The sequence below is a fragment of the Oryzias latipes genome, chromosome 22 (genome assembly GCF_053564925.1).
Source record: "Oryzias latipes strain Hd-rR chromosome 22, Olatipes_Hd-rR_3.1".
Taxonomy (NCBI): Eukaryota; Metazoa; Chordata; class Actinopteri; order Beloniformes; family Adrianichthyidae; genus Oryzias; species Oryzias latipes.
In genome coordinates this window covers 7,071,036-7,301,382 of record NC_136258.1, presented here as the reverse complement: position 1 = coordinate 7,301,382, position 230,347 = coordinate 7,071,036, and the positions used below count along the sequence as shown (strand labels likewise).

The window sequence follows — 230,347 nt, the reverse complement described above, 5'->3', positions numbered from 1 at the left end:
GTTTTTCCCACGAGTTCACAACGGTTTCTTTGTTCACAAAAACAGTCTGAATGCCGATGTGATCCAGAATCCATGTGTCAGTATTCCCATCGTTTGTACGACGGAGTATTAGGGCCACCAAAAAAAAAAAAAATTAGAGCCACCAAAAAAAAAAAAAGTAAAATTACGAGATTTTATCTCGTAAATTTAGGAGATAAAAACTCGTAAATTTACGACTTTTTATCTCATAAATTTACGACTTAAAATCTCATAAATTTACGAGAAAAAAGTCGTAGATTAAGGAAAAAACACCGAAGTTGTCCGTTTATCGGAACCTAGCTTGAAGATGAAGTACGTGGAGCCTTTTGTGAAGCTTCATTTCCGGATTATTATAGGTGTAAAACAAAGAGATTCTGAACCTTTTGGCGACTCAAAATCAGATTATTTTCCGTGTAGCAGTCTTTCCGGGGTTCAGTGTCAGTAAAGCGGAGTTTAATATGTAAAATAAGGAGCTCAGAGACACGTTTGGGTGTAGAGGATCGCTGCAGCCTTTATTCTCCTTTTCATTCACATTTTCTGAAGTTCATTTGTCTCATTACGTCATGAACCTGTCATCCCAACACCAATGCGGAAGTAAACAGTGTTACATACTGTTTAATGTCTCTTTCCCTGCACAAACTCCACTGTAGACAATGTCTGTTTTACCCTTGTCCAGGGGACCTTTTAATAAACTCCTTGCTTCGACATTACAAGTACACAGCCTTCACTTCCGGTGTTACACTCTCAACTCCCCGGTCGGAACCCAAAACTAAACAAGCAATTCCTATTGCTACATCCCTTTTCTTTTAAAAAATTAAATAACTCAGATTCTAACAGTATCCAACTTAAATATTCACATTTTTCAGGTTCTTCAAAATAAAGTTATTTTCTACCAAAATAAAATTATTTTCTCCCAAATAAAATTACATTCTTTTTTAATAACCATACATTCTGTTCTAATGGCTTTCTTCATTCCAAATAATATAACATTCTTTCTCCTTCTCTTTTTTTTTTTTTTTCTAAGAAAGTCTCTATAAACAAATAATAACATATTAACTGCAAACATAGTCTTTCAGGTATCCTGGCTGGTGAACAACACGTCCTGACTTGGTGGTGGTATTTTGTAGGTCTCCTTGTCTTGGGCCTGAGTTTAGCCTAACAGGTTTTGGTGTTGATGGTATTTTTAAGTCGACCTCCACAGCTCTTCTCAGATGTCGACGGTTCCTCCGCAGGACTCGGCCATTGTCCATCTCCACCTCATAGGATCGGTCTCCAAGTGTTTTGCACACTCTCGCCTTGTCCCATAAGCCATGTGGTTCGAAAGGTTGAACTCTGACTGAGTCTCCTGGGTTCAAATTGTCCATGTCTCTTGCTGTGCGGTTGTAATATTTAGATTGTCTCTCCCTGTTCTTCGTCAGTCCTTGGTTGTTCTTTGTTACTTTTGGTTGTAAAAGACTGTCACTCATTGGAATAAGTGTTCTTGTTCTCCTGCTTAAAAGTCTCTGTGCTGGACTTGTGTCCAAGCCTTGTGTTGGAGTGTTTCTGTGATCTAATAAGGCCAAATATGGATCCTGTCCAGCCAGTTTGGCTTTTCTCATGAGTCTTTTTGCTGTTTTGACTGCAGACTCTGCCTTGCCATTGCTCTGAGGGTAACCAGGTGATGATGTCTTATGTTTAAAGTCCCATTTCTGGCTAAAGCTGGCAAACTCTGTTGAGCTGTACTGTGGCCCATTGTCAGAAAAAACAACTTCTGGTATTCCCTGACGTGCGAAATGAGCTTTCAGTTTCCTAATCACAGTACTTGACTTAGTATCTGGTAGGTGATCAATCTCCCAGAAATTGGAATAGTAATCCACTGTAATTAGGTACTCTCTACCGTCAAAGTTGAACAAGTCTGTCCCAACTTTGGTCCATGGTCTGTCGGTCAGCTCATGTGGTCTTAGTGTCTCTTTTTGTTGTTTAGCGTCCACTTTTCTGCATATATCACATTTTGCGATATATTTTTTGATGTGGTCATTCATACCGTGCCAATAAATGCAGTCTCTGGCTCTTCTGAGGCATCCCTCTGTGCCGATATGTGTTGAGTGGATCCGCTGGGTTATTTCCGCCTGCAGCGCGTCTGGAATCACCACTCTTTCTCCTTTGAAGACCAGTCCATCCTGTGTACTCAGCTCGTCCTGCATAGATTGGAATTGGGTTATTTCTGTCGGCACCTCCTTTTTACAAGCTGGCCATCCCTTTTGTATTGTTTCTATCAGAATTTGTAGTTTATGGTCATTTTTTGTTCCTGTTCGTATTTTTTCCATGCTCTCCGTTGAGACAGGTACATACTCTACCATGTTGACACATTCTGTCTCCAACTCTGTCTGACTTTTGTTGTTGCTTTCTTGTAGGTAGGCTCTGCTCAAGGTATCGGCTAGCAGCATGTCTCGGCCTGGAACATAGGTTATGTTTATCTCATATTTCTGTAGTCTCAATAACATCCTTTGCAGTCTCTTAGGCGCTTGCATCAGTGGTTTTTTGAAAATGTTTTCGAGCGGCTTATGATCTGACTGCACTCTAACAAGACGACCGTATGTGTATTGGTGGAATTTTTCCATGCCAAATACAATGGCTAAGCACTCCTTTTCAATTTGTGCATAACCTCTTTCTGTGAGCGTTAATGCACGACTTGCAAATGCCACTGGCTTACCTTTTTGAGTCAGAGCAGCACCTAACCCCGTCTCACTGGCATCACACTGCAGTGTCAACTCCTCTTCTGGGCTGTAATATTTTAAAACTGGGACTTGTGTTATTTTTTCTTTCAGTCTTTTAAATGCATCTTCTTGCACATCTGACCATTCCCACAGGCTGTCTTTGTGAGTAAGTTGTCTCAGAGGTTCACAGTCATCTGATAAATGTTTGTAAAATTTTGCCAAATAGTTGATCATTCCTACCAGTCTCTGCACACCTTTAACATCCGTCGGTGCTGGCATCTCTTTGATTGCTCTCACCTTTTCCGGGTCAGCTCTCAGACCATCGGCTGTGAGCAGATGTCCAATGTATGGAACTTCTCTTCTCCTTAGTTTGAGTTTCTCCGCATTCAGTTTTATGTTTTTCTCTCTGCATCTTTCTAGAAAAAGTCTCAGGTTTCTGTCATGATCTTTCTCCGCTTCCTCAGTTGTATCACCTTTTCCTGTGATCAGAATATCATCAGCGATGACGTATGTGCCAGGTAGGTTCTCCAATGCCTGCATCAGTCTGCGCTGAAAAACCTCTGGAGCTGGGCTGATCCCCATCGGCATCCTCAGCCAACGAAAACGACCAAATGGTGTTGCGAATGTTGTGAGCTGACTTGACTCCTCCGTGAGCTTTACATGCCAGAATCCATGTTTCACGTCACATACTGTGAAGACCTTAGCTTTTGACACATCTGGTAGTATGTCATCTATTGTCGGTAGTGGAAAATGACTTCGCTTTAACGCTTTGTTAAGCGGTCTTGGGTCAATACAGATTCTGGGTCTGCCATTCGGTTTCTGCACAGTCACCATACCACTGATCCATTCTGTACTGTGTTCCACAGGTGTTATGATCCGTCTGTCTTCAAGACTTTTCAGTTCTTCCTTCAGTGGTTTCATCATTGACACCGGGACTCTGCGTTTCGGCAGTTTAACAGGCTGCACTGTTGGGTCTATTTCCAGCTCATATTCACCTTTTAAGCATCCCTCTCCTGTAAATACATCTTGAAATTCTGTTTTTATCTCCTCCAACAACCAGGTATTTTCTTCTGCAGGTGCTTTTGTCACTGAGCTGTCCAAAGCGTAGATGTTGTCATATTTGACTTGTATTAGCTTCATTGCTTCACTTGCTGATCTTCCAAGTAGAGGTGTTTTGCAGTCCTCTCCTACCACTTGGAACTCTACTTTGTATTTTTTATTGTTTTTTGGATTAACCATTTTGACTTTACATTTTCCTAATGGACACAACTTTGACTTGTTGTACATCACTAGCACCTTATCCGTGTGCTCCATTTTTACGTTCGGGTTCAACAGGTTAATGGGAATGACGTTGCATGTTGCACCACAGTCGATCTGAAACTGTACCAGGCTGTTGTCAATCATCATGCCTGCAAAAAGCTGTTCCTTCTTTTTCCCGACTCCTTCATCAAACTGGTTCACTTCTTCAGCAGTTTGTGTTATGGCTGTGACTGTCAGTATGTCCTCACCTGAGTCTGAATCTTGCTCTGTCACTGTGTGGACCGTTTTTCTTTTTTCTCTCGGAGTGTTTTCCTTCCTGACGGTTTTACTCCTGCATGTTATGGCAAAATGATTTTCTCTGCCACACTTTTTACAGTTTTTTCCATATGCTGGGCATTTTGATTTGATTCTTTCATGTGTTCTTCCACAATATCTGCAGGAAATCCCTCTCTCTTGACTTTTCTTCTCTTTTTGTCTTATTACATGTAACTCTTCTAATGTCTGTCCTGTTATGGTTTTGTTGTATTCTCTTGAAATCTCCATTGCTCTGCATATATCCAGACATTTGTCTAATGTGAGATTCTCTTCTCTGAGCAGCCGTTCTCTCCAACTGGAGCTGCTTGTCCCACAGACAATCCTGTCTCTGATCAATGAGTCTCTTAATTGTCCAAAGTTGCAGGTACTTGCTAGCATTCTCAGGTCTGTAACATATTTATCAATATTTTCTCACAGAGCCTGATTGCGTGCAAAAAATCTGTATCTTTCAACTGTTTCATTAACTTTGGGATTACAGTGTTCATCTATTTTAGCCATCAGACCACTCACTGTTACTCTTGACTCAGCTCCGATGAGCGTTCCACAGAGCTCTCTTCCTCGTTCCCCGATGAGATAGTAAAACAGCTTCACTCTTGCCTTTTCCTCCGTGTCTGGCAGAGCTAGTTCCATGTAGAGTGTAAACTCTTCTTTCCATGTTTTCCATGCTTTCGGAAGGTTTGCTGCGTCCATACTCCATTGTGCAGGTGGTTTTAATCCATCCATCTTTTACACTTTCTGTCGTGCTGCTGTCTTCGGCGTCTGTCCTGCTGCTTCAAGCTGTTAGCACCCACGCGGCTAACTAGCTTAGCCTAGCTTAACGGGACGGTCCGCTCCGCTTCTTCTTCACTCACGCACCGGGTGTGTCGTTCGAAGCACCGCTGCCACCATGTTTAATGTCTCTTTCCCTGCACAAACTCCACTGTAGACAATGTCTGTTTTACCCTTGTCCAGGGGACCTTTTAATAAACTCCTTGCTTCGACATTACAAGTACACAGCCTTCACTTCCGGTGTTACACTCTCAACTCCCCGGTCGGAACCCAAAACTAAACAAGCAATTCCTATTGCTACACATACGCCCCCTTCTGCAGATGAAATGTCCCGTTTCAGCATAAAACAATAAAGAGGAATGAAAATAGTGTTTTATATTAGCTTTGGAACGTTGAAAATGCCAAAAAAAAGTGCTCCTCCTTTTGTGTGACGGAAGCGTCACACAGACGTAGAGTCTTGTCTTTGGTGGAGGAAGAAAGGATTCAAGCAAACAGCTGCAGGGACACCGACGACGGATTCATCGGGCTGCAGAGATCCTGCTAACCAACCATCAATAAATAAAACTTTAATGAATCGGAAATCAAACAAATGACCTTCCAGACATTTGGAACGTTATCAATAAGCATTCAGCTCACCTGTTCAACAAAGTTTAGTCGGTCTGCTCTGCTGCTGCACGGCGTTCACCTGCTGCTCTGCATGCTAACTTCCACTGGAATCTCCTAAAATTACGACTTTTTTTCTCCTAAATTTACGAGTTTTTATCTCCTAAATGTATGAGTTTTTATCTCCTAAATTTACGAGATAAAATCTCGTAATTTTTTTTTTTTTTTTTTGGTGGCTCTAATTTTTTTTTTTTTTTTGGTGGCCCTAATACTCCCAGTGATGAAAGTCTTCCGGGAATTCCCGGAAATCCGGGTTTTTGAGCAAACCGAACGTACTTTCCGGGAAATAAAGACCTGGGGCCTCATTTATAAAACTTTGCGTAGGATTTGCGTCAGAGGTGGCGTACGGATGAAACATAGGACGTGCGTACGCACAGAAATATTCGGATTTATTAAACCGTGCGCACGCACATCCTACGCATCTTTCCCTTTATAAATCACAACCGATTCTAAATGCAGCGCAGCTTTTTGCGGCTACATGACACGCCTATAGTTGCCCATAAATAGTCCGTGAAACGCCCACAAATTAATATTCATGGCTTGCTAAATCATGGCAAACAGAGAGGAAATCAAAAAAACGTAACTTCACTCAATGTGAAGTAGAAGTTATCGTTGGCGAGGTGGAAAAGAGGAGAAGAATGTTGTTTGGAGGGCACAGTGTGGGCATTACTAATGCCAAAAAGGCACGTGAGCGGCAAACGGTGGCAGACGCCGTAAATGCTGTAGCCTCACAACCTCGGACCGTGGCCGAAATAAAAAAGAAATGAAAGAAATGATCGGACATCAAAGTCGAGGCAAAAAAACGTCTAGCGCTGCATCGGCAGAGTGTGTCCGCCGGGTGGGGGGGGGGGGGGGGGACGGGGGGGACGCCGACGCGCCAGGGTCAGGCTGACACAGGAAAGAGAAATAATTCAAATGAATGCAGTCAAGTCACATGTATGCAGGCTACACAATTACAGATTATTAATATAGAACAATTTTATTTTAGTTGCTGGGTGTTCCAGCGGGGCCAGTGGTTACGATGCTGCAGCTGAGCAGCCGTCTGGACCCAGCGTCTCCACGGCACGCGGCTCTCAACCCTCCAGCAGTGGACGTGTCCTCACTGATGCAGTCCTTGAAATGCAGAGGGAAGTCAGTAGTTCAATCAGAGAGGTGGCCAAGGAGTTGGGCGAACTCAAGACTGACTGAAATAAACTGCACGATGAGGGAATTCTTAAATAAATAATATTTTCCACACCTCTTTTTCTTTATAAGCGACGCATCACTTCCAAACGCCGGCGCACAGCAGCAGCAAATGGCTCAAATGCGTGGGGATGGGGTTCAGGGTCGGGGCCAACACAGCAATCAGCGCCAGGGGGTAGAGGCACGTTTTTAAGCTGTGCCACATTGTGTAGCACAGCACATGCCAGCACGATTTGGCACACACTGTCACTTTCACGTGTTTCTTCCATCTGCGGACGGTGTCACCATTTCTCATTTCACCCGTTTTTGTGCGTACGCCTGGGTCAGAGCTTGCGTGGAGGACCGCACATTTTCCCGTCAAGTTTGCTTTTTATAAATCTCAACTATTGCGTAGAGAGTGGCGTACGCCTTCTTTTGTGCGTACGCAACGTTTATAAATGAGGCCCCAGATCTCTAGGGACAAATCGCTTTCCGGATTAGAAAATGGTCTGAAATCAGCTAATTTTAGCTTTATTTTCTATATTTCTCCGCAGATCGCTTCCTCTATGGTCGTGGCCATCTCTCGTCTTCCGGGCCTAATTGACCAATGACGGGACGTTTTAGTTGCTTTCGGATGCGTCGATGGGTCTGATTGGCTCTGTCTGCACCACGTGGTCAGCGTGACTTGCTTCCCTAGAGACCAAAACTGGCGGACCCACGCTAAACTTTCACAAACACATCTGAAGAGTTTGCGATCAAATTTGTGTTAAAATAATGGCAGGCATCGTCATTATTGAGCGTGGTCACGACCTCAGTTGTGAGAAGACGATAAAAAACAAATTGAAGTGGTCTTGGCTGGAAAAAAAAAGATTTTTAAGGTAGTGTAGGTCAAATACTTTTTTGTGTAAAATAATCTCAAAACCACATTTTGAAATAATTTCAATTTTAGTTTTGAGTTTCAGTTTTTATTTTGAATACATTTCTCTAATTTATTTTTATTTCCTAATTACCATGATTTAGTTCAGTATAGTTGACATTAATTATAAGTATTTGATGGTTTGGACCCGCACTCCCTTAAAAAATAATGTTTACAATGTTTAGTTTAGTTTGTATGTTTGTTTTGATATTTCCCAGATTACTTAGTATTGGTGTTAAAGAATTGATGTATTATGTTATAGAATTATAGTTTAAAGCAGATCCCATATTTTGATGTAATTATAGTTTGAGAAAACAGTGCAAGTGGATGTTGTACATCAGTCATTTCTAAAGCAGAAATAATGTATAAATAACTGAGGTATTTTCATAGAATATCATAGTTACTGGTGTTCTTTTTGCCATTTGGGGCTTTGATGTTACTATATTTTAGCAATTGTATGTTTTGCAGCTTTAAGGAAAAGCGTAGATTGTAGGATTGTGTTACTTTGAGCAATTTTCCAAATTCTTTTTTAGGACCAGCAAGTCCTTAATGGAGAGTCAAACTAGGGGTTTGAATGACAAATCACGATGCTCCAATTAGTCTTAGTTTCTTGATAAAGAAGTGAATAACTAGCTGCCAGAATGCACCAGAATGCATCTAAGACCACGTATTTTTCCAAAATTTCGCTCTGTGCCCGCCATATCGCTCAAAGAAAAGTTCAGGGATTTTTTCCTTGCCTGACTTTCATCACTGTACTCCGTCGTACGTTTGAGATTAGCTATGTAAAAAAAAAAAAAAACAATTCAGCGACAAAACTAAACAGGAACATGACAGTGTTCTAGGGCAGTGTTTTTCAACCTTTTTTGAGCCACGGCACACTTAAACCTTGACAAAAATCCCGCGGCACACCAGCATCCAAAAAAAAGAAAAGCAGTAATTCATGATGAAATTCATGGTCTGTATTGATCGACAGCCCCCCCCCCCCCCCCCCCCGCAATCTCACGTGCATTTTGTGATAATTGTGGCCGAAAAAGCAGGAAGTTGCGGCTGTTTTTTCTAAGACATGAAATAAAAGTTAAATTAGAAAATTTAGAAACTGTTTGTTTATTCGTTGAGGTTTCTAGACATTTCACGCGGACAACGCGGGGACACTGGCCCTTTAAGCCAATGCATCATGGGAGATGTAGTGTGAAAACTGCCCAAAAAGGGCAGAAAGACTCGCGTCTGTGAGCTTCATTGTTTTGTTCACGGTCTGACACGGTCTGACACCGGACTCTGTGGAAAGCTACACCGCTAAAGACGAGCTTTAGCTGGTATTTATGTTAGAACTGAGCGACTTTATGAGCAGAATTGAGAACAAGGAAGTGAAGACATTAACCACTTCTGATTGGTCAGACTGATGACATGTGATTAAGCCTTCAACAATGATTGGCGGAGACAGTTAAAGGGGCGGGACTTTTCCGCAAACCGCTATAGCTGCAGGTAAATACCGTCATTCTTATCAAAATGTCTTTAATAGAATCAAATAAACACAAAGAAAAAGTAATTTTAAGATCTTTTATATTCCTAACTACTCAGTGTTTTATCAGGGCCTGTTTGGATGAACAAAGAGCTGATTTCCTGGAGATGGAAAATGTTTTTAGATCAGTGAATGATTAATGAGGGCAATTTCCCACGGCACACTTGACCATCTCTGGTTGAAAAACACTGTTCTAGGGATCAGCTTGAATCAAAAGAACAGTAGTGTTATTCGAGTAAAATGAATTTATATCCAATCCAGCCCCAGTTTTTACCCGACGACCTCAATAGAGCCTCAAGCAGTTGGGAGGCAAAAGGTGGATAGATCTGTACAAATGTAATTCTACGCCTCCCCAGGGTTCATGTTCTCTGTCGTCATCAGTACTAGTGTCAAGATTATGACTACTTTGTTGGTACTTGGTTGTAATGTCAGTACTAACACTACAAGTAATGTCAGTAAGGGGGTTACTAAGTCAGAGTCAAGATTTTTTATCCTAATGCTCCTCAGAATAAGCTAAACCCCAGACGTCTTCTTTTTGTCAGTAATTTCGTCCTTGTTCTTCATGATTTTTAGTAAACGCGGTCAAGTTTTTCTGTCTGACCTGCTGTGACAGCCGAGCTCTCGGCAATCAATGAGTGTTTTTATTTTACAGTTGAGTTCTGGAATCATCAAGCGTTGGTTTTTGTTTTCACTACGCCAACATGGCTGACTTCTGTCATGCTGATGTCACAGAAAAACAGCCAATAAGATGGTGAAAACATTTTGCATCGCAGCTGGACATTATCACATCATTACACTTTCAGTTTGCTGAATGTATATCAACCAAGCTTTGGACATTTACAGAAGTTGTAGTCTTTGTTTGCTGCTTTAAGCGAAAACATCTGCATTTTGGAGTCCTTTTTTTTTTTTTTTAAATTGTAAAAATGGCAAACCAGAGACGTTTATCCAGAAGGACGGACAGCAGGGGGGCCGAAGCCGTTTTCCCAGCTCTTCCACAGAATTGATTGCCTGAATTTATGGCTGGAAAAGGGAGAAAGAGCGACTTCTTCAGAAGAAACAAAGAACTGGACCAAGCAAAATGGCAATTTCAGAAAGAAAAGAAGCAAAAAGATCATTTGAAGAAAATCAAATGAGGAAAGTTCTGAGGAGGCAGAAAAATCAGTTGATGAAGACCTGAAGGCAGAAGAAGCAGAAGCCAAACGTCTGCAGGAAGAAGTGGTTGATGGCTTTCCGGCAAGAAACATCCATATCTAAACTGCTTTTGAAGGAAGAGCTGGAGTAGATGACGGTTCGGTACCAAGACCTCACCTCCAAATGGGACTCTGAGATCCTCGAGGCCAGACTACAAGCTTGGAGCCAAAGCTCGGCAAAGAAGCGCCCGTCCACACACGGGGGCGGAAAAACAACCCTCTGGAGGAGCCTAAAGCGGAGCCGGTAGTCTCTGCCTAGTGGTTGGTCTGCTGGACTTTGCCGCTTTGTGCATCACATCTGCCGCAAAGCAGACACAGCTGGAGGAGGAGAACGGCCCTCATGGATCAGCTGCTGAGAGGTAATCCTGGTCCAGGCCCGGTCCAACAGCAGTTTCACTTGTCGGTGGTCCATGTCCAACGCGTGGAGGAGAACCAAAGCCCCTCACAGGAACCAGACACCATCTGGACTCAGAGACCCTTGAGGTATCTGAGGAGGATGTTAAGCTCCCAGGTGAGCCAGACACTTGCTGGGTCTGAGAAAAGAATAGACCTGAACTGACTGGAGCGCTGACAACTAGCCCTGATGTTATTATGTCTGCCTCAGCTTTCAAAATCATTTTTTGGAAACATGTAGTTTTAGGCTTTTTAGGGTTTTAGCTTGTTTGGAGTATTTTATTAGGTTTGAGGTCTTTTCTTCATTTTCTGTTGTTCTTAAATAAGGTTCAATAGTTTTTCTCTACATTGTTTAAATATGTGAACTCAGGTTTATTTTCTTGTGTGTAAAATTAAAAAAAAATCTATTTGGATGAATGCTGTAAAACGTTCAACCCATTGTTTTCCTGTTTCTCTTCTTTATTATACAATCTTCCTCCATTTTTGCCGCTAAACTTCTTCTACAATTTTCCATTTATTTTAACCAGTCAACTATTCAAATGTTCAGCTCTTTTAGATTTTAACAGCTATGACTTAAACTCCTTCAAATCCTTGAACTTTCCCAGATATTCCAGGATTTTCAGGAATTTTGCCTCCATTGATATACATGGGGAATCCTTGGTGCAGAAGCTCGCCGTTCGATACCCGGCTCTGGTATTTTTCACAAAAATATATATTTTTTGTTTTTGTACTGTTTGCACTTGATTTATGGTCAACTTTGAGCTTTTTTTTCATAATTTATTTGCCAATTATTAGCCTTTAGGTTTCATTTTCAATCAGCAATATAGTATGAACCTTGCATTTTCTTTTGGAAGTCCAGCTCCTTCTAGTTTTATTTAATTTAACAACTTTTTTAATGTTTACTTTAGTAGTTAAGGTTTTTTCAGCTTCATCATCTGGACTAAAACATGCGGTGAAAGGGTGAACCTTTCTCTGGACTGATGCTTTATTGAATCTGTCGTGACGGCCACCATGTACAGTATATGTTGCAGGTTTTTTACCGCTGCAGTCTCGACTGGTGTCGGCTCACCTGTTACTATGACAACATGCCTGCACCACGTACCAAACAGTAAAGTGATTTAAACCAAAAAAGTAACAAGAATAAAGTGCTAAAAATGGATTAAATATTCATTTCTTTTGTGAGGGACCATGGTATGAGCGGGATAATGGCTTTCAAAGCATTCATTATCAGGAATGAATGGACTTCACGAAAGCAACCGTCTACGCCTTTGTGTCATCCGTTAAGTTCTGATAATAGACATTTCGTCTGGCATTATCCCTGACATGCGTTTCATGGTGTCCCGTTTTATAACAACAGCATTGGAAAGTGCACACGTTTGGGCACTTTTTCAGAGAATTGCCTGCAAGCTAGGTTTTCTCAAATGTTCCAGTAGACCAAAAGTCTGTCAGGGACCTCATGTCAGCGGGAAAGTTCTTCTCCAACTCACACTTAACCCTTGTGCTATCTTAGATGACCCCACCCTTACATTGATGTGTTCTCCCTACCATGACAAAGGTGGATAAAGGTGGAAAGATTTCATGTAATCCATGGACACCAGTGAAGATCACAAATCATTGAAGAAAAAAGGTTCAGAGCACTGTCTAGTGGGTCTAGATGACCCAACTCCCAATGTTAAAGTGCCTAGGATAGCACAAGGGTTACGTAATAAGTCCAAGTTTAGGTTCAGATTTACTGAGGGGCTCAGCTGCCTCTGTGTAGCCAAATGTGGCTCAGATGGGAGGAGAAGCTCTGCCAAGTCTCTGAGAAGTCATGTTGATCTTCATTCCACCTTCCATTCATGTTCAGGGGGCTGCGCATGCAACCCTAATCCAAGTTAGATCTTGTTCGTGTAGATGCTTGCTTCTTTGCTCATGAATTTTACTGAATTCATTTTCAATAGGAGGCTTTGTTAGAAATGATGTTTGACATCCTCTGCTAAAGTTTTCGTGCAGAAATGTCTTACAAGCTGCTGCTTGAGATGTGTGACTGTGCGCAGGAATCAAAGGAAAAGTTTAGAGTTACAAATGTGGAGAGAAATACTTTCACCTTTGAACAAATATTTCTTTCAATAAATGTGATGTTGTCGGCATGCTGCAAGCGACACGTCTGGGAGAAGACGTAAACAACATGAAGGTGAGAAGGAGGCGTGTCAAACAGATGTTTTCATTTTTTCAACCCTGCAGACATTAGCACAAAATCCTGCAGACCATGTTCACATGATAACTTTGTGCTCCTTGCCTGACAGTTAGAAATGAGGAAAGTAGACAAGCATTTCAATGAGCCTTTACACATACTTCACAAAACCCTTTAGCTGTTTGGCACAGCCACTACATACAATGTCCACGTAGGAAATTTCGGCCTTTATGATGCATGAAATACGGCATTCATCAGTGTTTTTTGCGTTCGTCGATATGCGCAGATGTCCGTCGAGGGTTTCGGCCGACAGGTCTTTACGTGAATTCGGTTTTGAGCTGTTCAACATTTTTTAGTTTGTTGAGGTTTATAGACAATTACTACGTACGGTAAATCTTATGCAACTGTGTGTGATTTTTAGGAGATGCACGTGTGACTTTCCACGACCGTTCCACGTATGTCTAACAGGCTTTTCACGCAGGAACCTTTTTACATCACGTAAACATTGAACACATTAGGTTCAAATGACGTAATTGACTCATAAATCACTAATGGATTTCATATCTACAGCACAATAATCAATTCATCAATCAATCGCTTCATTTACACAGCACTTTTCATCAACATGCTGTTAAACACAAGGTGCTGAACACATAAGGCATATATAAACATTGCTTAAAACAATAAAAAGTCAGAAGAGGCATCAGATGAAAGCAACAACAGTAAAACAGACATAAAAATAGAAAATAAATGATAAACCATAAAAGCAATAAAATAGTCAAAAAGCCCAATATATAAATAAATAAGTTATTAAGTAAGTTATGTAAAAGCTTAGTTGAAAGATGTGTCTTTGATTTGCACAGAGGCAGAAACCCTCAGATCCTCGGATAACATATTCCACAATTGAGGACCACGATGCTGAAAGGAAGCATCGCCGAGAGTCCGGCTTCACAGGGTGGGAAGAGATACAAGGGCAGAACCTGAGGATGGAAAAGTTCTGGAAGGTTTGTAAGAACTGTGATGAGTAAGGTAAGAAGGTCCCAATGCATTAAGACACCTAGCCCTTGTGCTATCCAAGGCACGTTAACGTTGGGAGTGGGGTCATCTGGACCCCACAAGATAGCACTAGGGTTAAAAAGTAGAAGAAGAGTCTTAAAATCCACCCTGAAGCTGACAGGCAGCCAGTGTAGAGACTTCCAGACAGGAGGGATGTAAGCTGTCTTCTTTGTGTTAATTAAAACACACACGGTTCGTGTTCTAAGTTGGTTTACATGTTCTTTGCGTGGGTTTGTCGTATTTCTTCCGTGGTGTAACGCGTTTTTTTGTGAGAAAATTTCACCTAGAGACCACGACTTTTCACAGTTTTATGTACGTGTGATCAATTTTTATCTGTATAAAATGTGACTCGTGCGACGTTAGTACATTCTATCGTGACGTCTCTTAACCCCTGTGCTATGTTGTGGGGTCCAGATGACCCCCCCCTTACATTGACGTGTTCTCCCCACCATGACAAAGGTGGATAAAGGTGGAAAGATTTCATGTAATCCATGGACACCAGTGAAGATCACAAATCATTGAAGAAAAAAGGTTCAGAGCACTGTCTAGTGGGTCTAGATGACCCAACTCCCAACGTTAAAGTGCCTTGGATAGCACAAGGGTTAAGGAAAGTCCACAGCTCCGTCTGCTTTTCTCCACAAACCTCCACAGGCCCAGACTTCCCCAAAATCTGCACACCCGCGCAGGTCAACCCCCCTGTGGGTCAAACCCTTATAGGTGCAACAAAACAGGTTTTTGTTGTTTTCCTTCCCTCCTCCAGTTCAGGAGGAAGAAACTGTTTTTTGTGTCTCTTCTATGAGAAACACACAACACACCTGATTTAACTGAACACAAACGCAGCCTGAAAGTCGCATTCCTTTTGTTTGCTACTCAGGTACCTCACATGTGTTTTAGTTTGGATAACATTTTTCTTTTTTCACATTTAACTGTTTGGAATTTTCATTTTCTGAGCTATGGAGTTTAGATTCCCGTTTGGTTGTGCATTTGGAGATGAACGGTGTCACGGTCCGGACTCCAGCCCAGGTTTTCCTCCCTTCTCAGTTTCATTCCTCATACCTGCTGCTCATCATAATCAGTCCAGCATAAAAGCAGCCAAGATCCAAGCCTCCTCTGCCAGATGATCTTCTGCTTCAGCTCTCAGAACCAGAACTAGAACCAGAGCTGCTTCAGCTCTTCATCGTTTCTGCTCTGCTCCAGCTCACTGGTACCAGCTTGGTTCCTGTTCTGGGATCCGGCCCTGCTCATCTCTAAGATCTGCCATTTCCTTTCAATAAACTGTTGTTGTAATTGAGCGCCTGAGTCCAACAGCCCACATCGCAAACGGAGAACTTTTTTTGAAAAAAGGTGAAGCAGAACTTTGACAAGTCTGCTGATTTCTTTTCACCGGAGACCCAAAGAAGTCTGAGAAAACAAACGGTCAGGAAAAAAAGCTTCATTGTCAGGTTTTACTCCCAGGTTTCTCTGGTTGGCGTAAACCATCAATATTCCTCGAAACCTTAGACTCAAAGATGAACAAGTTTCCAGGAAGCTGACAGCTCCTTGACTTGGTCAGAGTCGGATTCTGCCCAACAAACGGGCTCAGACCAGAACTTTGTCAGAGCTGTCCCCTGTAGGAGTGATGGTGCCGGGGAACTCAGGATCTGGAAGTTGATCCTCGTGGGATGAGGATCTGTCTGGATCTTCTCAGCAGGTCTCATCTCATCTCCATCGGAGCTAAAAGAGGAGCTTAGAAAAACAGCGTTTTTCCGTGTCGAGCTGTCATTGTTTTGTCAAAACCCAAACGCTTCCTCCTCAAGTGGGATGAAACAAATGTTGAGAGTAATTATTTGTAAATAGGCTTTTCCTCAGGCCTGTTTCCAAATGATCTCTCCTTTTTTTAATCCTGCTCTTGAAGTTCTGATCCCTCCAGCGAAGCGGCAGCAGGAGAAGCCGAGTGTGGCTGAGCGGGCAATTATTCATCAGCAGTCATCCCCCACCAGCCTTTCTGTTTCCTTCCCTTTAATCTCTCCGTCTGACACCTCTTCCTCATCTCCCTCACTCCACGTCTTCTTTTGTTCCTCTCTGTCACTCCTTTCCTTTCCCATCTTTCTCTCCACTTCACAGCTCTCCTTCCTTTCAGTCTTCCTCTCTTGTGGTGCTCCTCTTCTCACCAACTTCCGATTATTTCATTTGTCTTTCACTGATTGAGTTTTCTCATCCCCCTTTTGAGATATAAAGAAAACTTTCATCTTTTTCTCAATCTTCATTCTGCATCAGCTCTTCCTCAGCTTCAACTGTTCTGTCAGCCAACTCATCATCGTCTTTTAGCTGTTAGCAGTTTTATATTTTCCATTTAAAAAAATATTTTTTATTCATTCATAGTCTTTGAGTTTGTTAGTTTAAATTCTATTATCATAGCCAATCACAGTTCATGCTGACTGTGTGGGATGTTTGTCTTTTCCTTGGATTAACATGGTTGCTCTGACTTCACCTCTCCGAGGCCACAGAGTAGAGGCTGAACTCTTGTGTCCAAAACGGGATAACGGATTGTGGAATCCACCGTCAGTGTGTTCTGACGGAAAGTAACTTATTGTCAGTCCGCTTCTCGGTAAAACTTCAAAAGATGCGCTTTTGACTTTTGAGTCTTATTGAATCTTTTTTGTTTTTGTTTCTGGAAAACTGGGTTTGACTAACAGCATTTCTTTACAGTCCGTTTTTAGAAAAAGGTGTCCTGACAGTATTCTTACTTTCATTAAACTTGGGGTTTGGAATCATAACAGTATCCCTTTTGCTAACTTAGATGACCCCACCCGTACATTGACGTGTTCTCCCTACCATGACAAAGGTGGATAAAGGTGGAAAGATTTCATGTAATCCATGGACACCAGTGAAGATCACAAATCATTGAAGAAAAAAGGTTCAGCGCACTGTCTAGTGGGGGTCTAGATGACCCAACTCCCAATGTTAAAGTGCCTAGGATAGCACAAGGGATAAATAAAAAAAAGCTTCTTGAGCCAAAAGGTCAAAGTCATCATCTCAAACTTTATCCTTGTTTTATATTTATTTCAAAAATCTAAAACACTGCTGGACTTTTAAATCTTTTGCTTCCCTTCAGCCAAATAGTTCTGCTGGTTTTGTAAAAGTCTGTCACAATATTTAATAAGATTTATTCCATGGTCCAGGTGAATTCTCCATTCTGATTGGTTGCTGGGTGTGCATTAAAAAGTGATAATGCATACCCTAAAAAAGAAGTTCCGGTCACTTTGCTTAATTCTTCTGTATCACTGCTTTGTTACTGTGACCACTCGCCGCACCACGTATCAGATAGTCCACTTTTTGTGAAAAAAGTGATTCAAACCCTAAAAAATACAGAGAATATAGTACTGGAAACTGATTGAATTTTTATTGCTGTTTTAAGGGACCATGGTATAAGCTGGTTAATGGCGTTTAAAGTGTGTATTATCCGGAATGAATACACTTCGCAGAAGCAACCGTCCGATGCGCCGCACTTCATCGGCTAGTATCCCTTACTTAATTATTAGTTGACGACAAATTTGAACACACTGTTTGGGGAATAAACCCACAAAATGAGCAGAGAGTTTTTTCTTTTTCTTTTTGGAAAATCTTGTAAAAGAATCAAAGTGATAAAAACTGGGTTAGAAATTTGTAAAAACTAGTAAATATATATATATTTATATATATATAAATGCATTTTTGCTGATCATGACTTTCTCATCTATAGAGCTAAGCTATTTTTGTTCCCATATGAATTTGGTTTGAGATTTCAGTGGTGTAACCCTTGTGCTATCCTAGGCACTTTACCATTGGGAGTTGGGTCATCTAGACCCACTAGACAGTGCGCTGAACCTTTTTTCTTCAATGATTTGTGATCTTCACTGGTGTCCATGGATTACATGAAATCTTTCCACCTTTATACACCTTTGTCATGGTAGGGAGAACAACGTCAATGTAAGGGTGGGGTCATCTAAGATAGCACATGGGTTAAAGTGTTTGCCCGTAGTTTCTTTAGATTACTGTTGCATTAATGAAGAACTCTTGGTTCCAGTTGGCTCTTCACATGCACGCTCTGACCCGTCCATCTTTCTTGGGGTCTTCATAAGACCCTGTCTTCTGTCTTGGGTTTTTTATTACCATTTTGTGAACGTCTTTACTTCTCTGTTTCATTTCACTGTCTTTGCCTCATTTCTGCACAAAGACATTTTTTTTTTTTCAGTTTAACATGCGTCTGCATTTTTCTGGCTCATCCACCCTTTTTCTCTTCCAGCATCAGTCGGATGTAATTCTTTCTCCCCGGCATTCATTCATGTCTGGAACAATAACATTTGCATGAAATTTCCTCTGACATATCTTACTACATAAAAGGAATGTGATGATGCAAAATCGTTAAACAGCATTTTTTTTTCAGTGGGGTGGGGGGAGGGGGTGGGGGTGCTTGCTCAAAGGGTTTGTTAGTTTCATTCAGTTCTCTTCATCATCTGAAACAAAATAAAATATAAAAAAGACTTTTTGTTCCAAAGAGGATCAATCATCTCCAACCTGCCCACATGTTGCAGTGGGATTACGCACAAAGCTGAAGGTTTATTGTAAAAGTAAAGTCTCAAAATGAACTAGTCCAGACTCTGTGCAGCAAAATCGCTCCACAGGTTTGCCTGAAAATTGCTGACAAACTCCTCAGAATCCCCCTCTTTCTCTCTGAACTATCAGACACAGCTGATCTGAAATGTTGTTGCGGTCACAAAAACAACGTCCACCACACGATGGGGAGGCATGGAACAATCTTCAAGATTAGCTACCACACAAAATGAAGCAAAAAAAGTTCCCCTCCCTCTTGTTTAAGTAGGAACTTCCCCCTTCCTCACAACCTTGTTTTATTAGGAGTAGTAGGATGACATTGTCCCACTCTGGACCTGCTTAACACTCTATTAGACTGCAGTTTGATACTGCTCCTCTAATTACCAAAACATCTGTTGTGCAGTGGAAGTGACGCTCCCTCTAGACTGCAGCTCATAAAAGTGTAATTAATTTTCTGTTTTCCAGATTGCTATTCTGAGAAACAGCCCATTGTGGAGCTGGAATAATTAATTAAGCGAGCGTTGGGGAGGCTGGATGAGGAAACTTACTGTTAAAATAAAGGAGCAGTTCTTCAAATTCTGCCCACAAGATCTAAACTCAGCTATCGGCTGAGTGGCCGAGTGTCAGGGGGAGATCAAAAGTCCCACGTCTGGGGAACTAAGCAGCGTTCTTCAACCTTCTCCTGCCCAACCTTTGACGGCAGAGATCTGAGACAGACTTGGTTTCCTACATAAGAAATTCAGAGAACATTTGTATTAATAAACAATATTTGCAATAGTAATTATTGTCAAGGGGATGTGTGTCCTACAACATGCACGCAACCTCTTTATTGTCACAAGAACAGGCAGATGCTGGATTCAAGTGCAGCAGGTTTATTAGCTCACCTAAATGTCCACAAAGCGAAATCAGGGTCAGGCAGGCAGGGGTCAACAATAGGCATAAAATCATAAGAGTAGAGACAGGATGGTCAGGATCCAGGCGAGAGTCGGGGCAGGCAAACAGAGTCAGAAACAGGACCAGGAGACAGAAGACCAGGTCCAGCCATTACGCCCGGTAATGCAGGGAGAGCGGCACAAAACAATAATACAACAATACAATACAATGCTTAAGTATACTGTGGTTGATTTGGTGAATGAAAGTCAGGTGTGCAGCACTCAGAAACTGCACGCTGGGGTTGCTGGGAGATGATAGAACTAGATCTAGAACTCTGGAGACAGCTACCGGTGGTGACCAGAGGGGGAGACAGAGCTTTATCTTTTGACAGTCATCATGACCTTTTTATCTCGGTAGAAGAAGAATTTAACACAGAATTATGATACGTGGGATGTGACGTCATCAAACAGTTTTCCATAAGGATAGGTAGCACATAGGGATCTCCTCTCTTCTAGTTTTCATTTTTACAACATAGTTAGCCTAGATTGAATGTCTCACTCTACCCCATGCAACCCTGTTGGGCAAATATTCAGAATAAGACCATTATATTGTGGTTTAACATTGAACAGCTAAACTACTAGTTTCTCCTCCACAGGGAAAGCTTGATTAGTACAGATTTCTTACCTATGAAAAGGTGGGAACAGCGTTGCACCAAGTGTTGCAATCATCAAATACACAATTGATCTGTAAGCTGAACTAATCAACCCAATAATTGATGACTATGTCTGGTTTTGTCCCTAAACTCCTAACAAAGTGATAATCCAGCAGTCGTGGTTTCGGGTGTAAAAGTGCAGATTCAAACAGTGGGGAGCTTTTGCTAAACTTCGCTAAACTGACTGTGGTGTCCTAAAGCCTCTGTTGCTCAGAGGCGCTCTTCATCAGCTAACATTGGACATCTTTTCTGCTCTCCACTCCCTTATGGGGTGGCATGTTTTTAGCTTTTACCAGCGAAGGACCGGACAGCTCCTGGATGTGGGGCAGCTGGAGGTCTGTCCCATATAGCTGCTGACCCGAAACTCAGAGCGGCAGCAATTAGAGCATCCATGCAGCACACAGGTGATGCGCAGACAGATTGAGAGTGTCTGTCAGAACTTTGTGTCTGTCATGAGCTCATGATGGGATGATATTCATGAATCAAGCTAAGGTTGGTCCGTTTGGTCCAAAAACCTTTTTCTATTCATGCAAACATTTCCGTCTTTCAGCACTTCCTTTTGTCTATAGAAGAACAAACATACTCAGGGTTTGTTTACACCAGGGGTCCCATTTATTCAAGTTTTTAATGCACATGTTTGTCTGCAAATAGAAGAAGTTCATCAGTTTGTCCTCCGTAACACTCAAAGCAGCAAAGATTTCGTTAAATCCCATTTTATTTATACCCAAGGTATGAATAGTAGACTCCAGACATCAGAGATATGGCATACACTGTGCAGCATACAGTATACACTGTATCATAACATCTTTACAATTACATGATGCATGTAACAAAAAGGTCAGGATGAAGGCTGGAGTCATGGGTGCCAGCCTCGGAGGAGCCGTCATGAGGTGGAACTTTTGCTCTCTCATCACCACAAATGGGACAAATTCAAATTCAATTCAAAGTTCAACCAAACACAAACACAAAGCAGGTCATCCAAAAGCAGCAGACCAACCGATAGGATCCTTGCAGCCATCCCCTTTTCTATGGGAATCATGTCTTCAATCAAGACCCACTCTGATGAAAATGACCTTTTTGTGTGTTTTTAACATGTTCTTGCACATTTACTCATCATGGAGGACATTTAGAAAGTCAAAATAAACTCAAAATAATTGCATTTCTGAGTATTTCGTTAATCAAATCATTGTGATTCAGGTGCAGAGAAACAAAGCAATTGAAAAAGGCTTGTAGGTGTGACCTACAAGGGCTTACAACAAAGCTCAAGCTCCATTGTGATGCCTCCACCTGTGGACAGATTGATCCATGAGCCTCTTTGTTTTCCTCGTCTGAGTTGAAATCTGGATCTAAACTGAGTGAGAATTGTGTTCAAACATTCTGAAGACTATCACCTTACTTTTAGTTTTAGATGTTGTTATTCTTTCATGTCTGACCTGTTCAAATCAGTCCTATGTATTCACACGTTGCTGCTCACAAAATGCGTTTCCATTGACTATGAAATTGCGCAGATTGGATTTGCGTTAATAAATTTGCCCGATGGAAAAACAACTGTTTCAATAAACTTGCATTTAGTGAAAAAAGGTTTTTCCTCTCGGAGGAGGTGGTTTTTGAGGCGTATCTAAATTGACATTTCGCTAAACTGCAACGAAAACACTATATTTAAAAATTAGATGTGTCAGGTGTCTGGGCCACTTAGAGCAAGCCACGTAAAGCCAAGCCAAGCCAGGTCAATACCTTCTGGATTCATCTCCTCCTCGCCATCATCCTCCCCAGGAAACACTCTCTGGACTAATTGCCCTCGTGCATGTTCCCTGCTCCACCTGATCTTCAATCCAAGAACATTGCCACCCAGTCATTCATTTCTACGCTTCATAAACCTTGGACCAAGTCCCTGACTGCTTTTGGGTCTAGCTAATTCAATACCTCACATGATGAGTCACGTGACCAACAACCGGATGGCGATGTGCATCTTGGTAGGAGCTGGCGGCCTTGGACGCTGCACAGCGGGCGCCACCAGAGGTCCCACAGCGTCACACAGCTCATCAGAAGTTGAGCGTGTAATGTGGAATTGTTGGATCCACAGCTCCTCTGGAAAATCACCATTTCGCAATATGGCTTCATCCGTTGCCCCTCCCTTTCTAAGGAGCGCACCGCTCCACGACCTGAAGAAGACGCCGACGTCTCCTTTGATAGATGATGATGAGCGCTAGTGCCGTGGCAGAAATCTTAATGGATCTACTGTCAATCAAAGTATTGGTCACATGTTTCTGAATGACTTATGGCTTAAGTCAGTTTGTGTTTATTCACATAATTAGGATTTAATGGAAAGTGTAATGGCAAAATTGTGATTTTTCATTGAAGTTTTGTGCATATGTGTGATGAAAACCTAGCTACTGACTCTTAAAGTCACTTCAATAAAGTCACTCAAATGGTTCCTCTTCTCTGATGTGATGCTACATTTGAGACGTTATGAGCAGATTTTAGAGTTGATCAGCTGTTACTGTGAATGAGTGATTTAGATTTAGAGGCCAGTGAATGGAAATTCCTTCAGAGTGGAAAAAAAAAGGTCTGAAGATTAATTTAGAACGTCCAGAAAACACATAAGATGCTGTTTGAAGAAATGAAAACGGTCGATGATGTTGTTAAAGGTACAAGGTGGAACTTTGGTTTCAATAATACAAAAAAAGCTTTGTGATAATGCATCTGACCCAAACTAAAGTGGGACGTGAGAACAGGAAAGACAGAGTGGGATTCTTTTTCTAGCTCATGCTGTGGGTGAACGGTCCCTTTTCCATCCGCTCTTCACATCCGTCTTGGGTCATTGAGAATCATTTCATGAAACTGAAGTAGATGTTATTGATGTCGCTCCAACGTTTGAACAGGACTCTGAAATCTGCCCCAGACTTCCCCAGCAGGACGCTTAACCATGAATCACTATAACCCTTGTACTATCCTAGGCACTTTAACATTGGGAGTTGTGTCATCTAGACCCACTAGACAGTGCTCTGAACCTTTTTTCTTCAATGATTTGTGATCTTCACTGGTGTCCATGGATTACATGAAATCTTTCCACCTTTATCCACCTTTGTCATGGTAGGGAGAACATGTCAATGTAAGGGTGGGGTCATCTAAGATAACACAAGGGATAAGCCGTCAAGTCCAGCTGATGGAGTCCCAGCAGACAGGGGGCGCTCTGTTTCTGCTGTTCATGGCGCTGACTCTCCACTACAGCCGGTCATTCACGTTGAACCCTTGTGTTATCTTAGATGACCCCCACCCTTACTTTGACGTGTTCTCCCTACCATGACAACGGTGGATAAAGGTGGAAAGATTTCATGTAATCCATGGACACCAGTGAAGATCACAAATCATTGAAGAAAAAAGGTTCAGAGCACTGTCTAGTGGGTCTAGATGACCCAACTCCCAACATTAAAGTGCCTAGGATAGCACAAGGGTTACGCCTGTCCGCTAATTTCAGACAGAGTTCACACATATTTACAAAATAGAAACTTGTGTCCATCTCCTGCTGCATCATCACAAACACAATAGTTTTTGTTTTTTTTAAACAGGAGACGGGGAACGACTCAGCAGGCCTCACACTTAAAGCTTAATGAATGCGTGGATGAGGAGTTTCCTCCAAAGCGGCAAACCGATCATTTACAAGAGACATCTTTTCATACCAAACCATTAAAAGCATTGAACAAAGTGGGTTAAAGTACAATAGGTCCTCGTCCCGATCTTTCCAGTCTTGTTAAAATTTGAAATGAATTCTCCCAAAAACCCGGGAATGTGCTTGTGTCGGGACTCCTGTGTTACGTGCTTCCATCTAATATTCATTGAGAAAGCAAAATGTGGCATGAAAATAAAGCTGAATGGACAGAATGCAGCGTCACCATCCCACCCAGTCCACCAAAAATCTCCTGTAACAACTATAACTGGGACAAAAACTCTTGACATTTAATTTTTTTACATCAAGGAATGTTCAAGAACAAAGGAGGTTTGTATATATTTTCATATATTTATATGTTGTTTTTTTTTTGGACATTTCCGGCACAACACCGTCAGCGTCTCTCTGCTGTACACTTTCTGAATCACGTGGACGTTACTGTCAGATGAGCGCCGGCCTTGTTGGTGTCAGAGTTTGTGCCTGGGCAGGCGTGAAGCTGGGTATGTTGGGTGTGTTTCCTGTTTTTTCCCATGGGGCGCCGCTCGTTCAGGGGCGCAGGGTTCACAACACATCTGCTCTGAGTCATGATTCACAAAAAGAGATAATGTGATTTTAGTGACAAAGGACAGGGGGCGGGGCAGCGTGGACCCTTCTCCCCCAACATCATCTGACACAAAGAAATGGATGTTTTCCAGTCAAGCTCCATCTCACTCCTCTGTCCTCCACCCGGATCCGGAGCTCAGTCTGTGAACGCAAGCTCAGTGCGGTCTCTTATGGACGGGACAGCAGGAACAGCAGCCAGCACAGGGGGAGCAGCGGGGAGATGCAGGGGGGCTTCACGCCCCCACCAGAGAGGGAGGGAAGAGTGGAGTCACCTTCGTCGCCCCACAATCTGTCGTTCTCATTGACCTGAAAGAGGCAAGAGTACATGAACGACCGGTGGACGAACACATGTCATGATGTCTCAGTTTGCAGATTCTGCTAAGCAACAAATTCTGAGGATCCCAAAAGAGAAGCAAATATCTGAGAAAAAAGCAGCTTGAAGTAAATGTTTTGGTAGTTTCAAAGTCTTCCCGCAGACATGGACCGGCACACATATTCCTCATTGGAGTTTCTCATGTTCATGCAACCATTTACAAAGAAAAGTCAATGTAAACACGCCTAAATGCGTGTTTCATGCTTTCACATTTAAAGCTAGCTAGGCCACTGTCTCTTACAAAATGCTTGGCCGTTGAATGCGCGTTGAAAGTTAGACCAGACCAATCACGGACCTTTAGGGGCTCCGTAGATTTACCCATTCTTTGCGTGGTTCCTTCGTTCTTCTTCCTTGGTTTCAACATGGTTCATTTCTGATTCATCTGTGACATGTTCACATAAAGACCACAATGTTTCTCACTTTTTTTTTTTACATTTATTCACGTATGACCAATTTTCATCTGTGCAATCGGCACAAAATGTACGTAGTGGCAGCGAGACACGGCCTTAACGTGAGGCTTTTTGTTAAATTCTGAGACACTCAGATCCAGACCCCATGCTAGGACACTAGAGTTTGATGTTTATATCTTTAAAGACAAATTCATTCCATCTTCTGAGACGATAGGGTAGAACTCTGATGTTTGTAATACAGCGTGAAAGAATGAATGTTTTGAGAAGCATAGATTCTTTTTAATAATCAAAGCATTATTCTTAATCTACACAACAGATAGTTCCGGACTTCACCTGTGGTCAGGTGCGCTTTGAAGTGCAGAGCTGTAACTAGCAGTTTAGTGAGATGACATCATCATTGATAGAGATGTGGATTGTGTTTGATTACACAACCTGCGGAAACAAATGTCACGCTACTCTTTCAGGTCAGATCCATTTCTCAGGAACTTCTAGGGGCTGCGTGTTCGAGTTGTGGCAATTTAATAAGACACAGATCAGATTTCCTTTAAACAAAACAGAGCAAGCAAATCTAAATACTCTGAATTTATGATTTATCAAGCCTAGTCTGACATTTGGAGACTTAGGTGTGTTTAAAGTAAAAAAAAAAGCTTTGTATTTTTTGTCCTGGAGATTGAGATCATAGGAGGAGATTTGGTTTCAAGTACCCAGTTGTTCGCACCACTTTAAAATAAATGTGTTTTTCTTTTGTTGGTGTTAAACTTTCGAATTTACAACAAAATGATTTGAAAAGTTTCACACTTAGCCAGTTTAAACATGTGTTTAGGAGAATCAAATTGGAGAGTTATGTTAAAGGTATTTAATGTCACCTTGCTTCTTTGCGTGCTTGTCTTGTAGTATTGACGGTGCCATCCAAACGGGCGTAAAACAAGACATTTGTTTTTTTCTGCCTACCCCCTTCCATTGAAGTTGTTGTGTTGTGATTGTTGCATGAATTTGTGTTTCTGATGTTCCTGATGCTTAATGAAAGGATTTTCATACATAAATGTTCTGGTTCTGGTGCCACATTGAGCTGGCCCGTAGGGAACCGGCTCATTTCTGCCTCTCAGCCTGCTGTGGTTTTAGAAATCCTGATTTCTGTGGCCCACATCTGAAAGGCCGTCTGCTAGAGGATAAAACATTGTCACTGCTTCATCCCATCTCACCTGAGTAGGTATCTGTGCTCGTAGAACATTGTGCTCTGTTTCCATGGAGACGCCTGGAGCGGCAGTTGACAAGTGTGGGCTGTGGCTGTCTGCAGCCGGACTGGGCATTCCTTGCTGATTCTCACTGGTCTTCACGTCTGATCCGTTTCCGAAAGCTAAGATGGCATTTTCTGCACGAAAGAAGCAAAATCAGATTCATTTACTTTTTTTTTTTTACTCTGAACTTTTTGTTGGAAACTTAAAAACACAAAATGTGACTGTTCCAGTTTACTTTTCAATTGTTTGCTTGATGGTAAAATTGCAACCCACAATAATAATAATCATACAAAATAATAAGCCAGTAATACTAAGGCACTGACGACTAATTTCTCGTCAAAAGCCCAAACTCTGCTGGTTTTACACCCAAACACTGAATTTGAAATCAGCCTCACAGCACGCCACGCTGTGAGGGGTTTGAAAAGCAAAAACAAACCTAAATCCCCTTCACCATGTTTCTATGAGTGGTCTGTGAGAGAAACCGTGCTGTGTTACAAACAAAACACAACAAGTGGGACAAAAGTCAAATCAAGTCAAAACTTAGTTTGAAGATGGACATAGTTAAAAAGGATCCACTGCTCAGTTTGACAGAAGAGAGACATTGCTTCGCTTTTAAAATACAGAACATTTTACAACAAATAGACATGGATTTGAGTTTGGATTTGAGGTTTAGAGGTGTTTCAGTGGGAAAAGAGCACAATTTATTTGATACCTTTACAGAACTTTTACAGCTGGTGTCTTGTGTCTCAGAATGACAGTGTGGTACAGAAGCTACACAGCCCAGAACAGGAGGGACTCCTGTTCTGTTCTGTTTTTTGCTAAAAAAAAAGTATTCAAATGTATTTTTTAAACGTTTTTATCTTCAGAATACAGTGGACACATAAATAATCATCTCAAAATGCTCATATCAATAAGATTTTTACCTCATAAAATCGGTGACGTCATATCCGCCACATAAAAAATTGTAGTGAGCGTGGCGTCTGAATTGCTTTACTACATAGTACTGCGGTTTTTCGTTTTTTAGTAGTTAGGGTGGGAAGTTGGAAACACCCTTAGTATGTTCTGCCAGAATACAAAAAAGTATTCAAGAATAGCAAAAACAAATCCTTCACACCAGGGTTTTTTTCCCCAAAACGTTTAAAGCCACCGTGCCCCCTGCAGGACAAGGCCCAAAACCCACAAGTGTCATGAACCACCAAACACGAATTCCCTCCAACTGCTTTGTCCCTGTATAGCCAAGGGATGGCCAACTCTGGTCCTCCAGAGCCTCCACCCTGCCTGTTTTCCAGTTTCCCTGGCACTGCCTGATGCTAATACTTAAATCCGGTTTGTCAATTCAATCAGGATGTGGAATCACTTGGGTCAGCCAATCAGCAGCAAGCTGGTCAGGGAGGACTGGAAGACAGGCAGGGTTGTGGCTCTTGAGGACCAAGGGTTGGCCAGCCCTGTTCTAGCCTGTCTGTTTATTTGTTTGTTTTTATTTTACATAAAATGTTTAAACCGAAGAATTTTAACATTTATCATGACAATAAATCTCTTGAATCTCTAAAATAATGCATCATCATTTATTTCTGCTGCATAACTTTGTCAACACCATTCCAAGCATGTCTAACCTGTGTTTAATCTGAGTGAATAATGCAGAGATATTTTTAGAAATGTAAAATCATGTTTTTTCTCCACCTGTGGAGGATCCGATGTCAGCTTTTATCAGTGAACGCAGGCAGGAAAGAAGCCTCAGCTTCTTCATCTGAACAGGCTCAACTTTTGACCCCATTCGCACTTTTCTCCACTTTGCAAAACCTTAAAAAAGGCCGAGGCTCAGGAAGTTGAAGCTCATTTTAGAAAGTCTCACCTGAACAGCATCACGAGCCAAAAGTAGCTGGAGGAAACTGCAGAAACGCCTTTAAAATTGTTCCATTGTTAGGTGAAGAATGAAACATTTTGAAGAGCCAAAGAAGAAAGAAGTTCAAACGCACTTTAGCACCCATGAGTTCATATGAATAATTGTGGAAATAACTATACTTAATCTTGATATATTGGAATTGAACTTTTGCAGTGTTGTTGGCTTTAGGGTCCAGTTTAAACCTTGAACTTAAACTCTAAACCCTAAATCATCTTTTTTTTTTTTCTTTTCAGTGAGAGGCAGACAGGATGAAGAGCAACAGATTGAGAAAACACCAGCACCACCTCAACAAGAAAAAAAAATAAAGATCAACCTTGTGCTTTTAAAGTGTTAGAAAGAAAAGGATGAACAAAGGAATGGATTTTTGAACCAAACTGAAGGTAACATGTTTTTTTGTTGGTGCTGTGCAGACAGGAAGGAGCATGTGATGCAGCTGCTGGCTGGTTAGAGTGAGCGACCGTTGCTTATTGCTTTGTTTTCTTGGTCGTGTTTTTGGGGGTTATTTCATTCGTGCTGACTCTGTTGTGCTTTGGCGTCGAGTTTTGTTTAGTTCTCTGCTCAGTTTTGTGATGGGTCATGAAGCTTGACCACACAAATGAAGAGAAGTCTGCTGATCTGCAGCAGTAGATGCCTTGGGACATCACTCCCAATGTCAAAGTGCCTAGGATAGGACAAGGGTTAGGGTCAGAAAGAAGTGAATTCCAGAGCGGACAAAAGCTCCGCCCTCCTCGGTGGTGAGGTGAGCATGAGAGGAAGAAGATCGATGACAACAGAAGGGAGAGGAGAGTCAGAGGAACGCAGAGAAATATGCAGGTGTGAGGCTGTAAATGGCTTTGTAGGTCAGCAGAGGGATTTTGAATTTGACATGAAACTGAACCGGGAGCCAAAGGAACAGCTGGAGATTCGGAGTAATGGCATAAATGAGTTTTCTGGTAACAAGACAAGCCGCTGAATTATGGACCAACCAAAGCTCATGGACCCATTTGCTGAAACCCGCAATCATCTTAAGGAGAGGAACTGCAGGGGTATGGGCGGGTAAGGGACAGGCGAAGGAGGTCAATGTTGCTTGGATGGGGGTAAGCAGTAGGTATTGATGTTCACACGCAGCTCTGATAGAACTGTGGAGATATAAATATTTGCTTAACTTCACAAAAAGATCATAACAGTATTTGGTCATCTGACAACTGGAACTGCGGTTACATATACAACTGCTAAAGCTCGATGCATCTGCAGAATCCTCAAGATTAGCTAGCGCCGCCCGATTAAAAAAAAAAAATCTTTGGCTCAGTCATGAATGTAGACGACGGGAGTCAGTCAGGCGTGGATGACGCCTTTACGAAATCGGGTGACAGCTAGACGGCCACAGGGTGGTGGCATCCGGATCGCTGGCTGGACACAGCACTGATTGGACGATGTTTAAAAGTCTCCGGACGGTGGCCGTCCATATTAGGGGCCAGCCGCCCAGTAGCCTGGGGGTATATAAACAGCGGTCCATTCTGCACCACTGGTCATTCGCAAATTAGATTTTAAGCACACATTATAATCTTGTCAATTTACAAATGTACACTTTGTTAGACAACATAACTTCAAAGAAAGAACAATGCTCTGTCTTCTTCGTATTCTTCTCAGCATCAACCGCAATTAATAAATATGCAAGTCTTGGAGTCACTGTGGCGCTATCAACGCCACCATGAGTTTTGTGGAGCATCAATGCCGTCTGCCTATTTGGACCCACGGTGGCCGGGATTGCTAGACTGCCTTCCAGTCATTGCCGGGCCCCCGGCCCACGCCAACATGGATGGATGGTGGCAGTGGGACGACAAGACGGGGGCAGGGGGTGGCAGTTGTAAATTGGCCGATCAACAGACGATTTTGGGGACCTTGGAGACCCAAAATCTTCTCCAAGGTCATGAGTAAATGTGCCGCGCTGCAAGCTTCCTGCCACCCGACTGTCACTGTCGCAGGTTCTGCAGAAAGTTAAATCTTGGTCATTTGCCCGAAACACATCTGTGAGCAGATCAAGGATCAGCTAATAAAATCACATAAAACTGCTTGTTCCTAAAGTTGAGAGAAAGTATCATGGAGCCACCATGTTGTTCTGGAGTTGGAGAACATTGTGATTGAAGGAAAAATGAGCCCCGGCCTGTTTCTTTTTTTTGTATTTAACAGGAAGAGATAGAACAGATGTGTAGGTGTGAATTCAATTTAATGAACAAAAGAGATCCTGTCAACGTTTCAGGAAGAAAATAGGTAACTTTTCATATTCAGCCGTCACACTCTCTTGGTGTCATGTAAATAACAGCCGTTCAACAAACTGTGGAGGTGTTCAAACTGGAAAGTGAGACAACTTTGGAGAGGAAAAGGGAACTTCTGCCCTAAAATGCACTAACTGCTTTCTGTTAATGCAACCAAAAAAGAATGTTCCTTCTGAATGAAGAATGTTCCACCTTTGCAGCTTTTTGCATTGCTCCAGTTAAAACCCTTCAAAAACAACATCTGCCAATGGCCTTTCTACACCTGCAGTTCCAGTAACTCCATCACTTTCTGGAAGATTTAAGACTAACTGAAACTCATTAGTAAAGACGTTGGGGGCACTACTGAGCTAACATTCTAAATTCCTACGCTGGAAAAAATCCATAAACTGAACATTACTGAATTCTGTTTACAAGCTATAGGTGGCTTCATGTTGACATCAGCTTTAAATGAGGAGTAGCAGTAGAAGAAAGGTAAGGAACAATATGAAATAGAATGTATAGAGTAACTTGGACTGCATTCAGCAATCAGACTTTTCCACGGGCCTCTTACAGTAAGAGACCTTCACAGTGTTACATGATTTACATGATGCTTCACCCCCCCCCAGGGAAACGCTAAACCTCAAGGCCTTGGGGTTGCTGCAGCCAGAATGACATGATGATGTGATAAATGAAGATTCTCCCAGCATTCATTTTCATTCAGTGACTGGCCCAGTGTTTGCATGAAAGTCACTTCAATTAAAACCTACCCAAATGAAGTCACGACAAGGAGAATGATCAATTCATCTTCTCAATGATGAATGCTGATGCCCGCTTGTGAGAATTGTATTCTCATTGTATCGGTTCACATTAAAAAGCTTCAGCTTTCAGAGACAGCCGACTTGTGTTTAGTGAGAGCCGTCAGTTGACATACCAACATTGATTTCTCACAGGATCATAACAAATTGATTCCTTCTCTTTAGGTACTTTGCTTTTGCAAACACGTTTCTGCAGCAATCAATTCCGATGTTTCGTTGCCTCCCTCCTCTGATGAAACAGTGAGCATCAAGATGGCGGGAAGATGGAAAATCAGACGGGTGACCCTCCTGCTTGCATCAGCTGCAAAGCCAATCACTATCACCACCAGTCAATCTGTTCCACTGATGAGAGGGTGAAGAAATGCTGCCATGTGTTGCATGCTGGACAGGAAGTGGCAACACGCCGATTTCACTTAAACCTTCTACTGCTGGTGGGTTGTATGAAGCTTTCACTAACAAGACGTTTAACTCTGGTGGTTTAGAAGACAGATGCCGAAAGAGGAATCCAAAAAGTTCGAGTAAACCTTGACCTGCTCATCAACAAGCTGGTGTTGGACTGAAACCTGATCCTCTGCTCTGTCTGCAGATCCTTTTTTTTTTTATTGCGCTCCACTTTATTCTATTTTTCATACTTGTATTTTTATTGGTTCTTGTATATATTTTGATTAGATTTAAAGTATTCACCACTCGAAGGCTGCTACAATTGCTACAATATGATGTACTGCAACAATAAAGGCTTCTGATTCTTCTGATTGTGTTATGATGCTTCTACACAATGAAAAGATATATCGATTACCTGTCTGAAGGGTTCAGGTCTCTCTCTATACAGCTACCACTAGGGTTTTTTTGACAGAGAACGTAGCCTTGAGGATCTGCCATCTAGTCTCTTCCATGTTGAACATCCCCATAACCATCTAAGTGGCTTTAATGCCAGATGTCCAAACCACCTTAACTGTGTCTTCTTCATTTAGAAGAGTAATGGCTCGTTTCTGGACTCTTTCCAGATGGCTGTGCCCCATCTCTCGGAGAAACCATGGCAACCCTGAAAAGGAGGCGTATTTCCATCAACTGTGATCTTGACTGCTGTCTCCCAACTGACAGCTTTTAGATGAGCGTAAAGACATAGGTTGACTGAAAATGAGAGCTCTGTCTTCAGACTTCACTACAACAGACAGGTACGAAGTCTGCATCACAGCTCCGATCTGTTGGTCCTTATCTCACTTGAGAACACAACGGCGAGGAAGAGGAAGGGGCTTGTCTGAATTAGCAGGAGTCATTTCATGTTTTTTCAGATAAGGACCTTGTCTTCGCTCTTGGAGGAGCTAATCCAAGCTGCTTCACTGCAAACGGCTTCAGAAGAATGAAGAATGAACTGTGTCGGTAACGAAGGGAAAGTTCAACTCTCACTGGAAAAGACTTTAGGTTTTTTGGTCAGCAAACAAAACTCCAGACTTCTCAGTTAAGGTAACCTCTGTGATATTCTGTGGAACACCTAAACTTTGCCTCGATAAGGTTAGAGTGCAGATCTAGTCTTTTTTGGCGACATTGTCTCCCATACGCCCTCCTATAACCCCACCTCCTTCTCTTTATTTAAGGGAGATGGCACAGGTGACATTGGCCTCCATCATAACTGCTCCTTCAGTCGGACAACACATTTTATTGCATACATACAGTATGTATCCCTTGTGCTATCCTAGGCACTTTGACATTGGGAGTTGGGTCATATAGACCCCACAAGACAGTGCGCTGAACTTTTTTAAAAAATATTTGTGATCTTCACTGGTGTCCATGGATTACATGAAATCTTTCCACCTTTCTCCACCTTTGTCATGGTAAGGAGAACACGTCAATGGTCATTTTGACCCCATAGCACAAGGGTTACACTGTAAGTATGTAACAATAAATCTGCTGATTCTGACTGCCATAAAACAAGAGAACTGGACGCACAAACTTGCCTCGAAGATTCCTCAAGGATTATTTCAAGCCACTGTTCTCTGCACGTAACCAGACTTTCCCCCAAAACTAGGCTTCAGCTATTGACCAAAGTTTCTTCATCAGTACTTTAGGGTAGACTTTTTAAGGGAGGCAGAGGAATTCAATTCTCCTTTAACCCTTGTGTTATCTTAGATGACCCCACCTTTACATTGACGTGTTCTCCCTACCATGACAAAGGTGGATAAAGGTGGAAAGATTTCATGTAATCCATGGACACCAGTGAAGATCACAAATCATTGAAGAAAAAAGGTTCAGAGCACTGTCTAGTGGGTCCAGATGACCCAACTCCCAATGTTAAAGTGCCTAGGATAGCACAAGGGATAAATAAAACATCCAGCGTCTTGAGAAACCATTGTTTCTTCTCACAGAGAAGAGCTCATATTCAAGCAAAAGCTTTTATAAAAAAATAGTTTGTAATTTTTGTTAAACTATTCATTTTGCCCTTTAAATCTTGCTTGATGATTTGAAGGCATCGGCTCCTGGAACCGGAATGCTGTGGGGTGTGGTGTCAGTGGGACGGCCGCATGCCTAAGCAGCACAAGTTTGCATTTTAAGCTCAGAAGCACGTAGTGATCTCCCAGCAGGCTGGAAGATGAGAGGTGCATCTCCAGCTGTTCATCACCCGTCCTCATGCAGAGAAGAAGCACCAACTGATATCTACAGTCGTGAGCCTTTGTGACAGCATTTTGAATAGTTTTAGATGCAGGAGCTTTAACACCTATTGTCACATCTTTTACAAATTTTTTTCCCCAAGCACTTTTTTCGTCTTCTCACTTCACAGTGTACCCAGAGGCAGAGGAACACATCACGGGCACGCCACTCTCCTGTCCCAGAGCTACATAGCTAATATCCCTCCAATTTAACCGACAGAGAAAATTTTAATAACTGCAAAAATAAATTAGCTTTGCCTCCATCTGTCCTTTTCTTTTACCTGACACACTCAGCTTTCATAAAATGGAGAAGTCCAGAGTTACTATTCTGCATCGTGATTCAGCTCTTATTGCTGTGATGAGGAAATAAAGCAGGGTGACAGCTGTTTTTAAAACCTGAGAGCACTTACCCAGGAGAGGGACATTATTCTCAGCAGTTTTCTCCTCTCCTGTCTGCAAGCAACTGTACTGTTTCCTGCCGCTATTCTCTTTGTTCGCCTCATTAATTTGGAGGCAGGAAACCAAATTACGTTCAATTACAAAGTCATCAAAGGCCATCTGAAGTCCTGCCTCAGCAAGCTGGCCTAGAAACAGTGGGGAGGCCTGAGCAAAACAACACCGAGTTCTTTTACAGAGAGGGAAAAGCCTCCAAAGGCTCCAAGAGAAATGACTTCACGGATAAGTTGTAGTCGCCACGTTTAGGAGAAAAAGCGTCCCCAAGGACAAGACAGTGTTCCGCCTGACGTAAAATAAACGAAAATTCATTTTCCCAGTTGTTGGTTTTAGCAGAGACTCCTCGCCTAGCCATAATATTTCCAGAATTAGATACAAGAAGCCAGTAAAGTTTGAATTGTGGCTGTTTGTTACTGAAACGAAATAACGACTGCTTCACAGACATGCCACTAAAGTGGCCTTCTCTTTTCTTACCACAGTATTGCTGCTGTTGTGGACGTATTACTCCTCCAATGAAGCTGCTATTCAGGGCAACACTAAAAGTAAGATCTGCCTTATTTGTTAACAAAAAAACAAGGATATTTGAATCACGATAGTTTACTAAATGTGTAGACTTACATGTTACAGATTAATTTTAGGCTCTTGCTAGAAACCTAAAATGACTTTGAAAGTTAAAGCAACACAAGTCACTTAAAAAATCTGAATGGTTGGCAACTATCTCAAGGGTTGTATACATTTTTAAATAAAAAATGCAAAAACTAAAATCCAAATAGGACTGTTTGCATTCAATCAGTGTCTCTAAGTTCCTGGAACCTGACAAAGTTAAGAGGGTGGATGACCACAGAAGCTGTTGGTGGCTAGTGAAAATGAAGGAACTTGTCAGAGAGCTCACGAAGTGGCTCGAGAAGTTTAAAGAGTATAATTTTAAAACCATCTACTGTCCTGGGATACATAGTAAAGAGACAGTTTCTCCGGTGCTTGTAAATACCCTTTCCCAGCCAGTGATGGTCAAACTTGGGGCACTGCAGTGTGAGATGCACTCAGACATCAACCATGTGCGATGCACTGTTTGCTTCATGATTTGCACTCATCGCAGTTTTTAATCATACATGCAGTGCTGGTCTTTCATCTAAGCCCCGCCCCAAAGCGTGAGAAAGGGTCCAAAAAGTCAAAAATGAAGATTTCTGACTCGAAATTTGAGAAAAAGGTGAAAGTGAAAATTTGAGTTTTGACACTTAAATAAATGCCCAACATTTGAAACTGGAAAAAAAATCAAGGTTACAAACGACTTGAAGAAATTCTCATTCTCTTTTTCAAAGTCTGCTTTGGATTTTATTTATTTAAAGTTTCAACACCAGTTTTTTAGCTTTCAGTTTGAAGATGTTGTATTTCGGTTTTCAAAACCTTTGGCACCAGAACCTCATTCCAAAACCCTCCATGACAGAAGTATCACTAAAATTAAAGTGTCATGAATTAAAGAACTCTCACAGGAAGTAGGATGCTTGCAAAACCAGCCGTGTCCAGAATCCGTGCCCTCTCTGGCTCATGTTAGTCTTTGTGGGAGAGACAGTCGTACTGCAGGAGTGTAAAAACTGAACAGAGTCTAATGAACTTTGTTCGCCTGACCCTATGTTGTGTGTCAGAGTTTCCTAACTTTCCCAGTTCTGGTTGTGTGTCAGTGTTGTCTTTGTTGTGTTTTTGGAGCTGCTACTCACTCAGGCAAACGTTGTCTTGGAAAAAAGCGAGGAAGTCGCCGCACTGATCCCTGTAGTTCCCACTCGCTGTGCACGAGCACCAGGGCCCCACGTTGGATGTGGAGTTGTCAAGATAGTTGGGTGTTATTGTGCTTCCTGTGGAGAGGGGAGGGAGGGGGGGCACTTGAATTACACAGTCTCACATTAGATTGTGACTTTGACCTCAGGTTGCCTCGCAGAAAGTCAGGTGTGATTTCTTCTTCAGCTGAACTGAGCTGAATATTTAACACTTCCTGCAGTCTGTTATTATTCCTGCTCCCCTGCCTGCTGCTCTGTACCTTTCTGAGGAGCTCTGCATGTAAACACACTCTAAGTCTCTAAAGCAGTTTGGCTTATGGTACTTTTGTGCTGCATTGTTTTTCTGTGGTTTCAAACCTCTGCTTTTTCAACTCGTTATTGTCTCGTTCTGTTTAGCTGGATCCAGTCCTGCTCTGTGGTTTTGGCACTTCATGTTTGCTCACTTTAAGTGGTTATTTCTTCTTCCCCTGTTTGTCAGTTAAACTCATTACCAGCTTTGCAGTTCTGTATTTTCTGGTTTGAATTCATTTGATGAGATTTTGAATACTATGAAGGCATTTGCAATTTCAGAAAAATGCACAGAAACAGTAACTGCCGGAGTTTAATAACACTGAAGCAGAATTATGCTTGATTTAATCTTGTGATTATGACTGTACTCTGGATACACTGTAATTTTCTATCATCCAGCGTTCTGCTAATCAGGTTAAAAATGAAGTCTTGATCTGAATGCAAATGATTCTGAGGAGGTGAGTGTGTGGAATTCAAACATGGGCAGATGAAAGTCCTTTTGTTTTTTGGTCAGTTGAGCCCAAAGTATTTTTGTTGCTACAATTTGCACATGTGGTTGAATGTGTTGGGGATGTGTTGGGGGTGTGTTGGGGGTGTGTTGTATCTGTTATAAACATGAAAGATTTCTAGGGGTGTATTTTCGGAGTGGAAAACCTTGCGTTTGATCTGTATTCAGACTATCGTCAAGCAGTCTTTCCTGCTTCGAACCAAAGCTACTAAACAAAACCACATGACTAAAGTTCTCTTCAGTCATTGGCCAAGAATTAGAAGGGCGGGGCAAAGCAATGTGATGCAAACTTTATATTTCACTGATCAATTGTGATCGTCTGTATCAACGTCAAGTACAATCCTTAGAGCAAGTCAGCAGTTTTTCTGTTTGATAACACGACAATCTTTGGTTAACATTTATTCCTAATCTGTTTACATCACGTGACCACCGGCTACGGTGGCTGTTTTGGTCCAGTTGTTCCGCTCTGAGCAAAGAGCCTATTCAGACTCAGGAATCACTCAGAGGGACCCGAAGCTCAGTCTGATTGGAAACGAACCAAAGATGAGTCAGAGAGCCTTTCCTGGCTCCAGACTCGGGTTCACTTTAAGCAAACCAAATGTGTCCAGTCTGAAAACGCCCTTGATTTGGGTAGAAAAGAAAAATTGAATCCAGTGCTGAGTTTAAGGGGCTTTTGGAGTGCAGATGAATTGCATTTGTCCTATTAGGTGAATGCATGAATATTGTCCTGCATACAGTTTAGATCTGAGCTGGTAATGCTGGAAAGTGAAAAAATAATCCTACTCTGAGTTTAACCTCTACTTCATTTTTACTTCTCAGTCATTGTCAGAGACTGTTGCAGTTTTTTTCCCTTAACACTCCACTTTTTGACCAATCAAACCAAACAACCTCTCTTCACTGTCATCCTGCAAAGGTTCAGTCTGCTTTCGTTGGGCTAAAATGACATGTTTAAACTGAACGTTTTTTTTAATCCTTTGGTACAATAAGTGATTGCTTTCCCCCCCCCCCCAAAGCACAACTTTCCACTCCCACCCGCACTCACTGTTGCATCAGGGACAATTCAGTCGAAACAGCGGTCGATAGATGTAATTGCAGTACTTATGATGCCAGCAACGCGCCTGTGTACGCTGCAGCCACATTAATCAGCAATCTATCGATCTTCCAGGCGCGCCTCTCATCACAATCCTTGAGATTCATTCTTTTGAATTCTGTTCCGTTCACTGGTCTGCAAGCCGCTGTCCATTCTTTGATATCCTTTCGTTCCCAGTCCATCACAGAGGCTAGTTAAGCAAGAAAGATGTCGTACTAACCTATCAGGCCATTGTAGGCCAGAAGACATGCTCCAAAGTTGTCCTGCTTGCAGCCGCTGGCGCTCAGCTCTGACGGCTCGCAATCATGCTGAAACTGCCTCCAGCGGGACCTGTGGGAGCAGAAACAGGACAGGCATCTTCAGCTTCCATTGCTCATCTACATGAATGTACTCCAACATCCTCTCCCTGTTTTTCCTGACTAGTTCATCAGTTCAATCAGTCACCCCCACCCCATCCATCCCTCCTATTCTTTCTATATTCTCAGCCAGTAGTCGTGTGACAAACTTCATCTCAGTTCTTAAAATACCGTGGGCTCTGCGTGCCAGGCCGGGCTGAGAGGAGATAAGACAAGCACGGATGTTTCAAACACATACAAACTTCCCTCTTTACCTTTTTACAAGGCAGCCAGACATCAAGCCTCATAACCATCATCATCATAAAGCACTATTGTGGCCATCACATCGTATCTCTGCTCACCTATCTATTAGCATTTACAACAGGATCCCCTCGAGGCGCCACAACTTTCTGCTGTGCCCCCATTTTTCATGTCATTATAATGATGTGCGTAAAACTCAAAGGCTGTTCTGTGCTGGCGGCTGGTTAATGCCGACTGACTGGTGCGGGATTGCTGTGCCTTGAGATGTTCCATTCATCGTCGCGTAGCACCTGATCAATGCCCATGACAGATGAAGCCGTTTGTCTTCCTGACATTTGAGGAGGAACCAGATTAAATGCTTACGACCATTTGCTTTCAGACAGAGGAGGCTGGAAGGATAAAGATGACAGGTCCATGTTCTTCAGACATCTGTGTGAATCTCAGTGACTTCAAGAAATACTGTTTGTGTTTTGATTGAACTACTTGAAATTCTAAAAAAAAATAAGATAAAACCCAAATTGGTAAAGATTTCTTCTTCCACTTTCGGCTTCTCCCATCAGGGGTCGCCACAGCGAACAAGTCGCATGGTAAATTTGGCAATGTTTTACGCCGGATGCCCTTCCTGACGCAACCTTCTCTAACCGGGCTTGGAACCGGCAGAGGTAGAGAAGGGAACAGGGAGCAGCCTGGAGTCGAACCCGGGTTTCACGGACGGAAGGCGCCGCAAACCAGCACGAAATTGGTAAAGATTTAATGCGTGAATATGTTTGTTTCTGTAAGCGCCCTGCTGATCATCCAATCGACACCTGCTCCACCCGCTGAGTCACTCTGAACGCTCAAAGAGCTTCAACAGGGTCATTCCATGTGATGTAGCTCTTAACTCACCTTTTAGCATCCAGGATTTTCTGAACATTGTGGTAACAAAATGAATCCCAAGTGACAAAGGCGGTTTATAATAATAAGTATTTCATATGTTCTGCTTGTTGCTTGGCTGCTTCCCAAAGCAGATGAATGCAGAATTTAATTGCACCAATTAAATACCTTTAATGAGTTTAACACCTGAATTCATTAAACCGACTAACTGACAAATTGCAGTAAATATAAATAATATGTCACAGTGGACAGATCCATCTCCTAATTCAAGCAATTCATTTTCCAAAAGGGGGAAATCAGTATGGACGGGTACAACGTCAATGAGGTCCATCTGACTGAACAGAACGACCATTTCTGTCTGGGAATCTCAGCCAAAAGCCCCCAGAAAAGCCCTAAAGGGGCAAATACCATGCAAAACTAACTTTCTAAGATTTCTAAGAAGTGTATTATAATGTCATAATTTCCCAATCCAAAAAAGCAACTGAGATCTCACGAGCTGACATGGACAAGTAAGAAACTCCCCCTTCCAGGAACAATTTGCGCTGATAGCTCCGCCCCCAGGCTTAAACACACACCCATTTTCTCTGGAGAGCTAGCCGTGATCGGCTAAATGCTTTCATTTTATATGGACAATATGCACATCCATCTTTGCAAAAGTTGTGATGTTGTTTGTTTTTGTGGGCGAAAAGCAGACAAGCTGCCGAGGCCGACTCTGGGTTGACGTTATCAAATGGGCGGCTCCCACAATTAGAGAAAGGCGGAGTCTCAGAGATCGAGTGGTCTTGGTTCGAATAGGAAAATGAGCAGTGTAAATAACTCATATTTCATTAAAACATTGTTCTTTACTGTGTCAAATATATTATCATATGGATATAGTTTACTCTGAATGGCTTAACAACAGCTTGATATAGGTTACAGAGAAATTTAAAAACAGCCTTGACACCTGTGCCATGTTGAACAAATATGTGAAAATAGGTACAGATCCCAGTGAGCAGTACTGCATGTCAGTTTTTCTCATCTGCTGCATGTCCGCATGAATACCCGCTGGCTCAGAGTAAATAAGCTGTGGTATGAGTCTGATAGCTGCAGTAGTACATCATACATTTGGTTGAAGAAGCAGACGGCCTGACTCTCTTTTGTTAGGATTATGGGCTCCTCCCACTCCTACCGAGGAATAATCGCCTCACCTGTTTCCAGTCTCCTCGTCAAACTTCAGCCTATTTATGGACTCCTCACCTTCCAGCCAATGTCAGTCCGTCTGCTCTCAGCGGTAGAGTATAGACCTATGCTAAACTCTAGACCTCGTCAAAGCCATTTCTATGCCTATGCTCATGCCTATGCCAAGAATCCTAATCCACTGTTAATCTGGTCCTTCAGACATTGCCTCCAGCATCCTCCACACCTCTGGTCTCATCTGCCGTCTAAGCCGGAACTTCCCAACACCACCACTGGGACTGATTAAAAAACTCTTTCTCACCAACCATCTCTGTTCTGTCCTGCTTCTGGGTCCAGCCTCGTGAACTCTAACACTCTTTGGTATTTACCTATTGCTGATGTAACTCTTAAATCTGTGTTTATTTTATCTGCTAACTGAACTCTGGTGTGATGCTCTATTAGTGTTGATTGGATGTAAGACAGCTGTCATGCTGGGCACCAACAAAACATATTTTAGAAACAAAGCTGTTAAAATATGAACAAAACATGGACATTAGTACACTTGTTAAATTAATAAAGGCATGTTGTACTACGCCACATGTTTTTGGGTCCTCTGAGGTTTTATCAACCTCGTTTTGAGACGTCCATGAAGGTTTGTAGTTTAATGCATAAACTAGGTGAAAGAAACCAGAAACACATGTCTAAATTCCCAGCTCAGTGATTTCTTGAGGAGCCACAGTGATGGTGAAAAGTCAGTACCTCTAACTTCGTATTTGATCAAATTCAATTCTAAATTCTCCTGTTGTTCACTAACTTTATACTCCATCTTTAGAGGCAACAAGTTGCAGCAGTTGTTTGATATTAGATCTTATCAATCTCTGAAACTGTTGTGGAGGAATTCACACCTATTTTTTCCATTTATTTATTAAACGGCCTAAATCATGTTATTTTTACAATTTTCAGAATAAACTACATCCATGTATATGATCATGTTCATGATCATCATTTGCACACTAAAAAACGAGTTTTTATTGAAATATCTGTCATTTTTGCAGCTCATTTTTGAATCTGAGGTTGATCTCTGAGGCTCCGCCTTTCTCTCCTTGTGGGTGCCGCCCATATCATGTCAACCCAGATGTCAACTGTTCAGCTGTAATAAGTGTTCGGGGGCCTGACACTAATGAAACACTACGGTAACCTCACTTGGACAAACTACGTTAGCGTCGAGATCTGCTCGGGTTCTACCTTTTTCATTTCATGTTACCTTTTGCAACTTAAAGTTCTTTTCCTTCATAACATGCCCTTAATAATAATCATAACAATAATCAAAGCTCCTTTAGAAGATCATCTCGCTCTATGTTGGACCTTTGTTTGTTTACAATGGGACTCATAATTTCTTCTTCTATGGTAGTATTTTGATTTGTCTCAACCAATCAAATACTCACACATCATTGGACCAACATACAGCCAATCAAATAGTGTGACGTCTTTATAAGTCACCGGCCCCCGAGCACTTATTGCAGGCCAAACAGTTTTGGTACCTACACCGGCCTCAGTAGCGTGTCTGCTTATGCCCATGAAAACAAACAACATCCAAACTTTTGCAAAGATGGATGTTCATATTGTTCATCTAAAAGGAAAGTGTTTAGCTCCACGGAAAAGGGTGTGTGTGTGTGTGTTAGCCCTGGCAGCACAGACTCTTCCTGTAAGAGGCGGATCCTCACTTGTCTATGTCTGCTCGGGAGAATATGCTCGGTTTTGTGGGTTGGGGGGGAGTGGTGCTAAGAAAGCAGGTTTTTAGAGGAATACTTAGAAACGCATGAATGGATCAAAATCCCACTTTTGGGTTGTTCTTTGTGATGAATTAACATTTTTAAACATGTAATATCTCTAAAAATATTTTCATGAAATAGACCTTTTAAGAAACAAATATTGTGATGCCCAGGTTTTTTTTACCGTCTCTTTACATTACAAAATTATATCCCCATCACGTAAATCAATATGAGCCGAGATTTAGCATTTAATGTGAATCTACAATTATTTTACTTATTGATAGCAGCTATTTGGAAGCAGATTAGGAAAATGAAACATGTAGAGTTTTTGTCTCTTCAATTTTTATCGTCTTGTTGAAAGTTTTTGAACCAAACCTCATCTCTCAGATGAACACTGTGGCATAACAATGAATTTTAAACCACTTGAAAGTATCCACATGGTTTGGCAGTAAAACAAGCAGCATTCACCAACCTTCCACCACCGTGCCAAACAGTTGATGTGGTGGTTTTTTGCTGGATTGCGGTGTGGGATTTGCTCTAAACTTGTTGGGGGACATTCTGGTCAAAACTGTGTTCTAGTCTGTTCATGTAACGATGTCTTGCAGCTTCTTCATATGAAGTTTGGGAAACCTCATCACTGGTGCCGCCAGCATTTTAGAGAAAGAAGGCTCTGTCTTACAAGCCGCATTTGTCTTTTCAGGACAATGTTGGGGACCTCATAGTTGAACATGCAACACAAACTTATGTGCAGCTCTTACTTTTTGAAAGTTTTTTTGTTTGTTTCCAACTCTGAGCTGTGGAAGTTTCCCCTCCACCAATGACATTCAAATGTTTTCCATCTATAAATAATTGTTTTCGTTTTGGATGTAAAGTTTTATGGCGGCCTTTGGATAAAAAAGGAACAAAAACTCTTCCTTTAAATTACAGCTTTATAGGCTTCAATTTGACGTTGGCATAAACCTCAACACTCAAGAGCAGCAAACTGCACACCTGCAGACCAGCATTATATCAAGGGCCGGTGAAGCACCCAGATGCAGCTTCCCGTCTATCAAATGAAGGTTTAGGGTTACACTAAAGACAAAAACAGTAATATAGACTCAGCTAGGGTTGATGACTATAATGTTTTGATGATGTTGTTGCAGACATTGTTGTCATGCTGACAGATGTGTGAAAACAGCTCGTCTACCTGCAGATGTAGTCTGACTTGCAGATCCGCAGCTGCATCAGGCAGTTGGGCTTGTCCTTCTCTTCGTAGGAGCAGGATGGCACGATGGTTTGCCTGCGGCGCTCCGCGCATGCCGTGTCAGTGCACGGGCAGAACAGCAGCTCGTGAGTGTAGTTGGGAGGAACGCGGTCAAAGAACTTCCTCAGCGCCTTATTGCACTTTGGTCGGTTACAGGGCCCAGAGTGCGTTGACGGCTGAATGCAGGACGACACGTACTCTGTGCGAAGCTTGTGACACGTCTCATCTATGTTACATGCCTTGGCAGCATCCAGGCAGCGGTTCACTGTTGTTACCTCAGACTCTGAAAGAAAATGGAAAAATGAAATGAGTTAAAAGCTTCTAAAATTAAACAGGTTCTTCTAAAAGCTCAAAGTCAAAAGCTTTTTCCATCTCTGTGGTTTGAGAAAATCAAATCCCAGACAAGCTCTTTAAAGTCCTACAAGTCCTAATTTGAGCTGGAATTAATTTACTGTTTCTCACCCCAATCTCCAGTGTTGTGTTTTACAAATGAAAACGCCACATCCTTTAAGTAAATCAAAATACTAATTATTTGCAATGAGTATCTTTGTGATAAATAGAAAGTGAATGACCCTTAAATGTTGCATGAGCTTGGGCTGGGGATGGTTTTTCAGAAAATGCCTAATGGCTGTATATTTCATTCTGCTGGGTTAATGCAAAGTGGCAGCTGTGAAGAAGTGGATCCTCCATCTCTCCAAAGCCACAACAAGACCTGTAATTACTACACCTTCCCTTTCCTCCATCCATCCATCTAGGCAGCACTTCCTCCCTCCATTCAGGGCCATCCCTCACTCACCTGATTTCCTCTTCCCTCTATATTCTTCACTTGACCACTTCATTCCATCATGCTCCGATCAACTTCACTCCATCTTTCTTTTCTTCCGCTCAGCACTCTGTCATTTGTCCTCCATCCTACTTCAACCCTGTCCATCTCTGCCTTCCCCAGTGCCCATGCCTCTGCTGGCCTCTCTGTAATGAGCTTCCTCTGTGATGGCACTGGAAGTGTCCCTCACAGCAGCTTTCCTTTTTGTCTGCATTGTTTCCCAATCTATGCTTATATTTCCGTGACTTTTCTTTTGTCCCAAGTGACCCCCACCTCCCTAGTCAATGCAGCCATGATGATGCTGTGGCACCATGAGCTGCTCATTAGTTTGGGAAGAGCCTGCAGTTGTGTCTCCTGGTGTATTCGACTTTGACCAGGCTCTCACAGAAAATAGGGATGACCTTGGAGAGCAAGCTAACAGCCTAACACTGTGCAAAGGCTATTGTGTTCCCATTTAAACTGCTTGGACGCCTACAGGGTGGAAAGAGGGGACTTTGACAAATTATACCCTATGGCTACATTAATGGGAAGGACAATATGCACATATATTTTTATAAAAATACTAAAGATTTGGAGCTAATCTCATCTTTGCTGGATCTTCAGGAGGCAGAAAACACTCACAGCCAGCATCACTCTGGCCTTTTGGAGCCTGTCTTTGCATGTCTTCTAGTTGAAACGTCTTCTTCCAGCTCACAGTTCAGGCTGAGCTTTAGTTACTAATCGAAGATAATAAGCCTTTGGGTGCTACTTTTGTTCTATGTGCTAAATGTAGTTGGAACATAGCGGAGGAGCAGGCTGCTGTTGTTTTATGTTACCTGACAAATTGTGCAACAGAAGGAAAAAAATAAACATTGTTGTGAATTTCCTTTAGCAAGAGAAACAAAGCCGCCATCCAAAGGGCAACAAAAGCATCATTGCCACTTTTGTGGACTCTGTTGCTGGAAATTTGTTTAATTACTAAAACATAATGCAGCTAATAATTTTATCAGGAGATGTATTTGAGAACTGGATGGAGTGAGTGTGAGGTCACTCATAGAAAAGGATTTACTTCTAGCCTCATCCTAACCAGGCCAGTCGCTTTTTTGTTGGAGCCACAAGCTGTTAGTAAGCAGTGATTGGTCAGAGTAGGTCAGAGTCATCGTTTCTATGGCAACCACTCTAACTAATCAGGAGCGAGCTTGTTGAAAATCTACACCCCTACCACTGAAAGTGAATCTGTCAAACAAACGCTTCGAACACTCGAGGTGGGGGACAGCGGGCACCACCTATTTTTATTGAGGCATCTGATTGGTCAGTTTATAACTTAATTAACTACAGTAAAAGGGTTATGTAGAAATAGAATTATCAGAACATGTTGAAGGTGTCAGAACAAGACTGGTTATTCTGACCAATAAAAGGACTGAGTAACAGCCGTTTATTTCTTGTGGGATTTTGGCTTCTTGGAACAATCAGATACTTCCTGTTTGGAACATCAGGGGGGAGGGGTCACTCAGTCCAGTTCTCTTGTACAGTCAATGGTTCTCACCAGCATAAAGTGGGTCATGCTGTCAGCAAAAAGTTCCCATGTTTAGGTATTTTTATTATTCGTTTTACATTTAAGTTTCACTGGTTCATGTATGGATTCCAGTGTCAAGTGTTAAAGGTTGCAGACCTCTGGTGTAGCCACTAAAAGGGAAGTAGAGATTTACATACTTGGAGTCCAGTGGACTGGAGTTAGATGTGGTTGGTTCTTGGAGCAAAGAATCCCCCCCGCTGACACATACACACATGCAGCTGTAATAACAGCTTCACCAACGTACAAGACCAGACGTTTTTCACAGCAGATAATGTTTGAGAAATTTTCTTCCACAAGTGAGAGCATATTTCATTCCCCCTGTAGTCTTTTGGGTTATACAAGCATTTGTAGCTCCTCCACCAGCTGTTATTCAAAACAATCCATTGTTCAAATTGCACAATAGAAGGTACATTTGTCTTTACGACCTTCCATATCTCTACCCACCCCTTGAAATTACTCACCCATTAGGGATTAGTTGTTTGACGTTGTTTGATGACTCAGGGCCACAGAGAAAGATGTGAGCTGTTGCATTCAGTAAGAATAAATTTCCTGATCTGATTCCTAGTCATTTAATTTTGATACCGATACAGAGTTCCAATCAGATGCTTCCGATCAGTTACTGTCTAAATGGATCCGGGTTGGTCCCTATTTTTATTTTATCACGGTCTTTTATCTTTTAAAACTTAAACAGGGCACTTCTGTGAAGTGGCTGTAACAATTCAGTTAAAATAGTCCAACTGTTTATTAAAAAACTTGTAAAAGGGTCTACATCATGCTATTTTTAAGCCTCTCAAAGTAAACTATTTTTATATATATGTGATAATACATTACCTTTGGCACAATAAAAAAAACATATTTTTTAATGAAATATGACTCATTTTCTCAGCTCATTTTTCTACCTGGAAGTAAGACGACTCGGCTTCTAAGGCCATGCCTTTCTCTCCTTATGGGTGCCATCCAATTCTCTAGTCTAGATTGGGCCTAATTTTTGATCAAGTGATCGGATTGAGAAATCCTGAGTTAATATTGCTTCACATGACTGCTCAGCTCTGAGCAAAGCTGTGTTTTGTTTTCTACACTTAAAGCATTTGGTAACAATCATCTCGAACCAAAGTGCATTCACTGTGACAATCAATCATTCGCAACTGATGGGAGGATATTCTTGTTGTTTTGCAAAGCAGACTCAAAGAAAATCCAACTAAAAGTATATTTTTCCTCCAACTAAGAAGCATGAAGTGTAAAATCCTTGGGAGGAAAACACAATTTGTGCACTCCAACAAGCCAGTGAGGCATCAAAAAGCTCCTGTCTGAGAGAAGACACACTATCAACAGTCATGACTTTGGGTAGCTGATTAATTGATTCAGGGTCAAGCATATTGTTATACTAATACTGCTTTAAAGTATGACAAGCTGCAGATTCAGCTTGAACTTTTTGAAATGGGTCATTATTCCGTTTGAGGGAAAGATGCTACAAGGGTGGAAAAACATCCATTAATCACACCTCCGTTGTTTTTGCCATTCGCTTGTCAAGATGCGTGGCACGGGTGTAACTTTGACCTCCTGTGCAGTTACTGGAGGGAAATTTATGTGGAGGCAGTACAGTAAAGCTGCTGTAAATCAACAAAGCCTGGAAGCAGAGCTGTGGCGTTCAGAGGCAGCATATGCATGAGGTCAGGAGAGGCTTGTTGAAATGAGACATTGTTTACTCTTCTCCTCGATTTTAGGGGATTTTCTTCCAGTCAGATGATAAATAGTCTGTTGTTTTCTTTGAGCACAGAGCCCACATAGAGTAATGAGTCCAGGAGATGCAGGTCAGGATTTTCTCAGAATCAGAGATAATCTGACATCATGCCCTCACTTCACCACTGATTTTCATGGTCAATGTGGACATTGATTTTTGAGATGTTTTGGATGAATGTGGGTGAACAATAACAATCCAAACCTCTTAACCCAAACAGGGAAGAAAAGTGGCTTTAGCAAAACTGATCAATGCAATTCTGGTGTGAAATTCTGAAAACTAGCGCGGAAAGATGAGATTTTTCATCAATTTTGGTTGGACGTCAGTGCAAGCATATCTGACAGAATGCAGGGGTATTTAACCAGCAGTGGACAAACGATTAGATCTTTATTCAATGGGAAAAAAGCTCAGCCAAATACATCTGTAGGCTACGCTAAGCCTAGCTGAACCAGTCATCTGATACCAAGCAGCGGTAAACCTTTCACTGATGGAGAATTTGGCGTTTCCCAAGAAGAAAGATGTTGTAAATGTTCTGTCTGTCGGCGAGTACAATCACAAGATGCATTGAAATTGGGGGTAATGCATACATCTGCCCAGCTGCAGAAGAATACAACAGAACTGGACTTTTTTCATTATCACTGGATGAGAGCACAGACATGCAGGACACAGCACAGATGCTCATTTTTATTGGTGAAGTTTCGCTCAAACTTTGAGATGCGTGAGGAGCCCTCCACCGTCTCAAAGGGACTATGACGGGACAGGACAGCCTATTTATTGGGTATATTTTTGACATGTATTATCATTTTCCCTGACTTTTTCTGTAAAGATCACAGAGAGGGTTATTAATATTTGTTTATGTGTGGCTTTCTGGAAAACCATAAATGTTTACTCCCAGACCCCCCTTGTGATTGTAACACTCTCTGTTAGCCTACAAACTGACCCTGGCCTCACATCAGAGCAGAAAAAAGTTCCTTCTATGCATTAAACATTCCTTAATGTCTGCTATTCAGCCATGCAGGTGGATAACTGCATCACAACATGCAAAAAGCAGTCAAATATAGTGTAAGATCCCATATACACACAGATTTATGCACATTTTCTGTACAAGAGGGACTGAAGTGTTTTAGACAAACCTACTTGTATTTTATACTTGTTCCTGTTGCTTTTTTATGTTTAAGTTGAAATAGTTCTTAGGTCATTCTGTATTTGTGGCACAGTTTCCTCTCTTGCTCACCCACTCATTTAATTGTAAGTGTTTGCGTCAGAAGTGAACAGAGGGGAGAACAGGAACAACAGAACAAAATCCTTTAAAAGCTCCAAAGAAAAAAAAAGCTTTACAACAAAAAACGTTGGAAAAAGGAAAACTACCACTGAGGCAAAAGGCTTCTCAGGCTGGCAGGAAACACGTCTCTCCTTTTGTGCCTGATGTTCAAAATGATCTAGAAGTTAAAGTCGAAACAAGGGCATTCTGAAAGCTCTTCTATCCCCACTTCAGCCTCTCATGCTGACAAAGCGTGCATAAACAGAAGCATTTTCTTTGTCCTTCATGCATGTAAGTTGGTGTTTACATCTTAGACCTATCTTATTAACATTGGAATCTTACATCTTTCAGTGTGTAGACAACCACTTTCAGACACATTGCAAGATTCTGATTCTGCAACAATACTCTTTTCATGTTTAACTGGCACTTAACTACCAATAAAGCTTAAACGGCATCGTTTAATGATAGAAAAACATGCTTTTGCAGTTGTGCAGATGAAGTTTTCTTAATTTACGTGATTCTAAAGCATGAAATGTGCTGCCTTTTCTAACAAAGATCCTTTGTTTTCAAAACGAGGTGAATGTGCAGCAGTGAAATTCCTATTTTTTTCCTCTCACAGATGGATTGCACTTACACACTTCTTCTACATATAATCAAAGTTATATAGTATATAATAGATGTGCATTAGGCCACAGGATTGTATTTCAGTATCGCTGTCATCTTAGAAGGGAAGCAATTTATGAAAAGTTGAGAAAATGTGTTGTTTCTGTTTGTATTTAGTCATTTTGATGGTTGTTTGTGTCATTTCAAAAGTCAATTTTGTTATCCAATATAAATATCAAGTATGAGCTGGCCACTTAAAATAAAGTGACTCTATCTACTGAAATATTCATATTGAAAAATATTCATGGTCACTTATAGTTGAATGTTTTTGGTGTATTCTGAGTGAACCCTGACACATACAGGACGTTCAGACGGTGTCCCACCTCTCTGCAGGCTGCAGCAGAAACACTTAACGTTAACCAATAGAAAGCTTGACTTTGGTTTGTGTGCCATGTTAAGGCAGCTTCAGTGCTCATAGCAATTCAAAACAATACCCACAGTAATTTAGTTATAATTTAGTTAGACATATTTTATATGAATGTTTTGTCATGTTAAGCCCGTGTCACACTGCCACTACTTCACTTTTTGCACATGGTGGTCTTTTGTGATACGTGCGTGATCTATGTGATTCCCAGGTTTTTCTCGAGTTCGTCATTTGTCGAGGTGCACAGATGGCCGTCAAAGGTTTCGGCCGACGGCTCTTTACGTGAATTAGGTTTTGATTAGGTTTGCGTAGTTTATACGTGTTTTATGTGTAGTTTTTACGAGATGCATATGCAAGTTTGTGGCTTGTCACGACCACTCCATGTATGTTTAACAGAATTTTCATACATATACCACCGATGTATAACTTTCATATGACATATAAGACTCACATATCACATTAAAACGACATAATTGATGCACAAATCACTAATAAATTACATATAAACAGCACAATAGTCACACACGGTTCATGATCTACATGTATTTACTTGGTCTTTGTGTGGATTATTCTTCTGTCGTTTTAACGTGGTTTATTCGTGATACATCTGTGACCATTTCACAAAAAGACCACACCTTTTCTCCCGTTTTCCACGATATTCATGGTTGACCAATTTTTTTTATCTGTGCAGTATATGTGCAAAACGTATGTAGTGGCTGCAGTGACATTGCCTGTAGATATGAATTCTCACTTCAAGGACATTATCTTGAATTTTCATATATTTGCTCTTTGCTCTTTCTGTGAAGATAAAACAAACTGTCTTCATCTGAAAAATAGCAAATGAACTCTCTCTCTCTACAAAAGAAAACAAAAAGTAGCTTGAAGCGGTGGGCCATGCCATGAAATTTCATGGCATGGCCCACCGCTTGAGGGTTGAACAGTGACAACTGGTTACAGACCTGAACGCGCCAGAGCTTGAGTTCAATTTTAACTGCTCCAAAAAGAATGTTTCACCAACAAGACATGTTTGAAAACCTTTTAGGGAGGAAGGAGGAGGTGGTGGATCTCCTCCAACTGTCATAACATAAAACTAAGCTCTGGTCCCCTGAGATCTAATATTATCCCAGCACTTCAGCTTCGCTGATAGTGATTGATTATTGGCTAACAAAATGCATGCCCGGCCTGGGTTAGAAACTAAAAATATATATTGGAAGCTTTCCAAATGTGTGGCTTTTTAGAGAAGAGCAAAAAAGTGAAACAATAATGCTTCACAAATTTACACCTTTATTTTGAGAGGAAGACTTTTACAAGTGCAGCTAAAGGACTGCTAATGACTATCTTTATTTTTTTCTGTACATGGGTCATGTTAGAAACACAGTTTTTTTCCCCCCCAGAATGCAACTACTCTCCTGGAGAGTAAAGCAAATGGCTTCATGTCTTCAAGAAAAAAGTCTATAACTCCTTTTGTGTGCTGCTTCTCTTTTTCTTCCAGGGATTCACAAACACATCAAAGAGCAAAACTGAAAAAATGCAATGACTTTTCAGAAAACCTGCCCTGCCTGTGCTCCTTTTTTCCACTCAGCCTCACTAACCTCTTGCCATGGCATCTTTTTTTTCCTCTATTTTTCAATTTGGTTTTTTTTCAGTCTCTTCTTCACACTATGTCTGGTTCCCCTTCATCCATCCCAGTATTTCTGCTTCCATTGGATAAAAGAAAATCAACAATTAATCTGTGCCTCGGGGGCAAACAGCAGCACATACCCACCCTGCGGCTTGCCCACAGGGCCAGAGGCGAGGCAGGGGTAAAGTGAGGGCTGTCACTCATCAAACACTCCATGTCACCACCCACTCACACATGCATCCCACTGTGTGTCAGGAGGATTAAGATGGATTCTGAGTTGGGAACGGTTTGTTTGTTGTGCTGAGCTGCTGATGGTGAATTTCACATTTCCTGTACTGTAAATGTTGATAATGTGAAGCAGCAGCAGCTGCTCGGCCGGTCACCTGCAGCGATGGAGGCCAGCCGGACGTAGTCAGAGGCCTTGTCCTCTGGCTCATACGGGTAACCCTCCACCAGGCTGAATCCTGCCAACACAAACAAGCAAGGTCAGGCTTACTGCATGGACAAACCCCTCCTCCCTTCAGATTCACTTTACAAATAAAAAAAGTTTCGGATGCTGATTCAACCAGGCTATGAAAACACATTAGGATACAATCTCAGTGGCTGTGGGATCAGACCATTTGGCTTAAACCACCTCTGCAGGCATTGATTAAATCCATAAAAACAGAGTTTTGTTGATCATAAAACCAGAATTCCCATTATTTTCAGCTGATCCTGCTTTAAATTAACAAAAAACAGCTTTGAGTGCGATCAGATCTCAGTTTCTGTGAAACAAATCCTTGGATGAACCTGTAAAGCTACACTGCAAGTAGTGGGAACTGTCTGACTGCATGGAAGAAATGGTTTGCTTTTGACTTTCTTTGTCCTTATAAAAGAAAGAAAAGTTTTGGCCTTTTGGGTTAAAGATTGGCCAATTTAAATATTTTGCTTTAAAATATATTCCGTGTTTAAAAAAAACAAACATCTGTGTTTAAACACACGAATGTTAAAGTAAAGTCTGTGAGGATTTCAACAGCTTTGTGATTCATTGGAAATTACAGTTGCTCCAGGAATGGGAGAGGGCAGTTGACAATTGTGTGTGTGTGTGTGGGGGGGGGGGGGGGGGGGGGGTGGCATTGACCCTTTTTTGTGACAGTGCAGCTTGTAAAAAAAGCTGTAATAAAATGTCTTTGTGTATTAAGAAGTGGTAAAAGGACATAAGCAGTTCTTAGCAGTTCTTAATCATGGTCTTCTTCTTTACTGGGTTGTTTGGAGTAAGAACTCTGGGCTGAATCTCCCTAAATGTGGATGTTGAGGTAAGTGAAGCCTGCGATATTTTTTGACCATGTTTTAGCGCTTACTGTGCGGGTTGTTGACTCCTCAATGACTATTCGGTGGTATTGCCGTCCTTCTTTCTGTCTATCTTTTTTTGAAACCTTACAAAAAATAATTGTAGGCTTTTGTCTTGTTATTTTCTCCTGTTGTTTTTTTTTTCTTTTAACTTATCAGACAAATGGTCGACCCGTGACTCAAAAACCAGACTAAGACATGATCCAAACCGTAGTTATTTTTTATCCACCCTTATTAGCAATTCCTTAAAAACGCCAACCAGATTGACCCAATTGGTTCTTGCACTTTCTCTGGTGTCCCTCCCTATGCTCCTCTGTAATAGGATGAAGCCACTGCCCATGAACTCACCTTGAAGAGGTGGATCAGCTTTCCTACAGGCTCTGCCTTGGTGTCAAGAGCTGAAGTGAGCACCCCCACATCCATAGATCTTTGCTTGAAAAGGGACATTACATTTTCCATCAAATATCAGCCTTGGCCTCTCTGATGGGCTATTTTGTTGCCCTTAGCAATACATGAAAGACTGCATTAGATTTTTTAATTATTCCATCTGTTTTGCATAAACCCTGAACCACAGGGCCGGGGTGTGCATTGCAGCGTACGCCTCCTGGTCCATTTATGGCACATTTTCCAGTTTGTTGTTCTGCAGTTTGATTTTCAAAGAAATACAGCATGCTGTCAGCCCACAGAGGCAGTAAATTTTCTCTTCTGCTGGAAATGAAAGTATCTGCTAAACGCTTTTTTTAATGCAAGTGCAAGGCAGATAAAGGCCTTCAGTGTGGGACACGGTAATGACAGAGGAAGGCATTTGAAATAAGCACTGGAGTGATAAAATACAATGTGTGTGGGTGAAATGAAAGGAATCAGACCTCTACTTTTACCTATTTTGGAAACAATAATCACTCTTTTCATTCCGGCTTGAAATCTGTTGTTGAACAACGTGGAGGTGGAAGTCTAATTCATTTGCAACGGGCAGTCGATAATCCCCAAAATATACCGTACCTGCTCTCGCCCACCCCATAATCATGGTTCTCAAGTGTTAGGGCCATTCTCACCATGCAGCACCGACTGGTGAAGGCTCCAGTAGATGCTCAGGCAGTTCTTTTCCTTCTTCATTCCACGTTTGCACTGGCAGCCATGCAGAGGTGTGGACAGGAGCGCCTTCATGGCATTGTCACACTGGTTCCGCGCTCCAGGCCCAAGTTTCACGCTGCCGTCTCCTGCCACACACTGCCGGAGGGTGCGCAGTCGCGGGCTGCAGGTGTCGTCACTGGAGCAGGTGTCTCCAGCTTGCAGACAGTCGCTCCCGCCTGCAGACAAAGCCAGACGTGGGACTCCTGTAAGGCAAGACAGGAGACCAATTAATAGAGATAGTAGATAGCTTAAAGTACCATGGTTTGTGCCAGATACAGAGATCTCTTTTAGATTGCAGGTCCCCCACTGTGCAAACTATAAGTGAAGCCCAGGTTTTATTTCAGAAACAAATCTTGTTTTTCACTCAGAGCTTGCAATAGTCTGGTAGCACATACATTTTTACTTCTGATGGATTTGGAGATGTTCTGTACCGGAGTCCGTTGTCCACCTGTCTTCAATTATTAAGTACTCTGTATCACTGTGCCTTGAGGTTCCTGAGGTTGTCGCCTCACTCATCATGATGAACTGTATGCCAGAGCTGGGTGGCCCTCTCTGATCATGGAAAGGTATACGCACTGGATGACTTTGGTCTATAAGGCATTACATGGTTTGGCTCCTCCGTACTTCTGTTCTCTTCTTCAAAGAACCGCCAGTCGTTATGCCTTACGCTGTATTGATGTTTTTCATCTGCATATTCCTCATGTCCAAACTAAATTTGGGAAACAAGCCTTCATTTTCTGCCGTCTTTGCCTCAAATACTCTCCAAGTCAAAGGGAAATTGTCCGAAATTGTTTCTTTTGGATTTTTTGTGCACCTTGCACTTAAAAAGTTTGATTGTTTACAATGAGTGCACCTTATGTTGGACGGTTTTGCATCTATTGCACTTTATAACACTTACTTTGCTGCACCTTAACTTTATACTGTAATGATTCCAATCCTATTTGTTTAATTTCATATTGTTATCATGTTTTGTGTGCTGCTGACCTCTTGTCTAGGTCACTCTTGCAAAAGAGATCCTAATCTCAATGGGTTTTAGTAGTGGTGTGGGGAAAAATTTCATTGGGTGATACTTATAAATACTTATAGATTTAAAATACTAAAGTCAATCAGCGCCTGACTTTTGTTGTCCACTTCAACCCCCAACCGCTAGTTGGCAGCAGAGCACGCTGAGCCTCTTTGAGCAGCTCTACACCGCACAAAACAACTACAAGATCTCGCGAGAATCAGCTTGTGTTGAATGCTAAACATTCAGTCAGCCTCACAGTTTTTGTTGTTGTGAGACATGTGCTACGTAGTTTTTGTTTCGGATGTACCGAACTGGAACTCTTTGCCACGTTGCTGCTAGTACCACATAGAACAACAGATTGTGGTGCGTTGTAGCTGGCTCCAGACGAGAACTAGTGACACACATCGTGTCGTCAGACTCTTGCTAGTACACACCCTTAGTTTTTAACTGGTTAAATAAAGGTTACTACTACTACTACTACTACTGCTACTAATAATAATACTACTACAGTGCTACAGTAGCAGTACTACAGGTTTGACCCAAGTTCCATAACTGTTCAAATCTCAGTTTAAATCAATTACTGCTGCCTTTTGACAGCTCCTTCTACTGATCTATTCAACAGTGAGAGAACTGCAGTCAAGCAGCTCTTATTTGTTTGCACGATTTTCTATTTGTAATTACTTAACCCTTGTGCTATCCTAGATGACCCCACCCTTACATTGACGTGTTATCCCTACCATGACAAAGGTGGATAAAGGTGGAATGATTTCATGTAATCCATGGACACCAGTGAAGATCACAAATCATTGAAGAAAAAAGGTTCAGAGCACTGTCTAGTGGGTCTAGATGACCCAACTCCCAATGTTAAAGTGCCTAGGATAGAACAAGGGATAAACAGTTGCTTCCTGGTGCCCAGTGGCAAATATTACAATTTTAAATCTCTATTTATTAATTTGAACATATTTCATATTGTGTGCTTTTCAAAAAGATGCTTTTTCTTGTGACTTACAGCAAAGCAAATAAGCAAACAAAAAAGTTCACTTTATAAAAGACTATTTGGGAAGTTTACTTTTTATTAAGTTGAACTGAATTTTCTATGTGGGTTGCATCGTAACATGCACTGGCTAAGCACAGGTCAAGCATGGCCAATAAAGCTTCTCGCCGCAGCTTTCAAGCATTTTAAGTCTCCATCTGAGCAGCAGTGGGGCCGGCTGGTTTATTTATGAGTTTATACAGCTGTCGCAAGGAATATTTTTGATGCCACTGACTAGATTCAGACTTAATGTAGGGGATGATGCATCTCTGCAATAAACAATGACATGTTTAAAAATTAGCACAAATGTTTCACTTCCAGTCAAAACAAGCTGTCGTGTTTTTGCAGACTGGTCCGGAAATGGGCTGCATTATCTTTGGGGAGCAGCTTTTTCATAGTTGTCTTATTTCATTTGCCCCCGTCTGCACGCCTGGGCCCTGTAAAGGCAATAAATGCTTATTTACTGTGAGTAGTCAGAGAGTTCCAACTCACAATACTGTGAACAAGCAGCAGCTATTTCTGTCCACCTTGAGGTTTTTCACATCACTATTTCACATTAAAAAGTCTTCTGCTGTTATCTCACCTGATAATTGGCTACAACTCAACAGTTTTCTCAGACTCATTAATTTGTTCAAGCACAAAACATAAAAAAGTAAAAATGCTGAATTAAAAAAAAAGAAACAGGTCATGTTTGCTGCTTTTGTAAATATTAAGAGGTCTGTTGCAGCCAGAGGCAGCTAATCACATGTCCTCGATTAAATGATTATGAGTCAGTGCAGTTTCTACTTGTGTTAGCCCGAAGCGATTGCAGATATGTGTGGCCTCGATGAACTTTGAGGTGAAATTGTGCATTTGCTTCTGAAAAATCACTCTGAGAGGGCTTGTAAGGGCCCTTCCAAACTATGAAGAATCAATCATTCTACAGTGGGAAAGATCTTTCACAAGCAGAAAACAGTCATGCAAGATGCCAATACAACCAGCAGCGTTACCTACGGTAAGACTGAGCAATGATCAGGGAAAATGATGAACAAATAAGGAAGAACTGGAATCTTTAGGACTTCATTTCATGTGTTAAAGATTACAGAACTTCTGCTATTGGGTCTTCCAAAAAGAATATTGATCCCAAGTTTATGAGCAGAGGAACCCCAAAGTAAAGAAAGGAAAACTTTGAGTTATATATAATATTTTCTCTGTAGTACATTTATGCCATTTCTTCATCTTCCAGAACTGTTTAGATGAGATCAAACTCATCCAAACAGTTGTGATTACTAAACAGCAGGAGGAACCGGAGGGTTTTGAGAATCTGTGGCACTGCCTTCTCTGCAATGCATGAGTGAGTATATTTTTAACTCTGGAAAAAAACCACCTTTTAAACCATTTTCCACACACTTCTAATCATTTGAGATTTTTTGACGCCTTAGCAAAACTAAAAATACATTTAAAATAAAGTAAGACATTAACAAAAAGTTGTGTTTTGGGTGTTTATTTTTGATGGAGGACATATTGTATATAAAGAAAACTAAGATTAAAACGGCGTGTCTGAGTATTTCTTTATTCAAATTGTAGTGAATCAGCAGCAGATGAAAAAACTCAGTAGGTAATAGATTGTACTTGTGATGTCAAAACTATGCTGGGTGGGCCACAAGCTCCCTGCTCCTCTCCATTCTGAGGCATTCACTGACAGACAAATAGATCCATGAACGTCTTTGTGTGATCACGTTCCGCTCCCCTTTGGCACCGCACGCTGTGAATCTGGTCCTCTCACGCTCACACGGAGCCTGTCGCAACTTTCACGTAAGGAGCCACCCCTCCCAACTCCCGACGCTCTTTAAGACTGTCGGCTTCTTTCCTCCCTCGGAGCCTGCTGTCTGCAGTCCATCCAACCATCCATCCGTCCGTCCATCTACCCATCCATGTGGATCAATACTGGGGAAAATGTCCAAATGAAATGGTCTAACAGAGTCGATTAACTGCTCAGCAGACATACCTTCTGTCTCTGGTTACATCTTGCCTTAACCGTTTAGGCTCAAATTGCCTTCAAATCTGCTTTAATTTATGCAAATAGGGGTAAAAACTGCAGGCTGACACAATGTCATTTGTTTTCTGATGCATATCCGCCTCTGGAGAGTCCTTTTGGATCAAGTCGGCAAAAGAATCTTTCATATCACGATACTTTACCTGTCAGATAAATGCAGATTTGCATCAGAAATGCATATTATTTCACAATGTGGAAGTCATTTTGTTCCACTGAGCTGCAGGTGTGAACTGATATGTGGGTGGCGGTGATCTGTTATTCAAGGCCAAGCAGCGAGCCCCCGTTTATTTAAAAAAAAAAAAAAAAGGAGAACCGGCCCCTATGAGCACTGCCGAAGCAAATCGCATTACAGTGCAAGTAATCCAGTGTGGAGAGAGATTTGATATTTATCTGAGAAATTAATAAGCACTTCAGATTGTAAGAGATAACCGTTTGCCTGAGAACGGAGCTGCGGCGCACCGGCAGTTCAAAGACAGACAGTCGAAACCAATTAGGAGAAATCAGTTGCCTTGTCATTCAAATTCGTTCCATCATATATGCTTTCCTGTTTATCCTGCCGTGGTAAATAATCTGCTTTGAGCTCCCTCTCAGCCTTTTTGTTTCTTCTATCATATCTGCCTTTTCCACTCCTGTTTTTCCTCTGTTGCCTAAAAAACAAAAATTCACCTGGAATAGTTCAAAGTGTAGATGCAATTTTAGCAACCATGTTGGAAAAATGAAGAAGTTTCATGACGCCATGGCGAGCTGTGAGTGACAGGACAGACACATGATGACTCACCAGCAAAAGGAAGCTTTTCTGCCGGAATCAGGAAATCTCTCATTTTTGGAGATGCACAGAGTTTCTGAAATATCTTAACAATGGGACCTCCAGGTTTAATTTTAGTTCTACTAAACCCGACATTATTAAATCGCAACCCAAGATGGTTCTGCTGTCACATAAATCCGACTGAAAAACGAACCAGGACTAACAGCCTCCTGCATACATTTTTGGAGCAGAGAGGTTTTTATTCTGCTAGAAACCCGGCACTAAAACATGAAAATAAGACAAACGATTAAAACTTCAGCCTCAAGATCCATGCGCCGAATTAAATCTTCATCGTGTTTATTATCAATGATAGAACATCCATCTGTGGGTCATAAATCTAAGTTTCACTGAAATACATTTTTGCAAGATTTATTTGTTTATTCAGATGCATCTGTATATGATACACAATTTAGGAAAAAAAATGAAACCATAATCACAAACAGTAACTGCCTATTCTTATCCCTGTTAGTGGCAACATCACCTTATGGGATGTGGAAAGTGACTCTCTCTCAGGGTTATGACCTTTTCCTAACAAAGAGAAGAACCGCACAGGAGATGGGAATTTCTGTTAGACTTCTGCAGAAGGAGAAGCCCATCTGTCCCAGCGCAAACTGTCACAGAGGATTTCTGCCTTCCCAGTGTATCCAGTCTGGTTTTATTGGTGGCCGGGGTTGATAACATGAACGTGGGTCATTCAATCAAGCAGTACAGGAACATCATATCTTGTATAGTCCATAATTTTCATGTCATGTGGAAGCAAGTGATAATTACGTAAACCCTAACACTCTCAGTATTGCTTTTGACTTTATTTCTAATTGAGTCAAGGTAAAAAAAAAAAACAACCTGGTGTCAAAATAAACATTTTTTTTTTTAATTTTGTGAAGTGAAAACAGAACCGGCCACATCATGGCCTTAGAGTAGCCGTATAATCGGTTTTCAGTTCTGTAAAAGTAACACTGAAGGGCCATGAAGAATCGGATTAAGCAGCACCTGTCCAAGTATCTTGGCAACTTCCACTCTGATTGGAAGGTTGCAGGTTCAAGGGCTGCCTTGCCCGAAGTGTCCTTGGGCAGCACTGAACCCTACCTTGCCTCTGGTTGGAAGGTTGGTGCCAAAGTTCGCCACCATTGTGTGAATGTGTGTGTGAATGGGACTGTAATTGTAAAGCTTTGGGCATTCCAGGAAAGAAGAAAAGCACTATATAAGTATATGGCATTTACCATTTTTCCATGTATTTTACCATTTAGCCAGACGAAAGAAAACAAAAACCCATCAAGATTGAGATCCTGTTAGGGAGGATGTGGTCAGAGATCAGCAGAACATCACAAAAAGGTTAAAACATTAAATTATCAAATATTTTCAGCGTAGTAATTTTTCACTCCATAATAAAAATTTTAGTCTTTCCGCTGATAAGAATTCCCCTCTAAAACTCCCTGGGGGTTATTTCATTTCATTCAGGTGAGTTATAATGATCCAATTTACAACTTTTCAGGTAAAATAAAAGAATCACATGTAGAATTCATATCATTAAATTGTTGAATTAGTTTAAAATTCCTGCTAAAGGTAAAAGCCTGTCTGGTGGTGGTATCAATGGGCATCATGGACAACACGGGTGCCCAAGTCCGGGTCTGGAGGGCCAGCCTCCTGCTGGTTTTCCAGAAATCCTGTCACAGGGAGGGGGGCTCGAGAGCAGGTAGGACCCAGACGCAGAAGCGGAGGCACACGGTTCAAGGACAAGGGGTTTAATACAAACAAAAAGCGCTGCAGAGCAGGATTACAAAGAAAACAAAACTTACTTTGGCGTGGCTTGAAACATGGAACAAGAGCGTGGCAAAAAACATGGAACAAGGCATGAAGACAAGATGACAAAAACACCATGACAAAACTAATGGACCAGCACAGGAGGAAGGCAGAGACAAGACTTAAATACAGACAGGGCAGACAAGACACAGGTGAACACGATCAGGGCAGATGGGGACCAAAGGAAGTAAAGCTCAAGAAACAAGACAAGACAGGAAACCTTTCAAAATAAAACAGGAAACAGAACCAAACAAGACAGAACAAGAACTAAAACGAAAAACAAGACACAACAAACTCAAACCATGACAAATCCTGCTTTATCTGCACCTGATTACCTGAATAAGGTGTGCTTAGTCCATGGGTATGCAACCTGCGACTCTGGAGCCCCATGCGGCCCTTTCCTTCCTGTGCTGCGGCTCTCTGTGGTTTTGTAAAATAACTATTATGTTTTAAGATTGTATTGGTGCCTTTAATGCCGTTGGGATGTGCGAGCAGGAGAAGAGGGCAGGGTGAACACGCAAAGGGGGCGTGTCTGCTCATAAAAGTAATTTTCAAAACTAACGGGCTGAGAATTAGGTTTAAAAAAATCAAAATGTAGACATTTTTTAAGTAAAGTTCTATGTGACCATCGACCTGCGTCACCGCCACGACTCCCTCCGTCGTGTAATCCCAACATTGTTCCGACCCGGGTAGGACAAAGATGGAGAATTTAGAGGAAACTGAGGTTCCTGAAGAAAACAGTACGTTCAGCACCAACATTTACGTCGCAACATAAATAGCGGGTAACATTGGAGCTATAAAAGTGGATGCATCAGACCGGAGCGGAGCCGGCAGCTTGTGACCCGACCAGGGTATTTTCTACATCACAAATACGATCTTTTTCAAACAGAATTTTTTTTGCCTGCTCCTGATTCACAACAATTTATATGAAGAAACACTCCGAAACAATTTTGAGCTTCGTTTTTCTTTATACTTGTCCTCCATCATCAGAAAAATACCACAAGAACTTATTAAAAACACCAAAAACACCATTTTCATCTGGTCTTTAAAGATCCAGAGAAGCCAAAGAGTCCTTACAAAACTTCAAAAGTGTGTCTTGACCAATTTGTGTGTAAGTGTATTTGGAAAACTTTGAAAACTCCTGATGTTTTGGGTGACTCCTTAAATAGCCATTTGCGACTTTTAGCAGCCACTTAAGAATTTGTGTTAAGTGTTTGCAAGCTGGCAAACCTTTGACTGGAGCTTTTGAATGTCAACACTTTTACAGAACTCATTAAAGGGTTTTGTTTCCACGTGGAAACCTTTAAGTATTTTTTTTTTTCTCAAGAGGAAAATCTCAGGCTAAAATTCCATCAATGCTGCATTTGAACAGAATAAAAGGGGCAAAAAAAACTTTTTCACATTTTTCTACAAACCAAATAATATTTGTGTGGGTAAATTATTCATTCATCCAGGTGGCGTTGTCTTAAAGTTGAATTCCACCAACTGGACTTAAAAAAAAGTCTTCTTTGAATCGAGAACTCACAGCTATAATTCAGGATACTGTCCAAACTGTTTGACTGGTTTTGCCTTTTGAGTAATTATATTCTTCTTATTTAGATATATGTAATTATCTGTTTGTGCCTTTTTCGTGTTAGGGATGAAGCCTCCCCTCTTCTCATCAGCTGCTATGAGGCTGAGGGACTCGCAGTGAAGGCCAATGTGCGCCCTATTAGAAATAACAGGCTCTTAGATTATTTGTTAAACCTTTGACAGCGCCGTCAGGGGACCACTCCTTTGTTACTCTATATTGTAGTTGCTTATTAGCTAACTGTGCCTCCCTGAATGCTTTTTAGCTGAGATGACTCACTGTGTGTGCTGGGGCCTTTTGGGCTCTGATCTCTCTGTTTTTTTAGCTGCTTTCATTGCAGCTCCTTTCCTGCCAGTGCAGCCAAACAAAAAAAACAAGAGCATCTCAGGCTGCAGGAACACCTCAGTCTCCAGTAGCATCTCAGTGTGCAGCAGTATGTGGTGAGCATAGCTTTATAGCATCAAACATGCAAAGACTGTTCCGGGACAGCTCCTCCCACTGCACCGAGTTGGCTGCTTTGCAACAACAGCAGTTCGGCAAACCTGATGAAATGTATCAGAGAAGCAGCAGAGAGCTCTCTGACACCATACAGAATGCTAATTCCTAGATTTCAGGCCCTCATTTACTAGTTTATCCTAAAGAGAGTCAATAGTTTCCCCGCTGCTCCTCCAGAATAACAGAGAAACTGCTATGTGCACATTATCTGTGGCCTGAGTAAAATGTGCATCATTCTTCCCGACAGCTCCATATGGAAAGTGTGAGAGAGAGTCTGAAAACCTATCAGAGACTTTGGCGTTTTGCAGGATAATGACAAAATAATTCCAAACCAAGCTCCAGTACTGTGAAGGACATGACAGAGGAAGGATATGAATATTGCACCAACGCTGGATTTTGAGATCATTATTTGAGAAGAAATGAAGGACAAGAGCTCAAGACTTTAATCAGTGGCTCAAAAAAAAAGCCTTGATAAAACACTACACCAATGAAAAGACTTTTGATGTGAATATAAATGAGAAGGATTGGCAGCACGAAAATGTACTTGGAAGCAGGAAACATTTCGTCATTTTAGTTTAAATTAACTGCATTGCAGAGGTAGACTTCAGTTGTGTAACAGAATGCATATTTGAAAAGGGGTCTAAGCGTGGAAGGAAACATTTTTCTTAGACTTTCTCTTATTCAGACAGTTCTGAGGCAGCCGTGCAGACTCAATAAACTGATAAAGATGGTTTTATGCTCTGAAAATCCTCCCAAACGCTGAGCAAAGATCCTCAGAATAAGACTCATTCCAACTTTTCTCTTCCAATTTCAGGTGAAACCTTTATGTTTGGAGGCTGTTTAAAGGCCTGTTCACACCGGGACGAATTTCGCCGGCGATTTTCGCCGATGTTTAACGCCTCGTGACTAAACAAAGGGCACCAATGAGAGTGTGCACACCGAGGCGAAAAAAAACGCCACGCGCCAAAGCGTCGGAAAAAAAAAACGCCTCGGGTTCGTTTTTTTTTTTTCGAGCTTCCTTTTTTCGAAATCTATTCGACCAATGAGAATGGCGCTTTTGCACACGTGTCTGGAGCTTCTGAAGTTACAGTAAAACACAACTTGGGGGCGCTCAAACACAAAACTGCCTTGCTGAGCACACATACCAGCGAAGAAGTTAGACGCCAAGTAGCGTCTACACTGCCGCGAAGAAATAATGACGGACATTCTTAAATATCCCCGAACCAAGTACCAGTTGGAGCTACTGATGCTTGAAATATTCATGTTTTCTTTATATGATTCTGACAAGCGCGTAAATACTTGCTCTCTTCTTCTGAGTGAAAAGCGACTTTAAGAATCGTAAAGTTGCGCAGCGCCACCTTGTGTACAGGAGTATTTCTGTTTACATTAAGCGCCATCTAATGTCAGGGAAGGAAATTGCATGTTCGCTCGCCTCATCGGCAGCGAAAATCGCCTGGGTGTGAACACAAAAGACGTGGCGAAAAACGCTGGCGAATAACGCCTGGCGAATATTCGTCCCGATGTGTACGGGCCTTTAGAGGGTAATCGGTTGTAGCTTCGGAAAACTCTTTAACAATAATGGTGTTTTAAATTCATCCCATTTTAGTTCATAATAGCTGGGTTTCTAATTGGTATGAAAATACCCAATGTGTCATCAGTTATGGCCTGTAGTCTCCTCGAGCTAATGCAAAACTTTTCTTGATTTTAATCAGATGTCGTTAATCCTCTGTACTTTTACTCTGTTTTGCCTAAATTGACAGTTTCTCTCTGGCCATGCTTTCCTTTACACAAAAACTTTGAATCATTTTAATTGCATGCACAAATCTGTCAGGTGTCGGGGCCACCCTCGCACACCTGTCTGAGGATTGGGCCATATACACCTGTTCTGCATCTAATCAGACAACCTTTATCTTTTCATCCATGCCCTCCAGCTATTGTCGGTTTGTCTGCTTCTCTAGGGAAGAATATGGCGATCTCTGCTGTAGCCTTGCTCAAGCCAAGCCAACTCTAGTGTAACCCTTGTGCTATCCCAGTCACTTTAACATTGGGAGTTGGGTCATCTAGACCCCACTAGACAGTGCGCTGAACCTTTTTTCTTCAATGATTTGTGATCTTCACTGGTGTCCATGGATTACATGAAATCCTCTTCACCTTTGTAAGATTAGATTAGATTAGCTTTATTATCATTGTCCGTTGTAAAATGAAATTTAAGCATCGCCATTTCAGTGCAAGAATAGCAAGGACTAACAATATATAATATTAAATAATCAATAAATTCAAGTGTACAAATATATCCTATAATAAAGAATGTCTGATATTTGTGTGCAAAATTGTGTACAAAATTGTGTGCAAACATGTCAGATGTGCAAGAAGAGTAATGAGGTAGTGTTATATATATATATATATATATATATATATATATATATATATATATATATATATATATATATATATATACATATACATACACATACACAAACATATATATATATATCTATATAGATATATATAGATATATATATATATATACGGAGCGCCTCAATCAAGTGGCTGGAATAATATACAGGAACATGTGTGCAGAATATGAACTGGAAACCTCAAGGTCAAAATGGGAAACACCTCTGAAGGTGGTAGAGAATGAGAGGACAAAGATCCTGTGGGACTTCCAGATCCAGACTGATAGGATGGTAATGGCGAACCAACTAGACATTGTAGTGGTGGATAAAGAACAGAGGAAAGCCGTTGTGGTGGATGTGGCAGTGCCAAGTGATGAGAACATCAGGAAGAAGGAACATGAGAAACTGGAGAAATACCAGGGACTCAGAGAAGAACTGGAGAAAGCATGGAAAGTGAAGGTGACAGTGGTGCCTGTGGTAATTGGAGCATTTGGGGCAGTAAACGTTTGGGTGGGGAGAGGGCGCCCAACGATCTTCTGAGCCGTCTCTACGACTCTCTGCAGTCTCTCCTTATCCGCGAACCAAACTGTTATGCAGTATGTGAGCAGGCTCTGGATGGATGACTGGTAGAAGCTCAGCATAAGGTTGGTGCTGATGTTGTTCTTCCAGAGGACCCTCAGGAAGTGTAGATGCTGCTGAGCCTTCTTGATGATGGCTGTGGTGTTGTGGTGTGGTGTTATCCACCTTTGTCATGGTAGGGATAACACGTCAATGTAAGGGTGGGGTCATAGGATAGCACAAGGGCTAATCAAACTATGATAAGCCTAGCCACGTCAAGACCTTCTGGATTTTTCTCCACCCCATCAACCTCCCTGAGGAAGAACATTCTGGACCAACTGCCAGTTGCTGCTTCACCAGATCAACCATCCATGAACATTGCCACCCAGTCCTCCATTTCTACGTTTAATAAACTGCCCAACTTCTAACCAAATCCCTGTCTGCTTTGGGGTTCAGCTAGTTCAAAACCTGACTGATATTTACATAAATAAATAGCAGATTATCACAGCATTAGGCAGGTATTGTTGGATTTGTCAGACATAAAAGCTAATGGAGTTGACGCTGACAGAGTTGACAAAACTGACAAAAGTTTTCCTCCTCTGAGAAAAAAATACTGCAGCTGGCAAGTCCACATCCAACCTGAGGTGGGGGGTGTCAGAGTCCCTGTGGTGCGGGTTCTGGTCCTTGCCCCTGAGCGCTGGGCCTCGCCGAATTTCCAACTATGGGCGAGCCTGGAGTCTGTTTACAACACCCCTTGTGGACCCCCTCTTCTCCTGGGTGCCCTCCTCCTGGGCGGGGGTGGCTGGCCCCTGCCTTGCTCCTTCCTGGACCAACCGTGGGCAGGGTGGGTGGCTGCCTGGAGCATGTGGGCGGGTCTCCCTTGGGGGGCTCCTGGCTCGTACCTGGGTTTGGGGCGGGGGGATTCCCAGAACTCCTGGGTGGTGATGAGGTGCTCGTATGGGGCTGTGGGCACTCTTCTAGGGCGGGGCCCTGCGCTGAGCCCTCCCTGCGCGGCGGGGGGGCTGCTCTCGTGGTTGAGCTGGAGCAGCACTCTCTTTCCCCCCATGCCTCCCTGCTCTCTGGCTCTGGGGGCCCCATGAGGGTCCTGCCTGGCCTGGGTGGCGGATGTGATCACCCGGGGGGCGGTTGTCCTCTACCTGCTACCGTGCGGGTGTTGGAGGGTCTGGCTGCCGCAGCTGCTGCGGCCTGGGTCTTGGTGTGGGGATGTCTGGGCACTCTGCCACCTTCTTTTTACAGTCCATCATCCATTTTAGAGGAACATAAACACTCACTTGAGCACAGGTGTTTGCTCACCTTTGCACTAATGTTTTACGTGATTTAATGAAATATTTCACACTAGTTGGTTTGAAGGCATAAGTGTGCGTGTGTGAACACTATCTGTATGGTGTACATGTTGACATGTGGACATTTTTGCAGCCGACAGGTATGTTTATAACATTTGAGTGTGTGGACAGGCCCCGCCCCTTCTAGATTGGAATCTGAACATCTGAACCTGACCCTAATGGTAAACATCCAGCAACTTGTTGCTTTATGCTGCTTCATCGTTTTACCCCCCCCCCCCCCCCCTCCTATGATCACCCTCATATCCCAGCCTCTCTAATATCCCTCTCTCTTCTTCCCTTCTTTTCTTTTCTGTCCGGTCCAACACAAAATATTTTAAAATACGATTAAAATAAATAAAGTTTGGCCTCAATTACAAAAGGGGTTTATTCAGACATACCTCTGGTTTGTCTGAAGATTAATAACCCCTGTTGATAAAGTAAAATATGTCCAACACAAGAGGACTTCAGCTCTCATCTGTTTGCCCAGGTGTTGGACAGGACAAGTAAAAAAAAAATAAAAATAAAAATACTGCTGCTAGCTAGCTAGTTATTTTTTCTGACTATTGCTGTCTGTCTCCATGATCTCCAAAACATTTCTAAAGTATTAAAATGGAGAAAGTGTTGACTTGCTCCAACTGTGACCACAGAAATATTGACATTTTACATCTGAAATATCAAAAGTAGTATAGTATAGTAGTATGGAATTTAGCAGACCATGTGTGGTCCTGCAGAATTTGCCACAGCTAGGAGAATGAAAATAGGTTCCCCAGGGATAAAACTGATCATGTTTTTGCCTCTTTAAAATCCCATTCATTAAAAATCTGAACGAGTTGACCAAAGTAGAGGACACACATTTGATTTAAGAGGAAAATCATTCTTGATTTACATGATATATATATTGTTATATACATTATAATCCCTATTTTTAAATTGATTCAAATGTTTTCACAATTATACTGAGGTTTTTTCTGGATTTTCAATGCTAGTGACTGACCTTTTGCCAAGGACAAGAGAAATAACACGGTGCGTCAAATAGCTGGTTAATTATTTAAGCAAAATTCCTCCAAAAAGTTAATTATCTATGCTGAAACAAAACGCCAGTATTCACATTTCCTTTAGATCTAAATTATTTAACATGTCAACCATTTTATTTGTAATATGACTAAGACTTTTCTATGTGGGACATGTGAAGTACAAAGTCTCTTTTAGCTAGAAAAATGGGAACAAAATGGTGAAACGGCAACAAATGCAGGACTAAATGCACACAGTAAAAACATAAAAATGTTATAAATTAAACAAATAATTCATTGTCACTTTTATTAGAAACGGATTAAAAATGAATTCAGCAGAGCTCTTCCAATTAATGTAAAGCAAAGCTCCTCTTGCCGTGAAAACCCCCTAAATTCAACCCCTTTACTGAAAGAATGGCCTCATCTTTTTCACAAAGCTTCATATTGGATATAGGAGTAAGTGAGCTTTGGTGGTGACTCCACAGAGTCAGCTGAACTGTTTCTTGTTGTTTGCCGACATTTTGCTGAACTCAGCCAACAGGCTGATGGATAATAGTCAATCCGATCATTCTACCTCCTAGTAAGAAAGCAATTAGGAGTGTTTCTCTCGAAGCCTGAGCACCTTTCTCGCCTGAGTGACGCTTGACATTTGGTTGGTGAGAACACTAACATCTTTCCACTTTTGTACACAGATTCTTTTTTGTGGGCTGTTTTTAGGCACTGTCAGGATGTCAGTGAAGGTTCTCATGTTGTCGCAAAGATGAATCATGACGTCTCTCAGGATAAGATTGTAAGGATGTAGATCAGAAATAGATCAGAGAATATTTCTATAAAATATTTCCTTAACTGTTTCATGGAAAGCACTTCGAATTGTCTCCATCCACAAAATCTACAAAACAAACTTCCTTCAGAAATCATCAATCCTGTATCCCCCGCTCTGACAATGATACAAAGGTAACCAGTTTAAGTTTAACTGTATGTGTGAATAAAGCAGTACAGCAACTACTCAAGAGGTGATGATGCTCTTATCCCTGAAATCATGTATGTTTTCTCTGAATAATAACACAAGTCAGTGGAACTAAATTGGTTGGCCGTGGTGCAACGGTAGGGCGGTCGACCCATGATCGTAATATTGCAGGTTCGATTCCCACCTTGCACGCCCATGAGTCATTGTGTCCTTGGGCGGGACACTGAACCCCACCTTGCCTCTGGTGGGAGGTTGGCGCCAGTGTTCAGCAGCGGACCCGCCACCAGTGTGTGAATGTGTGTGTGAATGGGTGAATGGGTCTGTGACTGTGACACGCTCTGGGCCTTGTAGGTAGAAAAGAGCTATGTAAGTATTTGCCATTTACCATTTAAATTAAAAGATGAAGTTTGATACCTCAGTACAAGAGCTCCATTAACCCTTGTGCTATCCTTGGCACTTTAACATTGGGAGTTGGGTCATCTAGACCCACTAGACAGTGATCTGAACCATTTTTTTTCAATGATTTGTGATCTTCACTGGTGTCCATGGATTACATGAAATCTTTCCGCCTTTATCCACCTTTGTCATGGTAGGGAGAACACGTCAATGTAAGGGTGGGGTCATCTAAGATAGCACAAGGGTTAACACTGCTTTATTACAAAGAAGGTTCCATCCACTCTTTTTATTTAGGGCCATTTTTGTTTCTGTATTTTTTTTAAGTAAGCAGCAAAAAGATTTTGGAATAGGAAATTCTGTTTACTCGGAGAAAGTACTTAGGCTTGCAATTCACTGAAAAGGGCAACAAGAGATCAACTGAGTAAGAAAAGTAAGGAGACAGGAGGTCATAGAAGGCTGAAGGCTACGTACGAAAAAGTGTTTAGTAAGTGAGCCAGCTGAAAATACAAAGGAAAAGTTGCACTTTGGTAGCTGTGTGTCGAATCATGAACTCCTCGTCAAGTAACAGAAATGGTTTTGCAGAAAAGTTGTTTATCTCTTTGGCTCTGGAGTCAGAGGCTTTGTTTGTTGCCATGAGGTTGATAAGGGATCAGAATGAAGGCTGCTGCTTCATCAATACTTTGTGAACAACATTTGCATTGCTGTCCATTATCTGTTTGTCAAACTAGCTTTTTCTTTGCACAGTAAGCTTCAGAATTCACCAACCTAACCTGCAGGGTTAAAAAAAAATACATTTACTGTGAAAATGATTCACTTTTCATTTATTTATTTTTTTATTTCAAACCTAGCTATCAGTTGTTGGCTATTTCTGTTCTAATGTAACACAAAAAAAGTGCCTAACGCAAACGTTATTTTTTACAGGGCCTGGATCATGCTTTTCTTAAGCTACTCAGAGTAAACTATATCCATACAAATGATCATATATTACCTTTGGAACACTAAATAAAGCAATTTTTTTTATGAAATAATAGTATTTTTTCCTGTTCGTTTTCCTACCTGGCAGTAAAACGACTCGATCTCTGAGGCTCCGCCTTTCGCTCCTTGTGGGTGCTGCCCATTTCATAGCGTGTCTGCATTTCAAACAAACAACATCCAAACTTTTGCAAAGATGGATGTTGTTTCACATTGTTCATAAAAAATGAAAGCGTGTAGCCGAACACCTCTAGCTCCACAGAGAAAGTGGGGCATTGGTGTTAGCCTAGGGGCGGGGCTGGCAGCACAGAATCTTTCTGGAAGGGGCTGTTCTCACATCACAATGTGAGAACCCGCTTGTTTATGTTGATTGGGAGGGGCTGGTGCTCAGACAGCAGGTTTTTAGAGGAATAGTCAGAAATTAAAGGAATACTAAACACCACTTTGGGGTTATTAACATTATCATATGCTTCGAATCTCAAAAAGTTAATTTTGCTTAACCCTTGTGCTATCTTAGATGACCCCTCCCTTGCATTGACGTGTTATTCCATGACAAAGATGGATAAAGGTGGAAAGATTTCGTGTAATCCATGGACACCAGTGAGGTTCACAAATCATTAAAGAAAACAGGTTCAGAGCACTGTCTAGTGGGTCTAGATGACCCAACTCCCAATGTTAAAGTGCCTAGGATAGCACAAAGGTTAATGTAGAAACTAGCATCTGTCAGTTTTCAATTAAAGATTTTTCCATGCATCCAAAGAATGGAAGTCAGTATTTGCTTCGAATGTAGCTTAATGCTTTGTCAACTGTTGAACACAACAATTACTTTGTAAATAGACTATAGATGAGTTCAGAGAAATATTACTTTTGGTATTTTTAGTGTTAAGCATCATCAGCGTTAGCACAGATAGCAAAGAGTAATAACTAATGTGTACAAATAATGAGGTGTGGAGATTCTGTGTGTTTCATCCGATACTGTTTCCACAGTAACTTTAGTCAAGAGATTTATAAAAATATATTTTCGAAGAAATGTGTAAAATTCTCTCTGTCTTAATAAAGAAAGGTTTCAATGATTTTCTTGTGTATACAAATCTCTCTCTGCTCCTCAGTTCTTTTGTGCAGACATGAAAATGTTTCAGATCAGTTAAGAACTGCGACCCCTAAAAGTAGCCAATCAGAGAGGGCCCTGGTTCAGTGGGCAGGGCATCACCCAAAACAGCTTGTAAGTAGCAAATAGCATTCACCTTTATAGCGCATTTCTACCTTCCTTTAAGCTTGGAAGTGCTTTACAGTCATAGTCCCATCCACACATTCACACACTGATAACAGCTCCACCTCAGACAACCCATAACCACCAGGAGCAACATAGGGTTCAGTGTCTTGCTCAAGGACACTTCAACACTCCAATGGGCAACAGACTGAGGGAAAAACAAGATGAATCTAAAATTATTTTTGAATAAATGTGTTTGTAATTAAAAAAAAAAAACGTGTTCATGTATAAAGAGAATTTAAAAATAATCCACCATGATATGACATATTTTTAAAAATTCAACCAAAAATCTCTTATTTTTGACACAAGTGGCAAAATCTGTTCACCTTTAATCACAAAAAGTGAGAATTAACCGCCCATGAGAAAGCCCTCTGTCCTAAAGCATGGCAGAGTCCAGTAGAGGGCATAGCTGGCAGGACACTGAAGCACGTCCACCGCCATCTGCACCCCGCTGGGTCCTGCCAACAGGCAAGAGAAAGGCGTTGTACAAGTTGACTACAGAACCACTGGCTGTCAACAAGACATCCTATTATCCTTTGCCCTCACCAAATTGCTCATCTTTTCTGAAATTAACCGGTGGCTCAGAACAAAATAAAAACAGAAAAAGTGCTCAAGTCTTCTATTTCGGCTCTGATGTGTGCCTGGAAAAAGAATGACTTAAAAACTCTTGTTGGACCCTCATTCAGAGGAAAAAGTACCTTTTCTTTATGGCAGGGTGGAAAAGAAAATTAGGAGAGCTAAAAAGATGTTGTCTTGATGTTTTTACAGTCCCAGGAAATCCATTGACTTGACGGAAGAACTCTGAGTTGGTCTGGATGTAATTGCTACCAATTTTCTCTGCTAGAAAGCATTTTGGGGAAAACAGGAACATCTGTTTCTTTTATTGTTTGGTTGTTGCCATCTTGACCTTTAAAATACCGACTCTAGTTGGAGAACAGTGGCTTTGATACATGTCTATGCTGCTGATTGTCTTTAACCCTTGTGCTATCTTGGATGACCCCACCCTTACATTGAGGTGTTATTCCTACCATGACAAAGGTGGAGAAAGGTGGAAAGATTTCATGTAATCCATGGATACCAGTGAAGATCACAAATCATTGAAGAAAAAAGGTTCAGAGCACTGTCTAGTGGTTCTAGATGACCCAACTACCAATGTTAAAGTGCCTAGGATAGCACAAGGGTTACAGACCCACTAATTGCTGTTGGAAAAAGCTTGTAGCTGTGCTGTAGAAAAACACTCTGGGTAGTTCTAATATTGGTCGCTAGTGATGGGTAGATGAGTCTTCGTGAAGCGTTGTGGCACATTGCCCAAACTATTGATACTGTGGCGATACTGTGTCAATCAATACTTTATGACACATAAAACTTCAAACACAGATGGGCTGGGAAATTGTGGGCACGCGAGAATCGCTCAACAGCTGGAAACCAGGCGCGCTTCCGGGTCATGAAAATGTTTTTTTTTTCCTACTCTGTTAAAAACTCACAACTGGACTGATTTGGCACCCAAGTGACAGAAATGTAACCCAGAAGATCCGGTATTTTTTCAAAATAAAATATTATTCAAAATAAAAGATAGCTCAGACTCATAATTAAACTAACTAAATGTGAATGAATAGCAGGAACAGACCCTCATCGTGGAAAATGCAAGAAGAAATGCATATGACACAGCTTTCAAGTTAAAAGCAATCGTTAAAAGCATTGTGAAAAAATCCACCATCACCAACGGGTTCGGAAAAGCCGGTCTGCTGCGTGATGGAGAGGACAGGCAAGCTCAGGAGTGAATTTGCCTCAGGATGAGAGTGATACTGACAGCCACATCGAAGGAGAGACAGAGAGACAGTGTGGCGAAGACTATCTATTCCAATCCGACACTGAGGAGGAAGACTTCCATGGTTTAAGTACACAGGAAGTTACTGCTGCTCTCAGTTACTTTTACCAGTATGTTTTTTTAACCAGCCCTGTTAGTGCTGTTACTACCATATTGCTGCTGTGTTACTGCCGCGTCACAGGCACTGTTTGGAATAGAGCTGTAACGGTGTGGGATATTTGATCACCGCGGTGATGAAGCAGCAGGAGTTGTAGTATCGAGGTACACCCCCCCCCCCCCCCCCCACACACACAAAAACACACACAAACAAGATCCCCTGGCGGTCGCGTCGCAAATGAATACCAGTACAATTAATAATTACAACACACTATTCTTTATTAATAACTAACAATAACAACACCTATAAATATCTATCTAATGAACTAACTATATAGGTGTTGTGTGTATGTGGGTCAGTGCGCTGCGTGTGTAAGGGGAAGGAGAGCAGAGCAAGAGTGAGAGAGAGCGCTCCCTCCTGGGCTGCATGTGCTCTCCCCTCCCTCACTGTGCGCTCCCTCCTCTTTCTTACACACACGCATGGTTTCAGCACATACACATCCTCATTCTACAACACATGTTTCAATGTGGGCATGTGCGGCTCATAGACAGGTGTGGTTTATGTATGTACAAAATGGTTTATCCTTTAAAAATGTATTGGCTGCGGCTTATAACCAGGTGCGCTTTATGGTCTGGAAATGAAGGTACATCGAGGCCTTGGAAAACATTCTGCAAGTTACAAACAACTTGATGCTCAGGTAAAAGTTCATGCTCGAGAAAAAGAACAGCAATGGAACAATGTCAGGATTATTTCTGTTTGAAAAGGGTTTCAAAACAGATTTCTGTGTGAAAGGGTTTGGTTCTTGAGGATTCACTGAAAGACTCCGAGAAATCTTAAGATTAAAGGCCTTCACAGAGGGAAGTCAGAACAAAACACTTATTTGCTGTTTTTTCAACATTTTCAAAATTATGTAGACCAGAATTTACTACAAACTGATAAACACAGCAAATAATTTATAGGAACACAGCGAGGCCCCCTCCTCTGATGACCTTTAGACTTCAAAAACCTCTATTACATTCAGTTGTTTTACAGGGGTGAGGTGACCAAACTTTTTCTTTTTAAACTTAGCTTTGTGTTAAAGCTCCTTGGTAACGGACTATACATCTAAAGGTAACTACAAATTGCTTTCAGTTAAAAATGGAAAAGGTTTTACCGATGAGAGGAGAAAGTCAGGGCTGTCAGAGGAAGCACTGCAGCATTTTCACTGCAGTAAAGTGATGAAACTCTACAACCTTCAGTCTTTTCAGATACTGTATCCTCATTTTAGGTAAACACACATAAAGCTTATATAAAGTGCACATTCATAGCTTTTGTTTTTGCATGGTGCAATTTGATGCTAAACTTAACAATCGTAAAGCTTTCATAGGCTTTCATAATGTACCCCACTCGCTCTCTCAGCTCATTTCCGCTCTCTCAGCACTCTCATTGGATGATTCTGGTTTGAGGTCAAGTCCAGGTCTGCTTTGCTTTTTATGAGTTTTCTGTCCCTTATCATTCCATATAATGAGATTTGCTTTACTTTGTGCATGTGCAAAAAATGTTTATTCTTGATATGAGTGCTACCTTTGTTTGGCATCCACGTGGAACACACTGCAGATGCACATGCTCATTGACCTGTTGTTTTTTTATGATATTTTCCTTTGTCAGGTTTTTCTGTCTCTTATAGACGCCTCCTCTGTTCAGTGCTCAAGCTATCGAACTGGAACAACTTAGCAGGCAGGAATATCAGAGCGATATTCTCAAGCATAGTTGAGCAAAACTCTTGTGAATTAGGGTTTCAAGTGGCATCGATGCAGAACCAACAGGTTCTCCGACTCTTAATGACCAATGAAAAGTGCCTCTGGAAACATTCTTACATGCTGTTACATGTGTGATCAAGTCTCAACCTGTGAGTTTTTCAACATTTCTGACAGTCACTTCTTAAAGAACTTTATGCATGAAGTGACATTTTTTGTTAATGCTTTATTTTACAGTACAGTACTTACAGTGTACTTAAGTGGTAGATACATGGTACTTATTGTGTAACTACTGGGTACATTTAAGCTATTTACATGGTACTTTTAATGGAATTTACTGGGCACTTACAGTGTGTTTACATGGTACTTTTAAGTTCTCAACAAAACAGTAAAAAGGAGCATTCCAAAGAACAGATATTTTCATATTATTTATCATTTCTTCCAGATTTTTTTTTGTTGTTTCAGGAATGATTCACACTCCTTTGCATAACTCATGAGTTTGTCACCCACTATGAAAACAGGAAATGGCCCCACATCCTCACCTTTTCCAGCCAAAGTAATTTCTGCAATAGTTGCAGTCAAATCTATTGTATTTCTGTTTATATTACACTGTGGACATGTGTCATGCTTTTTGTCCGTCGAAATTCCTTCAACAGAGTTTGGTAACGGTGCAGGACTTCTTCAGGGTTTGTAACTGCAAGAAAAATCACTCCTGCACACGCACACGCGGTTTCAGAAGCAAATACACATCCTCATTCTACAAGAGAAGTTTCTGTCTCACGAGGAAATACGATAAATTTACTGCGTTCAAATAATTAGTTTCCATTGTATTCATTTCCATTACAAGCTGCGTGCGTTCTTGAATGCGCGACACGGCCCCCCGCCTGAGGATTTTGTGTCGGGGGGAGGGGGGGGGGGTTATTACTGTTCTCCTTCACTCTGTAACACCAAACATGAACGCGCACCGTTTGATTTCCATGAATATCACTATATGTTTTGTTTGGGAACTATTTTGCGTCTGTGTAAACAAAGGCGGAGCCTCCTGCCCCGCGTTCTTCATGGGTGTCAGGCTTCATGGCTACCAGAAAGGTGACAAAGTGTCTGCAGTCTGTTTATTACTGGGCAATATATAATATTCTGAGAAGATGTCTGTACCACAGAGCACACGTGAAGGCTCGCGTGCAGCTCGAGAGCGGTCCACTGCAGAAGAATCAACACGCACCCCCAACACACTTGTGTGCGCTCCTTCCTCCTTCACACGCAGCACTGACACACACAGTCATTCTACAACACCTATATGGTTAGTTCATTAGTTAGATAGGTAGTAGTTAGTTGTTACCGTTATTTGTAAATAAGGAATACTGTGTTGTAATTGTATCCATTTGCGACGCGGCCGCCGAGGGATTTTGTGTTTGCTGGTTCATCACCACGGTGATCAAAACTCCCACACCGTCACAGCTCTACCGGGTGGACCTCCAGCCGTCGTGAAGGGAGCTCTGCTGCAGCATGTCTGCAGGTGTCTCCACTCCACTTTATATGGAGCCGGACTTTTGGTGTTTTTGTTATTGATAGTTTGGATGTCTGCAAACCATTTGTTTATGTTTTATGGATCCCGTAGACAATAAAAGGGCATAACATAACTTCACTTTGTTAGATCAAAATGTAAGAACCTGCTTGTTTGCATGCATTAGGAAGGGCTGGTGCCAACAGAGCATATTTTTAGAGAAATACTCAAAATACAGCTTTGAGGTTGTGTGTTTTATTTTTTATTTTTCTCCGTTTTTTTGTGAGATATGAACATTATAATACACTCAAAAGCCAAAAGTTGATTTTTCATGATATAGGCCATATAATGGCATTCAGTTTATTTTTTCAATGTCATACATTTTGTCACTTGTTTTGTTTGTTTGTTGCGCTGTAAAGTTCCTGGTCTGGCTGGTCTCCTGTACATTTTGGTGCCACTAACTCTCAGAGGCTCTCACTGTTTTTTTTTTATTCATTCATTTCTGTGGCACAAAGTCCAAACAAGATACGACAACTTTGTAAGGGTTTGACAAACTTGGCACTAACTGGAGTCAGAGATTCGAGACACATTATGTCCGTCTGTTATTATGTATGTCTGTCCATTCTTTTTTGTTCAAGAACTGGTTTACAGGAAACCTTCTATCCAAATTTTAATTGGAATCAAAACATTTGTGCAACAAAACTTCAGTCTGATGTTGTTTACCATTGTGTTTTCTTGCATTTTAATGTCACAAACATATCATGAGGTGCAGCCACATATGTGTCAGCCAGCGTTAGCCTTATTACTCAAAAAAGGAAAAAAGATCACACTCTATATATTATCTCTTTGAATGTAACTTGTCATTACTGCAATTTCTTTTACACTTCAAAAAACCCACGTGTCCTTCAAACGTGGAGCACAAACATTATGTTGCCATGGTAACCCATCCAGGGCTTACATCATCATGATTTATTTTCTGAAGGAGAAATATACTCAAACTCTTCAGAATCAGACAGAACAAGAAAATCTTAAGCTTTTTTAAATATTATTTTAAATATTGATCATCTGTGAAACTTGACGAGTACCATAAAAGTTCTATATGTCGATAAGGATTCTCATTCAGTCTGATAACTTTGCCTTGAAGTTGAGTCAGAACGTCTGGAACTATTGTCGTCTCTTTCTAAAATGCTTTGCAACTCATCCAAAGAGCTTTATGAAAAGGCAGCGTGATCACATAAAGAGTACTACTAATGTGAGGCTTTAGAAATCTACAGTATTGTCAGAAACATACATTATTACATAAGGAACTTGCAAAAACAAAAATGAATGAAAACTTTCATGACTAGTTTAGCAAATGAAGGCAATTCGGGAAACACACGGGCACCATCTACCCGACTTTTCTCAGAGAGGGAAAAAAGACAGTTTGAAATGTAAGGATTTGCTTTGGTTCTTTTAACTTATCACACATTTCTTTTATTATATTTGTTTACGCATTTCTATCCCTGTGAATGTGCAATCTTTCGTTTCTTATGAAGCTTTATTGCCGTTTCCTGAAGAAAGTTCTAATTCATTTCCAGGTACACTGGGTTGCTGGATACTTCACTCTATATGCCACTCATCAGTTACGCAAAGCAGCAGCAAACCAAAAACTTCCTCTTTCGGCTTCTCCCATCAGGGGTCGCCACAGCGAACAAGTCGCATGGTAAACTTGGCAATGTTTTTACGCCGGATGCCCTTCCTGACGCAACCTTCTCATGCCGGGCTTGGAACTGGCACAGGGGTTGAGAAGGGAACAGGGAGCAGCCCGGAGTCGAACCCTGGTTTCACGGACGGAAGGCGCCGCGAACCAGCACGAGCTAAACCGGCTCCCAGCAGCAAACCAAAAACTGTTTACTATAAAAAAAAAACTTTTTCTTATTTACTTAATTGTATTAAAGACTCCTTCCATCAGATTTCCAGAAAGACAAACACAAAGAGAAACACTGCACGCACTCACACCAGCACGACACTTTACATCCACTTGATACAGACTGGAGACTGTTCTTCAGAGAAACCTTTATGTGCGCAGGATGAATATGAACCTTCTACATCGTTCTAACTCTGTACCGCTTCCCTTTTGCTTGTGGCGTCTTCGGTAATTTGGACACATTTCACAGTACCTTACCAACTTTGAATGTCAGCTGGTAATCTTCCATATAGAAAGTACATGTCTCTCTAGGTAACAGGTGTGAGTGAGCACTGTAAAAAATAGACTTGATGCAACAATTATTGAAGGTGCAGAAGTTAAGATGAGGTCGTTGAAGTGTGTGTCTGTGTGTTCTGTTTGTGTCTCAAATTGAGTGTATGCCTCCATCTGTATTTGTGTCACACAAATGGAGACATGCTGATTGCACAGCAGGAACGCGGATGCATCATCGGCCTGCCTTTATCTACAAAGAGCTCTAATGTACGCTCAGACCCAGGGGGCTAAAGGTTAATGGACAATTGCAATGGCAAAAACTTTATAGCAGAGGGACCAAAAGAGAAGGCAGTGAGACGGTTTCAAACACGTAAGGCGATGTTGCTGAACCATATTATCAAGTTTGTCCTCCACTCTAGATGCTTTCACCAGCAAACATCCTTCTGCATTAATCACTGATAGCGGATGCGTGCTGATTATTGTTCCAGAAGATAAAAACTGGGCATTGATGTTAGAGTTTGACAGTGTGTGGTCACACACTCCTTGAGAGATGACCCATAATAAGGAAGGAGGTGATCTGGTGTCTCATTATGTGGGACAGCAGATTAAAGGATGTGCTGATGTTTCTTTTCTTATCTCCCTGGAAGACTAACTTAATATGTTTCAAATCAGAGTGAAATGACAATGTGTATTGACAGATTCACTTTAGTCCCTTTCTTCTGTGCTCCATCTACCTTTAGGTCTGTTGCATTTTGAGAGCAGCATCGTTTTGCATGAGCAAATCCTCCCTTCAGATCACAAAGCCTCCTGCAGGTTTTGGTTTGTGCTTTGGATGAGCCTGATGTCTATGCATCTTTAATTGTGGCCATCTCTTGCATCTTCGTCTTTTCTCAAGCTGGCTCTGTTTTTAGCAATAGTGTCATGATAATGCATGCACTGAGTGGAAGGCATCTCATTATTAATGTGGTGTTTGACAGTTTGAGGTTCGACTTTACGTTTCCAGTCATGAATTTGGAGACAATAGTTTTTTTTAATGAGCAGGAGGGACAGGCTGACCTGCAAGCCTGGGCCCAGCCCATAATATGTTCGTGCGCTTTATCACACATAGGAACATTACAGGAATTTTACATGAGCCCTTCTGAGACGGATCAGGGACTGTGAGTGTCCAGCCAGGCTCTCTTTATGGCAGACGCAGAGCAGGCGGTCAGCTTTGGATCCTGCTCAAACAGACGTGCTGAGAGCTTCTGTATGCAGCCGGGCTTTCCCTGTATGACTTGTTTTGACAGTAAAACCAATAAAGCTTTTCAAAGCTTTTCTTTTTTTTTAAAGCTGCAGTCACTTTCAAATCAGCCACTGAAAACAAGACTCTGGTTTGAACTTACTGGAAGCCTTTTTTCCTCTAGTGACTTCTGGCATTAGGTTTTTAGGAGACACATTATTATCATTTTGACACAAAAGTTCAGAAATTAAACACTTTTCAATTTTTCCTTTAACCCTTGTGCTATCTTAGATGACCCCACCCTTACATTGACGTATTCTCCCTACCATGACAAAGGTGGATAAAGGTGGAAAGATTTCATGTAATCCATGGACACCAGTGAAGATCACAAATCATTGAAGAAAAAAGGTTCAGCACACTGTCTAGTGGGTCTAGATGACCCAACTCCCAATGTTAAATTGCCTAGGATAGCACAAGGGTTAAGATGTGACCACACTTGTCTACGGGCCAGACCAACCCAAAAACCCAAAGCACCGGGGAGGGTCAACCCCCTGTACAGGTCCAAGTCACTCAGGCATTACCAAACTACAATTTACAAAGTCCGGTGACGGTACGAAAAAGGACAAGTTAAGTTAATTAGATTTTTTTCCGCTAAACTGCAAACCCTACTTCCTTTTATCAATTGGTGAACCCACCAAAAGTGCAAACCACCACCTGCTGTAAATGGGAGAAACTCAGGCCTACACAGCCTATGGGAATGTGAGTGCTGACCAAGGAGGGGGCAAGCTTGCTGCACATTTGAGCTCTGAAAGTCATTGATACTACTAATTCCCAAATTTGACTTTCTGTTTGTGGAGATAGCCCAGCCTTTCATGGCACCATGTTTCTTGGTTTTATACTTGGGTGCATTTTATGCAAAGAAACCGTGGAGACTCATTATGTTATGCTACTCTTCCCTGCATTGGACTAGATCAAAGCTGGTACGACGTTCTCCATTTTCACCTTTACCTCCTGCTAAAGAGGGTCCATAGTAGAAGCTGGAGACAACTTCTGGATTTCTATTAAACAAAATAACAAAACAAATGAAGACAGCTTATATTAAAGCACTGCAAACCTGTAATTTACAGGTTTGCTTAAATTAACTGTTAAGTAAACATTTGAATTAATCATAGCTTCACATTTCTCTCCTTCAATGAATTTAGCAGCCTGTCAGTGTTGTTTTTTATAGAAAGTAGCAGCTTTAGGGTTTGTGAATGAGCCTAATGGAAGTGTCAGAGTGCTTCTTCTGACTTCTAATTATCTTCTGCCAGAATTTGGCAACATTTTGCTGTAAAGTAGAAGGAATCAGTTTTCTCAACGCACTCTGCATGCAGCGCTTCAGCAAATCACAACCGTCAGAAGCGTCAAATTTCAGCAAACAGTGATGTTTCCTGTGTGAGTGTTTGTGTCACAGTTGCTGAGTAAGCACATGCTCGTGTCTCAACAGTTTAGAGTCTGCCAGGTGGAGCGATGTTTCATTCCCCTCCAGAAGTCCTACAAACCCAGTCAGGTCCTTCAACTGATCCTGCTGAGGCCTGTCATGCTTAAATTAGAATTATAGTGTTTGGGTCTTTAGTGCATCCTTTAAGTTTGCACAGAGGCTAAAGTTGGAATTATTGTGTTTTAAGCATATGTTGATTGTACCGTTTCTGACAAACAGTTAAAATTGGAGCCCCTGTTGGGATCAGAGAAATAGAATATGAAATCTCTGAACCAAAGTGGATTCAATCATCTCAGAAGTGGAAAGCTGCAAAGAATACGTTTTCTTTCTTGTTTAAACAGCAAAGACAGGATTCTGTGCACCACAAATAGACAAAGTCCTGTTTATATTTTCTAATGTGCATACGCTTTAGTTCATGGACACAGATGCCATGCAGAACCAATTCATAAACTGGGAATAAGAAATGCTCATCTGCACGTGGAGTAACTTTTCAATTGCGAGAGCAGATGTGCGTGGTGGTCTACACCAATCCTCCAGGACAGATTCCCCGTGACACTCTGTGCAGCTGCAGAAAACGGATAAAACAAGGATGTCTTTCTACACTTAAGCACTGCAATGAGCCTCACTCACACAAAATATACTGGGCGGCAGTGGCTCAGGCGGTTGAGCAGGTCGTCCAATGATTGAAGGGTCGGCGGTTCGATCCCCGCTCCTCCCAGTCATCTGTCGTTGTGTCCTTGGGCAAGGCTTCACCCTCCCTGGCCCCAGTGTTGCTCCACTGGTGTGTGAATGTGTATGAATGTCCCGGTGATGGTAGGAGGGGCCGTAGGCGCAAACTGGCAGCCACGCCTCTGTCAGTCTGCCCCAGGGCAGCTGGGGCATCACCAAGTATGGATGAATAATGGAAACATTGTAAGCACTTTGAGCATCTGGAAAAGCACATATAAATCTAATCCATTATTATTATCAGTGACTACAGCTTTCAGATTAAACTGTTGAGAAGTGTAAGAAAAAAAAAAAATTCAGTAAAATATCGCGATAATTCATTTGGCGGTACTTCTATCGATTTAAAAGGCTGCCAAGACAATAAAAAATGAACTATTTCTAAGTACACATGTGGTTCAGCTTATTGCTTTTGTTTTCCACTTAAACCCCCGAACAGTAGTTGGCAGCAGTGACGTGCAGTCAGGAGAGACAGGCTGTGCCTCACCTGTCATTATGGGAAGAAAAGAGAAAAAATAAATTCAATTATTATATTTAATCAGTAATTTGTGCTTTGCAGTCATTTTCCATTTAAATGTACCATTTTTGAGTGTTTTCTCTTTTCAAAATCGCTGAATTTCCGCTTTTGCCGTTCAGATACTAAGTTACGTGCGATGAGGCACCAGCCCGTTGAGCCTCACCTTGGATTGCGCAATACCCATGCAGTCAGACGGTACTGCTGTCTCTCTGTATGTCGGTTCAATCACTTGTACTGTATGAGCTGAGTTTACATAATTTAACAGATGTATATGATGTACAGTGTTTGTTTTTATAAATAACTGTATGTGAGGGACGTGTTTCTTGTGCTGAGCGCAAAACGCCGGCGAAAAAGCCGCTGGGTGAGGCCAGCAGTTCTCGTGCCTCATGTTAGGGGGCGCCGGTGAGCCCTGAGATTATGACGCTAAAAAATACTAGAAGAAGTGATAGCAAGCGGCAAGTCATTTTCTTCAGAAGGAGCGGCGTATGGACTTTATTTACAAGTAAAGGTAAGACGATAATAACGTTTGTGCTTTTTTCTATGCTGCAGTTTGTGTATGAAAAAAAACACGTTGAAATGATATTTTAAACAAAACACGTTAACTGTTGTCAATTAAATGGTGAATAAGTTACTCAGTATGGTTCATATGTTTGTAAATCTGACTGATGACGTCAGTGCCTCACCAGCCATTAACGTCACCGCACGTCACTGGTTGGCAGCGCACCACACCGAGCCTCATTCAGCAGCTCTTCACTGCATCAAACAAGATCTCGCGAGAACCGTCTTGTGTTAGAAGTTTACTCATTAGCCTCAGGCTGTGTTGCTTTGGAGCTCAATGAGACATGTACAACTTAGATTTAACTTGGGATGCGTACCCAACCAAAACTCTGTGCCAAGTTGCTGCCAGCACCATATCAAAATGTAGATTTTGGTGCTTGGTGGTGAGTAGGACAGTGCAGATGTGCAGTGTGTCATGCACGGAGCTTCAGTCAAAATGCTGAAGACCAAAGTGCTTTTGTACTTCACAGCAAGAGATTCTAAGTCAGCGACATGTGAAATGCTCTAAAAAAATGGTGTCATGGTGATGAGCGGTGCAAATTGTCAGAGAAAAAAAAGATAAAGCATCTTAGCAACATTCACCTTCACGTTGTCACGCTGTTTCATCACGCTTCAATGTTTCTTTTTTTTATCATTTTTTCAAGCCCCAAATTGGTGAGCACCTGTTCCAGCACCGTTAGATGAACCGGTTTGGCTACATGTTGGAAATAAACAGCTCTTTATTTTCTCTTTTTCGGTATCAAACCTCATTGGTTAAGAAACAATTATTTGTTGTTTTGCTTTGTTTCTTTTATTTCTGAAAATGTATTCTGTATAAACTACATAGGATAGAGTTGCTTAACACTTTCTCTATAACAAGTTACACCATCCCTTTTGCTGGGTAATTTTTACCAGATATAATATACCCAACAAAAAGTACTTGTCATAAAAAATAGATCAAAACATGACAACACGTGATAAATTAGAGTGTTTTTTGTTTATTTGTAACCCTTGTGCTATCCTAGGTACTTAAACATTGGGAGTTGGGTCATCTAGACCAGTGTTTTTCAACCTTTTCTGAGCCACGGCACACTTTAACCTTAAAAAAAATCCCGCGGTACACCAGCATCCAAAAATTAAAAAAAGGAGAAATTTATAGTCTGTATTGATCTGCAGCCCCTCCGCAATCTCACATGCATTTTTGAGATAATTGTTGCAGAAAAAGCTGGAAACTGCAGCTGTTTTTTTTTCTAAAAGATGCAATAAAAGATAAGTTAGAAGATTTAAAAACAGTTTGATGTGTGTTCGTTGGTTTCAAGACGTTTAACAACAGATATCCGTTTGCGCTGTCACTCTCACAACCCAATGCATCATGGGAGATGTAGTGCAAAAAACAGCCAGAGATCGCGTCTCTGAGCTTCATGGTTTTGTTCACTTGTTCCAGTCTGATACCGGATTCTGTGCAAAGCTACACCGCTAAAGACGAGCTTTAGCTGGTATTTTTTTTTAGAACTGAGCGACTTTACGAGCTCAATCGGGACAAGGAAGTGAAGATTTTAACCACTTCTGATTGGTCAGACTAATGACATGTGATTAAGCTCCCCAAGAATGATTGGTGGAGACAGTTAAAGGGACGGGACGTTTCCAAAATACAGCCGAAGGTGCAGCTGAATCGCGGTACTGTATCGTCATTCTTATCAAAATGTCTTTAATAAAATAAAATAAACGCAAAGAAAAAGTATTTTATGATCTTTAATATTCCTAACTCCTCAGTGTTTTATCAGGGCCTGTTTGGATGAACAGAGAGCTGAAATCATGGATATGGAAAATGTTTTTAGATCAGTTAATGAGGGCAATTTCCCACGGCACACTTGACCATCTCCCACGGCACACTGGTTGAAAAACACTGATCTAGACCCACTAGACAGTGCTCTGAACCTTTTTTCTTCAATGATTTGTGATCTTCACTGGTGTCCCGGGATTACATGAAATCTTTCCACCTTTATCCACCTTTGTCATGGTAGGGAGAACACGTCAGTGTAAGGGTGGGGTCATCTAAGATAGCACAAGGGTTAACTGTGGTCTGTGTAACAAAATGAAGAAAGAAAAACATGCGGTATAAACACAGACCTCTCCATGTAGTTGTTTCTCTTTCAGCTTTTCCCATCAGGGGTCGCCACAGCGAACGAGTTGCATGGTAAACTTGGCAATGTTTTATGCCGGATGCCCTTCCTGATGCAACCCTCTCAAAGCAACCGGGCTTGGGACCGGCACAGAAGTAGAAAAGGGAACAGGGAGCAGCCCAGAGTTGAACCCTGGTTTCACGGACAGAAGGTGCCGCAAACCAGCACGAGCTAAACTGGCTCCCAGACCACTCCATGTAGTCATCATGCTAAAAACATTAGCATGTAGCTCCTCCCACATGCAGCTTCAGCAGCAAGCTTATGAACACATTTTGGTCAGGCGGCGAGCACGGAATTCGCCAAGAGAGGCGACCAACGTAAGTTTGCAAGTTTTTTGCATGTTCCCTAAAACATGTTCAAAAATTATGGAAAAATTAGGAATTTGAGAACAAAAAATTCCTAAAAAATAATAATGATACTAGAAAATTGCTCTTTGGTCCAACCATTCCTGGGACATGTAAGGCTATTAGACAAGCGACATATGGAAATTCATGTAAATAGTTTTGTTCGGGTGAAAATCACCCAGCGATTGTGCTCTAGGCTTAATGTGTTGATTATTAAATAGAAAATGTATTTTACAATTTTATTCATACGAAAAGTGTATTAATATTTTAAAAAAAGTTACTTTTCTGAGTTTTACTCTTAAAAAATTGTGAAATATTGTCTCTGTTACTGTCTTGGGATATTTCTGAATATACCGGTAGGTATCCTATCGCCAGACTCCTGCCAATACACACTTCTAATAAAAAGCAGAAATAAATTAATTTTATACTCCACCTAATAACATCAATACTACAGCTTGCAATAATCTCCATAGAGCCTGCACAAAAATCATTAATACAGGAAGGACTGAAAAAAATGGTTTGTCTGGAACAAATGCTCAGTTTTATTAAGAATACCAAAAAAAAAAAAATCTAGAACCAAAGGCATACTTTCTGGATAAGCAAAGATTGGTAATATGTTTTGGCGTCAGCACAACATGGCGTCTCCTGTTGAGCATAATAAAACTTTCATTTTTTAGCTGCAATTGAAAAAACCTGATTAATAAACTAAATTTAGTAGAGTTTGTCAGGAAGTCTGATAGAAAGCTCCCAAAAGACCCAACAAAACTGCTTTGTCCTAATTTATGCATGCCCCCCCCCTCTCCCAGCAGAACATGGCTTGAATAAAGTAAAAAGTTATTATTCTGCTGTTAGGCCGTGCCATCAGCTTATTCAAATGAGTACTGCGTGTAAGCAAAAGGATTACAATTCAGAAATATGCAACTCTCATGATAATGGGGAGACATAAAATCTGCATTTTTACTTAGTGACTAGTAAAAATCTATGTGGACAAGTAAGCAGCTAATTTGAAAAAATCTGCACAATTGCATGTGTTTGCAGGTAATCAACAAAGCAAAATTTAAATGAGGGTTTAGGGCGCACGATGGTTCGGTCACATTAATTCAAAGCATGGAGATGTCGGCGGAGGTTCTCATTCACCCTGGTGACATTGTCTTGAGGCTGAGTCATGGCATCTGGATTTACAATTTTCTCTCTTGCAACATTTCAAAACTCATCCTATAGCTTCATTAGTCTGAGTGGTGTTGATGTCATGATAGTGATCCAGGCCCAACCTGCTAATCAGTCACTCCTATTAGTCATGGCACCTCCTATAAATTCTGCCTTTGACTAGTCTCTGGTGCCAGATTGTTTTTGAGCCACAACCCTTACCTCCAGCTTTGTTCCTGTTTGGATTTATATACTGTTCAGATTTATGACCTGGTTCTTCTTTTGGCCTTGACCTGTGTGAATTTGCCCTGTACTTGGACCTGGTTACTGAGCTTGGATCTGGACATGTCATTTAACTTGGGTTCTCTGTGGATAGCTTGTATCTAACCAACTGTGAATCAGCTGTTTATCAGTCTGTTTCTCAGCAGCAGCTGCTATTCTCTCATATCCGTCCCCTGGATCCCTTTTGTTTTCCTTCCTCTTGGAGCAACTGTCATCCCTCAACTCCATGTGAGATACATTTCAGTCACCCTGCAGCAATTACTATTCCACCTTTTCAAGTCTAATTCCTCTTCTTTTGCTTAGTTTTGAGATCACCCTCTGCCGATTGGAAGACCCTTCCACTGTGCTCCAGACTACTATTTCAATGTTGATATATTTACCTGAGCCATTAAATCTTTATATCTTATAGAGTGTCTTTGGGATTTTAGACAGATGCTACAGCAGCAGGTTAATAATCTTCCAGGTGGGCACTCACATTCCTGCAATTGAATAGGTCATTTGTTGATTGGGTCATCTCCTTTGTTCCCCATAATAAGCCCTTCAATTCAATTCAATGAATGGGTACCCACTTGTAACAAAACAGGCAGACTGCTGGTTCAAATTGCAGCAGGTTTTAGTAGAACAGCTAAAAGTCCACAAATCTAAATCAGGGTCAAGCAGGCATGGGTCAATAACAAGCATGGGATCATCAGAGAAGTAAAAGGAGAAATTAAGACCCAGGCAAGATTTGGGGCAGGTGGCAGGCAAATGGAGTCAGAGACAAAACAGGGTAAGTAAATCAGAAGATCAGATCCAACTATAACGCTCGGTAATGCAGGCAAAGTGGTGCAAACAATACTTTGCACTGAGTGAGGCTCATTGCAGTGCTTAAGTATGCTTGGATTGATTTCATATGAAAGTCAGGTGTGTGGCATCCAGTAAGTGTGCGCTGGGGTTGCTAGGTGATCAAGTGCGTTCAGAACTCTGGAGACGGTTCCCGCCGGTGACCAGAAGGGGGACGGAGCTCTGACTGCTGACACCATGTAGTATATGGAGTATAGCACCACAAAGACTTATGAAGCCGCTTGGAGGAATGGCAAGATGCTTAGAGAGAGGACATCTTAAGTCCAGACCGGTCTCCAACCATGAGTTCTTTGCGACCATCTTGTTTTGCAGCTAACCCTGCTTCAGTAATTACTGATTAGCAGGATTGAGTGTGCCCCGTTTCTAATCGACTGAACACACCTGATCCAGGTGACCCGTAATTATTGAAGCAGGGTAGTAGCTCACAAAAAACAGGGTTGGAGACTACTGCTTGAGGTGCACAGACAGCTGGTCACATGTGCTGATTAAGGCTAATATTGACCTTTCAAGAGGGGTCAAAGCTGCCCCAGAAAGCAGCTGGAGTCTGGAAAGGAGGAAGAGTACAGGAGAAGCGTAGTCGAGGAGCAGACACTGTGCAATTAAACGACCTAGGCAAAAATGTAACACTTTAACAAAAGGAATAGTCTCTTCACAACCCTTTGTGTCCTGCTGGTTCTGTTGTCCTTCATCATCTTTGCATGCCAACAAAAGACAAATAACTAGAAGCAATCAAAAATTTGAAAATGTGTTTTGGAAATCATCATAAAATCCTGGTTCACCTTCCTTAGTCCAGTCTCTGATTTATGTCGTAAAACCGAGCATATTGATGTAACTTTTGGATTTCTTGTACTTTCAAAACTCCCTTTGTAAGCATGGTAGCATTGACAGTTGTGTCAGATCTGATCATGTGCGGCCTGTTACCTTAGTGAAATACACAGTCCTGCCTTTGCACTCCATGAGGAGGTACCAGCAGTTGTCTTGGATACATTTCAGTATGATGGGTCTCACATCTTAGCAGACTTTTACTTCCCTTGTTGGGTTTACACGTGCACGGATGCAAAACTATGAAAGAAAAGAAATAAAGTTGGAAAGAGACATGTAGACAGGAAGAGGCAAATATTTATATATTTTTTACCAGTTAACTGCCAGTTTATGTTCACATGGTCACTCAAAAATCCAACTTCCTAAGTAATTCTTTGCTGATCAGATATTTGGCCTCATTGACATCTGAAAAGTTTGTTTGAGCACCACAGGGCAGCAAACAAACAAAACCTTGTATTAGAAAGACCTGCACATGGATGATGGGCAGTTCGTAAAAGGCTGATGATTCTAAGCTTCTCCAAAACCAGCGTTTTAGCTAAAAAGAGCGCTGAATGCAAGAGGGATGACTGTGGTGCAGGGGAGAGAGGCTGCTCAGGACAGGGATGGGTGGAGAGAGTTTGTGTATGGATGAATGGATGGGTGTGGTAGAGGTCTGGTCTTGGGATGAAGCGGCAAGGGGAAACCAGCCTTGGCTGAGGCCCTGCAGTGGAGGTGCCCACACTGGGCTGTGCAGCTGACCCTGGTGCAGTGTGGTGTGGCTTAGACCAGATCTCAGACCAGTCGCACGCACATACGCACACACGCACTGAAGGAGGAGGGTTTGGGGAAGAGACAGAGGGAGCTAAAATTGTGTGCCTTGTCTAGGCTACCCCACCTTGGTGGGACACAGCCTTGGTAAATAATAATAATAATAATAATAATAATAATAATAAAGAAATTGAATTGAATTAAGAACCTTGTATTGATTTGACTCCAACTCAGAACTGCTTTGACAGGTAATCAAAGACTGATATTTTGAAAAATCATCTATAAGTCCTATCGGCTGCTTCTGTCGGGATCTGGAGATCCAATGCGTAAGACCAGGCTTAGCGGCAGAAACCTAAAATTAGGTATGCACTGAATATTCGCCAACTGATTATATTCAGCTAAAAATTGTAAAAAAAAAGTCTCATTTAGCCTTCAATAACAGCAAATTAAAATAATCCCGAATAGTAACATGTGACCCGATGACACAATGATACAAGTTTAGTTAATCAACGTGCTTCTAATTGTCGGCAGTGTAAAGATATTTCTAAGTGACAGAAAGCGACTAAAGAACTGCATTTTAATGCATTAAATTAATGCATAATTTAATTCCACCTGCGATGCATTTTGCATCGCAGGTGGAATTAAATTATCAGGAGGGGGGTGGGTCTGCTAAAACCTTTAGCCAAACAACCAGAACAGCACTGGCAGCACTCCGCCTGTGGCCGATGCATGGCTTTTTATGTTGGAATGCCTACCGCAGAGGTCAGCATATGCTCGGATTTCTTAAGCCCTTTGGCTTAAGGCCTTACAAAGGCACAGTTGTTCATGTTTTGATTATGTTAACAATTATAAGACTTTTTTCCTGTTATTTAAAAGATAAAGTACTATTTTGACAAATGGTACTGGCCCTGGGTTATGTTGTGTATCTGGATAAATGTTATCTGTTGTTTGTTTTAGCCCAGGTTTCCCTTTTCTGTCCCGGTGCCAGTCCGTGTTCCACTTGGTACCGGGACAAAAAAAGATTCTTTCCATTTAATTTATTTTCTTCTACCGACGAAAGGTTTCTTTTGGAAAACTTCCGTATTCTGTTCACCGCACCAGTCAGTCTTGTCACGTGACTTAAAGCAGCTGCTGGGACCATAAAGTTAGTAAATCAACGCAAAAAGGCTAAACAAACAAACAAAATTACGTATTCGGAAAGTTTCTTTGGGGAGAAAAAAGCCAGTGAGGAAACCAAAGACGAAAAAGATAAAGCTGCTGTTTACAGACAAAACCAGGAATTTTCCCTGACGTGGATTTTCTGAGACAGGAAACCAGAAGCCGCGAATGACTCTTGAATGTTTCACACAAGCAGATAAAAAGTTGCAGACAATTTATGTTCATTACCAGTTTTACGACGGTTGGTTCATTTCATTTTGCTTTATTTATCCATCACACATTAAAAGTTGCTAAAGTTAGCGTCCGGTTGTTAGCATCCACTTTGACGTCAGGGGAAAACTTTCATCTCAAAGCTTAAGTTTACACATTTGACAGAGAATGAGGATTTTATAAAATAAAGTTGCTGATTAGTGTAAACTTGTAATAAAGACATTCATGAATTTTCCATCAGCAAGGGTGAATTAGGCAGGTATCTGTTTGACTGAGGGAAATTAACTTTAATGAAGACACCTGTGATTCATGATAAACCGGAAACTGACTGACAAAGGGACAATCCAAAACAGAACATGAGTGAAAACCACAACAAAACTGACTAAAAAAACACAAAAAAAGTTCACAATGCTCACAGCTTCATTGCATGGATATTTCTACAAAGAGTTGCTACATTTGTTTTCACTATGTAACCCTTGTGCTATCTTAGATGACCCCACCCTTACATTGACGTGTTCTCCCTACCATGACAAAGGTGGATAAAGGTGGAAAGATTTCATGTAATCCATGGACACCAGTGAAGATCACAAATCATTGAAGAAAAAAGGTTCAGAGCACTGTCTAGTGGGTCTAGATGACCCAACTCCCAATGGTAAAGTGCCTAGGATAGTACAATGGTTAAACAAATTAGATTTTCCACTCAGGAATGTATGAACTGAATTTGAGAAATGAAAATATTTCCGTGTATATATGGAATATGAAATATTAGACAAATAATTCTCAGTTTTAAAATTTCTTCTCATCCACATCCGTGGCATTCTTCCTGTTTGCTTCTGAACCATATGCTGTTTTTTTTCCTGCACGTTTAATGCCAGCAGTGAAAATGGCACCGACTGCTTTTCCACTCATTTTTGAGTTCAGTCTGTGTGTGAATGACTATCCTCAGAGGACTTGATCATGGTAGTTAACCTAAGTACTGAAAAAATGGAAGCTGCTTGCTTAGATTGATGTCAGTATAAAAATAATTGTAGTTGTAATTGTTAAAAATAATAATAGATTGAATAAACAGAATTTAAATCAGTTGAATTTGATCAGAGGAAGAGACACTGTTGAGGAAAACGTGTACTGTGTCTGTCTGGCATTTGGAGCTCTGCAACACAAAGTAGTCGTAAAGGTCAAATGAAACCTTTTCTGGTTATGTCAGAGTCTCCATAAACCAGGGAAAAGCAGCAGCAAAAACAGTTCTACTGTTGGAGTCCAATTTTTATTTTTGCCTTCATTTTGTATTAACTTTCAAGAGACGTTTATCTCCATCCTCTGTAAAATATCTGCAGCTCTTTTAAACTTTATTTCCAAACCAAATTTCCTATTGGAACCAATTACATTTTCTACTGATTTTTCTTCAACCCAAACTATCAAAGTGAAAGCTCAAATAAAATCACTAAAACTGATATTTTCTAAATATAAAACTAAATATAAAACTTCATTAGCAGCATCCCTGTAACATTATAGACCAGTGGTTGCTGAATATTATTCATTAATAATATGCTCTGTGGGAACAACTGTCACAATAAATCCATATTACAAGTAAGACTCCTTGTTTTTGTCTATTAAATGCAGATTTCTTTTATTTTAAAGTCGGAGTTTCTTCTTCTGTTTTCTGCCATTACCAAAATAAAACCAATGTGTTTGTTTTCATTAACGTTCCAAGCTTGGGAGTTTCGATTGTGTAGTCGAAGCAGCCGCTTTCAGAAAATAGCGGATGGATTTTGGACACGTGACTGAGCGTCAAGAATGAGTCGGGTGTGGTGGAGAGACTCCAGTAGCTCTTTTTCAAAATAAAACTTCCTTCAGAGCCAGATTGTAAATAAAACAGAACTAAGCTGCCTTTTGTTTTGTTTTGTTTTCTCTGCAGCCCTGTCCCGTCTGTCCCAAGGACTGGTATTGATCCGGGGCTCAGGGTTTGGGGACCACTGATTTAGATTATATATGTTTTAATAATATTGCATATAAAGTTGAGGTGTTGTGCCCGTGTTTGGAGGTCTATAGTTAGTGATACCGCAGATTGTTGGTGACCTCTGACCTCACTCTGGCAGTTCCTGAGTTTCCTTAATTCCCAATCATTTATACTGTGTTATAAAACCACTGAGACTGGACAAGTGGAATATTTGCTTGAGTGGAATTTGCACGACTGAACTTCATGAACAAAGGGATCCTATCACAAGACCACACCAAAATTCACTGAGCTCCTGCGAGCAGCCTGCTCTTTCACAGTTTTTAGAAGCACTCTGGTCTGGGTTTTACACACCTGTGGGCACAAAAGCTATTAAAACATTTTAATTCTACTATTCAGATGGAACAAATGTATAAATCTAGTTACATGGGTTTTATATGTAGTACTAAATAAAGTTTTCTCTCTCTTCAGACTTCATTTTATAGGGTGCTTCTATTAAATGTGTTTTAGTTCATTCTCTTTTCTGTTATATTCTTAAGTGTTTCCTTCCAAATAAATCTCGAAACAGCCGATTAGACTCTCTGTATGTTGGAAGCGAGGCCCTACAAAAATAGGCTCAGTTGGATGCAGACAGAATCCATAGACCACAGCTGGCATTGAAGCGGGTTTGTAAAGAGGGCAGGAAGAAAGCGTCTGTCATCAACCGTCCCACAATGTCCAGAGGGAAAGTACCGCATTTGGAATGCAGAGATAGTCAATATTAGTAATCATTCCTGCGTTTATAATCTTTTTCAATACGGGCTCATGAATCCCAGCTTTGTCACCCACGATTCTCTGCTTGACACAAAGCAATATTGACTGCATGCTATGGACCCCGGCTGGCTCCGAATCTGAGCATGAGTCAGATTCCTGCTGATGCCAAGACAATTAAAACCCCCCTGGGACCCCAAGTACTTTCTGGGCTTTCTTTTTTTTAGGGACCGGCAATTACACTGTTTCAGAAACAAAATAATTTTTAAACAGATGGGATAAAGTACAGAAAAAAAAGAGCTTATGTTGTGAGCTGGAATACTTCCCCAGGGAAATAAAGTTCCAGTCTTATTTTAAAGCATGAACTGCAGCTTGCCCACCATCATATCAAACATCTGAGAATCTCAACTCTGGACCATTTCTACACGTGAGACTTTAAAATAACAAACTTTCTCAGAGTCACCTGAGATTTCAGTCAAAGCCACCAGAGCCAGGAGCTGCATTCCATTGTGTATTGATCTCCGTTGTCCCTGCGAGAAGCGCTCGTGTTAGCTGGAGGCTCATTAATCACGCTGACACTCAGACTGACACATGGGACCGAGGCAGCTGCATCGCAGCACTTACCAGCCTCTGTGAACACCTTTCCTGCTTCTGTCCCCCTTCCTCCATTTTCTACCAAGTCTGCTCCTGCCTGTAAGTGGGCGATGTCAGCTCACGCAGCAAATCCACTCAGTCATTTCCCTCTGCTCATTTAGGTCCTTCAGAAAACACTTCACAGAACAAAAAGAACACTAGCTATTGTTAGCGGCCAGAATTAAATGATGTCTCTGTATCATCTGCAGTTTTCTTAACATCTTTAATTATTGTTTTCACCAAAAAATCCTAAAACAAATCTATAAGGTTTAGATGGGAGGAACTTTTTCATACGATTTTTTACTTCATCTTGGATGTCAGAGATGAGTGCAGAAACATCAGGAAGGAAAGCTCAGACCAGTGAAAAGTTTCCCGAGGAGTTCTTGCTATTTTTTCATTTTTGTTCATTGTTCCATTTAATAGCATACATACAGCAAAACAAAAGAAGAGAAGAATCTCTCTGTTCAGCAGGGAAACAAAGTACTGATCTAGACCATTGCTCTAAATGAAGGAACAGGTGAAAAGTGAATTTTTAAATTGGAATTATTTGTAATTTTCCTATTTCCATCATTGGTCATTAATAGATTACCAAAAAAAAAAGAAAAGAAAAAACTTTAATCCTAAAAAAATTTTCTGGGATGGAAATTTAGGAAAGATATTAAAGAGTTTCATACATAGAATCTCTAAAAACCAATCTTTTTTAAATCAAATTTATCTTTAAATTTCATATTGAGCCATCATATCAATAGATTTAAACAATTTTACCACATAAAAGAAGAGCTTTGTGCTAGTCAGAAACAAAACAATAAATCTTTTTTGACAATTATTGATCAATATTCAGATAAAGTCACTGTTTGTCACAAGAACAGGCAGATGGCTGGATCCAAATGAAGCAGGTTTATTAGCACAGCTAAAAGTCCACAAAGCTAAATTTAGGGTCAGGCAGCAGAGGTCAATAGATAGATAGATAGATAGATGACTTTATTAAATAGCAGTCATTTATTAAATAGCAGGCATGAGAGCATCAGAGCAGAGAGTCAGGACCCAGGCGAGAGGCGGGGCAGGCAAACAGAAAAAGAAGATCAGATCCAGATTAGATCCATTAGATCAGATCCATGGAAGCTTTTTGTCTTTTTATAAAACATTTACTAGAGACATTTTTGAAAATATAATCTCAAATACTATTTTCTTTATAATTTAAATTAAGTGACAGAATGAGTGTTAATAATGAGTGACAGTGTTAAAGAAGAAAAAGAAAAAGCGGTTTGGCGGATTGCTTTTTCTTTTTAATTTTGAGTCAACAAATGCACATTTATTGTGAAAATAAAAAAGCATTTCTGGCATTAACTTTTATTTTTAATTATGCTACAGAAAAAAAAAAATCAATAGATTACAGCAAGGCCAGCAGAGATGTACAAACAATACTTCAGACTGAGTGAGACTCAGTGCGGCACTTTAACATTGGGAGTTGGGTCATCTAGACCCACTAGATAGTGCTCTGAACCTTTTTTCTTCAATGATTTGTGATCTTCACTGGTGTCCATGGATTACATGAAATCTTTCCACCTTTATCCACCTTTGTCATGGTAGGGAGAACTTGTCAATGTAAGGGTGGGGTCATCTAAGATAGCACAAGGGATAATTCTGCTGTGGTTGACTGAGTAAAGGAGAGTCAGGTGTGCAGCATCCAGGAAGTGTGAGCTGGCGTTGCTGGGAGATGTAGTGTGGTTAGTACTCTGGGGACAGTTCCCGCTGGTGACCAGAAGGGGAGACAGAGTTCTGACATCTGACACAGTTATGTGAAAACTGTGGCTATCAAATGGAAATGAGACAAATCAGTCTATATTTCATAAAGCCGAAACCTGACTGAGTTGTAAACTTGCAAGTCCATCAAAGATTTTACGGTGAATCACATTTAGATGTTTTTATTTTATCTGCAGTCACGTTAAATTGATCAATTTTTTAAAGCTTGTTTTTAACTGACTTCAGGGTAAATGTATAAAACATGAATGCAGGTGAACAACAAGGACTGTAAATGAAAATCAAAGTAGCTTTGTTGTAAAAACTGACCTCAATTCTTTGAACATGTAGATTTTTTTAATTCTCTCTTGAATTGGCAAAGCAGCAAACTGGTTCCTGTGCTTCAGGCCGTTTTTTACAGCAGTGAACCATGACACAGAGTGACAAGCACATGTCATCATATGCTAAAGAGAAAGGCACAAAACATTGTATTTGCATTTTGCTATCAGTTCAATTTTCCATGACTCTCTGCACATGCTGTGTTGTAATGTGTGCTGGATTTTAATGAAGCCGCTCACACTTTTGACAATCGGATATCCAGCAACAACATAAAGAAAATCACCTGAAGCTTCAGACATGAATGGAATTAGCTGTGACTGCTTTGACATTGGAGAAACTTGAAAACAACACAACGTCTTGAATATTTAGTCGTGCAGCCTTGGAACACAAGGACTGGTGTGATCTCAGCAGCTGCTGCTGAGGAAGACGTTTCTGCAGGACTGACACCAATCTGCCTTTAATAAAGTCACACAGGTGAGATAATAGGCAAGAGTTACTTTTTTTAAACGCTGAAAATGCTTGTGTCCTTCATAGTCACTTAACGAACTGTTGAAGCCACTTGAGTGCAGAAACACTTCAAAGAAAAAAGATTTAAGGTCCAGATGCCACGGCTCAACTTCAAGACAACAATACCTTAACGAATGTGAACCTTCATCGACTTAAACACACAAAAGCTGCTTTTATGTGTATGTTTTCTTACATTTTCAACAGACTGAAATCAGAGCTGGATTTAAACTGAACAACAATAACATATGACCATGGTTGGATGTTGAAGGAATCTGATGAGTCTATCCCTGCGATGCTGATTGCTTCGCCCAGATGAAGATGGACTCTGCAAGGGTTAAGATACTTGCATGTCTGTGATGTTTGAAGCCATAACTATTTATAAACATCATTGACTGCATGCTTCTACAGCTTACAACAACACTGCATGGATCAAAAGTAATTACAAGAAAGCTTTACGTTATAAAATCTCTTTTGGAACATTTTAGATGTAATTCCAGCTTCTGATGTTGTTTTAGGGAAGCAGATCAAGTTTTTTTCTCTCTTTTGTTTGAGAAGTTCGGAGTAGAGCTGCTGCTCCTCCACATCGAGAGGAGTCTGCTGAGGTGGCTCGGGCACCTGGTCTGGATGCCCCCTGGACGCCCCCTTGAAGAGGTGTTTCAGGCAATTCCCTCTGGGCGGAAGCCCCGGGAAAGACCCAGGACACGCTGGAGAGGCTACGTCTCTCAACTGGCATGGGAACGGGTTCTGGTCCCCTCAGAGGAGCTGGAGGAAGTGGCCGGGGCGACTGCTGCCCCCATGACCCAGTCCCAGAAAAGCGAAAGAAGATGGATGGATGGATGGATGGATGGCTGTCTAAGTTGAACTGTATTTATAAAGCATTGTCCCTTTGAGTTTTTTTCTGCTGCTTGTTAAAGTTAAAGTTCCCTTCCTTACTTTTTAGATAACTTCATTATTCAAATATTAATAAATGAATAACAAGAGAACCTGAATTTCTGAAAAAGGTTTTGGTGAATTCTTCCCATAATCCTGCATGTTTCTATATGATGGAGAAAGGTACGGATGAGTGTTTGCTCAAAGGGGCCTGTAACCCTTGTGCTATCCTAGGCACTTTAACGTTGGGAGTTGGGTCATCTAGACCCACTAGACAGTGCTCTGAACCTTTTTTCTTCAATGATTTGTGATCTTCACTGGTGTCCATGGATTACATAAAATCTTTCCACCTTTATCCACCTTTGTCATAACAGGGAGAACACGTCAATATAAGTCATCTTAGAGTCATCTAAGATAGCACAAGGGTTAAGCAAACGTGTGTTAACCCAGAAGACATCACTGACACACAGGAGCGTCGATGGCTGTCGCCACATAAAGCAGTACGAAATGACGAGTGTGAACCATCCGCCCGAGTGCTCTGAAGGAGTTAGAGAAAACAGCAACAGCTCTTCATCACTGATGTCGCTGATGCTGTAACCCGTTTTTATCAGTTCGGATTTCAACAAAGTTGATCTCAAACAGCTAGTGAAAGCACACTGCCTCCGTATGGAGGTTTCCAGATCCCACAGCTCAGCTAAATTCACCAACTCAAGGGTAAATAAAAAGTTATTAAGTGAAATGGATAGAAGATAACTGCAAAGATCTTTATTTAGACTGAGCCACCAACTGTTGAACCATACCAAGTTAATTAGCGATGGAAAACTCACTGGAGCAGACATGGAGTTTCATGCTGCGCTAATTGTGTTTATCCTGCTGGCATAATTACTTTTAATGTCTCTTTGTTTAAAAAAGAGAAACACAGACGTATATCATTCCCTGCAGAAAAACTTTTCTTAATATAGCGCTGCGGTGGAATAGTTCAGCGTGCGATCTCCTGGGAGGAGAGACTCGGTACAGAACCACCATCATGCTGCCTGTTATTTGCACATATGTGCAGCATGATGGGGTTCTGCAGAGAACCAGACTAAAATATACTGGTTTTTTGCTCCCTTTGCCGTGATTCTGTCTTTGTTCCCCACTCACTTAAAAAAAAGCATCCTGCACAGCCTCACTAAGGGTGGAGTAAGACTGGACACATTTGGTTTGCTAAAAGTTATCCAGAGTACATTTCCCCTGATAATCCGGAACACATTTTTTAGTCTGAAAACACCCAAGTGGACCCTGGTCGGGGACGAGGAACCACTCCGTGACCCATCTTTGTAGGTGGTCTCAGTTTATTTCCAAGCTTCGGTTTGCTCTGAGATTCCTCGGTCTGAATAGGCTCCGTATTCGCAGTGGAACAATTGAACCCAAATGGCCACCGTAGGCGGTCTTTACGATGTAAACAGAGAAGGACGGAAGCAACCATGACGATGAGACACAGCGCCTCATTGAAATGTGGTCGGATGGATGCAGGCTCATGGAAACAACTTTTAACATGATACACATTGCTTCTTACTGTTTTCCCGACACTCCATATGTCAGAAACATTTATCAGCTAAGCTTCTGAGCTGGCGCCTTGCAGCACGTCTCCACCGTACCAAAGTAAAAAGTAAAAACTGTTGGACCTGACGTTGATACAGACATTCAGAAACTGTCAGTGAAATTTAAAATTTGAATCAAAGAACAGGATTGTTCCATGATTCTTTCTCCCGCTGCTTTGCCCCGCCCTTGTAAGTCCTGGCCAATAAGTGAAGAGATCTTTTGACACGTGGTTTTGTATAATGGCAGTGGTTCAAAACAAGAAAGTCTGCTTGATGGCAGTCCGAATACAGACCAAACGCACTGCATCTGGACCAAACTAAGAGGACTTCGTCTGGACCAACAGACTTTTCTTGTCTTAATACACCGGTCTCAGGTAAAAAACTGGATAAAATAAATAAAGAGTGACATATGTAAATAGTCTACTATTGTACATCACAAAATTGCTGGATTTTTTTTAACATTCAAAGAAGGGAACATTCACAGCTTTACAAATGACACATCTTTGTGCTATAAGGACGAAGGCAAAGTCCTTTAACAAGTCGATTAACAACCTTAATCAGCATGGGTTCCAGTGCTACAGTAAAGGCCTGTTCACACCGGGACGAATTTCGCCGGCGATTTTCGCCGACGTTTAACGCCTCGTGACTAAACAAAGGGCACCAACGAGAGTGTGCACACCGACGCGAAAAAACGCCAGGCGTTAAAGCGTCAAAAAAAAAAAACGCCTCGGGTTCGTTTTTTTTTTTCGACGCGTCGCGTCGAAATCTACTCGACCAATGAGAATGGCGCTTTTGCTCACGTGTCTGGAGCTTCTGAAGTTACAGTAAAACACAACTTGGGGGCGCTCAAACACAAAACTGCCTTGCTGAGCACACATACCAGCGAAGAAGATAGACGCCAAGTAGCGTCTACACACAGCCGCGAAGAAATAATGACGGACATTCTAAAATATCCCCGAACCAAGCACCAGTTGGAGCTACTGGTGCTTGAAATATTCATGTTTTCTTTGTATGATTCTGACAAGCGTGTAAATACTTGCTCTCTTCTTCTGAGTGAAAAGCGACTTTCAGAAGCGTAAAGTTGCTCAGCGCCACCTTGTGTACAGGAGTATTTCTGTTTTACATTAAGCGCCATCTAATGTCAGGGAATGAAATTGCATGTTCACTCCACTCATCGTCAGCGAAAATCGCCTGGGTGTGAACACAAAAAACGTGGCGAAAAACGCTGGCGAATAACGCCTGGCGAATATTCGTCCCGGTGTGTACGGGCCTTAAGGCTACTATAAGCTGAAATCCTTTCACACACTTATGTTAACAACAGTCGGGGCTAATGAACAACTATGTAAATGAACTATTGTTTACAAGGACACTCTGCTGCTTTGCCTGAAGGAAAGAGCCTTTGGTATCACCTACAATCGGTGATTAAAAAGCGCCTTTGGGTGAGCCTTTAATTCAGGATCGCTTCCTGCCACAGGAGTGCTGATGTCTCCACCTTTCAGCCGTGTGGCAGTCTCTCTGATCTCCAGCTTGTCAGTTAAGCTCACGGTTGTGGACGAGAGCATCGTTGCTGCCGTTGTGACAGTATCTCCTTTTGGAAGTTCCTGGCTCCATTGAAGCTCCCCTGGAGGCCTCCCTTCCAAATAAACACAGGAGCTTCCAACTGCAGATCTGAAGCTTTAATGAATAATTCATTAAGCCAGTGCGTCACTCCGCCTTCCCATGGATTGCTAATCATTCTGACAGTGAATTATTAGATACTCCTGATCCTTGTGTACAACCTTGTCACATTGTTGGTCTGTAAACAGAATGGAGCTGTTTATGCTAATTTGACATTACCAATAAGCATAACAGAAGCTCCTCTTCAAGGAGCGCCCTGATGTCAACGCGCCTGCAGTGGTTGGGACTGCGGTGCCTTTTGCTGCTCAGTCAGGACAGCCACGTCTGTTCAGTAAACATGTTTATGAACTTGAGATCGGTAATGCTTTCTCTTACAGTACAGTACTTACAGTGTACTTAATTGGTATTTACTTGGTACATACATTGTAACTACTGGGTACTTACAAGGTACTTTTTAATGGGACTTACATGGTACTTTTTTGTGTCTTCTCTGTACCTACACGGTACTTGCTGTGTATTTATGTGGTACTATTTGGTTCAAACTAATGTGGTACACTGGGTATTTATAATATACTTACTGGGTATTTACATGTTGTGCAAAGGTGTCTTTTATGGTACTTAACACATGTGAGAACAAGGTAAGTACAAATAAAGTACCTTGACCTTTAGGTCTGCACTTGTATGTTTCATGGTATTTACCATGAATTTACCACAGAAAGCACCCCTTAAGTACAATGAAACTGGACTGTAAAAGAAAGTCAGCCCTATTTCCACTCTATTACATGGTACTTTCAGTAGTAAATGCTGGGTATGTTTGCGTATTACCTTCCCGCACAGTGTACATACACACTTGGTCTTCTGACCTTACCAAAGGAGACAATGCAAACTTGTTGGTAAAGTACAGAAAGTTGGTAAGTTACATGTGGTAAGTACCACAAAAGACACCGTTGCACAACATGTAAATACCCAGTAAGTATATTATAAATACCCAGTATGTACCACATAAGTATGAACCAAATAGTACCACATAAATACACAGCAAGTACCATGTTAGTACCAAGTAGACACATAAAAGTACCATGTAAGTCCCATAAAAAAGTACCATGTAAATACCCTGAAAGTACCCAGTAGTTACAATATAAGTACCATGTACCAGTACTGTAAGTACTGTACTGTAAAATAAAGCATTACCATGAGATCTCTGAAGAAATCCGATAAAATTTGCCTTTCAGACGCCGCTCGACTGAGAACACTCCTCACTTTTCTGCCACTCCGGCGAGAGCAGGTCATTTTTCTGAGGGTTCTATTTCCCCAGCAGCCCACCCCTCCGTCTGGAAGCCACGCTCCAGTCTTATATCAAGGGATGTCACATTGCGTCAGCGTCTTCGTCAGGCTGGAGGAAAGGCTTGCTGGGCTCTCCTCAGAACTGAGTGCTGCATTTGACCCTGTCGTCGGCAATTACAGCCACCCTGCAACCGTCACACAGCGCAGCTATTGTCATCGTCTTGATTAGGGCCTGATGTGCGCAGTGGAAACCTGCGGCTGCGCTGCAGGGAGGGCAGCACGCAGTCAACACAAAGAGCAAATACAAGCTTGGACCTTGACCCACTGCTTTACAAATCAGTAGCTTTCCTTTCCTTTTAATAGTGAGTCATTTTTTTCTTTGATGTGTGGGAAGTGAAGAGGTGTTATTAAGGGGAAAAGAACATGTGAAGTTAGTTCTTGGAAGAGAGGCCTATGAGATTTTCTTCAGCTTTATCCATCAGTGTAGCTTTTTCTTACTTTCAGAGGAAAGTTTTATGTACGTTTATTTAAAATACTTCAAAAATAATTGAGAGTGCAACTCTGAGTGTTTTCATGCATGTGAATAAATGATTCAGAAAAAGAAAAATGTAACAAACCTGGAACAGAATTCATATTTGGCCAAAAGATTCAGCTAGAGCATTGAATGCTATGGACGTCTGTCTTGTATTCAACAATGCTTGTATAAAAATATTATTGTTTTTTAAAAAATTTTTTTGGGGGGGGGGGGGGGGGGGAGATGGCAAAACTCTTTAAAGTATCATAAATCTACAATGGGCTTCAAATAATAAGACCTTTTATTTGAATAAAGAAAAAAAAGTGTTTTTCTGCACAATAATAAAAAGAAACTGTATTTTCAGCACCTTTTGATTTTTTCTTTCTTTTTTGAACTAAGAAAAAAACAAATGATATGTTGTGCAAGAATACATCGTGTGCGCAGTGGTTACCGCTCTTGCCTCAGAGTAAGAAGGCCCCTGGTTCAAGTACCGACTGGAGGACCCGCACACCAATGGGGGACCTTTCTGTGTGGAGTTTGACTTTTCTCCCCGTTCATGTGTGGGCTTTTTTCCGGGGACTCTGGCGTCCTCCCACCAAAAACATATGTCATAGGTTAATTGGTTGGTCTAAATTGTCCCTGGGTGTGAATGTGCGTTGGGTGTGTGATTTGTGGCAGAATGTCCCCTGCCTTTGCCCATGAGTGGCTGGGTTTAGTAGATGAATGAAAAAAAAAGATGAACACATCAAATGTATCACAGTGGAGCATTGGCACAATTTGCTGATTCATCACTGACATGTCAACTTATTGGTCTTCACATTTCGCCAGCTCACCTCCGCCCCCTTCTCCTCCGAGATCATCGCATTCAAGCAGCCAACCGCCAACAACTTCTGACTACTCAAGCTTCACTATTAAATCTTTCTATCACACTGTCAAGAACCCTCCTTATTGAAATAAATATGTCAAAAAGTACAGGCAACTGTTGATAATTACAAAAAAACAACATTTTAATCTGTGCAACTGTAATATGCAAACACAATACTCATCCTGTTTGGTTCTCGTTTAAAAATGACCAAAGGGTTGGGTTAAGGACACAGCATGTTTGCATGTAGCACATCAACTGGCCATCACAACAAATGACAGAATGCCCAAACATGCAGGACCCAAATGAAGCCTTGGACCAGAAGACAGCGGTGCAGTTTCTTCAACTCAGGGCTTTGAAGCTCACACTGACACACACAGCTAGTGTTACAAATGGGGGACAGTAATAGCTTGGGGGGTGTCAGATGCTTACCATGTAATTGCAGTGTTCACAGCTGAAGTCTGTCAGTTGACCTTGGCAGCATGTCAACTGTTCTCCCCCTCAGTTTCCTACAAGCAGTCCTCTGACCGCCTGTGATCACAGAACTGCTGCTGTCACACAGTTAAGCCTGGACTAAAGACGCAAAGCAAGACGGTATTGAATCCTATGTTTCTGCAGGAAAGATGTGGGAAGCTCTGGAGTAAAGTGCAGAAACTCAAGGTTAAGAGTTGTCTTGTTGTTCAAGGCAGTGAATTCCCAACGAACACAGTCAGTCTGGGAAACAAGCACTCTGAAAATCGTAATCACAATCAGATTGGGACAAGGTGCACCCACATTTAAACGCGTTCCTGCACAGTTCATGGTTTTTTTTCTGTGGCAATTAAAATATATTTGTGAAAATTGGTTATATTTTTAACTACTTTAGTTTGATTATCTATATTATTGTTTGATCAATGAAGCAAAGGTCAAACGCTGAGCTGTTCAACTGATTAACTCAGATTATTCTTTTCATCCTTTACACACTCTCTTTTTCATCTTTTCATCCATTCTTCCCCTTTTATTGTTGTCTATTTCCCGGGTTCTCCTTATCTTTCCCACCATCTGGGATCTTCAGTTGAAGCACCAAAAACTCATCCATGACTCTCCCCATATGTCCTCAGACTCTCAGGCAGCCCGGTCTAATTCACATTCTTCCTTCTCTGTCTTTTCTTCCTGGCCAGCTTTAATTCTTCAGTGTCCAGTCCAAACAACAAGATCAGGCATGGCCTCTCATCTAAAAGCACTCGGTACCCAGCCCAGGTTTTTTTAAACTGTGGATCAATTGGGAGTGAGGTTTTTTGCTCTAGCTGTGATCTTTACAATTAACAATTTTGTTTTAATACACTAAATGAAATAAAATACAATTGCTATACAGAGATGCCGGACCAGGAGCACATGCATAGGAATCCACTTCATAAGAGAAAAAATAAGATGGAATTAAAAATTACTTATCTATCTATCTATCTATCTATCTATCTATCTATCTATCTATCTATCTATCTATCTATCTATCTATCTATCTATCTATCTATCTATCTATCTATCTATCTATCTATCTATCTATCTATCTATCTATCTATCTATCTATCTATCTATCTATCTATCTATCTATCTATCTATCTGAAACTTTTACTTTGTGTTCTAATTTTGGTGCCAATTACACCAACGGGCTGATATCCCACAGAGAAAGGGCAAACCTAAAGAAATGCTGATGTTGGAATGATCGGAAAAATGCCAGTTCTACTTGGTAAGCACACACAGACGTCAGAAAAACATCCAACTCTTTTGTAGTGCACCATCCATGGGGAGGCACCTGACATACATGGAAAACAAAACAGTTTGGAGGGCCAGCTTAAATTGTTTAACAGGCCGCACATTCCCCCCCAGCCGTAGTCTGCCCAGCCCTGTGGTCAAAGGCCCTACTAGAAACCAGGCTTGGTTGTCTGAAAAAAACTTTTTCTAAAGACTCTTTGGAGATGATTTAAAACCAAACCTCCAAGCAAAGGTGAGAGCACAACTGAGCTTCTTCCACAAGGTAAAACAGCACCTCAGAGCTTTGAGGAAAGTTCTCAACTGCAAACATCTGCACCAACAGTGAGCCTCAGAAACAAACATTCATCCCGCTGTGCCTTTGAAACAAAGGTTTTATTCAGGAAACTATTGCGGAAGCCGCTGCTTTTGCAAAGGGGAAGATCGTTAGGCAAACATCCTTCCATTCGAGGCTTTATCCGCACACTTTGACGCGACTCTGACATGTCTGTACACGGCAGAAAAAGCTGAGAAAGAACTGCGAGGCTCCAGTCTGCAAATATTAAGTTAAAAATAAAAACCTTTTGATTGTTTGATTTAGAAAAATTAAGAAAAATGCTTATCCAACATACCGTGTTCATTTGCCCGGCTGTGAAAATTGAAGCAATTTTTTTCAAGATACATCGCCAGTTGATCAAGAAAAAAGACAAATTCTTTAGGTCCTGCTGTAAATTTACATTTATGAGAAAGCGTCAACAAAAAAAGGCACACCTGCAAGAAAAAACAAAACATCTTTATTGTTCATGCTTGTCACTGACACAAAAACTGAACGGCAGATTTGAAGTTTGTTGAGATTTCGCTGCACAGATCTCCTCAGTGGTTCACGGTCGCTGCACTCCAGAGCACATCAGTGCATTTCCACATCCACATAAATGCAGCCTTCTATAATTATACCATAATTAGTGATCCGTCTAAACAAACACACCAATGAGCATATGGAGATGTTCGCCTGAGGACATGGAATTAAGCGGGGGAGCAAAAGATCGATCGACTGTTTGACAACACTGTTTACACAAAACGAAGAGCTGAATTATTAATAAGGAAAAAAGATACAGTTGGGAAAATAAACTTTAGTCATTTCAGGCTGAAAGATTTTTATTGAAAGATGATAATTCCACTGAGGGAGCTTGTCTGACAGGAACTGCTCTCACATTAGTAATTGAAGGAGTGGTTTAAAATGCTGAAGAAAACTAATCTTCTGCTCTATTCTTATTTCAAGAGGTTAGCTTTTTGAGTCAAAAAGCCAAGCCATTAGAGAGGCTTTATTCTTTTAGGTTGTTATTTAGCCTTTCTCCAAAAAACAGACTTGTGCTGTAATTTGAATGCTTTTAGAACTATCTATGAGGCCCAATAAATAGATTCTCACCCCAGCTGCTTTTTATTGAGACTAGAAAAAGCCATTCTTATTTACAAAGGGGTTACTCGAAGCAACAACTTGCCAAATTGACAAATGCCGGTAGGACGACTTTAGCTTCCCATTGAGTATCTCACATACGCACACACAATTAAAAGAAAGGAAAAAGTTCAGCTTCTCTAAAAACTGTCAAAAGTTTCAGACTAAATTTCTCAAGGCTTCGTCCGACAAACACACTAACCGCTCAGCTGCTAAATGTAGCGTTGGTCACATTAAATCAGCCACCGGAAAGAATACATCACCCAAATATGGAAAGTCCTTTGGCCTCAAAGAATGAATTTTAATTAAAGTGTATGTCTAATCTCAAAAAAGGTCATTACTTACACTTATCTAATCACACGGCTTTCAGGCTGTCTCAAAAGGTTAAAACTATAATGCATTTCTGACAAACTCACTTTTACAAATCTGCATTTCAATTAACCGTCTGCAGTTCAGGACCAGAAAAATGCATGTAATTAATAAACCCTGAGAAATTCAACGTTCAGGAGCTGTGCCATTATTAACTGCAGATGAGATCAAATGTCGCAGCTCCACCTTCCTTATCTCGGCCAGCTCAGCTGGGATGTGATTCTTTGTCTGGGATTCCCGGAAGGATCGAAAGATCGTTCAAAATTCGGTTTTTAACCTAATTCAATGGAAGTGCTTAAACCTGAAATGCATCCAGGGAAGGTTTTGTGGGCGGACAACCTTTTTTCATGTGCTGCTTACTTTATATTCATGTGGCTTATATCAGGGAGCAGTGAGAGGAGTTTAGTGTTAGCCAGCGGGTCTTTTCCGGCTCTCTGGCAACACGACAACAGATGTCACTGGAAAGAAAATGATCAATTATTTACGCAGACAGAATTCTTTCCATCTTTTTAGAAGTACTGCTAACTATCAAAGCTGAGGTTTTTCAAATACAGTTTGTTTTTCGAATGCTGAGATGTGAGAAGTTGTGAGTCACCGACGGGTCAGATCTGTTGTCCGATTGTCTAACTTTTCTTCTAAGCTCTTCCTCATTAAGGTGCTTCGTGTTTGTTGTTATAAGAGGTCAATTTAAAATGAAGAAGCATCTGAATCTGCTGACACAACAGTTATAATACATGACTTAACATTTCTCAAAAATAGTCGCAAGAGGTTTGCTCAGATTTATCATATTTGAAAAATATGAGCTCCCATCTGCAGGACACAGTCCTTTAGTTGTGCATTTGACAAATAAAATAGACCCTTTCTGTTCAAGTATCATGGAGCTCTTTGGTGCTATCTGATTTGATTTACAGTAACACATTTCTGGCTGCTTCATCATCCATGCAGAGATGTCATCATTCAGTAGGAGATACAACCCAGAAGCTGGGGGATATAAAATACAATTATGATGGATTTTCAACACCTCCAGTTGGCCCAAGGCCTCTGAAATGTGTAGATCTTTACATTTAACACACAGTTATTCTGTATCACAATGTGTTAAGGCGCTGCACATTGAAAAGTGAAAGAACTACATGAATAAAAAAAAAAGGAATGGCATTGAATGAAGTGCAAAGCAAAAAAAAGGAAAATACGTTGAAAGAACTGTCAGGCAACTCTTTAATTCAATTCAATTCAATTCAATTTTATTTGTATAGCCCAAAATCACAACAACAGTCGTCTTGATGGGCTTCGAAGTAAAACATGAACTCAAAAGGATCATGAATACAAAGAGTACAATAGGAAAATACTAAAACTAACTAACTGACTAAGCTATGCTGGCATCCCTGCCCTTTAGAGTTCATGAGCGCCGCATTGCTCATGGTTAAAAAACAGCTGCAATGAAAATGGTGTTTTTAACATGTTCTTCTAGCATTTTTTGATAATGCAGGGCGCATATAAAGATACATATAAACTTTAAGTTGAGCATTTCTTTATGCAAATCATTGTAAATCAGGAGCAGATGAAAAAAATGAAGTATGGAAAATAGCTTATTTGTGATGTAGAAAGCATGCTAGGTGGGCCACAAGCTCCCTGCTCCGCTGTGCAATGGGGAGGGGAAGGGGGGCGGGGTGAATTTTTGATAAACAGCTGCCGCTCTGCAGGAACTATGTTCTAGAAAATGACGCCGTTTTTTGATTTTGGATGACAGCAGCATAATCATAATTAAAAGACCATTGGGAACGCTTTGGAATTAGATCAAAAGAGGATGGGGGTGGGCCGTCAGGGAGCACAAAGCTGAAAGAAATATCAGGCTGCACAGGTGTGGATGGAGAAACAGAGCGAGCACAACTCTCTTCATAACTCGGCTCCATGCACTGACATTTTTCAATTATGCACATGACGGAACAGGATTAGAGCTTTAATCTGAGCCTAATCCCCAAACAAACAGCTCTAAAGTCTCCATTTCCAGTCACCCAAGCCCCACATTTTTTCAGTCCTGTTAGCTGTCTTCCCCTCTGGTCAGCCATGTTCTTAGATGAAACTGTAAGTGCAAACTGTGAGTTCACTTGATATAAGCACATCAGTTTCTGTAAAAAAAAAAAAAAAAAAAAGCAAGAGCCAAGAATGTATTTTGTCTCTAAACTCCCCCACTTTAGTTGAAGTTCATTCACACTGGCAGATTAGACTCACTGCAGTTTGTTTCCCTGGATTGTCATTTCGATTGTTCTGTCCTCTCCAGTCAAGATAACAGTTTATCGTTTGAGGCAAGAAAACATTTTATCTCTACAGGAACTCACAGCTTGTTTTCAAGTACTGATGAGTGGATGAAACTAATGGATGTTTTTCACACACTCACCATCCCTCTGCTTTAAATGAGGCATATGGACATGAAGACACACAAGTCACATAAAGCTTTAAGTTGCTTTATGGTGAACTAAAGATGTTTATCTTAACCAAAATCCACCAAAAAGACAGTTTCCCCCCAGGAGATTAAGGTAACCTTTACCGACAGGATAAGGGTCCCAGTGTTCAAGGGACGCTGTTGAATGCAACAGAAGATCAGTAACAAAACCACCATGTTGGTGTACTTGGAATTCATTAAAGCTACATTCACACCGCCCTCAGCAACGCACATTCAAATGGCCGCTTCCAAAGAATACTCTATGGAAACAGGCGTCAACACACCTTTCCTGGCTTCCACGTTCAAATCGGTGCTAGGCCGACACTAGCCGCGGTTACATGGGCAGAATATCTTGATTGGATCAATGGTCGGGTTAAAATTCACCCGTGCACATGAGCACAGAAAACCTTTTTCCGATTGGAACAAACGTCCCATGGCTCAAACTTTCGGTCGGAATGAATGATTTGGGCATGCACAGTAGTGTAAAAATCACCCGGATGAGGAAATAGGTCCCGTTGTAAACAAACAGCTGCCACATACATTTATTTTATGCAGCATCTCCGTAATACGAGACGATCTTCCAAACGTGCTTTTATTAATGTTATGAATATTACGTAGCGCCTGTTCGCTCATCGTTATATTTAATCCATGTGGTCAGTGCTTTTTTGTGGAAGAATTAAGATGGAAGGACAGGCTAACACGAGCTAACATCGTGATTAGCCTGATGGACACAAAATCCAGGACCGTGCAAGAAACGCAGCAGTCTGAATTCTCCCACACATAACAAAACAACAAAACGCACACGTAAAAAAGCATCCTCCTCCCCTCAGACACAAAATTATTAATCCGGCTGCTCTGCTCATTCGGGTGCCAGTGGAGCGAGTGAGCGTTGGGGGGCACGAAGCACTCCTGCCCCGCATCTCTCTCGTGTGGGGTGAAAGAGAAGGGAGAGCCAGCGGGGCGAGAGCAGAGCGGCGCTTTTCATGGGGCGTCCGCAGAGCAGCTGGTCGGTCCCGTATGAGCTCCAAAGCTTTCTCTCAGCGAAACACCGTCTATGCATGACGTAAACCAGAGCAGTAGTGACACACGATTGGAATGACCGTTTACATGCTCCACGATCGGATAAACGATCGGTATAACCCACCTATCTCGCTCGGAAAGAAATTCTGATCCGAACGAGTCTGATCGGGGCAGAGTATTCCGAATGGCGTGTTTACATGACGCATTTTCTTTCCGACCAGGCGTTCATTACGATAACTTTTGCCCATGTAAACGCGGCTACTCAGATTGTGCCGTGAGACCTCTGATCACACCTGTACATTGACTCAACATTGAAACTTGACGCCCCTGACGTGAGGATGCTGTTTGGAGTGAGCGCAGCAAAGCAGAGCATTGGCTACAGATGAGTAATCTCTGAGAAAAGCACAAAAAGCTGCTGCACACGTACGAGTATGTACGACCTTGTTCTCAAACAAAAACCCTCCGTCTCTGTGTTCATATCTGTATTAAAGGCCACATTTGAATAACAATGTACCCCTGCGATGCCATCGAACAACCCTTACAAAGGCTTTCACATTTCTACACTGAACACAAGACATGTAACTCGAGGATAAATACAGAACTTTTAAAAATGCACCCCTTGTTTTGCTTGTTCTGGGTCCAATGTGGAAATGGGGGTAGGGTAGAGGTGAGGGGGGGTCAGTCTAAAGTCTTTTTAGTTCTGACTCTGGATTCATGGACCATCAGATGCTGTTTTCAACATGTATGTAGTTGAAACATGTTTACAGCTTTTATGTCGTTGCGGTGTAAGTGCTGATGCGGTCGCTTCATTTGATGAACTCAGTCAGTCGGGTTTTTAAAGTGCCCAGTGGCAACCCTAAACCTGCTGCATTCAGCAGGTTTAGGGTTGCCACTTCTGCAGCTGATACACTTCTGCTAAAACCGCAGCAAAAGTGTCTGTAAAGAAACAAAAAGCATCGTTCCACACTGATAATGATCCCATAACTGATCAATGAATCTCACAAACACTCTCTGAGTGGGAGCCCTTTCCTTTCTTATGATTCTGTCTGAGTGATTTCATCAAATCCAAGGGAGCAGAGATCTGTCTCATTTCCCTCGACATGTACGGCCGATCGATTCCAGTCAAAGACGAAGGCTGCTGCCTCTTCCCCCCTGCCAGCCTGCTCCTTACTTCTCCTGCCATCTCTCTCTGTCACCTCCTGAATGCAGATGGCTTTGTGAGGCAATAGAAGGAAAAATGCAGACACAGATTCCTCTGCTTGTCATGCCTCCACACACATCAGTGTAACAGCCTGCAGCAGGTTCTGGTTTTGGCGGCAGAAGATCCTGTCTTAGGCATCACTTTGTGAAGAATCCCTTCCTCTTTAATCCCTCCGTTTGGTTTCTGCATCAGAAGAACACGAGATCAAAACTTTGCAGACGAGTTTAGTGCACTGCACATTTCTGTTCAGTGCTCTCACGCTGTGTGGTAATATCGTCGCAAGCTGTTGTTTTTTTCTGGGAACTTGGCTGGTTGCCTTGTGGGTGTGCTCAGGTACTCAGACATTTGACGGATCTAATGATGGATGCAGAGTTACAACAACCCCTCTAATGAAAGAAAGTTACATAAGCCTTTAAAAAAACAAAACAAAAAAAAACACCTTTGAATTCCAAATTATAATGGTTGCTGCCACGTTGTTGTTTACGTGAGATATTGTGGAAGCCTTGAACACACATTTTTCACAACTTTGTACATGGCAATTATGGTTTCCTGAAAATGTTGACAAACCTTTTAACTTTTAATAAAGTATCTATCTATCTATCTATCTATCTATCTATCTATCTATCTATCTATCTATCTATCTATCTATCTATCTATCTATCTATCTATCTATCTATCTATCTATCTATCTATCTATCTATCTATCTATCTATCTATCTATCTATCTATCTCCCCCTCTCTCTCTCTCTCTCTCTCTCTCTCTCTCTCTCTCTCTCTATCAGGAACCTTGTTATTGAAAATAAAAATCTGTATTCTTCATAGAAAGTTTTATGGTTGCCAGCATAAACTGTGAGCCTCTGACACATTTGAGGAAAGCTTTGACGGAGGCAAAGATGTGTGCGAAAAGGTCAGATTCTGCAGCACAGAGCTGTGGTGATTGTTAGAAGTCAGCAGCAGCACTGGGACATGACATCCGTCTTCCTTTATTACTCCTAAACCTGTTGTCATTTCCAGACGGAATCATCACGGTCTGCACCGTGTTAAGGTTTACCTAAAAGACAGATCCATCCTGACTTTGCTTTTAAATCTTACAATCATCCAGCAGCTGGCTGGATTTATGAACACCTCTCAACCAAATTACTTTCACCCAGTAGCCACGGAGACCTCTGCATGCCTTTATGCAGGGTAAATACGAGCATGACCTTTGCTGTGCAGTGTTGGACGCATATTTTTATGTGAAAAATAATAACAATCTGAGCTTCACCTCATGCTTTTTTCCTCGTGGATGCACGCTGTCAGTCAGTGATAATTGTTACCATCTGGGAAGAGGGGCTTTCTGAACTCTAACTACCTCTGGGGTGGAAAATGTAATACTCTGGAGCTAAGCTAATAGGTTTTGTGTTGTGCCTGCCCCACATCATTAATAATGACACTTCATAATAATAAAAATATAAATAATAGCACATTATGCCTGTGTTTACAGTAACCAAATGCCTTCTTATGCAGTGGATTTCTGGGCGTTTTTAAGCCACATCTCCAGGTTTTTGCTTTGTGACAGAATGTCTCCAGGAGAAACCTCCAGGAGACACAGAGAAGAGCTGCAGCTGAATCAGATCCATCAGGTTTTGGACGCTAAATGCTGATTGCTCGGGTTTTTTTCATCTTCTGGTTGTTAAAACTACGGTCACATATGCACACACAGCAACCTAACTAAAGGTTGTCTCAGCAAATTCGGCCGGTGGCCGTGCAGAGGCACTTGAAATCATGAGACAACAGTTGCATTTTGCACGCCGCGATGTGGTTTTAAGAAAAACTCGAAATTTTATGGCGATAGGACAATTTCTTGACAACGGTCTTTGGCCGCCCGTGCACATTTGAAGGTCGCGGATGGTGGCAGGCGGGGGACATTAATGCAGCAGCGCGATAACTGACTGATGGGAGGGTCTTCAAGGTCCCCAAACTCGTCTGATGATCAGCCGATTTCAGACTGCCCCCCTGGAGCCACCCCCTTGCCCCCCCGTGTTGCCGTCTCATTGCCATTTTGATTGTTAGAAATTGTATGGTAGCAGCGCAGGCTCTCAACGATGGCTATTGACATGGGCCTGGGGCCCAGCAAAGACCGGACGGCAATCTGACGATCCCGGCCACTGGGGGTCCAAATGGTTTAACGGCATTGATGATGAACAAAACTTAGCATGCCGTGGATAGCATCACAGTGACTCCAAGACCTGTGTCTTGACGAATTGCAGTTGATGCCGAGAAATTAAAGAAGACAAAACACTAAGCTCATTACACAACTCCTAAAGAAGAGTCAAAGAAGAGTCAGATATCCAGGAGAGAGTTGCAGACCACATCACCATGTTGCCTAAAAATTATGACGTGTGTCACATTTTATATACCCCCGGGATACCAGGTGACTGGCGGGTGGTGGCACTTGACAGGGATGGCTGCAGTCCAGAGACATTTACATATCGTCCAATCAGAGCTGCTGCTGGCTGGCGATCCAGACACCACCGCCCTGCAGCCGCCCAGCTGTTGCCCAATTTTGTAATGGCTTCTGACAGTCGCCTGACTTTCCTTGTCTACATTCGTGACCACGCCAACGATTAAAAAAAAAAACAAAAAAAATCGGGCAGCCTTATAAAATCTTGAAGATTCTGCCTCCCTATCGTCGGTGGCATTTGTAGGATTATTGATACACATTGACAAAGATTTAAATGGATGAAAGGGGAGCACACCAACATCCACTGTGTCCAGAGCATGCACTGTGAAGATGAAGAGATCATTCCTGTCATTTCTTTTCTGCAGGAAATGCTTCCATATTAGTTAGCAGTTAATGTCCCCAAGGTCAGAACACTTGATGGATCATAATGTCAGCATAATAATGTCGTAAAAGCCGCTAACCTTCTCCTCTGTGGCAGATACAGTCTGCTCACATCACACGCCTTAATTGACAGGGAGACGGGCAGACAGCTCGCGCAGGCCAAGGCAATCGATTGTGACAAACAAATTAGTGAGGAGTTTGAATGATTAAGTTATGTATTGATTTTGATTTAAACATTAACGGCTCATGTACTCTGTGGGATAAGATAGAGAGACAAAGTTTAATCGATGCTTCCTTGTACATATCAGTGAGGTTTAGCACATGAGGACCAATGGGAGGCCTCAGAGACTTACTGCTTTAGCTCTGCAGCTGCTTGATTATCTGTTAAAACAAAAGTTATCGCTGTGATAAAAGTTGCATCCGTTCAAATCAAGAGCGTGCAATAACGTTTGGTTACATCCTTCCCTTCTCAGGTTAATTCCAACTGAAAACTCATTTCCTTCAACATATAAGGCGTTTTTATCATAAGTGACCTCAAAGGGAAAGTAATCTTTAAGAGTACATATCCCAGAAGCTTTAAATTGCTTTACCTTGTACTGCAAAATGACCATAATATGTCAGCTAGCTGGCGACGGCACCCTGATCAAAACTAATGACTCAATTATTCTGTTCTCAGGTCCTGAAAATTCAACCGTTAAGGCTAAATCTCAACCGGTCCTAAAAGCTACAAATATTAAGCAATGCATGGCCGCCGTGTCACAAAGTGTTTAGCTCTAGACAGACAATTAAGGGTTTTAAGTGAGACTCAGATCGATCTTTTTCTCCCTGTTCACTCGCACGTTTTTGTAAATCTTTTTGTTCTAAGTGAGTCCTTTAGAATACTTGAAAATCCATCCCTGCAATACTTTTGAACCTGAAACTGGTCCTTTTCAAAGTGAGCACATTGGACAGCATCACCGTGAAGCTAGTAGTCAGAGGGAAAAATGAAAGGCTCTAAACAGTGATCTCCAACCTGTTTCAGGCCATGGATCGGTTTCATGTCACGGACCGGCCTGTACGAGGCTGAAGTGAGCGTCTTATACTTTTTTTATTTTCATCTTCCAGTTTCCCTTAATGTTTATTTTCACTTAACCCATAACTGTCAAAGAGGAAGATAAAAAATCAGGCGCCAAGTTCAGCTCAAGCTCTGAATTGAAGACTGAAAACAAACAAAGAAGCCACTAAAACTTTTGTTTCCTCGTAACAGACGGTTGCTGAATATTTTACATTATATTCATGGTCTTTGGGTTCAACTGCTACACTAAATCCACATTTGGAGTAAAGACCCCTGTTTTTTTTCTGGTAATGCAGCTTTCTTTTATTTTGAATTCGAAATCTCTTCTTCTGTTTCCTCACTGACTCCTTTTTACCAAAAGAAACTTTCTAATTACATTTTTTTTTTTACTTTGCTAGCTTGGAGAATTAGGTTTAGGGTTGGGGATGAGTGTTGGGTCAGAAAACTGTTAAAGGGTGGACAACCCTGAAAGCTGACACAAACAATTGCCATTTGCATCTGGTTTTGTTGGCAGCAGGACTGAGGTCTGTCTCTCTTGTGTGAGATCCAGGATACTGAAATGATTCCTTAGGGTGAGAGCAGGTGAAGCATTGAGATTGGCTTCATTCTTCCTTGTGGGAGAAGAGGACATTGAGGAGTTCTTCCTGGTTTCTCTAAAGGGATTCTGTGAGAAGAGACTTGAGGCTGATGGTATTTGTAGTGTAGTGAGAAACTTGAAATGTGAGAGGTTTTTGAGCATGCAGACCAGAGGGGCATGGTCGATGGCCGGAGCGGCAAGCAGCAAGTGTCCTGCTAACTTTCAAGGACAGAGTAAGAATGAGCAAAGCTACAGGTGTGCAGACGTCTGAGACGTGGAGGTCAGGTCGTGAAGAAAAAATGGGAGGATGACCGAATCTGCCTTCGTTTGTGTGTGTGTGTGTGTGTGTGTGCTGCACTGTTGGAAAATAAAATCCCTTTCATTTCTTTGGCGTTTCTAATGATGCGGCATAGCGGGCACTTGGATGAGCTCTCCTGCAGTTTGTACACACAGCGTGTTGAAAGATCTCCCGTAAAATCAGGTCAATGACAGTTAGTAATATGTAAACAAACAGCATTTTGTTTTGACTGAACAAATGGGAGCAACGTGATCTATCTCTGCAGCAGCATCTGGTGTGTGGTTACCCCTTCTTCTAACCCCCTTATGCTTCACCTTGCTTCACCTTTGAGACTACCTTTGGAGGCGAATCACAGACGGGCTGAAAAATACACTGTTGGAGAACAATATGTTTCATGGAGCACAACGAAGTGCAATGGAGACGCCTCAGAGCCAGAAAGGAACGGCAGCCTGAAAAAGCTATAGGGTGCCGTCACAAGTGCCGTTGAACGAAGAATTCTGATACATTTTTTTGGGATTCCTGCTTTGTCACACCAGAGCGTGGACTATTTTTCGTTCTCTTCATCGTAATGCACGGTGCTCTTGTCATTAAGCCCTTTTTGGTTCGTGTTTGCTAGGGATGTCCCAATCTGATCAACTCTTTGGAAATCAGGCCCTATCACATGGGTTCATGACTCGATCAAAAATCAGACGTTGTTGCCCGATCAGAGATCAGACATTTAATTTATCATTATCATTATCATTTATGATCAGTGCTATATATTTCAAGCTTATTATTCCGGATAAAAACTCTAATAGAAGTCTGCATATCATGAACAGATCACCACAATTTATTGAAGCGCTAGTTTGATAGGAGGCACACAAAAACAGTTCAATAAAGCTGAGCAGGGAATGGACTACCGGGACCAATAAAAAACGTTTTAAACTGACAGCACACCAGTGTTTGGTATTTCCTGTTTTTTTTTCTCTCTCTCTCCACTGGTTTTGTTAATTCTTGTCAAAAATATACTCTAAATCTGTCACCATTGAGTTGTCTTAACACAAACAACGACCTACAATGGCATTTAACAGAAAAAAGATCAGGTTTGTACTTCTTTTAAACAAGAACGGCGCTCTCCATGGTGCTGACAGAGAGACAGCAGTGAGACTGCAGCCAAGGGAGAAGGGGGTTTAACCCCTTAAGACCCGATCCATTATTATTTCTATCCTCAGGGCCCCAGTTAAGCAGATTTAACTACTGTAGTAATTAAACCCAAAGTGTGATGTCCATGCATGTGGATGCCAGGTCTTGTGAGGTTAAGATAAAGAAGCCTATATTCTCTAAAAAACAAGCAAAACTAATAAATGGTTATGTTGATGAGAGTTAATCATGAATATTTGTTATGATATTTATGACACAACAATGGTTTTAAAAGAAAATCATGAATAATTTTACATTTTGAATCTGATAAAAAAATGTTCAATAGTTCATAAGAGCACAACACAACAGTCACCAAACTTTCTCCACATCACCAGTCTTTACCAATAATTAACTATTTTTACTGGTTGATATAGTTGCATGACTTGATTGTTCAAGCCACTTCATAGAAGTGCTCTGTTGAGGTGTTAAATGATAAAGGAAAGTGAACGAAACAAAAATCGATCTGTTTGTTGTTTTGGAAATGTGTTACAAAAGTACAGGATGGCGCCTCCGTATCGGCAAATACTCAAAGTCAAAGGACTCTGAATCATGTCGGGGCCAAAAGAACCTGATTGGGGCATCCCTAATGTCTGCTCTATGGTCGTCTGGATGGGATCTGATGTTTCTGCTTCAAACCTCACAGAGATTTGACTTTGGAATGTGGTGCCCTGGATTCTGTTGTTCATGAAGGATGTTGAAGGTCTGACTCCAGCCGGCCTTCCATTTCTGAAATGGGTTCTGCTTAAAAATCCTCTCAGTGCCGCAGTTCTCTCTTCTGCTTGTGGCTCTTCAATCAAACTCACATCCCTTCATGCAGCTTACCATTACTGTGCTTTGAACAGCACTCGGTGAACAGCAAACTTCATCATTACTGACCTTTTGTATCGCCACTTTTTGTTCAGTGATGGTCCCTAGGACACATGTCTGACGCCTCCCATGACTGAATTCATACTGTCCCAGGCCGACAAAGCACTTTAAGGTTTGCTGATGATTAAAAATGATTATCAAAAACACGGCTTTATGCCAGGAATAAAAAAAAAAACTTTAGGATGCAGAAATTTGGGTTACGAGAAAATACCTTCAACACAGAATCCATGCTTTGATTTGCATTTACAGATTTCATGAAAAAATATTACATTTTTCAACAAATATCTGAAACAAACATCTTTTTGATTATTTTTTTGTACGATAATGTTTTGAGGGCATCGTTGCTTTTGTTTAGATCTGCGTCTGGGCTTCATATTTTCGAACCTTACCTCGATATCAGCGAGTTCCTCTTTAGAGCTATTTATAAAAGGGAAAAGATGAATTACATTTCCAAACATACTGCTGTATTAGAACAAACTACTATGATAATTGCTTTGTAATGAAACATTTACACAGCGGATACACACACAACTGCATCCTTAATATATTTAGGAGAAAATGCAAACACAGAAATTCAAAAGCAGAGCTCCACACAGATGTATAAGAACATTCAACTGCAGCTAAACTTCTAACAAGACCTGACTGCTGATGAATCCATACCTGAGTCCTACCGTGCAATTTTTCTTGACAGAAATTTCGATATCAAAGCTGGCCTTTTCCAGATGAGTGAATAGGAGAGAACTCTACAGCTCCAGTGAAGAGCTGCCAACAGGAGGAGAACCACGTCTGCAGAATGATGACAACTCATCAAATATGTGACGGAGCGAAGCCTAATGAGTAGACGAGACTCCCAAGTTTTCTGCATCACATCCTTTCATCAGGGATTGTGTTGGAGCATGTGTGTATGTGTGGGCTTAAACAGGGATGATGGGGCTTGATGAGCATGACTGTGAATTTCAGGATGAACATGACAGAATGTTGGTAGACTCGTGTCACACAATTCACTGTATAAATTTTACTTTTCCTTCAAAAAAAAAGCACAGAACAGGGGGAGAAGAAGCTGCTGGTTGTCTTCCTCACTCAGTTAGAGGAAGTTCAGAGGAGCAGAATTGTCCTTATCATAATTCTGCTTCATGTATCAGAAAAAGGGCACAGTCTACACCTTTTAACGACAGTTATTAAGATGCAAGAATCTCAATTCAATCTTTTTGTAATCCCACTTTAGACTTCCATAGTTTCTGCAAAATGGTTATTGCCAGAACATTATCATATGAAAGAGCTAAAGGCCACAGAGTCTTCAGACATGTTAACATGTGTGGCTGTAGTTACTATTGGATAGGAGGTTCAAAATTCAACGGTTTCAAATGTTTGATTCATCACAGCTTTCGGGGCTGGAGGAAATCCCTCAGCAAATCTCGCTCCATCCTCTCAGTGAAATGTGTTGTTGGGTTTGCAGAAGACTCTCTTCCTCATATTTGCCAAGAACAAACTAAATTAGCTTAATGGAGAATTTTAATTAATAGCAAGGTTACAACAAGTTTTAGATATTTTTTAAACATCACTTCTACTTTTCTTTAATTCCAAGGCTCTGCAACAAACAGATTATACACCTCCTTTCTTTTATCCAAATGTGTTTCTCTGGAAATTAGAGGGAAACTAAACCCGAAAGCTGGTTATGATTTGCTTTAACTCATTGTGTTGCTTAAAGTGGGTTAGGGGTTAGGCTGCCTATAAAGGTGACTGTATAAGAGAACTGGACTGAATGAGTGACGCCCTCCCCCCTAGCAGGACTGAGTGACCCCCCTCCCCCCTGGCGTTTCAACCAGGAAGTATCCGCTGGTTCCAAGAAGCCACAATCCCATAGACTTCTACAGAGAAATAAACAGCTGTCACTCAGTCATTATATTTTTCAGAATAACTTTTCCTGTTCTGGTACTTTTTGTTCTTTTTTATATTCACTGATTTTCTAACCCGTTTTCCCTTTCAGGGTCACGAGGCTGCCGGAGTCTATCCCGGCCACTTGTGGGCGAAGGCAGGGGTCACCCTGGACAGGTCGCCAGTCTGTCGCAGGGTAGAGTGTCCACAATCACACAAACATGCACTCTCAGACCTACGGACAATTTAGGTTGACCAATTAACCTATTTTTTTTAAATGTTCTTGCTAATTTTAGTTTTTTTTTTTCCTTTTTTTTCTGCAGTGTTCAAGCTATAAACTGACACATCAGATGCCTCAATAAAAGTATTTGGTCTCCCTTTGAACATTTGATTGATAGATTTTCCCAAGCCCACTTTCAAGTGGTGTGGGTGTGGACTTCCAACAAGCTCACTCCTGATTGGTGAGAGTGGTTGCCATAAAAACGCGGATTTAGACAGACTCAGATGAATAACTGCTTACTGATGATTTCTGGTTCCAACATGGCAACGGACGTATTTTGGAAAAATGGCTACGGCCTTGACTTTGTTTTGTTGGAACACAAAGTAAACCATTTTCAATGGGTGACGACTCACTCACTGAGTCCAGTTATCATTTACAGTCAATGGAGAGGACTTACCCGGGTGTACATGTGTAAGGAGGCGGAGTTAAAGCTGGTCTTGTGAAAACACTGCCTTTCATGTGACCCCATCACTGTAAGGTTCGGCTTTCTTTGTTGATGTCCAACAAACTGTGCTGTTTTTGGATGAACAGTGCAGACTGAAGAGCTCACACACCAGCAGAGCCTGTTAATGCTTTCATTTCAAAACTATGTTTCATTGGCTTTATTCCACTAAGTGAAAATGAAAAAATAAATCATTTTTCACAAATGTACTCTTATTGATGCTTTCTTCTTTTACTGCCATGCTCTAAGCTAGAGTCCAGTTTGATATTTGCTCTTTCAGATTTTCAGGTTTCTCAGGCTTTTGCTCACTGCTACATTGTAAGCAGAATGCTGTCATCTTAAATAGGATCTCTTTGTTTGGGACATCAATCTCACCTTTGTTCTTCAGTTTCTATAAATAGTTTTGTACATCCTAATAAGTGGTATTTTTGGAGTTGTGACCCAGTTTGGTAAAATGATCTGAATGTTGTGAAACAAGCTGGTGCTTGCTACAAAAAATGTGGAAAAAAACGAATCTGACAGCAGCACACAAACGGTTGTAGGAAATTGATTTTACAACTAAAACAACTGTCAACTCAATTTAACCCTTGTGCTATCTTAGATGACCCCACTCTTCCATTGACGTGTTCTCCCTACCATGACAAAGGTGGATAAAGGTGGAATGATTTCATGTAATCCATGGACACCAGTGAAGATCACAAATCATTGAAGAAAAAAGGTTCAGCGTCTAGTGGGTCTAGATGACCCAACTCCCAATAGTAGAGTGCCTAGGATAGCACAAGGGTTATGTGTGCCTCTTTGAGGAACTGAAGATCAGATCTACTACTCTCATTTGGTGACAGAAAATCGACAGGACCCTAAATATATCATACAAGCACTTCACAAAAATAATGTTGGCCAGATCTGTAAATTCCCTCCAAGGCATTGGCTGCTTTTTTTTTTTTTTAAATAGTAAACTACATTTTAAAAATTGTTGAGCCAGCCAGCACTTTAAAAACCTGAAATGTTTGGGTTTGGTGCCATTATCAGATCAGGTTTCCTAATTAATTATTTTGGGAGGTGGTGTGAGAGAAGCCAAGGAATCACCCACAGACACTTAACTGACCAATGAGACAATAAAACATCAAGCGCCACTCTAAATTGAGATGTTTTATTCCACTTTGGGAAATGTTTGGGGTTTAAATCAAAAGAAAGCACCAGACAAGTGCAGATAAGATTTTTAGTAGCTTTGTGGGTCACTCAGTAAAATAAGGTGAAAATAAAAAGTTTATGGACAACAACTTATTATGTAGCATTCAGGTGTAAAAGAATGATGTTACCAAAACATCATTACTGGATATTAAAAACTGTGACCAAACAATTCAAGCAAATAATCCAAATCTGCTCTGCAGCCCTTCCAGTATTTCTTAACTGAACAGTCATTAGGATCACCTGAAGGGCAGATCTTGCTGTGCTCAAAGAAATAAAAGAAAATACCCCAAATCCTCATCTTAATTAGGGTTTCACATGTCTCAGCACTTTAACTGCTACAGTTAATGACACTTTAAACAGAATTTGACAAACAGCAACAGGTTCCTACAAGCTATTTAAGGAGCCTATAAGATCAAAGTCATTTAAAAAACAGAATCTAAGCAAGCTTCTGTGCAAACACTGGCTACCAGTGCAAAAACGTCTTCCATGCAAAGCAGCGATGGTTCGGGCTTGTTTTGCAGGAGCAGCTCCTGGATGTCCTGCTGTCACGGAGTTGACCAGAAACTCTTCCATGTGCCAGAATATTTATATTTGAAGAGCAATTGAAGGCCACCTGTCTGACAGTGACAACTGGATCTTCACTGAGCTGTGCAACCAAACAATAGTCCAAAACACAGGAGCAAATCTCTAAAGAAACGTGTTGCTGTGACCCACTTAAAGCCTGGACCGCTACCTGATCTAAAGCCAAAGGACTTCACAACACAAGAACAATAAAATGTCTTTCATCAGTCCAGTCAGTCTTTCAGGGAAGTGTTGTTCCTTTTGAGAAAATCCACCACAGTTGACAAGTGTTTGTTCATTTCAGTAGACGGTAGACAGCCGCCTTGGGCCAAATGTTCAAAACTATATGGGTCATCGATTCTGATGTGTGAACCTTTTTTTTTACAGTGCTGACAACTACATCCTCAGAAATCTCCTGTGACCGATTCATGTTTAATGCTATCAGAAGACTTTAAATGACAGTAAACTTGCTTTGTGCTTAGCTGCCCCCGCCCAAAAAAAGAAACAGGGAGGGCTAACACCTGCACCAAAGTAATCCTAAGAGAGGCAATTTCCATCCCTCGTCTTGTTTACTAAGCACCAACAGGAAGAGGTCAGACTTGAGGCCATCAAACTGAGGGACAAGAAAAAGTGGTGAGCTGTCGGCCTGCGGGATATGATGAGGAGTGACGCGGCGTGCCAGCAGCAGCAGGAGTCAGCAGTGATGCTGGCTTTACCCTTGTCAGGCAGTGAAGTGGCCCTGTCAGGGACTGCAGAGTTGGCAATGACACAAGTCTGTCAGCAGTGCAGCGCATGAGATGCAAGTACAATGGCTAACAAATCTTTCTGGACGAGTGAAACTGATGGGGGGAGTTTGGGGCGTTTTAGGTGAGGGGGTAGGGTAAGGGTGCAGGGGTATCTCAGATGTGCAATTATGAGTAAATATGAAATATTCAATATTTCCTGGAATTCAATTTAGCATATTTTAGCCCTTGTGCTATCTTAGATGACCCCACCCTTGCATTGACGTGTTCTTCCTACCATGACAAAGGTGGATAAAGGTGGAAAGATTTCATGTAATCCATGGACACCGGTTAAGATCACAAATCATTAAAGAAAAAAGGTTCAGACCACTGTCTAGTGGGTCTAGATGACCCCAGTCCCAATGGTAAAGTGCCTAGGATAGCACAAGGGTTATTACTGCATTACAGACCAAACTATTTTGAAAAAATATGTTTTATTCATCTTAAATTAGTTGAGGTTATCGTCAGAGTTACTTTAAATGGCCTATTTTACGCTGTTCTTAAACCTTTTAGAGTAAACTACATCCATATATATGATAATCTATAATACCATTGGCACATGCTTTTTTATTAAATTATGAGTTATTTGCACAGTTCATTTTCCAACACGGAATTAAGATAACATGATCTCTACAGCTCCGCCTTTCACCCCTTGTGGGGGCCGCCCATTTCATGACGTCAACGTAGAGCCGGCCTTGGGTGCATGTCTGCGTTTCGTCCACGAAACCAAGGACCATCGGAACTTTTGCAAAGATGGATGTGCATATTGTGCTAATAAAAGGAAAGCGTTTAACCGATCACCACTAGCTCTGCAGAGAAAGAGGGTGTGTGTTAGTTTTGGGGCGGAGCTGGCAGCTCAGACTCTTCCAGGATGGGTTTGTTCCTCATTTTGTGATGTCACAATGTGAGGACCCACTTGTTTTCATGGGTTGGGAGGAGCTGGTGCTCAGAGACCAGGATTTTAGAGGAGTACTCAGAAATTGGCAAATAGATCTAGATACCGCTTTGGGCTTGATGTGTGAGGAATTAACATAATATATTGAAAAACTCAGAAAGTTGATTTTGCATTATAAAATACACATTTTTTACATTTGCTAAGTTGCATTAATTAAAATTGAACTTTTAAAAAAAGTTTCCAAGGAACAATAGATTTCCTTCTTTCATAGAAAAATTACTGAGAATTTTGCCATTGTTATACATTTTTTTTATACAGTTGTATAAATCCTCATTTAAATTTTCTTCCTTTTATCATCTCATCAAATTGTAGTTGAATTAGTTAAAGTGCGTAGGATATCACAAGGGTTACATAGACGTCCGATATCATGACCCAGTCTTCTTGATGGTTGCTGTGGAGAGTAAATGTCAGTGCTCAGCAATAATAATGATGCATTTAATTTAAAAAGCGCCATTCAAGGCAAAACAGGCAGGCGGCTGGTTCCAGTTGCAGCAGGTTTATTAGAAAAGCTAAAAGTCCACAAAGCTAAATCAATGTCAGGCAGAGGTCAATAATGAGCATGAGAGCATCAGAGATGAAAACAAGAGTTGCCAGGATTAAGGCAAGATGTGGGGCAAGCGGGCGGGAGGCAACCAGAGTCAGAGTCAGAGTCAGAGTCAGAGTCAGAGTCAGAGTCAGAGTCAGAGTCAGAGTCAGAGTCAGAGTCAGAGTCAGAGTCAGACAGGATCAGGAGATCAGGAGATCAGGTCTGAATATAACACTCATTAATGCAGGCAGTGTGGCACAAACAACACTTTGCACTGACTGAGTGCTCAGTGCAGTGCTTACGTAGAATGTGAGTGATTGCAAATGAAAGTCAGGTGTGCAGCTTCCAGAAACTGTGTGCTGGGGTTGCTGGGAGATGTAGTGCACTAAGAACTCTAGAGACAGTTCCCGCTGGTGACTAGAGGGGGCGACAGAGCTCTGACTTCTGACAACACTCAAGAATATTGTACAGATAAGACACAATTAAAAATGACAAATTCAAACGATCAGGTAGAGACAGTTCCAAACGTTTGGGTGGGAGCATCACAGCTGAAAGCTCTGCCCCTCCATTGTGCTAAGGTGGGGTAAGGGAACTGTCAGGTGGAGAGATGATGAAGACCTTGGGTAGCAGCACATTACGGCAGAGAGTTAGGAAGAGGTGAGGTTGTGGATGACTTTAACCCTTGTGCTATCCTAGGCACTTTAACATTGGGAGTGGGGTCCTCTAGACCAGTGTTTTTCAACCAGTGTGCCGGGGCACACTAGTGTGCCGTGGGAGATGGTCAAGTGTGCCGTGGGAAATTGCCCTCATTATCTGATCTAAAAACATTTCCATCTCCAGGATTTCAGCTCTGTGTTCATCCAAACAGGCCCTGATAAAACACTGAGGAGTTAGGAATATAAAAGATCATAAAGTCCTTTTTCTTTGCGTTTATTTTATTTTATTAAAGACATTTTGATAAGAATGACGCGATTCAGCTGCACCTTCGGCTGTATTTTGGAAAAGTCCCGTCCCTTTCCTGTCTCCACCAATCATCCCTGGGGGGCTTAATCACATGTCATCGGTCTGACCAATCAGAAGTGCTTAAAGTCTTCACTTCCTTGCCCCGATTTAGCTCGTAAAGTCGCTCAGTTCTAACAAAAATACCAGCTAAAGCTCGTCTTTAGCCGTGTAGCTATCCACAGAATCCGTTATCAGACCGTGGAACAAGTGAACAAAACAATGAAGCTCCGAAAACCGATCTCCGGCCGTCTTATGCACTACATCTCCCATGATGTATTGGGTTGTGAGAGTGACAGCGCACAAGGAGATCTGTTGTTAAACGTCTTGAAACCAACGAACACACATCAAACTGTTTTTAAATCTTCTAACTTAACTTTTATTGCATCTTTTAGAAAAAAAACAGCTGCAGTTTCAAGCTTTTTCTGTAACAATTATCTCAAAAATGCATGTGAGATTGTGGAGGGAGGGGCTGTAGATCAATACAGACTATGAGTTTCTCCTTTTTTTTTATTTTTGGATGCTGGTGTGCCGCGGGATTTTTTTTAAGGTTAAAGTTTGCCGTGGCTCAGAAAAGTTGAAAAACACTGATCTAGACCCACTAGACAGTGCTCTGAACCTTTTTTCTTCAATGATTTGTGATCTTCACTGGTGTCCATGAATTACATGAAATCTTTCCACCTTTATCCACTTTTGTCATGGTAGGGAGAACACGTCAATGTAAGGGTGGGGTCATCTAAGGTAGCACAAGGGTTAAATGTTTTTGTAATTCAAACTGTGATGGATTTATTATTAATGGCATCTGTTGAAGGAAAACCTAATTTTCATTTTTAAAGTGTACAGAATGAGACACAGAGGAATGTTTTCCTAAAGTGGTCTGTAACTAATATTGAAATCAGGGGTCACTGTCTTGGGAAATGGCTTCATGGTTTCTCTGGGTCTACTAAACATTAAGTGCAGTCTTCTTTCACGGCTTCAGCAGGACATAAGTCTGGTTCGTCTTCACCTTTCCCCGTGTGAGAGTGTGGATGTCAGTATGCTTGTTTATAATATTTTAGACATCCATGTGTACGAGAAAAAAACTCCTACTTTCTCTTCCACAAGACATTTTCATTCTGGCCTGTTAACATTGGCAGAGTAAAACTACATCTGCAGATTTCATGTGCACAGTGCGCGTGTGCATCATGTTGGAATCCGCGCCACTGTGCACATCTAGTTGCTTACTCATGCTGTCATTCTGATATAATCCTGACATTCAGTTGGATTTCTCCAGCTTGTAAGAACAGGCATCTTTTTACAGCTTAAGCAGAGTAATACCTCATGTTAAAAGGCGGCTTTAAAGCCACCGTGATTATGAGGAATAAGAAAAACCCACAGGGTATACATCATCATAAACATCGACCAGCTCCATCAGCTGCAGGTGCAGATCGACTTGGGGTGTGTGTGTATGTGCTTGTCTAGTAAACAATGACAAATGGCATAATTTTCCTACACTCCTACTTTTCAATGTCTCAAACTTAGTAGACCGTTTATTTTCCAGCATTTTAAAGCTATCCATTTTCCTGTGAGCTGGGTTTCTAAACGCAAAAAAAACCTCTCATATCACAGCTGCTGGAATCCCAGGTGCCTCTGAGATTAGATAGAACTCGTGTTACTTTTGAATATTTTGCAAAGGACATTTGTGACGAGTATGCCTTTAAAGGACATTTTTCATAAGAAAAGTGTGTTTCATTTTCAGCTAAAGATCAGCTGCACAACATGCTTTTTGTTTAATGACTAACTCCTTCAGTCAGCAATGCTTTTGGTTTGTGTTCTTATTGTATGTGTGGCAGGAAGCAATAATTAGCTACTTTATGAGCCTGAAAGCCCTGCGCTAACACAGAAAAAGAAGAAGAATCTCCAAGATTATGGTGTCATGTCATGAACAGCACACCGTTTTTACCTGTAATTAGAAAGGTTTGTCTTTCATGATTCAGAAAACCTTTCAACAATAACGATGCTGTAATGCATCATCAGATGTATGGAGCCAGAAATATCAAATTTTACTTTTCTCTGCTGGTAATAGTTTTGTCTTTTCTCTGCAAACCTCTTGAAGTAAACCCTGGAAACATTACATTTTTGAGACTCCTTAGGGGAAATAATTAGAATTGTAAAGATGTGATTATGGATTGAAAATTGCTTGGCTTTGCAGGAAAATACTGTGTGTGTCAAATCTTGCTTTCAATGTGTCATATTAAGAGTTTGGAATTGGTTGGGTAAAGTGGTTGTGTCTATTTAAAGGCTGTACAGACAGAGAGTTGAAATGATTTAGAAGGAACAATCTGACCATCTATAACACTAAGTGCAAGCACCAAAGACTCAAGTACCTAAATGAATTTCTCAGACCTGCTACAACAGTATAGGCTGGGGGCTGAGATAGGAAGTACAAAGAATAACAACGTCCACGTGGATTGAGTCTTCAGCCGTGCTCTAATGCGTACACGTTTCTTTCTGTTTTATCATATTTTCCTGAAAAGGTCCAGAAGAATACCAGCCCAGAACATCTTCTAATACAGAAGAAATGAACAACAGGGAGGTGGGCAGAGCAAAAGCACAGCCAACCAGACCGATTCCAAAAGTACTTTGGATACTTCAGTTAAATCACCTATCAAGTGAATGTAATTTGACACTAGCAAAATGCTCTATAACCACATCTACAAACACAGTGATCTGTCTACACCTCCACCATTCATCTGAAGAGGAAAATTCTGCTCATTTTTGACTAAGGCTGGTAAAATCTGGATCGAGTCCGCTTGATTTGGTCCAGATCGAGTCCTGAAACTTGCGTTTGGTCTGTATTCAGACTGCCGTCAACTAGAGATTTCTGTTTTTGATACAAAGCTTGCACACCTAACCACATGACTAAAGATCTCTTCAGTCATTGGCTGGGAATTACAAGGACGGGGCAAAGCAATAGGAGCCACAAATTATGAAAGTCCTGGACTTTGCAGTCCTCGTCGGGATAATTCATTTATTCAAGCACTTAGGTTGTCAGTTTTGAACACCTGTATCAACGTCCAAGGTACGGCACCTTTTACTTTATGGTGGAGGCGTGCAGCAAGGCGATTAATAAGGGGATGACGGCTAAGAAGGTACGCTGATAATTCAATTCAATTCTATTTATATAGCCCAAAAATCACAACAACAGTCGTCTCAATGGGCTTTGTACTGGTACTTGTAAAGTAGACATAAAATCAAAAGGATCATGAATACATAGAATTCAATAGGAAAATTCTAAACTGAACAAGATAAACAGACTTAAGTAAACTTCACTGCCCTTAGACCCTCCTTCGTCTACGGGCAGGGATGCCCAGTGTTTATGCCTCGTCTGGAAAACAGCATGAGAAGCGATGTCCATCACGTAAAGAAGTTATTTTCATGAGCCTGAATTCACCAATTTTTGCTCCGCTCTGCTACTCTGTATGGTCAAGTTGTTCCACTCAGAGGGCGGATTGTATTCAAACTGAGGAAACCCGGAGCAAACTAAAGCTCAGTCCGATTGGAAAAGAACTGCGGCCACCTCAGAAGATGGGTCAGTGAGTGGGTGTATTCAGACTAAAACTGTGTTCCGAATAATCAGGGGAAACAGACCCTGGTTCACTTTAAACAAAACCAAATGTGTCCAGTCTGAATACACCTAAAGAGTTGATTTATTGACTAAGAAAAAAACGGAAAAAAGTGACTGATGATTCTTATATGTACAAAATGACTGAATCTAATGCTGAATGCTGAATCTGAGTGTGAATAAGACATTAGAACTAAGTATTAAAGAGAGGAAAAAATTCATTTTAGTGACATGATGAAGCTATGTGATCTAGTAAGTGAATCAAAGCTGTCTTGCCCACATCTTTGAGTCCTTCCTGAATGTTTCTCTATAGACATTGTGCCAAGTTTTCAAACACTTAAGTTTAATGTTTAAGCCAATCGGTCCCAGCCTGTGATTAATGGACTGCAGCTCCAGCTCTGTATTCAGGTCAGGTTTGGAGCTGCTCCCTGAACATCCCAGAGGGCCACACTGCAGCAGGATATCCTGGCACCTACGGGCCGTAGGCCTGACCTCTCAGACAAATCTGGAGCTCCTGAAGTTTATCAAGGTGTATGTAGAGACATCTTACAGGTGTGTCTAATGTCCCTGTCTGTATTTCCTCCTCACTAACACTCTTGTTCACGCACTTTCTCATAGATGGTGACTCACATGTACTCTAGGTGACTGCCTTCATCACTCAGTAGCTAATATAAGTACCCTCCTCAGCCCTCTCTCAGCAGCATGGTCACAGCCTTATGTGACTCACTTTTAAAAAACGATATCTAAAAAATACTAAAGAAAAATAATTAAATGACAAAGAAACACGTAAAAACTTCAAATCCTCAAGAGACATTATTAACTTTAATGCCAATGTAAAATCTTGTTCTCAATTTAGCTAAAAGTTTGTCATGGTTAGGTCACCTTTTACTCTCTACAACCCATTACAACATAAGGTTAAAATTTAAAGTTTGATCAAATGCTGGCAGTGTGTCCAATGATCAATGTCAGAGGAAACATCTGAAGATCTCATCTACAACAGGCTTCATAGCTCATTTTGGTAGCTGTATTCTAAATCACCGTTAAAGATTCCTGCTAATAAATCTGCTATAAATAACATGGTTCTTGAAGATCTGTTTTATCTTGTCCCACTTACTAAACGAATGTGATTCTTTTGTTTTGATGCCTTGTCTGCAAAGATGTGCTGATGTGTTTGCAAGGTTTTAATCAAATTTTATTAAAGAGATTGGGCTTTTTTATTTTTATTACATCAGTTGTGTGAGAACAATAAGAACAATCCCTTCAACAAAACAGCTTCTAGGGGAAACACTTTAGAAAGGCCCTTCCTTGCAGGATGCTACCAGTATGAGATTCTCTGTACGTGGAGAATGCTGCATCATGTCAAGGGTGGTCTGCACATTCCAGGATCTGCTCATGTTCCCACTTACGTGGTTGTTTCACACCAATGTATCATAATGATCCTAAGATAACACTTCTCGAGCTAATCTGAGCTGCCAGAAAGCCCTTCAGTTCGGATGTGGCTCCTTGTTCAGTATTGAAGGATTTTTAGTGATTGAACGGTGTGAAAACAGCGTGGGTCAGGTGTGTGTTCTTTTCTGGGCTTGTTTTTCTCACACAAACAGCTCATTTGTGGCGGTGCATAATGCGAAAGCTTCCCCGCTCTGCCGGGGCTCTGTAAGTTCTCTAAGTCCACAGATAAGGTCTACATGCATTTGCATTCAGAGAGCTTCCTCTGCCTGCACGTGTCCAAGTGCTCAGGCACAGCGTTCCAACGACAAAGACATGAAGACCGGAGACGTCCTGGTGGCCTTTAAGTGCCGCTGCAGTGTTATCTAATGCTCAACAGAAGGGGGAGATGTTTTCTTTCATCGTTTCAAAGGAAGGAAAAATATTGCGTGCCTGTAAGACCTAATCACATGCTGCTTTCATCTTTCTGTTGATAAAACATTATTTATTTGTCATATTTATTGACATTTGTCAGTAAAGTCTCACCTAAGGTTGGTGCCACTGTTTTGTTGAAAGTCTCACTGATATGACATTTACAGTCTAATATTTGTTCCTGCAGTCCATACTAAAAAAAAGAAGTCCCTTTTAGTTTTCAGTTCTCGTAATTACACTACTGACAGTAAGTCAGGGATATAATAAAATCTCAGTGGATGTTGTGAACAGTCTTTGTTTCACTTCACAGTTTCTCTGGATAAAGGGGCAATTGTATTGGGGTGGTAAACACACTTAATTTTAATTGTGTACTAAATTCTAAAAGAAAAACCTTTTCAATGTGGCATCAGTGTCAACATTCTGTGGGGATAAAAAACTGATTTTTACCAGGAAGTCATTCCAAGTTCATCATTCAAACAGCCATGAACACACCTGGCCATACCGCGTCTTGAGGTTGGACAGTCGCTTACTGCAGGTGAACTTGGCGTGTTTGCTGCTCTTATTGACTTTAAAAGCACATAATAAACTTGGAAGCTGAAGGAAAAGAATCATCTGTGATGCTGTCTGTTCAAAATAGGGATTCAAATGTTTGGGCGAAAAAAAGAAGACTTTTTATGACCATCAGTGAAGCATTTAGTCCCTCTTCACATCTGATTTGATTTGATTTGATTTGATTGATTTATTTCAAGCAATGTAGTCAAAGCAATAAAGAATTTACACATATTTATCAAAGTCATTACAGAAATGATGAAATGCATTGATTAAAAAGACAGAAAACAAAACAAAAATGTCACTCAAATCATATATGCTTAATTAAATACAGCGATAATTAACTGAGGTAAAGGTAGAGTTTGATTTATTGCTTGAAAAGGAGTGGGAAGAAGCAAGCTTATATAATCCCACCCCCACTGAGTTCATTCATTTGATAGTTTAACAGTGTTTTAAATCCGGTTCTGATCAGATAGATTCTCTTCAAGTAACAAAATCCAGTGCCTAGAAATGATTGATGATCTTCAGAAAACATTCATTCATGATTTCAGTAAACAGTAACGGTACCGATATGTAATAATAATTGATCATCATTAGAACACATGATAACATCAAACTAGTAATTATTGCTAAACATTGCAGATCAAGTAAATAAAATCAATAGGATTTTATCCTGGATACATCTGGATGAACTGGCTCCTTTGGTTAAGCAAAGCCGCTGTGCCGAGGCTGCTTGTCCACAATGTGTAGCAGATCTTACAACAAGTGAAAAATAATATTTAGTCTTCTTTTATATTGTCCTTAGATTAAGATATTTATGTGTATCATACATAGGCATTCGCACATTTATTGTGCTATTTCACACATCTTTTTTCGCTAAATTCCTTATTTGAGCTGTAATTGATAAATCTTTAAGTTACCATGTTTCTGACTGAAGTTATGACACCTTAAAATAGTTTTATCACTACGGTAGGGGAAGCAGGTTCATCAACAAGAAATCAAAGGACGGAGGATAGCTTGAGCAAAGGCCACATTATTACAGTTATTATGTATATTGATTTTTAGCAGTTAAATAACTTGTTTGTCTCTTTGTGAAAAATCTTCCTATTATCAATTCCATTATTTTTTTCTTCAGTGGCTCTCAGTGGCCTTAAGAATGCTTTCAGTGCAATTGTTTCTTTGCAACCTGGTTCTTCTTCCATCAAGGCAGTCCTTCTTATGTTGGGAATCCTATCAAACTGACAAGTGTAACCAGGCTCTTCCTTTGGTGGGAGAGGAGAACAGTCAGGTATGGGATGGGACAGTCGCAGCCCCGCAGGCACACAGGCATAAATAGCATTTTATCTGAAGAGATTACTGAAGGCAGCCGCGGCCTCTCTCCTCAGCTGCCTGGGTGCCCTGGCTTTGATCCTAACTCCTTCTGAATGGTAATCACCTGGGAAAAGGTCCCAATTATCTCCCTGAAACTCTAGGAGGTGTGGTGTCCCCGTGGCTCTCCAACAGGCGTGGATCCGACACAGACAAACACATGTAATGGCAGCTGCTCAGACACTGTTGTAGAGTGAGAACACACACACCATACCCTCCAATGTGTCATTCAGTCCTACCTCAAAGCTCACAGAGTATGTAGTATTTTGATGTTAGGCATGGGTGTTATTAAAGGAACTGCTCAAAATACAAATATCACATGGGTTCTGATTCAAATCCCATTCCTGTCAGACAAGTGAATTACAACTTAGTGTGTTTATATGCTCTTTTAAAGTAATCAGATTAGATTGTGTTTTACATGTAACCTAATCTGAAATGCCAATATGAACCAGATAAGTGGATTAGTGAACCAAATTTTTTTTTACAATGAAATGAAGACTATGCTGACAGGAAAGTAGGGTTCCTCAACACATGAGAGCCTTTGACCCCAAAGTGGTTTGGTTGCTGTGATCGCTCCATGACCGGACAAAGATTATTATCTAAGAATTCCGGTTTCTTATTGTCAAACGGCAGAACCTGTGACTAGTTCTGTGCTGCTTACGTCAGTCACAAAGCTTTTCTTTTGCCAATCATCATCTACGGGTGTGTGTTTAACTTCATCTTTCTTCAACTCAGAAGAAAAGTCTTTCTTTTACATTATAATAATAATTGATACTTTATTTATCCCACTATGGATTTCACCCATCCCTTGGGAGAGTGGTGAGCTGCAGCTGAACCGCCATCGGGAGGCAGTAGAGTTAAGAGTCTTGCCCAAGGACCCTCACTGGGTCATGTTAATTGCTCATCACTGACTTGGTAATTGCCCCCAGTACCATTGGTTATTCCCCTCCGTGAACCGAACCCTGGATTCCTGCGTGGCAGCCCTTTACCTTACAAACTGAGCTAACCATTTCTCAGATTTCAGGCTTGTTTGACCTTTTTATTCATACTGTTTGATCTAAACATGCATTGATTGAAACTGAAAACTGGTGGCAGCTCTGACTCTTCTCAACAAATCCCAGCCCCTGATTCAGTAAACAAGCTTAAGGTTACTATTAAAACACGTCTGTGATTTTACTGACCACACCTTAACAATGTTAGTAAAAGTAAGAAAGCAGGAACAGACATCTGATCCGTTCATAGAGCTGAGGATAGAAAACAAGGTGAGCAGAGGTCATGAAAAGTGATGAAACAGACACTATGAGGTCCATCCAGAAAGGCAACAGAGAACAGAGTTAAAACACGGTTCTGTAAAAGAACCACAGAGGAAGCCAAAACTTCTATATCTAATCCAACTTTGTACCAATAAGAGAGGGGTTCACTCTGTGCTCCTGACAATTGAACCTCAGGTTTAGATCTTTTGCGATTTGTTAGTATTTTGTTTCAGTCTTTGCATCTTTTTCTGGTCATTGTTTACAGCTGTTGTTTATTATTACTATTGTGCATTATCCTTCTGTGTCAGACCCTTGTCATTTATCCTGTCATGCTCTTCAACCATAGCTTCCTTTAGCCAAATTGATCCTTCTGTTAGGTCTTATAGTATACCACACTATACTGGGCTATACGATGCTATACTATACTAAGTTCTACATTAACAAAAACTTTGTTTCTGCGTCTCCTTGTTTCCTCAGTTCCTTGAGGAGATGATTTGTCTGTAACACAAACGCTGCACCAGGATATTAATTAGGTAAGGCCACGAACAACATGTTGAGTCATCTGTTAATTTAGCTTCAACATTTAATGGCGAAGAATTGCTTAACCTCTTCAAATCAGGCGTCCACGTGCATGGACACCACCAGTTAGTTATTTTACCAAGATGCTGCCTAACTGGGGCCTTGTGACTACGTGTGGAGAGGTTTGGCTGTAAGATTAGCTCAGGTCTAAGAGGTTAATGATTACAAATCTGCAGAGTTTTGAGCTCAGATAACATTTTTATGAAATATCCTCACCCCAAAGTGGAAACCATCTTGGTTGATTAATATAAATCTTTTTGATGCTTTGATCTTGGGTTTCTCAGCATGTTATTAAAGCTTCCAGTTTGGCTTGTTGAGAGATGATTGTACATCAGGGTTTTCCTTTCCTCGCTCACACTAAAACTGATGCTCATACCTCATATCAGATCATACTGATACCTCTGGAGACAGTCATGCCTTGTGCCTTAATGGCTTAGTCACGACTGCCCTCATGGGCGGATACGGGCTGTCTTCAAAACGGGCAAACCTGTACGAGACATGCAGGTGACTCGGAACAAAAAGAACAAAGTTGGAAGTCGCTTTGTGAGCCATACAGCAATTACGTTGGTATGTAGTTGTTTTCTACAGGCATGCTGTGGGTGACAGGTTTTACCTAACTCAGGCACAACGTACGGATTTTTCCGTTGTAGGTTTCTGGACTGCGCAAGGAGCTCATTAGTGATAAGAGCGCACTCCTTGCGTAGGGCCTAACTGTAAGAAGTGAGGAAAGTGTAGTTTGTGTAGATTTCCTATAGGTGTCCTACGGGCACTTAAGTATAATAATATTTCTAGTAATAATAATAACCTTTATTTATATAGAACATTTCAAAATCAAGATTACAAAGTGATGTAAAATTAACTTGAGACAAAAGACCTGGATTAAAAACAGTATACAGTATGACAAAATAAAACACAGAACACACAAAACAGTGATAGCAGTTAAAATCAATCAAATCACTAAAATCAATAATATCATAAGTTTACATTTAAGACTCAGTAAAATCCTTAAAAACATAAGTTTTTTAAAAGAGATTTAGACACTGGTAGCAAATTCCACAAGCCTGATTTCTTCTGGGAGACTTTTCCAGAGTGTTGAGGCTCTTATAGCAAAGGCCCTGTCTCCCTTGGTATCAATCTGGATTATGGGATTTTTAAAAAGCTTTTTGCCGAAGATCTAAGATTGCGACCAGGTACATAAGGAATGACCAGATCAGCTATATATTTAGTGTGCAGTAACCCTTGTGCTATCCTAGGCACTGTAACATTGGGAGTTGGGTCATCTAGACCCACTAGACAGTGCGCTGAACCTTTTTTCTTCAATGATTTGTGATCTTCACTGGTGTCCATGGATTACATGAAATCTTTCCACCTTTATCCACCTTTTTCATGGTAGGGAGAACACGTCAATGTAAGGGTGGGGTCATCTAAGATAGCACACGGGTTAAAGCAATCATTAAAATCTTAAAATCTATTCTAAAATGGACTGGAAACCGGTGCAAGGACGCTAAAACTGGAGTGATATTTGGTTAGGGTTCTGGCAGCAGCATTTTGGACTAACTGGAGTTTACACACACTCTGCTGTGAAAGGCATGTGTGGAGTGCGTTACAATAGCTTTCTGTAAATGCTTTATTTAAAACTGTCTTTTATGATTGAGTGTGAGTGTATATAAGGGTTGTGTGTTATTGTTGTGCTGCTGCATCTTGGCCAGGACGCTCTTGCAAAAGAGATTTTTAATCTCAATGAGTTTTTATCCTGGTTAAATAAAGGTGAATAAAATAAAATAAAATAAACAATAGTCCAAATGGTAAAAAAATAAAAGCATGTGCACACCCCATGCATGCAGCATTTGCTTGCGGTTAGTAAGGGGCAGGACGTGCACCTTACTAATGACTAGTGTGGTATAAAGACAACTGTACAACATTATCACCTTTACGTCATAAGTGTGTGTAACTTACATTATTGATACAAATCTTTTGTGATACACTTATCACACGCATGACAATGGTACGTTCCATTTTCATGAGGTTCCTTTAGGTTACCGTACGACCCACAAGAGAACTGCAAGACACAGGGAATCGTAGTCGCCCATCTCTATTACCCCCTCGGACCTTGAACAGCCGAAAAACCCCAGGGCATCCATCTAAAGCTTAAGTCCGGTTCAGATTATGTCTTTCAATATTTTGTTTGTCTCGTTATAATTATTCGATTGTTTTTAAAATACTGCATAGCTGCTGCACGTTTTTAATTTCAGACACAGGCTTTTACTCACAGACACACATTCACAATCAAGAGCAGGGTACAAACTGACAAACTCATTAAAGCACAAACATCTCAGTGAAAAAAAAAGGCACGGCGAACAAAGCTGAGCAGGCGTCTGACACTGTGTATCCTCTTACTCTGGAAAATGTGCGGACCATTGAGCCATGCAGCGATTGCCCTGTGGGTTCAAAGGCATAACAGATAAACACCTGCTCAGCTGTTGCTGTGAAACATGTTCTGCCTTCGTTAATCAGGAAACTGCATGTCGTTTTCAAACACAGTCAGATCATCTGATGAAAGAGCATCAGATAAACGCAGTGGCACAACCGAGCGGAGCGTGGGTCAGCTGGTGGCTGAAGCGGCGGGGGGTTAGAGGCATTTAATATTACGCGGGGGGTCTGGAGATGGTGTCAGAGATGGTGAAGTGGAGAGCGGCTGATTGAGATAAAAGACCGTGCTTTGCCTTCAAGGGCTGGCTGATAATGACTGGGTAGCAGATCAGACGGAGCAAAATGGATGGATGGGAGGATAGATGGGTAGATAAACTGGCATGGCTGGGTAAGCAACTGGACAGTAGATGGATGGCGTGCGGCATGGATATTTCTGACTGGTCACGCTTTCCATAGCAGTCAACTTTCGACTGCAGGATTCTAGGAAGAGATGAAAGCACAGCTCTGCCGGGCGAGAAGAAGTGCGATCGGCCGGCTGTGTTTCGCTGTCGTTAAACTGTTTTCATGACCAAACACCACAAACCCCAACACAGCCTCAGGCCTGAGAAACACGAACAAAGTCCTGATTCACCATTGTGTGCTACACTGGGAACAAGCCTCTTCACTGAGTCACTTCTTATAATGGGATTTTCACCCTTAAAAATGTAATCACACCCTTAAAACGAGCCAACTTCCCCCCAGGGTGCCTGCAGCGTGAAAAAAAGCATTGACTCATTCGTCTTTTTAACTTGTTAATTCTCCAGGCTTTCTCCCAGACTATTGTGATAATCCCAAGTAAAGAGAAACACTAAAGAGCTTAGGACATGGACTTGACCCTGCTCCTTACCCCAGCAGAGACAGGCTGCCTGTAAAGCACTGGGAAAACCAGTGCTGAAGTGGAGCGGGACGTGAAGTGAGGCGGATTGAACGCGTCCTGTGTGGGCAGAGGCGCCAATTGGAGCTATCTAGGGTTTATGTATTGTGAGAATATTAATTTAGGAAACAAGTCTGTCAGTAATCAAACTCGTTTATAAATGTAATTCTTCCTCACATAATAATGTCTAAAATGCTTGGGTGTTTGATTATAACCCATAACAATGCATGGTGACATAATTGTAACTGAAAAATATCAGAAATGTGTTGAGTGAGCCTCTTGGTCTGTGGTATTTCCCACATATTTCTTGATATTTTTTAAGAAAAAAATGGTTCTGGGTTCTTATGAGTTTATTTTTGTTTGTCATTAAATAGCTTTTATTTTCTTTAGACGGAAACATGACTAAAGTAGTTTTAAAAGGGTCTTGCTTGAGGGGATGTAAAAAATGTTGACTAGGAAAAAAAAAGCAAGAAACGGTAGAAAAGAGGGAAAACTCAGCTCTGGCATTAAAGAAACCTGAAAGCACCCTAATAGAAAAAAAGTAAGACTTTTTTTTAAATAAACACACACAAAAATAACACAGATACAAAAAACATTGCATTTTAGTAATAATGAGTAAGAGTAATTCTGGCCAAACATAAAAAAAACACAATTCTGTTCTAGATACTTGAATGATCAGAATAAATGCCAAGATTAAAGCTATTTTGGCAAACCAACTAATTTTCTTGATAAGGATTTTTACTGTTTTTTTTAATATGACAAATAGATGGTCTTTTAATAAGAAAACTTCAAATTACCTGTGTCAATTTCTTTAAGCAATATTGCACATTAGCTAGCTAGTCAGATAAGAAAATGATGTACTACTTAGGTTCATGGTCTCAGGCCAGTGCCTCTCTATAAAAACGTTCAGACCTTTTTACTCCAAAGTTAAGACAAGTCGTTGCTTTTCTAACCCTGATTTTTATAATTTGCACACACTGTTTCATTTTAGCGTTTCTGACACGCAGCAGTTCCGATTTCAAACGGAGCAGCAGCAGCCTCTTGTCTGACCAAACCGCTCTGGTGCTTTTTTGTTTTTCATTTTTTAACCACCTGTGGTGTAAAAATGACTCATCTTTTAGTCACAAACCAGGACTACTTTACAGGTAATCTTTTAAAATGATCAAAACAGGCTAAATTAGTTATAATGTCTAATACAATATATATAAAGTTTTCTGTTCGTTAATCGCTTTTTACTGTTTGAGCCTTTGATTAGCTGCTAAATGAAGACAGGAGCAGATTCACATGCATACTTTAGTATTTCTTCATATCTAAGAATACATCACTCTAATATCCCGTAATGAGGCTGGCTTATCCTGTATTGGTAAGCCCAGGTGCACATCCGGTCCTGCATAGTCCTGTTTGTACATTTTTCAACAGCCCTGTAAAGACAACAATGAGAGGAAAAAAAGGCTGGTTTTGAAGAAAAATAAACCCTATTCCCAGACCTTTTTGGATGTTGGAGTGGGACATTTAGACATCTAATACCCAGGAATCCTGTCAATGTACATCATAAAAAAAAGAATGAAGTCAAAATGTCTTGCATGAAGTTGATACACTAAACGAAAAACGATCTCTCTTTTATTCAGAGTCTAATCAGGCGATCTTTGAACTTATGAGGTTTCTCCTTCTGAACTACAGAACGAATCCATTTAATTCCTCCCAATTAACCCCTCCCCACTCAATAAAAAAAAGAAAAAGCCACAACTGATGGGAGCATTGTCTGTGATGAAAAAATGTTCCCTGATTCCAGCTCATTTTTCATTTTCCGACACTGTAGTGGATGAGGTTGTTGAGGTCGCTGTTTTATGATAACGGCATGATGGTCATGTCCAGGTCAAAGCTTCAAAGCTTTAAAAGAATCAAAGCTTTAAAAATGTCCAAAACACACACAGCCAAAAGCATTTACTCACTCATTAGAAGTGGTGCTGTTATTTCATCTTATCTATCATTTTCTCATAGTAGGATTGTGGTTTTCATCACTCCTCTTTCAGTAAAAGTTGATATGAAATGTAAGTGATTCATTCTGAGGATGTATTGTTTACCGGGAACTCGAGGGCAGATTTTCTCGAGTCTTAAGAGAGCTTTGAAAGAATAAATTAAGATATCCATCTGAAAGAGAGTGAGCTAAAGAAGATAATATGATAATCAAAAAAGATTTTTTTGGCCTGTCTGCTTACAGGGTAGAGAGATTAAAGTGATAAGAGTTCATTCAGCCTTTGGTCAGATTCATCTCAGTAGCTGTTTACTGTACAGCGCAAACATGCAGTAAATAAACCTGACGACAGTACTTATCTTAGCAAAAAAGAACATGCATTATGGAAGGAAAAAGACACTTTTTCTTTTTTTTTCTAATCTGTTTTGTGTGTGAACATGTTTATAAGATGCCACAAAAGTACAAACACTATTGATGTGAATTCAGGTGCCATTGATGAGCTGGCTGAAAATGATGATGATGATGATGAGGAACAGATCCTTCCTGCAAAGATTAAAGAAATCAAAGAGAGTAGATGACGATGTGGAAGATCCAGAAGTCCCAGAAGAGGACACAACGAAACCAAATTACATAAAAACCAAAACATTCGTGGAAACGGCTGACTTTCAATCAGGCCACAGTGAAAAAACAAACAAAAAGTTTTTGAGCAGCCCATGAAGAATTTCACTCTGTTGGTGAAATTACAGTATGATTGCTTTGAAAGGAAAAGCTCATCAACGGGAAACCCCACATACAGAGCCCCGAGGGGTGGGGGACGTGCCCGACAAAGTGGCTATCTGTATGACTTTGACATTTGCCAGGGGGGCAGGAATCAGAGGAATCTGATGTTGGTGCTGCTGGAGATGCCCCCTGAGGTGAGAAAGGATGGCCTTGATCGTTTCCCAACATGGGAAGCACAGCAGACAGGAAAGCAAAGCACAGGCCACTTTTCCCACGTCCACTGGACTTCAGCTTTGGCTGAAGAAGGAAAGAGCCAATTCCAGCAGGCAATATTAAAGGTTGCAAAGCAGATAACAGGTGAGCATTTCTATTGATCTGGTGTCTATTTTCTGCTAAAGACTAAGTCCAATAAGAATCTTTTTCAACATGTACTTGTGGCATTTTTCTCATGATGAAGGACATCCAAAATAAGATTAAAATTGCATTTCTGATTATTTCTGTACTCAGTTTTTTGTGATTCAGGAGCAGATGAAAAGAGAAGAGAGCACTTGAATGATAAGGGCAGGCCTCAAACTGGTAAACTGGCAAACTGGCTACAATGGGAAGTGGGGGTAGGGTTACTCCCAACTAACAGACCTGCCCACAACTCAGAGGTGAATTTGTAATTTACTGCTGCTGCTCTGCAGAAACTAAGACTAGACTTTGGCTTAAAACATTATTAAAAAAGCACTGGGAACGCTTTGAAAATACATCAAAAGATGATCGGAGCGACACTTAGAAAAAAACAAAACACATTTTAACCATGTTACTGAACGTTTTAAACGGCAGTCTAATTAAAACTCTTACACAAAAGCGGATTGTTTTTTCCTTTGATTTGTTCACAAGCACAATAAAACACGTTATCCTACTCGTTGTTTTGGTTCAAGCTTTGCAGTGAAAAACAAGGAGGCGGAGCCAAGCAAACAAATCTCTCTTTTCATAGTTTTAAACCGCTTCCATTTATGTTACTGTAGGCATATGAAATATGCCCAGTGAGAAACATTAAGAACTGTTTCTTTAAAGGTGTATTCATTTGTGCAGCGGTACTGGTCCGTGGGTCATTTGGTACCGGGCCGCATAGAAAGAATAAATAACTTACATGACTTCTGTTTTATTTATTTCAGAATCTGAAAGATGTTTTATTTTGAAAAATTGCCCGATTTTCTGTTCCATCTGTCTATGTCACTCTTGACGCAGGCCAAGGCGCTTTTCTCGGTCACGTGATTGGTTACCGCTAAAATAAAACCCAGGAGCTAGCGAAATGGGTAAAAAACAAACGTCTTTGGAAAACGCCCAGCCAGGACACAGAAGAGGAGCCTTCGACTTCCAAAATCAAGAAAGCTACATTTAATAGACAGTACTTCTTCTTTGGACCATGATTGTGGGAAGGGGAGAGGATGATGACACCTGTGCGATGTACAATGGCACGCATGGCAAAAAAAAAGCTCAGGGTTTGTCTTGCTATGACTTTGTTGCTCCTTCATCGCAACGTGGCGACAAAAATCCACCTACATCCTGAAGACCGGTCCGTGAAGACTATTTCTGATGTCATACCGGTCATACCAGTCCGTGGCGTTATTAAGGTTGGGGACCACTGCTTTAGTGGATAAGTGAAAGCAGCTGACACACCACAACACAAAAACTGACATCACTGAACCTGTCCTTCAAAAGAAGACAGTGAGGAATTACATCTTGGTTGTTTTGACAGAAACTTTAATAAAAGAAAATGGAAATGAAACATTAAAAGCGCCAAATCTTTCATTGAACTAATACCACATCATCATCATCATCATCATCATGGCTGAACATAGCGTTCTGCCAGATTGTACAGGTGCCAATAGAAACAACATTGTAAGCTGTTTGGCAGCATTTGAGAAGATTTGGCAGCATCACAACTATCACTTGATTTGAAAGGGGAAACGGATGTCCGTGTGCTGACAGGCTGCTCTCTCATTTTGCCTTTAGCGCTCTGCATGTGTTGCTTTATGATGAGGGTTGTGTCCCTGTGGAGGAGGAGTGATGCTACAGCGTGGCCTTGTTAGCCGTACCTGAGGCTTTGGCGGCTCTGCAGAAATTCTGCTCCTTTCAGATCAGCCCTGCTCTATTGTGACTGGATCCTTGAACTCCTAGTTACACATACAATATTCATTACAACACATCACACATTCAGAGGCTCTCAAATGCTTGTAAAGTGTGTTTTCTTTAGGGACACAAAGCGTTCAAACGCAAAACGCATATACAAACTGACATATACAACCACGCACAAAAGCTGTGATCTCATTATTTCTATTTTCTGCTCTGAGCAGCTGCTTGACGCTGTCTTGTTTTGATTACAGTATTGATCCTGCTGTGTTGAAAGAGTGCAGAGAATCCTTCTGTGATCCCTGGGTTCTCTAACATATAAGAAACAGACACAGGTTTCAAGAGTGCAGAGCCGCGGCTCTGTTGTCTTTGAGTTTGGGCTTACTTGGCGGTCTGGGTCAGGACCCCACCAGAGCCCACCTGTTCTCCATACCACAGGCAGTTAGCCCCGGATTAATCACAATCCTTCAATGAAGCAGTAGAAAATGAAACTGACCTTCATATCAAAACACACAAAAAACAACTTATCGAGGTCAACTTGCTCTAAATGCATCTGCAGTGTTGAATTAAAAGCAGTGACAGGATGATGGATACTCTACACAAGGGGCTAGGCCAGCTTCCCTTCACTTGCTGGAGCCTCCTGCCCTCAGGCAGAGGCAGACTGCCATTACGGTGGTGGCACATTCTGCAGGAAATAGGAAAAAGGGAAAAGAACTCGTAATATGATCAGCTTGACGGGGAAGGTGGGATATTAATGATTTAGGAGAACGGCGGAGCACCTGAGCCTCTCAAACAGCTCCTAATGAGCTCCTTTAATTGGCCTGATGTGGCCGACCAGCACAGCCTCTGCGAGATGAAACCCTGAAGCAGAGAGGAGAGGAGGAGAATGGAATGAGGTGAAGTCTGGCTACACAGAGGCTCCCTCTCACACCACTCCAATCATCCTAAACACTAAATGGATCACTAAATTTCTGTGTTTGAATTGGATTCTGAAGGGGAAAAATCATTACACAGTGATGCCTTATTGTTAAAATTTAAGGAGGGGCTGGAGCTGCTTTCACAGCCCAAAACCTGAAAAGCCATGAGGCTGGACTTGATGTTGACTTTACTGACATTATGTTCAGTAAAGTGAAAATGTTTCTTCTACAAAGTTTTTTCTTTTCTACACATGGAAAGTTCCATGATAACAATGCTTTTCATACTTGACCTCAGGGCTTTTGAGTTTGGTGCTTGAATCATTCTTGTTCTTTTTAATCGTTGGCCCTCTGATCCGACCAAACATACCTTAAGTTTTCTCCCCCGCAGCTATTTCTGATTTTTTTTACCTCATATGAGAACACATTTTTCTGCTGTTAGATCTTCGTGTCTTTAACGGTTCCTGTTACGTTCCTGCTTTTTCACTTTGTAGTTTTTTATGTTTCCTTTCACTTTTCCAGTTTTTTTTTGTTATCTGTGTTAGGTAATTTAAAAATATTTTTGTAAATCTGTTCTCTTATAAATAAAAAACAAAAATATGGAGGTACAGAAGAGCAAGAAAATTGACAAATTAGCCATAATTTTCCCCTGATGAATGCTGCACTAGCTTGTGCACAAAAGGGTTATGTTATGAGAAAAATAACAGGGGTTCATATACAGGTCAAGCAACTGCTGCTGTCACAAGAACAGGCAGGCGACTGCATCAAAATGCAGCAGGTTTATTAGCTCAGTCAAAAGTCCACAAAGCTAAATCAGGGTCAGGCAGGCAGGAGTCGATAACAGGCATGAGATCACCAGAGGAGAGACGGGGTAGTCAGGATCCAGGCAAGAGTCGAGGCAGGCACACAGAGTTAGACCCTTGTGAAACAGGTTAATTCTACCCTACTGATGATGTGTTGTTGCAATTGCGACAGAAGATCAGGTCCAAATATAACGCTCAATAATGCCGGCAGAGCAGCACAAACAATACTTCACACTAAGTGAGCCTCAGTGCAGTGCTTAAGTAAACTGTGGTTGATGAATGAATGAGAGTCAGGTGTGTGGAATCCTGGAAATGTGTGCTGGGGTTGCTGGGAGATGTAGTGTGGTTAGAACTCTGAAAATGGTTCCCGCCGATGACCAGAGGTGGAGACAGAACTCTGACTTATGACAGTTGCATATCAAGGATTTCTGATTTGCTCTTAATTTCTGTAATGCAGTGAAGTTTAGCACTTGGGATCTTCAAAGTTTTCAACCGTTTGTCACCATTTTTAAGACATATCCAGGAACAATCCAACTGGGATAGAAGATTTGTTCTGCCAAAAAAAATTAAACCATTTCTAGATTTTCATGGATAAAGATGGTGCAAACTTCAGAAAGACAACTGGAACAGCCATAGAACATTCTGGATAAATATTGTAGAAACATCTGTGTTCAAATAAACCCTAAGTTTAAAGAAGTGCTGCATATTTGTTAATAAACACTGTTTATTCCTACTTTTGGTCATTTGCATTTTGCCGTTTTGTCAGTTGAAATTGCAAGAGTTTGTAGGTATTTGAAAGTTTGCAGACATCTCAGAACAGTGAGGCTCATTATGGAGCCAAAACTCCAGACACTGACGACAGCACACTTAGGAAAACTTCAGACTATCTCGTTTTGTAGCTCTGCGGTCTCAGCAGATCATTGGTGGGTTTTGTTTACTTCTGTGGCTTACTTTTGTTTTCTTGATAGCAAATATGTCGACGTTGACAACTGTTTTGCCTCAGCTGTCAAGCAACTACACAAAAGCCATGTGACAGGCAGCATGAGAGATTGGAAGTGATGCCCACAGGATTACGGATGAGTATCAATGAAGAAAATAAAGGAGCTTTGCCTGCAGCTCGCTCTGGACAGCCAGTAAACCACTATGAGCTGTCTGGTGTTCATTAGTGCGCCTTTCTCTGAAGTCTCTGGCTGGCAGCTGTACTCGGATAAATGGATGGCGAGTGACAGGTAAGAGACAAGGCCTTCATCACAATCACGAGCACAGTGAGTACGAGTCGCGGCACGTCCCGATCCGCTCAATGAACGCCGCACAGCCCAGATCTGTCCCGGTCGTCTTGTTGCTTCTTAGCTGTGACTGCGAAGTGGATTCAGACGTGATAAATATTCTATCTGCCGCGAGGCCGCTTCTCTTCCCTGATCCCTCGCAGAATGAGCCATGAAAAGAGCAGCCTGTCTGCACGTGTTTCCTCTGAGCATTGTCACCCTCTCTGTCTTCAGTTTGTCAGTCAGTGTCTTCCTGCAGCCTCTCCTCTGCCTGTCCTATGTGTCTGCTGTCCCGCTGCTCTGTGTCCTTCTGCAGGCTTTTTTTAACCAGTTAAAAACGAAACTCAGCTTTCTTTTATTTGACGTTTTGCCATCTACCTGAAACTGCTGTCACATTGTAGAAAGTCCTAACTAATGAGGACATAGACATGTTTTAGGAGTACTTTCAGTCTCTTTTGGGAGTCTTTGCAGTTTCACCACTGCTTTAAATCCCACCATTATATAACCATGAATGTTTGAGGGACACGTTAATATTTATTAGATGCAACTCTGACCTTAAAAGATGTTTACTTGGCGGCTTGTCTTGTTTTCTGATGCAGGAATTTATGTTTTTCTGAGATAAAAAAAAACACCAAAAAATTCATTGAATCCTTTTTGATGAGCGTCAGAGAGCATTTGACAGCTTCTTCCCATTCCCCATCTATTTTATCTGTTTACATGCTTAGTTTGTTTATACAAAGTCCAATATGCCCACGTCTGTGTGGCATACATTTGGAGAAAGGCCCAGGCAGCCAGCAGGGAGATCTGCAGGCAGAATGAAGACAAGGCAGCTCTTGCAGAAAAGAATTAGCTTTACTTTTATCATTAAGGAGTAACAAGACAAAGTGGGATATACAGAAGGGGAGTGACGCCATCTTCCACCACAATGAAGCAGCTGGGTGCATGACCTTCACTGCTTAAATCCTTACATTTATCTGGTGCTTTGTCTCGAGTTGCAGCAGAGCTTAGGCTTTAATGCCAGCTTCCACCAATGCTACCCACACATCCCCAGCAGCCCTTTAGTAAGTACATATTTATCTTTCTATACATTAACAGCTGCCTGGAGATAATTGTACTCTGTTGGCCAAGAACAGTGAAAAGTATCAGACAAACTCCCCAAAGCCTGTTGCAAGATGACTGAAAAGTTTCAGTATAGCTCACCTCAGACATCTTTACTCAGTCACATCATCAATTCTATTAATCAACTTTGGTAAAGTTTAGAACTTTTTGAAATGATGTTTGGTTGTTTCTGCCCAAGCAGGCTGCCTTCCTGTAGCTGCTGTCACGTCTGCCTACATCCCAGGATTGGTGGGCTCACTTGCTCTCGCTGGTGGAGCAGTGGTTGGCGCTCCAGCCGCACAGTGAGAAGGCCCTGGTTCACATCCAGTCTATGTGGAGTTTGCATGTTCTTCCCGTACATGTGTGGGTATACCTTGGCCTTCCTCCATAGTCCGAAAGCATGCCTTATAATTGGTTAATTAAGGGGTGTAAAACTTACGCAGAAAAGATACAACAGAAAATACAAATTAATAAGTAAACAACTGATTAAAATACAGTACCGAAAAGTGTAAAAAGACGTACGACGAAGCATAAGGACGTGATGTCCTCATCAGTTGCTTACCAGACAAGGACGAGTCAACGGTGGTTTATATGGGCTGCTGTTGGTCTACCCTCTGATTTTATTTCTTTTTTTATTAAAAAAGAGGAGGAGGAAGGAAGCTCTTGGAGATGAAGTGAACTCTGGCCCAGTCATGAAGCGTAAAAATTATAATGATGTTTTTTTTTTTAAAAAAAGCCTGTTTCTAGTCCATTCCATTGGCGAGTTATCATTTTTTAAAGAAATAACCAAAAAGTGAAATTTCACCACTAGGGGGAGCAAAGGAAAAGCAAAACAGGTGAAACAGCATATCTCTGCATGTGCCAAAAGCGAAACCCGACAGCTCTGCGTCTGGGTAAGATGCAGTTTGGTTCCCCGCGAGCCTCACCACTGTTATATTGCTATAAGAAGGATCAGTAGAGCCACACTAATGTCCAAAATGTTGTCAAAAAGAAAAAAGTGCTGAGCTTTCCAGGAAAAATGGAAAGAGTTTTATTTGTTCACAGAGCTGAATGCAAAACCTGCGTGCTTGGTATGTAATTAACAGGTCTCAGTGCTCAAAGAATATAACATTCAGCACCACTATGAGACTTGGCCGGAATTACGTCAATTGCATCAACGGTTGTAGATTTGAGGTAGTCAAAAGAATATAAACACAAAAGCTAAAGCTCCGGGGGTAAAGCAAGGAAAGCTATATAGCAAAAAGCCCATAAAAACATTTAATTTTTTTTTCTCCAGATTTGTTTATTTCTTCGATACAGGGACAGCGCATATTAATAAACATTTGTGTCAATATGTTAGCCAAAGGGCTATTATTCATCTGCAGTCCCTAGGTAGATGTTATAATCCCCCTAAAAGATCAAAATACAATGACTTATTTACATAACATTACATACATACTGTATAATAAACCATACATTCAGTAAAATTAGCAGTTAACTTAAAAGTGAATTGGCGATTCGGGTTCACATCTCCACTTAACTCTCTAAGTGTTAAAGTTTTAAAGAGCTGTCAGTTATTCAGGAAATCAACCTATGAGCTGAACAAGAATGATGAAAGTTCATGGATCGGCCCGGGAAGAAACAGCTAGGTGTCTCAACAACCTCTGAGCATTTGACTTGACCTGTTTCACGGCATGAGGGCAACCTCTGCCTCTTCTGGAGTCTTTTCAAAAAGAGCAAAGCATTTTTGCGGTCTGCCATGTGGAAATGCACATGCACTTTCCACAGAGGGTTTGACAGTGTATGGCGGAATTCTCCACAGGACTGTGTGAATCCAGCAGAGGCCAGAAAATGTTCCAACAGCTCAGATGTTTTTCTTCCAATCCAGACATTTGAAGGTTAGCTCAGGTAAAATAATATAATCCTAAGATCTCACATAAAAAACTCAGACTTTATCATTACTAGAAATAAAAGGGAGGCGTTCTTTCAAATCATCCAAAGGATTCAAGATACCTGTAGTGATACAGATGGTAAACAGGGATGTTGAGGAACCAAAGCAAACTGGAACACTGCTCTGCTAACCTCCACAACCCCCCCACCTTCCTCCCAATGCCATGCTCTCACTGCTTTGGTCCCTCTTATTAGGACTGCCTTTAGGCTCAAAACACCGAAAACTTTAAAATGAAATGAAGCGTTAAAAAGATTTTCAGATGACACCATTAAAGGAGAATTTTCTCACTCTCTTGCTTGTGCACTGAATTTTGACAGATTGTGGACCTAACTCATAACTGTGTTTTTAAGTATTTGCAGCCAAAAATTAATTAGGGAACAAAAATCCAAAAGTGGAAATTTTAGAATTGACCAGAGACAAGCTTCTTAAAAATAAAATAAAGTTAAAAAGGATTTACATGCCTCTTTATCTGTCTTTAGGAAAACTGACGGTCATTTTAAAACATTGCGTAGTTACTTTTGTGTTTTTGTCTGCATGCATCTTATTATACTATAATTGCAACATTACTGCTTTGAACTAAATTTCTTAGCAAAAACCACACTCACAGTCACACCTAGGGACAACCACCCCATGTCCCATGTTTTTGAACTGTGGGAGGAAGCCGAAGTGCCCAGAGAAAACATGCACATACAAACTCAGAGGCTCCTTTCGGCGGACCGCCAGCTCGATCCCGAGATCCAACTACGAGCTTTTTAACTGCAGCAACCAGTTTGCACATGCAAAACTTGCTGTAAGGTGAGAGCACTAACCATGGCCACCATGCAGCCCCTATGGGGCATATTTTCTAATATGTGAAAAGTTTCAGCTCTACAACCGAGAGGAGCCATCGGGAACGTGCTAGATTCTTCAGAGGGGACTCCACAGGAGGCTGTAGATCCAAAGGGGTCATCCTAGAGTTAAATGCTAATGCCTCCAGATGCCGGGCGGCTTTCTTCCTCGGTCCGAGAAGCAGCGACAGGGTGAGGATTTTTCCTGCTGAGAGAAGGAGCCGCTTCCTGAACGTCGTCAGATGTTGGACCCGACAGAACATCATAGCGGTTGGAGAGAACCAGGCGATCACGGTCCAAGGGTATTTTCCTGCGGCACACCCCCTCAGACCAAAGCGGTTTGGGTGTGGAGCTCGAGGAAGGCGGCGGCGAGGTTTCAGGGTCCCAGTGAACTGTGTCTTCCACAGCCGCTTTCAGAGAGGCCATGTGCATGGACTGTTGATGCGCCAGGTCCAACAAGGAGTTCAACAGATCATTCTTCGAACTCAACTCATCAGAAGGTTTCTGGATCCTTTTTGAGGTTAGTGATCTGTGTGTCAGCGTTTGTTGATGGGGTCACGGCAGTGGAGGGAGACGCAGCGGCAGCACCCATCCTGAACGCAGAGTTATACGTAGAGTAAGTGAATACCCTTATATTTTTGACTCTAATAAAAACACACCTAAAATAAAGGCACACTCTAGAATTATTTTTCTGCTGGAGCTTGTAAGAATGAATCACATACAGAGGAAAACTAGCTGCAGCAGATGTAATCTTTAAGTCTTGACAGCTTATGATTAATCTAATAAACCTTGAATTAGATCGTGATTAATTTTTTTCTGATGTATTCAACCCCCTGCGCTCACCCAGATCAGCTTTTTCCGCTGTTCCCACGTTCCGATTACAGCTTAGCAGACTCGTTCTTTAAAAAAAAGTCTCCACGAGGTCCTTAAACATTTGTGCTTCACGGCGTAAGATCATTACGTATCGCAGTTCATCGCTGTCGTGTACCATTTTTGTTCAAGAATTCAAATATCAGAGATGAAGAGAGGTTTTTCCCTTCCCAATGGACCTCACGCTCAACTCTGCATGAAGACATCAGCAGCACGCATGGGTGACTCGCTCAATTTCAGCAGCGGAGGAACAATGGCTTAATGCTGTAAGTGCTGCTGGGAGATCTGCTGGTCCTGATTGTCTCTGTTTCAAAACAACAAAAGGGTTTTTTCTAACAAGATTTTTTAAATTAATTATTCAAAGATAAATGTGTGTTGTTTGCATCCTCACATCCTCTGAAAGACATGACAGGCAGGCTGACAACACTGTGACACTGAACTGTTCTGAATCCAGAATAAACCTCACTTTTTTTTTACAAATATGACGAGTTATTTGGGTTTTTAAAAAATTGAAGTACAAAGAATGTTGTAGGACTAACAAAAGCTCAATATTTGGCAGAAATGAAACAGAAACAAAGGACAAAAATAGTGTCAAAGCTGTATTAACTAGATCTACACCAAAAATCAGTCCAGAAGTTGGAATTGGACGATTTTCCATGTGTCTCTATGTCAGCCATGGGTTCTTTGTGAGTGCACCTATACTTGGGCTGGCAGTCTAAATAAAGTTTTTTTTACAGACACATCAATACAGATGTGGTCACTGGCACATGGCAGCATTAAAAAAAGTCTATAATAAAGTTTGATAGTAGATTGCTATGGGTAAAATACTGGACTGATCCTCACCCTTTCACACAGCTAAACACCTCAAGGACAGTTAGAGGGAAAATAAATGTATCAATCTGTGTTAAGTGGATATTTATAGTCTTTAGTCCAGACAGAGATTCAAATGAGCTGCATGAGCATGATGTTAAAAGTTACATTATCTGTCACCTAGTGTGTGAAATTTGTTCTCCCCAAGGGAAGCTGTGAGCTGCAGACAAACCTGCGCTTGGGAACCATTTGGTGGTTTAATCCCCCAGACCAAACCCTTAATGCTGAGTGTGGAGCAGGGAGGCATTGTTAGAGTCTTTGGTATGACTCGGCCTTGGAACTCACGACCTTCCAGTTACAGGGCGCACACTCTACCACAAGGCCACTGAGCTGGTTTTGCTGCATTTGGAGAGGATGAAAAGGTAAAGATCCACTGTTTCCTCCAGTGCCTCCAAAAATGTACAAGAGAACTTTCAAGTAGATAGTAAGAAACCGCAAGCTGATATTGGCATCTACAGGAGTTTCTAGATTAAATAAAAATGACATTCAAAGAATAAAAGACTAGAATTGAAGTTGAGACATGAAATATATTGACATAGACTAGATAAGACTGTGTGGTTTTATTAGAGAACAAGGGAACAATTTCTACTCAAGAAAAGAAAAATTTGTTATTTGGGCATGTTGTCACTTAAAGTTAATAAAAGGAACTTTTTCAAAATGTCAGTATCAGTAAATCATGTCATCTGAAGAAAAAAACAACAGAATCGTGCTGGAAAATGACTGTTTACCATCTGCAGTAAATCTGCTTATGATGCCTGAGATCCTATTCTCCTCGTGTTGTTTTTTCAATATTTATAGGGAAGCTTCTTCTGTCATTCTGCACACAGCATTACACTCACATGTCCTACCCCTTGTGTTCTATCTTAGGTGACCCCACCCTTACATTGACGTGTTCTCCCTACCATGACAAAGGTGGATAAAGGTGGAAAGATTTCATGTAATCCATGGACACCAGTTAAGATGATAAATCATTGAAGAAAAAAGGTTCAGAGCACTGTCTAGTGGGTCTAGATGACCCAACTCCCAATGTTAAAGTGTCTAGGACAGCACAAGGGATTCACAGGGGTCAGTCAGGTGACTTTCTCCAAAAATCCATTGGTTTCAAGCAATGGTGTAGTCTAGCTAATAAGCCGGTATCTGTTGTTTAATCCACAAAAAAGGTCCAGAATTTCCTTGTAACCACTGAGAGGCCACAAAGGTGTGCATCACCATGGTTGTGGGACACTGCCTTTACTTTTCTGTTCATATGGTGGCCTCCTCTGTGTAACAAAGTGGGCATTTTTGGACCATAGGGATGTCTGGGATGTTGACCTGACATTAGCTACCAAACGTTCTGAGGTGGGCTTCAGCTAACAGCTTGAATTGATCCAATGTTGTTCAGTGGAGGATGAATGTGAAGAAAACAATGGGGAAAAAAATCCAAATGACGTTTTTTCAGTGTTTCAGCCAGCCTGCCGCTGCTGGTCCAGTTAGTGCTGCTGGCGACAGTACAGCTGCAATTAAAGCCTTTCAGCAGTAGCGCCTGATGACTGTAAAGAGCCTACAGCTTAAACTGATGGTGGGAAGGGGAATCTGTTGGCATTACTGCTGTTCTACCTGGTAAGTGGAACTTCCCAGTCCCACTGTTAGTAATTGACTTTATTCTAGAAAATGAACTCATTTCCTCTATTGTCATTGCGAAAAAAAACAACGACAAAATTGCTCTTTTTCTTAATAAGGACAAAAGAGAAATACACCAGACCGGTGAAAAAAAAGGATAAATCTGCACTCGTCTGGGCAGATTTTATACTGTGAGTGAAGAAAAAGCCCCCACGTGTACAGATAAACACAGTACAAAAAAGGTAGGCCTGAACGTGAAGATGGATTGGGGGGGGGTAAACAACTTTTAGGCAAGAGTGGCTGAGCAGCCCACGGTCTGCATATTCCAGGCTTCACACAGAAACTACTTTTCAGTCTCTATAGCAGAGAATTCTTGAAAAGCCAAAGGCTCAGCTTGAAAAAATCCGATTAGACACCAGCAGACTTGTTTTATGTCCTTGACTGGTCTGACAGAGTCTCAGAGGCGCTTTTTAGACCGAATTTTGGGCAATTTCATTCCCTTTACTCTGCAAAGTCTCTCCAAGTTGTCAACTATGTTGGGGGAATATTCTGTTGAAGAGCGCAAGATATGCGTCATGCTCTGAGACAGCAGGTGATCAGCACATTCATTTATACCTAAAACTAGCCAGTCCAGCAGTTATACATGTTGTGTCACCATCCATCCATCCATCCATCCATCTTCAGGAGCCACTGAATCCCTTTTGGGGTTGCAGGTTAGCTGCAGCCACCCCAGCTACTGTTGGATGAAGGCAGGGAGCCTCCTGGATGGGTCGACAGTCTGTCGTAGGGCCACACACTCGCATGGAGATACTAATTAATAACCAATTATGACGCATGTGTTTTTGGGTGAAAGAGAGCCAACAACCTTCACATAGAAGGGACCCTGCCAGGATTTGAACCAGGGTGAGAGTGCTAACCACTACGTGTCACTGTGCAGACCCATTTTTTTGTTTTTTGGTTAATACACACTGATCTGAATTATGTGTTGATGCTTACTTTATGCATTAATGAGCATGGTGGTTCTTGTGTGGGGCTGTTTTGGAGCAGCTGCTGCTCTGGGAGGCAGATGTTGCTTCATGCCAGACAGGGTTGCATGAGGCTGATTGGTTAAAATCAGAGTAGAAAAAAATTTAAAAAACAAAAACTAGACTGCACCTCTAATAATTCAGTGGGAAAGGCCCACACTCTGATTTAGGAAGTGTGGATTTCATCAACCCAATCAACAAAGGTCCTACTATTTTTTCTTAAACTTGGCAGAATAGCCTTCCCCTAAAATTATTTTAGGTGAGTCTGGTTTTCTAACTGCGGAGTTAACCCTTGTGCTATCCTAGGCACTTTAACATTGGGAGTTGGGTCATCTAGACCCACTAGACAGTGCTCTGAACCTTTTTTTCTTCAATGATTTGTGATCTTCACTGGTGTCCATGGATTACATGAAATCTTTCCACCTTTATCCACCTTTGTCATGGTAGGGAGAACACGTCAATGCAAGGTTGGGGTCATCTAAGATAGCACAAGGGTTAAATGATGATAAATCTCAACAACAGCTTCAGATTACATGTGTCTTTCATGTAGCCGTGGTGCTTCCATTGTTGGACTTAGCACTTTTTTTTTTCTTTATCTTCACCAAATGTCTGGTCTGGTCCTGCATTTAGCATCAAAGTCTTCATTGTTCACATTGGTTTTCAGTGTAGTGTGGCTACTGCTTCCTCTTTGTTGATGACAAACCATGAGCCTCGGTCAGTTCTGCTTCCCTCTTTCTCTCCCTCGGTTTATTTTCAGACAGGGTGGACACCTGCAAAGTGTCCACCTGTTTTTTTGCTGTTTGATAAAGGTTTTCAATTTACTCTTATCTGCTTCAGTCCTAAATTAAAAAAAACTTTTGATATAGCGACCATTTTGCTTGTGACTTTTGCAAAACTAAAACTCAATGTGCATTATTTAACTATTTTAAAAAATGTGACACATAAAACAATGTGCGCTATTACCACAGATCTGAATGCGTCAATTCAGGAAACGACCAAGAGCCCATTTTTCAAGGGCTGCTCTGATTTTGCTGTGGATCAATGTCTGTTTAATTAGCAGCAGCATAAAAATATGCTCATTTATTCCCAGAGGAGGAGTGAGCTGGTTGTATCAAGGCTTCATTTTTTTTATTATTATTTTAAAAGAGGAGAGAAAAGCAGAAATAGATATCAGTTGCTCCTGCAAAGAAAAAGAATCCCTGAGTGTTCTACAGTATGAAACTAAATGCAGTATTTGGTTGTGATTCAACAATACTTTAACTGCAAGAAAAGCCAAACTTGCTGTGAATCAACGCTTTGCATCAAACCATGTCCAGACTTTGGACCTAAATTTGGTCAGATTAGCTCCAGAACCTCAAGTGGTAGCCCCGTTTTCACAAATGTCGAATAATTTCTTGCTCTTTTGCCAACTTTCTTTAATTTTTACATTTATTGTAACACTTGTTTGACTCATAAAAGTGTCAGAAACAGAAATATAACTGTAGAGCATTGCTACTGGTTGAAATGGCAATATATCCATCATGCCAAATACATGCAATCACATAAATTCTCTCATGCTCCTCCCCCATTTGCCTCTCGCTTTCCTTTTTTATGCCTCCAGTCTCTCTGCCTTGCAATCTAGCTCATGCTCCTCAGCTGGTTCCCCCTGCATTCATTGCCCTTGGTATCTCCACTTTGTAATGGTCTTCCCAGGATGTTCCAGCCTGCGTCCCAGTTTAGTTCAAGTCCATTCTTTAGTCCTCTGCCATGCTCCAGATAAAGCCCTTGATGCCGACCCTTCCTGATTATGTTTCCGTCCAAGCCCAAGTTGCTGATTAAGTTTCCATCCATGACCAAGCTCCATGTTGAGTTCTTGTTTTTCTCCTGGTTTCCTACCATAGATTATAAATCTGGGTTTTCTTTTGGACGCTTCTTTTCTAAACTTCTTCAAGAGCTACAATTCAGGCAGACCTCTTTATACTGTTCCAAGAAGACTTTAACTCCGTCTTTGCCAAATCCAAACTTAATTCTGCCAGCAGACATAGAGTAATCAGTAAACTCTCCTTTCCTGCCACAGTGACAGAGACTCTGATTCATTTCTATACTTACCTCCCATATTTACTCCATGTCTGGATGCATCCTGTCTGCGTTTTATTCAGCATCACCAAATGGATTCATCTCCCTCAGTCTCGTTTGTATTTTACAGTCTCCAGCACTTCTTACCACATAATGTTACAATAAATGATCGGATTCAATCTTGGAGTTCTGACACTTAAAATTCCACCATGTCTGTGTACAAAACCAACACCGTCGACCCTAGTTTTCTCGTAAAAGATGTGAATAAGTCATTCACGTCTGATTACTCTTCAGGGCTTCATACTGCTGTAGATGTTCACTGGTTCAATCCATCACATCAATCAAACTTTATTTATAAAAAGCGCTCCTCGTGATTTGTGCAGCTTGAAGGGCTTTACCATAAAAAGCAAAACATAGACGCAGAAATTAAGGTAAAAATCCAACCCAACCTCCCGGCCCTCCTTTTAACGCATACAACCTATGACCCCACACACAATAAGATACAGTGGTTCCTCATTCTGTCTTGGAAGTCGTGTTCTTAAATAACCCGCAAAGTAATCATCTTTATTTGTCACAATAATTACAGATTTTTTTCAAGTTGTAAAACTCCTCACTACACACATTTCTAGCATTTTCTCAGACAGATATGAACATTTTCACAATTTCCTCTCTTGTTAAAACTCTCAAAGTTCAAACCTTAATAGAAAAATAAGTCCACTATTTTTTAATGAAAATAAAAAATACGATTGCGATCAAAGGACTATGTAAATTTGACCAATTGAATACAGTCTACAGGAGACATGGCACGGAGATGATTGATTGACAAGGCTTACAGCCAATCAGGACGCAGAATACAATGAACCATAAAAAAAGCATACAGATCGCACAGTCCGTAAAACAGTAGTGAACAGCGTTAAAGCAAAGGGATCATACTGTATATCAAACTAACTTTTGTTGTCACGGATTCTTCATTTAGCTTTTGAAGCAACATTGCAAATACTTTTAGAGGGAAAAAAATCACAATATTCCACAGTGGACATCCAAAATATGCCTTTAAATGATTTCCACATTCTAAATGTACGTTTTCCATGTAAGGTTTTCCAGTTGTGTATTTAGTGTCTGGTGAGCAGGCAGCTGAGCCTCATCTGTGTCTCCACTGAAGAGTAAGCAGGGATGGAGAGGAAGACTTCAAAGCGCTCTTCACTGCCACCCGAGTGTTCCACGGATAATAGACTTAAGGGGGTAGATTTATCAAACAGCACACTCAAGGACTCTAATGTGGGATGTGAATATGAGTGTGAGGCAGCCTGAGCGTGTCAGGGACGTGTGCATCTGTGGCTGCAGGTACTGCTTTTCCGATGAAGACAGTAGCAGGCTTTCGCATTTCTGAATGGAACATGCGGATGCATGACCGGCCTATCAAGCTGTCCACCTACAAACACAGAGAGTACTGTTTCTATGCAAAGCTGTCCTGAAGATTCTTGCATATTGACGTCATCAGATCCAGACACCGCCTCCTGAACCGTTCCGCGGTGGTGTCGAGCACGCGCTCCAGCCTTTCTGTCAAGCTCAGAACATTAATATTTGAACTGACTTCCTGATTAAGCATGGCTGACTGGCTGTGCTTGGTGGGATAACGACTCAATACATATCAATATTAGTGCTGGGGCTTTTCCATAAAAACATCACAGCAGACTCATTAATTTTGCACTCTTCATGAAAATATTTAATTAAGCGGCTGGCATTCTGACATATAATTGTCACTTTGTAATACTGAGCTGTGGGAAGTACCATTTTGCCCTGCAAGACTTTTGCCGAGGATAACACAGGAGTTTTTTTCCTTTCTTTTAATGTTGCTTTGTATTTCCTTCAAATCCCAAAGCAAACCACGCATGCAGACAAAATCGTCGTATTCCACTTGCCTTTGGAATCTATGCACAGCGCAGGAATAGGTGCATAATTTAAAGAAAGTGTTTGTTTTTGAAGATACTTGTGTTCCAGGAAAATGTCTTTGCACATGAAACTCTTTGATGATCTTAACACAGGGAAGAGCAACAAACTGGTCTGTTGTGTAAAAGATGAAAAACTCACACTTGCATAATGACAGGTAAAAGGTCTTGGCACTTATACGTGACAAAAGAGAAGATGGTATTACACTTCATTTAGAAAAATAAAGACAAAAAAATCAAATTTTCACTCAGTGAAATAAAAATGTAGGAACAAAAAAGCTGATGACCTAAGGCTTCACATAATGTATTTATTGCTTAACAAAGTCAGCTTTCCTGACAGCATTTATATCAAACTCCTGGCTGGTGTAAGGACAAATTCTAGAAAAGACAGGTGCAACCTTTTTTAGAAAATATTCTAGTATTTAAACACCTTCATCCATGTATCCATCTGTCCGTTTTTGAACCACTCAATCCCTTTCGAGGTCACTGGGTTACAGAAGCTTCTTTCATTTACTGCTGGGGAAAGGCGGGATACAGCCTGGGCAGGTCACCAGTTCGTTGCAGGGTCATTTTAACACCTTCTCCAAAACGATCTGCTAGCCCCGCCCCCAGGCTAACAAACACACCCACTTTCTCCATGGAGCTAGCGGTGATCGGCTAAAGGTTTTCATTCTATATGCACAATATGCACATCCATCTTTGTAAAACTTCAGATTTTTGTTTTTGTGGGAGAAACACAGACACACTGCTGAAGGGGATTTTCGGTTGACGTCATGAAATGGGCGTCACCCACAGGGAGCGAAAGGCGGAGCCTTAGAGATTGAGTCGTCCTACTTCCAAGTAGCAAAGTGAGCTGTGTAAATATCTCATATTTCATGTAAAAAATATTTCTTTTGTGTGCCAAAGGTAATATATGGATATAGTGTACTTAAGAAAAGGCTAAAGAATAGTATAGGATAGGCCCTTAAAAGAAGCAGAGATGAGCTCTAATCATCTTTAACTTATCCAAGCATTTCCAGGGGTTCTGGGCACAAACGCTGAGTTAACAAGTTTCATGGCTCCACAGTTGATTACCTGGATCAGGTATGTCCAGCTAATCAGGAGTTGACCCTGGGGTGGGAAGATTTTACCCCACCTGCAGTCTGCAGTTTAACAAATGATTAAAATGACTGGTTTTACCTGTACTCGGTTGTTTTTAAGCCAGGTTTTTCACCAGTTTCTCTGCCAGAATGTTTTCATCATCACTGCATTGACCCTGCTCTATTTACTTTATGATTTATGCTTTCATCAGTATCCTCAGCAGAATACTTTACGATGCAAGTTTTTGTCCACATTCAACAATTCCTGTCGGTTCCCCTCTCAGTCCCTTCACGTCTGCACTTCCTGCCTTTAGGGTTCTAGACCAGGGGTCGGCAACCTTTACCACTCAAAAGACATTTGTACCAATTTCCCCCAGAAAAAAAACACAGGGAGCCGGAACACCCTGTGGAGAACCCGGTGTTTCCAGTGAATGGCATATTTTCACTCGTTCTTAAAGTTTGTTTTTTGTATCCTCTGTCATTTAACGGGTTCCAATGACAATTATTTCCCAAGAGGCCTCAAAACTAGCAAATATGTCATCATTAACCTGCAGTTAATCCGCTTCTCCGATAGATTTTTGTCAACAACTTTTTTTCTCATCTGGAAAAGCTCCATGTTTATTATGGGATGCTTCGCCACACTTGAGACTGTTGTTGGCTAATTCCTCGTTACATATTATTTATACTGGTAAAGTCATTGAAGGCAAACAAATGTGCCCAGGTGCCGTTAAACCTACTGTTTCCTTCAGGAACTTCCATTTTTTCTAAATTCTCCATCCTTGTCCTTCCTGGGTCAGAACATTGTTGGGATCACACGCCGGCGGAAGTCGTGGCGGTGACGCAGGTCGATGGTCACATAGAACTTTACTTAGAAAATGTCTACATTTAGATTTTTTTGACCTAATTCTCAGCCTGTTAGTTTTTTGTTTTATGTTTTATAATTATTTTTATGAACTTTTCCTGTTTGCTGCTTGCCGACCGTAGTCGTCAGCACAGGGGAGCCGCTCCAGGTATTCCGGTATTTTAACGATACCATGATGTAAATATAAAACAAATTAAATAAACTGTTCACTCTAAACTAAAATACAGTTGCATAGGGCAACATGGTGAAGTATGCGTACTCCAGAGCCGCTTGTTGCCGCCCCATGTTCTAGACCGACATTATGGCTCTCAATTCATGGACCTCGCCGCCTCCCGTCACAGTGTTTCTATTGAAACACTGATTATTGGCCAACACCCGCTTCTCAACTCACAGATTCAGCCAGACCCAAGAAGTTTGTGTAAATTTGCAACTACTTTCGGTCAAGGCCCTACACACTACCTGTCGGCCGCAGCAGCATGCCCGTAGACAAAAATGTGCATGAAATTTTTCACTCTACGGGCTCACTGGGTCGTCTACAGCCTTGATATTTTGTGCGGGGCACGCAGGTGGCTAAAGTTTGCCAATTTTTGGCCTGCAGGCAGCCTGTATCCCGCCATAAGGGAAGCTGTGACTAAGGCATTGAATTGGTCACGCCAGGTTTGCTATTCTAACTAATAAGTTCTGTCCTGGAATTTTTAATTAACCAAACAGTGCCTTTTGATGAGGAAAAAAAAAAAAAAATCACAAAATATCTGAATATTTAGTAACTTTTATTAACAATCAGAATTCTTTTCAGAAATTTGACTCAAACTCTGTTACGATTAACTGAATGTCAATGGTAATTCATGCTGAAATTGATAAAAAAATGAGAGAACTACAGACACAAGCATCACAGACGCTAACAGGGTTATTTTCTGTCTTCAAAAAGGAACCTATAAGTCATCTGATGAATGCAGCAGAAGATAACCTTAAAGGATGTTCTTGGAAAACAGGAGTGGCAACTGGTGTGATCTTCTGCTCCTTCAAGAACTGACAAGTTGTTCTCCCAGAAATGATCAGCCCGCCCTGATTGTTATATCAGCTTTTTGCACGTCTCTTCACAAGACAACACATCTCTTCACAGCTGTTTATTCCCTTGCAGTAACCCAATAACCATGATCGTGAGAATGGGGAACAAATTGCTGGTCTGTGGAAGGTCTTTTAAAACACAACATTCAACCCCTTACCACAATACAGATTTACAGAAAGTGCAGGAAGGACACAGCAGATTCTAATGTTTTTGCTGCTAAACAGTAAAGATTTTCTGATGGAGACATTTGATCTTTAAAGAGGTAAATTTGCAACTTTATAATGAACTCCAATATATATCACTGCCTTATGTTCTGTCCAACTGTCGTAAACTGGGCCTTAAGTAGTGGAGAACCGAAGGCCACAGACAGGCACCTTAAATGTAATGAAGCTGACTAATACTCCAGCAAAAGAAACCAGCAAACACAAAACTCCGTTATCGTTACATCGAAACCTGTGTTCCTTCAGTGCCTAAAGATGGCATTAAAGTAACTCAGCCATCCATACTATGTAACAAACACAATTCTGTAGAGTCTGCACCATCATCTGGTCAATATTTTTCCCACACATAAACCGCTAGTTTCTTTTATTTATTTGTTTTTCACACAACTAAGTCTGGAATGTATCTAAGAAATGCTAAGGTTGCAAGACAGATCATTTGACAGCCCCCAAAAACGAATCAAATGAGGCCAAACAGACATAAAGGTCATTGAAAGAGAAAAAGCGAGGGAGACCGAGAGAAAACAGAGGGGAGTAAAGGTGACAAGAGGAGTGATAGCTCCGGGTTTAATTACAGGTCAGTCTGCTGTCCTCCAGGTCAGACCATGTTTTACAATCTACAAGCTGCCAACCAGCCGCACAGAAAGTCCATAACCTTATCACTGCTGGGAGGGTCAAAGATATAAACTCAAACAACTGTGAATAATATTGTCATTGTGAGGGAACAAAAGGCAGCGGAAAGGAACTGAGAGAGAACTCGGGCAAAAGGTCAAGAGAGAAAAGAACTGGCGACGAGTTAGGAATAAATGGGGAGCAAGTAGACAGGATCACAGATGTGATCTACATTATCAGTGTTAATTTTAACAAGAATGTCTTTAATTTAATACAGTTTATGCAATATACCTTTTTTTTCTCTTTGCGTTTCTGTAACTCTTTGCTGGTCAGGTGGCAACAAAAAGCAAATTAGGTTCATTTCAAATCATAAAACTGATTCTCCAAACACAATACAGAAAATCAATAACTAAACAAACTAAACAAACATAAGCAAATCTACTATCAACTACATTTAGTCTCGCCCATTTTCCCAGTTTGGCATTTGTTGTCTCTTCCAGTCTAGTTCGCTTCAATTGTCAGAAGCAGAATGTTTTCTGAAGCTGAATTCTTCATGGAATAAAGAAAAAAAATATTATAATCAATATATTTTGATAAACATGAAAGAGAATAGAGAACATTGAATGAGTTCAGTTTAAAAACTACTTTACGGCAAAAGTTCTGCTCTTTCCTGTCAACAATCGCACAGACGACGGCCACCGAATCCTTTCATGCATCAGTTGAATTTTCATGGTTTTAAATGGTAAAAAAACAAGCTAAATACCAGACTGTGTAATTGAGATTAAAGGTCCTTTTTTTGAGTGTTTCTATCTTCAAACAGCAGTGACTCAGGACCAGACAGAAAATGTCTTTTGAAAAAGCTTGTAGGTGTTACGCACAAACTACAATCACGAGCTTCCTGCTCCACTCCATTCTGATGCATCCACTTGCAAACAAATAGATCAACAAATATCTTTGTTTTCCTCATCTGACTCAAATCCCTACGGCTGGGTCGCCGTTTTTGTCACACCGCTAATGTTAAGTTGGGGCGATGAGGAGCTATTAGCAAGCGGGAGAGAGTGAAAACAAAGGGATGATGGGAAATCAGCATAGACTTACTCTGCGCCAGCAGTCCTGTCCTGTGAATTTCTGATGAACTATTGCCGCACTGTAGGAACTATGGCCTAGAAAACGAGAAAGGTTTTTGGATTTCCCCTAAAAACGGCTTGATCAAGATTAAAAGACCACTGGAAATGCTTTTACAATGGATCAAAAGATGATTGGAGTGGGACTTTAAACAACATAAATAAACAGGTTTAATCCTAACTTCTCCTCTACTGCTGCTTTTCTGTGTTTTGCATTTGTGATGCTTAATTTTGCTAGGCCTGCAAGAATGTGTGCCTTTTTGGACCAGTATTCTTTTTCTTTAATCAAAACCTCCATTTCCCTGAGACCCCCTGCGTTCCTCCTTAACAAGATGTGTTTTGCAGAGAAGTGCAGTAATTCTAGAGTTTAACACAGCTGCTGTGGACCTTAAAAAGTCTATGTCAAACACACAATCAGAACATGCTGCATCACTTTATCTGTACTTTAACAGCATTTTATCAGTATATATTTTTAATTTTTGGGAAGTAAAACTGGTCTGACAGAGCCTAAATAACTAGCAGCATCGGTGAGCAAAATCTGTGTAAGACAACAACTGCAGTTGTTGGACTACTCCTAATAAGTTAGGGATATAGTGAAAAAGTCAGTGGATGTCATTTACACAGTTTGAGTTTTACTTCACAGATCTTTGGGATAGGGTGACAGACACACCTCATTTGGTGTTTTCTATATAGTGGTCTCTCTGTGTTCCGTGTGTCTGACTTATTGGGGCAAAAAATCAAAAGAAACTTTAAAAGAAAAACCTTTTCAGTGTGGCAAGCTGATTGTAAGTCAGTCCAAGTTCATCATTCTTACAGCCAAAAACACATGACGCTGCTTACTGGCTGTGCAGCACCACCTGGCCATAGCGCCTTCAGGTTGGTGGTAGACGGTCAGATGTTGAACGTGAACTTGGTGTGTCTCAAAGTGTCATCAGGAGACTTGCATCAAAACACAGAACTACTGCAGAGTTTGTGACAGACCCAGGAGTGGAGTTCCGCCAGTGACAGACCTCAACCAGTACCAGAACCTCAGACATGGTTTTGGAAAGACAGACAACCGTTGCAGGTGATTCCACTGACACCAAGACACCGCCATGGACGTTTGCATTGGACACAAGACAATTCAGCAATGGTCTACCGTCCTGGTCACTAATGAGTGTCGGGTCACCGGCACAGAAATTACGGTCGTCAGTGTTACTGAAGAAAGCAAGGGGAATGATGTGATGAGGTCAACATGGTTCCCAGGGTTGGCTTTGGTGGAGGAGGTGCAACAGTCTGGACAGACATCTGTCACTGCCCGTCATTACCTCAGAGATGTCATAGAATCATCAATATCCCCCATTTCCACCAGAACACCCCCAACATTCTGTTCACATGGTGCCAGAATTGTCCCAGCTGGACTTCAGGAAGAGGGAGTGGCTCATTTAGTTTGGCCAGGATTGAGCCCTGGCCTGAACCCCATAGAGCAGATCTAGGACCACAGAGTGGATGACGGTAGCCCATCACCAGGTGACCTGGCAGAACAAAATATAGTACTTCTGGATTTTATTTTTGAATAATTTTTTATTTTCAAACACACATAAAAATAGTCATAACAAACAAACTAACATAAAACAATCAAGTGCTTGAAAAAAGAGTGGGTAGAAGAAAATGTGCATTGCCTCAGAACTAAATAATGAGTCTAGTGAGGAGCAGGAGATGTCGCTGTTAAGCTGTCATTGCAGCAAATGGTGGAAATACCTGCTATTGATGTCAATCTCTATTATTAACCAAATATTTAAGGTAATACATATTAAACTCCTTTACATAACAACGAGAACAATGTGAGTGTTGCAGTTTGAAACTTAATTTCTTAATCTGACTCTAAACTAAGCTGGTGGGCTGATTTTCTCTGACATCGCACCACAGTAATGAGTTTTTTTAATCAATTAATAAGTTAGCACATCTAAAGTTTGTGAGGGATAAACAATCACCTCAGACGCTGCTTTTAGAACATGGATGCGCAGTGCTGTCCCACTGAAGTGACACTGCACAGCTGCATCATTCCACGCACTTCAACCTTTTTCATACAAATAAAACTTTCATGAATTTAACTAAATGTGCAATTTGCATGACAATAAGGAGAAAGAAATGAAGTCATAATGTTGGGTAGAACAGCATTATGAATTATGTTTTTTTTCATTCTGAACTGTTGAGCGATTAAACTTGTTTGACAATTCTACCTGATTTAATTGAATTTTTAAATGTGTTTAAATTGACTGTAAACATTCTATCAAATATTTGAAGCATTGTATACTGTAGAAAATATGTGTATACTCAAATGACAGCTGGGAATCTGAGGAAATAGAACCCAAGGATATCAAGAATGTTACTTGGAGACACTTTGTGTCATAGACAGGGAGGCTAGTCTGATTGGCTAAAAGGGATTTCCCTTGAAGATCCGCTCTGCTTCGGCCTTCAGTCAGACTGAGGTTTCCCCCCTGGTTTTGGTTTCAGCAACTGTCAGTTTGATGCAGCCAAACCATGAAGTATCAAATGTTACAGTTCAACCAAAGACCACAGAAGGCAGGATGCCGAAAGGAGACATTTTTAACTCTTTAACACCAGAGATGTTGCTGGCGGTACTGAAATAACATTTGGTTATTCTTCAGGTGTTTCTGCGATCAACATAAATCGGCTGATTCTGACGTGACGATAAATGGCTTTTCATATGGGCTTTGTACCGTTATGCAACACTTCACATGGCGCAAAGCTGATGATATCCTGCAACACATTGATTCTTCTTCATTTCTATTTCTGCACATAATTGAAGGTGTGCCCATGTGTCATCGTGTGTCACCATGCATGAGTATAATAAGAGGTCTCATGCTTACAAATGTGAGTAAAACACTGTGTACTTTTGGCAGTGTGTCTTCAAGCACGTTGCACGGCGTTCTGCCCATCTCTGTGTTTACCTGTCTGGTTCTGCACACATCAAGGGAACATGTATGTTTGCTCATTGTAATGAGTTTTACACAATCGTTTCGGCGTTCAAATATGAAGCATTGTGATTAACACTATAGGCTCTTTTTTTCTAAAACTTTGCATATACCACAAAAATGATACCAGATGTTTTTTTTTCAAGTAGTTGGATGTAAAAACAAAATTTCCAAGTATCTTGATGTAAAATTCCTAACTGTATGTAATTTATGTCTCGATCATCTGCAGCTCCTTGTCCATGTAATTTGTTTGGGAGGTTTGTTCTTGCATGTCGCTCGACTTCCAAATCTTTATTGCCAAGGCTCTGTTCACACCAGATTTATTAAATTAGCTGGAAGTCATGCTGAATTCCTCTTCAAACTGCAGATTTGCTAGATTTGGTACTGAAAAAAGCTCAACAAATTACTCAATTATAATAAACACATACAAAAACACTCCCCAAGGGATAAATAAAGACATTGTTTTGACTGAAAACATTTTAAAACTATCCTGGGTATTCTTATCTATAAAAAAAGAAGCAGATGGCTTTAAAATGTGAAGCTACAACCCGACAGCTCCTGACAGGACGCCTGACAGAAAAGGCAGTAGTGCTAAAAGAAGATGTTGTGACTGTTTCTCACAGGCTTGTTATAAAGTTATGGCACTTCAAAAATGGTACCTAACGCAGTGTAACACTAATTTTTTGGGCTAAAACTATATTTTTGAACACTCCTTCACATGAGTGTTGCTGAAGAGATTTTTGATTTCTTTGCTCAACAGGATTGATGTTGGAGACAAAGTTTATTCCTCAATCTTCCTTCTCCTCTGGTCGGATCAGGCACTTGCTCCCTTTAGGGTGCTTTCACATACTGCTTTCGTCTAGCCAGCTTGGTTCAAAATGTGCAGAAATGTTATTTGTTTGCTCTGGTCTCTCACTCCACATCATGGAAGTTGTTGAACTACGATGAATATCTTTACGTGTTCTTGTTTGGGGAACTATTTTGTTTTGCGCACAGTTACCTGTCAGTATAAATAAAGGCGGAGCCACCTGCTGCGAGTTCTTCGTGGTGACAAGGTTGATGGCTGCCGGAAAGCTGAAAGTGCCTCCAGTCTCGTTTGTATTAGTGAATACTCCAGAGAAATGTCTGAACCTGAGAGCACAGGTGGGAGCACGCGCGCGACTCGGGAGCTGTCCGCTGCAGGAGATTCAACAGGTTATGGGCCCAGTCGAATGTTAAGCACGGCCATACACGGACGCGGACTCCCGCCGCGGTTCGACGGAGACGAAGCACGCTACCACATATGGGAGGCCAGATTTTTAGCGTACTTGAAAACGCTCGGCCTGAAGGAGGCTATTATCGGGAGCCAGCAAGCGGGGGCTGCAGATCCAGAAGCCGGTAGGAAAAACGAGCTGGCTTATGCAGAACTATGTGGTTGCCTGGATGATAAGACGCTAATGCTAATCCTGTATGAAGCGCCAGACGATGGAAAGAAGAGTCTAGAAATACTGAGACGCCATTTTGAATCAGAAGAAAAACCGCGGATTGTTGGACTTTACACAGAATTAACCAACGTGCTGATGGCTGATCAAGAGGAGCTAGCAGATTATCTAGCACGTGTTGAGAAGATTGTGGCAGCGCTGAACAGAGCTAAAGAGACCCTCAGCGACGCACTGTTAGTGGCCATGGTGTTAAAAGGACTCACAGATGAATATGCACCATTTTCTGTGCATGTCACGCAGACAAGAGAGGTTCTGACCTTCAGTGAGTTCAAGGCTAGGTTGAGGAGCTTTGAATGCTCACTTCGCTACCGCTCAAGGCCACGAGCAGACGAAGTAATGACAGTCAACTACAAAGCAAAGCAGACCAAACCAAGAAATAATGAGAAGAAATACTTCAACGGTGAATGCTTCATTTGCGAAAAAGTTGGACACAAAGCAAAAGACTGCAGAAGCAAAGCTAAGAAACCACAGCGGAACTTCAGGCCTGCTTACACACAAAATAGCAACAAAATGGCCATCCTTACGGACACTAGGCTGAGCACCGCACAGGCCAGAGACGAGCACCCTGCTGAGCGGGAGACCTTCATACTCCGGGCGAGTGAATGGCAACCTCACTGTGCACAACCAGAGGGATTGCTTGTGGACAGTGGTGCATCTGCTCACATCATGACCAGCGAAGAGGCTTTCATCAGATTTGACGAGACGTTTCGGCCCAAGGACCACATCATGCAATTGGCAGATGGAACCCGGATTGCTGGCAGTGTACTGAAAAAGGGGGACGCCCAGATCAAACTTACTGACAGCAATGGCAGAGTGGTGAGTGTCCAGCTCACAAATGCACTTTTGATTCCTGGATATCCACAAAACATTTTGTCTGTGGAAGCTGCATCTTCAAAGGGAGCAAAGTTCAACTTTGAAAAGAACAACAACAAAATGATACTTCCCAACGGTACGACATGTGAAATGAAGGTAAAGGACAGATTGTATTACCTGGATGTGGCAAAAGAGAACTGTGATGATACCTGTAATGCATGTTATGATCTCAAAACTTGGCACGAAGTAATGGGTCATTGTAATTATGATGACATAATCAAACTCGAAACAGTGGTGGATGGAATGAAAATCAAAGGTAAAAAGTGTAAGCCTAATGTGTGTGAAACATGCCTGCAGGGAAAATTCACTGAAAGCAGAAACAGGGAAGCAGATGTAAGAGCTAAAGCACCATTAGAGCTCATCCATACAGACCTGGGTGGGCCTATAGCCCCAGAGTCACTAGAAGGGTACAAATATGCCATCACTTTTACCGATGATTTTTCTGGTGCCATTTATGTGTATTTTCTGAGGAGTAAGAACAAAACAGTTGAAGCCACAAAGCAGTTCCTAGCAGATACAGCAGTTTATGGCAAAGTAAAACGCCTAAGGTCAGACAATGGCACAGAGTTCATCTCTGAAGAGTTCCAGTCACTACTCAGAGACAATGCTATTAAGCATGAAAGATCTGCACCTTACTCCCCCCATCAGAATGGGACTGCGGAGAGGAACTGGCGCACATTGTTCGAAATGGTGCGCTGCATGTTGATAGAATCAGGCCTGCCAAAAGAGTTGTGGCCTTACGCAGCTAGGACAGCTGCAGTTGTAAGAAACAGGTGTTATTGTAAGAGGACAAGGGAAACACCATATTTTCTTTTTACTGGAAAGAGGCCGAATCTGTCAAAAATGAAAAAGTTTGGTTCAGATTGTGTGGTGTATGAACAAAACAAGAAAAAGCTTGACCCAAAAGGCAAAAAGGGAATTTTTGTGGGTTTCGATCGCCATTCACCAGCTTACATGATTTATTTTCCAGAGTCAAACAAAGTTCAGAAACACAGGCTGGTCCAGTTTATAACGAGTGAAAAGACTGAGAGTCAGACACAGACTGACGCAGACCAAGCGGAGGACCAGTACATGGAGTGGGTACCTACACTACCTGAACTGACAGAAACGCAGACACAAAGAGAAGAAACAGACAAGGAAGAGGGCACAAAACCAGACACTAACGAAGACACTGACGCACAGACTCAATTTTCAACTGGTAGAGCTAGAAAAAAGCCTAAGTACTTGGAGGACTATGAGTGTGTGGTACATGACCGTGAGTTGACTATTGACTACTGTTACAGGGCTACAGTTGGACTGCCACAAACCTTTAAAGAGGCTCTGGCATCACCATCAGCAGAGAAATGGAAAAAGGCCATGAGAGATGAGATGGCAACATTTAAAGAGACTGACACCTTCTCACTTGTGCCGTTACCAGAGGGTAGACAAACAGTGGGGGGAAGGTGGGTGTATGCTCTTAAAGAAGATGACACAGGGAAAGAAACTTACAAAGCCAGGTATGTGGCAAAAGGATACAGTCAGGTGGAAGGACTTGACTATTCTGAGACATTTTCCCCGACAGCTGACTTGACTTCATTGCGTGTTTTAATGCAGCTGGCTGCACAGCATGACCTGACACTACACCAAATGGACGTTAAAGCAGCATACCTGCATGCACCTATTGATTGCGAAATATACATGGACCAACCAGAAGGTTTTCAGGTTAAATCAAAAAATGGGGTTAAATTGGTTTGCAAGTTAAACAAATCTATCTACGGACTCAAACAGTCTGGTAGGAATTGGAATCTCATGCTTCATGATTTTCTACTTGAGAACAATTTTGTGCAGAGTCAGACTGATCACTGTATTTACACTAAACTCTCTGAGGAGGAAAAGGTCATCCTGTTAGTGTGGGTTGATGACATAGTTGTGGCTGCAAGCAATGAGGTGTGTTTAAAGGAGGTCAAGGAAAAACTAAAAAGTAAATTTAAAATGAAAGACCTCGGGCAACTTGCTCATTTTCTAGGAGTTGATTTCTCACAGGGAAAGGATTCTGTTCGAATGAATCAAACCAGGTACATTCTCAAAATCTTGGAAAGGTTTGAAATGTCTGATTGCAAATCAAGGGCAACTCCCAGTGAAATCAAATGTGATCTAACTCCAGAAGGGGCCAAAACAGATCAGAGGAAATACAGGGGCATGTTAGGAAGCCTTATCTATATCATGACCTGTACTAGGCCGGACATAAGTTGGATTGTCAGCAGGCTGTCTCAATACATGTCTGATCCCAGGGAAAAACACATGACAGCACTGAAACATGTGTACAGATACTTACAAGGAACCAAGGATTATGGACTGTGTTATAATAAATGTGACACTGAACTTGAACTGATGGGCTACTCTGACGCTGATTGGGCTAACGACCTAGAGGACAGAAGGAGTACTACAGGCTATTGCTTCAGCCTTAGCCAAAACGGAGCCATTGTGTCATGGAAAACAAAGAAACAGCAAACTGTTGCTCTGTCAACGTGTGAAGCTGAATACATGGCATTAGCCGCCGCCATTCAAGAAGCGCTTCACCTCTCACAACTTTTGAAGGATATGGACCCCAACTTTGAACCAACAACCAAACTGTTCGAGGACAACCAAGGGACTATACGCCTAGCAAGGAACCCTGTAAATCGCCAGCGGAGCAAACATGTGGATATAAAATACCATTTCATCAGGTCCAATGTGTTGCAGGGTAAAGTTGTTTTGGAGTATTGCCCGACAGAAAACATGGTTGCAGATGTGTTCACGAAGTCTGCTCCAAGAGCCAAGATAGAAAAGTTTAGTTCTTATATGTTTGGAAATTAATACTGATGTTATGTGAAAGCCTGTGATTTCATCGAGTGGGGGTGTTGAACTACGATGAATATCTTTACGTGTTCTTGTTTGGGGAACTATTTTGTTTTGCGCACAGTTACCTGTCAGTATAAATAAAGGCGGAGCCACCTGCTGCGAGTTCTTCGTGGTGACAAGGTTGATGGCTGCCGGAAAGCTGAAAGTGCCTCCAGTCTCGTTTGTATTAGTGAATACTCCAGAGAAATGTCTGAACCTGAGAGCACAGGTGGGAGCACGCGCGCGACTCGGGAGCTGTCCGCTGCAGGAGATTCAACAGAAGTGAACCAAACAACAGCTGTTCAGTTTGGGGCAGGCATCCAGAAGAAAAGGGAAAAAGATGAAAATCTAGAAAGCCTCAATAAGCAAAATTTCAACTCCTGAGTACATGATTTTTACTAACAAGACACTTTCTACCTTTTTACTTAATGACATTTTGATTCCCTTTATGTTTTTAAACATTTACCCACATTCACTCCATCTGTGGAATGCTACAGGGTTCCCTTTTCAATGAAACAACACCCCGTTTTCAGTTGGACCAGTTCAACTGTTCTTTTTGCAGCTGAGGTCAGGTAAGCTTTCACACTTGCCAAAAAATTGGGACTAATTTAAAGCTGTGTCATTTAGCCGCTACGTACATTTTGCATGGATGAAACTTGGTCATGAAGATTTGAGAAAATGTGAGAAAAGTTGTGGTTTTTACAACGAATAAATCACGCAAAGAACAAAGAAATCGACAAAAACATGAACCTGGCATGATTATTGCATTGTTTATATGCAATTCATTAGTGATTCGTGCATCACTAACACACTTTTAAGGCAATATAAAAGTTATACATCAGTAGTACATGCGGGTAAATTCAGTGAGACATATGTGGAACGGTCGTGGAAAGACACAAATTTGTGTATGCATCTCGTAAAAATCATGCACAATTGCGTACGGTGGATGTAATAATTGCACATAAACTACGTCAAATACGCATAAACTGCGTACGTCTCAACCGACCCAAAAAAATTCACGTAAAGACCCGTCGGCGAACATCTGTGCACACTGACAAATGACAAATGCAAGAAACACATGAATGATGAAAGACCGATACATGTGCAAAATGTAGGTAGTGGCTGTGTGGCACAGTCTTAAGAAAACCGGAGACCGGAGATATGAAAGTGTTCCAGCAGTCATTCTCCTGAGACCAGATGTGAGATGATAACACATCCACACTGTTACGGCTGTGGCCGTATTTGGTTTTGTTTTGTTCTGTTTATTCTGTGTTTTGTGTATTTGATTTGTATCAGAGTGGGACTTCTGTGTTTTTTGTGGATCTTTGTAGTTGTATGTCTATGTCTGATTATTTTGAGGCGTGCTGGAAAGGGTGTGGCCTCCCATTGGACCCAACCTGATGGAGGCAGCCTTAAAGCACCACATGGACCTCCAGTCTGTGAGAAGGGAGCTTTGCTGCAGCCGGTCTCCATTGCAGCTTGGCCCTCTTCTCCATTTTTGTTTAGTAGTTCTCCACCTCTTTTGTTGTGTGTTGTGTTTTAGTATTTTGTGCCCACTCTGTTTAGTCTTTTGGTTTGTAGTTATGTTAAATGAAGCTGTAGGGGTGAACTGCCATCTTCTTTAATACTTGTTTTCTCCTGTTTTTGTTAGTCTGGGGAGGTTAGTGCTTTGTCATTGATTTCCCTTTTCTTTCATTTACAGGTTGGATTAAAGGATTTCAGTAAGGAGGGGGGGGGGGGGGGGGGTTGTTGTTTTGGCCTTGATTCACCCTGAAGCCTTTTTGCTTCACTTTTAGTTCTTGTTGATTGTTGTTTATTAATTTGTAAATGAATTTGTTATATCTTTATGGACACATTCTTTGGTGTTTTTTTTCATTTAAAACTTAGTAGCCAAAACAATTTATTTTATGTCATGCCCACCTAGGTAACCCAGACCAGTGCTTCTCAATTATTTTTTGCTAGGCCCCCCTAACCCCTAACACTCACTCGTGCGGTGACAATATATTAGGTAAGTATCTATAAAAATTTATTAAGTACACCTAAAATTGTATCTTTTAACATTAACAAAATAAAAAAGCAATATAAATCCACTTTCAACAACCAATATATTTAACGTTTTCAGTCTGAAGAAATAGATAAAAACATTGTGCTGATTTTATTTCTAAATGATGTATTGTTTATTTATGATCTCATAAAGTGCAGCTGTTTTCCTGCATTACCTGCTGTCTTTATGTCTGTAGTGCTCTCGTCAGGACATGCGCATCCTTAGACTTAACACCAAGCTTAACTCCTTTCAAAGAATGAGATGAGTCGTCGTAGTAAAGTTTAGCCGTTTTACTGGACTCTTTCAGTGAACAGGGAGTATAAACTAAAATACAAAGTAAATAATAAAAATCAATGTACAGATTCCGACTTACTTGAAATAATTAACAATACTTCAAATTAACATGTAATTAAACAATAAATCACACTTACGACATTTGTGTGTCAATCTTAACTGCAGAGGGCATTGGGTGAAGAGAACCTGTGATCCATGTGCCTTTCCTTCCCTTTTTGGCTTCTACAGGAAGTGACATCACTAACTTGAACGAACCTTATTAGCAATGATAACATGTCTTCTTAAAGAAAAACATACATAAGTCGGGCATAACAATGTCAAATACTGACACCGACTAAACCACAGGCAGACAAAGAATACATTGATGGAAAATAAAGACGTCATCAAAATGTCTACAATAGTTAATAAAGAATGACATTATTAGCATGAGCTGAGTAAGCTAAAAGCACGTGATGATCCTGGTGTTGCGCAATCTAGCGCTCCGTGTCCGCGTTTCACCTGGCAGCCTGAGCACACTACCCCTCCCCTTTCGTTCTCACACACGCAGCAGCGTGTGACAGGAGACGGGGATTCACAGGTTTCAGGCTGTTACTAACTCTGTGATGGAACAGACAATAGGAACTGAATAGTGGAGCAGATTTTTTTTCCAAGCACTGAGCCGCTGTCACCACTGCCCCCACGTTAAATTTGTGCACCGGACAATTGCACGTATTACCCATGACTAAAACCGCCACTATCGCGTGCCCCCCCTGGCATCGCACCGCCCCACTATTTGAGAAGCAATGCCCTAGACACAGAAGGGGGCGTAACACACACATCTGAGCTTGATGTTTTCACAGCACAATTTTTTTTTCCAAAAGACTATTTTGTGATTTTAACATTCAGATGTAACACGTCCTTCTTCAAAGGATGTGTGCAGATGTGAGCAACACCAGCCTCATATGACGTTGAATAACAAGTAAAGACATCCATCAGGAATGGAGGGAAGAAGGTGAACCTTGGAGAAAGCAGGAGGCAGCTGCAGGGAACATAAAGTAAATTTATTTGTAATACAACAAAAAGCCGCTAAAGCCTTTCTACACATAAACCAAACGCACCACGGAAAACAAAGCTCGAAGCGAGGAAGGAAAACATTCCTTCAGTGACAATAATGAGAAAATTGATCTGATGACTGTAAAAACAAAACAGGGGTGCATATCCTCCAAAGTAAAACCAATCAAAACATCAAAAATACAATTATGAAGGAATTATGAACAAAATTAAAACTGATCACTGGAGTCACAGACTAACACAAATGAAATAAATTCAGACGCAAGATCGGGTTATGCACAAACATGTCAGCTATCTCGGAGTCAAATATTAAAACAGAAGAGGATTCAGTCTGGAAAAAAAGAGGATGCAAGAAAGTAGATTACAACCCTTTTACAAAAATGATGGCTGGAAATCACTGATACACTTTCAAAGCACAAGTGTGTCTGGGAGCAATTTTCTCTGAAGCGCTTTGATTAAGGGCACCTTGACAATCTTAAATGGAAGGGAGGAAGAGATCTATCTTTTCCACTGTTGTCTTTGAGGAAAACTATAAAACTTTCAGTCGGAATCATGACAAATTACTTAGAAAATCTTGTGAAATTTTATAAGTTAAAAAACTAATGTTGAAATAGGCAGCAGGGTTCTAAATCCAGGGGACTGTAATGTACAAAGGCGCAGGACTAAATTCAGCCAAAGAGTGGTGTCAAGCAGAAGCAGACAGTTATGGGATCAACTGCCACAGCACATTGGAAACTGTGAAAACTATCCTACCTTTAAACAATGGCCGAAAACAAACCAGTCCTGCAGATATTGATGATATTATTGTTTTTTCTTGGGTTCTTTAGAGTGGTGTTTTATTGTAAATAACATTTGTAAATATCTTTATCACTAATATTGTGCTATTGTATTGTGTTGTAAATGTAATTGTTGAACCTTTTGTCCTGCCTTAGGACACTAAATGAAATTTAGCTCCTGTGCTAACTTTGGCATATTTATGTTGAAGCAGCCGCTGAAACAGTGGACCATGGACTCTTCAAACAACTATTTCCTTAAAAGCCTTATAAATAAATATTTCCTGTGTTGGTGGGACATAATAATGAACTTTCTGTCGTTCTCACTCAATGTTAGAGGTGAACAGGAGTGTGAAAGAGGGGCAGATGCCGTTTCAAGATAGGCCTCGTCAAAGCTGCACAAACCAATGCATGTGTTTTGGTCGAAACGAGGGACGATGAAATGCTGCTGCTAGATATGTGGGGAGGTAAAGATTGATGCCCCCAGGCATTTTTGTCATCTTTAATGATGCTGCCAGACATAATCCACATCTACAAAACCTTTGAAAAGCAAAGAGGGCAGGGGTGCTTGTAGCTATTTACTCAAATATTCTGCTGTCAGAAAAATGTTTAAGGAACGGCAGCCGGAGAACATCAGGAAGATCTGACAGGCCACGCGGGAACAGGAAAGACATCATAGTTGACTAGTCAGCACACTCTGCCTCGGCTCAGCATCTCTTCTGAGACATGCTTTAGTCCCAGGGAACCGAAAAGGAGGAACAAATTACAGGAGCCGAGAAGGTGAGGATGACTACCCTCCCGCTTTCTCAATCGAAGAACTGAGTCTTCACCTTGAAAAGGCAACAGCCTCCTTGATCAATCTTTCATCCAGTCTCCCGGCGGCCGGCCTCTCGCCCCGCACACCACCTCCTCCTCCCCTCTGACTCCAGCGTTCTTTGGCAATACAGACCTGGAGACAAACTTGCTGCACTGAATCACTCACACGCTGTGTTTACAGACCCACCTGCCATTTTGAGATCTGCTCTGCTGTAATTGCACAGCAACAGATACCTGACTGCTGCTGCAGCAATCTCAGGAAAAACTACAGGAGCAAACGCGCTGCTGCAACACCTTCTTTGTGTCTGTACTTACACAAAAACATACTTAATATGTAGCTTATATGAGAAACTTACAACGAAGCCTGTGCAGAACCACAGGCAGGCAGGTCAATGCTGACTGGGGCTTTAAACACCCACTCTGTTTTTGGTGTTTTTTTACATGTTCTTGTGGGAGTTTCCTAATGATGGAGTACTATTATCAAGAAAATAAAGGTTAAAACTACGTTTCTAAGTATTTCTTTATTCAAATTGTTGTGAATTAGGAGGAGATGTCTATTTAAAAAAGGCTGCAGACGTGACGTAGAGCCTACATTGGAAAGCCACCAGCTCCCTGCTCCGCTCCATTCCGATGCATCCACATGTAGACAAATAGATCCATGAACGTCCTTTTTTTCCTCGTCTGAGCTGAAATCTGGATCTAAACTGTACGGCTGGATGGCTCTGATATTGTTCACCATTTTTGTTGCACTGCAAATTTTAGGTTTGGGGTGTGAGGGGCTGCAGGAGAGCGTAAACAGATGGATGATGGGAAGTAGGATGGGGCTTACTTCACGTCAGCAGTCCCGCCCACATCTCAGAATGAACTCTGAAGAAACTATGTTCTAGAAAACAAGACATTATACTTAAATTTAATTAAAAATGGCACAATTATAATCAAAATACCACTGGGAAGGATTTAAAAACAGATCAAAGTGGGACTTAAATGAGATCTTCTGTTGGAATCAAGTTCATCATTCTTGTCTACTTTCCTTCACCTTCCTTTTCTCTTCTTTATCACACCATTCTTCTATACCTCCCTCTCTTTCAGGGAACTCTCCCACTCCATCTTTGCCTTTGTCTGCAGGTTTTTCCAGAACTGTCCCGTGTCAAGAGCAGGGAACAAAACACCTCCTGGTGCTTCAGCGTGTACCAGTACAACCTTCAAGCCTTTCCACAGAGCCCAGCTGCTCGATCCATGTCTGCAGATTTGACTATGGCTGCTTTCAGAGTGGGATGTCAACGAGAAGTCTACTTTCAGTTTGGAGAAAAAAAAAGAACTTCTACAGATAAACCGATGATGTCATAAATACAGAACAGTCCATTTTAATTCACACTTTGTTTATAGACACTGAGAGTGTGTTCACAGAGTTGGTGCTAATGAAACTCACTGGGTAAAGATACAGCTGAGCTGGCTGCAGGTAGCATCTTTGATGAAAGCGTGGAGAGAGAAAATTCATCACACCCGAGTTGGTAAAAAGAAACATTCAGGTGGGGTGAAAACGAATAAAGGAAGGTAAATAGAGAACATAAAACATGCTCTGCTTTTCATGAAATAATACAATTTGGATTCAGATGTAAAGATGACTGAACTGACTACGTATTTGAAGGTTGATTGGTTACAATTTCTCCTCATATCAGGAGCATCTTCATCTCTTCACATTCTGTGTTTTTCCTGTTTTGTTCTGGCAAACATCAAAACTGATTCCACGAGAAATATTTATGACAGTTGCAAACTACAGGACAAAGAAAACCTACCACCTTATTGCTTTTATTAAACAAAAAGCACACACACATGCACACACATGCGGGCACAGACATCAGCAGTCAGGGATCATCATGCATGTTGAGTATGCTGGAAGCCCTGTGAAAGAACAACTTCGAACTGCAAGCAGAGTTCAGGTCTGCACATTCAGTCATAGTCAGACATGTCAGGAATGTGGGTTTGGTGATGAATTTGAAGAGCTCTGCTTTTGCTAAAGGTGTCAGGAATGACTGAAGGGAGACGTGGGGCTTACAGCCACTCATCCGACGGCTGTGGAAAAACTTCAGTTTGCTAATACCTCTCTACCTTTGCGCAGGTTTATGGCCACGATCAGCAGGCTCAGTAACAAGGCTGACATAGGCCTTTAACACGTCTGGAGACGGGCGGGCAGATGAACCAGGCAGCTCGTGCTTTCAAAGAAACCGAAGAGACAGGGGGGTTAGGGATAAATGGGAATGATCCCGTCAGGCGTGGCTGAACATGCTAACCCATCTCCATGGAATAAATGACCCAGTGGGGGAACGGAGTGACTTTACTCCAATCTGAGAGTTTTCAAGCAAAGGGAGAATTTTTAGCAGCCCTGTTACAGGTGGATGGCAACAAAGAGTATGACTTTGTGAATATGTGCTTCTGTGTTTAAACAGTGTGGTTTTTTTCTTGTATCTACATATTGTATCAGACAGTGTTGAGATACGACTTTTTTTTTTGTCGCCAATGCCCCCACCCTCCCCATTCATAACCCATCTACACCCATCCATTGCTGCATCCTCACTCAACTTTGAACTGTATATGTGTATTTGTTGTATGTCTGATCTTGTTCGGGTTGTACTGGAAATAATATCGTGTGTCAGTGTAAAAGCTGTGCAAACGACAATAAATGAATTCTGATTCTGATTAAAAGAAGATAAAAGTTTAACTCGATCCGTCCACAACTCAGATGCAAATTTCTAATGAACTCCTGCTCCTCTGCTGGAACTATGTCCTAGAAAACGACTCAGGCTTTTTGATTCCTGCTGGCCACTAAACATTGTTCAAATAAAAGTCCTGCTTGTTTGAACAATAGGTCTGCTTTAAAATTACACCTTCGCTACTGGATTTTCCTAAAGTATTGAGGGATAAATCAAATTTAAAACATTTAGTTTGATTTTTCTTATGTTTACCAAAGGACTCACACATTTTACGCACTATTTTACCACTATTTTACCACTAAATATTCTTAGCTTTTCATGATGAAAGCATAAATAACCTTTATGTATTTATGCTAAATTTTCAGCATTTTATCTCCAAGTCCCACTTCTGTGCTTTCAGTATAACCTAAGAAATGAGACATTATGACTCAATACAGTTTTGTGAGTCAAACATAACTTTGCCAGAGAACATTTTTTTTAATATTGTTAGATGTACTGACAGAAAAAATAAACATTTTTTTATTATATCCACACTCTAGAGTGGCCTTGAAGATCTTTCACTTCCTGCAGAACCTGACATGGATCATTCTTTTTTATGCAAACATGAACCCTGAATTGTTTTTTTATTTCTTTATATTAACTAGAAAAGAAAGCAGCAACTCTAGTGCCGTGTCACACAGCCACTACGTACATTCGGCACATTTTCCACGTATGAAGCTTTGGTATTTCTTGATCCATGCGTGATAAACCTAGTTCAGAAGTGTTTCTTGCGTTCGTCCTTCGCCGATGTGTTCAGATGTCCGTCGAGGGTTCTGACCGATGGGTCTTTACGTGAATTCAGGTTTTGATCTTTCCCAAATGTATGGTCAGTTGAGAATTACGCAGTTAATGCGTATTTATCGTTGTTTGTACACAATTATTGCATCAATCAATTGTGTGTGATTTTGAGAAACATGTGTGCAAACTTGTGGCTTTCTGCATCTGCTCGACCTTCGGTGTATGACTTTTAGATTGCGTATACAGCGCACATGTCATGTTCTAATCACGTAACTGACGCACAAATCACTAATGAATTGTATTTATACAGAGCAAATGTAAGTAGCGGCTGTGTCACACAGCCTTTAAAAAAGATGACGTGTTGTCATGGCAGCACAACTGCAGCGCCAAGAGGAGTGTGGAAACACAATCCCTTCCATAATAAGTAATAATAACCATTTCAAAGTAACATGAACACAGCTTGCATGCGATGAGCTAAAGTCAAAAACAGCACTGATATGAGAGTGAGGATAATATTTTACTCATGACGTGCAAAATTGGGCCAAGAAAGAAAAGCAAAATAACCAATTTTCATTCACCAAATCTGAGAGGTCAGCAGGGGACAGCCAACGCCAGGGTTGGTATTAGCATATTTCCATTTTCTTCTCTACTCCCTCAAGTGTAAATGAGCTTCTAGGAGGCAGGGAAGGTTGTAAATATCCTCTGCAAAGTCGTGTTGATTGGCTGCCATCTTTTTTTTTTGTTCTACTGTTGCATAATTCACAGTTTAACAGCCAAGTTTACAAAATGATAGAGGAGGATATTGAACCAACATTATTGCTCTGCGTGAATAAGTAATAATAGGAATGGGACTGGAGGAAAGCCCACAGATGCCAAGGATCTCATTCATTTCAGTTGTCACGAGCAGCCTCGCCGCCGCTCCAATAAAACCTTCGTCGCTCCTCATCATCTATCACAGCTCTGGCCCTGGCAGATTCTTGGCTCCCTGGCCAGCCAGCCTCTTGGGCTGAAAATGCATGTCGGGCCAGTGTACTACAACACAGCTCCCAGAGCTCCTGAGAAGTGGTACACTATGTAAGCCCTTAAACAATATTGATGGGAGTTGAAACCTAATGAACCCTTTAAAGGCTGGGGCTCTGCTGAGGAGTGTTCTTCTGTGGCTCAAAGGCCTCCATCCAATTCAGTTGTCATCAGGATCAGATAGCATCTTGCTCTGCGCTGGAAGCACATAACCTTGGATTTGTTCGGGCTGCTGTCCAGACCAGAGGTCAGGGGTTTTGACGGATGAGACAGAGCTCCGACTTCATTTGCCGCCTTGCTGGGATGAAGTCATGACAACTGATCTGCTCAAGCACGTTTTGAGCTCAACCCCACCTTCTTTTGAGGCGGACTCTGATCCTCACCTCTCTCATATTACTGCACTGCTTCAGGAAAAGACCATGGACACTGACTGCAGATGCCATACATTCACATCTCAACAACAATGTCGCTATTAGTAGCAATGATACAAGTACCTGTGCTTTGATGGTGTTTGAAGAGCCAACATAGCTTGGAAATAAAATATTTTTGCTGCTCAAGCACTAGTGGGGAAACCAATACCTGCCTGTTTGAGACAAATTAGGTTGTAAATGAATACATCAGATAAATGAAGTCTGCAGCAGCATGGCGGTGAGATCCCCCTGATCAAAGGGAGGACAGGCGAGGCGCGCTTCGGCAGTGAGGCCTGAAGCCAGAGGAGGCTCAGATGGGAAAGGTGGGCAGGGCATAGGCCGAGTTAAAAGCAGCTAATTAAACCTAAAGATAAGATGGGGCTGCAGGGGCAAAGCCAACATGTCCAATATCTCCACACACTCCTCTCCTCTACTGTGTCCTGAAGTTTCTTTTCCCTCCTGTCTGTTGTTTGATCTCACATTGAGTCACTGGGCAGATGGGTTTTGTATCATATTCTCAATGTTCCAGATGAGTAAGCGCATCAAAAAAAAAAAAAAGACCTCTCAAAATAAAATTGATTCTCTGCAGATGATGGTTGAGGCAGAGCCAATGCATCACAAATCCTTTCTTCAATTTCATCTGAAAAGGAGTCTGAGTGAGGATGGTTATGTCTGTCCCTTAAGGAAGCACTGGTGTATATGGATGCTTTTCCTCTTAGTCCTGTTGCGATCGCATTAAAACAGGTGTAGGTGTCGACTGTCCGCCTCCACAGCAACATTTGCTCTCTTTCTGTTCCCATTTCTTATCTCCGAGCCAGTGTTTCTAAAAGGACTAGTTCCTTGTTTAGAGTCTGTCACACTTCAAGGATCAGTAATAGAAACTCCATGTTCACATTTTCAATAAACGTAAAAATTGAGTAGAAAGCCAGAATAAAGCTACAAAAGAATTATTGGTAATTGTTAAAAAAAAACCACATCATTAATAAAGTCAATTTCTAACTAGAAGGAGCTGCATTTCCAGAAAAAATGCAGGGTTGAAAGGCACATTGCTGAATAAAAATGAAACTTAAAGGGGTAATAATTAAAATAAATAAATACATAAATAAAGAATTGATCAAAGTTGACCATAAATAAAGTGAAGACAGCAAAATAACAGAAAAGATAAGTTTGTGAAAAATCCCAGAGCCGGGTATTTAACCAGCGAGCTTCTGCACCAAGGATTCCTCGTTTATTTCAATAGAGAGAGAAATCCTGGAATATCTGCAAAAGTTCAAGGATTTGAAGGACCAAAAGTCATCGCTGGAAAAAGCTGAAAGAGCTGAACATTGTAATAGTGAATTGGGTCAAATAGAACCAGTGAAGAAGGAGTTAAGTGGCAAAAAATGGAAGAAGGTAGAAGGAAGAAGGAGAAACAGGAGAACAATGGGTTGAAGGCTTTATGGAATTCAACCAAACACGCAAAAGGACCGATAATTAATGAAGTCAATTCCTAAATACTCAAAAAGACCAATCTATATTTCCATTACCAGTCCATTCTTCCAAATAGGAGTTGCAAATAAGCAGACTTTTGTCTTTAAAAGATGGGCTTTAACTGACATTGACTCGCTTGCCGGCGCACGCCCACTATCTAATTACAATTTGTGGAGAGGAAAAGAAAAAAGAGGCTTTCCTGTCATTGACAGGATGCCACGAGGCCTGGGGAAATTAAATTTGCATCGAGAGGGACTTAATTAGACCACTTTGTATCTTTCATTGCCACAGAATCCTATTTACATCCACTCCCATGTTACTAAGCTGCCCAAGTTCAGGTATAATGGCTCTGCTAATCTTCCAGGCGGTCTTAAGAGAAGGAATGCATATGACATGTTGAAGCAGTGAGATCAAACCTCCATCTTTCTTATCTCACTGTAGTTTTGCCCCAGACGTTTATTTAATCCTTCCTCCAACTGCTTGGAGCATAAAGCATCGCCACCCGATGCACCACATGAAGCAGGAAACACACCAAAAGGAATGAAAACAACGGATTCAGTGTCAACTACGACACTCTAAAAATCCCTTCTGACATCAATTTTAAAAACTGTATTCAGATGTGCCAGATCCAAAAGCACCTAGAAGGCAGGATTTATCAGCTTAGCTAACAGGAGATCATCCACTCAGCACAGATAGGAAGGGGTTGCCCTGTCTTTTTCTCAGCTTATATAGAGACTCGCAAAAAGCCAGCGATGGATCGTCTTGTGGAAGACAACGTGATGCCTGCAGGTTATATGTTTATTTACAGCTTTAAAAGACCAGTTTAACTGGATAATACCAACATTCAACTTGTTATCATTCGACTGTTAATCAATCTCAACTTTAGGAAAACAGAAATTTATGGCCAAGGGTGAAGCTTAAGCAACCACAGGGACTTTATTTATATGTATATATTTTAAAACTACTGCGATTACATCCCTTTTAGACATGTACTTGTTTTTAATGTTTAATGTCTGCCTCTCCACACTGACTTTTTAAGCCTTATAAACAGCTCCAACCTAAGAAATCCTGAAATTGACGTTTCCCAGGCTTGCTGCCAAATCTTCCCATGCTTTCCAGGCAGAGGGCGGTTCTCTGGGAATCATTAGGTGCTCTCAGACCAAACACAGCTAAACTTTCAGATTATGGAAGAATGAGATGCACTGACACAATATTTGATCATTTAACTGCATATGAGTTGTTTTAAAATCTTTTATTTCTGTGTTTGTCATAAATCTTTGGAAGTTGTGTTTTATGGTTGGAAAAGCCCATTGTGAATTAAATGTCCAGATGGGACTATGCTGAGGATGAAGGCTGAGCAGCGACAGTGAGGCAAACATAGCAGAAAGAGAAAGTCTTCTCTGTTTTTTCCATCAAAGTATGAAGTTTAAGCTGGTAGATTTAAAAAAAAGAAAAGCTAAATAAAATAGGACGCAGACGGCAATGTTTAACATGAATTAGGCTGTTATTCCCAGACTAAATTCAATCACCATGGCTGAATTAAAAAAAGAAAAGAAAAACTCTACCTAGCCTGCATTGAGGTTTCCATGGTGATAATGACATATTAAGCTACTTATGGGCAAGTTGAACTGAAAAGTATTTTAAAAAAAGCAGATTTATCACTAGCCCACAATAAATACAAGCACGTTTAACTGCCTGGTTAACCCTTGTGCTATCCTAGGCACTTTAACATTGGGAGTTGGGTCATCTAGACCCACTATACAGTGCGCTGAACCTTTTTTCTTCAATGATTTGTGATCTTCACTGGTGTCCATGGATTACATGAAATCTTTCCACCTTTATCCACCTTTGTCATGGTAGGGAGAACACGTCAATGTAAGGGTGGGGTCATCTAAGATAGCACAAGGGTTAACTATATGAATTAACTTAGTTAACTGTTTTAAACCTAAATTAGTGTGTAAAGTTTGCCTTTCTTTTGTGACTTTAGGGCTGTTTTACTGTCTATAAAAATGATTTGATGATTAAAAGGTGTTGTATTCAGCTTTTTACGTGTCTAAGAAGAAATTTGGTGATGGATCATCAAAAATATTTGGGTTAAATGTGTTAAAATTGAGTTTAACCTGAGATAGGGTGTAAATGTGAATTTCCAGAGCTTGGTTTTCTTAGATTTGTTTTCAAGTTTTTTTAGTTGTTTAGTTTTTTTCAGTCAGTTATTTACAAGTTTTTCTGCTGCTCCTCATCAGCACAATATTTTCCAAATCCCCACATCTGATTTTTTTGTCAATCAGCACTTTCCGGTCTTTAGTATTGCCAGTGTCATGCAGTTCCTCACTCTTATGACCTTTTAGGCTGACAAGACAGAAAATGGCAGACTAGCTGTGTTTACATCTACGCAAATTAGATTTACGATAATCAATTTGCCTAATAGAAGCATGATAATTTCGGAAAAAAAATCATATTTATTAAAAACGTTGTTGCGCTTGGAGAAGATGATATGAAGCCTTTTGAAAATGATATAGTTCAAAACTGCGTTAGAAACATCATCACGTCTCTGAAATATAGCTTCTTACTGAAAAATACAAATCCTAAAAAAAACTACAGTAACTTAAAAGCTGTTTTTCCTAACTGACAGTGGTCCACATGCAAACTAACTCTTAAAGGGTGAAACACAATGTACAGGTGATTATTGCTCTATTAATGACTGTTGCGATATCAGACAGACATTTTCCTGCCGTTGGCATACAAACAGCTGACGTAGAACTACTAAGTGGGAACCGTGTCAGAGTTTTTAGCTGCAAACTCTTTCATTAGCTCCGGTAAAGTTATCTGGCACATTTCTGAGACAGACTGGGTGGATCGCCTGTAGCGATTTGGCCCGTTCCGACATAGCCCCAGGCTCCGCAGCCTTTTCCTCCTCATCAGCTACAGCCTGGCCCTAAACTGGAGTCCTGCATCTTGATTTCACACCATTCCCATGTTTCTGTCTCAACAGACTGTGAAGAACACCAACACAGAAACCAATGCCACTGTGATTAGAAAGCAATTAGCTGCCCTGATCACGCAGCCACAGCAGAAGAAGAAGCTGGAGTGTGCCATCCAGTTTGTGCTGCTCCAGACGGCGCAGTCTGCTCCCATTTGCAGAGGTTAAAGCGGAGGAACCAAAAAGTGTTTAGCAGAGATCTACAAGCTTTGGATAACGGCTTCTTCAATTAAAAAATTGTTATATTTACTCACATCAATTAGTCATCGTTTGACATGTTTAAATATATTACTACTCCATTTAATATGTGGGAACAAACTACTTTTGCATTGGTCAGCTCCAAGAGTTTACCACAAAGAGCTCAAATATTTCCAATGACCTATCACCAAAACTCTTCTTGGACATCATGTAACAAGCAAAGTGTGGCACTTTCCATCACAATATCATTTTTATAGAACCCACAACAACACTTGTCTCTCAAAAGAAGACCAAACCTGAACATTTTCACCCTAATTTAGCCTTAAAACAATGTTTGACTATATAACTATTGAACTTTTAAGTAAATTTGTCTATTATGCCTCTTAATTAAAATTTGACAAACTTCTGTAGCGCTGATATCCAGCAAAGATTTTTTTGGCAGATATCATCAAAATAAGAGCATTGCAATATCAGATTTTTTTTATGTCACCTGTTTCCCTTACCAACCTCAGGAACTGAAAACAAAAATCCGAAGTAGTAAAGAAGTCTGCATTCCAGACTAATGATTATGAAACTCAAAACATTTCTAAAGGGATCTTTGTGACTTGTCAGTTTTGTTGACTTATTGATTCATGTGTCTTCCCTTCATATTTTTCATTTCTCTGGACCTTGTTCTGAGTTTTTATTGTTGCTTTGATTGTAAAAGGTATACAATGCAAGCAAAGCCCAAAGACTCTTCAACAGATTGTACATGTTTTGTGTTTTCTGACAAACAATAAAAATGTGCTCACAATAATATTAATAGTAATAATAATACATACAAAGACAAAACAACTAAAAAACTGCATCAGTTAGGAACACCATTCACTGCAGTCTGTCAGAAAGGAAATCTCACAAATTACCTTTAACTTTGACGGCTGGAAATTATTTGACAGGCCTTGAATTTCATGGCAAACACTTCACAGAAATTTAGATGTAAACGGTGAAAAATGGAGTACAGTTTTCTTTCTTACTCAGACGCCTGCTGAGACATGAGATTGATGAAAACAATGGATGCCAAGGTCTCTAGATGGAATTTTTGTTGAGAAATTCCATGTTTTTCTTTTTTATAGTGGAGCATCGAGAGGCTTTAGTGAAATAAATCTCATTTGCAGCTGTCACAGTCAGACTGAAAAGTTTCCATGTTCTCAAACCTCTGACAGATTCACTGGTGGCTTTTAGAGTTCAGAACACTTGACAAAAGACCTTGAAGTTTAAGCGGCTTGTTTGAATGCCACTTCTTGTTCGTCCAATAATTCAGCTGCCTTTCCCGCCACCCACAAAACGTTTTTTCTCTTTTGTTTAATTGCAGCCTTTTAGACAGTTTTAGCAGTCAGCCTGGACCATCTTACTGCCTTTTTCATTACAAAGGTAAACTCCTGGCGGTGGAATACACAGGCAGTAAATGCCATATCCTTTCAGCATGGCAAGGGCAGGGTAATTGTCTCTGTGGCATAATCGTCCCTCAACAAAAGCCAGTGAAAATGACAGGGCTTTAACATAATAAGGAGTGCTGTCATTTTAGCTTCACCCTGTAAAATCCTCGCTCCCAGCACTGGTGACGCAGGTTGCTTCTCTGTGTTGTAGGAATTTTTATCTCCATCTTTGGACTCCAATTTGACTTTTTTTTCCTCGTGGCCAAAGGCCTGTGATTACATCCACCTGTTCTTCAAACACAGAGTTACTTCTACTGACAGATTTTGCAAAGTTCCATGAGAGAAGCAGAACAACAAAGAGAAAACAGCTATAATTGTCTCTCCATCGCCATATAACACACGTCGCAAAAGATGGCGTGAACTGAGATAATAGTTACCTTAGTGCTCCCCTGAAGAAGGCAAAAAAGTCAATTGGTAGGTTTTTTTTTAAGCCCCACTCCCTACCTCTCTGTTATGTATCTGTCACAAAATGTAGAAGCTCAGCTTAATGTCTTCTTGCTGTCCACGCTCGTAGGCAGGTGGAGCTCTTGGCATGATAGAAACTCCACCAAGTTACATTCCCACATAAAAGCAAAACTGCAAGGAAGTTTTTCTGCATACCTGCTAGTAGTTCACCTTCAGACAAACTTTTCAATACAACAGGAAACATGGTATCACATCAGCGCAAATGTTTAAAACCTTGTAAAGTACACGTTAGTTTTCCTTACTACGAAGTTTACATAGTGAAATATTCACTCAAGAAGAATGCAAAGACAGAGAAACCATTAGGTTTTCCCAAAATACATGTTCATTCCTGTCTCCTATTGAGAAAACGTGCATCATGATTTCAGTTATAATGACTTGTCTATAAACACAACTGCTGCAGTGAAATGGAAATGATGTGATAGTTTTTCTGCTATTTGTAAAGCATCGCAAGTTATATTGTCATAGCAATATTGATCTCTAATTTCACAGCTAGTTTTCCACATATTGAACTCACTACTACTACGGTCACATATCCTAAAATGCCACCGGCGGCAACCTATAAGCCAGTTTTCCAGCAAAAGCGCATATGGCCGCGCAGCGGCATTTGAAAACGGGAGGCACCAGTTGCATTCTTACACGCCGCACTGCGGCCGCGGCGGTTTGAAGACCAATTTTACGATGACCGGACAATTTTCTTAAATCGGTTAGTGGCTGCTCGTGGACATTTGGAGATCGCGTAGTTGCAGTTAGTGACAGGCGTTTGGCAGGAAGGCAGCAGGGTGATAATTGACTGATAGGAGGGTCTCCATTGTTCCCAAAGTCGCCTGATGTTTGGCTAATTTCAGGCCGCCACCTCTAGCCACCCCCCTGTCCCCTGTTGTCTAAAAAATAGAATGTGTGCAGCTTTTGATATTCCCTGGCGATCAGTGCCACGTGATATGGACGGCTACCGTCTGGAGACATGTAACCCTTGTGCTATCCTAGGCACTTTAACGTTGGGAGTTGGGTCATCTAGACCCACTAGACAGTGCTCTGAATCTTTTTTTTTCAATGATTTGTGATCTTCTCTGGTGTCCATGGATTACATGAAATCTTTCCACCTTTATCATGGTAGGGAGAACACGACAATGTAAGGGTGGGGTCATCTAAGATAGCACAAAGGTTAAAGTAGGTGCTGGCCGGCGATCCGGCTGCCACCGCGACTGCGACCGCCTGATTTCGTAATGAAGTTATCCCCGCCTGACTGACTGACGGCTGCCATCTACACTGATCTCCACACCAAAATTTTTTTTTTAGTGGCAGCTAATCTTGAAGACTCTGCCGATGACTTCCCATCGCCCTGTTGTAGTTGTGACTGTGGCCTAAGAAATATGAAACCCCCTCAAGGGTAGCTTTGGAGCAAAAGTGTTCATTACAACCGCTTTTTTTCTCTTTCCTTAAACCTTGCTTCTTTTCTTAACAGTTTAGCAAACGTGGGAATCAGATCCAGATGGAGGACATCTTCACCTCAAGGACACAGGGCAACACGACTTCTGCATAAGCAACGATCTCAAAGGTTGGATTGGATTTCGAGGAGACGGCACATTAAATTGGAGGCTGAAATCCAGGATGGCAAAACACGGCTCCAAAGGAAAATGAAGCACTCTGCTGAGGATACGCATCGCTTGGACGTCTGAAGCACATGACACCTCCATCCTCACAGAAAAAACTAATCCCATTTCTACGTGTCACACAGCCTTTTCGCATTCTCATCCCCCTCTTCCCGCAATGTTCGCTCTTGTAATTCTCTGACAGTATTCCCCTGCCTCTCTTTGTCAGAGGAGCTTGAAGGCACACAGCAATGTCTGCTAAAGGGGATATCAGAAAACTGAGTGATGCAACAACAGTCATGAGGACAGTGTGGGAGAGAGGTGAGTATGAATTAAACATCGCCGACCATGTGAAGCACATGCTTGCAGGAGCCCACATCATCTCTCTCGACTCAAGGTTACCAAAAAGAGCAAATTATTCATTCTGATAAAAAGCATAATTAGACTGAATTGCTGCTGACAGCAACAGAAGGAGGTAGCTTTAGATACACTGGAGGCCATTCTGTGTCTGTCAGAGAAAGACAGACTGTGGGTTAATTTGGCCTAGATTGTGTGAGTTTTTAATTAGGATCCTATTTGTGTGGAGTGAAATGTTGGTTCATACTTCCCCTGGGGTTCAGTAGATGTCCTTTTAAAGTGTTCAACGCAGCACAATAATGATTTCTTAGTTTGAAAAAACAAACAAACAAACCCCTCCCCATATTTTTCTTACTGAGACAGCATCAACTGAACTCCCCTGACCATTTCTGAATGTTGACTGCAGTGATGCACCAACAGATAATAACCTCTTTTTATTTGCTGTCTGTGATTTGATGGACCTCATTATGGGGGGCGGTCTCAAAATACCCCCCCTCAGGGATCTCCTTCACCCCTGAGACCCCACTGGGGACGTTACAGCTTTGTTTTGTCGACCCACAAGCGTTACATGAAACCTTTAAGGCCAAAAACAGTAGGTCTCAAAAAATCTCTTGAGTCAAATTCACTTTGAAAATACCGGTACGTTAATTCATCCAATCAATGAAGACATATTTATTTAAGCCATTTTTTGGTTTATTTGGGTAAAAAAAAAAAAGGTTTTCACTTGAGCGTTCCAAAAGGTTTCAACCCATTTGGTTCAGATCATCAGTTACGTGAAAAGATTTTTTCATCATCAAATTATTTAGGTTCAAAAGAGTAAATATAAAAAAAAATAGAAAAACTTTTATTCAAATATGTAAAGAAGGAAAACAGGAGAAAAGTGATTGATGTTAAAGTGCAAATAGAATTGAATTGTGTATATAAAACCTTAGTCACATGCACCAGAGGGTTGACCCGTGAGGGGGTGTGGCTTTTTGGGTTGTAGAGGGAGAGCAGATGTTTCTTACAGTTCCCTCATGCTTCTTGCAGCCACCTTAAGGGATGTCATGGAATGGGACGTACCATTATCATGTGTAGTGAATGTATTGTCAAGTATTATAACACTGCAGCCATAAGTGAGTTGTGGGCACCGTCTACTAACTGACAGTACCAAAATGCTTTATGCATGGGATGTACACGCAGTGACGTGCAGTCAGGTGAGGCAAGTGAGGCACACTCTCACCTGTCTTTGTGATAAAATAGAAAAAAGTAAATTAAGTAAATATTATTTTCCACTGATCCGCGTTGAAGACACATTTTCAGTTGACTTGACACGTTTTCCACAGTTTCTGAGGTTAAAATCACAGAGTTTGAGAGTTGCGCAATCACAGTCGGAGCGGAAACTGCAGGTGAAGCTCCAGGGCGCTTCGCCTCATGTCTGACTGCAGGACTCAGTTTTAACACTGACGTCAGGCCAGAAAATTTAAAAAACTTAAATTGTTACTTATGTAACCCTTGTGCTATCCTAGGCACTTTAATATTGAGAGTTGGGTCATCTAGACCCACTAGACAGTGCTCTGAACCTTTTTTCTTCACTGGTGTCCATGGATTACATGAAATCTTTCCACCTTTATCCACCTTTGTCATGGTAGGGAGAACACGTCAATGTAAGGGTGGGGTCATCTAAGATAGCACAAGGGGTACGTTTGAATTGAAAAGGTTTAACATTCCTATTCAAAATGTTTTTAAAAAAGGAAACATTTTTGTCCTAAAATAACACATTTTAAATGTCATGAACAGATTTCTGCAATACATCTAGCAGAAAAAAAGATTCATTGTTTTCCAGTGAACAGGAAAGAAATATACCATTTTAACTCATCTGCATTTCAACCTCTCAAGGATGGTTTAGCCCCTTTTCTAGATAGAAAACAACATTTTTTGTGGTGTTCTTGAGTGCAACATCAAAGATTCAAAGACTTGCCTCCTGTTTGATGTTTAAGTCATCATATAGATTATCACCAAGTGAATCATCTGAAAAAGCAGTCCAACAGCAAACCAGCATCTGAACACAGCTGCCTCACACTTTACAGATGTTCTAACAGTATTGGTGGATCGTTTTTAGATCAATGTGTCCACATCTGCCAAGGCGCGTGTAAAAGTACACACCTACACCATTTCTAAAACAATCTGCTATGTAAATTTGGACAGAATAATCTAACTGGACCGTTTCACCTTGAGGGAGTGTCCATCAAAGGCAAAACAAGATGAATTCACTTTAACTCCTCCACCAGCGGCTGATTGAAATGATTACAGGAGATTCTTCATAAAATACTGTGGGAAGCAAATGCAATGAGAAAAAAAAAAAATCACAAAGACCTCCCCATGCTAGAATTACTTAATTGGATCATCAGGATAACACAGTTTTGATGAAATAATCATTTGTGGCTTCTACAGAGAGTCACATCAAACAGCATGTTTCATGCTGCATAAAAAAGACGACGGTGCTTCATCATGAAGTCAAAGGGGTTTGTGTCAGTCCGACTAAATTCAACATATAGCTGTTCTTCTACAAGCTTCAATGTGGCTGGTGCACCACACATCGGATGGGCTTTTGTCCTACAGACATTTACTTTGGAACATTAAAACACTGCATTTAAGTCAGAACCCAAAAGCCAAACTTCCGGAAGCAGACACATTCATCTTTGTGAATGTTTGCACACAAAAATACGTAATCTCATAAGTGCACATGCTTTTCTCCCATACGAGTCATTCACTGTGAAAATGTGTTCAGTCATCCCACCTGTCTATTTGCATAACAAAGCCCCATCTTCCCCCACATCTCCATAAAGATGAGAATGAGAGTAAAGAAAAAGCAGACGTATTAAATATTAAACCACAAAGCTGATGGCTGAGGTAGATAATCTGTTGTGTTTGGTGTCTCAGCTTTGGAGTCATGAAGGCAAGAATAAAGTGCTAAACACAGGAGAGCAGCAGAGTGAAGATCCTGCAGAGGTGACAAAAATAAAGGTTGGATTCAAATGAGAAGGCAAAGAAGCATCAGCTGAAAGCATCTGAGCTACAGGAGGCTTATCTGAAACTAATGAAGCGCTGCATGTATAATGGACCCTGCAGCCATTCATGGAGATGATCAGGAGGGAGACAGATGTGCCGCTGAAGGGTGTTGACTGTTTCTGATCTGTTTGAAGGTATCATCATCTGCCAAAAGCGCCCACGACATCTCCAAAGACACATGCTCTGTTTTGGGTCCCATTTGAAACCAGCCAGAAGCTTTCAGAACATCAACACAGCAGCAAATGTAACATCGATAAGGCTGAACTCTAAACACTAAAGTGAGAGAACCACAGCAGTGAACTATCCGTGGAAATACAGGAGAAAAGATCTGAAACAGTTTATTCAACACAACTCCTATGCTGAGCACTAAAAAAAATATCTGATAAAATACAAAATGAAAAAACAATTTAAAAAAAATCAGAATTATCAGCAACACTAGCCACTCAATCAAAACCAACCCATACTCAATAAAAAAAAAAAAAACTCAATTTAAAAGTGGACTTTTTTTTATTGCTTAGTGGTTTTGGTAGTTTATCTAGATCAGTGTTTTTCAACCTTTTTTGAGCCACGGCACACTTTAACCTTGACAAAAATCGTGCGGCACACCAGCATCCAAAAAAAAAAAAAAAAACAGAAATTCATGGTCTGTATTGATCGACAGCCCCCCCCCCCCTGCCCGCAATCTCACGTGTATTTTTGTGATAATTGTGGCCGGAAAAGCATCTCTGAGATTTATTGTATTGTCCACTTGTTTCACGGTCTGACACCGGACTCTGTGGAAAGCTACACCGCTAAAGAAGAGCTTTAGCCGGTATTTTTGTTAGAACTGAGCGACTTTATCAGCAGAATTAAGAACAAGGAAGTGAAGACTTTAAGCACTTCTGATTGGTCAGACTGATGACATGTGATTAAGCCTTCAAGAATGATTGGTGGAGACAGTTAAAGGGACGGGACTTTTCCGCAAACTGTCATAGCTGCAGGTAAATCGCGGTAACGTAATCCTTATCAAAATGTCTTTAATAGAATTAAATAAACACAAAGAAAAAGTAATTTTAAGATCTTTCATATTCCTAACTACTCAGTGTTTTATCAGGGCCTGTTTGGATGAACAAAGAGCTGATTTCCTGGAGATGGAAAATGTTTTTAGATCAGTGAATGATTAATGAGGGCAATTTCTCCACGGCACACTTGACCATCTCCCACGGCACACTAGTGTGCCGCGGCACACTGGTTGAAAAACACTGATCTAGATAAACTATGTTTTTTTTTTATTACATGACATTATAGTTTTTAAGGTGACCCTGAACGTCACAGAGTGATTTCTGAGGAAAAAGGAGAAACTAATGGTGGATTAGAAATCAAGATCCAACAAATGTCTGAGAAATTGGGTCTAGATGGCTCAAACATTGAAATTGAAAAGGCAAATCGACTGGGAAAGTTTCAAGAAGGACGAAGGCCCAGAAAGATTATTGTCAAGCTTCTGAAGTTCAAAGACCGCCAGCCAGTGTATCCTTTCCTCAACCTAAAAGTTAAAGGGAACAAGTATATATATCGACGAAGACTTTTCAAATGTGCTGCAACAGAGGAGAAGGGAATTGCTGCCCGAGCTAAAAGCAGCCAGAGAAAAAGGAGAAAAAGCTGATATAAGGTATGACAAACTTGTTATCTGGCCTGCAAATGGACAGAGGCAATAATCGGATTAAATGATCATAAGAACTGTGTATTGTAATGTACTTTTAAAGTTGTTGTATTAATACAAATAGGTTGTGTTTAGTTGTAAATGGGCCACATAAAGGTATAGTTTTAGCACACTTAAATAAATTTAGCTTGAGAAACAAGATTAATGAAATCGCACAAATATGTTCAACTGGAAATATTCATGTCTTAGCCTTATCTGATAGTACTTTTGAAAACTCAATGTTAAATGTTGATGGGTACAGATAATCCCTTGTGCTATCTTAGATGACCCCACCCTTACATTGACGTGTTCTCCCTACCATGACAAAGGTGGATAAAGGTGGAAAGATTTCATGTAATCCATGGACACCAGTGAAGATCACAAATCATTGAAGAAAAAAGATTCAGCGCACTGTCTAGTGGGTCTAGATGACCCAACTCCCAATGTTAAAGTGCCTAGGATAGCACAAGGGTTAGACAGAAGAGATAAGAATCAAAATGGTGGAGGAGTAGCATTCTATGTAAAGGTGAATATTGTTGTTACCCTAAAATCAGAGTTTATGAGCAGAGACATTGAAGTAATATGTTTACAAATTAATCTTCCATATATAAACCAACACTGGTCGTTGTTGTTACAGACCACCTAGCTCCAATGCAGAATACTCACAAAAAAATAATTGTATCTAAATCTCAAATAAATGTGGGGAGATGTTTCTTCTTGGGGACTGTAATATAGACTGGTTTTCAAAAGAAGGTTTTTTGTTTAAAAAGATAATTACAATGGCTAATACATGTAAATTTTAAACAGGTCATGACACAACCATCTAGAATTGCTATGGATAATTCATCTAAATCAACCTGTATAGTCTTGAAAGTCCTCTTCAATGGTAGCTTGTCTGAAACAAAGTTTATGTCATGTGGTATTCCACAAGGTAGTTGTTTGGGTCCACTTTTATGTTCAGTGTTTGTAAATGATCTGTCCCAGGAGGTGAGAAATGCAGAAGTGGTGTTATATGCAGATGACACAACTGTATTCTGTGCATCTGCTACTGTCCCAGAGCTCAATACAGCCCTACAGAATCAACTTTATTCAGTTACCAGTTGGTTTAAGTTGAATAAATTGGTTCTTAATACATCTAAAACAAAATGCATTGTTTTCGGTACGATAATATTTATTGAATTCACCATGTTACCTGAATTTAAGTATTGACAATAGTTAGGTTGAACAACTGACTAAAACCAAGCTTCTGGGCATCAAATTAGATGATCAGCTCTCTTCGACAGATCAGATTAATCACATAGTATCCAAGATGGGCAGAAGAATTGCCTTGGCTCGGAGGTGTGCGCAATATTGTCCACCTTCAGTCGTGACGACAGTTGTACAGTCTCTGGTCTTGTCACATCTCGAGTATTGCCCAGTCATTTGGTCTAGTGCTACACAGGGGGATCTAAAAAAAATTACAACTTGCCCAAAATCGAGCTGCCAGGGTGGCTCTTGGTTGCTCTTATTGGACCAATGTGAATGAGATGCACACCATTTTAGGTTGGTTGGGGGTAAAAGAGAAAGTACAACTCAGTCTTCTATGCTTAATGCACTACGTCATTTTTAAAAAAATGTCCACAATATTTGGTAAATCAAGTTTTATACAGTGGGTATTGTCATCAATATCAAACTTGTCAGGTCAGCTCTGGTGATTTGATTGTTCCTTTTTCAAGATCTAACTGTATGAGACGAACAGTGCTGGTTAGATCTTCTGTTGCATGGAATCCAGTGTCTGGAAGGACAAGGCTTATAAGTAACAAATATCTTTTCAAAAAGATTTTAAAACTAAGATAATAATAATAATAATAAATTTTATTTCAAGCGCCTTTCAGGTCACCCAAGGTACATAGACTACTTACAATAACTAACAATTTGCATGATTTGCTGTTATGATATGTATTTGTTGTTGATATGTTGCTATGTGTTTTTGATATGCTGGTACAAAAATTGTTTTTAACTTATTTTAACGTGAAGCTTTTAAGGTAAATATGATGAATTAGTCAATGTATTTTTTAAATAATTTTCGTTTTTTTGAAATTGGTCAAATGAATGTATTTTTTGCGTATGGATCCCAGGAAGACTATCGAACACTTTGTGGAAGCTAATGGGGCTCCAAATAAATAAACAAATAAACAGTGTCCTCAGATCGGAAGCGAGGGCGTCCACATGTATGAAAGTTTAAGTCTGGCCAAAGTCACAGACGCCATGGAATTGATGTATACATTTGAGCAAAAGAGTCATAAAAATACACGTCTGAAGTTATAAAACAGAAGCCCAGAGAAAGCTGCAACAGCCAAAAGACATCAACCAAATGAAACAAGGCCGGCAAGCTGGCTGGCTGAAACTCTGCAACAAAACTGGAGGCTGACATGACATCAAAAGATTTGTCTCTGATTTGTTGAAGCTACAGGTGGATCTCAAATCATAACTTTCACTTTTCATATTCCTCACTGCAAAAACATGAAGGCCCCTTGGAAATAAATCAAAAATTCTGGCTCCATAGGGGAAAAAATATGCTGATGGGCTAAGAAAAATGGTCCAACCAGTAACTCTTATTTTGAGAAAAAGATTGTCACTACGACATGTTTTCTCAAAATATGATATTTTGTTTATTATTTTTCTCACAAGACCAAAAAGAAGAATTATTCGTGAAGCAAGAGTCTTTGTGTTTTCTTGAAGATCTTGTCACACAGCCGCTACATGTATTTTGTGCATTTTCCATGTAGGAAACTTCGTTTTTTCGATATACATGCGTGACAGACATAAATCATATGTGTTTATTACGTTCGCACAGATGTCCATCAAGGGTTTTGCCCGACAGGACAGTTTATGCATATTTCACGTAGTCTACACCCAATTGTTACGTAAAATGTATGCAGTTGTGCGTGATTTTAGTGAGACGCATGTGCAAATTTGTGTCTTTCCACGACCGTTCCACACATGTCTAACAGAGCTTTCAGGATGAACCACCCATGTATACCTTTTATATCGCGTATATGGCGCACATATCAGGTTCAAATTGCATAATCAACGTGGAAATGTCAGTCAATTTTGGGCTAGATTTGGCTCTTACATTGATAGACGTGTTCTTTACGTGGTTTATTCCTACTGCTTTCGTGGTTTTTACATGGTTTATTGGTGATCCATCTGTGAAAATTTCACCTAAAGATCAGAACGTTTCTCACTTTTTCCCCATTTACATTCAACCATGACCAATTTGCATCTGTGTAATATGGGCAAAATTTTAAATAGTGGCTGTGTGACATCGCCTTCTGTTTAAGTTTTTGAGGTTTTCTGAACATGAAAAAAATATTAAACAGAGTTTAATGTTTTTTTTTGTTTTTTTGTCTTGAAGTATTTCCAAGATCTGGTGAGGACTAAATATTTTTTAGTTTTAGTTGAGCATCATTAATCCTCAAGAAGGGAGTGCAGTTCTACTCACCTCGTCTAAAGCAGCTCAAACCCTTCCAGTTGGAAAAGACAAAATAGAAAATGGAAAACATGCAGATGAACCTGGTCAGTTAATGACAGTAACGACTGCAAAACATTCTGAGCCTCACAGAAAGAGAATCACTGATGCATCACAACACTGGGTAGAAATAAGTGAAGTCTGAATAGTGCATATTCATGTTCCTCCCCCTCTTTCTAAAGATTAGCCTCATGCATAATGACATGCAAAGACACAGCAAGATATTCTTCCACACATCAACTTAGCACATCATGCCTCATCAGAGAAAGATGTTCATCAAATTGAGCGGATATTTTTGCAGGCCTGACACCCCCAGCAGTGTGTAAAGCTTGGTTAATCCCAGCTGGATGTAGAGCAGCATGTCTGTATTTTCAGGGACTGAAAAGAGAGCTGCACGGAATATCCCAAGGCCTGAACGTCTTCTTTTCTCCAAACTCTGATCCCAACTTTGGTTTAAATTCAGCCTCTGACCTCTGCTCTTATTGAGTCATCATGCAGGTTAAAGTTTCAGAGGCTCTGGCACAGAAACTGCTGTTTTTACACATTTCTTTGACAAGGTGAGAGTATCTTGTGGGAGAAGACAAGGAGTGATTGACTCTCCTCCACACATCCTGCATGGACATATACCCACGGCACTGTGAGGTTGATACTTTCTTTTCTTTTTCTTTACATATGATGTGAAGAGTGAGGTAAGGCAGGAGGTCATATTAGCAATGGTTCCAGGACACTGAATGTGTGGGAAACAGAAACCTTGGGCTGCATGCGGCTACAGCCTGAGGCGGTGCCACGTCTTGTCCAAAGCCTGAGGGTTTTCTGCATTTCCAGCCTGCGTGGCTGCTGTCAGAGCACCTCAGAATGAAATCACAGCTGCAGCAAAGGGGGAAATGGAGTCTGAGATGAAGAGCTGTCATCATTGTGGTCATAAATCTTACAAATTCCTCCTGCCTGTCTCCAGCTTTGCAGAAGTGCCTGAGCTTTTTTTCTTCTTCTCCAGAGCACAGAAAACTGAGTTTGCACCGCAGAATGTGACAAAAGGGAAACATTGAAATGAAAAAATGACGTGCCACACCTGGCACACACAAGTGCGCACAGCATCTGTGTGGAGAGGACGCAGCTTGAGCTGACGCGCCCGCGGAGCTGCTGGTCATGAACTCACGTTGGAGCAACAATGCGCAAAGCATCGCGCCTCAGCGCACACTCCTACCTGCGCCACGCACTCAGGGCACCTGCAGACAGGCGCGTGGTCGCACACACGCCCCCTTAACTCTTTCAAAACGATGACACATGCGTGCACAACAGTTAGGCAGGCGCACTTTTCTGCCCTGGCACGCTGATGCTTGCAGGAGAAAATCACTGGAGACAACCGAGACATTTCACTCGGGTTTGCACATCTTTTGTGGGGTGAAATGACGGACTTAACGTGCAAACATTTTCTGATGAGAAAATCGGCTTCAGACACTAAACAAAAAAGTATCATCCAGTCCACTTTTTCTATGTTCACGCGGATCACAACAGAAAATTCAACTTTGCGCACACGGATTAAAAAAAAGACAGAAAAAATGAAGAAAAAGGCGCGCGCGTCCTTTCCAGGACGCCGCATTCATTCTGTACAAGTTTAACTGTTTTCCAGTGTGGTCAACTCACCCAGGAGAGCCAGCTGCAGAAAGTACAGTCCGAGGAAGTCCATGATGATGCTGCACGACGGTAATTCAAATGGATGCAATCCCGAGCGAGATGACGCGCAGAATAAAAGCCCCTCCGTCGCAACTGTCACCGAAATTAGGACCAAAAGGACGACAGTTATTCCTCCAGTGACGACTGGCCGCTCACGCCAGAATCCACAGCTCTGCGCACAGAAACATGAGCGCAGCAGAACAGCATTTTTTCTTACAGTCAAACTTTTGTCTTCCAGAGAAACCGACGTGCCGCTCCGCACAGACGACAGGAGGGAAGTGTTTGCTCTTCACATGGAAGCGATCATCATCCCAGACTCCGTCTCCGTCCGTCCTGCGCGCGTTTCCTCTCCTCCTCGCCTACACCTGCGCGCCGCGCGGAAGCTGCGGAGGAGGAATCGGGGCTGCGCCGTTGCGCACTCTGACCTGCGTCTCACTCCTCGTGATCAACCGCCCGGGCCGTCTGGTCAGAGGTGCACAACGCCGCTCGTTTAAAAATCCAATTTTGCCCGGAGCTGAAATGGGACAAGTTCAATCGATGGCCTATTTTCTTGCAGCCATAAAAAGGAGATAAAAGAGGACGCATGGTTTCAAAAAGAACTCTTGTCTGAAAATAGGTTATTCTCCTGACAGAAGGAGGGCCACACAGTCCACCTGAACCACAGCAACATTTGGAGACACTGGTTTAGGGGCCCGTGAGAGGCAGGCGCGGGAGGAGCAGTCAGCCCATCGGAGCTCCGCTCAAAATGAAATGGACCATCTTGCAGCCGGTGTGGGCTGATGCATGCACCTGCTGCCAGGGGGGCTCACGCAGTCCAAACACAACCAAAAGAAGAAATCTGGCTCCAGGAAAAAAAAGAAACTTGAACCGATATGATAGTAGAAATCTGACAGAAGCTGGTCTCCATAAATCATGAAGAACATTCCGGCTGTGACTGCTGTTTTTATTTAGCTATTCTGGTCAAAGTCTGAATTATTTCCGAGCTCCAGCTGAGACATTCATTTTGCACCAGTTCTTTTGGGAGCAGTTTGGGCTCCCCAAGCTAATACTCCATGTATTTACAGAATGACTGAGACACTAAATCCATGTTTGGGCAGCAAAAACCAAAGAGAAAAACACCTTAAGGTCCATCTATCCTAAAGATGAAAAGCCACAAAACTTTAGAGGGTAGATGCATCTTTTCCGTTGTTATTTGCTACTGCAGATCATACAGAAAAAGGATGGATTCAAGTCCAGCATCTCCTTTCATTTGTTAAACTCACCTTGCATTTAAAAGTATTATAACAAATTTAATTATGCCCCACTGAGTTTTTTCAGCTATTAAACTGATTAATTTACTCAAACGAATCCTTCATGCTGAATGAATGCTGAGCTGTAAAAATACCTGCACAAAAATTGAGTTATTACTTTCTGAAATCGCTGTAGCAAAAATGAAAGATGCGGATAGAAATGAAATAAACTCAATCCTGAAAGTCAAAAAGACAGTGATGTTTAATTTAATTCACTATACCCCCCGTGTTTGCAGCTCGTTGGTTTGAGTTTAGCAGAAAAAACTAAACAATATTTATCCTGTACAGCATCATCTTAGATCATGTAGTTTTAGTGCCAGACATTATTGCTTTAGACTAAAGATATGTTCTTTTGCTTGTATAATAATTCATGTCTATGGACTCTTCGTACATTTTCTTGTGTTATGGAATCCCCATGTGGTATAACAAAACGGTTAGCACTGACACAATTATGCAACTTTGATCTGATCCCTGAGTGGAAATGTTTTATTTTCCCTGAGCTGGGAAACTAAAAGATGTCAAATACAAAGGAAAACATTTAAAATAGCTCTTTAATTTGATTTTGATGATATTCCAAGCCTTTTAAAGGTTGTTTGTCTTTTAAAATAATCTTTTATTCTTCCCTGGCTTTAAGGTTTTTTACATTAGTGGTTGTAACTGAACAAACATTTGTGGCTCATGTTTTATATTCTGCATTCTCTCCTTTTAAAAAGTTTCATTGAGTTCTGGTTGAATCAAGAGGATTTTGTGATTTTTAAGTGATCACTTTGCACTCACTAAATTCCAATCACACGGCCGCAAAAATGTGTTTTATTTGATTTTTGACACAGTTAATCTCTCAGAAACAAGCAGATGAGTGATCTTGTTATACCTGCACTTGTAGTTGTAGCAACGACAATAAAGGGAATTCATTCACACAGGTTAACATGCCTTGCTCAGCGGCAATCTGATTGCAGCAGCCATTGGGTAACAAAAGAAGCTCAGCGGCGTTTTCACAGCAGTTCATCCAACTCTGACCCAACAATATCTGAATTATACTTTGTGCCTCCAAAAATGGGTTATTGATTTCAACCAGTGCCCTTTAAATCAAGCCCCCCCGACTCCTTCCTGTGGATCGAAACCCTCTAGACGAAACATCGTCCCTGTTCTTGCATCGTTTTGGAGTTTTACTCCATCTTTGTTTCCTCATCTGAAACCACGATGAGCTACAGAAGCAGCAGCCGCTAAACGGTCCATAAAGCTGCACATTCTCACAACAGTTCTAAAAAAAAGTGCTAATGTTCTTATATTTAAATCAAGGCCAGCTCCTGAGTTTTTTTCTTTGTGTTTTTGTGTTTCTGCCCACAGCTTCACAGTTTTGCTGAGATAATTTAGAGTGTAAGGCAGAGAAGAGACAATGGGAGAAAAGCTGAGAGCATTGATGCGGCACCACCTACACATCATCATATCAGTGTGACTCCGCCGTTGTGATGGAGCCACTTTGTAGTCCTGCTCTGGAGCAGCGATGGAGCTGAATCAGATGCTGGGAAGCTCAGCTGCATAAACAAAAAGCGGCACAGCTGTCAGCTGCAATTATGTGACAATCACACATCACTTTATTTTCAGATTTTCTTTTTGTCTTATTTTTATTTTTTCATCTTGTGGCCCTGTGCTACAGTCGTGTTTGCCTTTCTGTCAGGAATCCTGGCAGAACAGCAACATTTGTCAGTCAAATAATTGCAAAGACGACATGGATAAAAGGTTTCTCTGGTGTCAGTCTGAACTTGAGGTTTGGGTACAACTGAGTGTGTGAATATTTCAGTACCTTTCTTGCTTCTTCATCCATCATTGTTGCATATAGTTTGGTGCACAGCTTCATGAAGGACCGTGCCACATAGAGGGTCCACAACCAGATTTAGCCAATCAAGCTATGGGGTGGATCTAGAATATCAGCACCCCCAGACTTCCGTCCTCTGATAGTTTCGTCTTCTTTTACTTTTGATTTTTCCTTTCAGTAGTCGCCACAGCAAATCTTCTTCCTCCATCTAACCCTGTCTTCTGCATCCTCTCCTCTAACACCAGCTACCTTCATGTCTTCCTTCACTGCCTCCAGAAACCTCCTCTTTGGTCTTCTGAAAAATCAGTTAACCTCTCTGGTAGCTCTAGACTCAGCATAGATTCACCGGCTCTCCTCTGGACATGACGGAACCATCTCAGTCTGGACTCTCTGAGTTCATCTCCAAAACTTCTGACATGTGCTGTCCTGATGTACTCACTCAGATCCATCTTGATCACTCCCAAGAGAACCTCAGCATGTCCATCTCTGCTACCTCCAGCTCTGCTTCCTGTCTTTTTCTCAGCACCACTGTCTCTAGGCAAAGCAACATTTTCTCACCACACTTTTCTACACTTTTCCTTTCATTTCAGCTGACGTTCTTCTGTTACACCTGACACTTTTCTCCACCCGTTCCAACCTCACTGCAGGTTTTCCACTTTCTCCCTTTCTCTGGACTGTTGTCCCTAGATCCTTCAAACCCTCCACCTTAATTATGGCCCGCAGCAGCAGTCACTGACTGCAAGGACCATATTGTTTTCGCAGTTGGAACGATGACTTCGCCGCCTTACAGCGAGAATGTGACCCCCGCCGCATGCTCGAAAAGTCACCAAAACGTGCACACACCTGGGATAAATTGCGAATGAATTTTCCACAAAGTCAACGTCACCCCCCCCCCCCCCCCCCGAAGACGATGACATCACGGCCAGCGATCCCGTCAAAAAAATGAATGGGGCGAAAATCCCGTATGGGGCCGAACAAAATGTACTTCAGAATACAGTTGCAAAACCCAAACACACGTGTTGGGGATATCCCAAAGAAGTTTTGAAATCATTACGGGACGGCCACACGACCTAAGGTTTGGCGGCCATTTTGTGAGAAATTTAGCCATTTTGAGATTTTCGCGTTTTTACACAATATTGAAAAATGAACTTTTTTTCAAGCGATTTTCACGAAATTTGACTTGAATGTCCCTAGCGTAAGTCTACAATCACCTCTGGAGTTTCATCGACCTTTGACCTCGGGAAAAGGTGGCCATCTTTTAATTTTTCTATAAAAAACACCCTTACCACCGGATTTAAACGTAAACTTGTCGTTGGAATTTTCAACGATCGTCTCGAAAATTTTTGGGCATCAATGGCAAGCTACTGTGGAATAAATGTTGGAATGAGAAGTTGTAGATTTTGAACGGCGTGCGAGTGGCAAGCTAGCAAAGTGGCGCACTGTTATAACTCCTATGCATTTCAATACAATACAGTGAAAATTGAATGCATGCATTAATGCCTGAAACTGAATACATTGAAAAACACTGGATATGGACATATAAGGAATGTGGGTGTGGTTAGCATAAAACCACTGTTGCTAAGGACAACAAAAAGTTTACTTTTACCGATTTGTCCGAAACTGACGTCAATCTGCTCGTCCTCCCGAGGGGACCAAAACATAAAATGGTTGCTATGGAGATAAAATCAACAGAAAAGCCGCCATTTTGGAAGAAGTGGTTTTTTTTATCAACTTATGACATAAAGCTCTCACCAATGGAGGAATGTGGTTTTCTGAGTCAGTTGATGATGCTGATCGCTATGCTAGCACTTTTAGCCACATTAGCATAGCTAGCATAGTTAGCATAATTAGCATTTTAAGTAATGTGTTTTTCTGAGTCAGTTGATGATGCTGATCACAATGCTAGCACTTTTAGCCACATTAGCATAGGTAGCATAGTTAGCATAATTAGCATTTTAGGTAATGTGTTTTTCTGAGTCAGTTGATGATGCTGATCGCAATGCTAGCACTTTTAGCCACATTAGCATAGCTAGCATAGTTAGCATAATTAGCATTTTAGGTAATGTGTTTTTCTGAGTCAGTTAATGATGCTGATCGCTATGATAGCACTTTTAGCCACAGTAGCATAGCTAGCATAGTTAGCATAATTAGCATTTTAAGTAATGTGTTTTTCTGAGTCAGTTGATGATGCTGATCACAATGCTAGCACTTTTAGCCACATTAGCATAGGTAGCATAGTTAGCATAATTAGCATTTTAGGTAATGTGTTTTTCTGAGTCAGTTGATGATGATGATCGCAATGCTAGCACTTTTAGCCACATTAGCATTGTTAGCATAGTTAGCATAATTATCAAATCCAGCCTTGACTAGCTTTTACTTTGTGGGCGGTGAGGTAGGTGAGGGTGGCGGTGGTGCGTAGAGTTGGGCGTGGCAGGCGGGTTGCGTCTGCGGGCCATACAACGCCGCTTGGGGCTTTAATTATCCCTTCTCCCTGTAACCTCACTCTTCCACTTGGGTCCCTCTCATTCACATGGGCGGCCGTGGTGCAGCGGTAGGGCGGTCGACCCATGATCAGGTTCGATTCCCGCCTTGCACGCCCATGTGTCGAAGTGTCCTTGGGCAAGACACTGAACCCCACCTTGCCTCTGGTTGGAGGTTGGCGCCAGTGTTTGGCAGCGGAGCCGCCGCCAGTGTGTGAATCTGTGTGTGCATGGGTGAATGGGACTGTGACTGTATAGCGGTTTGGGCCTCCGTAAGAAGGTAGAAAGCGCTGTATAAGTATACGCCATTTACCATTCACACAAATGTACTCTGCGGCTAATCTTCATTCCTCTCCTTTTCCAAGGCAAACCTTCCTTCACGTTTCTTGCTTCCTGCCCCTGTGTCGTGCTCTCACTACAAATCACAACATCGTCTGCAAACATGGTAATATCTCCAAGCCCCTAAAATGCTTCCAATACCATGTAATAATCTTGATCTTTTTAAATTGTGTTATAAGTTTTATGCTGAATACTATTCTCCTCTGCATTAATTGGGACTGGTACAAACAGGACACTAGTTTGTGCCCTGCTGAGGTTGCATTCATCTTTTTTTTGTGCTTTTTATGTCTGTCTGTTTATTTGTCCATCTATCTGTCTTGTGTTGTTTTGTCCTTTATTTTATTTTTTGTGTTTTTTAAAGCTTTTGATTTGATTTGATTTTCTGTTGGATTTTTATTTTATTTCTTTAGTCAATAGTTGATTTTTGCAGGTTATCACATTTGGGGGGACAGTCACTGCATTCAGTGCCCCCCTTTACTTGGCCTTTATCCGGCTTTGTGAGGGTCTGATCTGTCTGCAACAATTTTAGAACAGCTTAGAAACATCATGTTTAGAAACCAGGCAAAACTGCAGTCAAACCAGCCATTTGGTTCATATTTTGTACGACCTGTTCTGAGTTTTACCTCTAAGCAGATAAGTCATGTTTGAGCTTGACGTTATAAAAGGGGGAGGCAGTCACAGTTATTGCAAGTTCCACTTTGTAACACATGTGGATTCAGCTTATATTCATGCCTGTAGACTAAATAAAAAAGCTTCATGAACTAACATAAAAAGAGACAACAGCTGTATAGCTTCTACTTTAAAAACCTGCAGGTTCTGTCATGTTTCTATGATCATCTTTAGATTGATCTAAAGATTCACAGCTTTTTTGTTTTTTTTATCTTTCACAACAATAAATTTAAGCAAACAATCTTTGCAGCTGCTTTTAATATTTATAACAGTTTCAGTGTTGAGGATCAGGATTTCTGAATGTGCAGTTCTTTTTTCACAAGCTCTGGTTTTCTTTTCACATCCTGTACTGTTTTAAAATGTTGAAGTTTGGTAGTTTGGTCAACTTTAAGATGCCTTAAATGCTTATTTCAGACATGGGACCTTTTTTTTTTAAGAAGGAGGCTTAACTTGGCCTAAGCCTGCTGTCAATCTCTGATTATGCTGAGGCCGAATTGAGTTTTTGGATACAGAAGGGCTGATCAGGGTAAGAACGACATTCTCTGACGAGGATGAGACAGAGTTGATCACGCACAGGAAAAAGACTTCCACTCAAAGTTAAGGACCACTATGGTGTCAAACGTTAACGAAAACCATTTCTAATGCATGTTTACACTCAATATGAACACATGTATCCAAAATAGTAATAAAAAAACCTATTGCAGCAGCAAAGGGACACAGATATATGTTGCTCAGTTGAACTGATGAGATAAATCTAAACACCGAAAACATGTATACGGTCCAGATGAAAAAAGGTGCCGCTGCAGCAGCTTTAACTAGAAAATACTCTAAAATAACAACTAATGTAACCTTTAATAGTGAAGCTACGTAGATAAAAACAGATGATTGTGACTGAGGCAGTCGGATTTATCAGAAAACATTCGAAGTGACATTTTTCTTTTCGGAGACAACAAAACTTTTAAATAAGAGGAGGATTTACTATTGTAATTTATATAATTTTAAACATAACTGACACTTAATTTTTTATATTTGCTTATACTAGAGCTCTCTGTGCTGATTATTATTTATATTTTTGAATTTATTAAAATGAATAAATTGTTATAACATAATTTTCTTACTTGGCATTAATAACCTGTTCAGTTTTATTCTAAATAATGCATTTCTTATTTTTCCATTAGTAGCTTTTATTTGACAGAGGATAATTGAAGCCCTCCTCTTTTTCCCTGACAGTCATCTTAAACTTATTTATTTATTTGATTTGAAATGGTTTATTTCAAGCAATCAAATAAATTAAAGCTACAAGTAGCATTTAGCGGGCCCGAGCACGTGCCACCGCCTGGCACGAGCGACCGCCCCGTGAGCAACGCCCTGCTCGAGCTATTCTCGGTGTTTTTTCTTGTCCATTCTGGAGCTCCAAGATAATGTTAATATGACAGCAGCCTGTGGGGGGGGGGGGGGGGGGGAGGGGGGGACTGTAATCTGTTTCCTTAAAGGACAAAGACTTATGCATATAGCATGAAAAAAATTCTTAAATCTAAGCCTCGTTTAGACCTGCTCAATTTCTCATCAAGTAGAAGAAGGTTTTTATCAGATTAAGAAACAAGCAATGATGATAATTGCTATCACTGTTCCTAAGAATGAGAACAATAGAACTCATTCAATTTCCACTACAATGTCTAGATGAGTGTCAGCTATGTCTGATAACTTGGCCAATTAGCTGGACCGGGATCTTGCAAAGTGCAGAGGGTTTACGTCCAGTGTGATGAGTCTGTGGACGGCAACAGTACAGCATAGCCTTTGGTTTCCACAAGAGAAGAACTACTGACACATCTGCCCTAACAGACAACTACAAGAGGAGTTGAAATGTATAACACGGTGAAGGAGTTTTTGTGCAGAAAAAGGTACCATTAGAAAAGCCAGTAGCAGTGACTGCAGACAGGTTTCATCACTCACTGTAAAGCTGACCCAGACTTTCCAAAATGTCTGCATTACTGCTGCGTCATTCACCAGTAGGCCTTATGTGCAGAAGTGATTGGCTCTGGACACATAATGACTCCTATTGTGAAAATCATAAAAAAAACCTCAGCTGCAAAGCAAAACAGAACAGGATTTTTAAGGTGCTATTGGTGGAGATATCTGCTGAATATGGTGAATATGAATATGGTGAATCTGAACTTGTATTTTTGACTGACATTACTGGAAAACTAAACCACTTGATCTGCGAGCTGCAAGACATTGGCAAAACTATATTTTTTTATTGACCAGCCTGCCTGAGCCAGTGTTTTTCTTGTGGGGATCTTTTCTGCCAGGGCTTGCCAGCTTGGTCAGTGGATGTTGCTGCAGTTGTCTCCCTTGCTGGGACAGCTGGAGTTAAACATAGCAGCCTCACGGCTGTGAAGTGGGCCCCGTTGCTGTCCCAGTCTGGATGGGCACTGTGGTGATGTTCCAATGTTCAGGCTGGCTCCTGGTACGAAGAGATTCCCAATTACCATTTCCTAACCGCAGAGCCAAGGATGTGTTTACATGTTTAGGTCAAAAATGTGATGAACAGCTTCATGTTGTCTATTGATGTAAGTTTAAACCTAAACATGCCACCCTGTTACTAATCCAGTTGATGCGGTTCTCCACCTGTGTCTAGGTGATAGAAAAGCATTTTTTTATATTTAGAGCTCTAAGCAAACAAACAGTTGTCTATATAAAAGAGCTTTTACAATTGTGCACTTTTAGCAGGTCTCTGAATACATGTGACCAATGTATAATGGATTTTCACAGACTTTGTTTAAAACTGAAGGTGACAGAGACTTTGGAGAAGTGGCTACATTATTCTGGACTTCTTTGTTTCATCCACAGAAGAGTAAAATATGTGATTGATTTTGAAAAGCTGCTTAAAAATGTATCTTTTTAAAATTGCAATTTCTAATTTGGGTTTTACATTTTGTGTTCCATTTTTTGTGATTTTATTAGAAAGATTTGTTATTTATTTGGTGTTTAAAGGTGGTACATATTGTATATACACAATCTTCTTAGAGACATTTGCTATATGTTGTGTTTGTTGTCATTGTAGTTTAATTTTATTGGATGTATTGAAAGGAAATGAAAAGAAGTTGCAGCATTGATTAAAAAAAGCATAAAAGAGACATTTACTGTCTGATGTTACATCTGTAGGAGTGTACTGAGGCTGGGTTTTTTTTTGGAGCACATTCATATGTTTTCTTTGTAAAAAAAAAAAAAAAAGATAAAATATAAAGTTAATTGTATTTTGGATGAATAAAAAAGCAATGATTAGTGCTAAGGATGTATAAAAGACAAACAAAACAAAGGAAATTGCTGTATTTTAGTGTTGAACTAGGCTTTCTAACTGTTCTACTTTCTGTCTGCCACTCCTGGCTAATTTACATGTGAGCACACAGCCGGGGGTTGGGGGGGGGGGGGCTAACACCACTCCTGCAGCAGGGGAGACTGATGAAAAGCTTGAGGATGTAAGATTGAATAAATAAAATCCTAGAGTTGACCAGTTCATTTTATAAATGTAAATATTTTTTATTTTGGTGCTGATAAACTAAACAGAAGTTATGATAAAAATATTTGCTTGAGTCAAAATGTCCAAAAATTTGCTTTTAGCACAATAGGGTGATTAAGGTGGTTAAATGTTTCTCCTACGTATAGTGCTGCTTTTCAAACCAGAAGCTTTGTAGGACGCATCTAATTCTGAAATCTCAGCTTCCTGAGACAAACGGCTGATTTCCTATAAAGCTTGATTATATGACTGCAACGGAATCGACCACTTCCTGTTTGGCAGTGCCTTACGCAGGCACCGTCAGATGTACAGCCATGAAACTTGAGATGATGAGAGAAGAGCCTTCTGAGTATCTCCAGTTTTAATTTCATGCACATCGGAAAAAGCACATAGAAAATACAGGGCAGAATGTGCCCCATGCAATAACTAGGTGGCGCTATAGAGCTCGTCCAAAGTTGTCATATCCATGGGTTCAGAATGGAAGCTTCATCATATCCATTGAAATTCAGTGAGATTGGACAAGGAATGTGCACATGAGAGCAACATTTGTCTGCATGGCGAGACGCCCAACTTTGCCGCTCTGTCAAGACAACACCCCTGCGTTGAAAGATATGTTTTTTATCAGAGTAAACTTCAATGGTTTTTCAAAAGGTGGACGTCATTTTGAGGTGTGTCGGCTCATCCTACTTGGAGCAGTGATGCTCCAAGTAAAACATTTCATTTCCTGTTGCCAACAGGTGGCGCTACACCTGTTTCGGATTTTTCGACTGCAGATGTGTTCAAAGTCAGACTACAATCATGCACAACAAATTTGGATCAGATTAGATTATTTATGGCTGAGTAATGGCCATTTTTCTTTTCATGGCGTGATTTCGAAACGACCTCAAATTTTGACGCGCCGCCACGGTCACAAACAACCGTAAAAACTTAAAAGCTTCGCAATTTAATATTGGACATGTGTTTAGTTTACAAAACCAAAGTTTGGAGTCATTGTTCAAAAATCTCTAGGAGGAGTTCGTTCTAGAACGAGGCCTGCAAATGACCAAAATACAGCAAAAATGACATATTGACATCAATATAGCAGACTTCCTGTGCAACTGACAGCTTGGTACCAAGAGACTTTTTTGTAGGTCTCCATCTGATGAACATGTCCTGTAAAAATCAAGCTTGTATGTTAAAGAACATGGCGGGGCTCTCAAAAACAAACATGGTAGGTGGCGCTATTGAGCCGTTTTTGTTCACCCATGCAAGTGCTGTATATCTAAGTTGGAAATATTTATGAGGCATCTCATTCTGAAATCTCAGCCTCGTGATACAAACGGCTGATTTTTTATGAATTTTTAATTATCTGACTGCAACGCAATCAACCACTTCCTGTTTGGTGGTGGCTTGCGCAGGCACCGTCAGGTGTACACCCATGAAACTTTAGACGATGAGAGAAGACCCTTATGAGTATCTCCTGCTGTAATTTTATGAATGTCGGACAAAGCACAGAGAAAAGATAAGTCAGAATGTGACATAAAATGTATTTGTCAATATCTAGGTGGCGCTATGGAGTTCGTCCAAGATTGTCATATCCATTGGTTCAGAATGGAAGCCTCATCACCATTATTGAATTTCAGTGAGATTGGACAAGGAATGTGCACGTGAGAGCAACTTTTGTCTGCATGGCGAGACGCCCAACTTCGCCGCTCTGTCACGACCACACCCCCGCATTGAAAGTTATGGCTTTTTATCAGAGTAAACTTCAATGGCTTTTCAACAGGTGGACATCATTTTGAGGTGTGTCGGCTCATCCTACTCGGAGCAGTGATGCTCCAAGTAAAACATGTCATTTCCTTTTGCCAGCAGGTGGCGCTACACCTGTTCTGGATTTTTCCACTTCTGATGTGGTCAAAGTCAGACTACAATCATGCACATAAATTTTGGATCAGATTGGATTTTGCATGGCTGAGTAATGGCCATTTTTCTTTTCATGGCGTGTTTTCAAAATGACCTCCATTTTCGACGCGCCGCCACGGTCACAAACATCCGTAAAAACTTAAAAGCTTCACAATTTAACATCGGACATGTGTCTAGTTTACAAAACCAAAGTTTGGAGTCATTACTCCAAAATCTCTAGGAGGAGTTCGTTCTAGAGCGAGGCCTGCAAATGTCCAAAATGAAGCAAAAATGACATATTGACCTCAATATATCAGACTTCCTGTGCGAGTGACAGGTGGGTCCTTTCAGACTTTTTTGTAGGTCTCCATCTGAAGAACATGCCCTGTAAAAATCAAGCTTGTACGTTAAAGCGTATGCGGGGCGTCGGGACAAAAGTCACTGTAGGTGGCGCTATCGAGCCGTTTTTGTGCGCCCATGCCAATCTCCTATAAAATACGAAATTTTTCGCGACTCCTGATGTGTGTGCCAAATTTGGTGAGTTTTGGGGTATGTTAAAGGCCTCAAAAAGGCGACTCTTCCGGTAGAATAATAATAATAATAATTAAAGCTACAAGTAGCATTTAGCGGGCCCGAGCACGTGCGACCGCATGGCACGAGCGACCGCCCCGTGAGCAACGCCCTGCTCGAGCCATTCTCGTCGTTTTTTCTTGTCCATTCTGGAGCTCCAAGCTATTGTTAATACGACAGCAGCCTGGGGGGGGGGGCTGTAATCTGTTGCCTTAAGGGACAAAGACTTTTGCATATAGCATGAAAAAAATTCAAGCAATGATGATAATTGCTATCACTGTCCCTAAGGATGAGAACAATAGAACTCATTCAATTTCCACTACAATGTCTAGATGAGTGTCAGCTATGTCTGATAACTTGGCCAATTAGCTGGACCGGGATCTTGCAAAGTGCAGGTGGTTAACGTCCAGTGTGATGAGTCTGTGGACGGCAACAGTACAGCATAGCTTTTGGTTTCCACAAGAGAAGAACTCCTGACACATCTGCCCTAACAGACAACTACAAGAGGAGTTGAAATGTATAACACGGTGAAGGAGTTTTTGTGCAGAAAAAGGTACAATTAGAAAAGCTGGTAGCAGTGACTGCAGATGGGACTCCTGCTATGATCAATAGACAAACAGGTTTCATCACTCACTGTAAAGCTGACCCAGACTTTCCAAAATGTCTGCATTACTGCTGCGTCATTCACCAGCAGGCCTTATGTGCAGAAGTGATTGGCTCTGGACATATAATGACTCTTATTCTGAAAATCGTAAACAACCTCAGCTGCAAAGCAAAACAGCACAGGATTTTTAAGGTGCTATTGGAGGAGATGTCTGTTGAATATGGTGAATATGAACATTGTGAATCTGAACTTGCATTCTTGACTGACATTACTGGAAAACTAAACCACTTGATCTGCGAGCTGCAAGACAATGGCAAAACTATTTTTTTTTGACCAGCCTGCCTGAGCCAGTGTTTTTCTTGTGGGGATCTTTTCTGCCAGGGCTTGTCAGCTTGGTCAGTGGATGTTGCTGCAGTTGTCTCCCTTGCTGGGACAGCTGGAGTTAAACACAGCAGCTCACGGCTCTGAAGTGGACCCCGTTGCTGTCCCAGTCTGGATGGGCACTGTGGCGATGTTCCAATGGCCAGGCTGGCTCCTGGTATAAAGAGATTCCCAAATACCATTTCCTAACCGCAGAGCCAAGGATGTGTTTACATGTTTAGGTCAAAAATGTGATGGACAGCTTCATGTTGTCTAAACATGCCACCCTGTTATTAATCCAGTTGATATGGTTCTCCATCTGTGTCTAGGTGATAGAAAAGCATTTTTTTTTATATTTACAGCTCTAAGCAAACAAACAGTTGTCTATATAAAAGAGCTTTTACAATTGTGCACTTTTAGCAGGTCTCTGAGTTCATGTGACCAATGTATGGTGGATTTTCACAGACCTTGTTTAAAACTGAAGGTGAGAGAGACTTAGAGAAATGGCTTCATTGTTCTGGAGTTCTTTGTTTCATCCACAGAAGAGTAGAATTGGTGATTGATTTTGAAAAGCTGCTGAAAAAAGTATCTTTTCAAATTGCAATTTCTAACTTGGGTTTTACATTTTGTGTTCCATTTTTTGTGCTTTATTTGGGAAGCATTTGTTATTTGTTTGGTGTTTTTAAGGTTCTGCAAATATACACATCATTTTTTAGAGACATTTGTTATCAGTTGTGTTTGTTGATTTGTAGTTTAATTTCATTGGATGTATAGATGTCGTATGGGGGGGAGGCTCGAGAGCAGGTAGGACCCAGGCGCAGAGACGGGAGGCAAACGGGTTCAGGGCAAGTGGGTTTATTTAACTAACAAAAAGCGCTGCAGAGCAGGATGACAAAACTAAAAACAAAAACTTACTGTGGCATGGCAAGGGACATGGACGCCAGACAAGAAGACGTGATCAACATGAGCAGAAGTTAATGGACCAGCACAGGAGGAAGGCAGAGACAAGACTTATATACAGACAGGGCAGACAAGACACAGGTGAACACGATTAGGGCAGATGGGGACCAAAGGAAGTAAAACTCAAAAACATGACAAGACAGGAAACCTTTCAAAATAAAACAGGAAACAGAACCAAACAAGACAGAACAAGAACTAAAGCGAAAAACAAGACAACAAACTGAAACCATGACAATAGAAAGGAAAAGAAGTTCAAACATTGATTATAAAAAAGGATATAAGAGATAAAAAAAAAAGAAAAAGGAAAAGAAAAAAGATAAAATATTGATTTAATTGCATTTTGAATGAATAAAAAACAATGATTAATAGAATCAGAAATCAGAAAAAGTTTTATTGCCAGGTTCAGTAGAGCGCACTTTACAAAACGAGGAATTTGACTTGGTGTATAGTGCAATTAAGAATAAGTTAAAAATTAAGTTAACAACAACAACACACTATATACAGTAGAGTAAGGTGAATTAAAGTGGGAGCACAGATGGGCTGGGATGGTGGGGCCTGTAAGTGGCACCGACAGTCCTTTGGTGGGCGGGGGGGGGGGGGTCACCTGGGGGAGTTGGGGTACTGTTCAGCAGGCTGACTGCAGTGGGGAAGAAGCTGTTCTTGTGGCGCGAGGTCCTGATGGACCGGAGCCTCTTGCCAGAAGGGAGGGGCCGAAAGAGATTATGTCCTGGATGAGAGGGGTCCGCTACAATCCTGGCTGCCCGCCTCCAGGTCCTGGAGATGTGCAGCTCCTGGAGAGACGGGAGGTGGCAGCCGATCACCTTCTCTGCTGAGTGGATGACGCGTTGCAGCTTGGCCTTGTCTCTGGCCGTGGCCGCAGCGAACCAGACTGTGATGGAGGACGTGAGGGTGGATTCGATGATGGCGGTGTAAAAGTCTACCAGCATCTTTTCAGGGAGGTGAAACTTCTTCAGCTGCCTCAGGAAGTACATCCTCTGCTGGACCTTCTTAGTGATGGAGCTGATGTTCTGCTCCCACTTGAGGTCCTGGCTGATGATGGTTCCCAGGAAGCAGAAGGACTCCACAGAGGTCACCGGGGAGTCACAGAGGATGACAGGGGGGAGGGGGGCTGGGGCCTTCCTGAAGTCCACTGTCATCTCCACTGTCTTCAGAGCATTAAGCTCCAGGTTGTTAGCGCTGCACTATGACACCAGCCTGGCTATTTCACTCCTGTAGGCCGACTCATCTCCGTCAGAGATGAGGCCGATGAGTGTGGTGTCGTCAGCAAACTTCAGGAGTTTGACAGACAGGTGACCAGCTGTGCAGCTGTTTGTGTACAGGGAGAGTAACAGGGGTGAAAGGACACAGCCCTGGGGGGATCCGGTGCTTGTGGTCCGAGTATCTGAGACGAGCTTCCCCAGCCTCACATACTGCTGTCTGTCCGTCAGGAAGTCTGTGATCCACCTGCAGGTGGAGTCAGGCACATTCATCTTGGAGAGTTTTTAATACTAAAGATGTATGAAAGACATACCGAAAAAATATGTCTTTCAGTGTTTAACTGGCTGTCTTTGGATTATGCATGCCTGAGTAATGGCCATTCTTACTCCTCATCTCTCTGTTCACTGCTTGCTAATTTACATAGCAGGGGTCCCAGCAGGAGGGGGCGGGGTTGTAACACGACTCCTTCAGCAGAGCCAGGCTGAGAAAGGCTTTGACATGTAAGATGTTAGATGTTAGAATGCCAGATGTTAGAATGACCAGTTCATTTTATATCTATGAAAATATTCAGGGAGCTATGGGACATGTTCAGCTATAGGTCTGTGAAAATTGGTGTCGATTGTTGAAACATATGTTACCATAAAAAAATGTTTGTTTGGAGTCTAGACAGATTTAACACAGGTTTTTGGATGAAAAAGGATTTTTTATAAATCATCTGTTACACTTTTAAGTCTGAAAAAAATATGGAAGGCAGCAAACACAGATCCCTACCGTTTTTAATGTTTTTGTGCTGATATTTGAAAGATAAGTTATGCAAAAAAATAGGTGTTTGCAGTTTTGCCTAAAAAGACGTTTTCGGACCTTTTTGGATCAAATGTTGTCTAAAAGTTCACCTGTAACTTCAATCATTCTGAATTTTTTTAGGAAACCTAAACCACTTCAACTGTGATCTGCAAGGCAATAGTAAAACTATATTTTTTATGGAACAGCCTGCAGGGTTTCTTGTGGGGATCTTTTCTGCCAGGGCTTGCCGGCTTGGTCGGTGGTTGTTGCTGTTACCAATCCAGTTGATATGGTTCTCCATCTGTGTCTAAGTGATATAATCAGAATCAGAATCGTTTATTGTCATTGTACATGGGGATACAATGAAATTGCAGCAGCCTTGGAGTGAAGGAGTTACATAAAATAAAAATAAAAATAGAATAGAAAAAGAAATACTGTATTTACAACTCTTAACAAAAAATGAACAATATGGACAGAAACTGTTAAATATTAAATATTTGTGAATAAAATAGAAAGGAATTACATGAGTTGCTGTGAGCACAGCTTAATAAATATCAAGTTATTGCACAGTGACCCGGTTAGACAGTCAGGATATTGCACGCATTGTAGTAAAATTAGAGTGAGGTGTGGTTGGTGGACGTATGTGCATTCCGTATGATAATTGCCTATGGAAAAAAGCTGTTTCTTAGTCTGTTTGTCCTGGTTCTGATGGACCTGTACCTCCTTCCAGAGGGCAGCAGTTCAAACAGAGGGAAAGCAGAATGGGTGGAGTTAGTGGTGATGCTAGTCACTCTGCTGATGCAGCGAGACTGGTAAATGTCCTTCAGTGAGGGGAGGGGGCAGCCGATGATCCTCTGCGCTGTCTTTACCACTCTCTGGAGACTCTGCCGTTCTGCTTCAGTGCAGTGGGAAAACCACACTGTGATGCCATAGGACAGAATGCTCTCAATGGTTGAGCGGTAGAACGTTACCAGCAGCTCCTGGCTGACGTCGTTCCTCCTAAGTTTTCTCAGGAAGTGCAGGCGTTGCTGGGCCTTCCTGATGACAGTCATGGTGTTGTTAGACCATGTGAGGTCAGCAGAGATGGTGGTGCCCAGGAGGGTGAAGCTGTGGACCCTCTCCACACAGTTTCCATCGATGTAGAGTGGGGGTGGATCTGTTCTGTTTTTTCTGAAGTCCAGGATGATCTCCTTGGTCTTGGTGGTGTTCAGGATGAGGTTATTAGCCTGACACCACCTTGAGAGTTTCAGGACTTCGTCTCTGTAGGCCGTCTCGTCGTCCCCAGAGATCAGCCCCACCACAGTAGTGTCGTCTGCAAACTTCACCACGGTGTTGCTGGTGTGGGCTGGTCTGCAGTCTGCTGTGTACAGTGTGTACAGCAGAGGACTCAGCACACATCCCTGTGTGGAGCCTGTGCTCAGCGTCCGGGTGGAGGAGAGGTGGGGGTCAAGTTTGACTGTCTGTGGTCTGTTTGTCAGGAAGTCCTTGATCCACGTGCAGGTGAGTGGGTGGAGTCCTAGTTCAGACAGTTTGTTGACCAGAATGTCAGGAATGATTGTGTTAAAGGCTGAGCTATAGTCCACAAAGAGCATCCTGGCGTAGGTGTCTCTGTGTTCCAGGTGGCTCAGCGCAGTGTGGAGGGTGATGGAAATGGCATCATCCGTTGATCTGTTTGCTTTGTAAGCAAACTGGTGGGGGACGAAGATTGGAGGGAGGGAGTCTTTGATGTGTCCCAGGAGCAGCCGCTCCAGACACTTTGTGATGACAGCAGTGAGTGCAACTGGGCGGAAGTCCGTGAGGAAGGCTGTGGATGAGGACTTTTTGGGTATCGGGATGATAGTGGATGACTTCAGGCAAGCAGGGATGAAAGCCTGAGCTAGCGACAGGTTGAAGATTTTTGTGAAGACCTGGGAGAGTTGATCGGCGCAGGCCCGCAGAACCTTTCCGGGAACTCCATCAGGTCCCGCCGCTTTCCTGGGGTTTACCCTGCTGAACATCCGTGCCATCCGTGCCACGTCCATAAAGGCATTGTTTTTATATTTAGAGCTCTAAGCAACCAAACAGTTGTCTATATAAAAGAGCTTTTACAATTGTGCACTTTTAGCAGGCTGAAAAAATTATCTTTTTAAAATTGCCATTTCAAATTTGGGTTTTAAATTTTGTGTTCCATTTTTCTGTGCTTGTATTGGAAGGATTTGTTATTATTTTGTTTAAAAGTGCTACATATTGTATATACACATAATTTATTTAGAGAAATTTGCTATAGGTTGTGTTTTTTGGTTTTGTAGTTTAATTTCATTGGATTTATATTAAGGAAAAGAAGTTGCAGCATTGATTAAAAAAGGATAAAAGAGACATTTACTGTCTAAGTCTTATGTTACATCTGTAGAACTGTACTGAGAGTTGGGTTTTGTTTTGGAGCACATTCATATGTTTTGTTTGTAAAAAAAAAAAGATAAAATATTAAGTTAATTGCATTTTACATGACTAGAAAAGCAATGATTATTCATAAAAATCTATGAAAGACATACAAAACAAATGAAAAAGCAGTCTGCCCTCCCTCTTGTGTCTAAACTATTGTCACCTCACTTCTGGGTTAGTTAGCATATGAACAGGCAGCTGGTGTGTGTGTGTGTGGGGGGGGGGGGAATTTGACTCCAGCAACAGGTCAGATTGAGGAGCAGGCTGCAGCATGAGGAAAAGACTGAAGCATGTAAGAGGAAATGACATCCTACAGTTGACCAGTTCATTTTATATCTGTAAAGAATATTCAAGAAGCATTTAGACATGTTCAGCTATATGCGTGTGAAACTTGGTGTGGATAATTATTGAAGCATAAGTAATTTTAAAACACACTTGTTTGGAGTCCAGACGGAAAAAGCACAGGTTTTGGGATGAATCAGGATTTTTTTTAAATCATCTGTTTCACCTGGACTTCTGAAAAAAATATGGAAGGCAGCAAACACAGATCCCTACATTTAAAAAAATAAATGGTGTTGATATATGATGATTAAGTTATGAAAAAAAATAGGTGTTTGTAGTTTTGCCTAAAAAGACGTTTTCGGACCTTTTTGGATGTAATGCTCTCTAAGATGTCACCTGTAACTTCAATCATTCTGAAAAAAATTAGGAAGCAGTACCACATAAATGCCTATTAAAGTGTAGTCTTTGGTGCTGATAACCTAAACAGAATTTATGCTAAAAATCTTTGTTCAGTCCAAAATTGCATAGGAAAAAAAGAGGTATGAAGTTTCTCATAGACCCTATTGTGTTACATATCAAAGCTGGAGGTTATTAAAGGCATCTAATTCTGAAATCTCAGCTTCCTGAGACAAACGGCTGATTTATAATAAATTTCTATTATTTGGGTGCACATAATCGACCACTTCCTGTTACGCAGGCACCGTCAGGTGTACACCCATGAAACTTCAGATTATGAGAGAGGACCCTTCTGAGTATCTCCAGTTTTAATTTCATGCACATCGGACAAAGCAAAGAGAAAATACAGGGCAGAATGTGCCCAATGCAATAACTAGGTGGCGCTATAGAGCTCGTCCAAGATTGTCATATCCATGGGTTCAGAATAGAAGCTTCATCATATCCATTGAATTTCAGTGAGATTGGACAAGGAATGTGCACGTGAGAGCAACTTTTGTGTGCATGGCGAGATGCCCAACTTTGCCGCTCTGTCACGACCACACCCCCGCATTGAAAGTTATGGTTTTTTGTCAGAGTAAACTTCAATGGCTTTTCAACAGGTGGATGTCATTTTCAGGTGTGTCGGCTCATCCTACTCAGAGCAGTGATGCTCCAAGTAAAACATGTCATTTCATCTTGCCAGCAGGTGGCGCTACACTTTTTCCGGATTCTTTCACTGCAGATGTGTTCAGAGTCAGACTACAATCATGCATATCAATTTTGGATCAGATTGGAATATGCATGGCTGAGTTATGGCCATTTTTCTTTTCATGGCGTGTTTTCGAAACAACGTCAAATTTCTACGCGCCGCCACGGCCACAAACTTCTGTAAAAACTTAAAAGCTTTGCAATTTAACATCGGACATGTGTATAATTTACAAAACCAAAGTTTGGAGTCATTATTCACAAATCTCTAGGAGGAGTTCGTTCTAGAAGGAGGCCTGCAAATGTCCAAAATAGAGCAAAAATGACATATTGACCTCAATATATCAGACTTCCTGTGCGAGTGACAGGTGGGTCCTTTCAGACTTTTTTGTAGGTCTCCATCTGAAGAACATGCCCTGTAAAAATCAAGCTTGTACGTTAAAGCGTATGCGGGGCGTCGGGACAAAAGTCACTGTAGGTGGCGCTGTCGAGCCATTTTTGCGCACCCATGCCAATTTCCCATAAAATACGAAATTTTTCGCGACTCCTGATGTGTGTGCCAAATTTGGTGAGTTTTGGGGTATGTTAAAGGCCTCAAAAATGCGATTCTTCCGGCAGAAGAAAAATAATAATAATAATTAAAGCTACAAGTAGCATTTAGCGGGCCCGAGCACGTGCGACCGCATGGCACGAGCGACCGCATGGCACGAGCGACCGCCCCGTGAGCAACGCCCTGCTCGAGCCATTCTCGTCGTTTTTTCTTGTCCATTCTGGAGCTCCAAGCTATTGTTAATACGACAGCAGCCGGGGGGGGGGGGGGGGGGGGGGCTGTAATCTGTTGCCTTAAGGGACAAAGACTTTTGCATATAGCATGAAAAAAATTCAAGCAATGATGATAATTGCTATCACTGTCCCTAAGGATGAGAACAATAGAACTCATTCAATTTCCACTACAATGTCTAGATGAGTGTCAGCTATGTCTGATAACTTGGCCAATTAGCTGGACCGGGATCTTTCAAAGTGCAGGTGGTTAACGTCCAGTGTGATGAGTCTGTGGACGGCAACAGTACAGCATAGCTTTTGGTTTCCACAAGAGAAGAACTCCTGACACATCTGCCCTAACAGACAACTACAAGAGGAATTGAAATGTATAACACGGTGAAGGAGTTTTTGTGCAGAAAAAGGTACAATTAGAAAAGCTGGTAGCAGTGACTGCAGATGGGACTCCTGCTATGATCAATAGACAAACAGGTTTCATCACTCACTGTAAAGCTGACCCAGACTTTCCAAAATGTCTGCATTACTGCTGCGTCATTCACCAGCAGGCCTTATGTGCAGAAGTGATTGGCTCTGGACATATAATGACTCTTATTCTGAAAATCGTAAACAACCTCAGCTGCAAAGCAAAACAGCACAGGATTTTTAAGGTGCTATTGGAGGAGATGTCTGTTGAATATGGTGAATATGAATATGGTGAATCTGAACTTGCATTCTTGACTGACATTACTGGAAAACTAAACCACTTGATCTGCGAGCTGCAAGACAATGGCAAAACTATTTTTTTTTGACCAGCCTGCCTGAGCCAGTGTTTTTCTTGTGGGGATCTTTTCTGCCAGGGCTTGTCAGCTTGGTCAGTGGATGTTGCTGCAGTTGTCTCCCTTGCTGGGACAGCTGGAGTTAAACACAGCAGCTCACGGCTCTGAAGTGGACCCCGTTGCTGTCCCAGTCTGGATGGGCACTGTGGCGATGTTCCAATGGCCAGGCTGGCTCCTGGTATAAAGAGATTCCCAAATACCATTTCCTAACCGCAGAGCCAAGGATGTGTTTACATGTTTAGGTCAAAAATGTGATGGACAGCTTCATGTTGTCTAAACATGCCACCCTGTTATTAATCCAGTTGATATGGTTCTCCATCTGTGTCTAGGTGATAGAAAAGCATTTTTTTTTATATTTAGAGCTCTAAGCAAACAAACAGTTGTCTATATAAAAGAGCTTTTACAATTGTGCACTTTTAGCAGGTCTCTGAGTTCATGTGACCAATGTATGGTGGATTTTCACAGACCTTGTTTAAAACTGAAGGTGAGAGAGACTTAGAGAAATGGCTTCATTGTTCTGGAGTACTTTGTTTCATCCACAGAAGAGTAGAATTGGTGATTGATTTTGAAAAGCTGCTGAAAAAAGTATCTTTTTCAAATTGCAATTTCTAACTTGGGTTTTACATTTTGTGTTCCATTTTTTGTGCTTTAAGTGGGAAGCATTTGTTATTTGTTTGGTGTTTTTAAGGTTCTGCAAATATACACATCATCTTTTAGAGACATTTGTTATCAGTTGTGTTTGTTGATTTGTAGTTTAATTTCATTGGATGTATAGATGTCGTGTGGGGGGGAGGCTCGAGAGCAGGTAGGACCCAGGCGCAGAGACGGGAGGCAAACGGGTTCAGGGCAAGTGGGTTTATTTAACTAACAAAAAGCGCTGCAGAGCAGGATGACAAAACTAAAAACAAAAACTTACTGTGGCATGGCAAGGGACATGGACGCCAGACAAAAAGACGTGATCAACATGAGCAGAAGTTAATGGACCAGCACAGGAGGAAGGCAGAGACAAGACTTATATACAGACAGGGCAGACAAGACACAGGTGAACACGATTAGGGCAGATGGGGACCAAAGGAAGTAAAACTCAAGAAACATGACAAGACAGGAAACCTTTCAAAATAAAACAGGAAACAGAACCAAACAAGACAGAACAAGAACTAAAGCGGAAAAAAAGACAACAAACTGAAACCATGACAATAGAAAGGAAAAGAAGTTCAAACATTGATTATAAGAAAGGATATAAGAGATAAAAAAAAAGAAAAAGGAAAAGAAAAAAAATAAAATATTGATTTAATTGCATTTTGAATGAATAAAAAACAATGATTAATAGAATCAGAATCAGGAATCAGAAAAAGTTTTATTGCCAGGTTCAGTAGAGCGCACTTTACAAAACGAGGAATTTGACTTGGTGTATAGTGCAATTAAGAATAAGTTAAAAATTAAGTTAACAACAACAACACACTATATACAGTAGAGAAAGGTGAATTAAAGTGGGAGCACAGATGGGCTGGGATGGTGGGGCCTGTAAGTGGCACCGACAGTCCTTTGGTGGGCGGGGGGGGGAGGGGGGTCACCTGGGGGAGTTGGGGTTCTGTTCAGCAGGCTGGCTGCAGTGGGGAAGAAGCTGTTCTTGTGGCGCGAGGTCCTGGTCCTGATGGACCGGAGCCTCTTGCCAGAAGGGAGGGGCCGAAAGAGATTATGTCCTGGATGAGAGGGGTTGGCTACAATCCTGGCTGCCCGCCTCCAGGTCCTGGAGATGTGCAGCTCCTGGAGAGACGGGAGGTGGCAGCCGATCACCTTCTCTGCTGAGTGGATGACGCGTTGCAGCTTGGCCTTGTCTCTGGCCGTGGCCGCAGCGAACCAGACTGTGATGGAGGACGTGAGGGTGGATTCGATGATGGCGGTGTAAAAGTCTACCAGCATCTTTTCAGGGAGGAGAAACTTCTTCAGCTGCCTCAGGAAGTACATCCTCTGCTGGACCTTCTTAGTGATGGAGCTGATGTTCTGCTCCCACTTGAGGTCCTGGCTGATGATGGTTCCCAGGAAGCAGAAGGACTCCACAGAGGTCACCGGGGAGTCACAGAGGATGACAGGGGGGAGGGGGGCTGGGGCCTTCCTCAAGTCCACTGTCATCTCCACTGTCTTCAGAGCATTAAGCTCCAGGTTGTTAGCGCTGCACTATGACACCAGCCTGGCTATTTCACTCCTGTAGGCCGACTCATCTCCGTCAGAGATGAGGCCGATGAGTGTGGTGTCGTCAGCAAACTTCAGGAGTTTGACAGACAGGTGACCAGCTGTGCAGCTGTTTGTGTACAGGGAGAGTAACAGGGGTGAAAGGACACAGCCCTGGGGGGATCCGGTGCTTGTGGTCCGAGTATCTGAGACGAGCTTCCCCAGCCTCACATACTGCTGTCTGTCCGTCAGGAAGTCTGTGATCCACCTGCAGGTGGAGTCAGGCACATTCATCTTGGAGAGTTTTTAATACTAAAGATGTATGAAAGACATACCGAAAAAATATGTCTTTCAGTGTTTAACTGGCTGTCTTTGGATTATGCATGCCTGAGTAATGGCCATTCTTACTCCTCATCTCTCTGTTCACTGCTTGCTAATTTACATAGCAGGGGTCCCAGCAGGAGGGGGCGGGGTTGTAACACGACTCCTTCAGCAGAGCCAGGCTGAGAGAGGCTTTGACATGTAAGATGTTAGATGTTAGAATGCTAGATGTTAGAATGACCAGTTCATTTTATATCTATGAAAATATTCAGGGAGCTATGGGACATGTTCAGCTATAGGTGTGTGAAAATTGGTGTCGATTGTTGAAACATAAGTTACCATAAAAAAATGTTTGTTTGGAGTCTAGACAGATTTAACACAGGTTTTTGGATGAAAAAGGATTTTTTATAAATCATCTGTTACACTTTTAAGTCTGAAAAAAATATGGAAGGCAGCAAACACAGATCCCTACCGTTTTTAATGTTTTTGTGCTGATATTTGAAAGATAAGTTATGCAAAAAAATAGGTGTTTGCAGTTTTGCCTAAAAAGACGTTTTCGGACCTTTTTGGATCAAATGTTGTCTAAAAGTTCACCTGTAACTTCAATCATTCTGAATTTTTTTAGGAAACCTAAACCACTTCAACTGTGATCTGCAAGGCAATAGTAAAACTATATTTTTTATGGAACAGCCTGCAGGGTTTCTTGTGGGGATCTTTTCTGCCAGGGCTTGCCGGCTTGGTCGGTGGTTGTTGCTGTTACCAATCCAGTTGATATGGTTCTCCATCTGTGTCTAAGTGATATAATCAGAATCAGAATCGTTTATTGTCATTGTACATGGGGATACAATGAAATTGCAGCAGCCTTGGAGTGAAGGAGTTACATAAAATAAAAATAAAAATAGAATAGAAAAAGAAATACTGTATTTACAACTCTTAACAAAAAATGAACAATATGGACAGAAACTGTTAAATATTAAATATTTGTGAATAAAATAGAAAGGAATTACATGAGTTGCTGTGAGCACAGCTTAATAAATATCAAGTTATTGCACAGTGACCCGGTTAGACAGTCAGGATATTGCACGCATTGTAGTAAAATTAGAGTGAGGTGTGGTTGGTGGACGTATGTGCATTCCGTATGATAATTGCCTATGGAAAAAAGCTGTTTCTTAGTCTGTTTGTCCTGGTTCTGATGGACCTGTACCTCCTTCCAGAGGGCAGCAGTTCAAACAGAGGGAAAGCAGAATGGGTGGAGTTAGTGGTGATGCTAGTCACTCTGCTGATGCAGCGAGACTGGTAAATGTCCTTCAGTGAGGGGAGGGGGCAGCCGATGATCCTCTGCGCTGTCTTTACCACTCTCTGGAGACTCTGCCGTTCTGCTTCAGTGCAGTGGGAAAACCACACTGTGATGCCATAGGACAGAATGCTCTCAATGGTTGAGCGGTAGAACGTTACCAGCAGCTCCTGGCTGACGTCGTTCCTCCTAAGTTTTCTCAGGAAGTGCAGGCGTTGCTGGGCCTTCCTGATGACAGTCATGGTGTTGTTAGACCATGTGAGGTCAACAGAGATGGTGGTGCCCAGGAGGGTGAAGCTGTGGACCCTCTCCACACAGTTTCCATCGATGTAGAGTGGGGGTGGATCTGTTCTGTTTTTTCTGAAGTCCAGGATGATCTCCTTGGTCTTGGTGGTGTTCAGGATGAGGTTATTAGCCTGACACCACCTTGAGAGTTTCAGGACTTCGTCTCTGTAGGCCGTCTCGTCGTCCCCAGAGATCAGCCCCACCACAGTAGTGTCGTCTGCAAACTTCACCACGGTGTTGCTGGTGTGGGCTGGTCTGCAGTCTGCTGTGTACAGTGTGTACAGCAGAGGACTCAGCACACATCCCTGTGTGGAGCCTGTGCTCAGCGTCCGGGTGGAGGAGAGGTGGGGGTCAAGTTTGACTGTCTGTGGTCTGTTTGTCAGGAAGTCCTTGATCCACGTGCAGGTGAGTGGGTGGAGTCCTAGTTCAGACAGTTTGTTGACCAGAATGTCAGGAATGATTGTGTTAAAGGCTGAGCTATAGTCCACAAAGAGCATCCTGGCGTAGGTGTCTCTGTGTTCCAGGTGGCTCAGCGCAGTGTGGAGGGTGATGGAAATGGCATCATCCGTTGATCTGTTTGCTTTGTAAGCAAACTGGTGGGGGACGAAGATTGGAGGGAGGGAGTCTTTGATGTGTCCCAGGAGCAGCCGCTCCAGACACTTTGTGATGACAGCAGTGAGTGCAACTGGGCGGAAGTCCGTGAGGAAGGCTGTGGATGAGGACTTTTTGGGTATCGGGATGATAGTGGATGACTTCAGGCAAGCAGGGATGAAAGCCTGAGCTAGCGACAGGTTGAAGATTTTTGTGAAGACCTGGGAGAGTTGATCGGCGCAGGCCCGCAGAACCTTTCCGGGAACTCCATCAGGTCCCGCCGCTTTCCTGGGGTTTACCCTGCTGAACATCCGTGCCATCCGTGCCACGTCCATAAAGGCATTGTTTTTATATTTAGAGCTCTAAGCAACCAAACAGTTGTCTATATAAAAGAGCTTTTACAATTGTGCACTTTTAGCAGGCTGAAAAAATTATCTTTTTAAAATTGCCATTTCAAATTTGGGTTTTAAATTTTGTGTTCCATTTTTCTGTGCTTGTATTGGAAGGATTTGTTATTATTTTGTTTAAAAGTGCTACATATTGTATATACACATAATTTATTTAGAGAAATTTGCTATAGGTTGTGTTTTTTGGTTTTGTAGTTTAATTTCATTGGATTTATATTAAGGAAAAGAAGTTGCAGCATTGATTAAAAAAGGATAAAAGAGACATTTACTGTCTAAGTCTTATGTTACATCTGTAGAACTGTACTGAGAGTTGGGTTTTGTTTTGGAGCACATTCATATGTTTTGTTTGTAAAAAAAAAAAGATAAAATATTAAGTTAATTGCATTTTACATGACTAGAAAAGCAATGATTATTCATAAAAATCTATGAAAGACATACAAAACAAATGAAAAAGCAGTCTGCCCTCCCTCTTGTGTCTAAACTATTGTCACCTCACTTCTGGGTTAGTTAGCATATGAACAGGCAGCTGGTGTGTGTGTGTGTGGGGGGGGGGGGGGGGATTTGACTCCAGCAACAGGTCAGATTGAGGAGCAGGCTGCAGCATGAGGAAAAGACTGAAGCATGTAAGAGGAAATGACATCCTACAGTTGACCAGTTCATTTTATATCTGTAAAGAATATTCAAGAAGCATTTAGTCATGTTCAGCTATATGCGTGTGAAACTTGGTGTGGATAATTATTGAAGCATAAGTAATTTTAAAACACACTTGTTTGGAGTCCAGACGGAAAAAGCACAGGTTTTGGGATGAATCAGGATTTTTTTTAAATCATCTGTTTCACCTGGACTTCTGAAAAAAATATGGAAGGCAGCAAACACAGATCCCTACATTTAAAAAAATAAATGGTGTTGATATATGATGATTAAGTTATGAAAAAAAATAGGTGTTTGTAGTTTTGCCTAAAAAAGACGTTTTCGGACCTTTTTGGATGTAATGCTCTCTAAGATGTCACCTGTAACTTCAATCATTCTGAAAAAAATTAGGAAGCAGTACCACATAAATGCCTATTAAAGTGTAGTCTTTGGTGCTGATAACCTAAACAGAATTTATGCTAAAAATCTTTGTTCAGTCCAAAATTGCATAGGAAAAAAAGAGGTATGAAGTTTCTCATAGACCCTATTGTGTTACATATCAAAGCTGGAGGTTATTAAAGGCATCTAATTCTGAAATCTCAGCTTCCTGAGACAAACGGCTGATTTATAATAAATTTCTATTATTTGGGTGCACATAATCGACCACTTCCTGTTACGCAGGCACCGTCAGGTGTACACCCATGAAACTTCAGATTATGAGAGAGGACCCTTCTGAGTATCTCCAGTTTTAATTTCATGCACATCGGACAAAGCAAAGAGAAAATACAGGGCAGAATGTGCCCAATGCAATAACTAGGTGGCGCTATAGAGCTCGTCCAAGATTGTCATATCCATGGGTTCAGAATAGAAGCTTCATCATATCCATTGAATTTCAGTGAGATTGGACAAGGAATGTGCACGTGAGAGCAACTTTTGTGTGCATGGCGAGATGCCCAACTTTGCCGCTCTGTCACGACCACACCCCCGCATTGAAAGTTATGGTTTTTTGTCAGAGTAAACTTCAATGGCTTTTCAACAGGTGGATGTCATTTTCAGGTGTGTCGGCTCATCCTACTCAGAGCAGTGATGCTCCAAGTAAAACATGTCATTTCATCTTGCCAGCAGGTGGCGCTACACTTTTTCCGGATTCTTTCACTGCAGATGTGTTCAGAGTCAGACTACAATCATGCATATCAATTTTGGATCAGATTGGAATATGCATGGCTGAGTTATGGCCATTTTTCTTTTCATGGCGTGTTTTCGAAACAACGTCAAATTTCTACGCGCCGCCACGGCCACAAACTTCTGTAAAAACTTAAAAGCTTTGCAATTTAACATCGGACATGTGTATAGTTTACAAAACCAAAGTTTGGAGTCATTATTCACAAATCTCTAGGAGGAGTTCGTTCTAGAAGGAGGCCTGCAAATGTCCAAAATAGAGCAAAAATGACATATTGACCTCAATATATCAGACTTCCTGTGCGAGTGACAGGTGGGTCCTTTCAGACTTTTTTGTAGGTCTCCATCTGAAGAACATGCCCTGTAAAAATCAAGCTTGTACGTTAAAGCGTATGCGGGGCGTCGGGACAAAAGTCACTGTAGGTGGCGCTGTCGAGCCATTTTTGCGCACCCATGCCAATTTCCCATAAAATACGAAATTTTTCGCGACTCCTGATGTGTGTGCCAAATTTGGTGAGTTTTGGGGTATGTTAAAGGCCTCAAAAATGCGATTCTTCCGGCAGAAGAAAAATAATAATA

The 230,347-nt window shown here is 41.3% G+C and overlaps 1 protein-coding gene across 3 annotated transcripts; it reads right to left on the bottom strand.

Annotated features, from left to right (window-relative positions):
- Positions 1–20,874: 20,874 nt before the first annotated feature.
- On the bottom strand, positions 20,875–202,129 carry gfra4a (GDNF family receptor alpha 4a). Of its 3 annotated transcripts, XM_078940968.1 has the most exons (10): positions 201,183–202,129; positions 200,936–201,058; positions 61,423–61,497; positions 54,330–54,611; positions 52,332–52,412; positions 43,867–44,206; positions 38,505–38,614; positions 36,342–36,476; positions 26,541–26,710; positions 20,875–24,861 (listed from the first exon to the last, which is right to left on the bottom strand). In XM_078940968.1, exons 2-10 carry the CDS (start codon positions 200,976–200,978, stop codon positions 24,724–24,726), a joined length of 1,374 nt encoding a protein of 457 aa, XP_078797094.1. In that variant the 5' UTR covers positions 200,979–201,058; positions 201,183–202,129; the 3' UTR covers positions 20,875–24,723. The 3 variants fall into 3 exon arrangements, with proteins under 3 accessions (XP_078797094.1, XP_078797096.1, XP_078797095.1); XM_078940970.1 differs by lacking the exon at positions 61,423–61,497; XM_078940969.1 differs by lacking the exons at positions 61,423–61,497; positions 200,936–201,058; positions 201,183–202,129 and adding an exon at positions 61,084–61,401.
- Positions 202,130–230,347: the final 28,218 nt, after the last annotated feature.

Bases quoted from the DNA above. Each gene is read 5' to 3' on its own strand.
- gfra4a (XM_078940968.1), bottom strand. From the start codon at position 200,978: ATGGACTTCCTCGGACTGTACTTTCTGCAGCTGGCTCTCCTGG. The intron at 52,413-54,329 runs GTGAGAATGGCC...TTGTGTTGGCAG, and splicing joins TCACCAGTCGGTGCTGCATG to GATTCAGCCTGGTGGAGGGT. The intron at 44,207-52,331 runs GTGACCGGCCGA...ATTTTCTTTCAG, and splicing joins GCTGGCCTCCATCGCTGCAG to AGTCTGAGGTAACAACAGTG.